This window comes from Petromyzon marinus, chromosome 80 (genome assembly GCF_048934315.1).
Source record: "Petromyzon marinus isolate PM22_M1 ecotype Great Lakes invasive population chromosome 80, UKy_Petmar_22M1.pri1.0, whole genome shotgun sequence".
NCBI classification, from domain to species: Eukaryota; Metazoa; Chordata; class Hyperoartia; order Petromyzontiformes; family Petromyzontidae; genus Petromyzon; species Petromyzon marinus.
The window spans coordinates 5,772,353-5,992,352 of NC_133746.1; the positions used below are offsets into that span (position 1 = coordinate 5,772,353).

Consider the following 220,000-nt stretch of genomic DNA (forward strand, 5'->3'; position numbering starts at 1 on the left):
CCAGGATCTCAGTGGTGCTGGCTGTGTGTGTCTCAGTGTGTATCTCCCTGTGTGTCTCTCTGTGTGTCTCTCTGTGTGTGTCTCTCTCTGTGTGTCTCTCTGTGTGTGTGTCTGTGTGTCTCTCTGTGTGTGTGTCTGTGTGTCTCTGTGTGTGTGTCTCTCTGTGTGTGTGTCTGTGTGTGTGTGTCTGTGTGTGTGTCTGTCTGTGTGTGTGTGTCTCTCTGTGTGACTCTCTCTGTGTGTCTCTGTGTGTGTCTCTCTCTGTGTGTGTGTCTCTGTGTGTGTCTCTCTCTCTGTGTGTGTCTCTCTGTGTGTGTCTCTCTGTGTGTGTGTCTCTCTGTGTGTGTCTCTCTGTGTGTGTGTCCAGTGAGCGGTGGCGTAGCGGTTAGCGCGCTGCGCTCCGAACACCGAGTTCGATTCCCGCTCACGGCCAACACCAGTGATAGCGATGATCTGAACCGGTCCTGGGACTGCCCTAGGTCCACTCGGCCTCAAATGATTGCTTGGCACGGTGTGTGGTCAACATCGCCACTGGGGAGATAATGGCACCCACCCCCTCGTGGAGCAGAGTGCCGCTCACTCACAGCACTTGCCCCCAACAGTCTAAACGCAGCAACGACAAGGAGCTGTTCTTAAGAAATTCGTTTCTCTTTGTAGTGTAGTAGTGTGTAGTGTATAGTGTAGTGTATAGTAGTGTGTAGTGTATCGTAGTGTAGTCTCTAGTAGTGTAGTGTATAGTAGTATAGTAGTGTGTAGTGTATCGTAGTGTAGTCTCTAGTAGTGTAGTGTATAGTGTAGTGTATAGTATAGTGTAGTGTATAGTAGTGTAATCTGTAGTAGTGTAGTGTATAGTGTAGTGTGTAGTAGTATAGTCTGTAGTAGTGTAGTGTATAGCAGTATAGTGTAGTGTATAGTGTATCGTAGTGTAGTCTCTAGTAGTGTAGTGTATAGTAGTGTAGTGTATAGTAGTATAGTGTAGTGTATAGTAGTGTAGTGTATAGTAGTGTGGTGAAGAGTGTAGTGTATAGTAGTGTAGTGTATAGTAGTGTATAGTGTAGTGTATAGTAGCGTGGTGTAGAGTGTAGTGTATAGTGTAGTCACTGGAGTGTGTAGTGTATAGTGTAGTCAGTGTAGAGTGTAGTGTATAGTGTAGTCACTGTAGTGTAGAGTGTAGTGTATAGTGTAGTCACTGTAGTGTAGAGTGTAGTGTAGTGTATAGTGTATCGTAAGTTGAACTTCTTTGGCACCGTACATAACCAGCCGCGTTAATCGGGGGTGCCGGGGAAGGACAACAAACTACACAACAACAACAACAACAACCCCGTGGGGTGGGGTCGGGGGTTGGGGCAGCAGCTCTAAAGTAATGAGTTTTTCAATCTAGATGATGATGACGGTGATGTCCAAAGGGCATCGTCGCTCCCAGTGGCTACGTAATATCGCTTTGGAAAGAGAGTTCCAGACGGCCGCAGAAGCGCCGCGAGATGATGCGGTGACCGTCTCTGTCCGACGTTGCGAGGATGAGCGGAATTTGCGCGACGATGGTTCATGCCCCGTGACACGATCTACGGGGGTATACTGTGGTTCATTTGTGGCACGCACCCTATGTGTGTGTGATGAGTGCAGCCTCATAATGACCTCACGTTCATAGACAACGCTAGCCCCTACTACACTCTGTGTACCATTGTCTGTGTCTACAGACGTCACGTTCATAGACAACACTAGCCCCCTACTACACTCTGTATACCATTGTCTGTGTCTGTCTGTGTCTACAGACGCTACGTTCATAGACAACGCTAGCCCCCTACTACACTCTGTATATCATTGTCTGTGTCTGTCTGTGTCTACAGACGCTACGTTCATAGACAACGCTAGCCCCCTACTACACTCTGTATACCATTGTCTGTGTCTGTCTGTGTCTACAGACGCTACGTTCATAGACAACGCTAGCCCCCTACTACACTCTGTATATCATTGTCTGTGTCTACAGACGCCACGTTCATAGATAACACTAGCCCCTAATACACTCTGTATACCATTGTCTGTGTCTGTCTGTGTCTACAGACGCTACGTTCATAGACAACGCTAGCCCCCTACTACACTCTGTGTACCATTGTCTGTGTCTACAGACGTCACGTTCATAGACAATACTAGCCCCCTACTACACTCTGTATACCATTGTCTGTGTCTGTCTGTGTCTACAGACGCTACGTTCATAGACAACGCTAGCCCCCTACTACACTCTGTGTACCATTGTCTGTGTCTACAGACGTCACGTTCATAGACAATACTAGCCCCCTACTACACTCTGTATACCATTGTCTGTGTCTGTCTGTGTCTACAGACGCTACGTTCATAGACAACGCTAGCCCCCTACTACACTCTGTGTACCATTGTCTGTGTCTACAGACGTCACGTTCATAGACAACACTAGCCCCCTACTACACTCTGTATACCATTGTCTGTGTCTGTCTGTGTCTACAGACGCCACGTTCATAGACAACACTAGCCCCCTACTACACTCTGCATACCATTGTCTGTGTCTACAGACGTCACGTTCATAGACAACACTAGCCCCCTACTACACTCTGTATACCATTGTCTGTGTCTACAGACGTCACGCTCATAGACAACACTAGCCCCCTGCTACACTCTGTATACCATTGTCTGTGTCTACAGACGTCACATTCATAGACAACACTAGCCCCCTACTACACTCTGTATACCATTGTCTGTGTCTACAGACGTCACGTTCATAGACAACACTAGCCCCCTACTACACTCTGTATACCATTGTCTGTGTCTGTCTGTGTCTACAGACGCTACGTTCATAGACAACGCTAGCCCCCTACTACACTCTGTGTACCATTGTCTGTGTCTACAGACGTCACGTTCATAGACAACACTAGCCCCCTACTACACTCTGTATACCATTGTCTGTGTCTGTCTGTGTCTACAGACGCCACGTTCATAGACAACACTAGCCCCCTACTACACTCTGCATACCATTGTCTGTGTCTACAGACGTCACGTTCATAGACAACACTAGCCCCCTACTACACTCTGTATACCATTGTCTGTGTCTACAGACGTCACGCTCATAGACAACACTAGCCCCCTGCTACACTGTATACCATTGTCTGTGTCTACAGACGTCACATTCATAGACAACACTAGCCCCCTACTACACTCTGTATACCATTGTCTGTGTCTACAGACGTCACGTTCATAGACAACACTAGCCCCCTACTACACTCTGTATACCATTGTCTGTGTCTACAGACGTCACGTTCATAGACAACGCTAGCCCGCTACTACACTCTGTATACCATTGTCTGTGTCTGCCTGTGTCTACAGACCCCACGTTCATAGACAGCGCTAGCCCCTACTACACTCTGTATACCATTGTCTGTGTCTGCCTGTGTCTACAGACCCCACGTTCATAGACAGCCTGACCGCGGGCGACTGGAGGGAGCGGATTCTTGGACTCGACGGCGACATCGTCGGTGACGTGAAAGGTAAAGCCGCAGCCGTCCCGCTGGGTCCACAATGGCCGTGTCCCCACGCCCATTTCTGGGCAGTAGGCGGAGTAGTGGGAGGGGCTACCCCGGGTAGTGGGAGGGGCTACCCGGGTAGTGGGAGGGGCTACCCGGGGTAGTGGGAGGGGCTACCCGGGGTAGTGGGAGGGGCTACCCGGGGTAGTGGGAGGGGCTACCCGGGGTTGTGGGAGGGGCTACCTGGGTTGTGGGAGGGGCTACCCAGGTTGTGGGAGGGGCTACCCCGGTAGTGGGAGGGGCTATACGGGTAGTGGGAGGGGCTACCTGGGTTGTGGGAGGGGCTACCCGGGTAGTGTGAGGGGCTACCCGGGTTGTGGGAGGGGCTACCCGGGTTGTGGGAGGGGCTACCCCGGTAGTGGGAGGGGCTACCCAGGTTGCGGGAGGGGCTACCCGGGTTGCGGGAGGGGCTACCTGGGGGTACGGGAGGGGCTACCCGGGTAGTGGGAGGGGCCAACTGGACAGTGGGAGGGGCTACGTGGGCAGTGGGAGGGGCTACCGGGGTGTTAGGGAGGGGCTACCGGGGTGTTAGGAGGGGGCTACCTGGACAGTGGGAGGGGCCACCTTGACAGTGGGAGGGATCACCTTGACAGTGGGAGGGGGTCACCTTGACAGTGGGAGGGGTCACCTTGACAGTGGGAGGGATCACCTTGACAGTGGGAGCGGTCACCTTGACAGTGGGAGGGGGTCACCTTGACAGTGGGAGGGGTCACCTTGACAGTGGGAGGGATCACCTTGACAGTGGGAGGGGTCACCTGGACAGTGGGACTGGCTACCTGGGCAGTGGGAGGGGCTATGTGGGCAGTGGGAGGGGCTACCTGCTTGCTCCTGAAACTCCTCCTCTTTGGTTCTTTAGGTAAAGTCATCAGGTAGTAGGTATACAAAATAAAATGAATCACCTGATGACGGGCGCTTGTGCTGTGCCAGAAACGTCGTGATTCATTTTATTTTGTATACCTACTACGTGATGACTTTACCTACAGAACCAAAGAGTGTGGATTCCTGCAGTCACGAAAACTTCAAATCAAGTTTACTCCTCCTGCTGCTACACTACCGCTCCCCAGACACACACTCACACTCACACACTCATACATACTCACACACACTCACACATACTCACACACACTCACACATACTCACACACACTCACACACAAAACAAACAAAGATCCCCCATATAGCCTTAACAGACTGTAGGGGCAAGTGCTGTTAGCGAGCACCTATGAAGGCCGGAACGGTACACGAGGGGGTGGGTGGCCAGCACCACGCCCCGACCGCCTTTGTCTCCCTAGTGGCAATGTTTACACACCGCACCAGGTACTCATTTGAGGCTGAGTCGACCTAGGGGAGGCCCGGGATCGGTCTCAGATAATCGTCACTGGTGTTGGCCGTGAGCGGGAATCGAACCCGGGTCGCCAGGTTTATAGCGCAGCGCGCTAACCGCTACACTACCGCTCCCCACACACACACTCACACACTCACACACACTCACACACTCACACACACTCATACACACTCACACACACTTACACACACTCACACACACTCACACACTCATACACACTCACACACCGATTGGGAGTTGTGGGGGTGGAGTGTTTGATGGTACAAAATACCCTGGCAGGTGCTTAGTTTTGGTGGGGCTGATGGTAAGGCCCCACCTCTTAGTGGCACGCTCCAGTCTCAGCAGCAGCGTCTCCAACTCCTCACACACACACAGACACAACAACAACCGCCATTCGCCACTAAGTGGCGGTGACGTCACCACGACGCTTGTGCCAGGCTATGTGCACCCTGAGGCCACGTGAAGTGTCGAACGCCCGCTGGCAGGAGGTCACGGGGGCAGACCCAGGTTCCACGGGTCGACTGACTGAGATGACTGGCTGGTGCACCACCTGTGCCCCCTACTGTGCAAACCTGCTGTGCTTTAGCCACCCGGCGCTCCGCTCGTTGTTGTGAGCGTCGCTCCTCCGCCCTCCGTTGTTGTTGGAGGGCGACTACCTCCAACTGCCCAGTAGCATCCTTCACGAGCCTCCTCCACAGAGGCCGATCTTGACACCGCTGGTACCAGTCATCGGCAAGTCCACTCAGCTCCACGTCCTCCTGTACCACATCACTCCATCTCTTCTCTAGCCCGTGCCGCGCCCGCTTTGCCCCCTCAATCCGGCTGAACAAAAGCTGTTTCGGCATGCGGTGGCTGGGCATGCGGGCTACATGACCCAGCCATCGCAGCCTTGCCCGCCGGAGGAGCTCACCGATGGGACCTTGCCCAGATCTTTCAAGGATTTGTGAGCTCCTCACACAATCCAGTCTGGTTAAACCCAGGATGGATCGTAGGCAGGCCAGCCTAAATGTTTCTAACCGGCGAAGATGTTCCATTAGGGGGGTCCACGTTTCGCAAGCGTAGAGAAGGGAGGGAATGACCGTGGCCGAGAAGACCTGAAGCTTAGTGCAGAGCGACAGACCAGGTAGCTTCCACACAGCGTTACGCAACCGATGAAAAGATATTGCCGCTCGACTGATTCGGAGTGAGACCTCTGCTGTTAAACTGGAGCCAGTCATAAGCACACTGCCCAGGTATGGGAAACTCTCCACTCTCTCCACAACTGCCCCATCACCGATCGACACACAGACACAGACACACACATACACACACACACGCAGACACACACACAGACACACACGCAGACACACACAGACACACACAGACACAGACACACAGACACACACACACAGACACACAGACACACACACACAGTGTGTGTGTGTGGGGATCTTTGTTAGCGGTTAGCGCTACGCTGCTCCACGAACCCGGCGACCCGAGTTCGATTCCCGCTCACGGCCTACGCCGGTGATCGTGATTATCTAAACCGCTCCTGGGCCTCCCCTAGGTCGACTCGGCCTCCAATGAGCACCCGGTGCAGTGAACATCGCTAGCACTGGGGAGACAAAGGCGGCCGGGCGGGCGTGGTGCTGATCCACCCAACCCCTGTAGCCTTCATAGGCTCTGCTGCTGCTGCTGCTGCTACTCGCTACTAACAGCACTTGCCCCGACAGTCTGCTAATAGAATTTTTTAAAAAATCGCAAACCCACACAAAAGCTTGTGTGTGGGTATTTTTTTTGCTTTTTATTTGTGACTTTAATTTTTTGTTATTTTTATTTTCTATCTACGTGGTGGTGACTTTACCGAAAGAACCAAGAATATGAATTCCTGCAGTCACGGAAGTTTTAAGTCAAAATTTGTGCGGCGGCGGCGGCGGTGGCGGCGGTGGCGAAGGTGGTGGCGGTGGTGGCGATGGTGGCGGTCTTGGTGGTGGTGGCGGTCTTGGTGGTGGTGGTGGTGGTGGCGGTCTTGGTGGTGGTGGCGGTCTTGGTGATGGTGGCGGTGTTGGTGGTGGTGTTGGTGGTGGCGATGGTGGCGGTGTTGGCGGTCTTGGTGGTGGTGGCGGCGGCGGTGGCGGTGGTGGCGATGGTGGTGGCGGTGGCGACGGTGGTGGCGGTGTTGGTGGTGTTGGCGGTGTTGGTGGCGGTGTTGGCGGTGGTGGCGTTGGTGTTGGCGGTGGTGTTGGTGTTGGTGGTGGTGTTGGCGGTGGTGGTGTTGGTGGCGGCGGTGTTGGCGGTCTTGGTGGTGGTGGCGGTGTTGGTGGCGGTGGTGGCGATGGCGGTGGCGGTGGCGATGGCGGTGGTGGTGTTGGCGGCGTTGGCGGTGTTCACCGTGGACTTTGGTGCGTGTCCAGGCACCCCTGAGGCGCTGCTGCAGAAGGAGCGCCGCCTGCTGGCGATGATCGCCCAGCTGACGAGCCTGCGTGAGCAGCTGCTGTCGGCGCACGACGAGCAGAAGAAGCTCGCCGCCTCGCAGATGGAGAAGCAGCGGCAGCAGATGGAGCTCGCACGTCAGCAGCAGGAGCAGGTGGGGGGGGTGGAGCGGAGTGGTGGGGGGGTGGAGCGGGGTGGTGGGGGGGGTGGAGCAGAGTAGTGGAGGGGTGGAGCGGAGTGGTGGGTGGGGGGTGTGGAGCGGAGTGGTGGGGGGGGGGGTGGAGCGGAGTGGTGGGTGGGGGGTGTGGAGCGGAGTGGTGGGGGGGGGGGGAGCAGAGTGGTGGGGGGGGGTGGAGCAGAGTGGTGGAGGGGGGGGTGGAGCGGAGTGGTGGGGGGGGGGTGGAGCGGAGTGGTGGGGGGGGGTGGAGCGGAGTGGTGGGGGGGGGTGGAGCGGAGTGGTGGGGGGGGGTGGAGCGGAGTGGTGGGGGGGGGGGTGGAGTGGTGGGGGGGGGTGGAGCGGAGTGGTGGTGGGGGGGAGTGGAGCAGAGTGGTGGTGGGGGGGGTGGAGCAGAGTGGTGGTGGGGGGGGGTGGAGCAGAGTGGTGGGGGGGTGGAGCGGAGTTGTGGGGGGGGGGAGCAGAGTGGTGGGGGGGGTGGAGCAGAGTGGTGGAGGGGGGGGTGGAGCGGAGTGGTGGTGGGGGGGAGTGGAGCAGAGTGGTGGTGGGGGGGGTGGAGCAGAGTGGTGGTGGGGGGGGGTGGAGCAGAGTGGTGGGGGGGTGGAGCGGAGTTGTGGGGGGGGGGAGCAGAGTGGTGGGGGGGGTGGAGCAGAGTGGTGGAGGGGGGGGTGGAGCGGAGTGGTGGGGGGGGGGGTGGAGCGGAGTGGTGGGGGGGGGTGGAGCGGAGTGGTGGGGGGGGGTGGAGCGGAGTGGTGGGGGGGGGTGGAGCGGAGTGGTGGGGGGGGGTGGAGCGGAGTGGTGGGGGGGGGTGGAGCAGAGTGGTGGTGGGGGGGGTGGAGCAGAGTGGTGGTGGGGGGGGGGGTGGAGCAGAGTGGTGGGGGGGGTGGAGCAGAGTGGTGGGGGGGGTGAGTGAAGGAGCGAGAGTTGGGAGAGAGAGGACACCACGTTCCCATGGTAACGCCTGAGTCGTGTCTCGGTAACCATGGTAACTTGGTGGTAATCCGTTGGCTACCATGGCAACGTGATTGTGACGTGTTGGGAGCCATGTGGAAGTGTAGGTAGCCGTGGTAGTGTGATGGAAATGTATTCGTAACCATGGTGATATCATGTGATGCATGTCTTGCCATGGTAACACGGTGGTAACCATGGTAACTGATGGTTGCCGTGGTAATGTGCCCCAGATCGCCAAGCAGCAGCAACAGCTGCTGCAGCAGCAGCACAAGATCAATATCCTGCAGCAGCAGATACAGGTACAGTACCATCAGCAGCACCGTCATCATCATCAGCACCATCATCATCAGCAGCACCATCAGCAGCACCATCAGCATCATCATCAGCACCATCGTCATCATCAGCACCATCATCAGCAACATCATCGTCATCATCAGCAACATCATCGTCATCATCAGCAACATCATCATTCGCCAATATCATTAGCAACAACATCATCATCAGCCTACATCACGTGTGTGTATGTGTGTGGCTGGGCCATGTAGCCCGCATGCCCAAACACCGCATGCCTAAACAGCTTTTGTTTGGCCGGATCAAGGGGGCTAGACGGGTGCGGCACGGGCTAGAGAAGAGATAGAGTGACGTGGTACAGGAGAATGTGGAGCTGGGTGGACTTGCCGATGACCGGTACCAGCGGTGTCAAGATCGGCCTCTGTGGAGGAGGCTCGTGAAGGACGCTACTTGGCAGTTGGAGGCAGTCGCCCTCCAACAACAACGGAGGGCGGAGGAGCGACGCTCACAACAACGAGCGGAGCGCCGGGTGGCTAAAGCACAGCGAGATTGGCACAGTAGGGGGCACAGGTGGTGCATCAGCCAGTCATCTCAGTCAGTCGACCCTTGGCACCTGGGTCTGCCCCGTGACCTCCTGCCAGCGGGCGTTTGACACTCCACGTGGCCTCAATGTGCACATGGCCTGGCACAAGCGTCGTGGTGATGTCACCGCCACTTAGTGGCGAATGGCGGTTGTTGTTGTTGGTGTGTGTCTGTGTGTGTGTGTCTGTGTGTGTGTGTGTCTGTATGTGTGTGTCTTAATAACAATGGTAGGAGGCTGCTAGATTTTTGTGCAGCCCATGGGCTTGTAATTACCAACACGCTGTTCCGGCATCGGCGCATCCACACAACATCATGGATGCATGCCGGGTCCAAGCAAGAACATCTGCTGGACTACATAGTGACGGACCAGCGGATGCGAGCCCATATCCTTGACACCAGGACCTACCGTGGAGCTGATCTGCCCTCTGACCATCGACTAGTCATCTGTAAGATGCGCCTGCCATTCTTCCACTCCGGTGGTGGGTGTACACCCAGGAACCCATTCCAACCTAAAGTGGCCTGGTCTCAGTTATCTGATGAAAGTTGCAAGCGAGAATTTCATCATCGCTTGCGGCTGGGATTGGCATCGTCCCCGACTCCTCCTGATGTCGAGGGTAAATGGGCGAGGTTTAGGACTGTGACTCATGCAGCTGCAATGGCTGCTTTGGGTACGCGGTCCAGACCTCCCCAGAGACCCTGGCTGACAGAGGAGGTGTTCAGGATGGTTGAGAAAAAGCGACAGGCCCACTGTCATCGGCTACAGAATCCCACGTCAGAGAATGAGGAGGCTTACCGCAGCCTTCGCTCGGAGGTTCGGAGAGCCGTGAGGCGCTGCAAGGATGGGTGGTGGTCGCGGGTTGCTGAGGAGATGGAGTCTGCCTCAGTGGCCCGTGATCACAAATCTCTATTTAACTCCATCAAAAAAGTAACCTGCAGCACCACACCTATTACCATCATTAGGGGAAAAAACGGTGATCCAATCTCCGACCCCCAGGAACAGGTTTGCAGATTTGCTGAGCATTTCTGTGAGGTCCTGGGGGAGGGAAAATCCCTCAGCCAGGAAAACATCATGGCACAAAGTGAGGATGACCCTGCTGAGGCTGCGGTGCCTCAAATATTGGAAGAAGTCACCCCCTGTGAGTGGCTGGCTGAGGTGCCATCTGTTGAGGAAGTACAGAAGGCGATCCTGAGCCTGAGACCAGGAAAGGCAGCGGGCAGAGATGATCTCCCAAGCGAAATGCTGAGGGAGGGTGGCATTTGTGCACAGACTGCCCTATATGACATCATAACAACAGTCTGGACCACTGGACGGGTTCCGCAGGATTGGAAGGATGCCCTGGTGGTCCCCCTTTTTAAGAAGGGGGACCGCACAGACTGTAACAACTACAGGGGCATCTCACTCCTCAGTGTGCCGGGAAAGGTCCTGGCAAGGATTATTCAACATCGCCTTGCCAGGCACGCTGAGGAGAGGCTTGCGGAGCCCCAATGTGGTTTCAGGAAAGGGCGGTCCTGCACAGATGCCATATTTTCTGTCCGTCTGCTACAGCAGAGGTGTAGGGAATTCCAACAAGACCTACATCTCTGCTTTATTGACCTGGTCAAGGTCTATGATACCATCAGTAGGCCTGGGCTCTGGGTTGTTCTTCGTGCTTTTGGAGTAACTGACCCTCTGCTCACGATCATTAAGGACCTTCATGATGGTGAGCGGGCCCGGGTAAAACTACGTGGCCGGGAGTCAGAGCCATTCCCTGTACACCTTGGGGTGCGACAGGGATGTCCTCTGGTTCCCACATTATTTAACATCTATTTTGACCACGTAGTTCGTGAAGCCTTCAATAGCTGTACCGGGGGAATCTCTATATGGTACAGATATAATGGGAGGCTGATCGATGCCCGGGTGCTGTCAAGGGATGGCTCCCTACTGCTCAACCACGTTATATGCTGATGATTTGGTAATAGCTGCTCATTCAGAGGAGGAGTTGGAGGTGCTGCTGCTGAACTTGGAGCTTGCCACTAAGAGGTGGGGCCTTACCATCAGCCCCACCAAATCTAAGCACCTGCCTGGATATTTTGTACCATCGGACAAGAGAGTTTCCCATACCTGGGCAGTGTGCTTATGACCGGCTCCAGTTTAACAGCGAGGTCTCACTCCGAATCAGTCGAGCGGCAATATCTTTTCATCGGTTGCGTAACGCTGTGTGGAAGCTACCTGGTCTGTCGCTCCGCACTAAGCTTCAGGTCTTCTCGGCCACGGTCATTCCCTCCCTTCTCTAATGGAACATCTTCGCCGGTTAGAAACATTTAGGTTGGCCTGCCTACGATCCATCCTGGGTTTAACCAGACTGGATTGTGTGAGGAGCTCACAAATCCTTGAAAGATCTGGGCAAGGTCCCATCGGTGAGCTCCTCTGGCGGGGAAGGCTGCGATGGCTGGGTCATGTAGCCCGCATGCCCAGCCACCGCATGCCGAAACAGCTTTTGTTCGGCCGGATTGAGGGGGCTAAGCGGCCGCGGCACGGGCTAGAGAAGAGATGGAGTGATGTGGTACAGGAGGACGTGGAGCTGAGTGGACTTGCCGATGACTGGTACCAGCGGTGTCAAGATCGGCCTCTGTGGAGGAGGCTCGTGAAGGACGCTACTGGGCAGTTGGAGGTAGTCGCCCTCCAACAACAACGGAGGGCGGAGGAGCGACGCTCAGAACAACGAGCGGAGCGCCGGGTGGCTAAAGCACAGCAGGTTGGCACAGTAGGGGGCACAGGTGGTGCATCAGCCAGTCATCTCAGTCAGTCGACCCGTGGCACCTGGGTCTGCCCCGTGACCTCCTGCCAGCGGGCGTTCGACACTTCACGTGGCCTCAGGGTGCACATAGCCTGGCACAAGCGTCGTGGTGACGTCACCGCCACTTAGTGGCGAATGGCGGTTGTTGTTGTTGTGTCTCTGTGCGCTATGAACCTGGCGATCCGGGTTCGATTCCCGCTCACGGCCAACACCAGTGACGATTATCTGAACCGGTCCCGGGCCTCCCCTAGGTAGACTCAGCCTCAAATGATTACCTGGTGCGGTGTGTAAACATTGCCACTAGAGAGACAAACGCGGTCGGGCGTGGTGCTGGCCATCCACCCCCTCGTGTACTGTTCCGGCCTTCATAGGTGCTCGCTAACAGCACTTGCCCCTACAGCCTGTTAAGGTTATGTGGGGGATCTTTATCTTTGTCTCTGTGTGTGTGTCTGTATGTGTGTGCGTGTCTGTGTGTGCCTATGTGTGTCTATGTATGTCTGTGTGTGTGTCTGTGTGTGTCTGTATGTGTGTATCTGTGTGTGTGTCTATGTGTGTGTCTGTGTGTGTGTCTTGTGTGTGCGTGTGTGTGCGTGTGTCTGTGTGTGTGTCTGTGTGTGTGTCTCTGTGTGTGTGTCTCTGTGTGTGTCTGTGTGTCTGTATGTATGTGTTTGTGTCTGTGTGTGTCTGTATGTATGTGTGTCTGTGTGTGTCTGTGTGTGTGTGCGTGTGAGCTGTCGTGCGTGCAGCCTGTAACCTGATAAGGCTTCTTTTGTGCCCAGCGGACAATAGCGGCTCTTGTGTTTCTCTCTCTCCCTTTCTCTCACTCAGCCATGTCTCACCCCACCCACCCACCTACTACTCATCTCTCCCCCCCTTCACTCACCCGCCCACTCACCCCTTCATTCGCTTACTCACCAAACCACTCACGCACACAGCCACCTACTCACTTGCTCGCTCATTCACCCACCCGCTCACCCACCCACTCACTCACCCACTCACCCACTCACTCACCCCTTCAATCGCTTACTCGCTCACCCACTCGACCACTCGCACACACACCCACTCACTCACTCCTTCATTTGCTTACTCGCCCAACCACTCATACCTTCAGCCACCCACCCGCTCGCTCACTCACTCACCCACCCGCTCACCCACCCGCTCACCCACCCACCCCTTCATTTGCTTGCTCTCTCACCCACTCGACCACTCGCACACTCACCCACCCACTCACCCACCCACCCGCTCACTCACCCACCCACTTTACCCACTCACTCACCCACTCACTCACTCACCCACTCACTCACCTCTTCATTCGCTTACTCACTCACCCACTCGACCACTCGCACACACACCCATTCACTCGCCCAACCACTCGCACACACAGCCACCCACTCGCTCGCTCACTCGCTCACCCACCCACCCACTCACCCATCCGCTCACCCACCGACCCGCTCACCAACCCACTCACTCACCCCTTCATTCGCTTACTCACTCAACCACTCGCACACAGCCAGCCACCCACCCGCTCGCTCACTCACCTACCCACCCACTCACCCACCCACTCGCTCGCTCGCTCACCCACTCACCCAACTCCTCGCTCACCCATCTACCCACTCAACCACTCACACACCCACACACCCAAACGCTCACTCATTCACCTGCCCACCCACTCACTCACCACCCTACTCGCCCAGACATTCACTCAACCACTTTCTTACTCACCTTCATAACCATTCACTCATCCACCCACCCTCCCACGTTCACACTCACCTCTACACTGAACCATTCACTCTCCCACCTGTTCACTCGCTCACATGCTCGCTCACTCACCAACCTAGAATACTCACCCAGCCATTCACCCACTCACCCGCACTCTCACTGCCCATCTTTTCACTTCACTCGCCCACTCACCGCTGTTTCTCTGCTGCTACTGCAGAAGCTGTCGCAGTAGTAGCTATAGACCACTTCGTGGTAACGATGGTGAAGCTGGGACTGCCTTGAGGGAGCTTCTTGGGGGCCTCTCCTAAAGGTGAAATGTTTGTGGGTGACCTGAATTGGAATTGGCTAAACCCGCCGGCCATGGCCACAAATTTTGCAGATGAATTTAACCTGTTTCAATTAATAGATGTCCCCACTAGACCCAACCTAAAATATCCGGGACGGCCATCTCTGCTTGACGTCCTGTTGACAAATGCCCCTCACAATTTCCCACTTACTGGTGTTCTGGGTAATAACCTTAGTGATCACTCCTTCATGTTTTGGGTGAGATCGTCAGCCAGACCCAAAGCCCACCCCCCCCCCCTAAATTGGTTGATAAGCACTCCATAAGACACTCAGGCATTTACTAATGATGTGTTTCACTCAGATATTGACAAGGTCTGTGATATCCCCAACCTGACTACGGCTTGGGAGACCTTCAGGTACACGTTTATCCAAATTCTTAACAAACATGCTCCATTGGTTAGATTTAAAATTAAAGGCAACCGCCCACCATGGTTCGATCCTTTGATTACTAAGCTCATGAAAACTAGGGACAAGGCTTGGGCATGTGCTCAGAAAAGTGATTTGGTCAATGACTGGCTAGAATACAGGATTTTAAGGAATAGATGCGTCAAAAAAATCCGGCATGCAAAAAATGCCTACTTTTCCTCCACTCTCCTGGAATTTCATGGCAACGCCATAATCTTCTGGAAAACAATCATATGTATCTAAGAGGCATCTAACACAGATCATTCTCCCGTTGCGCTTAGCCGAAATGGGGACTTTTTCAGAGCCCCAAAAAATAGTTGACAATTTTAACCTTCATTTTTCTGAAGCTGGTAATCTTTTTGATGATGTATTGGGAGTCACCCCTGCTCATGCAATTTCCTACACGCCTGTCCAAACTTTAAACGAATTTAGTTTCCAGCCAATCCACAAAAGTAATGTTCTGAAACAACTGTCCTACCTCAAAGGGTTCTCCTCTACCGGAGCAGATAGTATTCCCATCTTTGCTCTGCTAACTGTTGGTCACCTAAAATACAAACCTACAGCCCATATTTTCAACCTGTCCATCAAAGAAGCATCAGTACCTCTAGAATGGAAACATTCCTATGTCCATCCACTTTCTCAAAGGGGGCTCTAAAGATGATCCAAATAACTACCGACCTATCTCAATGTTGTCCCCGTTGATGAAATTTTTTAAAAGATTATTGAACTACCAAATTAGCAGTTTCCTGTCTGACAACAATCTACTACATCTAAAACAATCTGGGTTCCGAAAAAAATACAGCACCACATCTGCTGCATTAGACTCTCTGAATCACATTTACAGTAGCCTTGATAATAAGCAGTACTGTATGCCTGTCTTTTTCTTGACTTGTCCAAAGCCTTTGATAAAGTCGACAACACCCTGCTTAATAAACTACGTTACCTCCGTTTCTCCCAACACGCAGTGGAATGGTTAAAAAATTAGCTCTCTTCTCGCACTCAAACTGTATTCATAGGTGGTTGGAGGTCAAACAGTGTTAAGATAACAAAAGGGGTTCCACAGGGTTCCATCTTCGGCCCCCTCTTGTTCAGCTCCAGGGTGATTTCAATAAACTACAACATCAGCTAGTTGCTCTGAAACTAGTCCTGAATACCTCCAAAACCAAGGTGCTATGCTTCTCACCAGGACTAAAGCAGGAAGTCATTTTTCCCCAATTACATTCCTTTAATAATTATAAAATAGAGCAAGTCAAGATCTATAATTATCTTGGGGTCATCTTTGATTCAAAACTGAATTTTAAAGATCACATTGATTATATTGGTAAAAAGACAAAAATATAAATTGGTTTTCTGTATCAACACAAGCATTGCTTCCACCCTATGTCCCGCTTGGAATTGATAAAAGCTACCATACTGCCTCTACTTGATTACTGTGACATCACGTGTATAAATCAGCCGCCAGTACTGTACTGAAGAAGCTTGACTCAATTCATCACTCGGCCTTAAGATTTACATTGAACTGCCCATATAAGACTCACCACTGGGATCTCTACATTGGGTCAAACTTAACATCTCTTAATGTTCGACGGATTGTGCACCAGATCTTATTTATTCACGACGTACTTACGAAGAAATCCGCAGACTACCTGCTGCTGGATCTCCTCACTGTTTCGAAGAACCAATGTGACCTAAGGTCTTCGCTCATTTACCAGCTTCACATTCCCTATTGCCGTACAAATATCGGAGGAAGAGCCTTTGCTGTTGATGCCGCCGGGGTCTGGAACGCTTTCGCTAATAAACTGCAACTTGGATCACACTACCTGTGAGATCTTCACTCAAAAACTGCTCTAGAGGAGCTGTACACCGCTAGCTGCCACTGCCATGCAGGGTGGCCTGCAATGAAACGTATCGCTCCGGATGACCGCCGCAAACAGTATGATCTTGAGTTTTGATTATAGTGCGCTGATCTTTAAAGGTGCATTGAAAAATGTTTGATTCTCCTGCTGTTATGGAGTGACTCATGCTGCCAGCTATGGCTGTAAAGTTAGATCGCACGTGCATTGCATACCAGGGGTGCCCAACCCCAGTGCTAAGGACCGGTACCGGTCCTTAGCCTGTTAGGAACCGGGCCGCACAGCAGCAGGAGCTGAGCGGTGAGTCCGCACGTGGCCCGCCCATTGTTTTATTTATCACTTCCGTCCGCGCCTCTTTCCCGCACCGCGCAACTTGTCTCTGTCACGGTGTTGGTAAGCCCACAAGCTCTAACCCCTAGTGGCCACAATGAGTAAGCCCACAAGCTCTAACCCCCTAGTAGCCACAATGAGTAAGCCCACAAGCTCTAACCCCTAGTAGCCACGATGAGTAAGCCCACAAGCTCTAACCCCCTAGTAGCCACGATGAGTAAGCCCACAAGCTCTAACCCCTAGTAACCACAATGAGTAAGCCCACAAGCTCTAACCCCTAGTAGCCACGATGAGTAAGCCCACAAGCTCTAACCCCTAGTAGCCACAATGAGTAAGCCCACAAGCTCTAACCCCCTAGTGGCCACGATGAGTAAGCCCACAAGCTCTAACCCCCTAGTAGCCACGATGAGTAAGCCCACAAGCTCTAACCCCTAGTAGCCACAATGAGTAAGCCCACAAGCTCTAACCCCTAGTAGCCACAATTAGTAAGCCCACAAGCTCTAACCCCTAGTAGTAGCTGCTGTAGTAGCTGTCGCTACAGTAGCTGCTGTAGTAGCTGTAGTAGCTGCAGTAGCTGCTACTACAGCAGTAGTAGTAGCTGCTGTAGCTGCAGTAGCTGTAGCTGCTACTAATACAGCAGCAGTGGCTGTAGTAGCGGTAGCTGTAGTAGCGGCAGGTGCAGCTCTAATTACCACTGTTGGCTCGCTCCGTATGGTGGAAAAAAAGTGCAACGTTCACACACAGTTGTACCACACCACGTGGTGTACACACACAGTTGTACCACACCACGTGGTGTACACATACACACAATTGTACCACACCACGTGGTGTACACACACAGCTGTACCACACCACGTGGTGTACACACACACAGTTGTACCACACCACGTGGTGTACACACACAGCTGTACCACACCACGTGGTGTACACACACACAGTTGTACCACACCACGTGGTGTACACACACAGCTGTACCACACCACGTGGTGTACACACACACAGTTGTACCACACCACGTGGTGTACACACACACAGTTGTACCACACCACGTGGTGTACACACACACACAGTTGTGTCACACCACGTGGTGTACACACACACAGTTGTACCACACCACGTGGTGTACACACACACAGCTGTACCACACCACGTGGTGTACACACACAGTTGTACCACACCACGTGGTGTACACACATACAGTTGTGTCACCACGTGGTGTACACACACAGCTGTACCACACCACGTGGTGTACACACACAGTTGTGTCACACCACGTGCTGTACACACAGTTGTGTCACACCACGTGGTGTACACACACAGTTGTGTCACACCACGTGCTGTACACACAGTTGTGTCACACCACGTGGTGTACACACACACAGTTGTTCCACACCACGTGGTGTACACACACACAGTTGTCACACCACGTGGTGTACACACACACAGCTGTACCACACCACGTGGTGTACACACACACACACAGCTGTACCACACCACGTGGTGTGCACACACAGTTGTACCACACCACGTGGTGTACACACACAGCTGTACCACACCACGTGGTGTACACACACAGTTGTCACACCACGTGGTGTACACAGTTGTACCACACCACGTGGTGTACACACACACATAGCCGTACCACACCACGTGGTGTACACACACACAGTTGTACCACACTACGTGGTGTGCGCGTTGAATGCTGGGCCACTCCTCCATTCCTCTGTTCCACCACTTCCGCCCCCTCCCCACTCGCCCCGGCGTGGCTGAGACCGCTTTGTGAGCCGCTCATTGTTTAGCGTGGGGGTGGTGAGTTGGGGGGTTGTGAAGGTGTGAGAGAGAGACGTTGTGTGTGTGATTGTGTGTGTGTGTGTGAGTGTGTGTGTATGTGATTGTGTGTGTGTGAGTGATTGTGTGAGTGAGTGTGTGATTGAGTGTGTGTGTGTGTGATTAAGTGTGTGAGTGAGTGTGTGAATGAGTGAGTTACATATTTCAGTTTAACACTTCACGTGGCCTCAGGGTGCACATAGCCTGGCACAAGCGTCGTGGTGACGTCACCGCCACTTAGTGGCGAATGGCGGTTGTTGTTGTTGAATGAGTGAGTGTGAGAGAGAGGTTGCGTGTGTGATTGTGTGAGTGTGTGTGAGAGAGGTTGTGTGTGTGATTGTGTGAGTGAGTGTGTGAGTGATTGTGTGAGTGTGTGTGTGAGTGAGTGAGTCTGTGAGTATGAGAGTGTGAGATAGAGATAGTGTGTGTGAGTGAGTGAGAGAGAGGTTGTGTGTGTGTGTGCGATTGTGTGTGTGCGAGTGAGTGAGTATGTGAGTGAGTGTGTGAGTGGGTGTGTGAGTCTGAGTGAGTGAGTGTGTGAGAGGGTGTGTGAGTCTGAGTGAGTGTGTGAGTGTGTGTGAGTGAGAGTGTGTGAGTGAGAGTGTGTGAGTGAGAGTGTGTGAGTGAGAGTGTGTGAGTGAGAGTGTGTGAGTGAGTGTGTGAGTGAGAGAGAGGTTGTGTGTGTGAGATTGTGTGTGTGAGTGAGTGTGAGTGAGTGTATGAGTGTGATTGTGTGAGTGTGTGGGTGTGTGAGTGGGTGTGTGAGTGAGTGTGTGGGTGTGTGAGTGAGTGAGAGTGTGAGTGAGAGTGTGTGTGAGTGTGTGAGTGAGTGTGTGAGAGGGTGTGTGTGAGTGTGTGATTGTGTGTGAAATAGGGTGTTTGTGAGTGAGTGTGTGTGAGTGAGAGTGTGTGTGAGTGAGTGTGTGAGAGGGTGTGTGTGAGTGAGTGTGTAATTGCGTGTGAAAGAGAGAGTGTGTGTGAGTGAGTGTGTGTGAAGTTGTGTGTAAGGAACAGGTTTGCATATTTGCTGAGCATTTCTATGCGGTGTTCGGGGAAAACATTACTGGGCAAAGTGGGGATGACCCTGCTGAGGCTGCTGTGCCTCAAATATTGATTTTGAGGAATTTCCATCTGGTACAGATATAATGGGAGGCTGATCGTTGCCTGGGTGCGGTCAAGGGATGGCTCCCTATTGCTCAACCACGTTATGCATGCCGATGATCTGGTCATTGCTGCTCACTCAGAGGAGGAGTTGGAGGTGCTGCTGCTAGACCTGGTGCATGCCACTAAGAGGTGGGGCCTTACCATCAGCCCCACCAAAACTAAGCACCTGCCAGGGTATTTTGTGCCGTCAAACACTCCACCCCCACAACTCCCAATCGGTGATGGGGCAGTTGTGGAGAGAGTGGAGAGTTTCCCATACCTGGGCAGTGTGCTTATGACCACCTTCGGTTTGATAGCAGAGGTCTCACTACGAATCAGTCGAGCGGCATTGCCTTTTCATCGGCTGCGTGACGCTGTGTGGAAGCTACCTGGTCTGTCGCTCCGCACGAAGCTTTAGGTCTTCTCGGCCACGGTCATTCCCTCCCTTCTCTACGCTTGCGAAACGTGGACCCCCCCCCCCACAAATGGTGCATCTTCGCCGGTTAGAAACATTTAGGCTGGCCTGCCTACGATCCATCCTGGGTTTAACCAGACTGGATTGTGTGAGGAGCTCACATATCCTTGAAATATCTGACAAAGTCCTGTTGGTCATCTCAGGCAGGCAAGGCTGCGATGGCTGGGTCATGTAGCCCGCATGCCCAGCCAACGCATGCCGAAACAGCTTTTGTTCGGCCGGATTGAGGGGACTAAGCGGGCGCGGCACGGGCTAGAGAAGAGATGGAGTGATGTGGTACAGGAGGATGTGGAGCTGAGTGGACTTGCCCATGACCGGTACCAGCGGTGTCAAGATCGGCCTCTGTGGAGGAGGCTCGTCGAGGACGCTACTGGGCAGTTAGAGGTAGTCGCCCTCCAACAACAACGGAGGGCGGAGGAGCGACGCTCACAACAACGAGCGGAGCGCCGGGTGGCTAAAGCACAGCAAGTTGGCACAGTAGGGGGCACAGGTGGTGCATCAGCCAGTCATCTCAGTCATCTCAGTCAGTCGACCCGTGGCACCTGGGTCTGCCCCGTGACCTCCTGCTAGCGGGCGTTCGACACTTCACGTGGCCTCAGGGTGCACATGGCCTGGCACAAGCGTCGTGGTGACGTCACCGCCACTTAGTGGCGAATGGCGGTTGTTGTTGTTACACAGTGTGTGTGTGTATGTGCGTGTGTGTGTGTTAGTGTGTGTGTGTTAGTGTGTATGGGGAGCGGTGGTGCAGCGGTTAGCGCTACGAACCCGGCGACCCGAGTTCGATTCTCGCTCACGGCCAACGCCGTTGGTGACGATTATCTGAAGCGGTCCTGGGCCTCCCCTAGGTCGGCTCAGCCTCAAATGAGTACCCTGGTGTAGCGGTGGCGTAGTGAGGGAGACAAAGGCGGCCGGGCGGGCGTGGTGCTGGCCACCCGCCCCCTCGTGTGTAGCCACGGTGCCGGTCGCCTTCAGAGGCGCCGCCGCTACTCGCTACTAACAGCACTTGCCCCAACAGTCTGCTCAGGCCATGCGGGGGATCTTTGTCTTGCTTTTGTACACGTGTGTACGTGCGTGTGTGTGTGCGTGTGTACCTGCGTGTGTACATGCGTGTGCGTGCGTGTGTGTGTACTTGCGTGTGTGTGTGTGTGTGCGTGCGTGTGTACGTGCGTGTGTACGTGCGTGTGTGTGTGTGCGTGCGTGTGTACGTGCGTGTACACGTGTGTGTACACGTGTGTGTACACGTGTGTGTGTGTACGTGTGTGTGTACGTGCGTATGTGTGTGTACGTGCGTGTGTACGTGCGTGTGTGTGTACGTGCGTGTGTGTACGTGTGTGTGTATGTGTGTACGTGCGTGTGTGTGTACGTGCGGGTGTGTGTGTACGTGTGTGTGTATGTGTGTACGTGCGTGTGCATGTGTGTGTAAATGCGTGTGTGTGTACGTGCGTGTGAGTGTGTGTACGTGCGTGTGTGTGTACGTGCGTGCGCATGTGTGTGTGTGTGTACGTGCGTGTGAACGTGTGTGTGTATGTGTGTGTGTCACTGTGTGTGTGTGTGTTGGGGAGCGGTAGTGTAGCTGTTAGCGCGCTGCACTACGAACCTGGCGACCCGGGTTCGATTCCCGCTCACGGCCAACACCAGTGACGATTATCTGAACCGGTCCCGGGCCTCCCCTAGGTCGTCTCAGCCTCAAATGATTACCTGGTGCGGTGTGTAAACATCGCCACTGGGGAGACAAAGGCGGTCGGGCGTGGTGCTGGCCACCCACCCCCTCGTGTGCCGTTCCGGCCTTCATAGGTGCTCGCTAACAGCACTTGCCCCTACAGTCTGTTAAGGCTATACGGGGGATCTTTGTCTTTGTACGTGTGTGTACGTGTGTTTACGTGTGTGCGTGTGTGTGTGTGCGTGTGTACGTGTGTGTGTACGTGTGTGTACGCGTGTTTTACGTGTGTACGTGTGTGTGTACGTGTGTGTGTGTGTGTAGCAGGTACAGGGTCACGTGACCCCGGTCATGATCCCCATCTTCCCGTCTGACCAGAGAGCGCTCATCCTGCCACCGCCACCCGGCATCTCCTACAAACCCGGTGAGCGGCACGCACGGCGCATAGCACGCACACACACACAGCACATAGCACACACACACACATAGCACACACACACACATAGCACACACACACACATAGCACACACACACACATAGCACACACACACATAGCACACACACACACACAGCACACACACACACAGCACGCACACACACACAGCACACACACACACATAGCACACACACACACATAGCACACACATAGCACACACACACACATAGCACACACACACACATAGCACACACACACATAGCACACACACACACATAGCACACACATAGCACACACACACACACAGCACACACACACACAGCACGCACACACACACACACAGCACACACACACATAGCACACACACACACATAGCACACTCACACACATAGCACACACAGCACGCACAGCACACACACACACACATAGCACACTCACACACATAGCACACACAGCACACACACATGGCACGCACAGCACGCATAGCACACACAAACACACGGCACGCACAGCACGCATAGCACACACACACACATAGCACACACACACACACGGCACGCACAGCACACACACAGCACACAGCACACACACACACAGCACACACACACAGCACACACAGCACGCATAGCACACACACACACGGCACGCACAGCACACACACAGCACACACACACACACACAGCACACACAGCACGCATAGCACACACACACACACACGGCACGCACAGCACACACACACACATCACACACACACATAGCACACACACACACACACGGCACGCATAGCACACACACACGCAGCACACACAGCACGCACAGCACGCATAGCACGCATAGCACGCACACACACACGACACGCACAGCACGTCTGCTCATAAGGCATGCATAGCACACGCATAGCATACTCGCACAGCATGCGTGCGTAGAGCGTGCTGTACGTGTCATGTGTTTCTGCTATGCATCTGCTATGCGTGTGCTATGCGTGTGCTATGCGTGCTGTATGAGTGCTGTATGAGTATGATATGCGTGTGCTTTGCATGCGTATAAGTCTTCTATGCATGTGCTATGCATGTGCAATGCGTGCCGTGTGTTTATGCTAAGCGTGTGCTAAGCGTGTGCAGGAGAGCCATACCCCATGCACCTGTGTGTACGTGCTAAGCGTGTGCTAAGCGTGTGCTGTGCGTGTGCAGGAGAGCCGTACCCCATGCACCTGTGTGTATGTGCTAAGCGTGTGCTAAGCGTGTGCTGTGCGTGTGCAGGAGAGCCGTACCCCATGCACCTGTGTGTATGTGCTAAGCGTGTGCTAAGCGTGTTCTCTGCGTGTGTAGGAGAGCCGTACCCCATGCACCTGTGTGTATGTGCTAAGCGTGTGCTAAGCGTGTGCTAAGCGTGTGTGTGCTGTGTGTGTGCAGGAGAGCCGTACCCCATGCACCTGTGTGTATGTGCTAAGCGTGTGCTAAGCGTGTGCTAAGCGTGTGCAGGAGAGCCGTACCCCATGCACCTGTGTGTATGTGCTAAGCGTGTGCTAAGCGTGTGCTGTGCGTGTGCAGGGGAGCCGTACCCCATGCACCTGTGTGTATGTGCTAAGCGTGTGCTAAGCGTGTGCTAAGCGTGTTCTCTGCGTGTGTAGGAGAGCCGTACCCCATGCACCTGTGTGTATGTGCTAAGCGTGTGCTAAGCGTGTGCTAAGCGTGTGCTAAGCGTGTGCTAAGCGTGTTCTCTGCGTGTGCAGGGGAGCCGTACCCCATGCACCTGATCCCCACCACGTTGGCGGCCGCCGCCTCCCCTCTGCAGCTGCAGGTGACGCCCCCTGCGCTAGGGCCCTCGCCCGGAACGTCTGCCCTCGTCTGTTCTGTGCTCTCACGCGCGCTCACTCACAAAGACTCACAGACGCACAGACAAAGATCCCCCGTGTAGCCTCTAGCAGGGCTGTAGGGGCAAGTGCTGTTAGTAGCGAGTAGCAGCACCTACACACAGACAAAGCTCCCCCGTGTAGCCTCTAGCAGGCTGTAGGGGCAAGTGCTGTTAGTAGCGAGTAGCAGCACCTACACACAGACAAAGATCCCCCGTGTAGCTTCTAGCAGGCTGTAGGGGCAAGTGCTGTTAGTAGCGAGTAGCAGCAACGCTTATACACAGACAAAGATCCCCCGTGTAGCCTCTGACAGACTGTAGGGGCAAGTGCTGTTAGTAGCGAGTAGCAGCAGCGCTTATACACAGACAAAGATCCCCCGTGTAGCCTCTAGCAGGGCTGTTGGGGCAAGTGCTGTTAGTAGCGAGTAGCAGTAGCACCTACACACAGACAAAGCTCCCCCGTGTAGCCTCTAGAAGACTGTTGGGGCAAGTGCTGTTAGTAGCGAGTAGCAGTAGCACCTACACACAGACAAAGCTCCCCCGTGTAGCCTCTAGCAGGGCTGTAGGGGCAAGTGCTGTTAGGAGCGAGTAGCAGCAGCACCTATACACAGACAAAGATCCCCCATGTAGCCTTAGCAGGCTGTAGGGGCAAGTGCTGTTAGTAGCGTGTAGCAGCAGCACCTACACACAGACAAAGATCCCCCGTGTAGCCTCTAGCAGACTGTAGGGGCAAGTGCTGTTAGTAGCGAGTAGCAGCAGCACCTACATACAGACAAAGATTCCCCGTGTAGCCTCTAGCAAGGCTGTAGGGGCAAGTGCTGTTAGTAGTGAGTAGCAGCACCTACACACAGACAAAGCTCCCCCGTGTAGCCTCTAGCAGGCTGTAGGGGCAAGTGCTGTTAGTACCGTGTAGCAGCAGCACCTACACACAGACAAAGATCCCCCGTGTAGCCTTAGCAGACTGTTGGGGCAAGTGCTGTTAGTAGCGAGTAGCAGCAGCACCTACATACAGACAAAGATCCCCCGTGTAGCCTCTAGCAGGGCTGTAGGGGCAAGTGCTGTTAGTAGCGAGTAGCAGTAGCACCTACATACAGACAAAGATCCCCCGTGTAGCCTCTAGCAGGGCTGTAGGGGCAAGTGCTGTTAGTAGCGAGTAGCAGCAGCACCTACACACAGACAAAGATCCCCCGTGTAGCCTCTAACACAGGGGTCGGGAACCTTTTTGACTAAGAGAGCCATGAAAGCAAAAAATTTGGAAATTTATTTCAGTGAGAGCCATATAATATATTTTAAAAGTGAATTCAACTAAATGTCAGTATAATAAGCCTCTGAATTTATTCTTTTAAATAATGTTGTTATAACACTCACCATTAATGCGACTTCTGGTGCTGCATGGATTTGCTGATGTCTTTGTAGTCGGGTTGGTACTTTGTAGTCAGGTTGGTACTTGGTGAGGTTAAGCTTCATGCAAGCGTTGAGGCTTTCATCCGTTAAACGTGATCGTAGGTTGGACTTGATGTTTTTAAGATGTGAGAATGACTGCTCACATGCATACGTAGATCCAAACATGGTCAATACAGCAATACTCACACGCTGCAGTGTGTGGTATGTGACAGGAAGCGCGTTCCAAGTTTTGAGAATCAGCTGGTCTTCGGGTTGGAGTTTTTTCATTTCTGTCCACATGTGCTTGCTCGCCAACTCCGCTTTCTGTCGTGTGATTCTTTCCAAATCTTCATTCAGTGACTTGAACTTATTCACCCACATGTCTGAGGCCTTCAGGTCAGCCACTTCTGCTTCAAAATCTCTGACGGAGACACCAGGGATGTAATTCAGGTCGGCTGTGTTCAGTGAACACTCGTTTGGATGGGTGATGAACTTAAAAAGACGAGTGTGCTCACGAAATTCTCCAAAGCGTGCTTTGAAGGACTGTAGGAGACTGGATGTGCAGCCAGCTAGCTGGTGGAGATCAAGGTTTTGAATGGGCTCACTTGCTGTGCATGCATCTTTAAATTGGCTCAGTTTTTCAAAATGTAGTAAACGACCTGTTTCAAGATCCGTGATGAAAAGCTCCAGCTTGTTTTCAAAAGCAAATACAGCCTGTTGAAGGGATAACACTGTATTTCCAATGCCTTGCATTTTCACGTTGAGCTGGTTCAGATGTTCAGTCAGATCTACGAGATAGTAAAACTTGAGGAGCCACTCGGTGTCGGCTAGCTCAGGATGCCCGACGCCTTTCATTTCAAGGAAAGTCCGGATTTCGTTCAGGCAAGCCGCAAAACGGCTAAGCACCTTCCCTCTTGACAACCAACGCACATTGCTGTGCAAAAGCAGACCAGGATAGTTATTTACAACTTCATCCAGCAGTGTTTTAAACTGGCGATCATTTAAGGTTCGGGCAACAATAAAGTTGATCACACGAATGACCAGCGACATCACTTCGCCAAACTGCCTGTCACACACATCTGAGCACAAAGTGCCTCCTGGTGTATAATGCAATGGAAACTTAGGATGGGTCTATTTTCATGTTCACGGAGAAGCGCCACAAATCCTTTGTTTTTCCCCACCATACACGGAGCACCATCAGTACACACTGAGAGAAGTTTATCCATAGGTAGACTTTTTTCTTGAGCAAACTCCATGAAAGACTTGAATAAATCCTCACCTCTTGTGGACCCTTTTAATGGCAGAACAGCAAGACTTTCTTCGCGCAGTGTGTCACCAACAGCATATCTTGCAATCACGCTGAACTGCGACAAATGGCTCACGTCTGTTGACTCATCCAAAGCCAGAGAAAAGAACGGCGCTGCATTTATGTCCTTCACTTGCGTTTCCTCCACTTTGTTTGCCATCACGATGGTACGATCATGAACAGTTCTTGCCGACAGAGGCATGTCTTGTATCCGTTTGATTATCTTGTCTTTGTTCGGAAGATCATCAAAAAGTTCATTGGCTACATCCAGCATGAACGTTTTAGCATACTCGCCATCTGTGAATGGTTTTCCGTTCCTCACTATTGCTAAAGAACCAGCAAAGCTAGCCGAATTATAGTCACCTTGCCGGGTCCATACGCGGAGTTGCTGCTGGCTAGCTTGCACCCTGCTCAGAAGCTCTTGGCACGCTTTCTTTCTGCCGTCTCCCGCAGGGTATTTTGATGCAAAGGTAGCGTGGCGCGTGTCGAAGTGCCGCTTTACATTCGACCGTTTCAACGATGTAATTTTGTCATTGCAAATTAGACACACCGCAGAACCCGCTCTCTCCACAAAGGCGAATTCTTCGGTCCATTCGTCCTGAAATGTACGATACTCGTCGTCTTTTTTTCTTTTCGCCATCTTCTTCGTCGAAGGGTTAGCTTTGAGCTAATGACCGAGCAGACGCAGTCTCAGACTGATTCAAAAGGGGGCGTTTACCTGTTTTACCCAGCAACGGCAAACGTAGGCCAGTATCATCCAATTAAAATAATGGACAATTGCTCCTGCAGCCCTGAACAGGACATGCGCAGTGAAAAATCGATGGATGGATTAAAACAAGTGAGAATATTTTGTTTTATCTGCGAGCCATATGCAATCATCAAAAGAGCCACATCTGGCTCGCGAGCCATAGGTTCCCGACCCCTGCTCTAACAGGCTGTAGGGGCAAGTGCTGTTAGTAGCGAGTAGCAGCACCTACACACAGACAAAGCTCCCCCGTGTAGCCTTAGCAGACTGTAGGGGTCAAGTGCTGTTAGCGAGCACCTACAGTGAGAGAAAAAAAGTATTTGATCCCCTGCTGATTTTGTACGTTTGCCCCACTGACAAAGAAATGATCAGTCTATAATTTTAACGGTAGGTTCATTTGAACAGTGAGAGACAGAATAATAAGAACAACAACAAATCCAGAAAAACGCATGTCAAAAATGTTATAAATTGATTTGCATTTTAATGAGGGAAATAAGTATTTGACCCCCCTCTCAATCAAAAAAATTTCTGGCTCCCAGGTGTCTTTTATACAGGTAACGAGCTGAGATTAGGAATAGGTTTTACCCTTTTAACTGGCACAAAAACTGACATCTTTATTCAAGGCATCATGTCTGCAATAACCACAACACAAGCAGTCAAAATGCAAACAAAAAAGACAACTCTGATAATAATATTGGCACTGTCCTTGAATTTGATTGGTCCACACCCGAGACGGCTTTTCTTAGAGCCCTTTAGTCTCCATTGGTGTTGGACCAGAAGACGCCAAAAGGCGTACAACTCAAAAACAGCGCACCATCAGAGTATTAAGGTTTCGGGGCGAGCATTTACATTATGAGACCTCCTTTGCCAGTAACAAGATATAGGAATAGGTTCTGGTCCAACACCAGTGGAGACTAAAGGGCTTCTTAGAAAAGCCGTCTCGGGTGTGGACCAATCAAATTCAAGGACAGTGCCAATTATTATTATCAGAGTTGTCTCATTTTGTTGTTGGCATTTTGACTGCTCGTGTTGTGGTTATTGCGAACACGATTTCTTGAATAAAGGTGTCAGTTTTTGTGCCAGTTAAAAGGGTAAAAACCTATTCCTAAGGCTGCTGCTGCTGCTGCTGCACACCACTAACAGCGCTCGCCCCGACATTCTGTTCAAGGCTACTCGGGGCGGGGGATCTTTGTCTTTTAGCAGGTGGGGAGTAGGGCCCACTTTCTCAGCCGTGCGTGGCAGCACTTTGTCAGAAGCGCCGAGGGAGGCCATCGAGGATGGCCGCAGCTCAACGACGTGGCTGGAGCACGGCGGCAAAAATAATTTCTCCGAAACGCGCGGTGACGTTCATTCTAAACGTGGTGGGGGGGGGGGAAGCCGGAGGGCTCGGAGCGAGAGACACAAACTTCAAATATACAGCAGCAGCAGCAGGCGTCAGGGTCGGGGTCAGGATCGAACCCACGACCTCCTGCGTACCAGGCGAGGTAGTCAACATCTAGCCACACACACAAAAATACAGCAGCAGCAGGTGTGAGGGTCAGGATGGAACCCACGACCTCCTGCGTACCGGGCGAGGTAGTCAACATCTCGTAGCCACACACACAAATACACAGCAGGTGTGAGGGTCGGGATCGAACCCACGACCTCCTGCGTACCGGGCGAGGTAGTCAACATCTCGTAGCCACACACACAAATACACAGCAGGTGTGAGGGTCGGGATCGAACCCACGACCTCCCGCGTACTGGGCGAGGTAGTCAACATCTCGTAGCCACACACACAAATACACAGCAGGTGTGAGGGTCGGGATCGAACCCACGACCTCCCGCGTACTGGGCGAGGTAGTCAACATCTCCTAGCCACACACACAAATATACAGCAGGTGTGAGGGTCAGGATTGAACCCACGACCTCCCGCGTACCGGGCGAGGTAGTCAACATCTCCTAGCCACACACAAAAATATACAGCAGGCGTCAGGGTCGGGATGGAACCCACGACCTCCCGCGTACCGGGCGAGGTAGTCAACATCTCCTGACCACACACACAAATATACAGCAGGTGTGAGGGGCGGGATCGAACCCACGACCTTCTGCGTACCGGGCGAGGTAGTCAACATCTCGTAGCCACACACACAAATATACAGCAGGCGTCAGGGTCGGGATGGAACCCACGACCTCCCGCGTACCGGGCGAGGTAGTCAACATCTCCCCCCGCTGTCTTTGTGTTGCTCGTAGCAGCTGTACGCCACCCAGCTCACGGCCTTCCAGTCTCCCCCCACCTCCGTGGTGAGCTGCTCCTCCTCCTCCTCGTCGTCCTCCTCGTCCTCGTCTTCAGCGGCGGCGGCGGCGGCGTTGCACGGCGTCTCCGGGCAGCTCAACATCCCGGTCAGCACGGCCAGCAGCAGCAGCAGCAGCAGCACGGCGAACGGCGGCGTAGCGGCCGTGGTGGGGGCCTCATCGCACCAAACGGCAGGAGCCAGGCTCCAGATGTCGGTGACCTCGATCAACGCCTCCCCTAAACCCAAGGTGATTGCCGTAGCGTCAGCCCAGAGATATTTACCGGTCTCCCCGAGTCTCACTCTGATCCCAGAGATATTTACCGGTCTCCCTGAGTCTCACTCTGATCCCAGAGATATTTACCGGTCTCCCTGAGTCTCATTCTGATCCCAGAGATATTTACCGGTCTCCCTGAGTCTCATTCTGATCCCAGAGATATTTACCGGTCTCCCTGAGTCTCACTCTGATCCCAGAGATATTTACCGGTCTCCCTGAGTCTTACTCTGATCCCAGAGATATTTACCGGTCTCCCTGAGTCTCACTCTGATCCCAGAGATATTTACCGGTCTCCCTGAGTCTCACTCTGATCCCAGAGATATTTACCGGTCTCCCTGAGTCTCACTCTGAACCCAGAGATATTTACCGGTCTCCCTGAGTCTCACTCTGATCCCAGAGATATTTACCGGTCTCCCTGAGTCTCACTCTGATCCCAGAGATATTTACCGGTCTCCCTGAGTCTCACTCTGATCCCAGAGATATTTACCGGTCTCCCTGAGTCTCACTCTGATCCCAGAGATATTTACCGGTCTCCCTGAGTCTCACTCTGATCCCAGAGATATTTTTTCCGGTCTCCCTGAGTCTCTGATCCCAGAGATATTTACCGGTCTCCCTGAGTCTCACTCTGAGACAGAGATATTTACCGGTCTCCCTGAGCCTCACTCTGATCCCAGAGATATTTACCGGTCTCCCTGAGTCTCACTCTGATCCCAGAGATATTTACCGGTCTCCCTGAGTCTCACTCTGATCCCAGAGATATTTACCGGTCTCCCTGAGTCTCACTCTGATCCCAGAGATATTTACCGGTCTCCCTGAGTCTCATTCTGATCCCAGAGATATTTACCGGTCTCCCTGAGTCTCACTCTGATCCCAGAGATATTTACCGGTCTCCCTGAGTCTCACTCTGATCCCAGAGATATTTACCGGTCTCCCTGAGTCTCACTCTGAACCCAGAGATATTTACCGGTCTCCCTGAGTCTCACTCTGATCCCAGAGATATTTACCGGTCTGCCTGAGTCTCATCTCTGACCCCAGAGATATTTACCGATCTCCCTGAGCCTCACTCTGATCCCAGAGATATTTACCGGTCTCCCTGAGTCTCACTCTGATCCCAGAGATATTTACCGGTCTCCCTGAGTCTCACTCTGATCCCAGAGATATTTACCGGTCTCCCTGAGTCTCACTCTGATCCCAGAGATATTTACCGGTCTCCCTGAGTCTCACTCTGATCCCAGAGATATTTACCGGTCTCCCTGAGTCTCACTCTGATCCCAGAGATATTTACCGGTCTCCCTGAGTCTCACTCTGATCCCAGAGATATTTACCGGTCTCCCTGAGTCTCACTCTGATCCCAGAGATATTTACCGGTCTCCCTGAGTCTCACTCTGATCCCAGAGATATTTACCGGTCTCCCTGAGTCTCATTCTGATCCCAGAGATATTTACCGGTCTCCCTGAGTCTCACTCTGATCCCAGAGATATTTACCGGTCTCCCTGAGTCTCACTCTGATCCCAGAGATATTTACCGGTCTCCCTGAGTCTCACTCTGATCCCAGAGATATTTACCGGTCTCCCTGAGTCTCACTCTGATCCCAGAGATATTTACCGGTCTCCCTGAGTCTCACTCTGATCCCAGAGATATTTACCGGTCTCCCTGAGTCTCACTCTGATCCCAGAGATATTTTTTCCGGTCTCCCTGAGTCTCTGATCCCAGAGATATTTACCGGTCTCCCTGAGTCTCACTCTGAGACAGAGATATTTACCGGTCTCCCTGAGCCTCACTCTGATCCCAGAGATATTTACCAGTCTCCCTGAGTCTCACTCTGATCCCAGAGATATTTACCGGTCTCCCTGAGTCTCACTCTGATCCCAGAGATATTTACCGGTCTCCCTGAGTCTCACTCTGATCCCAGAGATATTTACCGGTCTCCCTGAGTCTCATTCTGATCCCAGAGATATTTACCGGTCTCCCTGAGTCTCACTCTGATCCCAGAGATATTTACCGGTCTCCCTGAGTCTCACTCTGATCCCAGAGATATTTACCGGTCTCCCTGAGTCTCACTCTGATCCCAGAGATATTTACCGGTCTCCCTGAGTCTCATCTCTGACCCCAGAGATATTTACCGATCTCCCTGAGCCTCACTCTGATCCCAGAGATATTTACCGGTCTCCCTGAGTCTCACTCTGATCCCAGAGATATTTACCGGTCTCCCTGAGTCTCACTCTGATCCCAGAGATATTTACCGGTCTCCCTGAGTCTCACTCTGATCCCAGAGATATTTACCGGTCTCCCTGAGTCTCACTCTGATCCCAGAGATATTTACCGGTCTCCCTGAGTCTCACTCTGATCCCAGAGATATTTACCGGTCTCCCTGAGTCTCACTCTGAGACAGAGATATTTACCGGTCTCCCTGAGTCTCACTCTGATCCCAGAGATATTTACCGGTCTCCCTGAGTCTCACTCTGATCCCAAAGATATTTACCGGTCTCCCTGAGTCTCATTCTGATCCCAGAGATATTTACCGGTCTCCCTGAGTCTCACTCTGAACCCAGAGATATTTACCGGTCTCCCTGAGTCTCACTCTGATCCCAGAGATATTTACCGGTCTCCCTGAGTCTCACTCTGATCCCAGAGATATTTACCGGTCTCCCTGAGTCTCACTCTGATCCCAGAGATATTTTTTCCGGTCTCCCTGAGTCTCTGATCCCAGAGATATTTACCGGTCTCCCTGAGTCTCACTCTGAGACAGAGATATTTACCGGTCTCCCTGAGCCTCACTCTGATCCCAGAGATATTTACCGGTCTCCCTGAGTCTCACTCTGATCCCAGAGATATTTACCGGTCTCCCTGAGTCTCACTCTGATCCCAGAGATATTTACCGGTCTCCCTGAGTCTCACTCTGATCCCAGAGATATTTACCGGTCTCCCTGAGTCTCATTCTGATCCCAGAGATATTTACCGGTCTCCCTGAGTCTCACTCTGATCCCAGAGATATTTACCGGTCTCCCTGAGTCTCACTCTGATCCCAGAGATATTTACCGGTCTCCCTGAGTCTCACTCTGAACCCAGAGATATTTACCGGTCTCCCTGAGTCTCACTCTGATCCCAGAGATATTTACCAGTCTCCCTGAGTCTCATCTCTGACCCCAGAGATATTTACCGATCTCCCTGAGCCTCACTCTGATCCCAGAGATATTTACCGGTCTCCCTGAGTCTCACTCTGATCCCAGAGATATTTACCGGTCTCCCTGAGTCTCACTCTGATCCCAGAGATATTTACCGGTCTCCCTGAGTCTCACTCTGATCCCAGAGATATTTACCGGTCTCCCTGAGTCTCACTCTGATCCCAGAGATATTTACCGGTCTCCCTGAGTCTCACTCTGATCCCAGAGATATTTACCGGTCTCCCTGAGTCTCACTCTGATCCCAGAGATATTTACCGGTCTCCCTGAGTCTCACTCTGATCCCAGAGATATTTACCGGTCTCCCTGAGTCTCACTCTGATCCCAGAGATATTTACCGGTCTCCCTGAGTCTCATTCTGATCCCAGAGATATTTACCGGTCTCCCTGAGTCTCACTCTGATCCCAGAGATATTTACCGGTCTCCCTGAGTCTCACTCTGATCCCAGAGATATTTACCGGTCTCCCTGAGTCTCACTCTGATCCCAGAGATATTTACCGGTCTCCCTGAGTCTCACTCTGATCCCAGAGATATTTACCGGTCTCCCTGAGTCTCACTCTGATCCCAGAGATATTTACCGGTCTCCCTGAGTCTCACTCTGATCCCAGAGATATTTTTTCCGGTCTCCCTGAGTCTCTGATCCCAGAGATATTTACCGGTCTCCCTGAGTCTCACTCTGAGACAGAGATATTTACCGGTCTCCCTGAGCCTCACTCTGATCCCAGAGATATTTACCAGTCTCCCTGAGTCTCACTCTGATCCCAGAGATATTTACCGGTCTCCCTGAGTCTCACTCTGATCCCAGAGATATTTACCGGTCTCCCTGAGTCTCACTCTGATCCCAGAGATATTTACCGGTCTCCCTGAGTCTCATTCTGATCCCAGAGATATTTACCGGTCTCCCTGAGTCTCACTCTGATCCCAGAGATATTTACCGGTCTCCCTGAGTCTCACTCTGATCCCAGAGATATTTACCGGTCTCCCTGAGTCTCACTCTGATCCCAGAGATATTTACCGGTCTCCCTGAGTCTCACTCTGATCCCAGAGATATTTACCGGTCTCCCTGAGTCTCATCTCTGACCCCAGAGATATTTACCGATCTCCCTGAGCCTCACTCTGATCCCAGAGATATTTACCGGTCTCCCTGAGTCTCACTCTGATCCCAGAGATATTTTTACCGGTCTCCCTGAGTCTCACTCTGATCCCAGAGATATTTACCGGTCTCCCTGAGTCTCACTCTGATCCCAGAGATATTTACCGGTCTCCCTGAGTCTCACTCTGATCCCAGAGATATTTACCGGTCTCCCTGAGTCTCACTCTGATCCCAGAGATATTTACCGGTCTCCCTGAGTCTCACTCTGAGACAGAGATATTTACCGGTCTCCCTGAGTCTCACTCTGATCCCAGAGATATTTACCGGTCTCCCTGAGTCTCACTCTGATCCCAAAGATATTTACCGGTCTCCCTGAGTCTCATTCTGATCCCAGAGATATTTACCGGTCTCCCTGAGTCTCACTCTGATCCCAGAGATATTTACCGGTCTCCCTGAGTCTCACTCTGATCCCAGAGATATTTACCGGTCTCCCTGAGTCTCACTCTGATCCCAGAGATATTTACCGGTCTCCCTGAGTCTCACTCTGAGACAGAGATATTTACCGGTCTCCCTGAGTCTCACTCTGATCCCAGAGATATTTACCGGTCTCCCTGAGTCTCACTCTGAGACAGAGATATTTACCGGTCTCCCCGAGTCTCACTCTGATCCCAGAGATATTTACCGGTCTCCCCGAGTCTCACTCTGATCCCAGAGATATTTACCGGTCTCCCTGTGTCTCAACTCTGAGACAGAGATATTTACCGGTCTCCCCGAGTCTCACTCTGATCCCAGAAATATTTACCGGTCTCCCTGAGTCTCACTCTGATCCCAGAGATATTTACCGGTCTCCCTGAGTCTCACTCTGATCCCAGAGATATTTACCAGTCTCCCTGAGTCTCACTCTGAGACAGAGATATTTACCGGTCTCCCTGAGTCTCTGATCCCAGAGATATTTACCGGTCTCCCTGAGTCTCATCTCTGAGACAGAGATATTTACCGGTCTCCCTGAGTCTCTGATCCCAGAGATATTTTCCGGTCTCCCTGAGTCTCTCTGATCCCAGAGATATTTTCCGGTCTCCCTGAGTCTCACTCTGATCCCAGAGATATTTACCGGTCTCCCTGAGTCTCACTCTGATCCCAGAGATATTTACCGGTCTCCCTGAGTCTCACTCTGATCCCAGAGATATTTACCGGTCTCCCTGAGTCTCACTCTGACCCCAGAGATATTTGCCGGTCTCCCTGAGTCTCACTCTGATCCCAGAGATATTTACCGGTCTCCCTGAGTCTCACTCTGAGACAGAGATATTTACCGGTCTCCCTGAGTCTCACTCTGATCCCAGAGATATTTACCGGTCTCCCTAAGTGTCACTCTGAGACAGTTATTTACCGGTCTCCCTGAGTCTCACTCTGAGGCAGAGATATTTACCGGTCTCCCCGAGTCTCACTATGAGACAGAGATATTTACCGGTCTCCCTGAGTCTCTGATCCCAGAGATATTTACCGGTCTCCCTGAGTCTCACTCTGATCCCAGAGATATTTACCGGTCTCCCTGAGTCTCATCTCTGATCCCAGAGATATTTACCGGTCTCCCTGAGTCTCACTCTGATCCCAGAGATATTTACCGGTCTCCCTGAGTCTCACTCTGAGACAGAGATATTTACCGGTCTCCCCGAGTCTCACTCTGATCCCAGAGATATTTACCGGTCTCCCTGTGTCTCAACTCTGAGACAGAGATATTTACCGGTCTCCCCGAGTCTCACTCTGATCCCAGAAATATTTACCAGTCTCCCTGAGTCTCACTCTGATCCCAGAGATATTTACCGGTCTCCCTGAGTCTCACTCTGATCCCAGAGATATTTACCGGTCTCCCTGAGTCTCACTCTGAGACAGAGATATTTACCGGTCTCCCTGAGTCTCTGATCCCAGAGATATTTACCGGTCTCCCTGAGTCTCACTCTGAGACAGAGATATTTACCGGTCTCCCTGAGTCTCTGATCCCAGAGATATTTACCGGTCTCCCTGAGTCTCATCTCTGAGACAGAGATATTTACCGGTCTCCCTGAGTCTCTGATCCCAGAGATATTTTCCGGTCTCCCTGAGTCTCTGATCCCAGAGATATTTACCGGTCTCCCTGAGTCTCATCTCTGAGACAGAGATATTTACCGGTCTCCCTGAGTCTCTGATCCCAGAGATATTTTCCGGTCTCCCTGAGTCTCACTCTGATCCCAGAGATATTTTCCGGTCTCCCTGAGTCTCACTCTGATCCCAGAGATATTTACCGGTCTCCCTGAGTCTCACTCTGATCCCAGAGATATTTACCGGTCTCCCTGAGTCTCACTCTGATCCCAGAGATATTTACCGGTCTCCCTGAGTCTCACTCTGATCCCAGAGATATTTACCGGTCTCCCTGCGTCTCACTCTGAGACAGAGATATTTACCGGTCTCCCTGAGTCTCACTCTGATCCCAGAGATATTTACCGGTCTCCCTAAGTGTCACTCTGAGACAGAGTTATTTACCGGTCTCCCTGAGTCTCACTCTGAGGCAGAGATATTTACCGGTCTCCCCGAGTCTCACTATGAGACAGAGATATTTACCGGTCTCCCCGAGTCTCTGATCCCAGAGATATTTACCGGTCTCCCTGAGTCTCACTCTGATCCCAGAGATATTTACCGGTCTCCCTGAGTCTCATCTCTGATCCCAGAGATATTTACCGGTCTCCCTGAGTCTCACTCTGATCCCAGAGATATTTACCGGTCTCCCTGAGTCTCACTCTGAGACAGAGATATTTACCGGTCTCCCCGAGTCTCACTCTGATCCCAGAGATATTTACCGGTCTCCCTGTGTCTCAACTCTGAGACAGAGATATTTACCGGTCTCCCCGAGTCTCACTCTGATCCCAGAAATATTTACCAGTCTCCCTGAGTCTCACTCTGATCCCAGAGATATTTACCGGTCTCCCTGAGTCTCACTCTGATCCCAGAGATATTTACCGGTCTCGCTGAGTCTCACTCTGAGACAGAGATATTTACCGGTCTCCCTGAGTCTCTGATCCCAGAGATATTTACCGGTCTCCCTGAGTCTCATCTCTGAGACAGAGATATTTACCGGTCTCCCTGAGTCTCTGATCCCAGAGATATTTTCCGGTCTCCCTGAGTCTCACTCTGAGACAGAGATATTTACCGGTCTCCCTGAGTCTCACTCTGAGGCAGAGATATTTACCGGTCTCCCCGAGTCTCACTATGAGACAGAGATATTTACCGGTCTCCCCGAGTCTCTGATCCCAGAGATATTTACGGGTCTCCCTGAGTCTCACTCTGATCCCAGAGATATTTACCGGTCTCCCTGAGTCTCATCTCTGATCCCAGAGATATTTACCGGTCTCCCTGAGTCTCACTCTGATCCCAGAGATATTTACCGGTCTCCCTGAGTCTCACTCTGAGACAGAGATATTTACCGGTCTCCCCGAGTCTCACTCTGATCCCAGAGATATTTACCGGTCTCCCTGTGTCTCAACTCTGAGACAGAGATATTTACCGGTCTCCCCGAGTCTCACTCTGATCCCAGAAATATTTACCAGTCTCCCTGAGTCTCACTCTGATCCCAGAGATATTTACCGGTCTCCCTGAGTCTCACTCTGATCCCAGAGATATTTACCGGTCTCCCTGAGTCTCACTCTGAGACAGAGATATTTACCGGTCTCCCTGAGTCTCTGATCCCAGAGATATTTACCGGTCTCCCTGAGTCTCATCTCTGAGACAGAGATATTTACCGGTCTCCCTGAGTCTCTGATCCCAGAGATATTTTCCGGTCTCCCTGAGTCTCACTCTGATCCCAGAGATATTTTCCGGTCTCCCTGAGTCTCACTCTGATCCCAGAGATATTTACCGGTCTCCCTGAGTCTCACTCTGATCCCAGAGATATTTACCGGTCTCCCTGAGTCTCACTCTGATCCCAGAGATATTTACCGGTCTCCCTGAGTCTCACTCTGACCCCAGAGATATTTACCGGTCTCCCTGAGTCTCACTCTGAGACAGAGATATTTACCGGTCTCCCTGAGTCTCACTCTGAGACAGAGATATTTACCGGTCTCCCTGAGTCTCACTCTGATCCCAGAGATATTTACCGGTCTCCCTAAGTGTCACTCTGAGGCAGAGATATTTACCGGTCTCCCCGAGTCTCACTATGAGACAGAGATATTTACCGGTCTCCCTGAGTCTCTGATCCCAGAGATATTTACCGGTCTCCCTGAGTCTCACTTTGATCCCAGAGATATTTACCGGTCTCCCTGAGTCTCATCTCTGATCCCAGAGATATTTACCGGTCTCCCTGAGTCTCACTCTGATCCCAGAGATATTTACCGGTCTCCCTGAGTCTCACTCTGAGACAGAGATATTTACCGGTCTCCCCGAGTCTCACTCTGATCCCAGAGATATTTACCGGTCTCCCTGTGTCTCAACTCTGAGACAGAGATATTTACCGGTCTCCCCGAGTCTCACTCTCATGCCAGAAATATTTACCAGTCTCCCTGAGTCTCACTCTGATCCCAGAGATATTTACCGGTCTCCCTGAGTCTCACTCTGATCCCAGAGATATTTACCGGTCTCGCTGAGTCTCACTCTGAGACAGAGATATTTACCGGTCTCCCTGAGTCTCTGATCCCAGAGATATTTACCGGTCTCCCTGAGTCTCATCTCTGAGACAGAGATATTTACCGGTCTCCCTGAGTCTCTGATCCCAGAGATATTTTCCGGTCTCCCTGAGTCTCACTCTGAGACAGAGATATTTACCGGTCTCCCTGAGTCTCACTCTGAGACAGAGATATTTACCGGTCTCCCTGAGTCTCACTCTGATCCCAGAGATATTTACTGGTCTCCCTAAGTGTCACTCTGAGACAGAGTTATTTACCGGTCTCCCTGAGTCTCACTCTGAGGCAGAGATATTTACCGGTCTCCCCGAGTCTCACTATGAGACAGAGATATTTACCGGTCTCCCCGAGTCTCTGATCCCAGAGATATTTACGGGTCTCCCTGAGTCTCACTCTGATCCCAGAGATATTTACCGGTCTCCCTGAGTCTCATCTCTGATCCCAGAGATATTTACCGGTCTCCCTGAGTCTCACTCTGATCCCAGAGATATTTACCGGTCTCCCTGAGTCTCACTCTGAGACAGAGATATTTACCGGTCTCCCCGAGTCTCACTCTGATCCCAGAGATATTTACCGGTCTCCCTGTGTCTCAACTCTGAGACAGAGATATTTACCGGTCTCCCCGAGTCTCACTCTGATCCCAGAAATATTTACCAGTCTCCCTGAGTCTCACTCTGATCCCAGAGATATTTACCGGTCTCCCTGAGTCTCACTCTGATCCCAGAGATATTTACCGGTCTCCCTGAGTCTCACTCTGAGACAGAGATATTTACCGGTCTCCCTGAGTCTCTGATCCCAGAGATATTTACCGGTCTCCCTGAGTCTCATCTCTGAGACAGAGATATTTACCGGTCTCCCTGAGTCTCTGATCCCAGAGATATTTTCCGGTCTCCCTGAGTCTCACTCTGATCCCAGAGATATTTTCCGGTCTCCCTGAGTCTCACTCTGATCCCAGAGATATTTACCGGTCTCCCTGAGTCTCACTCTGATCCCAGAGATATTTACCGGTCTCCCTGAGTCTCACTCTGATCCCAGAGATATTTACCGGTCTCCCCGAGTCTCACTCTGACCCCAGAGATATTTACCGGTCTCCCTGAGTCTCACTCTGAGACAGAGATATTTACCGGTCTCCCTGAGTCTCACTCTGAGACAGAGATATTTACCGGTCTCCCTGAGTCTCACTCTGATCCCAGAGATATTTACCGGTCTCCCTAAGTGTCACTCTGAGGCAGAGATATTTACCGGTCTCCCCGAGTCTCACTATGAGACAGAGATATTTACCGGTCTCCCTGAGTCTCTGATCCCAGAGATATTTACCGGTCTCCCTGAGTCTCACTCTGATCCCAGAGATATTTACCGGTCTCCCTGAGTCTCATCTCTGACCCCAGAGATATTTACCGGTCTCCCTGAGTCTCACTCTGATCCCAGAGATATTTACCGGTCTCCCTGAGTCTCACTCTGATCCCAGAGATATTTACCGGTCTCCCTGTGTCTCATCTCTGACCCCAGAGATATTTACCGGTCTCCCTGAGTCTCACTTTGATCCCAGAGATATTTACCGGTCTCCCTGAGTCTCACTCTGATCCCAGAGATATTTACCGGTCTCCCTGAGTCTCACTCTGACCCCAGAGATATTTACCGGTCTTCCTGAGTCTCGTCTCTGAGACAGAGATATTTACCGGTCTCCGTGAGTCTCACTCTGACCCCAGACATATTTACCGGTCTTCCTGAGTCTCGTCTCTGAGACAGAGATATTTACCGGTCTCCGTGAGTCTCACTCTGAGACAGAGATATTTACCGGTCTCCCCGAGTCTCATCTCTGAGACAGAGATATTTACCGGTCTCCCTGAGTCTCACTCTGATCCCAGAGATATTTACCGGTCTCCCTGAGTCTCTGATTCCAGAGATATTTACCGGTCTCCCTGAGTCTCACTCTGAGACAGAGATATTTACCGGTCTCCCTGAGTCTCTGATCCTAGAGATATTTACCGGTCTCCCTGAGTCTCACTCTGAGACAGAGATATTTCCCGGTCTCCCTGAGTCTCACTCTGAGACAGAGATATTTACCAGTCTCCCTGAGTCTCTGATCCCAGAGATATTTACCGGTCTCCCTGAGTCTCACTCTGAGACAGAGATATTTACCGGTCTCCCTGAGTCTCTGATCCCAGAGATATTTACCGGTCTCCCTGAGTCTCACTCTGATCCCAGAGATATTTACCGGTCTCCCTGAGTCTCTGATCCCAGAGATATTTACCGGTCTCCCTGAGTCTCACTCTGAGACAGAGATATTTACCGGTCTCCCTGAGTCTCTGATCCTAGAGATATTTACCGGTCTCCCTGAGTCTCTGATCCCAGAGATATTTACCGGTCTCCCTGAGTCTCACTCTGACCCCAGAGATATTTACCAGTCTCCCTGAGTCTCATCTCTGATCACAGAGATATTTACCGGTCTCCCTGTGTCTCACTCTGAGACAGAGATATTTACCGGTCTCCCTGAGTCTCTGATCCCAGAGATATTTACCGGTCTCCCTGAGTCTCACTCTGAGACAGAGATATACTGGACTTGATGTAAATTCCCCGTTTCTCCGCTGCATCTCACCGTGTCTGCCCTGTGTCTCCCCGTGTCTCCCCCCCGTGTCTCCCCGTGTCTCCCCCCCTTGTCTCCTCCCCTTGTCTCCCCGTGTCTCCCCGTGTCTCCCCGTGTCTCACCGTGTCTCCCCGTGTATCCCCGTGTCTCCCCTTGTCTCCCCTTGTCTCCCCCCCTTGTCTCCCCTTGTCTCCCCCCCTTGTCTCCCCGTGTCTCCCCGTGTCTCCCCTTGTCTCCCCTTGTCTCCCCCCCTTGTCTCCCCTTGCCTCCCCCCCGTGTCTCCCCGTGTCTCCCCGTGTCTCCCCCCCTTGTCTCCCCGTGTCTCCCCGTGTCTCCCTGTGTCTCCCCTTGTCTCCCCCCCGTGTCTCCCCGTGTCTCCCCCCCGTGTCTCCCCGTGTCTCCCCCCCGTGTCTCCCCCCCGTGTCTCCCCCCCATGTCTCCCCCCCGTGTCTCCCCCCCGTGTCTCCCCTTGTCTCCCCGTGTCTCCCCGTGTCTCCCCCCCGTGTCTCCCCCCCGTGTCTCCCCCCCGTGTCTCCCCGTGTCTCCCCTTGTCTCCCCGTGTCTCCCCGTGTCTCCCCGTGTCTCCCCCCCGTGTCTCCCCTTGTCTCCCCGTGTCTCCCCCCCGTGTCTCCCCGTGTCTCCCCGTGTCTCACCGTGTCTCACTGTGTCTCCCCGTGTCTCCCCCCCGTGTCTCCCCCAGTGTCTCCCCCCCGTGTCTCCCCCCCTTATCTCCCCGTGTCTCCCCCCCGTGTCTCCCCCCCGTGTCTCCCCCCCGTGTCTCCCCCCCGTGTCTCCCCCCCGTGTCTCCCCCCGTGTCTCCCCCCCGTGTCTCCCCCCCTTATCTCCCCGTGTCTCCCCCCCGTGTCTCCCCCCCGTGTCTCCCCCCCGTGTCTCCCCCCCGTGTCTCCCCCCCCGTGTCTCCCCCCCGTGTCTCCCCCCCGTGTCTCCCCCCGTGTCTCCCCCCCGTGTCTCCCCCCCTTATCTCCCCGTGTCTCCCCCCCGTGTCTCCCCGTGTCTCCCCCCCTTGTCTCCTCCCCTTGTCTCCCCGTGTCTCCCCGTGTCTCACCGTGTCTCCCCGTGTATCCCCGTGTCTCCCCTTGTCTCCCCTTGTCTCCCCCCCTTGTCTTCCCTTGTCTCCCCCCCTTGTCTCCCCGTGTCTCCCCGTGTCTCCCCTTGTCTCCCCTTGTCTCCCCCCCTTGTCTCCCCTTGCCTCCCCCCCGTGTCTCCCCGTGTCTCCCCGTGTCTCCCCCCCTTGTCTCCCCGTGTCTCCCCGTGTCTCCCTGTGTCTCCCCTTGTCTCCCCCCCGTGTCTCCCCGTGTCTCCCCCCCGTGTCTCCCCGTGTCTCCCCCCCGTGTCTCCCCCCCGTGTCTCCCCCCCATGTCTCCCCCCCGTGTCTCCCCCCCGTGTCTCCCCTTGTCTCCCCGTGTCTCCCCGTGTCTCCCCCCCGTGTCTCCCCCCCGTGTCTCCCCCCCGTGTCTCCTTGTCTCCCCGTGTCTCCCCGTGTCTCCCCGTGTCTCCCCCCCGTGTCTCCCCGTGTCTCACCGTGTCTCACTGTGTCTCCCCGTGTCTCCCCCCCGTGTCTCCCCCCCGTGTCTCCCCGTGTCTCACCGTGTCTCACTGTGTCTCCCCGTGTCTCCCCCCCGTGTCTCCCCCCGTGTCTCCCCCCCGTGTCTCCCCCCCGTGTCTCCCCCCCGTGTCTCCCCCCGTGTCTCCCCCCCGTGTCTCCCCCCCGTGTCTCCCCCCCGTGTCTCCCCCCCATGTCTCCCCCCCGTGTCTCCCCCCCGTGTCTCCCCTTGTCTCCCCGTGTCTCCCCGTGTCTCCCCCCCGTGTCTCCCCCCCGTGTCTCCCCCCCGTGTCTCCTTGTCTCCCCGTGTCTCCCCGTGTCTCCCCGTGTCTCCCCCCCGTGTCTCCCCGTGTCTCACCGTGTCTCACTGTGTCTCCCCGTGTCTCCCCCCCGTGTCTCCCCCCGTGTCTCCCCCCCGTGTCTCCCCCCCTTATCTCCCCGTGTCTCCCCGTGTCTCCCCCCCGTGTCTCCCCCCGTGTCTCCCCCCCGTGTCTCCCCCCCTTATCTCCCCGTGTCTCCCCCCCGTGTCTCCCCCCCGTGTCTCCCCGTGTCTCCCCCCCGTGTCTCCCCCCCGTGTCTCCCCCCCGTGTCTCCACAGCCGGAGTCGTCCCAGCCGCTGAATCTGTGTTCACGCCCCAAGCCCTACCCGGACGGCCCCTCCCCCCACGGCCCCTCCCCCCGAGCCCCCCACCCCCCCACCTCCTCCTCCCTGGGGGGCCGGGGACCCCCCAGGCAAGGGGTGGGGGCCGTGGGGGGAGGGGCCGTGGGGGGAGGGGCCGTGGGGGGAGGGGCCGGGTTCCCGCTGCACCCCCACAAGAGAGTTGGAGGGGCGGGCAACAACCTCCCTGGTGAGGGGGGGAGGGGCCGACGGTGGGGAGCGGTGGTGGTGGTGTTGTGGTGTGGTGGTGTTGTGGTGTTGTGGTGGTGGTGTTGTGGTTGTGGTGGTGGTGGTGGTGTGGTGTTGTGGTGTGGTGGTGTTGTGGTGTTGTGGTGTTGTGGTGGTGGTGTTGTGGTTGTGGTGGTGGTGGTGGTGTGGTGTTGTGGTGTGGTGGTGTGGTGGTGTTCTGGTGTTGTGGTGTTGTGGTGTGGTGGTGTTGTGGTTGTGGTGGTGGTGGTGTGGTGGTGTTGTGGTGGTGGTGTTGTTGTGGTTGTGGTTGTAGTGGTGTTGTGGTGGTTGTATTGGTGTTGTGGTGGTTGTATTGGTGTTGTGGTGGTTGTAGTGGTGTCGTGGTGGTGTTGTGGTGGTTGTTGTGGTGGTTGTAGTGGTGTTGTGGTGGTTGTAGTGGTGTTGTGGTGGTGTTGTGGTGGTTGTAGTGGTGTTGTTGTGGTTGTAGTGGTGTTGTGGTGGTTCTGGTGGTTGTAGTGTTCTGGTGGTTGTAGTGGTGTTGTGGTTGTGGTGGTTGTGGTCGTAGCCGTGTGGTGGTTGTGGTGGTTGTGTAGCCGTGTTGTAGTGGTTGTGGTGGTGGTTGTGTAGCCGTGTTGTGGTGGTTGTTGTGGTTGTGTAGCCGTGTGGTGGTGGTTGTAGTGGTTGTAGTGGGCGCTACTGGGCAGTTGGAGGCAGTCGCCCTCCAACAACAACGGAGGGCTGAGGAGCGATGCTCACAACAACGAGCGGAGCGCCGGGTGGCTAAAGCACAGCAGGTTGGCACAGTAGGGGGCACAGGTGGTGCATCAGCCAGTCATCTCAGTCAGTCGACCCGTGGCACCTGGGTCTGCCCCGTGACCTCCTGCCAGCGGGCGTTCGACACTTCACGTGACAGCCTCAAAGTGCACCTAGCCTGGCACAAGTGTCGTGGTGACGTCACCGCCACAGTGGAGAATGGCGGAGATTGGTGGTGGTGGTTGTGTTTGATGTTGTATTGGTTGTGGTAGTGGTGTAGATGTGCTGGTGTTGTGGTGGTGTTAGTGATGGTGGTGGTTGCCGTGGTTGTTGTTCTAGTGGTTGTTTTTGTGGTGGTGGTTGTTGGTGATTTTGGATGCGCTGTAGTGATGGTTGTGCTTGTTGTTGTGATTGTTGTTGTGGTGGTTGTTGGGGTTGTGAGTGTTGTGGTGGTGGTTGTTGGGGTTGTTGTGGTTGTTGGGGTTGTGGTGGTTGTTGTGGTGGTTGTTGGGGTTGTGATTGTTGTGGTGGTGGTTGTTAAGGTTATGGTTGTTGTGGTGGTGGTTTTTGGGGTTGTGATTGTTGTGGTGGTGGTTGTTGGGGTTGTGGTGTTTGTTGGGGTTGTGGTGATTGTTGTGGTGATGGTTGTTATTGTTGTGGTGGTTGTTATTGTTGTGATTGTTGTTGTGGTGGTTGTTGTGGTGGTTGTTGGGGTTGTAGTGGTTGTTGGGGTTGTGATTGTTGTGGTGGTTGTGGTTGTTGGAGTTATAGTTGTTGTGGTGGTGGTTTTTGGGGTTGTGATTGTTGTGGTGATGGTTGTTGTTGTGGTTGTTATGGTTGTGATTGTTATGGTTGTGATTGTTGTTGTAGTGGTTGTTGAGGTTGTGATTGCTGTGGTGGTGGTTGTTAAGGTTATGGTGTTTGTTGGGGTTGTGGTGATGGTTGTTATTGTTATGGTGGTTGTTATGGTTGTGATTGTTGTTGTGGTGGTGGTTGTTGTGGTGATGGTTGTTATTGTTGTGGTGGTTGTTCTGGTTGTGGTTGTTGTTTTGGTTGTTGGGGTTGTGGTGGTCGTTGTGGTGATGGTTGTTATTGTTGTGGTGGTTGTTGTTATGGTTGTGATTGTTGTTTTCGTGGTTGTTGTGATTGTTGTTGTGTTGTGGTGGTTGTTATTGTTGTGGTGGTTGTTATGGTTGTGGTTGTTGTTGTTGTGGTGGTTGTTGTGGTTGTTGTGGTTGTTGTGGTGGTTGTTGGGATTGTGGTGGTCGTTGTGGTGATGGTTGTTATTGTTGTGGTGATTGTTGTTATGGTTGTGATTGTTGTTTTCGTGGTTGTTGTGATTGATTGTTGTTGTGGTGGTTGTTGTAGACACGTTGTTGCTAGGAGACGGTGACGTTGTGGCCGCTGTGATTGCGGAGGCGAAACGCGGCAGAGAGCGGAGCCAGAGACCCATGGTGAGACAACAACAACAACCACTACAACAACAACCACAACAACCACTACAACAACAACCACAACAACCACTACAACAACAACTACCACAACAACCACTACAACAACAACTACCACAACAACTACCACTACCACTACAACAACTACCACAACAACAACCACTACCACAACAACCACAACAACCACTACAACAACCACTACAACAACAACAACCACTACAACAACAACTTCCACTACAACAACAATAACTTCCACTACAATAACTACAACAACCACTACAACAACAACTACCACAACAACCACTACAACAACAATAACTGCACTACAATAACTACAACAACAACCACCACTACCACTACAATCACAACAACAACCACAACAACAACCACAACAACAACTACCACAACAAACACAACAACCACTACAACGACTACCACTACCACAACAACCACAACAACCACTACAACCACCACTACCACTACAATCACAACAACCACAATAACAACTACCACAACAACCACCACTACCACAACAACCACAACAACCACTACAACCACTACAACCACCACTACAATCACAACAACAACCACAACTACCACAACAACAACCACTACCACAACAACCACAACAACAACAACTACCACAACAACAACAACCACAACAACTACCACACCAACCACCACTACCACAACAACCACAACATCCATAACTACCACAACTACAACAATCACGACAACAACCACAACAACCACCACAACCACCACTATCGCCACTACCACAACAACAACCCCCACTACCACAACAACCACAACAATAACATCCACAACGACAACAACCACAACCACCACCACAACCACCACCACAACTACAACAACCACGACAAAAACCACCACCACAACCACCACCACAACAACCACCACAACAACCACCACCACCACAACAACCACAACCACCACCACAACAACCACCACCACAACAACCACCACCACAACCACCACCACAACCACCACCACAACAACCACAACTACCACCACAACCACCACAACCACCACAACAACCACCACAACAACCACAACCACCACCACAACAACCACCATAACAAACACCACAACCACCACAACCACCACAACCACCACCACCACATCTCTCGCCCTCTTGCCGTTCAGGAGAGGGGGCTACCGGCCCCTCCGCCCGGCCCCCACCACTTCTCCCCGGGGCTGCCCCCTCCCTCCACTGCAATGGATGATGGGAAATCGCCGCACCAGCCAATGATGGAGGAGAGTGAGAGTAAGGCTCCCACAATGCAGTGCGGTCTCGATACACGTGTAACATGGCGTGGTGAGTCTGTGTGTCTCTGTGTGGTGAGTCTGTGTCTCTCTGTGTGGTGAGTCTGTGGGTCTCTGTGTGGTGAGTCTGTGTGTCTCTGTGTGGTGAGTCTGTGTGGTGAGTCTGTGTGTCTCTGTGTGGTGAGTCTGTGGGTCTCTATGTGGTGAGTCTGTGTGGTGAGTCTGTGTGTCTCTGTGTAGTGAGTCTATGGGTCTTTGTGTGGTGAGTCTGTGGGTCTCTGTGTGATGAGTCTGTGGGTCTCTATGTGGTGAGTCTGTGTGGTGAGTCTGTGTGTCTCTGTGTGGTGAGTCTATGGGTCTCTGTGTGGTGAGTCTGTGTGTCTCTGTGTGGTGAGTCTGTGGGTCTCTGTGTGGTGAGTCTGTGTGTCTCTGTGTGGTGAGTCTGTGGGTCTCTGTGTGGTGAGTCTGTGTGTCTCTGTGTGGTGAGTCTGTGTGGTGAGTCTGTGTGTCTCTGTGTGGTGAGTCTATGGGTCTCTGTGTGGTGAGTCTGTGTGGTGAGTCTGTGGGTCTCTGTGTGGTGAGTCTGTGCCTCTCTGTGTGGTGAGTCTGTGGGTCTCTGTGTGGTGAGTCTGTGGGTCTTTATGTGGTGAGTCTGTGTGGTGAGTCTGTGTGTCTCTGTGTGGTGAGTCTATGGGTCTCTGTGTGGTGAGTCTGTGTGTCTCTGTGTGGTGAGTCTGTGTGTCTCTGTGTGGTGAGTCTGTGGGTCTCTGTGTGGTGAGTCTGTGTGTCTCTGTGTGGTGAGTCTGTGGGTCTCTGTGTGGTGAGTCTGTGTGTCTCTGTGTGGTGAGTCTGTGTGGTGAGTCTGTGTGTCTCTGTGTGGTGAGTCTGTGGGTCTCTATGTGGTGAGTCTGTGTGGTGAGTCTGTGTGTCTCTGTGTGGTGAGTCTATGGGTCTTTGTGTGGTGAGTCTGTGGGTCTCTGTGTGATGAGTCTGTGGGTCTCTATGTGGTGAGTCTGTGTGGTGAGTCTGTGTGTCTCTGTGTGGTGAGTCTATGGGTCTCTGTGTGGTGAGTCTGTGTGTCTCTGTGTGGTGAGTCTGTGGGTCTCTATGTGGTGAGTCTGTGGGTCTCTGTGTGGTGAGTCTATGTGTCTCTGTGTGGTGAGTCTGTGTGTCTCTGTGTGGTGTGTCTGTGTGGTGAGTCTGTGTGTCTCTGTGTGGTGAGTCTGTGGGTGTCTGTGTGGTGAGTCTGTGTGTCTCTGTGTGGTGAGTCTGTGTGTCTGTGTGGTGAGTCTGTGTGTCTCTTTGTAGTGAGTCTGTGTGTCTCTGTGTGGTGAGTCTGTGGGTGTCTGTGGTGGTGAGTCTGTGTGTCTCTGTGTGGTGAGTCTGTGTGTCTCTGTGTGGTGAGTCTGTGTGTCTCTGTGTGATGAGTCTGTGTGTCTCTGTGTGGTGAGTCTGTGTGTCTCTGTGTGGTGAGTCTGTGTGTCTCTGTGTGATGAGTCTGTGTGTCTCTGTGTGGTGAGTCTGTGTGTCTCTGTGTGGTGAGTCTGTGTCTCTGTGTGGTGAGTCTGTGTGTCTCTGTGTGGTGAGTCTGTGGGTCTCTGTGTGGTGAGTCTGTGGGTCTCTGTGTGGTGAGTCTGTGGGTCTCTGTGTGGTGAGTCTTTGGGTCTCTGTGTGGTGAGTCGGTGGGTCTCTGTGTGGTGAGTCTGTGTGTCTCTGTGTGGTGAGTCTGTGGGTCTCTGTGTGGTGAGTCTGTGTGTCTCTGTGAGTCTCTGTGTGGTGAGTCTCTGTGAGTCTGTGTGTCTCTGTGTGGTGAGTCTGTGTGTCTCTGTGTGGTGAGTCTGTGGGTCTCTGTGTGGTGAGTCTGTGTGTCTCTGTGTGGTGAGTCTGTGTGTCTCTGTGTGGTGAGTCTGTGGGTCTCTGTGTGGTGAGTCTGTGTGTCTCTGTGTGGTGAGTCTGTGAGTCTCTCTGTGGTGAGTGTTTGTGTCTCTGTGAGTCTCTGTGTGGTGAGTCTGTGTGTCTCTGTGAGTCTCTGTGTGGTGTTTCTGTGGGTGTCTGTGTGGTGAGTCTGTGTGTCTGTGTGGTGAGTCTGTGTGTCTCTGTGTGGTGAGTCTGTGGGTGTCTGTGTGATGAGTCTGTGTGTCTCTGTTTGGTGAGTCTGTGTGTCTCTGTGTGATGAGTCTGTGAGTCTCTGTGTGGTGAGTCTGTGGGTCTCTGTGTGGTGAGTCTGTGTGTCTCTGTGTGGTGAGTGTGTGTCTATGTGTGTGAGTCTGTGTGGTGAGTCTGTGTGTCTCTGTGTGGTGAGTCTGTGTGTCTCTGTGTGGTGAGTCTGTGTGCCTCTGTGTGGTGAGTCTGTGTGGTGAGTCTGTGTGTCTCTGTGTGGTGAGTCTGTGTGGTGAGTCTGTGTGTCTCTGTGTGGTGAGTCTGTGTGGTGAGTCTGTGTGTCTGTGTGGTGAGTCTGTGTAGTGAGTCTGTGTGTCTCTGTGTGGTGAGTCTGTGTGGTGAGTCTGTGTGTCTCTGTGTGGTGAGTCTGTGTCTCTGTGTGGTGAGTCTGTGTGTCTCTGTGTGGTGAGTCTGTGTATCTGTGTGGTGAGTTTGTGTGTCTCTGTGTGGTGAGTCTGTGTGTCTCTGTGTGGTGAGTCTGGGTGTCTGTGTGGTGGTGAGTCTGTGTGTCTCTGTGTGGTGAGTCTGTGGGTCTCTGTGTGGTGGGTCTCTGTGGTGAGTCTGTGGTTTTCTGTGTGGTGAGTCTGTGGGTCTCTGTGTGGTGAGTGGGTGGGTCTCTGTGTGGTGAGTCTGTGTGTCTCTGTGCGGTGAGTCTGTGGGTCTCTGTGTGGTGAGTCTGTGTGTCTCTGTGAGTCTCTGTGTGGTGAGTCTCTGTGAGTCTGTGTGTCTCTGTGTGGTGAGTCTGTGTGTCTCTGTGTGGTGAGTCTGTGGGTCTCTGTGTGGTGAGTCTGTGTGTCTCTGTGTGGTGAGTCTGTGGGTCTCTGTGTTGTGAGTCTGTGTGGTGAGTCTGTGTGTCTCTGTGTGGTGAGTCTGTGAGTCTCTGTGTGGTGAGTCTGTGAGTCTCTGTGTGGTGAGTCTGTGTGTCTCTGTGAGTCTCTGTGTGGTGAGTCTGTGGGTCTCTGTGTGGTGAGTCTGTGTGGTGAGTGTGTGGTGAGTCTGTGTGTCTCTGTGTGGTGAGTCTGTGTGTCTCTGTGTGGTGAGTCTGTGGGTCTCTGTGTGTTGAGTCTCTGTGAGTCTCTGTGTGGTGAGTCTATGGGTCTCTGTGTGGTGAGTCTATGGGTCTCTGTGTGTAAGTGAATGGGTCTCTGTGTGGTGAGTCTGTGAGTCTCTGTGTGGTGAGTCTGCGAGTCTCTGTGTGGTGAGTCTGTGTGTCTCTGTGAGTCTTTGTGAGTCTCTGAGTCTCTGCGTGGTGAATCTCTGTGTGTCTCTGTGAGTGTCTGTGAGTCTCTGAGTCTCTGTATGATGAGTGTGTGAGTCTCTGTGAGTCTCTGTCAGTCTGTATGATGAGTCTGTGAGTCTCTGTGTGGTGAGTCTCTGTGAGTCTCTGTGAGTCTCTGTATGATGAGTCTCTGTGTGTCTCTGAGTCTCTGTGAGTCTCTGTATGATGAGTCTCTGAGTCTGTGTGGTGAGTCTCTGTGAGTCTCTGTATGATGAGTCTGTGAGTCTCTGTATGATGAGTCTGTGAGTCTCTGTATGATGAGTCTGTGTGTCTATGTGAGTCTCTGTTTGATGAGTCTGTGAGTCTCTGTGAGTCTCTGTGATTCTCTGTATGATGAGTCTGTGTGTCTCTGTATGATGAGTCTGTGAGTCTCTGTGTATCTCTGTGAGTCTCTGTGAGTCTCTGTATGATGAGTCTGTGTCTATGTGAGTCTCTGTATGATGAGTCTGTGAGTCTCTGTGAGTCTCTGTGAGTCTCTGTATGATGAGTCTGTGAGTCTCTGTGAGTCTCTGTGTGGTGAGTCTCTGTGAGTCTTTGTGAGTCTCTGTATGATGAGTCTGTGAGTCTCTGTGAGTCTCTGTGAGTCTCTGTATGATGAGTCTGTGAGTCTCTGTGTGGTGAGTCTCTGTGAGTCTCTGTGAGTCTCTGTATGATGAGTCTGTGAGTCTGTGTGGTGTGTCTCTGTGTGGTGAGTCTCTGTGAGTCTCTGTGAGTCTCTGTATGATGAGTCTGTGAGTCTCTGTGAGTCTGCATGATGAGTCTGTGTGTCTTGAGTCTCTGTGAGTCTCTGTGAGTCTCTGTGAGTCTGTATGATGAGTCTGTGTGTCTCTGAGTCTCTGTGAGTCTCTCTGAGTCTCTCTGAGTCTCTGTGAGTCTCTCTGGGACTCTCTGGGTCTCTGTGAGTCTCTGTATGATGAGTCTATCTGAGTCTCTGTGAGTCTATCTGAGTCTCTGTGAGTTTCTGTGAGTCTCTGTGAGTCTCTGTGAGTCCCTGTGTGATGAGTCTGTGTATGATGAGTCTCTGTATGATGAGTCTGTGTGATGAGTCTGTATGGTGAGTCTGTGAGTCTTTGTGAGTCTGTGTGATGAGTCTCTGTATGATGAGTCTCTGTATGATGAGTCTGTATGATGAGTCTCTGTATGATGAGTCTCTGTATGATGAGTCTGTATGATGAGTCTGTATGATGAGTCTCTGTATGATGAGTCTCTGAGTCTCTGTATGGTGAGTCTCTCTGTGAGTCTCTGTATGATGAGTCTGTATGATGAGTCTGTATGATGAGTCTGTGTGATGAGTCTGTGTGATGAGTGTATGATGAGTCTGTATGATGAGTCTCTGTGAGTCTCTGTGTGGTGACTCTGTGTGGTGAGTCTCTCTGAGTCTCTCTGCGTCTCTCTGAGTCTCTATGAGTCTCTGTGAGTCTCTGTATGATGAGTCTCTGTATGATGAGTCTCTGTGAGTCTCTGTATGATGAGTCTCTGTATGATGAGTCTCTCTGAGTCTGTGTGTGAGTCTCTGTATGATGAGTCTCTGTATGATGTGAGTCTCTCTGAGTCTCTGTGTGAGTCTCTGTATGATGAGTCTCTGTATGATGAGTCTCTCTGAGTCTCTGTGTGAGTCTCTGTATGATGAGTCTCTGTATGATGAGTCTCTCTGAGTCTCTGTATGATGAGTCTCTGTATGATGTGAGTCTCTCTGGGTCTCTGTGTGAGTCTCTGTATGATGAGTCTCTGTATGATGTGAGTCTCTGTGTGAGTCTCTGTATGATGAGTCTCTGTATGATGAGTCTCTCTGAGTCTCTGTCTGAGTCTCTGTATGATGAGTCTCTGTATGATGTGAGCCTCTCTGAGTCTCTGTGTGAGTCTCTGTATGATGAGTCTCTGTATGATGTGAGTCTCTCTGAGTCTCTGTATGATGAGTCTCTGTATGATGTGAGTCTCTCTGAGTCTGTGTGAGTGTCTGTATGATGAGTCTCTGTATGATGTGAGTCTTTCTGGGTCTCTGTGTGAGTCTCTGTATGATGAGTCTCTGTATGATGTGAGTCTCTCTGAGTCTCTGTGTGAGTCTCTGTATGATGAGTCTCTGTATGATGAGTCTCTCTGAGTCTCTGTGTGAGTCTCTGTATGATGAGTCTCTGTATGATGTGAGTCTCTCTGAGTCTCTGTGTGAGTCTCTGTATGATGAGTCTCTGTATGATGTGAGTCTCTCTGAGTCTCTGTATGATGAGTCTCTGTATGATCTGAGTCTCTCTGAGTCTCTGTGTGAGTGTCTGTATGATGAGTCTCTGTATGATGTGAGTCTCTCTGGGTCTCTGTGTGAGTCTCTGTATGATGAGTCTCTGTATGATGTGAGTCTCTCTGAGTCTCTGTGTGAGTCTCTGTATGATGAGTCTCTGTATGATGAGTCTCTCTGAGTCTCTGTGTGAGTCTCTGTATGATGAGTCTCTGTATGATGTGAGTCTCTCTGAGTCTCTGTGTGAGTCTCTGTATGATGAGTCTCTGTATGATGTGAGTCTCTCTGAGTCTCTGTATGATGAGTCTCTGTATGATGAGTCTCTGTATGATGAGTCTCTGTGAGTCTCTGTATGATGAGTCTCTGTATGATGAGTCTCTCTGAGTCTCTGTGTGAGTCTCTATATGATGAGTCTCTGTATGATGTGAGTCTCTCTGAGTCTCTGTGTGAGTCTCTGTATGATGAGTCTCTGTATGTTGTGAGTCTCTCTGAGTCTCTGTGTGAGTCTCTGTATGATGAGTCTCTGTATGATGAGTCTCTGTATGATGAGTCTCTGTATGATGAGTCTCTCTGAGTCTCTGTGTGAGTCTCTGTATGATGAGTCTCTGTATGATGTGAGTCTCTCTGAGTCTCTGTATGATGAGTCTCTGTATGATGAGTCTCTGTATGATGAGTCTCTCTGAGTCTCTGTGTGAGTCTCTGTATGATGAGTCTCTGTATGATGTGAGTCTCTCTGAGTCTCTGTGTGAGTCTCTGTATGATGAGTCTCTGTATGATGAGTCTCTGTATGATGAGTATCTCTGGGTCTCTGTGTGAGTCTCTGTATGATGAGTCTCTCTGAGTCTCTGTGTGAGTCTCTGTATGATGAGTCTCTGTATGATGTGAGTCTCTCTGAGTCTCTGTGTGAGTCTCTGTATGATGAGTCTCTGTATGATGTGAGTCTCTCTGAGTCTCTGTATGATGAGTCTCTGTATGATGTGAGTCTCTCTGAGTCTCTGTGTGAGTGTCTGTATGATGAGTCTCTGTATGATGTGAGTCTCTTTGGGTCTCTGTGTGAGTCTCTGTATGATGAGTCTCTGTATGATGTGAGTCTCTCTGAGTCTCTGTGTGAGTCTCTGTATGATGAGTCTCTGTATGATGAGTCTCTCTGAGTCTCTGTGTGAGTCTCTGTATGATGAGTCTCTGTATGATGTGAGTCTCTCTGAGTCTCTGTGTGAGTCTCTGTATGATGAGTCTCTGTATGATGTGAGTCTCTCTGAGTCTCTGTATGATGAGTCTCTGTATGATGAGTCTCTGTATGATGAGTCTCTGTGAGTCTCTGTATGATGAGTCTCTGTATGATGAGTCTCTCTGAGTCTCTGTGTGAGTCTCTATATGATGAGTCTCTGTATGATGTGAGTCTCTCTGAGTCTCTGTGTGAGTCTCTGTATGATGAGTCTCTGTATGTTGTGAGTCTCTCTGAGTCTCTGTGTGAGTCTCTGTATGATGAGTCTCTGTATGATGAGTCTCTGTATGATGAGTCTCTCTGAGTCTCTGTGTGAGTCTCTGTATGATGAGTCTCTGTATGATGTGAGTCTCTCTGAGTCTCTGTATGATGAGTCTCTGTATGATGAGTCTCTGTATGATGAGTCTCTCTGAGTCTCTGTGTGAGTCTCTGTATGATGAGTCTCTGTATGATGTGAGTCTCTCTGAGTCTCTGTGTGAGTCTCTGTATGATGAGTCTCTGTATGATGAGTCTCTGTATGATGAGTATCTCTGGGTCTCTGTGTGAGTCTCTGTATGATGAGTCTCTGTATGATGTGAGTCTCTCTGAGTCTCTGTGTGAGTCTCTGTATGATGAGTCTCTGTATGATGTGAGTCTCTCTGAGTCTCTGTATGATGAGTCTCTGTATGATGTGAGTCTCTCTGAGTCTCTGTGTGAGTGTCTGTATGATGAGTCTCTGTATGATGTGAGTCTCTTTGGGTCTCTGTGTGAGTCTCTGTATGATGAGTCTCTGTATGATGTGAGTCTCTCTGAGTCTCTGTGTGAGTCTCTGTATGATGAGTCTCTGTATGATGAGTCTCTGAGTCTCTGTGTGAGTCTCTGTATGATGAGTCTCTGTATGATGTGAGTCTCTCTAAGTCTCTGTGTGAGTCTCTGTATGATGAGTCTCTGTATGATGTGAGTCTCTCTGAGTCTCTGTATGATGAGTCTCTGTATGATGAGTCTCTGTATGATGAGTCTCTGTATGATGAGTCTCTGTATGATGAGTCTCTCTGAGTCTCTGTGTGAGTCTCTATATGATGAGTCTCTGTATGATGTGAGTCTCTCTGTGTCTCTGTGTGAGTCTCTGTATGATGAGTCTCTGTATGTTGTGAGTCTCTCTGAGTCTCTGTGTGAGTCTCTGTATGATGAGTCTCTGTATGATGAGCCTCTCTGAGTCTCTGTGTGAGTCTCTGTATGATGAGTCTCTGTATGATGTGAGTCTCTCTGAGTCTCTGTATGATGAGTCTCTGTATGATGAGTCTCTGTATGATGAGTCTCTCTGAGTCTCTGTGTGAGTCTCTGTTTGATGAGTCTCTGTATGATGTGAGTCTCTCTGAGTCTCTGTGTGAGTCTCTGTATGATGAGTCTCTGTATGATGTGAGTCTCTCTGAGTCTCTGTATGATGAGTCTCTGTATGATGTGAGTCTCTCTGAGTCTCTGTGTGAGTCTCTGTATGATGAGTCTCTATGATGAGTCTCTGTGAGTCTCTGTATGATGAGTCTCTGTATGATGAGTCTCTCTGGGTCTCTGTGTGAGTCTCTGTATGATGAGTCTCTGTATGATGTGAGTCTCTCTGAGTCTCTGTGTGAGTCTCTGTATGATGAGTCTCTGTATGATGAGTCTCTCTGGGTCTCTGTGTGAGTCTCTGTATGATGTGAGTCTCTCTGAGTCTCTGTGTGAGTCTCTGTATGATGAGTCTCTGTATGATGTGAGTCTCTCTGAGTCTCTGTGTGAGTCTCTGTATGATGAGTCTCTGTATGATGAGTCTCTGTATGATGAGTCTCTCTGAGTCTCTGTGTGAGTCTCTGTATGATGAGTCTCTGTATGATGTGAGTGTCTCTGAGTCTCTGTGTGAGTCTCTGTATGATGAGTCTCTGTATGATGTGAGTGTCTCTGGGTCTCTGTATGATGCGAGTCTCTCTGGGTCTCTGCGATTCACGGCGGCTTCGCGCGGTTCCCCCCGGAGTCAGCGTCCGTCCTCATTGCTGCCGGAGGAATCCGAAAGGCTGCGAAGCTCTTTTCTCATTTTGCCCCCTCCCCGCTCGACTAGACGGCACGTCTCCCATATCTCCGGGCCTCATTCACGTGCTCTCCTGGACCCCCCCGTCGAACCCAGGCCACAAACCGCGGGGCTCTGCCGGTGGCGCCGGTGCCGGTGGATTGGGGCCACCTCCGCCGCCGGTGAATTCGGGCGGCGGCTGTGGCGGCGGTGGCGGCGGAGGCCCGGCGGGGGCCCACCGGGGGGGGCCGGTGGGGGGCGGGGGAGGTGGCCCCCCCCAGGCCAGCGAGCCGCACATCAAGCGTCCGATGAACGCGTTCATGGTGTGGGCCAAGGACGAGCGGCGCAAGATCCTGCAGGCCTTCCCTGACATGCACAACTCCAACATCAGCAAGATCCTGGGTGAGTGTTGTCGGTGTGCTCACCCACAACACTCACTCACCGACACAGTCACCACCAACACACTCACCGACACAGTCACCACCCACACACTCATCACCAACACAGTCACCATCACACTCACCACCGACACACTCACCACCGACACACTCACCACCAACACACTCACCATCACACTCACCAACACAGTCACCACCCACACACTCACCGACACAGTCACCACCAACACACTCACCAACACACTCACCACCCACACACTCACCATCACACTCACCAACAACACTCACCACCCACACACTCACCGACAGTCACCACCCACACACCCACCGACACACTCACCACCCACACACTCACCACCGACAACACTCACCGACAGTCACCGACACACTCACCACCGACACACTCACCACCAACACACTCACCACCAACACACTCACCACCAACACACTCACCACCAACACACTCTCTCACCGACACACTCACCATCACGCTCACCGACACACACACTCACCGACACACTCACCGACACACTCACCATCACACACACACCACCATCACACTCACCACCGACACACTCACCACCATCACACTCTCTCACCCACACACTCACCACCACACACACACCACCATCACACTCACTCACCATCACACACACACTCACCATCACACTCACTCACCGACACACTCTCACCATGCGCACTCCAACATCTGCACTCTCCCCTGCCCCGCCCCGCCCCGCAGGCTCCCGATGGAAGACGATGTCCAACCAGGAGAAGCAGCCGTACTACGAGGAGCAGTCTCGCCTCAGCAAGCTGCACCTGGAGCGCTACCCCGACTACAAGTACAAGCCCAGGCCCAAGCGGACCTGCGTCGTTGACGGCCGTCGCCTCCGCGTTGGCGAGTACAAGGCCATGCTGAAGACCAAGAGGGGCGGCGCCGTCGCCGCCGCCACCGCCGGGGAGTGCACCGCGCCTGGCACCGCCGCGGGAGCTCTCTACGCGGTCACGTGAGGACGGGCGGGGTGGGGAGGCGGGGAGGGAGGTGGGGTGGGGTGGGGGAGAGAGGTGGGGAGGCGGGGAGGGGGGGGAGAGAGAGGTGGGAGAGAGAGAGGGGGGAGAGAGGGGTGGGACAGAGGGGGAGGGGTGGGGGAGAGAGGGGGGGAGAGAGAGGGGGGGGGAGAGAAGTGGGGGAGGGAGGGGGGGGAGGGGGGGGAGAGGGAGGGAGAGAGGGAGAGGTGGGGGAGAGAGGGGCGGGACAGAGGTGGGGGACAGAGGGGGAGGGGTGGGGGAGAGAAGTGGGGGAGGGAGGGGGAGGGAGGGGAGAGAGAGGGGAGAGAGAGTGGGGAGAGAGAGAGTGGGGAGAGAGAGAGTGGGGAGAGAGAGAGTGGGGAGAGAGAGAGTGGGGAGAGAGAGAGTGGGGAGAGAGAGAGTGGGGAGAGAGAGAGTGGGGAGAGAGAGAGTGGGGAGAGAGAGAGTGGGGAGAGAGAGAGTGGGGAGAGAGAGAGTGGGGAGAGAGAGAGTGGGGAGAGAGAGAGTGGGGAGAGAGAGAGTGGGGAGAGAGAGAGTGGGGAGAGAGAGAGTGGGGAGAGAGAGAGTGGGGAGAGAGAGAGTGGGGAGAGAGAGAGTGGGGAGAGAGAGAGTGGGGAGAGAGAGAGTGGGGAGAGAGAGAGTGGGGAGAGAGAGAGTGGGGAGAGAGAGAGTGGGGAGAGAGAGAGTGGGGAGAGAGAGAGTGGGGAGAGAGAGAGTGGGGAGAGAGAGAGTGGGGAGAGAGAGAGTGGGGAGAGAGAGAGTGGGGAGAGAGAGAGTGGGGAGAGAGAGAGTGGGGAGAGAGAGAGTGGGGAGAGAGAGAGTGGGGAGAGAGAGAGTGGGGAGAGAGAGAGTGGGGAGAGAGAGAGTGGGGAGAGAGAGAGTGGGGAGAGAGAGAGTGGGGAGAGATAGAGAGAGAGGTGTGAGTGTTGGATGAGTTGAACAGCAGCACTAAAAACCGACTCCCTCCCCGTGTCTCCCTCCCCTCCCTCTCCCCACTCCCCTCCCCTCCCCCAGTCAGGACGGGGGCAGCGTGGGGGCTTCTGTGGGCCCCCTGTCCACGGGGGACTCTCCGACCCGTAGCCTCCTGCCCGGGGGGCCGCCTCTCTCCCTCATGGCACCCTTCCCGCGAGGGGGGGTCCCGGTCGGGGTCTCCGACCCGGCCCCCCGCAGCCGCTCGGCCAGCCCCGAGGCGGCGGGCGGCGGTGCGGCCGGGGCCGGGCGCGTCCAGCACCGGGTCCGCTCGGCCTTAAAAACGGAGAGCGGAGGGGACGCCGTTGGGGGAGGAGGGGGAGGGGGGTTCGGCACCTTGAGAATGTTCGACCGGCATCAGCAGCAGCAGCAGCAGTACCATCAGCATCAGCAGCAGCAGCATCAGCAGCAGCAGCATCAGCGACAGCAGCAGTACCATCAGCCGCAGCAGCATCAGCAGCTGCAGCATCAGCAGCAGCAGCAGCAGCAGCGTCATCATCAGCTGCAGCTGCAGCAGCAGCATCACCAGCAGCAGCAGCAGCAGCATCAGCTGCAGCAGCAGCAGCATCAGCAGCAGCAGCAGCTGAGCGCCATGTGCTATGATGACGAGTACCAGATGGACGAGGAGGAGGAGGAGGAGGCGGAGGAGGAGGCGGAGGAGGAGGAGGAGGACGATGAGGGGGATGACGACGGGGAGGGGATTGCGGACGACGACGACGCCGCTGAGGAGGAGGAGGAGGAGGGGGGGGGCGCGGTGGCGGCCAGACGTCGCCACGGGGACCCCGCGGGGGAGGGGGTCGCGACCCCGAGGGGGGGGGCGCCCCGAGGGGGGGGGGACCCCGCGGGGGGAGGGGTCACGACCCCGAGGGGAGGGGCGCCCCGAGGAGGGGCTTGCGGGCACGGCGTGGCGACGTCTACCAGGGACTACGCCGGCACCTACGGTGGCCTGCAGTGAGGCGCAGCAGGTGGGGGGGGGGGGGGGGGACACGGGGACGGAGACACGGGGACACGGGGATAGAGACACGGGGACACGAGGATAGAGACACGGGGATAGAGACACGGGGACACGGGGATAGAGACACGGGGATAGAGACACGGGGATAGAGACACGGGGACACGGGGATAGAGACACGGGGACGGAGACACGGGGATAGAGACACGGGGATAGAGACACGGGGACACGGGGATAGAGACACGGGGATAGAGACACGGGGATAGAGACACGGGGATAGAGACACGGGGATAGAGACACGGGGACACAGGGATAGAGACACCGGGACGTGGACGCTGCTGCTGATGTCGCTGAAAATGACACCATGCACGCCCCACTCTCGTGTTGTGTGTGTTGTATGCTCTGTATATATGTGTGTGTGTGTATTGTGTGTGTGTGTCTTCTGTGTGTTGTGCGTGTGTTGTGTGTTCTGTATATATATGTAGTGTTGTAAGGACGAGCAGACTTCTTTAGGAGGCACACTCTGTTTATTGTATTATTTCCTTATACAACGCTTAACACACACAGAAGGATATTCGGTCCCCTAGGGAGGTACAGCCTCCGGACCTGGCGGGACTCACACGTCTACCGCTATCCTAGTCCTCCGGCTAGGACCTAGGGGAGACTATCTGACCCACCGCTGGCCTGGTGGGTCCTAACCGCTGGGTATGCCGAGCCTTAGCCCTTAGAAGGGCTGGAAGGCTGGTCCAGGGTCCTAGCTAGGCTTCAGCCCGGTCTTCTGTCTTCGTGCAGGGAGAGAACCCCCCGAGGTCCGTTGGGTCACCCGTCTTATACTCCTTCGTGGCCAGGTAGAACCAATCATACATTCCCACGTGGAACCATCTGATTGGTTCGTACCAAACCCTGGCCACGATCCGTTTCACCTCGACTGACCCCAACCGTTGTACCCAGGGGTAATGCTGCACTGCCCTGGTGGCAACGCAGGTTACGCAACAGCGCGTAGTTAACACCTCTACATCACCCCCTCCTTCGGAAGCTCCAGCCGTCCCGGCTGCAACAATGGGAAACTCCGAAATTACCAACGGTAGAAGAATTGTGAGTGTGCCTCACGAACAACAAGAACAATTAAACCCCTATAAATACCCCCCTTAACAACATAACGTATGTACAAGGCACTAGACATGCCAAAAAAACATAACAACCGGCGAGATTTCGCGCGCGTGTGTTTCGCGGGACCATCGTAGGGGATGGCCGGCTTTGTCGGCGGCACAAGGGAAGGAGGAGGATGAGCCAGAGCATCCGGTGGGCCTTTAGGCATCTCCACGGGGACACCTGCTGCTCCACGGTCCATTGAGGCCGAACGTGGCCTGCAAGGAGCCGTCACTCCCGCGTCATCTGCAGGAGGAATGACGGCGCCTGCGCTGTGGGTTAGGCACCAACGGGGCAACATCTGGCTCGTCGGACGCGTCGCACACTCGGCCCCCGTGTCCTGTGTGTTGTGGAGGGACGCGCGGCGTGGCGAAGGGTTTCAACCGAGAGGGGTGAACGCACCAGCGACGCCGTCCCCAGCGAATTTTAACACATTGGGAACGCAGGACTTCCACTACCTCAACCGGGCCTCGCCATGGTCTGAGGAGTTTGGCCGACGTGGACACCGGCACCTGGGGGCAGTAGAGCCATGCCCTGTCTCCCGGTGCCCACCGATGCGTGGACGTCCGAGGGTCACGCAGTCGCAAATTCGCCCGTTGGCGGGAAGCTGAATTTTCAATGGTGGCCTCCCGTGCCTCGGCCAACTTACGGAGGTTGAATTGCAAGTGGTCAACGAGCTTTGACTTTTGCGGTGGCTGTTCGATTTCCAGCCGAACGTCGGCGAGAGGAAAGGCATCCCTGCCGTACATTAGAAAGAACGGCGAAAATCCCGTCGCCGCGTGAGGTGCCATACGGTATGCGGCGAGGACCCCCGGAACCTGCAAGTCCCAATCGAGGTGGGATTCATCGACCTGATGGCATAACATAGCGGTGAGAGTTCTATGAAGGCGCTCCACCATGCCGTCGGTCTGGGGATGGTAGGGCGAAGTGCGCACTTTCTTAGTGCCCAACAGGCGGCACTCATCATTCAGCAAGGCTCCCGAAAAATGTCTTCCCTGATCGGTCAGCAACCGTTCTGGTGCGCCCTTGTCCAGGACGTAGCCCTGAACAAAGGCGTCCACAACGGCCACCGCCGACTGGTTGGGGAGGGCCCAGGCCATAGGCCACCGTGTAAAATACTCTACCCCAACCAGGAGGTACTTATTACCCCGTGGCGTAGTAGGAAAAGGGCCCAAAATATCGAGAGCCACCAACTCATTTATACGAGAGACCGAAATGGGTTGCAGGGGTGGACATGCCGGTTTAGCCGGCGGTTTACGTTGCGCACAATGGGTGCATCCCAGCAAAATGTCAGTGACGTCGCGCAGCATGCCCGGACAGAAAAATTGCAACCGCAACAACCCAGTGGTCTTATGAACACCCAGGTGCAATAAACGCTCATGCGCCGCCCATACGGCTTTGCATCACAAGGCGGACGGCACGACGATTTTATGTTGACACGAGTCAGCATCCCAATGCATCAACAAGCCGTGCTTCATGACGAATGAATTAAATTTGCCCTGTCTTGGAGCCGCATTATTCGCGTGGCAATACAACCTCAATAACGACATGTCCTCGCTCTGGTGCCGACCTCATTCGGCCACAGTTAGCCCCAGCAAATCGTCACTGGCCATTGGATCTGCATGATCCAACATCGGCGCAGTGGCGGCTTACAACGGCCCGAGCCCAAAAAACACGCACATTTTTGAGCCGGCGGGAGGCGAGACAACGCATCGGCATTCGTGTGTTGTGCACCCCTACGGTAAGTGACATTGAAATCGTAGTCCTGAAGGACTTCGAGCCACCGAGAAAGCTGCACGGACGGTTGGTCAACCCGCAGAGCGTACTGTAAAGCCGAATGATCAGATCGCACGGTAAAATGCTAACCATACAGGTACGGCCTGTATTGCTGAATAAAAAAAACAATGGCCAGCAGCTCACGTCTGGTCGCACAGTATCTTTGTTCAGCAAGAGACAAGACTGCTACCATAGGCAACAACCCTTTCAATGCCATCAACTTTTTGGGACAGAACATCCCCAATCCCCGTGTTGCTAGCGTCGGTGTCCATCACGAATGGCACGGAAAAATCGGGGTACGCAAGGGACGGTGCCATCATGAGCGCGTTCCGCAAGGAGTCGAACGCGGCCTGTTCTGGGTCCCCCCAATGAAACGCCACCCCTTTTGACGTAAGGGCGTGGAGCGGCTTGGGAATCGTCGCGAAGCCAGCAACAAACCGGCGGTAGTACGACGCAAAACCAATAAAACTACGAACATCGCCCGCAGATGTCGGGGTCGGTCAATGTTGAACACATTTGTTTTTTTCAGGGTCGGTAGAGATGCCCGAGCAGCTAACTATGTGGCCCAGATAGCGCACAGACTCACGCAGAAGGTGACACTTCTGCGGCTTGAATTTCAAGTTAGCGGCCCGCATTTTCAAGAAGACAGCACGCAACCGTTCGATGTGTTCGCCGAACGTGCGGCTAAAGACGATGACGTCGTCAAGATAAATGAGACATGAGTCCCACTGGAGCCCAGCGAGGACCAGCTCCATGAGCCTCTGGAACGTCGCTGGGGCCGAGTGGAGACCCATGGGCAATCTATTAAACTCGAAAAGGCCCTGTGGTGTCCGAAAAGCAGTCTTAGGTTTTGACGCTTCGTCGAGGGGGAAGTGCCAAAACCCCGACAGAAGGTCCAAGGTGGAGAAATAGTGCGCCCCTGCCAGGGCATCCAATGACTCGTCCATACGAGGGAGAGGGTAGGCGTCCGCTACCGAGATTTTATTTAGGCGCCGAAAATCAACGCAAAAACGGAGACTGCCATCGTGCTTTTTGACCAGCACTATTGGAGCACCCCAGGGACTAGTGGAGGGAGAAATTATATCGGCCTCCAGCATGTCATCCACAGCCGATTTAACATGCTGTTTCTCCGCCGGGCTAAGCCGAAACGGGTTTTTGTCGAATCGGGGCAGCGTCACCAGTATCATTGTGGTGACGCAGCAGCTTGGTGCAGCCAATATCAAATTTAGATTTACTGAAGACATCGGAAAATTCTCGCAGAAGAGCGCGCAATTTAATTTGCTGCGAATGAAACAGATCACCCGTGTCTGTGCAGAGCGCGTCCAACCATCTCTCATCCGATTCGGAAGGACGTGGGACCTGCGGCGTGCCACGCACGTGTCCCGCGACTCCGGTCCCCAACGGCACCGGGGTGGCGTGAGCGAGCACAGTTCCTTGCGGAATGACGGTTGTGGACAATCCGACATTCAAAACCTGCAAGAACGGCTCCCTGTCGGCTGCTACGAGGGTCTGTGCAGCCACCAAATCTAACCCCTTAGCAGCTGCGTTTTTGAAGGCCCCAGCAAAATGCCATGTGCCAAGGCCTCCGGGGCTAGCGGTTTTTTAAGTTGCAAGGGCACGAGCATTTGTGTCCCTGGCGGAATGCGGACTGTGCTCGCGACAAACGCCTGCACCGAGGCACTAGCCATGCGCGGATGTGAGGGTGTGGGCAAGGACGCCATCCGTCGACCCGATGGGAGTTCGATGCAGCCTTGATCTACAAGGATCTTAATAGGCATTTTCGCGAGAAAATCAGTGCCTAACAAACACGGCACGGCGAGGGAAGAAGAGACCAAAATAGGCCCTGCCAATTTAATGTCTCCAATCGAAATTTGCGCCCGAATTTGCCCGATAATGCCCAGCGAACTGTCATTAGCGGCGAAACACGGGATAAAAACCCGTTCCAAGGGGCGGCATCGTACGGGCAGTATATTGTAAATCAAATCCGAAATGATCGTAGCCAACGCACCAGTATTGACCAACACGTGAAATTCCACACCCTCGATTGATCCGACAACCACGGACGAACCTGCTGTCGCCGCGACTACCCTATGGGCCAACTCAGACCACTGCCCAGGTCCGAGTGGCCGCGAACAAACGCCAGAATACCCCCCATCACACGCCGAATCGCGAGCCCTTCTTATGGTGCGTTGCGGTGTGTATGGTGTGAATGAGGGCCGAGCGTGAGAGGCGTCGCGACTTGCCTGGTTTTGCCGTGGACGTCCTGTAGTCCTGGCCCCGGGATGCGGAGGGGCGTCGTCGAGGCGCACGGCAGTCAGAGGAGAATGTGGCCTCGTCGGCCACAGTTGAAGCACGTCACGTCGCCGCGTGGAGAAGGCCGTCCCCGCTGCTGGTCGTTGTGGCGACCGGCGTGGTCGGACGATCGCCGGCCCGTTGACCTGGTCGCCATGAAGGCCCGGTCGGGGGAGAACTCGGCGTCCCTGCTGGCAGGCTCCGACGTCGAAGCCGAGGCGGCGATGGTCGATTCCGTGTGGAGCAGCAGATGTGCGTGGATGCACCGAGCGGCTCGTAGCGAGCACATACTGTCGTCGTCCACCGCTTGGATGACGATGCGCAGCTCGCGCGCCAGCTCCAGCATCTTCTGGAGAACGATGGCGTCGATGGCCTCGTCGTCCATGCGAGGGTAACCCGCTCTCGCCATCGCCAGTAGAGCGGTCCGGAATGCCAACGGGGGGACTCTTTAGGGCGGCGTCGCCTGTCGTAAAATCGGCTGCGGACGTCGGATGGAGGGCCCGTAGACGTCGGACATCCGTCGGAGGGCCGATTGAAGAGTCGCCCTTTTGTGCCTGGGGATGGTGAGGAGCGAGGCGAGAGCGTCGTCGTCCAGAGTGGCCGGTAGCGCTCGGAGCGCCTGTGCGTCCGACCAGCCCACCATCTCTTGGTGGCTCAGGAAGCGACGCTGGAACGCCGCCCAGTCGCCCCCTTCAGATGTGAATTCTCGGAAGATGGGCAGGCGTTGTTGGAGGGCGGACGTCGTCTCCCCCTCAGCTTGCACCGTCTCGAGCCGGAGATCGGCGATTTCCCGGCCGATAGAGTCTACTGTACCGTGTCGGTACAGTGATGACGCGGCGTCCGCTGGGGAACTTGAATTCATTGCGTCGCGTGCTGATGACGTTGCGGGTTGTGATTGGCCCCCCGCGTTCCCAGGATACCCCTGGCTTCCGCTTCCGGCGGGATCACGTGGTTCCCCGGCGGGAAAATCAAAATGTCCGCCCCGGCCGATGGCGGGAACGTCTGCCGGCGGTTGACTTGGCCTGCCCGCGACCTCCAAGTTGATCTCTTCGAGAATGGAGGCCGCGGCGTGTAGGAGTTGAGCGAGACGGCTGTGTGCTGCCCTGAGTCCGTCCCCCATGGCAGGGGGAGCAACCGGCTGCTCAACCGGTGGCTGGGCGGCCGTCAACGCGGCAGCGTTTTCAGCGGAGCTGGCGGTGCTTGCAGGTGAGGCAGCGTTATCTTCGTTCTGGCTCCGCGCGTGGGCTGAACTTCTGGTTTCCATTTCCAACCACTTCTGACACCAGTTGTAGTGTTGTAAGGACGAGCAGACTTCTTTAGGTGGCACACTCTGTTTATTGTATTATTCCTTATACAACGCTTAACACACACAGAGGGATATTCGGTCCCCTCACCCGATACCCTAGGGAGGTACGGCCTCCGGACCTGGCGGGACTCTCACGTCTACCTCTAACCTCCTTGATACATAAGGAGGTACAACCTCCGGACTTGGCGGGACTCACACGTCTACCGCTATCCTAGTCCTCCAGCTAGGACCTAGGGGAGGCTATCTGACCCACCGCTGGCCCGGTGGGTCCTGACCGCTGGGTATGCCGAGCCTTAGCCCTTAGAAGGGCTGGAAGGCTGGTCCAGGGTCCTAGCTAGGCTTCAGCCCAGTCTTCTGTCTTCGTGCAGGGAGAGAACCCCCCGATGTCCGTTGGGTCACCCGTCTTATACCCCTTCGTGGCCAGGTAGAACCAATCATACATTCCCACGTGGAACCGTCTGATTGGTTCGTACCAAACCCTGGCCACGATCCGTTTCACCTCGACTGACCCCAACCGTTGTACCCAGGGGTAATGCTGCACTGCCCTGGTGGCAATGCAGGTTACGCAACAGCGCGTAGTTAACACCTCTACATATATGTGTGTGCGCGCGTGGTGTGTGTGTGTCTTGTGTCTGTTGTGTATGCTGCAAAAACAACCCGCTACCTCAGTAGTGCCGGACAGTAACGCTGTGGTGAGCACTGCCATGGAGGGAAGGCCAATTCCAAAATCGGCTTTCCCCCTCGTGGCGTTTGTAGCCGCCACCACCACAGCGGCGAAATTTGGGGCCCTGGGCGAGTACGAGGGGCTGGTACCACAACCCCTCCACCTTCAATTTCATTACCACAAAACCACGTGAAAAAAATCCAGCTAGCTCAGCTTGTGCCGGAGGCCCCAGGGGGGGGGGGGGGGGGAGGGTAACAGGCGTCCATGACGTCTCCTGGCCAAACCCCATTTGGCTGGAACCAGGAGGCTGAATCCTTACCCTCGGAGTTCCTCCAGAAACAGCAAAAAACCACTGGGGGTGGCCACGTGGAATGTTCGACCGCTCACTGCGGAGGAGAGGCTGCCACTCCTCTGCGCCCGCTCGCTACAGGCGACCCCAACACCTACTACCACTCACTACAGGCGACCCCAACACCTACGACCACTCACTACAGGCGACCCCGGCACCTACGACCACTCACTACAGGCGACTCCAACACCTACTACCACTCACTACAGGCGCGTTTAACAGCAGAGGTCTCACTCCGAATCAGTCGAGCGGCAATATCTTTTCATCGGTTGCGTAACGCTGTGTGGAAGCTACCTGGTCTGTCGCTCCGCAGTAAGCTTCAGGTCTTCTCGGCCACGGTCATTCCCTCCCTTCTCTACGCTTGCGAAACGTGGACCCCCCCTAATGGAACATCTTCGCCGGTTAGAAATATTTAGGCTAGCCTGCCTACGATCCATCCTGGGTTTAACCAAACTGGATTGTGTGAGGAGCTCACAAATCCTTGAAAGATCTGGGCAAGGTCCCATCGGTGAGCTCCTCCGGTGGGGAAGGCTGCGATGGCTGGGTCATGTAGCCCGCATGCCCAGCCACCGCATGCCGAAACAGCTTTTGTTCGGCCGGATTGAGGGGGCTAAGCGGGCGCGGCACGGGCTAGAGAAGAGATGGAGTGATGTGGTACAGGAGGACGTGGAGCTGAGTGGACTTGCCCATGACTGGTACAAGCGGTGTCAAGATCGGCCTCTGTGAAGGAGGCTCGTGAAGGACGCTACTTGGCAGTTGGAGGCAGTCGCCCTCCAACAACAACTGAGGGCGGAGGAGCGACGCTCACAACAACGAGCGGAGCGCCGGGTGGCTAAAGCACAGCAGGTTGGCACAGTAGGGGGCACAGGTGGTGCATCAGCCAGTCATCTCAGTCAGTCGACCCGTGGCACCTGGGTCTGCCCCGTGACCTCCTGCCAGCGGGGGTTCGACACTTCACGCGGCCTCAGGGTGCACATAGCCTGGCACAAGCGTCGTGGTGACGTCACCCCCACTTAGTGGCGAATGGCGGTTGTTGTTGTGTGTGCACGTGTGTGTTCCATGTGAGTGTGTGTGTTGAGTGTTGAGTGTGTGTGTGTGCACGTGTGTTGTGCATGTTGTGCATGTTGTGTTTGTGTGTGCTTGTGTTGTGCTTGTTGTGTGTGTTGTGTGTGTGGTGCATGTCTGTGTGTGTGTGCACGAGTGTTGTGCATGTTGTGCGTGTGTGTCTGTGTGTGCGCTTGTGTTGTGCATGTTGTGTGTGTGTGCACGTGTGTTGTGCATGTTGTGTGTGTGTGTACATATTTATCTAGGTGTGTGACGAGCGGTAGTGTATTGGTCAGCGCTACGCACCCAGCGGCCTGAGTTCGATTCCTGCTCACGGCCAACACCAGTCGCGAATATCTGAACCGGTCCTGGGTCTCCACGAGGTCGACTCAGCCTCAAATGAGTACCTGGTGCGGTGTGTAAACATCGCCACTGGGGAGACAAAGGCGGCCGGGCGTGGTGCTGGCAACCCACCCCTTCGTGTGCCGTGCCGGCCTTCATAGATGCTGCTCGCTAACAGCACTTGCCCCTACAGTCTGTTCAGGCTACACGGCCTACAGTCTGTTAAGGCTATACGGGGGATCTTTATCTTTGTGTGTGTGTATCTGTGTGTGTGTGTCTGTGTGTGTGTCTGTGTGTGTGTGTCTGTGTGTGTTTGTGTGTGTCTGTGTGTGTCTGTGTGTGTGTGTCTGTGTGTGTGTTTGTGTGTGTCTGTGTGTGTGTCTGTGTGTGTGTGTCTGTGTGTGTGTTGCCAGGGCATTACAGGGACAAGGTGTTTTTTTCAAAACACCCCCCCCCCCAAGTCGCGATCACCCTCCACCTCGGCCACCCGCGACGAGTTGCGAGTACGACGACGGCAACGACGACCATGAAGAGGAGGTTGAGGAGGAGGATGAGGAGGATGAGGAGGATGAGGAGGATGAGGAGGAGGATGAGGAGGATGAGGAGGATGAGGAGGATGAGGAGGATGAGGAGGAATAGGAGGAAGAGGAGGAAGAGGAGGAAGAGGAGGATGAGGATGAGGAGGAGGAAGATGAGGATGAGGATGATGAGGATGAGGAGGATGAGGATGATGAGGAGGAGGATGATGAGGAGGAGGATGATGAGGAGGAGGATGATGAGGATGAGGAGGATGAGGAGGAGGAGGATGAGGAGGAGGATGAGGAGGTTGAGGAGGAGGATGAGGAGGAGGATGAGGATGATGAGGAGCAGGAGGATGAGGATGATGAGGAGGAGGATGAAGAGGAGGATGATGAGGAGGATGATGAGGAGGTGGTCGCCTCCCCAACTAAAAATCCCGGCGCCAACGGCATTGTGGGCGTTTGCCAAGGCCGGTTCCAACCGGTGGCGGATCGCCGGGCGACTCTGTGACCCGCTCATGCATCGCCACGGCAACCACGGCGACACTGACCCTCCATGGTACTCGATTCTCTGGCCTCTGCGGTGGAGGTCCGTCGTTCCGTGCCACCTACCTCTCTTGCGTGGCTCGACGCCGCGGCCGATCTGACGACCCGGAGGGATGGAGGCGAGGGGGGGGGGGCGGCTGTGGGGTCGCGGGGGGTCGCGGGGGGTCGCGGGGGCTCGCGGGGAGTGGAGGCGGCGGCGGTCGTCCAATCGCGAGCGACGGACGACGTTTTCAGGGCATTGGTTTAACTTGCTTCACTGTACAGGTCACACTGTATCTCCTCCTCCACCACCACCTCCACCCTCTACTCCACCCTCTACTCCACCCCCTCCGTGGCCGTCACGCAGAGCCTCCCCTGGGCTCACGGCCTCCGTCGTGAGAGAGAGGCGGGGGTGGGGTGGGAGCGGGGAGGAGTGAGTTCTCACCGGGACTCGGGGAGAGCGGCACTCAGGGTCAGAGTCTCCAGTCCCAGTCTCCCTGAGTCTCTACACCCTCAGTCTACACCCTGAGTCTCTACACCCTGAGTCTACACCCTGAGTCTCTACACACCCTGAGTCTACACCCTGAGTCTCTACACCCTGAGTCTCTACACCCTGAGTCTCTACACCCTGAGTCTCTACACCCTGAGTCTACACCCTCAGTCTACACCCTGAGTCTCTACACCCTGAGTCTCTACACACCCTGAGTCTACACCCTGAGTCTCTACACCCTGAGTCTCTACACCCTGAGTCTCTACACCCTGAGTCTCTACACACCCTGAGTCTACACCCCGAGTCTCTACACCCTGAGTCTCTACACCATGAGTCTCTACACCCTGAGTCTCTACACACCCTGAGTCTACACCCTGAGTCTCTACACCCTGAATCTCTAGACCCTGAGTCTCTAGACCCTGAGTCTCTACACCCCGAGTCTCTACACCCTGAGTCTCTAGACCCTGAGTCTCTACACCCTGAGTCTCTACACCCTGAGTCTCTACACCCTGAGTCTCTACACCCTGAGTCTCTACACCCTGAGTCTCTACACCCTGAGTCTACACCCTGAGTCTCTACACCCTGAGTCTACACCCTGAGTCTACACCCTGAGTCTCTACACCCTGAGTCTACACCCTGAGTCTCTACACCCTGAGTCTACACCCTGAGTCTCTACACCCTGAGTCTACACCCTGAGTCTCTACACCCTGAGTCTCTACACCCTGAGTCTCTACACCCCGAGTCTCTACACCCCGAGTCTCTACACCCCGAGTCTCTACACCCCGAGTCTCTACACCCCGAGTCTCTACACCCCGAGTCTCTACACCCTGAGTCTCTACACCCTGAGTCTCTACACCCTGAGTCTCTACACCCTGAATCTCTACACCCTGAGTCTCTACACCCTGAGTCTCTAGACCCCGAGTCTCTACACCCTGAGTCTACCCTGAGTCTCTACACACCCTGAGTCTCTACACACCCTGAGTCTTTTCATCCTGAGTCTCTAGACCCTGAGTCTCTATACCCTGAGTCTCTACACCCTGAGTCTACCCTGAGTCTCTACACCCTGAGTCTCTAGACCCTAAGTCTCTAGACCTTGAGTCTCTACACCCCGAGTCTCTACACCCTGAGTCTCTACACCCTGAGTCTCTACACCCTGTGTGTGTGTGCGTGCGTCTGGGTTGGTGGGGCGTGCACCGACTCTGTAAGTGCATTGACACCTCAAAGGGCTCTGGATTCACCGTCACCGCAGCGCGCACGTTGCCATCACTGCAGGGGAAAGCGTGCGAGTGTCAACACACGCAGTACGAATATCTTGTGTGTGTGTCCGTGTGTATCTGTATATATCCGTGTGTGTATATATACGTGTGTGTGTCCGTGTGTGTGTATATATGTGTGTGTATATATGTGTGTGCGTGCGTCCGTGTGTGTATGCGTGTATATATTGACATCTTAAACATACCTACGTGCACAGCCTGTGTGTGTGTGTGTCCGCGCGCCACGGGGAGTGGTGGTGCAGCGGTCGGCGCGCCAGCACGCCGCCGTGGGGGGTGGGGGGGGGGGGTGGCACCATCAGCAGCGTCACGGCGATTTCATCCCAACAACCGATCCTGGACCCCCACTCGCCCCCCGCCCCCTAGGTCCACTCAGCCTCAAATGAGTACCTGGTGCGGTGGTGGCGGTGGTGTGTAGCAGCAGTAGTAAACGTCGCCACACTGGGCAAGACAAAGGCGGCATGGGCGGGCGTGGTACCGTCCACGCCACCCGCCACACCCGCTCCCGTCGTGCGGCACAGCGCTGCCGGCCTTCATAGGCGCTGCCGCTTCTACTCGCTACTGACAACACCACTTGCATTCAACAGTCTGTGACAGACCCGGTCTCTCTGAGTCTCACTCTGAGCCAGAGTCTCACTTTGACCCAGAGACACGGTCTCCCCGAGTCTCACACTGACCCAGAGACACGGTCTCCCCGAGTCTCACTCTGACCCAGAGACACGGTCTCCCTGAGTCTCACTCTGAGCCAGAGTCTCACTCTGACCCAGAGACACGGTCTCCCTGAGTCTCACTCTGACCCAGAGACACGGTCTCCCCGAGTCTCACTCTGAGCCAGAGACACGGTCTCCCCGAGTCTCACTTTGACCCAGAGACACGGTCTCCCTGAGTCTCACTCTGAGCCAGAGTCTCACTCTGACCCAGAGACACGGTCTCCCTGAGTCTCACTCTGAGCCAGAGACACGGTCTCCCTGAGTCTCACTTTGTCACAGAGACCCGGTCTCCCTGAGTATCACTCTGAGCCAGAGACACGGTCTCCCTGAGTCTCACTCTGACCCAGAGACACGGTCCCCCTGAATCTCACTCTGAGCCAGAGACACGGTCTCCCTGAGTCTCACTCTGAGCCAGAGACACGGTCTCCCTGAGTCTCACTCTGAGCCAGAGACACGGTTTCCTGAGTCTCACTCTGAGCCAGAGACACGGTCTCCCTGAGTCTCACTCTGACCCAGAGACACGGTCTACCTGAGTCTCACTTTGACCCAGAGACACGGTCTTCCTGAGTCTCACTCTGACCCAGAGATCCGGTCTCCCTGAGTCTCACTTTGACCCAGCGACACGGTCTCCTTGAGTCTCACACTGACCCAGAGACGCGGTCTCCCTGAGTCTCACTCTGACCCAGAGACACGGTCTCCCTGAGTCTCATTCTGACTTAGAGACACGGTCTCTCTGAGTCTCACTGTGACCCAGAGACACGGTTTCCCTGAGTCTCACTCTGAGCCAGAGACACGGTCTCCCTGAGTCTCACTCTGACCCAGAGACACGGTCTCCCTGAGTCTCACTCTGTCCCAGAGACACGGTCTCCCTGAGTCTCACTCTGACCCAGAGACACGGTCTCCCTGAGTCTCACTCTGACCCAGAGACACGGTCTCCCTGAGTCTCACTCTGACCCAGAGACACGGTCTACCTGAGTCTCACTCTGACCCAGAGACACGGTCTCCCTGAGTCTCACTCTGACCCAGATACACGGTCTCCCTGAGTCTCACTCTGACCCAGAGACACGGTCTCCCTGAGTCTCACTCTGACCCAGAGACACGGTCTCCCTGAGTCTCACTCTGACCCAGAGACCCGGTCTAACTGAGTATCACCACCATTAACACCATCACCACCACTGAAGGTTTAACTCAGGACTCGTCAAAAATGCCAGCAAGCCGCTACTGAATGTCTTTCACGAGAGTGAACACAGCACTACTGGTCACCGTTACAGACAAATCGACTACTGTTACAGATTACTGACCTACCCATTGCTGACTACTCTTACGGATAACGGATTACTCTAACCGAATGACTATTACAACGGATTACTGATTACTCTTACAGATGACCGTTTACTCACGCGGATTCCGATTGCCGTGTATCAGGGCCACCCCACCACCACGACCCAGAGTGCACGGGGTTGTCGTTCTCAGGGCCTGCCTGTCTCTCCTCTACCCCCCACGCTCTCTCCCTGCTGTTCTCTGTCCCAACTCGAGCTGCCCCCAGGCTACGGATGGTCCCTCGATAGTCACTGGGTAGGTAGTTGGGTAGGTGAGTGAGTGAGCGGGTGAGCAGGTGGGTAGGTGAGTGAGTGGGTAGGTGATTGAGTGGGTAGGTGGGTGAGTGGGTAGGTGGTTAGGTGGGTGGGTAGGTGGGTGAGTGAGCGGGTGGGTGAGTGGATAGGTGGTTGGGTGGGTGAGTAGGTGGATGAGTGAGCGGGTGGGTGGGTAGGTGAGTGGGTAGGTGGTTGGGTGGGTAGGTGGGTGAGTGAGTGGGTGGGTAGGTGAGTGAGTGGGTAGGTGGTTGGGTGGGTGAGTGAGTGGGTTGGTAGGTGAGCAAGCGGGTGGCTGGGTCGGTGAGTGGGGCGGGTAGGTGGATTGGTCAGTGGGTGGGTAGGTGAGTGGGTGCATTTAGAGAAAGTTCCTCAACTTACTCACTCATTTGAGAAAATTAGTGGGTAAGTGAACAGGTTGCTGCTACTCCAGTTGCAGCAGTTGACACAGTTGGTGCAGTTACTGATCTGGTTTCCCTGAGTCTCACTTTGACCCAAAGACACGGTCTTCCTGAGTCTCACTGTGACCCAGAGACACGGTCTCCCTGAGTCTCACTCTGAGCCAGAGACCCGGTCTCCCTGAGTCTCACACTGACCCAGAGACACGGCCTCCCTGAGTCTCACTCTGACCCAGAGACATGGTCTCCCTGAGTCTCACTTTGACCCAGAGACACGGTCTCCCTGAGTCTCACTCTGACCCAGAGACACGGTCTCCCTGAGTCTCACTTTGATCCAGAGACACGGCCTCCCTGAGTCTCACTCTGACCCAGAGACACGGTCTCCCTGAGTCTCACTCTGACCCAGAGACACGGTCTCCCTGAGTCTCACTCTGACTCAGAGAGACGGTCTCCCTGAGTTTCACTCTGACCCAGAGACACGGTCTCCCTGAGTCTCACTCTGACCCAGAGACACGGCCTCCCTGAGTCTCACTCTGACCCAGAGACACGGTCTCCCTGAGTCTCACTCTGACCCAGAGACACGGTCTCCCTGAGTCTCACTCTGACCCAGAGACACGGTCTCCCTGAGTCTCACTGTGACCCAGAGACACGGTCTCCCTGAGTCTCACTCTGACCCAGAGACACGGTCTCCCTGAGTCTCACTCTGACCCAGAGACACGGCCTCCCTGAGTCTCACACTGACCCAGAGACACGGCCTCCCTGAGTCTCACTCTGACTCAGAGACACGGTCTCCCTGAGTCTCACTCTGACCCAGAGACACGGTCTCCCTGAGTCTCACTCTGACCCAGAGACACGGTCTCCCTGAGTCTCACTTTGACTCAGAGACACGGTCTCCCTGAGTCTCACTCTGACCCAGAGACACGGTCTCCCTGAGTCTCACTCTGACCCAGAGACACGGTCTCCCTGAGTCTCACTCTGACTCAGAGAGACGGTCTCCCTGAGTCTCACTCTGACCCAGAGACACGGTCTCCCTGAGTCTCACTCTGACCCAGAGACACGGCCTCCCTGAGTCTCACTCTGACCCAGAGACACGGTCTGCATGAGTTGAAATCTTACCGAGTGGCCGTACGTGTGTGTGTATATATAGAGAGATTGTGTGCTCACCGCTAGAGAATCCCTACACGCTAGACACACACAGAGGTGCACACTCGCGCGTGTGAAGTTTCACTGACCGTGCCGTGCTTGTGGCTATGCGGGCGACGATGGTGGGTTACTTCAACCCGCTATTAAACTTCTGTTTTTTTTTACGCGAGAGTCGTGCTGGTCCGGCTTTCGGTGTTAACAACAGTTGCAAGAGTTGCTGCAGATTGATGCAGTTGCAACCAGTTGATCGGTGGTTGCTGTACACGCTGCAGTTGCAACAGTTGGCACAGTTGCTGCAATTGATGCAGTTGCAACGGTTGGCACAGGTGACACCGTTGCAACAGTTGACACAATGTGATGATGGTGGTGATGGTGGTGATGATGATGGTGATGATGGTGGTGATGGTGGTGGTGGTGATGATGATGGTGGTGGTGATGATGGTGATGATGATGATGATGGTGATGATGATGGTGGTGATGGTGGTAGTGATGGTGGTAGTGATGGTGGTAGTGATGGTGGTAGTGATGGTGATAGTGGTAGTGATAGTGGTAGTGATGGTGGTAGTGATAGTGGTGTTGGTAGTGATGGTGGTAGTGATAGTGATGGTGGTAGTGATAGTGGTAGTGATAGTGGTAGTGATGGTGGTAGTGATGGTGGTAGTGATAGTGATGGTGGTAGTGATGGTGGTAGTGATGGTGGTAGTGATAGTGGTAGTGATGATGATAGTGGTAGTGATGGTGGTAGTGATAGTGATGGTGGTAGTGATAGTGGTAGTGATGGTGGTAGTGATAGTGGTAGTGATAGTGGTAGTGATGGTGGTAGTGATGGTGGTAGTGATAGTGGTAGTGATGGTGGTAGTGATGGTGGTAGTGATGGTGGTAGTGATAGTGGTAGTGATGGTGGTAGTGTTAGTGATAGTGATGGTGATAGTGGTAGTGATGGTAGTGAAGGTGGTGATGATGCTGGTGATGTTGATGATGCTGGTGATGATGATGATGACGGTGATGATGCCGGTGGGGATGATGGTGGTAGTGATAGTGGTAGTGATAGTGGTAGTGATGGTGGTAGTGATAGTGGTGATGTTAGTGATAGTGGTAGTGATAGTGATGGTGGTGATGTTAGTGATAGTGATGGTGGTGATGTTGATGATGCTGGTGATGATGATGGTGGTGATGATGATGATGGTGATGATGATGATGATGGTGGTAGTGATGGTGGTGATGTTGATGATGGTGGTGGTGATGGTGATGATGCTGGTGGTGGTGATGATGATGATGGTGGTGATGTCGATGATGGTGGTAGTGATGGTGGTGATGTTCGCTAACCACCCACGAGGTGTCCCGGCTCCGAGGTCCCTGGCCTCTTTGGAGCGAGGGGGTCAGGGGTCAGGGGGTTGGAGCGAGGGGTCAGGGCGAGGGGGTCAGGGGTCAGGGGGTTGGAGCGAGGGGTCAGGGCGAGGGGGTCAGGGGTCAGGGCGAGCGTGGGGGGGTGCTGTTTATGAACCCCCATGGACAATAGGTGACCGTTCTGAATATGGTGCGTCACCTGAAACGTTTAAATCTCTCGAGGCCCCCAATTCTGCTGCTCACAGCGAGGAGGGGGGGGGGGGCGACGTTTTGTATCAAATATTTTTAGCCGTCTTTGCGATATTTCTTCTAACTTGTTGATGGTTTTTGTTTTTTACAGAAGCGGGCATTCGGTACGAGAATATACTTCTCTGTGTACACACACACACACGTGTACACACACGTGTACACACACTACACACACACACACGTGTAGTGTGTGTGTGTGTAGTGTGTGTACATGTGTGTGTGTGTACACGCGTGTGTGTGTGTACACGCGTGTGTGTGTGTACACGCGTGTGTGTGTGTACACGCGTGTATGTGTGTGTAGTGTGTGTACATGTGTGTGTGTACACGCGTGTGTGTGTGTAGTGTATCCGTGTGTGTGTGTACATGTGTGTGCACACGCGCGTGTGTGTGTACGCGCTTGTATGTGTGTGTGCACGCGTGTGTGTGTACACGCGTGTGTGTGTGTGCACGCGTGTGTGTGTACACGCGTGTGTGTGTGTGCACGCGTGTGTGTGTGCACGCGTGTGTGTGTGTGTGCACACGTGTGTGTGTGTGTGGTGTAGAGTGTGTGGGGAGCGGTGGCGCAGCGGTTAGCGCTACGCTGGGCTACGAAGCCGGCGACCCAAGTTCGATTCCCCTCACGGCCACCACCAACACCGCTCAGTGTGGTGGCAGCAGCAGCAGCGATTAACTCAACAGCCGCTACCTGGCCTCCCTCTAGGTCGACTCAGCCTTAAAAACGATTACCCGTTGCGGATGTCATGATGGTTGTAGTGGTGGTGGTGGTGATGATGATGATGGTTGTCGTGGTGGTGACAATGATGATGGTTGTAGTGGTGGTGGTGGTGGTGACGACGATGATGATGGTTGTAGTGGTGGTGGTGACGATGATGATGGTTGTAGTGGTGGTGGTGACGATGATGATGGTTGTAGTGGTGGAGCAGCACTGGGAGATGTGGGAGAGACAAAGGCGGCCGGGCAGGGATGGGTTGGGGCTACTTGACCCACACCACCGCCACCACCAGAAGGAACACCGCCGACTCATTGCCAATGGAATCTGCCGCCTCCAGCCTCTGCGTGAGACACATCGGAGACTCCATAGACGCCGATAAGTGCCTGGTTTTACGACGGTGTGTAGTGTGTGTGTCTGTGGTGTGTGTGTGGTGTGTGTGTAGTGTGTGTGTAGTGTGTGTGTGGTGTGTGTGTGGTGTGTGATTGTGTGTGGTATGTGTGTGGTATGTGTGTGTGGTTGTGTGTGTGTTGTGTGTCTGTGGTGTGGTGTGTGTGGTGTGTAGTGTGTGTCTGGGTGTGTGTGTCCGCCTGTTGTTTATGATTGTTCATTATCACTCGGGACGGTCGTTTGGAGGAGGTGAGGGGGGCGGGCATAGAGCTCTGGTTTGGGCACGGCGATGACCACGATGATGATGATGGTTGTTTATTTATGAATCTGAGAGTTATAATTATATTATTCTACCGCGAAGAAATCTCACCCCTATCTCTACTCGTTTCCTTTTGTACCGAACAGACACTAAAATAAAACAGCGATGACGATGGTTGTAATGATCATGGTGACGGTGCTGGTGGTGATGATGATGGTGACGGTGGTGGTAATGATGATGGTGACGGTGATGGTGCTGGTGGTGATGATCATGGTGACGGTGATGGTGCTGGTAGTAATGATGATGGTGACAGTGATGATCATGGTGACGGTGCTGGCGGTAATGATCATGGTGACGGTGATGGTGCTGCTGGTGATGATCATGGTGATGGTGCTGTTAATGGTGACGGTGCTGGTGGTGAGGGTGGTGGGAGTGTGGCGGTGAGGTGTGGGAAGCTGTAAGCCCCAGGCTACATTGGGCTCGCCTGCCCAACCAGAGGTGAGGAGTGGTGGTCGTGGTTACTTCTGCCCCCACCGAAGACGAACATCAGTGGAGGGATGCAGGCAAGGCCGATGAGTCAGGTGCCTTCTATGACCTCCTGTCACAGGTGCTGGCTAAAGTGGCCCCTCGGGATAGAGTCATCTTGTTGGGTGACTTCAAAGCCCTAGTTGGTCATGATGCTGGCACCTGGTCTGGAGTGATTGGAGGGCATCGGCCAGATCAGCTCAATAACAACGGTAGGAGGCTGCTAGATTTTTGTGCAGCCCATGGGCTTGTAATTACCAACACACTGTTCCGGCATCGGCGCATCCACACAACTTCATGGATGCATGCCAGGCCCAAACAAGAACATCTGCTGGACTACATAGTGACAGCTAGCGGATGCGAGCCCATGTCCTTGACACCAGGACCTACCGTGGGGCTGATCTGCTCTCTGACCATCGACTTGTCATCTGTAAGATGCGCCTGACATTCTTACACTCCAGTGGTGGGTGTACACCCAGGTCTCAATTCCAACCTAAGGTGGCCTGGTCTCAGCTAGTTGATTAAAATTGGAAGCGAGAATTTCATCATCGCGTGCGGCTGGGATTGGCATCGTCCCCCACTCCTGATGTCGATGGTAAATGGGCGAGGTTTAGGACTGTGACTCATGCAGCTGCAATGGCTGATTTGGGTACACGGTCCAGACCTCCCCAGAGACCCTGGCTGACAGAGGAGGTGTTGAGGCTGGCTGAGAAACAGCGACAGGCCCACTCATCGGCTACAGCATCCCACGTCAGAGAATGAGGAGGCTTACCGCAGCCTTCGCTCGGAGGTTCGGAGAGCCGTGAGGCGCTGCGAGGATGGGTGGTGGTCGCGGGTTGCTGAGGAGACAGAGTCTGCCTCAGTGGCCCGCGAAGCTCACAACAACGAGCGGAGCGCCGGGCGGCTAAAGCACAGCAGGTTGGCACAGTAGGGGCCACAGGTGGTGCATCGGCCGCTCAACTCAGTCGGCCCGTGGCACCTGCTGGGTCTGCCCCGTGACCTCGTGCCGGCGGGCGGTCGACACTTCACGTGGCCGCAACGTGCACCTAGCCTGGCACAGGCGTCGTGGTTGTGTGTATATAGTAGTGTCTGTTCATGCGTGTGTAGTGTGAGTGTATCGTGTGTAGTGTGTGTGTGTATCGTGTGTAGTGTGTGTGTATCGTGTGTAGTGTGTGTGTATCGTGTGTGTCCGCGTGTCATTGTGGCAAGAACTTTGCATGCACCTAGCCTGGCTCAATGGCCGTGCCCACGCAGGAACTGGACAGGTGGGGGGACCCCCCCGTGTGACGTCACGTCTGGGAGCTGTGGTGGTGGCCGTCGTGGGTAAACGGTGCCTGGTGGATGAGCACGTGGCCCTGAGAACACGTGACTCAGAGAACACGTGGTTAGAACACGTGGCTCAGAGAGCACGTGGCTCAGAAAACACGTGGCCCTGAGAACACGTGACTCAGAGAACACGTGGCTAGAACACGTGACTCAGAGAACACGTGGCCCTGAGAACACGTGACTCAGAGAACACGTGGTTAGAACACGTGGCTCAGAGAGCACGTGGCTCAGAAAACACGTGGCCCTGAGAACACGTGACTCAGAGAACACGTGGCTAGAACACGTGGCTCAGAGAACACGTGGCTCAGAAAACACGTGGCTAGAACACGTGACTCGCTCAGAGAACACGTGGCTCAGAGAACACGTGGCTAGAACACGTGGCTCAGAGAACACGTGACTCAGAGAACACGTGACTCAGAGAACACGTGACTCAGAGAACATGTGGCTCGCTCAGAGAACACGTGGCTCAGAGAACACGTGGTTCAGAGAACACGTGGCTCAGAGAACACGTGACTCAGAGGACACGTGGCTCAGAGAACACGTGACTCGGAGAACACGTGACTCAGAGAACACGTGACTAGAACACGTGGCTCAGAGAACACGTGGCTCAGAGAACACGTGACTCAGAGAACACGTGACTCAGAGAACATGTGGCTCGCTCAGAGAACACGTGGCTCAGAGAACACGTGGCTCAGAGGACACGGGACTCGCTCAGAGAACACGTGGCTACAACACGTGACTCAGAGAACACGTGGCTCAGAGAACACGTGACTCAGAGAACACGTGACTCAGAGAACATGTGGCTCAGAGAACACGTGGCTCAGAGGACACGGGACTCGCTCAGAGAACACGTGGCTACAACACGTGACTCAGAGAACACGTGGCTCAGAGAACACGTGGCTCAGAGAACACGTGACTCAGAGAACACGTGGCTAGAACACGTGACTCAGAGAACACGTGGCTAGAACACATGGCTCAGAGAACACGTGGCTCAGAGAACAATTGACTCAGAGAACACGTGACTCAGAGAACACGTGGCTCAGAGAACATGTGTCTCGCTCAGAGAACACGTGGCTCAGAGAACACGTGATTCAGAGAACACGTGGCTAGAACACGTGGCTCAGAGAACACGTGGCTATAACACGTGACTCAGAGAACACGTGGCCCTGAGAACACGTGGCTCAGAGAACACGTGGCCCTGAGAACACGTGACTCAGAGAACACGTGGCCCTGAGAACACGTGACTCAGAGAACACGTGACTCAGAGAACACGTGGCCCTGAGAACACGTGACTCAGAGAACACGTGACTCAGAGAACATGTGACTCAGAGAACACGTGGCTCAGAGAATACGTGGCCCTGAGAACACGTGACTCAGAGAACACGTGGCTCAGAGAACACGTGGCTCAGAACACGTGGCTCGCTCAGGGAACACGTGATTCAGAGAACACGTGGCTAGAACACGTGGCTAGAACACGTGACTCAGAGAACACGTGGCTCAGAGAACACGTGGCTCAGAGAACACGTGACTCAGAGAACACGTGACTCAGAGAACACGTGGCTCAGGGAACACGTGGCTAGAACACGTGGCTCAGGACACGTGGCTAGAACACGTGGCTCAGAGAACACGTGGCTCAGAGAACACGTGACTCAGAGAACACGTGACTCAGAGAACACGCGGCTCAGAGAACACGTGACTCAGAGAAGAACACGTGACTCAGAGAACACGTGGCTCAGAAAACACGTGGCTCAGAGAACACGTGGCTCAGAGAACACGTGACTCAGAGAACACGTGACTCAGAGAACACGTGGCTCGCTCAGAGAACACGTGACTCAGAGAACACGTGGCTAGAACACGTGGCTCAGAGAACACGTGACTCAGAGAACACGTGACTCAGAGAACACGTGACTCAGAGAACACGTGACTCAGGGAACACGTGGCTAGAACACGTGGCTCAGAGAACACGTGACTCAGAGAACACGTGACTCAGAGAACACGTGACTCAGGGAACACGTGGCTAGAACACGTGGCTCAGAGAACACGTGGCTCAGAGAACACGTGACTCAGAGAACACGTGACTCAGAGAACACGTGACTCAGAGAACACGTGGCTAGAACACGTGGCTCAGAGAACACATGACTCAGAGAACACGTGGCTCAGAGAACACGTGACTCAGAGAACACGTGACTCAGAGAACACGTGACTCGCTCAGAGAACACGTGGCTCAGAGAACACGTGGCTCAGAGAATACGTGGCTCAGAGAACACGTGGCTAGAACACATTACTCAGAGAACACGTGACTCAGAGAACACGTGGCTCAGAGAAAACGTGACTCAGAGAACACGTGACTCAGAGAACACGTGACTCAGGGAACACGTGGCTAGAACACGTGGCTCAGAGAACACGTGGCTCAGAGAACACGTGACTCAGAGAACACGTGACTCAGAGAACACGTGACTCAGGGAACACGTGGCTAGAACACGTGACTCAGAGAACACGTGGCTAGAACACGTGGCTCAGAGAACACGTGACTCAGAGAACACGTGACTCAGAGAACACGTGACTCAGAGAAGAACACGTGACTCAGAGAACACGTGGCTCAGAGAACACGTGACTCAGAGAACACGTGACTCAGAGAACACGTGGCTCAGAGAACACGTGACTCAGAGAACACGTGACTCAGAGAACACGTGACTCAGAGAACACGTGGCCCTGGACCCATAGTGATCCATAGAGACTTGTAGAGACCCATAGAGACCCATAGAGACTCATAGAGACCCATAGTGATCCATAGAGACTCATAGAGACCCATAGTGATCCATAGAGACTCATAGAGACCCATAGTGATCCATAGAGACTCATAGAGACCCATAGTGATCCATAGAGACTCATAGAGACCCATAGAGACCCATAGTGATCCATAGAGACTCATAGAGACCCATAGAGACCCATAGTGATACATAGAGACTTGTAGAGACCCATAGTGATCCATAGAGACTCATAGAGACCCATAGTGATCCATAGAGACTCATAGAGACCCATAGTGATCCATAGAGACTCATAGAGACCCATAGAGACTCATAGAGACTCATAGAGACCCATAGAGACTCATAGAGACCCATAGTGATCCATAGAGACCCATAGAGACTCATAGAGACCCATAGAGACCCATAGAGACTCATAGAGACTCATAGAAACCCATAGAGACTCATAGAGACCCATAGTGATCCATAGAGACTCATAGAGACCCATATTGATCCATAGAGACTCATAGAGACCCATAGAGACTCATAGAGACCCATAGTGATCCATAGAGACCCATAGAGACCCATAGTGATCTATAGAGACTCATAGAGACCCATAGTGATCCATAGAGACTTGTAGAGACCCATAGAGACTCATAGAGACTCATAGAGACCCATAGTGATCCATAGTGACTCATAGAGACCCATAGAGATCCATAGAGACTCATAGAGACCCATAGTGATCCATAGAGACTCATAGAGACCCATAGTGATCCATAGAGACTCATAGAGACCCAGAGTGATCTATAGAGACTCATAGAGATCCATAGAGACTCATAGAGACCCATAGTGATCCATAGAGACTCGTAGAGACCCATAGTGATCCATAGAGACTTGTAGAGACTCATAGTGATCCATAGAGACTCATAGAGACTCATAGAGACCCATAGTGATCCATAGAGACTCATAGAGACCCATAGTGATCCATAGAGACTCATAGAGACCCATAGTGATCCATAGAGACTCATAGAGACCCATAGTGATCCATAGAGACTTGTAGAGACCCATAGTGACCCATAGAGACTCATAGAGACCCATAGTGACTCATAGAGACTCATAGAGACCCATAGCGATCCATAGAGACTCATAGAGACCTATAGTGATCCATAGAGACTCATAGAGACTCATAGAGACCCATAGTGATCCATGGAGACTCATAGAGACCCATAGAGACCCATAGAGACTCATAGAGACCCATAGTGATCCATAGAGACTCATAGAGACCCATAGTCATCCATAGAGACTCATAGAGACCCATAGTGATCCATAGAGACTTGTAGAGACTCATAGAGACCCATAGTGATCCTTAGAGACTCATAGAGACCCATAGTGATCCATAGAGACTCATAGAGACCCATAGTGATCCATGGAGACTCATAGAGACCCATAGAGACCCATCGCGATCCATAGAGACTCATAGAGACCCATAGTGATCCATAGAGACTCGTAGAGACCCATAGAGACCCATAGAGACCCATAGAGACTCATAGAGACCCATAGAGACCCATAGAGACTCATAGAGACCCATAGTGACTCATAGAGACCCATAGTGATCCATAGAGACTCATAGAGACTCATAGAGACCCATAGTGATCCATAGAGACTCATAGAGACCCAGAGTGATCCATAGAGACTCATAGAGACCCATAGTAATCCATAGAGACTCATAGAGACCCATAGAGACCCATAGTGATCCATAGAGACTCATAGAGACTCATAGAGACCCATAGTGATACATAGAGACTCATAGAGACCCATAGTGTTCCATAGAGACTCATAGAGACCCATAGTGATCCATAGAGACTCATAGAGACCCAGAGTGATCCATAGAGACTCATAGAGACCCATAGTGATCCAGAGACTCATAGAGACCCATAGAGACCCATAGTGATCCATAGAGACTCATAGAGACCCATAGTGATCCATAGAGACTCATAGAGACCCATAGTGATCCATAGAGACTCATAGAGACCCATAGTGATCCATAGAGACTCATAGAGACCCATAGTGATCCATAGAGACTCATAGAGACCCATAGTGATCCATAGAAACTCATAGAGACCCATAGTGATCCATAGAGACTCATAGAGACCCATAGTGATCCATAGAGACTCATAGAGACCCATAGTGATCCATAGAGACTCATAGAGACCCATAGTGATCCATAGTCAATCATAGAGACCCATAGTGATCCATAGAGACTCATAGAGACCCATAGAGACCCATAGAGACTAATAGAGATCCATAGAGACTCATAGAGACCCATAGTGTTCCATAGAGACTCATAGAGACCCATAGTGATCCATAGTGACTCATAGAGACCCATAGTGATCCATAGAGACTCATAGAGACCCATAGTGATCTATAGAGACTCATAGAGACCCATAGTGATCCCTAGAGACTCATAGAGACCCATAGTGACTCATAGAGACCCATAGTGATCCCTAGAGACTCATAGAGACCCATAGTGATCCATAGAGACTCATAGAGACCCATAGAGACCCATAGTGACTCATAGAGACCCATAGTGATCCCTAGAGACCCATACTCATCGAGACCCATGCTATAGCTAAACAATTTTTAGTCCAGAAGCAACCTGGCCCTCACACATTATAGCAGGTCAAGCGAGTGTCTGATATCATCGTCCTTATCGCGTTGAAATTCATAGCAGCGGCCCAAGTACTCTCAACGTGTGTTTCAACAGACTCAGAGACCCATGGAGACTTCATGGAGACCCACAGACACGCAGACTCGCAGGAGACGCCATGGCATAGCGCCGCCTGCTGGCGACAAATGGGACGTGCGGTGTTCGTCAGTGCTGACGTCGACAGGCCCGCGATAGGCACGATAGGAGGACATCCCGGGGCGTCGCTCGTCATGAAACAGCCTCCTAACTGTATTCTTGGTTCATCTTCTTTGGTTCTTGCGGTAAAGTCACGTAGAATGAGAATAAAATAATAAAATAAAACAATAAAATTCTCACGACGTTTCGGCCACAACACAAGCGGCCTTCTTCATGTGAAGGAACAAAACATTGTCGGGACGACAGAGCTCCAATGAACGCTGCTAAGATTCGTAGCGTCTTTAAAGCTGGTTGAGAGAAGAGAGGCACCTTGACAAAGGGGTTAACATATCAAACAGGAGACATATCAAACAGGAGAATTTATTCTCATTCTACGTGACTTTACCGAAAGAACCAAAGAAGTTGAATCCTTGCAGTCACGAAAGCTTTAAATCGAAATATATTCTTGGTTATTTCGGTAAAGTCACCACGTAGAAGGGAAACAATAAAATAATAAAAATATAAAACAATAAAATTCTCACGACGTTTCGACTGCAACACAAGCAATCATCATCAGGTGTGAAAACCAACGGCAAGAACATTTTTAAAGAAGTTGGTTTTCACACCTGATGATGACTGCTTGTGTTGCAGTCGAAACGTCGTGAGAATTTTATTGTCATATATATTTTTATTATTTTATTGTTTTCCCTTCTACGTGGTGGTGACTTTACCGAAAGAACCAAGAATACGAATCACTGCAGTCAATGAAAGCTTTAAATCAAGCCTCCCAAGTGTTCCCACAAAGAGTCAAAACTTTCACGACAGCAGGAATTAATACCGCTTGGGTTCTTTCGGTAAGCGTCACGTAGACTAGACGGATAGACAAATAACAAAGCGAACAAAAGTAATCCTTTTAATTATATGTTTTTTTATGATTACTTGTTCACATTGCTGTTTATTACACTTTTATTTTATTTTTATTATTTTTATTCACTTAATTTTTTTAGCCTCTTTGGTTCTTTCGGTAGATGTCACGTAGATGGACACAAAAAAAACACGATAAAATAAACACGACGTTTCGGTCGCAACTCGAGCGTCCATCATCAGGTGAGAATTAATGATTATATAGGCACGGGAGGGGGGGGGTGTAGTGTCATGGCTGCAGGAGATCACGGGGGGGGGGGGGGGTGGTGTAGTGGCTGCAGGAGATCACGGGAGGGGGGGGTAGTGTCGTGGCTGCAGGAGATCAGGAGGGGCGGTAGGGGGTAGGGTTTGTGGCGTGCAGGGACGGGTGGGGGCTGGAGAAATCAGCGTGTCAATGAGCTTGAATCAGCTAACGAAAACAGCACGGGTGGAAGAGTAAAAAATCACAGCAGTTACAACTTGACGTGCTTTATATTCTTGTTTCTTTCGGTAAAGTCACCGCCACGTAGAATGGAAATAAAATAATCAAAATAAAACAATACAATAATTTTTTTTAACTTTATTTTATTACGTTATATTTTTATTATTTTGTTTCCCTATCTACGTGGTGGTGACTTTACCGAAAGAACCAAGAATATTAATCCCTCCAGTCACGAAAGCTTCACATCGAAATTTAACGTGGTTTCTTATTTTTTTTTTATCTACGTGACTTTACCAAAAGAACCATAGAATAAAAATGAAGTGAATGAAAGTAATACAAATCCAATTAAAGTATAATAAATAGTAAAATGATCACAAAATATATTAAATTATTACTTTTATTCACTTTTTATTTTATCTACGTGACTTTACCGGAAGAACAAGATAATATGGATTCCTGCAATCACGAAAGCTTCAAATCGAGAATTATTTGTATTATTATTGTCCTAACGAAGCAGTGCCGCCGATAACAGACGGCCTTAATAAATACATTATCCTGTAGTGTCACATTCTCCTGTAGTAACACATTCTCCTGTAGTAACACATTCTCTTACAGTAACACATTCTCCTGTAGTAACACATTCTCCTGTAGTAACACATTCTCCTGTAGTAACACATTCTCCTGTAGTGTCACATTCTCCTGTAGTAACACATTCTCCTGTAGTAACACATTCTCCTGTAGTGTCACATTCTCCTGCGGAGGGGGGAGCTGGTAGGAACGTTGGGTTGCTCGGTCAATGGGCCAGGGTCAACGGCGGCACCACGTGGTGTGTTCAGCACAATATGCCCCACCCAACCCCTCCCCACCCAGCCGCACCTCTACCACCCCCCACCCAGCCCCTCCCCACCCTCCCCTCTCCACCCAGCCCCATCCCTCCCATGTTATCCGGGTGTACGGATACACGTGGACAGACATCCACAGACATACACAATGAATCCTCTGCCTCCTGTAAAGAATTAATTCCGTTTGGGCTTCCAGTCCACTACGTTTCCTACTACCACCAGTATAACAATTATAATAGTATGCACCCCGCGATGACGCTGGGTGTAATTACCAGCCAAGTTTCCTACTACCACCAGTATAATAATTATAATACTGTGCACCTCGCGATGACGCTGGGTGTAATTACCAGACAAGTTTCCTACTACCACCAGTATAATAATTATAATACTGTGCACCTCGCGATGACACTGGGTGTAATTACCAGACAAGTTTCCTACTACCACCAGTATAATAATTATAATAGTGTGCACACCGCGATGACGCTGGGTGTAATTACCAGACAAGTTTCCTACCACCACCAGTATAATAATTATAATAGTGTGCACCTCGCGTTGACACTGGGTGTAATTACCAGACAAGTTTCCTACTACCACCAGTATAATAATTATAATAGTATGCACCCCGCGATGACGCTGGGTGTAATTACCAGCCAAGTTTCCTACTACCACCAGTATAATAATTATAATAGTGAGCACCTCGCGATGACGCTGGGTGTAATTACCAGACAAGTTTCCTACCACCACCAGTATAATAATTATAATAGTATGCACCCCGCGATGACGCTGGGTGTAATTACCAGCCAAGTTTCCTACTACCACCAGTATAATAATTATAATAGTGTGCACCCCGCGATGACGCTGGGTGTAATTACCAGCCAAGTTTCCTACTACCACCAGTATAACAATTATAATAGTGTGCACCTCGCGATGACGCTGGGTGTAATTACCAGCCAAGTTTCCTACCACCACCAGTATAATAATTATAATACTGTGCACCCCGCGTTGACGCTGGGTGTAATTACCAGCCAAGTTTCCTACCACCACCAGTATAATAATTATAATAGTGTGCACACCGCGATGACGCTGGGTGTAATTACGAGCCAAGTTTCCTACCACCACCAGTATAACAATTATAATAGTGTGCACACCGCGATGACGCTGGGTGTAATTACGAGCGAAACGTCGTACTAATCAAACGTTGTAAATGTTGCGGATTCACTCTTCAACACACCGGCGGGCTAAAGTAGTGAACTCTTTTGTCAACGTGACACTTTGTTGCCGTTTGGCCGTGTCGGGTGGTGGAGGGCTACGACACATTTATAAATAACGCGATCTAACCCAAACAAACAAAAAAAACGTTCGTTTTTCGACGAAACGTCGTGAGAATGTTATTGTTTTATTTTATTATTTTTATTCTCACTCTACGTGACTTTACCGAAAGAACCATATAAAGATGAAAACGTTCATTAATTAATAACATTTGGTCACGAAAGCCTCGGCGTTAAACTCACCCACGTACGGTGTCGTTGTGTGTGCTCTCGATGGTGCTGACCGTCTCCGATTCAGTCGCTGCAGAATCATCGAGAGCCACAATCATCGAGACCCACACTAAAACCCACGTCTATTGTCGACGGTTTCACTAAAACTTTAATCCGACGGCTTGGTCAAATCTTGCAATCAAAACGATTTTTTTCACACGTCCCGTTGGCCCATCAATTCGCATTTTTTGCGCAACCTGCTCAGTTCCCCGTGACAATGCTGCGCCTGGTATTAACAAAAAAAAATCGACATCAATTCATCGATTAATTGCCTCCTTTAAAGCAATTAACAAATTTATTTTTTTCTCTTCCATGGACGGCATTATTTATATATATTTTTTGTGCGCGTGCGTCTGTAGGTGAAAAACGCTCCCGGTAGCATAAACAATCGAGTTATTTTTTTACTTTTTAGGGGATCGTCCATAAATGACGTCACGCGATCCTGTACGACTTTTGACCCCCCCCCCTTCCCCCGTCCTCCTCGTCACACGACGTCACAAAAAGTCAGACCCCCCCCTCCCCTCAAATATGACGTCACAAAGCTCTTTCCCCCCCCCCCCTCCTCCCAAAAAAAACATATTTACATTTTGAAAATAAAACATGCTTCAAATCGCTTTAAGGGGCCATTCCATAAATGACGTCACGCACCTGGGGTGGGAGGTGGGGGGGGTCAGACGTTTCTGACGATGTGTGACGAGGAAGGGGGCGGGGTTTGAGAAATGTGACGTCACATCAAAATGCGCAACTTTAAATAAATAAATATAGACAACACGTTCTACTTAATTTAATAGACTTTTAATAAATGTTTTCTCCTACAACATCAGAGTGTAAGCGCCACGTTAAATACGCGCACTACTACAATGACAATAGTTTAAAGCGATTTGAAGCGTGTTTTATTTTTTTGGGGGGTGGGGGGGCAGAGCTTTGTGACGTCATATTTGAGGGGGGGTGTCTGACTTTTTGTGACGTCGCGTGACGAGGGGGGGGGGTCAAAAGTCGTACAAAATCGCGTGACGTGTAGTGTAAAGTAGTGTATAGTAGTGTACTATATAGTAGTATATAGTGTAGTGTATAGTGTAGTGTATAGTGTAGTGTATAGTGTAGTGTATAGTGTAGTGTATAGTGTAGTGTATAGTAGTGTAGTGTATAGTGTATAGTAGTGTAGTGTATAGTGTAGTGTATAGTAGTGTAGTGTATAGTAGTGTACTATATAGTAGTGTATAGTGTAGTGTATAGTGTAGTGTATAGTGTAGTGTATAGTAGTGTACTATATAGTAGTGTATAGTGTAGTGTATAGTGTAGTGTATAGTGTAGTGTATAGTAGTGTACTATATAGTAGTGTATAGTGTAGTGTATAGTGTAGTGTATAGTGTAGTGTATAGTAGTGTACTATATAGTAGTGCATAGTGTAGTGTATAGTGTAGTGTATAGTGTAGTGTATAGTAGTGTACTATATAGTAGTGTATAGTGTAGTGTATAGTGTAGTGTATAGTGTAGTGTATAGTAGTGTACTATATAGTAGTGTACTATATAGTAGTGTATAGTGTAGTGTATAGTGTAGTGTATAGTGTAGTGTATAGTAGTGTACTATATAGTAGTGTATAGTGTAGTGTATAGTGTAGTGTATAGTGTAGTGTATAGTAGTGTACTATATAGTAGTGTATAGTGTAGTGTATAGTGTAGTGTATAGTGTAGTGTATAGTAGTGTACTATAGAGTAGTGTACTATATAGTAGTGTATAGTGTAGTGTATAGTGTAGTGTATAGTGTAGTGTATAGTAGTGTACTATATAGTAGTGTATAGTGTAGTGTATAGTGTAGTGTATAGTGTAGTGTATAGTAGTGTACTATATAGTAGTGTATAGTGTAGTGTATAGTGCAGTGTATAGTGTAGTGTATAGTAGTGTACTATATAGTAGTGTATAGTGTAGTGTATAGTGTAGTGTATAGTGTAGTGTATAGTAGTGTACTATATAGTAGTGTATAGTGTAGTGTATAGTGTAGTGTATAGTGTAGTGTATAGTGTAGTGTATAGTAGTGTACTATATAGTAGTGTATAGTGTAGTGTATAGTGTAGTGTATAGTGTAGTGTATAGTAGTGTACTATATAGTAGTGTATAGTGTAGTGTATAGTGTAGCGTATAGTGTAGTGTATAGTAGTGCATAGTGTAGTGTATAGTAGTGTGTAGTGTATAGTAGTGTATAGTGTAGTGTATAGTGTAGTGTATAGTGTAGTGTATAGTAGTGTAGTGTATAGTGTAGTGTATAGTGTAGTGTATAGTAGTGTAGTGTATAGTAGTGTAGTGTATAGTAGTGTAGTGTATAGTAGTGTATAGTATAGTAGTGTAGTGTATAGTAGTGTAGTGTATAGTGTAGTGTATAGTAGTGTAGTGTATAGTGTAGTGTATAGTAGTGTATAGTGTAGTGTATAGTAGTGTAGTGTATAGTAGTGTGGTGTACAGTAGTGTGGTGTATAGTAGTGTAGTGTATAGTAGTGTGGTGTATAGTAGTGTGGTATATAGTGTAGTGTATAGTGTAGTGTATAGTAGTGTAGTGTATAGTGTAGTGTATAGTAGTGTATAGTGTAGTGTATAGTAGTGTAGTGTATAGTAGTGTGGTGTATAGTAGTGTGGTGTATTGTAGTGTAGTGTATAGTAGTGTAGTGTATAGTAGTGTATAGTATAGTAGTGTAGTGTATAGTAGTGTAGTGTATAGTAGTGTAGTGTATAGTAGTGTATAGTAGTGTGTAGTGTACTGTATAGTAGTGTGTAATGTAGTTTATAGGATGAACGTTGATATTTATAAGGGGCACGGGGTAACGAATAAGGTGTAAATTGGTCTGTAATAAGGTAGGGCACTGATAAGGGGTTGACGGGTGTGCATTGATCATCTAGCAGTGGATAGACCCTGGTGATGGTGATTACACTGAGACACGCAGCTCGAGACACCACCACCACCACGTTGATTTCCATCCAGCAGTGGATCGACTCTGACTGCTTGGGTTGCAATCTAAACTTCGTGTTCTATTATCTAACTCATTTACTTATTGGTTCTTTCGGTAATGTCACGTAGAAGGGAAATAATAAAATAATACATAATACAATATAATTTTATTTTATTAAATTCTATTTTAATAAAATATAAAATAAAACATGATAACATTAAATTATATTTTATTTTATTATGTTTAGTTATTTTATTGTTTCCCTTCTACGTGGTGGTGACTTTACCGAAAGAACCAAGAATAACAATTTTATTGTTCTACAAGAATTTATTGTTTTATATTTTTATTATTTTATTGTTTCCCTTCTACGTGGTGGTGACTTTACCGAAAGAACCAAGAATAACAATTTTATTGTTTTACAATAATTTTATTGTTTTATATTTTTATTATTTTATTGTTTCCCTTCTACGTGGTGGTGACTTTACCGAAAGAACCAAGAATAAGAATCCCTGCAGTCACGAAAGCTTTAAATCGAAATTTAACTCGTTTTCGTTCTGCGTGACTAAGGGGCGGTCCATAAATGACGTCACGCGATTTTGGACGATGTTTGACCCCCTCCCCCCCCCCATCGTAACATGACGTCACAAAAAGTCAGACCCCCCTCAAATATGACGTCACAAAGCTCTGCCCCCCCCCCCCCCAAAAATAAAACATGATTCAAATCGCTTTAAACTATTGTCATTGTAGTAGTACGGTATTTAACGTGGCGCTTACACTCTGATGTCGTAGGAGGAAACGTTTATTAAAAAGTCAATTTAATTAAGTGGAACGTCTTGAATTTGATTTATATCGCTGCGTTGTCTGCTGCCTATAGTTGTGTGCCTGGGTGCCTCTAAGTGTGCGCTGCTGCGCCCCCGTCTCTGTGTGCCTGACAACTTGTATCGTGATAATCTGTGTCCCATTGTCTACGAGTCCCAGCCCCTCCAGCTCTCGCTACTTAAAGCCTCGGTACAAATTTTGCTTCGCTTCTTAACTGTGCGCGTTTCTCCCCCCCCCCCCCCCCATAAGTCTCTCCACGGTAAGTATTCCATCACTATCTTAAATTTCACGCTCAACTTACAATTTAGCAATCTTTGAAACAGCGTATTCAACCAGACCACGCGTTAATTGTGTTTTTTTACCGACCGTCTGTGTTGCTTTATATAGTTTCCAAATTTTGCTAAACCCTGTTTGATTTAGCGTGACGTTCCGTCTCTCTGTATCCCCTGGTATATTATCTGTGTTAATTCCCCCTACTTAAGGTCTGTACATATATATCTGCGGTTATGTGTTTCCTCTACCTGATGATGATTGCTTGTGTTGCAATCGAAACGTCGTATATTGTGTAATTTTATTTTTTCTTATTTCTACGTGACTTTACCGAAAAAAAAACCAAGATTAAGTGGAACGTGTTAAATTTTCTTGGTTCTTTCGGTGAAGTCACCACCACGTAGATATGGGAAACAATAAAATAATACGAAAATATAAAACAATAAGAATTCTCACCTGATGATGATTGCTGCTTTGTGTTGCAGTCGAAAACGTCGTGAGAATTTTATTGTTTTATATTTTTTTCTTATTTTATTGTTTCCCTTCTACGTGGTGGTGACTTCACCGAAAGAACCATGAATATTAATCCCTGCGGTCACGAAAGTTTTAAATTAAAATTTAATATAACGCGGTGTCTATATTTATTTAAATTTGCGCATTTTGGTGTGACGTCACATTTCTCACCCCCCCCACCCCCCCAGGTGCGTGACGTCATTTATGGGCGGCCCCTAAAACCTAAAAAATCAAAGAGTTCGTCTTTTTGGTTCTTTCGGTAAAGTCACGTAGAAGGAAAATAATAAAATATTTTTCTAAAAAACCATAATAAAATAACTTTTGATTTAAAGCTTTCGTGACTGCAGGGATTCATATTCTTGAATTTTATTGTTTTATATTTTTTTATTTATTGTTTCCCTTCTACGTGACTTCACCGAAAGAACCAAGAATATAATAATAATAAAATAAATCCGCGTTAATTATTCCCGCAGTCGAGTTTCGACTCTGGCTGCTTGCAAATTCGTTTTATTCTTACATCTTCCGGAAGACGTCTTCCGGAAAAGAGGTTCTTCCGGAAGATGCAAAAAAAAACACGAACCCCTTCCGTGACGTCATCTCCATTGGTGGTGATGGCGGCCTCCGCGTATGCGTGGTTAGTGGTGGTGGTGAGTGGTGGTGGTGGCGAGTGGTGGTGAGTGGTGGTGGTGGTGAGTGGCGATCTCTTCCTCCTCGTGGGATCGAGAAGTCTGTTTACACTCAGAGAGAGAGAGACTCCGCTTAGTCTGTGTGGGTTGTGAGAAAGTTCCAATGCCCGCGTTGAGGCCTAGTGGGTCAGGCTGCAGCACGTGTTGCGCGAATATTTAATTTTATTAAATTTTTTATACCAGCTAAACCACACGCGGTGGCTAGCACAAAGATCCCCCGTGTAGCCTGTAACAGACTGTAGGGGCAAGTGCTGTTAGTAGCGAGTAGCAGCAGCACCTATACACAGACAAAGATCCCCCGTGTAGCCTGTAACAGACTGTAGGGGCAAGTGCTGTTAGTAGCACCACGCCCGGCCGCCTTTGTCTTCCCAGTGGCGATGCTTACGACACACCGCGACACGAGGCCGAGTAGCCACGGTGGCTATGAGATGTTAACTACCTCGCCTGGTATACAGGAAGTCGTGGTTTCGATGCCGACCCTGACGATGCCTGTCATATATCTGGAGTCTGCGTGTGTCTCTCCCGTGAGATGTTAACTACCTCGCCTGGTCTACAGGAGGTCGTGGGTTCGATGCCGACCCTGACCATGCCTGTCACATATCTGAAGTCTGCGTGTGTCTCTCCCCGGTGAGATGTTAACTACCTCGCCTGGTATACAGGAGGTCGTGGGTTCGATGCCGACCCTGACGATGCCTATCACATATCTGGAGTCTGCGTGTGTCTCTCCCCCGTGAGATGTTAACTACCTCGCCTGGTGTACAGGAAGTCGTGGGTTCGATCCCGGTCCTGATGATGCCTGCTGCTGCTGTATATGTGGAGTCTGCGTGTGTCTCTCTGCGTCTTTCTCCCCGTGGTGGTCGCTGCATGGATTTTGTCTCCGGGTTCTCTCGGTTTTTCCACGCCACGTTTAGAATCAACGTCGCCACGCGTTTAGAGCTATTTGGCTGCTGCTATGAATATCCACGCGATGATGATGATATCACTCAGCTTAGCTTAGATGTTATCATCTGTGACAGCCAGGTCGGTTTTGAATGAGAACTACACGGCGCAGTGGGTCCTTGCCTGGTAACAATAAAAACAGGAGAGATGAGAGATGGGAGCTGCAGAGATTGGCGAGTGAGATGGGAGAGAGAGAGGGATGAGTGAGAGAGATCTGAGAGACTGGAGTGAGATGTATCCACGAGAGAGAGATGGGTGTCAGATGAGAGGGAGAGAGATGGGAGTGAGGGATGGGAGAGATAGAGACTGGAGTGAGATGTATCCACGACAGAGAGAGATGGGTGAGAGACTGGAGTGAGATGTATCCACGAGAGAGAGAGAGATGGGTGAGAGACTGGAGTGAGATGTATCCACGAGAGAGAGATGGGTGAGAGACTGGAGTGAGATGTATCCACGAGAGAGAGATGGGTGAGAGACTGGAGTGAGATGTATCCACGAGAGAGAGATGGGTGAGAGACTGGAGTGAGATGTATCCACGAGAGAGAGAGATGGGTGAGAGACTGGAGTGAGATGTATCCACGAGAGAGAGATGGGTGAGAGACTGGAGTGAGATGTATCCACGAGAGAGAGATGGGTGAGAGACTGGAGTGAGATCTATCCACGAGAGAGAGATGGGTGAGAGACTGGAGTGAGATGTATCCACGAGAGAGAGATGGGTGAGAGACTGGAGTGAGTTGTATCCACGAGAGATGGGTGAGAGACTGGAGTGAGATGTATCCACGAGAGAGATGAGAGGGACTGGAGTGAGATGTATCCACGAGAGAGAGAGATGGGTGAGAGACTGGAGTGAGATGTATCCACGAGAGAGAGAGATGGGTGAGAGACTGGAGTGAGATGTATCCACGAGAGAGAGATGGGTGAGAGACTGGAGTGAGATGTATCCACGAGAGAGAGTGATGGGAGAGCTCGGATTCGGTCGCCCGTGCAGGTTCGGTCCGTGCGGGTTTTAAACTCCGAGCCAGAGCAGCCTCCCTCGTGCAGAAGGGACGCGGCCCCCAGTGCCACGCTCCCTTTCGAACGGGGGGCACACGTGGGGAGACCTCGCTCACAGTGGGGGGCATCTCACAGCCAGTGTGGGGCACACTGCACTCACACACACTATTCTGTGTGTCTCTCTCGCTGTCTCTATTGCAGGAGGAGGGGGCATCCCTGAGGCCTGGTGAAGGCTTCAGCCTGAAGATGAAGCCAGGAGTGCAGAGTCGGTGAGGCCGCTTACACAGCCAGGAGGGGTTCACCATGGCCGGGTTGGGTTCACGATGGCCGGGTCGTAGACAATTTGCCGGCAGTGCCGAGGTGCTGAGTTCAAGCCCTGTTTCATTGGGTCTGTGAGGGTTCAACACTGCTATTGGTCTCTCACGTTTAGTAGAGACGGAGTGGTCTTGAGAGAGATGGGAGAGAGAGCGAGGCTGAGTTCAAGCCCTGTTTCATTGGGTCTGTGAGGGTTCAACACTGCTATTGGTCTCTCAGGTTTAGTAGAGACGGAGTGGTCTCGAGAGAGATGGGAGAGAGAGCGAGGCTGAGTTCAAGCCCTGTTTCATTGGGTCTGTGAGGGTTCAACACTGCTATTGGTCTCTCACGTTTAGTAGAGACGGAGTGGTCTTGAGAGAGATGGGAGAGAGAGCGAGGCTGAGTTCAAGCCCTGTTTCATTGGGTCTGTGAGGGTTCAACACTGCTATTGGTCTCTCACGTTTAGTAGAGACGGAGTGGTATCGACAGAGATGGGAGAGAGAGCGAGGCTGGAGAGGGACGTGAGAAGAGAGGGCGGCAGGAGTGAGAGACTGGAGAGATGGATTCAGAAGAGATGGGAGAGCAAAATGGGAGAGGGACATGGGAAAGAGATGAGAGAAATGAGAAAGAGAGAGATCTGAGAGACTGGAGTGAGATGTATCCACGAGAGAGATGGGTGAGAGGCTGGAGTGAGATGTATCCACGAGAGAGAGAGATGGGAGAGAGACTGGAGTGAGATGTATCCACGAGAGAGAGATGGGTGAGAGACTGGAGTGAGATGTATCCACGAGAGAGAGAGATGGGTGAGAGACTGGAGTGAGATGTATCCACGAGAGAGATGAGAGAGACTGGAGTGAGATGTATACACGAGAGAGAGATGGGTGAGAGACTGGAGTGAGATGTATCCACGAGAGAGATGAGAGAGACTGGAGTGAGATGTATCCACGAGAGAGAGATGGGTAAGAGACTGGAGTGAGATGTATCCACGAGAGAGAGAGAGAGAGAGATGGGTGAGAGACTGGAGTGAGATGTATCCACGAGAGAGAGAGAGAGATGGGTGAGAGACTGGAGTGAGATGTATCCACGAGAGAGAGATGGGTGAGAGACTGGAGTGAGATGTATCCACGAGAGATAGAGATGGGTGAGAGACTGGAGTGAGATGTATCCACGAGAGAGAGAGATGGGTGAGAGACTGGAGTGAGATGTATCCACGAGAGAGAGAGATGGGTGAGAGACTGGAGTGAGATGTATCCACGAGAGAGAGAGATGGGTGAGAGACTGGAGTGAGATGTATCCACGAGAGAGATGGGTGAGAGACTGGAGTGAGATGTATCCACGAGAGAGAGAGATGTGTGAGAGACTTGAGTGAGATGTATCCACGAGAGAGTGATGGGAGAGCTCGGATTTGGTCGCCCGTGCAGGTTCAGTCCGTGCGGGTTTTAAACTCTGAGCCAGAGCAGCCTCCCTCGTGCAGAAGGGACGCGGCTCCAGTGCCACGCTCCCTTTCGAACGGGGGGCACACGTGGGGAGACCTCGCTCACAGTGGGGGGCATCTCACAGCCAGTGTGGGGCACACTGCACTCACACACACTATTCTGTGTGTCTCTCTCGCTGTCTCTATTGCAGGAGGAGGGGGCATCCCTGAGGCCTGGTGAAGGCTTCAGCCTGAAGATGAAGCCAGGAGTGCAGAGTCGGTGAGGCCGCTTACACAGCCAGGAGGGGTTCACGATGGCCGGGTTGGGTTCACGATGGCCGGGTCGGTGACACTTTGCCGGCAATGCTGAGGTGCTGAGTTCAAGCCCTGCTTCATTGGGTCTGTGAGGGTTCAACACTGCTATTGGTCTCTCACGTTTAGTAGAGACGGAGTGGTCTCGAGAGAGATGGGAGAGAGAGCGAGGCTGAGTTCAAGCCCTGTTTCATTGGGTCTGTGAGGGTTCAACACTGCTATTGGTCTCTCACGTTTAGTAGAGACGGAGTGGTCTCGAGAGAGATGGGAGAGAGAGCGAGGTTGGAGAGGGACGGGAGAAGAGAGAGCGGCAGGAGTGAGAGACTGGAGAGATGGATTCAGAAAAGATGGGAGAGCAAAATGGGAGAGGGATATGGGAAAGAGATGAGAGAGATGAGAAAGAGAGAGATCTGAGAGACTGGAGTGAGATGTATCCACGAGAGAGAGAGATGGGTGAGAGACTGGAGTGAGATGTATCCACGAGAGAGAGATGGGCGAGAGACTGGAGTGAGATGTATCCACGAGACAGAGAGATGGGTGAGAGACTGGAGTGAGATGTATCCACGAGACAGAGAGATGGGAGAGAGACTGGAGTGAGATGTATCCACGAGACAGAGAGATGTGTGAGAGCTTGGAGTGAGATGTATCCACGAGAGAGAGAGATGGGTGAGAGACTGGAGTGAGCTGTTTCCACGAGAGAGAGAGATGGGAGAGAGACTGGAGTGAGATGTATCCACGAGACAGAGAGATGTGTGAGAGCTTGGAGTGAGATGTATCCACGAGAGAGAGAGATGGGTGAGAGACTGGAGTGAGATGTATCCACGAGAGATGGGTGAGAGACTGGAGTGAGATGTATCCACGAGAGAGAGATGTGTGAGAGACTGGAGTGAGATGTATCCACGAGAGAGAGAGAAGGGAGAGACTGGAGTGAGATGTATCCACAAGAGATAGATGGGTGAGAGACTGGAGTGAGATGTATCCACGAGAGTGATGGGAGAGCTCGGATTTGGTCGCCCGTGCAGGTTCGGTCCGTGCGGGTTTTAAACTCCGAGCTAGAGCAGCCTCCCTCGTGCAGAAGGGACGCGGCCCCCAGTGCCACGCTCCCTTTCGAACGGGGGGCACACGTGGGGAGACCTCGCTCACAGTGGGGGGCATCTCACAGCCAGTGTGGGGCACACTGCACTCACACACACTATTCTGTGTGTCTCTCTGTCTCTATTGCAGGAGGAGGGGGCATCCCTGAGGCCTGGTGAAGGCTTCAGCCTGAAGATGAAGCCAGGAGTGCAGAGTCGGTGAGGCCGCTTACACAGCCAGGAGGGGTTCACGATGGCCGGGTCGGTGACACTTTGCCGGCAATGCCGAGGTGCTGAGTTCAAGCCCTGTTTCATTGGGTCTGTGAGGGTTCAACACTGCTATTGGTCTCTCACGTTTAGTAGAGACGGAGTGGTATCGAGAGAGATGGGAGAGAGCGAGGCTGAGTTCAAGCCCTGTTTCATTGGGTCTGTGAGGGTTCAACACTGCTATTGGTCTCTCACGTTTAGTAGAGACGGAGTGGTCTCGAGAGAGATGGGAGAGAGAGCGAGGCTGGAGAGGGACGGGAGAAGAGAGAGCAGCAGGAGTGAGAGACTGGAGAGATGGATTCAGAAGAGATGGGAGAGCAAAATGGGAGAGGGATAAGGGAAAGAGATGAGAGAGACGAGAGGGAGAGAGATCTGAGAGACTGGAGTGAGATGTATTCACGAGAGAGAGAGATGGGTGAGAGACTGGAGTGAGATGTATCCACGAGAGCGAGAGATGGGTGAGAGACTGGAGTGAGATTTATCCACGAGAGAGAGATGTGTGAGAGACTGGAGTGAGATGTATCCACGAGAGAGAGAGAGATGGGTGAGAGACTGGAGTGAGATGTATCCACGAGAGAGAGAGATGGGAGAGCTCGGATTTGGTCGCCCGTGCAGGTTCGGTCCGTGCGGGTTTTAAACTCCGAGCCAGAGCAGCCTCCCTCGTGCAGAAGGGACGCGGCCCCCAGTGCCACGCTCCCTTTCGAACGGGGGGCACACGTAGGGAGACCTCTCTCACAGTGGGGGGCATCTCACAGCCAGTGTGGGGCACACTTCACTCACACACACTATTCTGTGTGTCTGTCTCGCTGTCTCTATTGCAGGAGGAGGGGGCATCCCTGAGGCCTGGTGAAGGCTTCAGCCTGAAGATGAAGCCAGGAGTGCAGAGTCGGTGAGGCCGCTTACACAGCCAGGAGGGGTTCACGATGGCCGGGTTGGGTTCACGATGGCCGGGTCGGTGACACTTTGCCGGCAATGCCGAGGTGCTGAGTTCAAGCCCTGTTTCATTGGGTCTGTGAGGGTTCAACACTGCTATTGGTCTCTCACGTTTAGTAGAGACGGAGTGGTATCGACAGAGATGGGAGTGAGAGCGAGGCTGGAGAGGGACGGGAGAAGAGAGAGCAGCAGGAGTGAGAGACTGGAGAGATGGATTCAGAAGAGATGGGAGAGCAAAATGGGAGAGGGATAAGGGAAAGAGATGAGAGAGATGAGAGGGAGAGAGATCTGAGAGACTGGAGTGAGATGTATCCACGAGAGAGATGGGTGAGAGACTGGAGTGAGATGTATCCACGAGAGAGAGAGAGATGGGTGAGAGATGTATCCACAAGAGAGAGAGATGGGTGAGAGACTGGAGTGAGATTTATCCACGAGAGAGAGATGGGTGAGAGACTGGAGATGTATCCACGAGAGAGATGAGAGAGACTGGAGTGAGATGTATCCACGAGAGAGAGATGGATAAGAGACTGGAGTGAGATGTATCCACGAGAGAGATGGGTGGGAGACTGGAGTGAGATTTATCCACGAGAGAGAGATCTGAGAGACTGGAGTGAGATGTATCCACGAGAGATGGGTGAGAGACTGGAGTGAGATGTATCCACGAGAGAGAGAGATCTGAGAGACTGGAGTGAGATGTATCCACGAGAGAGAGAGATGGGTGAGAGACTGGAGTGAGATGTATCCACGAGAGAGAGATGGGTGAGAGACTGGAGTGAGATGTATCCACGAGAGAGAGAGATGGGTCAGAGACTGGAGTGAGATGTATCCACGAGAGAGAGAGATGGGTCAGAGACTGGAGTGAGATGTATCCACGAGAGAGAGAGATGGGTGAGAGACTGGAGTGAGATGTATCCACGAGAGTGATGGGAGAGCTCGGATTTGGTCGCCCGTGCAGGTTCGGTCCGTGCGGGTTTTAAACTCCGAGCCAGAGCAGCCTCCCTCGTGCAGAAGGGACGCGGCTCCCAGTGCCACGCTCCCTTTCGAACGGGGGGCACACGTGGGGAGACCTCGCTCACAGTGGGGGGCATCTCACAGCCAGTGTGGGGCACACTGCACTCACACACACTATTCTGTGTGTCTCTCTCGCTGTCTCTATTGCAGGAGGAGGGGGCATCCCTGAGGCCTGGTGAAGGCTTCAGCCTGAAGATGAAGCCAGGAGTGCAGAGTCGGTGAGGCCGCTTACACAGCCAGGAGGGGTTCACGATGGCCGGGTTGGGTTCACGATGGCCGGGTCGGTGACACTTTGCCGGCAATGCTGAGGTGCTGAGTTCAAGCCCTGCTTCATTGGGTCTGTGAGGGTTCAACACTGCTATTGGTCTCTCACGTTTAGTAGAGACGGAGTGGTCTCGAGAGAGATGGGAGAGAGAGCGAGGCTGAGTTCAAGCCCTGTTTCATTGGGTCTGTGAGGGTTCAACACTGCTATTGGTCTCTCACGTTTAGTAGAGACGGAGTGGTCTCGAGAGAGATGGGAGAGAGAGCGAGGTTGGAGAGGGACGGGAGAAGAGAGAGCGGCAGGAGTGAGAGACTGGAGAGATGGATTCAGAAAAGATGGGAGAGCAAAATGGGAGAGGGATATGGGAAAGAGATGAGAGAGATGAGAAAGAGAGAGATCTGAGAGACTGGAGTGAGATGTATCCACGAGAGAGAGAGATGGGTGAGAGACTGGAGTGAGATGTATCCACGAGAGAGAGATGGGCGAGAGACTGGAGTGAGATGTATCCACGAGACAGAGAGATGGGTGAGAGACTGGAGTGAGATGTATCCACGAGACAGAGAGATGGGAGAGAGACTGGAGTGAGATGTATCCACGAGACAGAGAGATGTGTGAGAGCTTGGAGTGAGATGTATCCACGAGAGAGAGAGATGGGTGAGAGACTGGAGTGAGCTGTTTCCACGAGAGAGAGAGATGGGAGAGAGACTGGAGTGAGATGTATCCACGAGACAGAGAGATGTGTGAGAGCTTGGAGTGAGATGTATCCACGAGAGAGAGAGATGGGTGAGAGACTGGAGTGAGATGTATCCACGAGAGATGGGTGAGAGACTGGAGTGAGATGTATCCACGAGAGAGAGATGTGTGAGAGACTGGAGTGAGATGTATCCACGAGAGAGAGAGAAGGGAGAGACTGGAGTGAGATGTATCCACAAGAGAGAGATGGGTGAGAGACTGGAGTGAGATGTATCCACGAGAGTGATGGGAGAGCTCGGATTTGGTCGCCCGTGCAGGTTCAGTCCGTGCGGGTTTTAAACTCCGAGCTAGAGCAGCCTCCCTCGTGCAGAAGGGACGCGGCCCCCAGTGCCACGCTCCCTTTCGAACGGGGGGCACACGTGGGGAGACCTCGCTCACAGTGGGGGGCATCTCACAGCCAGTGTGGGGCACACTGCACTCACACACACTATTCTGTGTGTCTCTCTCGCTGTCTCTATTGCAGGAGGAGGGGGCATCCCTGAGGCCTGGTGAAGGCTTCAGCCTGAAGATGAAGCCAGGAGTGCAGAGTCGGTGAGGCCGCTTACACAGCCAGGAGGGGTTCACGATGGCCGGGTCGGTGACACTTTGCCGGCAATGCCGAGGTGCTGAGTTCAAGCCCTGTTTCATTGGGTCTGTGAGGGTTCAACACTGCTATTGGTCTCTCACGTTTAGTAGAGACGGAGTGGTATCGAGAGAGATGGGAGAGAGCGAGGCTGAGTTCAAGCCCTGTTTCATTGGGTCTGTGAGGGTTCAACACTGCTATTGGTCTCTCACGTTTAGTAGAGACGGAGTGGTCTCGAGAGAGATGGGAGAGAGAGCGAGGCTGGAGAGGGACGGGAGAAGAGAGAGCAGCAGGAGTGAGAGACTGGAGAGATGGATTCAGAAGAGATGGGAGAGCAAAATGGGAGAGGGATAAGGGAAAGAGATGAGAGAGACGAGAGGGAGAGTGATCTGAGAGACTGGAGTGAGATGTATCCACGAGAGAGAGAGATGGGTCAGAGACTGGAGTGAGATGTATCCACGAGAGAGAGATGGGCGAGAGACTGGAGTGAGATGTATCCACGAGACAGAGAGATGGGTGAGAGACTGGAGTGAGATGTATCCACGAGAGAGAGAGATGGGAGAGCTCGGATTTGGTCGCCCGTGCAGGTTCGGTCCGTGCGGGTTTTAAACTCCGAGCCAGAGCAGCCTCCCTCGTGCAGAAGGGACGCGGCCCCCAGTGCCACGCTCCCTTTCGAACGGGGGGCACACGTAGGGAGACCTCTCTCACAGTGGGGGGCATCTCACAGCCAGTGTGGGGCACACTGCACTCACACACACTATTCTGTGTGTCTGTCTCGCTGTCTCTATTGCAGGAGGAGGGGGCATCCCTGAGGCCTGGTGAAGGCTTCAGCCTGAAGATGAAGCCAGGAGTGCAGAGTCGGTGAGGCCGCTTACACAGCCAGGAGGGGTTCACGATGGCCGGGTTGGGTTCACGATGGCCGGGTCGGTGACACTTTGCCGGCAATGCCGAGGTGCTGAGTTCAAGCCCTGTTTCATTGGGTCTGTGAGGGTTCAACACTGCTATTGGTCTCTCACTTTTAGTAGAGACGGAGTGGTATCGACAGAGATGGGAGTGAGAGCGAGGCTGGAGAGGGACGGGAGAAGAGAGAGCAGCAGGAGTGAGAGACTGGAGAGATGGATTCAGAAGAGATGGGAGAGCAAAATGGGAGAGGGATAAGGGAAAGAGATGAGAGAGATGAGAGGGAGAGAGATCTGAGAGACTGGAGTGAGATGTATCCACGAGAGAGATGGGTGAGAGACTGGAGTGAGATGTATCCACGAGAGAGAGAGATGGGTGAGAGATGTATCCACGAGAGAGAGAGATGGGTGAGAGACTGGAGTGAGATTTATCCACGAGAGAGAGATGGGTGAGAGACTGGAGATGTATCCACGAGAGAGACTGGAGTGAGATGTATCCACGAGAGAGAGATGGATAAGAGACTGGAGTGAGATGTATCCACGAGAGAGATGGGTGAGAGACTGGAGTGAGATGTATCCACGAGAGAGAGAGATCTGAGAGACTGGAGTGAGATGTATCCACGAGAGAGAGAGATGGGTGAGAGACTGGAGTGAGATGTATCCACGAGAGATGGGTGAGAGACTGGAGTGAGATGTATCCACGAGAGAGAGAGATCTGAGAGACTGGAGTGAGATGTATCCACGAGAGAGAGAGATGGGTGAGAGACTGGAGTGAGATGTATCCACGAGAGAGAGATGGGTGAGAGACTGGAGTGAGATGTATCCACGAGAGAGAGAGATGGGTCAGAGACTGGAGTGAGATGTATCCACGAGAGAGAGAGATGGGTGAGAGACTGGAGTGAGATGTATCCACGAGAGAGAGAGATGGGTGAGAGACTGGAGTGAGATGTATCCACGAGAGTGATGGGAGAGCTCGGATTTGGTCGCCCGTGCAGGTTCGGTCCGTGCGGGTTTTAAACTCCGAGCCAGAGCAGCCTCCCTCGTGCAGAAGGGACGCGGCCCCCAGTGCCACGCTCCCTTTCGAACGGGGGGCACACGTGGGGAGACCTCGCTCACAGTGGGGGGCATCTCACAGCCAGTGTGGGGCACACTGCACTCACACACACTATTCTGTGTGTCTCTCTCGCTGTCTCTATTGCAGGAGGAGGGGGCATCCCTGAGGCCTGGTGAAGGCTTCAGCCTGAAGATGAAGCCAGGAGTGCAGAGTCGGTGAGGCCGCTTACACAGCCAGGAGGGGTTCACGATGGCCGGGTTGGGTTCACGATGGCCGGGTCGGTGACACTTTGCCGGCAATGCTGAGGTGCTGAGTTCAAGCCCTGCTTCATTGGGTCTGTGAGGGTTCAACACTGCTATTGGTCTCTCACGTTTAGTAGAGACGGAGTGGTCTCGAGAGAGATGGGAGAGAGAGCGAGGCTGAGTTCAAGCCCTGTTTCATTGGGTCTGTGAGGGTTCAACACTGCTATTGGTCTCTCACGTTTAGTAGAGACGGAGTGGTCTCGAGAGAGATGGGAGAGAGAGCGAGGTTGGAGAGGGACGGGAGAAGAGAGAGCGGCAGGAGTGAGAGACTGGAGAGATGGATTCAGAAAAGATGGGAGAGCAAAATGGGAGAGGGATATGGGAAAGAGATGAGAGAGATGAGAAAGAGAGAGATCTGAGAGACTGGAGTGAGATGTATCCACGAGAGAGAGAGATGGGTGAGAGACTGGAGTGAGATGTATCCACGAGAGAGAGATGGGCGAGAGACTGGAGTGAGATGTATCCACGAGACAGAGAGATGGGTGAGAGACTGGAGTGAGATGTATCCACGAGACAGAGAGATGGGAGAGAGACTGGAGTGAGATGTATCCACGAGACAGAGAGATGTGTGAGAGCTTGGAGTGAGATGTATCCACGAGAGAGAGAGATGGGTGAGAGACTGGAGTGAGATGTATCCACGAGAGATGGGTGAGAGACTGGAGTGAGATGTATCCACGAGAGAGAGATGTGTGAGAGACTGGAGTGAGATGTATCCACGAGAGAGAGAGAAGGGAGAGACTGGAGTGAGATGTATCCACAAGAGAGAGATGGGTGAGAGACTGGAGTGAGATGTATCCACGAGAGTGATGGGAGAGCTCGGATTTGGTCGCCCGTGCAGGTTCAGTCCGTGCGGGTTTTAAACTCCGAGCTAGAGCAGCCTCCCTCGTGCAGAAGGGACGCGGCCCCCAGTGCCACGCTCCCTTTCGAACGGGGGGCACACGTGGGGAGACCTCGCTCACAGTGGGGGGCATCTCACAGCCAGTGTGGGGCACACTGCACTCACACACACTATTCTGTGTGTCTCTCTCGCTGTCTCTATTGCAGGAGGAGGGGGCATCCCTGAGGCCTGGTGAAGGCTTCAGCCTGAAGATGAAGCCAGGAGTGCAGAGTCGGTGAGGCCGCTTACACAGCCAGGAGGGGTTCACGATGGCCGGGTTGGGTTCACGATGGCCGGGTCGGTGACACTTTGCCGGCAATGCTGAGGTGCTGAGTTCAAGCCCTGCTTCATTGGGTCTGTGAGGGTTCAACACTGCTATTGGTCTCTCACGTTTAGTAGAGACGGAGTGGTCTCGAGAGAGATGGGAGAGAGAGCGAGGCTGAGTTCAAGCCCTGTTTCATTGGGTCTGTGAGGGTTCAACACTGCTATTGGTCTCTCACGTTTAGTAGAGACGGAGTGGTCTCGAGAGAGATGGGAGAGAGAGCGAGGTTGGAGAGGGACGGGAGAAGAGAGAGCGGCAGGAGTGAGAGACTGGAGAGATGGATTCAGAAAAGATGGGAGAGCAAAATGGGAGAGGGATATGGGAAAGAGATGAGAGAGATGAGAAAGAGAGAGATCTGAGAGACTGGAGTGAGATGTATCCACGAGAGAGAGAGATGGGTGAGAGACTGGAGTGAGATGTATCCACGAGAGAGAGATGGGCGAGAGACTGGAGTGAGATGTATCCACGAGACAGAGAGATGGGTGAGAGACTGGAGTGAGATGTATCCACGAGACAGAGAGATGGGAGAGAGACTGGAGTGAGATGTATCCACGAGACAGAGAGATGTGTGAGAGCTTGGAGTGAGATGTATCCACGAGAGAGAGAGATGGGTGAGAGACTGGAGTGAGCTGTTTCCACGAGAGAGAGAGATGGGAGAGAGACTGGAGTGAGATGTATCCACGAGACAGAGAGATGTGTGAGAGCTTGGAGTGAGATGTATCCACGAGAGAGAGAGATGGGTGAGAGACTGGAGTGAGATGTATCCACGAGAGATGGGTGAGAGACTGGAGTGAGATGTATCCACGAGAGAGAGATGTGTGAGAGACTGGAGTGAGATGTATCCACGAGAGAGAGAGAAGGGAGAGACTGGAGTGAGATGTATCCACAAGAGAGAGATGGGTGAGAGACTGGAGTGAGATGTATCCACGAGAGTGATGGGAGAGCTCGGATTTGGTGGCCCGTGCAGGTTCAGTCCGTGCGGGTTTTAAACTCCGAGCTAGAGCAGCCTCCCTCGTGCAGAAGGGACGCGGCCCCCAGTGCCACGCTCCCTTTCGAACGGGGGGCACACGTGGGGAGACCTCGCTCACAGTGGGGGGCATCTCACAGCCAGTGTGGGGCACACTGCACTCACACACACTATTCTGTGTGTCTCTCTCGCTGTCTCTATTGCAGGAGGAGGGGGCATCCCTGAGGCCTGGTGAAGGCTTCAGCCTGAAGATGAAGCCAGGAGTGCAGAGTCGGTGAGGCCGCTTACACAGCCAGGAGGGGTTCACGATGGCCGGGTCGGTGACACTTTGCCGGCAATGCCGAGGTGCTGAGTTCAAGCCCTGTTTCATTGGGTCTGTGAGGGTTCAACACTGCTATTGGTCTCTCACGTTTAGTAGAGACGGAGTGGTATCGAGAGAGATGGGAGAGAGCGAGGCTGAGTTCAAGCCCTGTTTCATTGGGTCTGTGAGGGTTCAACACTGCTATTGGTCTCTCACGTTTAGTAGAGACGGAGTGGTCTCGAGAGAGATGGGAGAGAGAGCGAGGCTGGAGAGGGACGGGAGAAGAGAGAGCAGCAGGAGTGAGAGACTGGAGAGATGGATTCAGAAGAGATGGGAGAGCAAAATGGGAGAGGGATAAGGGAAAGAGATGAGAGAGACGAGAGGGAGAGTGATCTGAGAGACTGGAGTGAGATGTATCCACGAGAGAGAGAGATGGGTGAGAGACTGGAGTGAGATGTATCCACGAGAGAGAGAGATGGGTGAGAGACTGGAGTGAGATTTATCCACGAGAGAGAGATGTGTGAGAGACTGGAGTGAGATGTATCCACGAGAGAGAGAGAGATGGGTGAGAGACTGGAGTGAGATGTATCCACGAGAGAGAGAGATGGGAGAGCTCGGATTTGGTCGCCCGTGCAGGTTCGGTCCGTGCGGGTTTTAAACTCCGAGCCAGAGCAGCCTCTCTCGTGCAGAAGGGACGCGGCCCCCAGTGCCACGCTCCCTTTCGAACGGGGGGCACACGTAGGGAGACCTCTCTCACAGTGGGGGGCATCTCACAGCCAGTGTGGGGCACACTGCACTCACACACACTATTCTGTGTGTCTGTCTCGCTGTCTCTATTGCAGGAGGAGGGGGCATCCCTGAGGCCTGGTGAAGGCTTCAGCCTGAAGATGAAGCCAGGAGTGCAGAGTCGGTGAGGCCGCTTACACAGCCAGGAGGGGTTCACGATGGCCGGGTTGGGTTCACGATGGCCGGGTCGGTGACACTTTGCCGGCAATGCTGAGGTGCTGAGTTCAAGCCCTGTTTCATTGGGTCTGTGAGGGTTCAACACTGCTATTGGTCTCTCACTTTTAGTAGAGACGGAGTGGTATCGACAGAGATGGGAGTGAGAGCGAGGCTGGAGAGGGACGGGAGAAGAGAGAGCAGCAGGAGTGAGAGACTGGAGAGATGGATTCAGAAGAGATGGGAGAGCAAAATGGGAGAGGGATAAGGGAAAGAGATGAGAGAGATGAGAGGGAGAGAGATCTGAGAGACTAGAGTGAGATGTATCCACGAGAGAGATGGGTGAGAGACTGGAGTGAGATGTATCCACGAGAGAGAGAGATGGGTGAGAGATGTATCCACGAGAGAGAGATGGGTGAGAGACTGGAGTGAGATTTATCCACGAGAGAGAGATGGGTGAGAGACTGGAGATGTATCCACGAGAGAGACTGGAGTGAGATGTATCCACGAGAGAGAGATGGATAAGAGACTGGAGTGAGATGTATCCACGAGAGAGATGGGTGAGAGACTGGAGTGAGATGTATCCACGAGAGAGAGAGATCTGAGAGACTGGAGTGAGATGTATCCACGAGAGAGAGAGATGGGTGAGAGACTGGAGTGAGATGTATCCACGAGAGATGGGTGAGAGACTGGAGTGAGATGTATCCACGAGAGAGAGAGATCTGAGAGACTGGAGTGAGATGTATCCACGAGAGAGAGAGATGGGTGAGAGACTGGAGTGAGATGTATCCACGAGAGAGAGATGGGTGAGAGACTGGAGTGAGATGTATCCACGAGAGAGAGAGATGGGTCAGAGACTGGAGTGAGATGTATCCACGAGAGAGAGAGATGGGTGAGAGACTGGAGTGAGATGTATCCACGAGAGAGAGAGATGGGTGAGAGACTGGAGTGAGATGTATCCACGAGAGTGATGGGAGAGCTCGGATTTGGTCGCCCGTGCAGGTTCGGTCCGTGCGGGTTTTAAACTCCGAGCCAGAGCAGCCTCCCTCGTGCAGAAGGGACGCGGCCCCCAGTGCCACGCTCCCTTTCGAACGGGGGGCACACGTGGGGAGACCTCGCTCACAGTGGGGGGCATCTCACAGCCAGTGTGGGGCACACTGCACTCACACACACTATTCTGTGTGTCTCTCTCGCTGTCTCTATTGCAGGAGGAGGGGGCATCCCTGAGGCCTGGTGAAGGCTTCAGCCTGAAGATGAAGCCAGGAGTGCAGAGTCGGTGAGGCCGCTTACACAGCCAGGAGGGGTTCACGATGGCCGGGTTGGGTTCACGATGGCCGGGTCGGTGACACTTTGCCGGCAATGCTGAGGTGCTGAGTTCAAGCCCTGCTTCATTGGGTCTGTGAGGGTTCAACACTGCTATTGGTCTCTCACGTTTAGTAGAGACGGAGTGGTCTCGAGAGAGATGGGAGAGAGAGCGAGGCTGAGTTCAAGCCCTGTTTCATTGGGTCTGTGAGGGTTCAACACTGCTATTGGTCTCTCACGTTTAGTAGAGACGGAGTGGTCTCGAGAGAGATGGGAGAGAGAGCGAGGTTGGAGAGGGACGGGAGAAGAGAGAGCGGCAGGAGTGAGAGACTGGAGAGATGGATTCAGAAAAGATGGGAGAGCAAAATGGGAGAGGGATATGGGAAAGAGATGAGAGAGATGAGAAAGAGAGAGATCTGAGAGACTGGAGTGAGATGTATCCACGAGAGAGAGAGATGGGTGAGAGACTGGAGTGAGATGTATCCACGAGAGAGAGATGGGCGAGAGACTGGAGTGAGATGTATCCACGAGACAGAGAGATGGGTGAGAGACTGGAGTGAGATGTATCCACGAGACAGAGAGATGGGAGAGAGACTGGAGTGAGATGTATCCACGAGACAGAGAGATGTGTGAGAGCTTGGAGTGAGATGTATCCACGAGAGAGAGAGAGATGGGTGAGAGACTGGAGTGAGATGTATCCACGAGAGATGGGTGAGAGACTGGAGTGAGATGTATCCACGAGAGAGAGATGTGTGAGAGGCTGGAGTGAGATGTATCCACGAGAGAGAGAGAAGGGAGAGACTGGAGTGAGATGTATCCACAAGAGAGAGATGGGTGAGAGACTGGAGTGAGATGTATCCACGAGAGTGATGGGAGAGCTCGGATTTGGTCGCCCGTGCAGGTTCAGTCCGTGCGGGTTTTAAACTCCGAGCTAGAGCAGCCTCCCTCGTGCAGAAGGGACGCGGCCCCCAGTGCCACGCTCCCTTTCGAACGGGGGGCACACGTGGGGAGACCTCGCTCACAGTGGGGGGCATCTCACAGCCAGTGTGGGGCACACTGCACTCACACACACTATTCTGTGTCTCTGTCTCTATTGCAGGAGGAGGGGGCATCCCTGAGGCCTGGTGAAGGCTTCAGCCTGAAGATGAAGCCAGGAGTGCAGAGTCGGTGAGGCCGCTTACACAGCCAGGAGGGGTTCACGATGGCCGGGTTGGGTTCACGATGGCCGGGTCGGTGACACTTTGCCGGCAATGCCGAGGTGCTGAGTTCAAGCCCTGTTTCATTGGGTCTGTGAGGGTTCAACACTGCTATTGGTCTCTCACGTTTAGTAGAGACGGAGTGGTATCGAGAGAGATGGGAGAGAGCGAGGCTGAGTTCAAGCCCTGTTTCATTGGGTCTGTGAGGGTTCAACACTGCTATTGGTCTCTCACGTTTAGTAGAGACGGAGTGGTCTCGAGAGAGATGGGAGAGAGAGCGAGGCTGGAGAGGGACGGGAGAAGAGAGAGCAGCAGGAGTGAGAGACTGGAGAGATGGATTCAGAAGAGATGGGAGAGCAAAATGGGAGAGGGATAAGGGAAAGAGATGAGAGAGACGAGAGGGAGAGAGATCTGAGAGACTGGAGTGAGATGTATCCACGAGAGAGAGAGATGGGTGAGAGACTGGAGTGAGATGTATCCACGAGAGAGAGAGATGGGTGAGAGACTGGAGTGAGATTTATCCACGAGAGAGAGATGTGTGAGAGACTGGAGTGAGATGTATCCACGAGAGAGAGAGAGAGAGATGGGTGAGAGACTGGAGTGAGATGTATCCACGAGAGAGAGATGGGTGAGAGACTGGAGTGAGATGTATCCACGAGAGAGAGAGATGGGAGAGCTCGGATTTGGTCGCCCGTGCAGGTTCGGTCCGTGCGGGTTTTAAACTCCGAGCCAGAGCAGCCTCCCTCGTGCAGAAGGGACGCGGCCCCCAGTGCCACGCTCCCTTTCGAACGGGGGGCACACGTGGGGAGACCTCGCTCACAGTGGGGGGCATCTCACAGCCAGTGGGGGGCACACTGCACTCACACACACTATTCTGTGTGTCTCTCTCGCTGTCTCTATTGCAGGAGGAGGGGGCATCCCTGAGGCCTGGTGAAGGCTTCAGCCTGAAGATGAAGCCAGGAGTGCAGAGTCGGTGAGGCCGCTTACACAGCCAGGAGGGGTTCACGATGGCCGGGTTGGGTTCACGATGGCCGGGTCGGTGACACTTTGCCGGCAGGGCTGAGGTGCTGAGTTCAAGCCCTGTTTCATTGGGTCTGTGAGGGTTCAACACTGCTATTGGTCTCTCACGTTTAGTAGAGATGGAGTGGTATCGAGAGAGATGGGAGAGAGAGCGAGGCTGGAGAGGGACGGGAGAAGAGAGAGCGGCAGGAGTGAGAGACTGGAGAGAGACTGGATAGATGGATTCAGAAGAGATGGGAGAGCAAAATGGGAGAGACGAGAGATGGGAGAGGGATATGGGAAAGAGATGAGAGAGATGAGAAAGAGGAAGATGGGAGAGAGATGGGTGAGAGACTGGAGTGAGATGTATCCACGAGAGAGAGATCTGAGAGACTGGAGTGAGATGGGAGAGACTGGAGTGAGATGTATCCACGAGAGAGAGAGATGGGAGAGAGACTGGAGTGAGATGTATGCACGAGAGAGAGATGGGGGAGAGACTGGAGTGAGATGTATCCACGGGAGAGAGAGATGGGTGAGAGACTGGAGTGAGATGTATCCACGAGAGATGGGTGAGAGACTGGAGTGAGATGTATCCACGAGAGATGGGTGAGAGACTGGAGTAAGATGTATCCACGAGAGAGAGAAGTGAGAGACTGGAGTGAGATGTATCCACAAGAGATGGGTGAGAGACTGGAGTGAGATGTATCCACGAGAGAGATGGGTGAGAGACTGGAGTGAGATGTATCCACGAGAGAGATGGGTGAGAGACTGGAGTGAGATGTATCCACGAGAGAGAGAGATGGGTGAGAGACTGGAGTGAGACGTATCCACGAGAGAGATGGGTGAGAGACTGGAGTGAGATGTATCCACGAGAAAGTGATGGGAGAGAGACTGGAGTGAGATGTATCCACGAGAGAGATGGGTGAGAGACTGGAGTGAGATGTATCCACGAGAGAGAGAGATGGGTGAGAGACTGGAGTGAGATGTATCCACGAGAGAGAGAGATGGGTGAGAGACTGGAGTGAGATGTATCCACGAGAGAGAGAGATGGGTGAGAGACTGGACTGAGATGTATCCACGAGAGAGAGAGAGAGATGGGTGAGAGACTGGAGTGAGATGTATCCACGAGAGAGAGTGATGGGAGAGCTCGGATTTGGTCGCCCGTGCAGGTTCGGTCCGTGCGGGTTTTAAACTCCGAGCCAGAGCAGCCTCCCTCGTGCAGAAGGGACGCGGCCCCCAGTGCCACGCTCCCTTTCGAACGGGGGGCACACGTGGGGAGACCTCGCTCAGTGGGGGGCATCTCACAGTCAGTGTGGGGCACACTTCACTCACACACACTATTCTGTGTGTCTCTCTCACTGTCTCTATTGCAGGAGGAGGGGGCATCCCTGAGGCCTGGTGAAGGCTTCAGCCTGAAGATGAAGCCAGGAGTGCAGAGTCAGTGGGGCCGCTTACACAGCCAGGAGGGGTTCACGATGGCCGGGTTGGGTTCACGATGGCCGGGTCGGTGACACTTTGCCGGCAATGCCGAGGTGCTGAGTTCAAGCCCTGTTTCATTGGGTCTGTGAGGGTTCAACACTGCTATTGGTCTCTCACGTTTAGTAGAGACGGAGTGGTATCGAGAGAGATGGGAGAGAGAGCGAGGCTGAGTTCAAGCCCTGTTTCATTGGGTCTGAGGGTTCAACACTGCTATTGGTCTCTCACGTTTAGTAGAGACGGAATGGTATCAAGAGAGATGGGAGAGAGAGCGAGACTGGAGAGGGACGGGAGAAGAGAGGGCGGCAGGAGTGAGGGACTGGAGAGACTGGAGAGATGGATTCAGAAGAGATGGGAGAGCAAAATGGGAGAGGTACATGGGAAAGAGATGAGAGAGATCAGAAAGAGGGAGATGGGAGACAGATCTGAGAGACTGGAGTGAGATGTATCCACGAGAGAGAGATGGGTGAGAGACTGGAGTGAGATGTATCCACGTGAGAGTTAGAGATGGGAGAGACTGGAGTGAGATGTATCCACGAGAGAGAGATGGGTGAGAGACTGGAGTGAGATGTATCCACGAGAGAGAGTGATGGGAGAGCTCGGATTTGGTCGCCCGTGCAGGTTCGGTCCGTGCGGGTTTTAAACTCCGAGCCAGAGCAGCCTCTCTCGTGCAGAAGGGACGCGGCCCCCAGTGCCACGCTCCCTTTCGAACGGGGGGCACACGTGGGGAGACCTCGCTCACAGTGGGGGGCATCTCACAGCCAGTGTGGGGCACACTTCACTCACACACACTATTCTGTCTCACTGGTTGGGGGGACATGCAGGGTAGATGTGTAGCTGGACACAGAGGGCCCATACAAGGGTTCATTGCTGCGTCTGTGTGTACAGATCCCAGTTCACTGGAGGAGCGATCAGCCCACTGAGTTCTGAAGAGTTGGGGGGGAGGGGGAACGTGAGGTGACCCCAAACCTCCCTCAACTACAGTGGAAGAAACCAACTGGAGGAAGGGGGGTGGGGTGGGCTGTACTAACTGGTGGCTCCAGTGGATGAAAGGGAGCTCAAGAAATTCAATATGAAATCCCTGGGAGGGGGGGAGGAGCAAAGCCACTGCACACTCCAATAAAGCAACTGGGCGTTTTTATTCAGAACCTTGTGTGAGCACTCCTGTGTTTGTGTGGTGCCGTTTGCACAAGTGTGTGTGTGTTTACACACCTACATGTGAGTGTGAGTACACTGCATAGGTGTGTAAAGCTGTATGTATGGGTGTGTACACGGTCCGTGGGACATTGCATGTATGGGTGTACACCCAAATGTGTGTACGGCTGTGTGAGTGCAACCGCTCCGTGTACACGTGCTGTGTGCGTACACGGCGAGCGTCTAGGCCACCAGCACGCAGGCTCCCCCCACTGCACGGATCTTCTGCTCTGCGCGGTGGCTGAAGAACTTTGCCTTCACGATCACCGGCTGCTTGGGCAGACGGCCCTTGCCCAGCACCTTGTAGTAGCCCTGGGGTGGTACACACAGGTCACACACACACAGGTCACACACAGGTCACACACAGGTCTCACGTTACACACAGGTTACACACATTACACACACAGGTTACACACATTACACACACAGGTTACACACAGGTCACACACACAGGTCTTACACGTTACACACACAGGTTACACACAGGTCTCACGTTACACAGACAGGTCACACACAGGCCACACACACAGCTACCCACGTTACACACACAGCTACCCACGTTACACACACAGGTTACCCACGTTACACACACAGGTTACCCACGTTACACACACAGGTTACCCACGTTACACACAGCTACCAACGTTACACACACAGCTACCCACGTTACACACACAGCTACCCACGTTACACACAGCTACCCACGTTACACACACAGCTACCCACGTTACACACACAGCTACCCACGTTACACACACAGCTACCCACGTTACACACAGCTACCCAAGGGAGTGCACTCTGGTGGGGTGGTCAGCACTTTGAGCGTTTCCGGCCAGCTGTGTCTCTGCCCCATGTCGACATCTCCCCTATCTCCCCTCTGTCTCCCTCCCCCGTCTCTCTCCCATCTCTCTCCCCCGTCTCTCCCCCGTCTCTCTCCCATCTCTCTCCCCCGTCTCTCTCCCATCTCTCTCGCCCGTCTCTCTGCTGTCTCTCCCGTCTCTCCCCCCTGTCTCTCTCCCCCGTGTCTCTCCCCCGTGTCTCTCCCCCGTGTCTCTCCCCCGTGTCTCTCCCCCGTGTCTCTCCCCCGTGTCTCTCCCCCGTGTCTCTCTCCCCCGTCTCTCTCCCATCTCTCTCGCCCGTCTCTCTCGCCCGTCTCTCTCCCCCGTCTCTCTCCCCTGTCTCTCTGGTGTTCCCCGCCCCATCCGTGTCTCCCCCCTCCCCACGTGTCTCCCCCCCCACCCCCTCATCCGTGTCTCCCCCACCCCGCGTTTCCCTCCCCAACGTCCCCCTTCACCCCCGTGTCTGCTGCCCCGTACCCCCCCCCCTCTCCCGCACGCGTGCGTGCGTCTCTCACGGCTCTGACGACGTCGATGACGGGCGCGGTGCCCTCCGGCAGCTTGGCGCTTGCAGCCCGCGTCTGCTCGCTCACCAGCGTCCACAGGCGGTCCACGTTGAGCGTGGGGCAGTGCAGCTGGTTGCGCTTGAGGTGGTAGCGGCGCATGCCCACCTTGCCGAAGTAGCCGGGGTGGCTGAGGGCACGCGCACGACACAAAACCGCTGGTTTTACGAAACGCGTGTGCATATACACACGTACACGGGGCGCTTCAAAAACGTGTCAACACTTACACGGGACTATCCTTTTTAAATGGGGGAAAAAAAAATCGGATAATACTGCACTGTTAACACGACGGCAAATGCAACGTTAATGGCTTCAAAAAGTCAAACGGCCTCCCACTTGTTCGCCATTCGTTGTCAAAGCGCGGCCCGGAATCTTCTATTGTTGCAAATTCTCAGCGTTATAAATTGTTTGAAGCGCCCTTGCGCGTATATATATAAACGACGCCCCGCCGTTCACCGCTAAGCGTTGCGGTGACCTCACCACGGCGCTTGTGCCAGGCTAGGTGCAACTTTTGAGGCCACGTCAATGCCCGCTGCTGGCAGGGAGACGAGGCCACGGGACGGACCAACGTGCCGTGGGTTAACTGCTGTGCCAGGCTAGGTGCAGGACGAGGTTACGGCACAGTCCCAGGCAAATGGCGGAGCCAGGATTTTCAGGTGGGGTGGGGTAACCCTTCCAGCAATGAGGGGACTTGTCCCTTGCTTGTTACTCGACGCGTGTGCGGCGATGACGCAGCCATCGATCGAGGGGTCGAGTTCGAACCGCGTTGTTAGTGATCATCGCCACCGCCCTCGCTGAAGGTGTCAATGCCTTCAGGGAAGTCGCGGACTCTGTAGGCGCCACTGGGCACAATTATTCTGCGAGTCGCTTGTAACAGCTTTGCCGTGCACTTATTGGCAATTATGGACTCGCACTATTGTCCTATCATCTCGTAGAGTCCCTGGCACGTAAAAACATTCTACAAAGTGGCCAGTGGAGGGGGGTCGCAAAATGCCGATTTATTACTAATAGACCCCAATGATCCGATCGAAATTAGGAATTTCGATCGGATCATTGGGGGGGCACGTGCCAACTCACCCCCCCCCACTGGCTCTGCCAGTGGTCCCAGGTGCCATGGGTTGACTGCCGTGCCAGGCTAGGTGCAGGAGGATGTCAAGGGGACAGACCCAGCAGGTGCCATGGGTTGACTGAGATGACGGTTAGATGCATCAGCTGTGCCCCCTACTGTGACAACTAAGCGCACAAAGATAAATATCCCCCCCCCCGTGTAGCCTTAAACTGTTGTGGCAAGTGCTGTTAGCCACGAATAGCAGCACCTATGAAGGGCCGGCACCGTGGCACACGAAGGGGTGGGTGGCCAGGACCACGCCCGGCCGCCTCCGTCTCCCCCGAGTGGCGATGTTCACTACACAAACCATTACACCAGGTACTCATTTAAGGCCGAGCCGCCGTGGTGATGAGATGTTGACTCCCTCGCCTGGCCTACAGGAGGTCGTGGGTTCGATCCCGACCCTGACGCCTGCTGCTGCTGTATATTTGGAGTTTGCGGTGTCTCTCTCTCCCCGTGGTCGCGTGGATTTTTCTCCAAGGTCCTCCGGTTTTCCCCTCCACATTTAGAATCAAAGTCATGCGTTTACAGCCTGCTATATAAATTTCCACGCGTTGATGATATCAGCCACTTGGTTCAGCTATCATGTGATGGGCAGGTCGCTTCTGAAAAAGAGCTACGTTGTATGGATCTGAGTTTCTACGAGTATGGGTCTCTTGTATGGATATCTGTGGGTCTCTATGAATATGGGTCTATAAGTATGGGTCTCTGTGAGTCTCTATGGGTCTCTGAGTATGGATATCTGTGGGTCTCTCTGAATATGGGTCTCTGTGAGTCTCTGTGGGTCTCTGAGTATGGATATCTGTGGGTCTCTATGAATATGGGTCTATAAGTATGGGTCACTGTGAGTCTCTGTGGGTCTCTGAGTATGGGTCTCTGTGGGTCTCTTGAGTATGGATCTCTGTGGGTCTCTATGATTATGGGTCTCTATGAGTATGGATCTATGTGGGTTTTTTTTATGAGTATGGGTCTCTGTGGGTCTCTATGATTATGGGTCTCTATGAGTATGGATCTCTGTGGGTCTCTATGATTATGGGTCTCTATGAGTATGGATCTATGTGGGTTTTTTTTATGAGTATGTGTATTTTTGGGCTTGGTCTTAAAAAGAGCCACACAGTTCAGTGGGGCCTTACCTGTTTAAAATAGAGTTTACACGCACGCTAACATAACGGTGGCGATGCCCATTTCAGGTCAAGGGGAGCTAGCGGAGGGATGGGGGGGCACTCACTATTTGTCGAAGTTGATCCTGTGGTGGTGCTGACCGCCGGCGTTACCGCGCCCACCAGGGTGCTTGCGGTGCTTGCCTGAGCACAGCGGGGGAAGGGGGACGCACCGTTATACACACAGACACACAAATACATATACCCCATTACACACAAGATACTTACACACGTACATTTTCCCCGTTACACACAGATACGCACACAGACGTATACAACAGACTGTTGGGGAAAGTGCTGTTAGCGAGCACCTATGAAGGCCGGCACGGCACACGAGGGGGTGGGTGGCCAGCACCACGCCCGACCGCCTTTGTCTCCCCAGTGACGATGTTTACACACCCCATCAGGTACTCATTTGAGGCCGAGTCGACCTAGGGGAGGCCCAGGACCGGTACAGATAATCGACGTCGGTGTTGGCCGCGAGCAGGAATCGATAGATACATACGCACACTGATACATTCCCACACACTGATACGCATAGATGCATCCACACTGGCACACACACTGATACATTCCCACACACTGATATATACAGATGCATCCACACTGGCACACACACCGATACATGCAGATACGTGCGTAGTGTTACGATGCACGACGGCCCAACTCTCACCTATCCGGCCGTGGCCATGGCTCACATGACCTCTCAGCTTCCTCGTCTTCTTGAGTCGTGCAGTCTGAGAGGACGAACGGCAAACAACGGTCATCATCACCCTGCTAGACTCAACATTGCACCACTCAACACTACCACCCAGATCTTTTCTAGATTTGAAGCTTTCGTGACTGCAAAGATCCTACGAATAGAACCAAAGAGTATACTACCACCCAGACTCAACACTGCCCATTGACTCAACACTACCACCCATAGACTCACACTGCCCATACTCAATACTGCCCAGTCTCACTGCCCATAGGACTCAACATTACCACCCAGACTCAACACTTACCATAGGTTTCGATTTAAAGCTTTCGTGACTGCAAGGATTAATCTTCTTTGGTTCTTTCGGTAAAGTCACGAAGAATGAGAATAAAACAATAAATTGATAAAATAAAATAACAATTCTCACGACGTTTCGGCCAGAACACAAGCGGCCTTCATCGTCTGTTGAATGATCTTAAGGTTGTGTGGATCATTCAACAGACGATGAAGGCCGCTTGTGTTGTGGCCGAAACGTCGTGAGAATTTTATTGTGTTATTTTATTTTATCAATTTATTATTGTATTCTCATTCTACGTGACTTTACCGAAAGAACCAAAGAAGACTTACCATATGCTCAACACTGCACCATACTCGCATAGCCAATAGACTCAACAGAGCCCCATACTCAATACTGCCTATAGACTCACACCGTCCACAGCCTCACGCTGCCCATAGGCCGACATTGACTTTGTAATCTTACTGATCCCAGGTCACTCTTGCCAATGAGGCTATCCGGGGAACGAGTTCTCTCTTCGTTACACACAATAAACTTAAAGCATCAACATTTGAATGTTACAAAAAAAATATACCATTACGACTCAAAAACACACACTGAAATTTACACAGACAAAACAAGGTTAAACTTAGAAGATAAGAAAAAACGAATCTTCATCCATCAGTTGATAGATCACGGTGATGATTATTACAGAGACCAGATATAGCCACGTGGATTAAGTGGACAAGCAGTGTAGAGACATCAACACAATGATCTTTATCCAGCAGTGGTTAGACCACGATGGTGATTATGGAGGAACACGTGAATTGGAGCACATAGGGTAAAGACATCACCAAATTGATCTTTGTCCAGCAGTGGAGAACCATGATGGTGGTTACATTGAAGACCACGTGGATAATAGAACACACACTGGGGTAGAGACACCGCCACACTGATTTTCATCCACCAGTGGATACACCAAGATGTTTATTTTACCAGGTAAGGCTCACCGAGCTATGTAGCTCATTTTCAGAAGCGACCCGACCATCACAAATGATAGCAGTGAAATACTCCAAAACGCATGCTTCTAAATGTGCAGGGGAAAAACCGGAGAGACACGCAAACTCCAAATATACAGCAGGCGCCAGGGTCGGGATCGAGCCCACGACCTCCTGTGTGCCTCGCGAGGCAGTTAACATCTCACCACCGTGGCACCCGCAATGGTCACGATTACACGGAGGGAAAACGTAGATTGGAGAACACACGCAGGGTAGAGACATCATCACGACCACATTGATCTTCATCCAGCAGTGGATACATCATTATTACACAGAGGAACACGTGGATTGGAGGACACACGCAGGGTAGATGAAGTTCAATGATGTTGATGTGTCTACCCCGCGCGTGTTCTCCAATCACCGTGTTGTGTTATCACCATCATGATCTATCCACTGCTGGATAGAGATCAATGTGGTCGTGATGGTGTCTCTACCCCGCGCGTGGTCTCCAATCCCCGTGTTGTGTAATCACCATCATGATCCATCCACTGCTGGATAGAGCTCCATGATGTTGATATCGCCAGCAGTGGATAGACCACGAGTCCCACAAGAGTTTCATCAAAGTCCCACGTGGCTATACAATGTTTGTGCGTAAAGTAGGGTCATCGCGCGAAACGTCGGCCATTATATATTTTCTCCCTCTTAAGGCAAGCCCGCACGGGTGTTCATTGGCCTAACGGAGCGCGTCGGGTTGTGCTGTTGTACGCGGACCGCCTCCGACGGAGACATTCGCCCAAGCAGAATTGGTTTCGTGATAAAAGTTTAAACTTTCTCTGGGGATCACGGCGGCGACACCACCCCAACGTTAGTGAATGGGCGCCTAGCCTACCTAGGCCTAGGCTCACACACCCCCCACCCACCTCACACACAACACACCCATCACCGCCAAGGCAACTTAAACCCGAGCTTTTCTCCGATCGGAGGCGAGGGACATCGCGCTCTGGCGCGACGCCCGCAACGAAGCCGACATTCGCGAGCGCCGCTCGACACGGATGGCCGCGGATGGCCGCGGATTCGCGGGGCCGGAGCCGTCAGCGATCTTACCATGGCGGAGGAGGTCGAGGAGAAGGAGCGATCACGTGACGAGAAACGGCGGAAGTGGGCGTGGCGAGAGGGGGCGGGGGACGGAAAAGGACAATGGCGGGAAGGAGCGGGGGGGGGGAGGATGACTTCCGGTGGGTTTCGACTCTCGGGGAAAGGAATCGGGAGGGAGGATCGATTGAGAATTAAAATGATAAGGAATCGAAATTTGATTTGAAGCTTTCGTGACTTGTTTGGGGCCGTCCATAAATGACGTCACGCGATTTTGGACGATTTTTGACCCCCCCCCCCGCATCGTCACACGACGTCACAAAAAGTCAGACCCCAGCCCTCAAATATGACGTCACAAAGCTCTGCCTCCCCCCCCCCAAAAAAACTAAAAAACATGCTTCTAATCGATTTAAACTATTGTCATTGTAGTAGTGCGGTATTTAATGTGCCGCTGCAACTCTGATGTTGTAGGAGGAAACATTTATTTTAAAAAGTATATTTAATTTCGATTTAAAGCTTTCGTGACTGCAAGGATTCATCTTCTTTGGTTCTTTCGGTAAAGTCACCACGTGGATTGAGAATAAAATAATAAATTGATAAAATAAAATAACACAATAATATTCTCACGACGTTTCGGCCACAACGCAAGTGGCCTTCATCAGGTGCAGGGACGAGACTGTCTGGAGGACAGCGCTGTTAGTGACTGTCCTCCAGACAGTCTCGTCCCTTCACCTGATGAAGGCCGCTTTGTGTTGTGGCCGAAACGTCGTGAGAATATTATTGTGTTATTTTATTTTATCAATTTATTATTTTATTCTCATTCTACGTGACTTTACCGAAAGAGCCAAAGAAAAAGTATATTTAATTAAGTAGAACGTGTTTGCCTATATTTATTTATAAAGTTGCGCATTTTGATGTGACGTCACATTTCTCAACCCCCCGCCCCCTCCTCGTCACACATCGTCACAAATGTCTGACCCCCTCCCCCCCTAGGTGCGTGACGTCATTTATGGACGGGCCCCTTTCGGTAAAGTCACGGATAAATAAAATAAATAATAGAACACGACGTTTCGATTGCAAGACAAGCAGCCGTCATCAGGTGTGAATGAATGCAAGCTCGGAGCGAGAAACATTTCAAATGCAACACACAAATGTGTCGCATTGCATTACATTTCTAAGTTTACGAGGTTTAAATTTCGATTTAAAGCTTTCGTGACTGCAAGGATTCATCTTCTTTGGTTCTTTCGGTAAAGTCACCACGTAGAATGAGAATAAAATAATAAAATAACACAATACAATTCTCGCGACGTTTCACCTGAAGACGGCCACTTGCGTTGTGGCCGAAACGTCGTGAGAATTTTATTGTGTTATTTTATTATTTTATTCTCATTCTACGTGGTGACTTTACGAGGTTTGTTTTCTCAAACTTCCAATTCATCTCCTCCTGCCGCTATCATTGACATGCTAATTTATCTGCCCCCCTCTCTCTATATATAAATGCCTCGTCACAGAGGCGTTGTTTCTCTGTGTGTCTCTCTGTGTGTGTCTCTCTATGTGTCTCTCCCCCATGTGTGTCTCTCTCGGTGTGTCTCTGTCTCTCTGCGTGTCTCTCTCTGCGTGTGTCTCTCTATGTGTTTCTCCCCCATGTGTGTGTCTCTCTGTGTGTCTCTGTGTGTGTCTCTCCGTGTCTCTCTGTGTGTATCTCTGTGTGTCTCTCCCCCATGTGTGTCTCTCTCTCTGTGTCTCTCTCTGTGTGTCTCTCTCTGCGTGTGTGTCTCTCTGTGTGTCTCTCCCCCATGTGTGTGTTTCTCTGTGTATCTCTGTGTCTCTCTCTGCGTGTGTGTCTTCATATGTGTCTCTCCCCCATGTGTCTCTCTCTCTGTGTCTCTGTGTGTGTCTCTCTCTGTGTCTCTCTGTGTGTGTCTCTTTCTGCGTGTGTGTCTTTCTATGTGTCTCTCCCCCATGTGCGTCTCTCTCTCTCTCTGTATATGTATCTGTATATGTGTCTCTCTCCGTGTCTGTGTTGTCTCTCTGTATATGTCTCTCTGTGTGTGTGTGTGTCTCTCTGTGTCTCTCTCTGCGTGTGTGTCTCTCTATGTGTCTCTCCCCCGTGTGTGTCTCTCTTTCTCTGTATATGTCCCTGTGTGTCTCTCTCTCTCTGTATATGTCCCTGTGTCTATCTCTCTGTATATGTCCCTGTGTGTCTCTCTCTCTCTGTATGTGTCTCTGTGTGTGTGTGTGTCTCTCTCTCTCTCTGTATGTGTCTCTGTGTGTGTGTGCCTCTCTCTGTGTATGTCTCTGTCTGTGTTGTCTCTCTGTATATGTGTCTCTCTCCGTGTCTGTGTTGTCTCTCTCTCTGTGTCTCTTTCTGTGTGTGTGTCTCTCTCTGTGTATGCGTCTCTCTCCATGTCTGTGTTGTCTCTCTGTATATGTCTCTCTCTGTGTGTGTCTCGCTATGTGTCTCTCCCCCATGTGTGTCTCTCTTTCTCTGTATGTGTCTCTGTGTGTGTGTCTCTCTCTGTATATGTCCCTGTGTCTCTCTCTGTATATATGTCTCTCTCCGTGTCTCTGTCTCTGTGTGTGTCTCTCTCTCTGTGTATGTCTCTCTCCGTGTCTGTGTTGTCTCTCTCTTTCAGTGTATGTGTCTCTGTCTGTGTGTGTGTGTCTCTCTCTCTGTATATGTCTCTGTGTGTGTGTCTCTCTCTCTCTCTCTGTATGTGTCTCTGTCTGTGTGTGTGTCTCTCTCTCTGTGTATGCGTCTCTCTCCGTGTCTGTGTGTGTCTCTCTCTCTGTGTATGTGTCTCTGTCTGTGTGTGTCTCTCTCTGTGTATGCGTCTCTCTACGTGTCTGTGTTGTCTCTCTCTCTCTCTCTGTATGTGTCTCTGTCTGTGTGTGTCTCTCTCTCTCTCTGTATATGTGTCTCTGTGTGTGTCTCTCTCTCTGTAGATGTGTCTCTCTCCGAGCTTGCATTCATTCACACCTGATGACGGTTGCTTGTGTTGCAATCGAAACGTCGTATTCAATTATTTATTTTATTTCTACGTGACTTTACCGAAAGAACCAAAGAGTAATAAGGAATCGATTGAGAATTTCGGCGTCCTCTGGTCTAACACCGTTTGAGACGAGGCTCGAAAGAAAGCCGTCTCTGGTGTGGACCAATCAGTTTCAAAGACAATGCCACAGATACGATCAGAGTGTTTTTTTAATATTTTTGGTTCTTTCGGTAAAGTCACGTAGAAGGGAAACAATAAAATAATACAATAACATTTTCTTGCTGTGGTTTTCACACCTGATGATGATTGCTTGTGTTGCAATCGAAACGTCGTGAGAATTTTATTGTTTTATATATTTTTTATTTTTTATTATTTCCCTTCTACGTGGTGGTGACTTTACCGAAAAAACCAAGAATATGAATCCCTGCAGTCACGAAAGCTTTAAACCACAGAGTATGAATCCTTGTAGAAGGTTTAAGTTTGGTGTTTTAACATCTTAACGCAGCTGTTTTGTTGCCAGGAAAAAGGGGAAAACCTCTTCTCATATTTTGGTCCTGGCAAAGGAGGTCACCATTAAATTAATTAATCGATTGAGATTTTGTTTTTGTCGTAGGTTTTTATTCAGGTTGAGGATCCATAATTAGAGGTTTCTTTTCTGGCGTTGCGTCGCGTCAATATAAATGTTGTGTCGTTAAAACCGACACCACCCGACACAGCCAATTTGTAAGAGGGGTTGTCACGTGAACAGAAATGCCAACTCGTGATTTAGTACAGCACTAGTGTATAGTGTAGTGTATAGTGTAGTGTATAGTGTAGTGTGGTGTGTAGTGTATAGGAGTGTATTGTAGAGTGTATAGTAGTGTAGTGTATAGTGTAGTGTATAGTATAGTGTTGTGTATAGTACTGTATAGTGTAGTGTATAGTGTAGTGTATAGTGTAGTCTGTAGTGTAGTATATAGTGCAGTGTAGAGTGTAGTGTATAGTGTAGTGTATAGTAGTGTAGTGTATAGTATAGTGTATAGTGTAGTCTGTAGTGTAATGTGTAGTGTATAGTGTAGTGTATTGTATAGTGTATAGTGTAGTGTATAGTGTAGTGTGTAGTGTAGTGTATAGTTTAGTGTATAGTAGTGTAGTGTATAGTGTTGCACTACAACGGTTGTGTGTTGGAGAGCAAATCCACAACATTTATAAATCTGAGAAAGACGTTTCGCCAGTAATCACAACCAGCATCATCAGGCGGACAGCCAGATTGTGCCCCTTACTGAATATCTGTGACACAAAGAGCTTTCTAGCTTATCGGATACCTCCTGCACCATAAAGATTCTGATTAAAAAAAAAATCTGATTGCGTCATTGCGTGGTGACGTCACCCGTATCGCATCTCCCCCCTCGGAGTCTGTTGGGAGCAAAGCGCGATGACGTCATACGTCTCCCTCACCCCCCCCCCGCAACCCCCACCCCCCACTCCTCTCGACCCCCACTTCCTAAACTCCTCCCACTCCCCCCACCCCCACCCCCCACTCCCCCATTCGAATTTTCCCGCGCCGAGCCAAGGAAGGGAGAAGCCGCGTCAATGGCGTCAGCTCCCTCAGAGGCACGGACGTTACATTACACGGGGATTACATTACACGGGGATTACATTACACGGGGATTACATTACACGGGGATTACATTACACGGGGATTACATTACACGGGGATTACATTACATGGGGATTACATTATATAGGGATTGCATTACACGGGGATTACATTTGGGTTGCGTTACACGGATATTACATTCACATGACATACGGGGATTACAAGTTACATCAACTGAGGTAATGTTACCTTATCTGAAGGATTACATTTAGATTACATTACACGATGATTATTATAAGGGTTACATTACACGGGGGTTACATTGCAGTCCGTATTTAAAATCGTGTAAGATTTACGCTACGAGACGACTTCACGTTACGATTACAGCTCGACATCTAGTACAGTGTTGACACGAGCGACTAATTAATTGTACAATATTTACTTTGCACTGAATGAGAATGTCGCGGTGAAGATTACCTTATAATGTAACGTGATTTTATTCGGATTGCATCACATTCTGATTACCTTACCCTCAGTGAGGTAATGTTACCTCACCTGAGGTAAAGTTATCTCACCTGAGGTAAAGTTACCTCTACTTAACGTTATATTACATCACTTGAGGTAAAGCTACTTCACCTGAGGTAATGTTACCTCTACCTGAAGTAAAGTTATCTCATCTGAGGTAAATTTACCTCGCCTAAGGTAAAGTTATCTCAACTGAGGTAAAGTTTCCTCTACCTGAGGTAATGTTACCTCACCTGAGGTAAAGTTACCTCATCTGAGGTAAAGTTACCTCACCTGAGGTAAAGTTACCTCCCCTGAGGTAACGTTACCTCACCTGAGGTAAAGTTACCTCACCTGAGGTAAAGTTACCTCACCTGAGGTAAATTTAACTAACGTGGGGTAATGTTACCTCTACCTGAGGTAAAGTTACTTCACCTCAAGAAAAGTTACCTCACCTGAAGTAATTTTATTTCACCAAAGGTAATGTTACCTCGCATGAGGTAAAGTTATCTCTCTTGAGATGTTACTTCACCTGAGGTAATTTTACCTCTGCTTGAGGTAAAGTTACCTGGCCTGAGGTAAAGTTATCTCACCTGAGGTAATGTTACCTCTACCTAACGTAATGTTACCTCACTTGAGGTAAAGTTATCTCACCTGAGGTAAAGTTACCTCACCTGAGGTAAAGTTATCTCACCTGAGGTAAAGTTACCTCTACCTAACGTAATGTTACCTCACTTGAGGTAAAGTAATCTCATTTGTGGTAAAGTTGCCTCACCTGAGGTAAAGTTAGCTCACATGAGGTAAAGTTAGCTCACATGAGGTAAAGTTACCGCGTCTGAGGTAAATTTACCTCTAACTAACGTAATGTCACCTCACCTGAGGTAAAGTTATCTCACCTGAGGTAAAGTTACCTCACCTGAGGTAAATTTAACTAACGTGGGGTAAAGTTACCTCTATCTGGAGCTAGTACGTCATGGTAGAGGTGGGGAGTCCCCACACTTTACCACAAAGACAAAGATCCCCCGTGTAGCCTCTAACAGGCTGTCAGTGAGTAGCACCCATTAAGGCTGCCGGCACTGTGGCACACGAGGGGGTGGGTGGCCAGCACCACGCCCGGCCGCCTTTGTCTCCCCAGTGGCGATGTTCACACACCGCTACACCGGGTGCTCATTTGAGGCCGAGGCGACCTAGGGGACGAGGTCCCAGGACCGGTTCAGATGATCGTCACCGCTGTTGGTGGTGGCCGTGAGCGGGAATGGAACTCGGGTCTCTGCCGGCTTCGTAGCGCAGCGCTCGGCCAACACCGGCGACGATCTTCTAACCCGGTCCTGGGCCTCGTCCCCTAGGTCGACTCAGCCTCAAATGAGCACCCGGTGTAGCGGGTGTGAAGTAGTGAACATCGCCACTGGGGAGACAAAGGCGGCCGGGCGTGGTGCTGGCCACCCACCCCCTCGCGCGCCGTTCCGGCCTTCATAGGCGCTGCTCGCTAACAGCGCTTGCCCAGACGGTCTGTTAAGGCCACACGGGGGATCTTTGTCTCGTATCCCTGTGACTCGCTATCCGTGTGACTCCATCTCCGTGACTCGCTATCCGTGTGACTCCATCTCCGTCACTCGCTATCCGTGTGACTCCATCTCCGTGACTCGCTATCCGTGTGACTCCATCTCCGTGACTCGCTATCCGTGTGACTCCATCTCCGTGACTCGCTATCCGTGTGACTCCATCTCCGTGACTCGCTATCCGTGTGACTCCATCTCCGTGACTCGCTATCCGTGTGACTCCATCTCCGTGACTGCGTCTCCGTGACTGCGTCTGACCGTCGTCCGCGTCTCGTCCCCTCCGTGTCTCTGCGCCTCAGCAGCAGGAGATGGGCGACTTCCGAGACATCAGAGGCTTCTTCACCAAGGCCGAGTGGAGCGACCTGGCCGAGTGCGAGAAGCGGCGCTACAGGAACATCAAGCAGAACCACGCCGTCATGCTGAACCTCGGTGGGTACGGCAGGCCCGAGCCTCTTCACAACTAAACTAATTGTCGTAGTGATTATAATGATGATGAGACCAGAACGTCGTAGCAGAGTGCCATGCACGGGGCGCCACGGTGGCTGAGATGTTAACTCCCTCGCCTGGTCTACAGGAGGTCGTGGGTTTGATGCCGACCCTGACAATGGCTGTCATATATCTGGAGTCTGCGTGTGTCTCTCCCCCGTGAGATGTTAACTACCTCGCCTGGTATACAGGAGGTCGTGGGTTCGATGCCGACCCTGACGATGCCTGTCATATATCTGGAGTCTGCGTGTGTCTCTCCCCCGTGAGATGTTAACTTCCTCGCCTGGTCTACAGGAGGTCGTGGGTTCGATCCCAGTCCTCCGGGTTGTCGCTCCACAATGTAGACTCAACATCACGCGTTTAACGTTTTTGGCTGCTGCTGTAAATTTTCCACGTGGTGAGCCACTTGGTTGAGCTGTCATTTGTGGCAGCCAGGTGGCTTCTGAAGAAGAAGCCGATAGCTCAGTGGACTTCACCTGGTGAAGTAAAAATAGATTTAGTTTAATGATTTGTTTACTTTTCCTCTACTTTGCACTGCTATCGTGTTTGTGTATTGTGTCGTTGTTGTTGTAACTTTTCTGGCCCCGTGCCCCCTATGGGACATCTGTGAAAAAGAGCTTCATAGCTGATCGGATTCTTAATGTTGGAGAGTAAACCCACAACATTTACAAAAATAGTTTATTTTGTGTGTGTGTGATTTGTTAACCTTTCCTCTACTTTACACTCCTATCGTGTTTACTGTATTGCTTGGTGTTGTTGTAGCAGCCACATTATATAGATGAACGTAGTGGCGGTGGTACACCGTTACGCTGTCTAAAACAATCAGCACATTTTTGGCAATAATTATTTATTTTCCTCGCGATTCGAGACCCCGGACAGAAGGATATTACGGGGTGGTGGTGGTGGTGGTGCGTCAAAATCAGTTGTCGTGATGCCGTAGCGGCGGGAAGACGGAACGTGACACGAGCAGAACTGAACACGAAGCTTCGCAGTCTGTTGATGTACAGCGGCGCCCAGTCTGATGACGATCTGCTGCTCCGTGCTCCAGTCGTGCCCAGTGTGATGACGATCGGCTGCTCCGTGCTCCAGCGGCAAGATTTGACTCCTCGTGCCCCTAGAGACTCGGTGGGACGGTTCCTCGATACGACTCGTGGTGTCGCCACCGCACGTTCGGAATGGGGGACGCGGCTGCTGAATCTGAGTGCAACTTCTGACGGAGAGCCCTGCAGCTCACTCAAGGGGCGACAGCGACATCGTCGGGACTGTGAAAAATAAGAATAGGTTTTACGGTTTAGGGGAATGAAACAGGAGGCGGTTAAGATGTTCAAACACCAGATAGATGGTAGCTTTTGCAAGGAATCAAAGCTACTGCATTCACCACGCGTACTTGTGGCGAACACGACAAACAAACACTCTCCGATAATAATCACATCGTCAGGACTGTGTTAAGAGGAACCGGTGAGTCGCTATGCTGCACCGGTGTACCGCCAATACGTCCAAATAACAATGACCAACTGCCTCCTTGCGCAGGGATGAACCCGGCCCAGCCCGAGTTCATGCGCGCACGCGGCAAGCGCAGGGCGAGGGGGAATGGAGCGGAGTGTGGGCGGTCGAGTGACTCCGACGAGGAGTGGACGGGGAGGAGGAAGAGGAAAGAGGTGGCGGTGCACGGAGGACGAAGAGGCGGAGGAGGCAAACGTAAAAGGGCGCTTGCACAGCGTGCAGAGACCCCCTGTAGACTCACACAGAGACACCCTGTAGACTCACGCAGAGACCCCCTGTAGACTCACACAGAGACCCCCTGTAGACTCACTTGATGAAGCTGGTTGTAATCACCAACAGAACGTCACAGTACCATACTCGAATTGTTGTGGGTTCACTGTCCACCACACAACCGGTTAGTGCTGAACTAGTAACTAATTGGCACGTTTTGTTTTTTCTGACAAACCTTACGGATTGGTCTTCTTTGGTTCTTTCGGTAAAGTCACGTAGAATGATAATAAAATTGATAAAATAAAATAACACAATAATATTCTCACGACGTTTATTATCATTCTACGTGACTTTACCGAAAGAACCAAGAAGATGAATCATTGCAGTCACGAAAGCTTTAAATCGAAACTTACGGATTGGCTTCGTCGGGTGGTGACGGGTTTAGCGACACATTTATAATTACGCGATCTAACCCCAAAAAAATCTTTATTATTAATAATATTGGTCGCGAAATCCTACATGTTAAAATGGTTGTCAATCTGCGCTATGAACTCGGCGACCCAAGTTAAATGCCCGCTCACGGCCAACACCAGTGACGACGATCTGAACCGGACCTGGGCCTCCCCTATGTCGGCTCAGCCTCAAAATGAGTACCTGGTGCGGTGGTGTGTAGTAAACATCGCCACTGGAGAGACAAAGGCGGTCGGGCATGGTGCTGGCCACTCACCCCTTCATGTACCGTTCTGGCTTTCATAGGTGCTCGCTAACAGCACTTGCCCCTACAGTCTGTTAAGGCTATACGGGGGATCTTTGTCTTTGCATATGTTCATGCGTGTCCGTGTGAACACACGTTTGTGCGTGTGTTCACGGGTATCCATGTGTTTACACACATGGACACGTGTGTGCGTGTGTTCACACGTGTGTGCGTGTGTTCACGTGCGTGTGTTCACACGTGTGTGCGTGTGTTCACACGTGTGTGCGTGTGTTCACACGTGTGTGTGTGTGTGTTCACGTGTGTGTGTGTTCACACGTGTGTGCGTGTGTTCACGTGCGTGTGTTCACGTGTGTGAGTGTTCACGTGTGTGTTCACACGTGTGTGTGTGCGTGTGTTCACGTATGTGCGTGTGTTCACGCAGGAGGAGGCAAGGGGGCCGCTTCACGCTGGGCTACCGTGGGAGAGTCGCACGCGAGGGCAGCTCCCAGCAAGCGCAAGGTCTCTGTGCACAGCGCACGGCACTCCTCTCGTTACAGCTGCTGCTGCTGTTGTTGTTGTCTTTAGTTGTCCTTCCCACGCACCTCCCATTAGCGAGGTTGGCTACGTACGGTGCCAAAGAACTTCAACATACGTACGTACTACTAAACACTACTTACTATACCAGGGACGTGCGGTCAGGGGAGGCAGGCGAGGCTAGAGCCTCACCTGTCATATACGCCAATGAAATTAGCTGTTACGAAAAGTAAAAAAAAATGTTTCCACTGATCTGTGTTATAAATGTAATTTCTGTTTAATTCCAATCATTACAGAGAGATGGTAACAGGCACGCGCTTATTGCCCGCGCTCCATCCAGTTTCTGAGGGGTTGCGCAATCAGAGGGGAGGCTGAGCTCGTCGCTGCCTCACCTCTCGTCTCCCTGTATTAGCAGCGGATCTACGCAAATTTGGCGATTTTGACGATCAAAATTATTGGAGTCATACAGAAATGACGTAACACAGATCAGCGGAAGAATCTTAATTTGTATTTTATTACTTTTTACTTTTCGTAGAAGAGGCTTGGCCTGCCATACCCACCGAGGTTCAGCATGACGACGGCATGGTTCTGCTTGATGTATGGAATCAGATATACAGAAGCAGAATATCAGAATTAGAATATGTATTGTACTGGAGGAATCCGATGAGGTGTCAGGGTCAAGATCGAACCCACGGCCTCCTGCGTACCAGGCGAGGGAGTTAACATCTCCCAGCCACCGCTGGTCACCGCACCAACTCTGCCCCCCACACCCCCTTCCGACCCCTCACCCCACCGCCCCCTCCGCTCAGACTAAAGCGGAAGCCCTGGAGTACGTGTGGAGCATCTTGCAGGGCGTGGAGGAGGAGCAGCAGCAGGAGGAGTTCAGGGGATTTGAGCTGAGGGAGGTGCACAAGGCCAGGATGGCGATGTTCAGGCTGGAGCGCAGAGCCACCGCCTGCAAGGAGGCCCTGAGGGTGGTGCTCCAGAGGATACGTGGAGGTGCGTAGCCTGCAGCGGTGATTTCTATTCTCACCGGAACTCCACACTCCCCTCTATTCTCACCGGAACTCCACACTCCCCTCTATTCTCACCGGAACTCCACACTCCCCTCTATTCTCACCGGAACTCCACACTCCACCTCTATTCCAGTCGGAACTCCACACTCCCCTCAATTCTCACTGGAACTCCACACTCCCCTCTATTCTCACCGGAACTCCACACTCCCCTCTATTCTCACCAGAACTCCACGCTCCCCTCTATTCTCACCGGAACTCCACGCTCCTCTCTATTCTCACCGGAACTCCACGCTCCCCCTCTATTCTCACCGGAACTCCACACTCCACTCTATTCTCACCGGAACTCCACACTCCTCTCTATTCTCACCGGAACTCCACACTCCACCTCTATTCTCACCGGAACTCCACGCTCCCCTCTATTCCCACCGGAACTCCGCAATCTTCCGCTGCTGCTGATGGAAGTCGCCAATGCTGTTGATGCTACTGCTACATGTGCCCCCGTCAGTGCTGCTGCTGGTACTGATGCAGCCTATGAACCAAACAATGTTTATTTTACCAGGGTGAGCCCCACTGAGCCGTGTAGCTGTTTTTTCAGAAGCGTCCTGGCTATCACAAATGATAGATCAGCAAAGTGACTTGTCACCATCGTCATCACGTGGACATTTATAGGAGGCCAAATTACCCTCAATGCGTGACGTCGATTCTGAACGTCGAGGGGAAAACCGGAGGACCCGGGGAAAAATCCAAGCAACCACGTGGAGGTACAACACGCAGACTCCAAACATATAGCGTGGGTCGTCAGGGTCGGGATGGAACCCACGACCTCCCGTACACCGGGAGAGGTGGTCAACATCTCGCCGCGTTTGCCCGCAGGCTCCTCCGTGCCGCCGGCCTCCTCCGCCCAGGCTGCGGCGGTGTCGCTCAGCGCTCGCTCTCGCTACGGCCTGCGGCAGCGCGAGAGGAAAGTCTACACAGAGGTGGAGGAGCCCCAGGACGACGACTTCTTCTGTGAGACCCCCTGCTCCCTCTACCTCTCTCTCTCACTTTCTCACTCTCACTGTCACTCTGTTACTTTCTCACTCTCTCTCTCACTGTCAATCTCTCACTGTCACTTTCACACTCTCTCTCACACTGTCACTTTCCCACACCCTCACCTATCTCTCTCGCTTTGTTACACTCTCACTGTCTCACCCTCTCACCTATCTCTCTCGCTTTGTTACACTCTCACTGTCTCACACTCTCACCTATCTCTCTCGCTTTGTTACACTGTCACTTTCTCACCTATCTCTCTCGCTTTCTTACACTCTCACTTTCTCACACTCTCACCTATGTCCCTCTATTGCTCCCGCGTTCTCACTCGATATATTCCACCTGCTTCCTCTCACTCTCTCCCCCTTGCCCTCCCTCTCACACGCTCCTTTTTCTCGCACTCTCACTCACCTCTCTCTCTTTTACTCCCTCACTCAGGGATGCAGGGAGGGAGGGGAGGGATGCAGGGAGGGTGACAGGGGATACATCTCCGATGAGCGAGCTAAATAAGTTCACCATGCAGAGAGGGAGGGAGGGAGGCATCTGTCTGGAGCGCTCCTCACCCTCTCACTCTCTCACAGTGCCACTGCTGCTGCTGCTGTTGCTACTGCGATTCGCCCCCCTCCTGCTGCTGCTGCTGCTGCTGTGGCTCTCAGTCTGCGAGCTGTGCAGGGATTTCTACCTGGGGGAGTGCTCCGTGCACGGCCCGCCAGAGTTCATCGCGGACACGGCCGTGGCCCCGGGAGTGGCCGACAGGGCCCGGCTCAGCCTGCCCCAGGGCCTCACCGTCGGCGCCTCCTCCATCGCCGGCGCCGGCCTCGGGGTGTGGAGCAACAGGAAGAAGCTGCCCAAGGGGGTGATGTTTGGGCCCTACCAGGGAGAGGTGTCTGAGGAGAACCCCGTGAGCGAGTACTGCTGGCTGGTGAGCTGCTGCTGCTGCCACTGCCACTGCTGCAGCCTCCTCCTGTTCCTACATCATCATCATCATCGTGTGTGTGGAGAGGAGGCTCGTGAGGGAGATAGAGAGAAACCCATAGCTTCACACAGTCACCCACAGACTCGCACAGAGACCTTAGAGACTTGCACAGAGACCCAAAGTCTCGCACAGAGACCCAGAGACTCGCACAGAGACCCACAGACTCGCACAGAGACCCACAGTCTCGCACAGAGACCCACAGACACACAGAGACCCAGAGACTCGCACAGAGACCCAGAGACTCGCACAGAGACCCAGAGAATCGCACAGAGACCCACAGTCTCGCACAGAGACTCAGAGATTCACACAGGGACCCACAGACTCACAGAGAGACCCACAGACTTGCACAGAGACCCACAGACTCACACAGAGACCCAGTGACTCACACAGAGACCTAGAGATTTGGACAGAGACTCAGAGACTCACACAGGGACCCACAGATTCACAGAGAGACCCAAAATTTAACGTCATGAGTTCAACTTGTAACCCACAGTAGCCGCTCGCTCGCAAGGACAGAACAACTTCGATGCGTGAGGAGGAACCACAGACTGGTGGTTCCGCCTCACGCACTCCTTACGCAAAAATAAACCACGACACCTCGCCGCTTATCTCGTCAAGAAGCATAAACCATCATCACGCAAACTCTGTTCATGCTCGCAGCAGCAGCAGCAGCAGCGGCGTTTGGCTACCCATCGTGCAAAGACGGTGGTCAGCACATGGCGCGGCGCTTACAGACGCACTTCTGTGGCCGTCTGGAAGGTTCTTCCTTACAATATTAGGAAGCTACTGGAGCTATGCACTTGTAAATCTTGTAGATTTAAAATTCATTTCTTTAGAACTGCTTTTAGTGTTTAGTTTGTTGTCCTTCCCCCGCACCTCTGATCAGCACGGTTGGCTATGTCCGGTACGAAAGAAGTTCCAGTTACGGTCCAACTCACATTAATTATCCGTGGATCTGCTCGTGTGCGTGTGTGTTTCAGATTTACAAAAACAAAAAGGATCGTGAATATGTTGATGCTCAGGATGAATCAAAATCAAATTGGATGAGGTGATTCTTGTCTTAAGGACCACTACACAGAGAGACCAGAACCACTCCACACAGAGACCAGAACCACTACAGAGACCAGAACCACCACACAGAGACCAGAACCACTACACACAGAGACCAGAACCACCACACACAGAGACCAGAACCACTACACATAGACCAGAACCACCACACACAGAGACCAGAACCACTACACACAGAGACCAGCACTACTACACACAGAGACCAGAACCACTACAGAGACCAGAACCACCACACAGAGACCAGAACCACGACACAGAGACCAGAACCACTATACAGAGACCAGAACCACCACACACAGAGACCAGAACCACCACATACAGAGACCAGAACCACTACAGAGACCAGAACTACTACACACAGACCAGAACCACCACACACAGAGACCAGAACCACCACACACAGAGACCAGAACCACTGCACCCAGAGACCCTGGGCCTCCCCTTGGTCGACTCGGCATCAAATGAGCACCCGGTACTGAGCGTGGTTCCAGCCACACCACCCCCACGTAGCGCCCAGTGCCGGCCCTTAATAGGCGCTCGCTAACGGCGCCCACCCCGCCCCCCGCGTCTGCCCCCGCAGGTTCGTCAACTGCGCGAGGAATGAGCAGGAGCAGAACCTGGTGGCCTTCCAGCACCGGGGGCAGATTTACTACCGCACGTTCCGTGCCGTGGGGCCCGGCTCTGAGCTGCTGGTCTGGTACGGCGAGGAGTTCGCCCAGGAGCTGGGCATCGCCTGCGAGGCCGGGCCCTCGCGACGCCGCAGCAGCAGCAGCGAGTTGGCTCCCAGGGCCACCGCCAGAGACCTGCAGCCCGTGCAGCCTCCACCAAGCGAGGAACACTGTGAGCACCGCTCACCAGAGACTCACCACTGCTCATCAGATTATAGCCACCACTCACCAGGGATGATAGCCACCACTCACCAGAGATGATAGCCATCACTCACCAGAGATGATAGCCACCACTCACGGGAGATGATAGGCACCACTCACCAGAGATGATAGCCACCACTCACCAGAGATGATAGCCACCGCTCACCAGGGATGATAGCCACTGCTCACCAGAGTTAATAGGCACCACACACACTACTAAGGTACAAATGAGTAACAGGTGTGGTGTGTAGTAGTAAACATTGCCACTGGGAGACAAAGGCGGCCATGTGTGGTGCTGGCCACCCTCCCACTCGTGTGACATGCCGGCCTTCATAGGTACTTGCAAACAGCACTTGCCCAACAGTCTGATATGGCTGTTGGGGACCTTTACCTTTGTATATACACACACACGTGTTCAAGAGTGATCATGTCTAGGTGTTGGTGTGTGCATCTTGTGCCTCTGGGATGACGCAGGTGGAGTGGGTGTGGAGGTCACAAGGCTGCCGTGTCCTGCCTGCAACCGTCAGTTCATCTGCCGCTCTAGTCTAGAGCATCACGTGCAGAGGAGACACCCCACTAAGCCCAGTGACAAAAGTCATCAGTGTGACCAATGTCCATACAGCACAGACCGCAAGAGTAGCTTGAAGATACACCAGAGAACACACACGGGAGAGAAGCCGTTCAAGTGCACCGTGTGTGAGAAGGCGTTTGCACATTTAAGACATCTTCACAGGCACCAGAGAACACACACGGGAGAGAAGCCGTTCAAGTGCACCGTGTGTGAGAAAGCGTTTGCAGACCCATCCAGTCTTCACAGGCACCAGAGAACACACACGGGAGAGAAGCCGTTCAAGTGCACCGTGTGTGAGAAGGCGTTTGCACTGCTATCAACTCTTCACAGGCACCAGAGAACACACACGGGAGAGAAGCCGTTCAAGTGCACCGTGTGTGAGAAGGCGTTTACACAACTATCAAATCTTCACAGACACCAGAGAACACACACGGGAGAGAAGCCGTTCAAGTGCACCGTGTGTGAGAAGGCGTTTGCACATCTATCACATCTTCACAGCCACCAGAGAACACACACGGGAGAGAAGCCGTTCAAGTGCACCGTGTGTGAGAAGGCGTTTGCACAACTACCAGTTCTTCACAGCCACCAGAGAACACACACGGGAGAGAAGCCGTTCAAGTGCACCGTGTGTGAGAAGGCGTTTGCACATCTATCACATCTTCACAGCCACCAGAGAACACACACGGGAGAGAAGCCGTTCAAGTGCACCGTGTGTAAGAAGGCGTTTGCATGGCTATCAACTCTTCACAGCCACCAGAGAACACACACGGGAGAGAAGCCGTTCAAGTGCACCGTGTGTGAGAAGGCGTTTGAACGGCCATCAACACTTCACAGCCACCAGAGAACACACACCGGCCAGAATGCATTTTCTCATCCACGTGGAAACAGAAAAGTCAGCCATCCAGAGCACAAAGCGTACAGCGCCGAGCTGTGAATTAGTTTCCAACAACAGGCCACGTGATTAGCCGAGGCTGTGCCACTCTTGAAACTGATTTTGAATGTGAACACGGAAACCTACGGAATCCTCCTACACCTGCCTCACACCCTGTGGGGGGCGGGAGATTAAACCGACCCGGCCACCCCTCGATTGCAAGTGCAGAGTTCTCGGTCCGAACCACTGCACGTCCCACCCCCACCACCTGGGGGTCCCTGTGTGTGAGTGTGCAGAGTCCCCCGTGCAGAGCTGCACTGTTGTTACCCTAGAGGGGGGCACCGCAGGGCGATCCACCTACAGATACCCCAGTCTGCACGTCTCCCGCCGGTCTCCGTGAGCACCGCGTGCCGTCTCGTAGCCCTGCCCCGTGCGACCTACGTACAGTACATAAGTACATAAGTACATGATAACATAAGTACATAAGTATGTACTGTACGTACCCATCCAGCGGTAGGCCGAACCGCGGCCGATGACGAAGGCGGCGTCCGCTCACGAATCTCCGTGCACTCAGTCCCGTAGCCCCGAGCCATCTCTTGCGCGATATTCACTTTGCTGCCGAGAGGAAAGGAGGGGGAGGGGGTTGGTAGGAGAGGACATCTGTGGAACGGCTGGAGATCTGCGGAGAAGAGCTTCATAGCTCATCGAATTCCTGCGACCTGAAAAAATATTCCGAGATGGCGTTGGGGGGGGGGGCGGGTGTAGGTATGAGTGGGGCATCTGCGCTTGGATCGCCCTGCGTGTTGTTGCTGCTGCCTCCCCCGTTGAAAATGTTCCCGGCGTGAACTTTGACCCTTTGCCGTTGCGACGACGCCGCGCGCCGTGCGTGAACGTCGTCGTCGTCGGAACAACGAAACGCAGTGAGAACTAAAGTAACTTTATCGGTAGCGAGGCTCCCACAGGGCCACGCGGGGCAGGGAGCGTGGCACAGTTTTGGCGCCGGCTAGCGCAGAGTGGCGGCGGTCGTGTCGCTACGCTTCTCTGCGGTGAGCAACGACGTCTTGATAACAACAACAGCAGCAGCCGCTCGCTCAATTCGTGGGATTCTGCGGTGAACGGCGACGCCCACCCCGTGAACGGCGACGCCCACCCCGTGAACGGTGACGCCCACCCCGTGAACGGTGACGCCCACCCCGTGAACAGCGACGCCCACCCCGTGAATGGCGACGCCCACCCCGTGAACGGTGACGCCCACCCCGTGAATGGCGACGCCCACCCCGTGTACGGCGACGCCCACCCCGTGAACGGTGACACCCACCCTACAACTCTGCAGACGTCTCGGACGTGGGAAAGTGTCGAGAGATTCTCGGCGTCGTTTCGGTTGCTCGCGTGTTGTCGCTCGGTGGTGGCGCGCGTTGACTCTTGAGCGTTAGTTTGTGATTCTGTTTAAAATTATATACACATACTTAAACTAACAAACATTATCTTGGGATTTTACCAAGTAAGGTCCAACTGGATACGTAGTGGCTCTTTAATCAGACGCGACCACCTGGCCATCACAAATGAAAGCTCAACGAAGTGGCTCATCATTGCGTGGACATTGATAGCGGCCAGATACTCTGATTGCGTGATCTGGATTCTAAATGTCGAGGGAAAAACCGGAGGACCTGGAGAAAAATCCACACGACAACGGGGAGAGAGAGAGAGAGACGCGCAAACTCAAAATATACAGCAGGCGTCAGGGTCGGAATCGAACCAACGATCTCCTGTATACCAGGAGAGGTGGTTAACATCTCAACATGCGTTCAGAGTATTTGGCTGCTGTAAATGTCACGTGACAAGCCACTTCGGTGCGCTGCCGTCATTTGTGATAGGCGGGTCGCTACCCCACAGCTCAGTGGGGGCCTTACATGGAAAAGTAAAGTGAAGTAAAAAAACAAAAACCTGCTGTTGAGAATGACCTCACCGGACCGGTGGAGGCAGCGCTGACGTCTTGGTCCCAGTTGGCAGCGCCGGCGTCTCGTTGGTTGTGAAGGCAGCCCAGCTCACACAGCCCGTGTCAGTGTCTCCAGGAGGTGGGAGCGACTTGCTCTGTGTCAGTGTCTCCAGGAGGTGGGAGCGACTTGTTCTGTCAGTGTCTCCAGGAGGTGGGAGCGACTTGCTCTGTGGTGACACTTTGCCGTGACAGAGGTTTGTTCTTTGTTGTTGTTGTTGTGTTAGAGATCTCGTAAACATAAACATTGTGTCGTTAACCCACCGTCACCCACCACCATCGCCTGGCACGGCCAATCAGTCAGGGTTTGTCACGTAAACGAAACGTGCCAATTGGTTACCAACTTCAGCACACGGCGCTTGCGTGTCGCCGAGAGTGAACCCACAACAGCATTTACAATTCGAGTACCGGTGACGTGTCGCCGGCGATTACAAACAACGGCGACCGGCTTCATCGGGCGACGTGCCAGGATTGTGATCCAACGCCATCTAACCCGGCGGCAACGACGACAAAAACCTTCGTCGCAGATACCGCCGGTCGCAAGAGACCGCGCGTGGCGCTTTGTGTTGCCGTCGCGTTACCGCGAATCGTCGAAGCGCGTTCACGGTCCGTCGTTCTCCCGCAACGCGGCGGTGGTTGTTGCGTTCCTGAAGAACAACCGCGTTGTGGAGAAATAATATAAACTATAGTGGGGGGGGTGAAGCGTGGTCCGCGATAACACGCGAGATGATGGGCAAGACAGAGGCGGGACTAAAACCGAGGCGCGTGGGTAGCGTCTAGAAGCATCCAGCAGCATCCCAACGCCTCCTCCTCGTTGCGACGCCGCTACGCCGAGGGCAGCCGCACGTAGAACCGCTTACTCCTACTCGCGTTGAGACGTAGTTCCGTTTGCTCGGTCGCGTAGCATCCAATCCGCGTCCGCGTTACGGACGGCGTGTATCCCCTACGATACATTCACGGCGTTGTGTCGTCCAGTTGGCGTCGTTAGAACTAACACGCAGCGTTGTAGCGGATCCAGACTGTACCCGTTGTCTCCTGCTGTTCAACGCGGAGGCCGCATCGACCCTTCCAATAGTCGCTGTAGCCATTGCGAGCACCAAGCTGTTGTTGGCTCCCGGCTCTTAAATTCGCGTTTTTCTGGATTTTCTTGTTGTTATTCTGTCTCTCGCTGTTCAAATAAACCTACCGTTAAAATTATAGAGTGATCATTTCTTTTGTCAGTGGGCAAACGTACAAAATCAGCAGGGGATCACATTCTTTTTTCCCCTCACTGTATCTGTAATCGTTACACACAGCAGCACCTGGTCACAACTGCTCGCCGCTGATCCTAACACCAATCCTAGTCGTCATCCCTGCACGTCAAGGATGGTAAAACTATGACCCAACAAACTTACACATCACATTGTCCTACAGACTTCAATTCACACGCCCCTACAGACTTCAATTCACACGCCCCTACAGACTTCCATTTCATATGGCCTACTGACCACAATCCACACGACCCTACAGACTTAAATTCACAAGCCCCACAGACTTCCATTTCACACGGCCCTTCAGACTACAATTCACAAGACCCTACAGACTTCAATTGACACCCCCCCCCCCCCTACAGACGTCGATTCGCACGACTCTACAGACTTAATTTCGTATGGCCTGGATAGATCGGGTGACCACCGTGCATAACAGGTGTCATCGGTTGCAGTGTCAGGTTGAGTGATAGAACATCTGCAGGGTTACCACAAAGTAAAATGTTTTTTTGTTTGTTTTACAATCCCGGAGCGTCTGCATGATTGTCGCTGGAGAGTTAAACGCACCAAGCACAACGCAAAAAAAGTTATCCTAGACGTTCACTGCTGTGATAATTGTGTGGTAGTGTAGCAGACAGATCAGGTTGAAATCACTTTGCTAAACCCCACAAGCATTGTTGTTGTTGTAGCTTTCCGAAACCAGCCCCTACTGGACATCCGTGAAATAAGACGCATTTATAAATAACGCGATCTAACCCAAAAACCTGTATTTTGAACAATATTGGTCGCGAAAGCCTACGTGTTAAACTCAATAAGAACCCGTCGGATTTTCTCCAGGATAAAACGGAAGACTTCGAATCTGATATTTACCGATTAAAATCACCAAGTGCTTTATTATTTTAATTCCGAACATATGCATGTAGCTGCCGATTGAAAATTACGAAGCACAGTTTATGATTTCAATCAGGCAAAGCAAACATCCCCCGGGAAACCTGAGTGGTGCCGCCGCAACGCACACCCAGCACACGCATGCCCCACACAGGGCCCGCGGGGTGGGTCACCTGGCCAACAGGTTTTCGTCCAGAAAGCCCCCAATGGGATCGAGCTTCATGGTTTCCTGCGGCCGGGGAATTGGGCGACCTACCTCCGAGGCTGACCAGCACCGTGGCGCCGTGGCCCGATATTATAATGACATGGCCACGGCAGGGGGGCTGTAAAGCCACCGCGGGTGAGATCACACACGCACACGAACGGCACGGGGCGTGGGAACAGCGGTACGCCTTTGCGATAGGTAGACTTAGGGACCCCCAATAACAACGGGACAGGAGCATTCCAACATTTGAATGGGCAGGGCAGCACGGGGCGTGGGAACAGCGGTACGCCTTTGCGATAGGTAGAATTAGGGACCCCAATAACAACGGGACAGGAGCATTCCGACATTTGAATGGACAAGGCAGCACGGGGCGTGGGAACAGCGGAACGCTTTTGTTATAGGGGAGATTACGAATCCGAATGTGAAGGGGACGAGAATAACTCGGCCTCCGATTGGACAGCGCAGCACGGGTACGGAAGCATCTGAATACCTTTTTTGTTATAGGTAAAATTATAGACCCGAATGTGAAAGGGACGAGAATAACTCGGCCTCCGATTGGGCAAAGAGCACCACGGATAGGGTGGATAAAAGCGCGGAGGCTTAGGGTAGCGGGACCAGAGTTCTTCTTCCAGTCATCGAGGTCCACGGAGCAGGAGAGTCAGCCGTTCGAGACGTCCGTGTGACGAGCCCCAGGGCAGCCAGGCTCAACCCTCTACGGAGACGACCAGCAGCCTCGTCCTTCTACAGCGTTCAGCGCAGCAGAGTGGAAGTAAGCGCGAGTGAGAGGGACGTGAGTTTGGGTGATTTAATCGAGAGTGGAGAGCGGAGCGACAGGCAGGATAAATTGAGCCTAGGATTCCCGAAGGATAGGCTGTGAGGGCCTGCTGGCTCGCACAATCGAGCGCAGTTTAACGGGTTTCTCGCGGTAAATGAACTAACGAGTAGGGGGATAAACTGTGTCGTGTGGTCTTTGGGAGCGTGAAGGGGAGGATAGAGCGTGCGTGGTGTTCGCGTGCCTGTGCGATTGCCTACGGCAGCACTTAGCGCTCGCGCGCCGGTGTGACGGTGTTGCGGTCGCGCGCCTGCGCGATTGTCTAATAGCGAGGTAGCGAGCTAAGCGCCTGGCGTGCGCGTATTCGCGCGGCTGCTTAAACGGGCCCTTTAAATCGGAGCGAAGTGATCTCCCCCTCCAATCAGCAGCACGCGCACGGCAGACGCCTCTGGCCTCCCACCCCCGACCCCCCCCCCCCCCCCCGCTACCTCGCGTGCGATTGGTGCACGGGGCTCGGCAGGTGGTAGCGTCGTGTTTGTTATTGCCCGAGCGCGTGGAGCGTGTGTGTGTGCGAGGGAATCACGCGTCGGCGCGCCGCACCTGTTTGTTCGCGTCTGTAGACCGTTGGGGCAAGCGCTGTCAACGAGCACCTATGAAGGCCGGCACGGCGCACGAGGGTGGTGGGTGGGACAGCACCACGCCCGACCGCCTTTGTCTCCCCCGTGGCGATGTTTACGACACACCGCACAAAGCACTCACTTGAGTCAACCAAGGGGAGACCAAGAACCGGTTCAGATAATTGTCACAGATGTTGGCCGCGAGCGGGAATTGAACTCGGGTCGGCAGGCTCGTAGCGCGGCGTAGCGCTAACCGTTCCACTACCGGTGGGGAGCGGTGCTGGGCCACCCAACCCCCTCCCGTCTGCCATTCCGGCCTTCATAGGTTGCTCGCTAACAGCACTTGCCCCAACAGTCTGTTAAGGCTACACGGGGGATCTTTGTGTCGTGACTTGTAACGTCACCACCGTGGACACGCGCACGCACACGTGTGACGTCACTATGCGCGGGAGCGTCACTACCACGCGGGTCTACACACGCACACACGCGCGCACACATGACGTCATCACGTCTGGATGCGGGAATGACGTCAGGGCCGGTTCAGGAGATCCGGTGGCCGTGGGTGAGGGCCACGGGGGTTGTGCGAGGCCGTGGCACGTGACCGGTTCAAGGTGGGGGCCGGGATCACCTTGGGGGGGGGTGGGGGGGGGTGTGGCCACGTGGGCGTGGCCGGGGGTGTGGCCCGGACACGCCGAGGCGGTATATAAGCGGCCTCCCTCACCGGATTCGGGGCTGCCGCTCGTGTCGAGAAAGACGACGGCCCGTGAAGGAGAGTCGAGCCTCAAGTCGGTGTGAACCAGCCCAGTAGCCCTCCTGCTGGCTGGGTTACCGCCAGTTGCATCCGAGATTCTACGTTAGTGAGTGATGGTGTGTGTGTGTTAGCTAGAATAGGCCGTCGGGTTGATAATAAATGGCGAAGCCTCCCAAGAAGTACGTGCGTGCGCGCCTATTTTGAACCCACTACGTTTGTATTCGTCACAAATACACACGTACAGGGAGCGGAGCCAGGATTTCAGGCCGGGGTGACATTCGACAAATGTTAACTTCAAGAATGATTTAGAGAGAGTCAGGCTGTTGAACTAGACGCCATCGGTTGGCGGACACGCTCTGACAATGCAGTTGGCACGGAGTCCGTCAGACCGAGTGTCGTACACTCACACGCGGAATGTCACCCCCTGTCACCTCCCCTGGCTCTGCCCCTGCACACGTACACAAGCGCCTCACTTCCGCCAGCCCGTTTCCCACCACACCCAAGCATCTCCGCTAACGTGCTAAAAATTATTTTTGTTTGACTTTTTTGCCTTTCTTGAAACAGGCTGTTACTATCTTTTAATATGCGTGTGGTGGTCATTGTAAATATAATATTGATTGATATACAGTTGTTTTAGATTAGGGGCCATCCCTTTAGTACGTATGCATGGAGGAGGGAGTTCACCCAAATGCGTACGCTTGCGCCTGATGAAGCTGGTTGTAATTACTGACGAAACGTCGTACTCAGATCGTAAATGTTGTGGCTTGGATCTCCAACACACCGGTGTGCTGTACTAGTACACTACACTATACACAACACTACTATACACTACCATACACTATACACTATTCACTACACTATACACAACACTACTATACACTACACTATACACAACACTACCATACACTACTATACACTACACTATACACAACACTACTATACACAACACTACTATACACTACCATACACTATACACTACTATACACTACACTATACACTACTATACACTACACTATAAACTACTATACACTACACTATTATACACTACACTACTATACACTACACTATACACTATGCTACTATACACTACACTATACACTAGTGCTGTACTAGTGACTAATTGGCACGTTCTGTTTACGTGACAACCCTTATCAGTCGGCTGTCGGGTGGTGGCGGGTTTCGACGACACATTTATATATTTACGCCATCTAACCCCCCACCCCCCCAAAAAAAAAACCCTCTATCATGAACGCACACGTTCTGCGTGCACATTATGCAAGCCCCATTGCTCTTGTACCTCCTGTGGATTGTGCGCGGGGTGCCCTCTAACCCGGTGAAATATGCAGACGCAGGACTCGGGCGTCGACGGCGTCGCTTTCCCCCATAACCACGATTCCCAAAACCCGTTGCCTTAATCTCTTACGGGGGAAAATGTTTGACCGAAGCTTAATTCACGTGCCGTTGTTTTCATCGACGTGACCCCACCCCCCCCCGCTTAGCACGCAAGGCGCAGCCTGCATAAGGGAACCTACAACGATTGCCGCTATCGTGTGGTCCAAACCTGGGGCACCCGCCGGTGGTGGCAGCTGTTCCCGTGCATTAAGTGCGCCGCAAGCGGAGGGGGGAGGGGGGCCCACTGCCGCTGCTCCTGTGCGAGCCCGAATGAGACATTTGTGGTCCAACATTTCTTTTAAATTCGAATTCGCGCAAACGTTTGTGGACACACGATGTGGGGGGGGGGGGGACCAACTCGTGCGCCAATGGCGTCGAGGTATCTCTTTCTTTCTCTCTGTCTCTGTAAACGTTCACCGGGTGAAGCGGGCGGGTGGGCGGGCTTGGGATGAGGAGGAGTGTTGGCGTCGTTACCGCTACTTTACACCGCGGGTAAGTCACCGGGGCAGCCGTTGGGGATTCCGGACCGTGGAAACCCCCCGCAAGAAACGCGCTGCCGAAAGGCTGCGTTGCCTGTGCCAGGCTAGGTGCACGGTGAGGCTGTCACGTGAGCTGTGGAAGGCTCGCAGTTGGCAGGTGATGGGGACAGGCCCAGCAGGTGCCATGGGATGACTGCTGTGCCAGGCTAGGTGCAGGAGATCACGGGACAGGCCCAGGTGCCATGGGATGATGCTGTGCCAGGCTAGGTGCAGGTCACGGGACAGACCAAGGTGCAGTGGGGTCGACTGCTGTGCCAGGCTAGGTGCAGGTCACAGGACAGTCCCTGGTGCCATGGGTTGACTCCTGTGCCAAGCTAGGTGCAGGTCACAGGACAGATGACTCGACAGATGCACGAGGTGTAATCCCCAGTGGCACCTTGCTGCGTTTTATCCGCCCGGCGCTCAGCTCGTTGTTGTGAGCAGCGTCGCTCCTCTGCCCTCCGCTGTTGTTGGGGGGGCGAGACTGCCTCCACATTCCCTGTAGCAGCATCTTTCACGAGCCTCCTCCTCCTCCAGAGGCCGATCTTGGCACTGGCAATTCCACTCAGCTCCACAACCGCCTGTAACCACATCAGCCCATCTCTACCCTAGCTCATGCTGCGTCCACATTTAGGCCACCTCTATCTGACCACAGCAGAAGCTGCTTGCGCAAGGACAAAGATCCCGCGTAGAGCCTCAACAGAATGACGGGGCAAGTTCTGTTAGCGAGCACCTTTGAAGGCCAGCTGTGGCACAAGAGAGAGGGTGGATGGCCAGCACCACGCCCGGTCGCCGCCTTTGTCGCCCCAGTTGCGGTGTTTACTCCACTCCGCACCAAGTACTTGTCTGAGGACGAGTCGACCTAGGGGAGGCTCAGGACCGGTTCAGATAATCGCTATCGCTGTCGTTGGCCGTGAGCGGGAGTCGAACTCAGGTGGCCGGGTTCGCAGCGAAGCGCGTTAACAGCTACAACCACCGCTCCCCATAACCACACCAGGTACAGATCGGTTCAAGAGGTCTGTCTGTAAGTCAATTTGTTCGCAAGTCCAACTTTGTGCCTGTCGTTTACAAACATGGTTGCATGGCATGTACACTAAACACGGGGAGTGGCTTTTAAAGTTGTATAATCGCCTGTAGATGCCACTGGTTCTTCACGTTCTGCAGATGTGGATGCCACTGGTTCTTCACGTTCTGCAGATGTAGATGCCACTGGTTCTTCACGTTCTGTAGATGTAGATGCCACTGGTTCTTCACGTTTTGTAGATGCCACTGGTTCTTCACGTTCTGTAGATGTGGATGCCACTGGTTCTTCACGTTCTGCAGATGTGGATGCCACTGGTTCTTCACGTTCTGCAGATGTGGATGCCAAGGGTTCTTCACGTTCTACAGATGTAGATGCCACTGGTTCTTTACGTTCTGCAGATGTGGATGCCACTGGTTCTTCACGTTCTGCAGAAGTAGATGCCATTGGTTCTTCACGTTCTGCAGATGTGGATGCCACTGGTTCTTCACGTTCTGCAGATGTGGATGCCACTTGTTCTTCACGTTCTGCAGATGTGGATGCCACTGGTTCTTCACGTTCTGTAGATGTGAATGCCACTGGTTCTTCACGTTCTGCAGATGTGGATGCCACTGATTCTTCACGTTCTGCAGATGTGGATGCCACTGGTTCTTCACGTTCTGAAGATGTAGAAGCCACTGGTTCTTCACGTTCTGTAGATGTAGATGCCACTGGTTCTTCACGTTCTGTAGATGCCACTGGTTCTTCACGTTCTGCAAATGTGGATGCCACTGGTTCTTCACGTTCTGCAGATGTAGATGCCACTGGTTCTTCACGTTCTGCAGATGTGGATGCCACTGATTCTTCACGTTCTGCAGATGTGGATGCCACTGGTTCTTCACGTTCTGAAGATGTAGAAGCCACTGGTTCTTCACGTTCTGTAGATGCCACTGGTTCTTCACGTTCTGTAGATGCCACTGGTTCTTCACGTTCTGCAAATGTGGATGCCACTGGTTCTTCACGTTCTGCAGATGTAGATGCCACTGGTTCTTCACGTTCTGCAGATGTAGATGCCACTGGTTCTTCACGTTCTGCAGATGCCACTGGTTCTTCACGTTCTGCAGATGTAGATGCCACTGGTTCTTCACGTTCTGCAGATGTGGATGCCACTGGTTCTTCACGTTCTGCAGATGTGGATGCCACTGGTTCTTCACGTTCTGTAGATGTGGATGCCACTGGTTCTTCACGTTCTGTAGATGCCACTGGTTCTTCACGTTCTGTAGATGTGGATGCCACTGGTTCTTCACGTTCTGCAGATGTGGATGCCACTGGTTCTTCACGTTCTGCAGATGTAGATGCCACTGGTTCTTCACGTTCTGCAGATGTGGATGCCACTGGTTTTTCACGTTCTGCAGATGTGGATGCCACTGGTTCTTCACGTTCTGCAGATGTGGATGTCACTGGTTCTTCACGTTCTGCAGATGTGGATGCCACTGGTTCTTCACGTTCTGCAGATGTATATGCCACTGGTTCTTCACGTTCTGCAGATGTGGATGCCACTGATTCTTCACGTTCTGCAGATGTAGATGCCACTGGTTCTTCACGTTCTGTAGATGTGGATGCCACTGGTTCTTCACGTTCTGTAGCTGTGGATGCCACTGTTTCATCGCGTTCTACAGATGTAGATGCCACTGGTTCTTCACGTTCTGTAGATGTAGATGCCACTGGTTCTTCACGTTCTGCAGAAGTAGATGCCACTGGTTCTTCACGTTCTGCAGAAGTAGATGCCACTGGTTCTTCACTTTCTGCAGATGTAGATGCCACTGGTTCTTCACGTTCTGCAGATGTGGATGCCACTTGTTCTTCACGTTCTGCTGATGTGGATGCCACTGGTTCTTCACGTTCTGTAGATGTGGATGCCACTGGTTCTTCACGTTCTGTAGATGTAGATGCCACTGGTTCTTCACGTTCTGCAGATGTGGATGCCACTGGTTCTTCACGTTCTGCAGATGTGGATGCCACTGGGTCTTCACGTTCTGCAGATGTAGATGCCACTGGTTCTTCACGTTCTGCAGATGTAGATGCCACTGGTTCTTCACGTTCTGCAGATGTAGATGCCACTGGTTCTTCACGTTCTGCAGAAGTAGATGCCACCACCGCCGACCATCTATTGCACGGCGGTCGAACTCACACGACTCTCGCTCCGAACTGGAAACTGGACATACGGGACAGGTTTGTTTGTATCTCTGAACGTTCGTAAGCCGAATGTTCGTAAGTATACTCACACGCACATCACCAGGGCGCTTGTGCCAGGCTATGTGCACGCGCACGCACGTTGGGGCCACACTACAACATCCCATCGGGTACGCGCACACACACACACACAGAAGCCTTCAGGGCGTGAGCATTCTCAGCATCGACGACTCAAAACGAAAGCCATATTCGGTCCCAAGGAGGTAAAGGTATCTAAACTGCACTTTATTGAACGAGACATTACCACACCGTACAATAACAACCGATAAAACCTCAACCACCCTCGTCAATTGCGTTAACCCTGTGCCAACGCAGCAGCAGCAGGAGCAGCAGCAGCACCACCATCGTACACGAATCGCGTGTTTTACTTTGACCGCAACATTCGTCAGCAGGCGAAGACCGTTGCATCGCCTCTGGCCAGACCTGACAGTCCCAAGGAGCCCAGAGGAGATATCTACACCAGTTTCCACGTGTCGTGTGCGTGCTTAACCTCTTTCACACCACCGCACGCAGCCAACCGTGCTAATCGGAGGTGCGGTGGGAAGGACTACAAATTAAACGCAACAAGCAGCAGCACATTTAAAGAAACGAGTTCACAATGCAGTAAAGTGGTGCCGTGTATATCGTAGTGTATAATCGTGTCTTCTATAGAGCATTATTAGAGTATATCGTGTGTAGCAGTGTACAGGGGGGTAGTTTAGTGCGGTGGGTGGGTAGCTGACGGATAAACTCACAAACTCAACACTGGTGGTGGTTGGGTGGCCGACGGTTAACTCACAAACTCGACACAAAATCTCGACTTAAAGCTTTCGCGACTGCTCGAATTCATATTCTTTGGGTCTTACGTTAACGTCACGTAGTGTACAGGCTAGTTTAGTGCAGTGGGTGGGGTAGCCGACGGCAAAACTCACGTTTCGTTATTTTCTCTGAACCTATCCGCGTGACGCAAACTCAACACGGTGGTGGCGGCGGCGGCGGCGGCGGTTGTGGGTGGATCGCCGGGCGACGGCTAACTCACAAACCCAACGCGGTGGCGGTGGTGGTGGGAGCTCTCCCCCCCACCGTCCCGCGTCGCCACCGACACGGCAAAGGGCCCGCCGCCGCCCTCGCCCCCCCGCTCCGCCTTGGCCCACGGCCACGCGGCCGGCCCGCCGCCGCCCTCCCGCTTCGACGCCGCCGCCGCCGCCGCCGCCGTGCTCATCCTCCTCGTCGTCATCCTCCTCGTCGCCCCCGTCGCCTCCGCGAAACCCGCCTCTTCGAGCTTCACCTTCTTGCTCTTCCTCCTCGCCGGCGCGGCCGCCCCCCTGCTCCCGCCGCGGCGCTCGCAGGGGTGCGGCGCCGCTGGCGCCGCCGCGGCGCCGAGGGCAGCCGTCCCGGCCGACGCCTCGCCGCCGCCGCACGCGGAGCACCGGCGGCGGCGGCGGCGGCGGCGGTGGTGGTGGCGGCGGCGGCAGCAGCCCCTCCCGCCCGACACTTCTGGCAAACCGAACGTCGCTCCCGGCGGCGGCTCGGCGTCGTCGCCGCCGCCGCCGCGGTGAGCCCTCTGGTGCCTGCGGAGGTCCCGCCGCTTAGCGAACACCTCGCCGCACACGCAGCAGCGGTAGGCCTCTCCCGACGCCGACTTCGTGCCGGCCGTCGCCCCCAGCGGCATCGGCAGAAGCTCCGGCGCGTCGTCGTCCCCGTCGCCCGGGGCCCCGCCGCCGCCGCCGCCGCCGCGGCCGGCCCTCAGGTGCCGGCGGAGGTCTCTCCGCTTGGCGAAGGCCTCGCCGCACACGCAGCACAGCTGGGCCTCGTCTCCCGCCGGCGGGAGCTTGGCGCCGGGGGCCGCGCCGACCGCCCACCCCTCCCGGCGAGCCCTCCGGTGCCTGCGGAGGTCCCGCCGCTTGGCAAAGCGCTCCCCGCACCCGGCGCAGGCGTACGCCGCCTCCCCGGTGGCCGGCGGCGCTGCCCAAGCGCCGGGCAGGCCGGCCGGCGTCGCCATCGACGGCCGGTGGGTCCTCCGGTGCCTGCGGCAGTCCCTCCACCTGGCGAAGCGCTCGCCGCACGCCGGGCACGCGAACGCCTCCCCTCCCGGCGGCGGCGGCGGCGGCGGCCGCGGCGAGCCGTCAGGCAGCCCCCCGGGCCGACCGGTCGTCGATCCGAACACGCGGGGGTGGGACCCTCCACCTCCCCCACCTCCTCCCCCACCTCCTCTTATTGCTGTGCTCGGCGCGCAATTCCACGGCTTTGCCGCGTTGGACTTCCCACCAGGCACGCCGGATGTCCCTCCCGGGAATCCGGGCGCCTCTCCCAACAACCAGGGCACCCGCCCCATCCCGTCGAGCCTCCCCACGGCTAAACCCTCACCGCCAGGAGTCGTCCGTCCGATCAAGTTCAGTCTCGCCGCTGCCAAGTCCTTACCCCGGGGAGTCGCCCCCACTTCCAGGTCACCGCCGCCGAGAGCCGTCCCTCCTGCCGTGCCGAGCCTCCCCGCCGGTGCACCGTTACCGCTGAGGGTGGCCCCCCGCGCCGTGCCGAGCCTCCCCGCCGGCAAGCTCTCACCGCCGGGAGTCGTCCCTGCCGCCTTGTCGAGTCTCCCCGCCGACGAACCCTCGCGGCCGGGAGCCGTCCCCCGCACCGCGTCGCTCGTCGGGGACCCGCCGGCCGGACGGGGGGCCGCCCTCGGCCGCCGGGACGCCGTGCCCCGCAAAGCGTTGGGCGCTCCACCCGTCGCCTCGCGCCTCGCTCCCGCACGCCAAGCCCTCGCGCCGCCGGGGGCCGACTCCGCCGTCCCTCCCGCCGCGCCTCCCGGCGAGGCTCCGACGCCGGGGGCGGCCGCGACCCCGCCGGGCGCGGCGGCCCCCGCCACGGCTTTGCGCGACCTTGCCGGCAAGGCCCCGACGCCGCCCGGCGGGGTCGTCTCCCCGGCCGCGCCCCCCGGTGAAGCCCTGACGCGGCGGGGCACCGCGTCCGTCTTTCTTGCCGCGGTGAGCGTCTCTCCCGGCGAACTCCTGGTGGCGCGGGACGTCTTCCGGGTCTCCGGCGCAGCGCCGGGCGTCACTGCCGGCGAGGTTCCAACAGCGGGGGGCGTCGTCCCTCCGTCGGGCGCGGTCCCTGCTACCACATCGCGCGACCTTCCCGGTGAAGAACTCGCGACACTGGCGGCGGCGGCGGCGGCGGCGGTTGCCTTCGTCTCTCCTACGCCGCCGGGCGTCGCTCCCGGCGAAGCTCTAACGCCGGTGGCCGACGACGACGACGACGCCGTCTTCTTCTTCTTCCTCTTCGTCTCTCCGACGACGTCGGGCGAAGAGGCCCCGACGCTGTCGGAGGCCGTCGGCGTCCCTTCCGGCGATACCGCCGCCGCCCCGGCCGCCGCCGCCCTGGCCGCCGCGGCCGCCGCGTGCGTCTTCTGGTGCCGGCGCAGGTTCTCGGCGCGCGAGAACTCCCCGCCGCACTCGCCGCACGCGTACGGCCTCTCGCCGGTGTGCGTCCGCCGGTGGCTGCGCAGGTCTCCGGAGCGCGCGAACGCCCGGCCGCAGGTGCCGCACGGGTACGGCCTGTCGGCGGCGTGCACCCTGGCGTGCCGCCTCAGGTTGCGGGCGTCCGCGAACGCCCGGCGGCACACGGGGCACGCGTGCGGCCTGGCGCCCGTGTGCGTCGTGCCGTGGGCCGCGAGCGCCGCCGCGTGGGCGAAGGCCTTGCCGCAGACGCCGCACGGGTACGGCTTCTCGCCCGTGTGCACCCTGGCGTGCGCCCTCAGGCCCCCCGACTGGGCGAAGGCCTTGCCGCACACGGGGCACGCGTGGGGCCTGGCGCCCGTGTGGGTGCGCCGGTGGCGGAGGAGGCCGCCCGAGTCGGCGAAGGCCTTGCCGCAGTCGGCGCAGGCGTGGGGCCTGGCGCCCGTGTGGACGGCGCGGTGGGCCGCCAGGGCCGCCGCGTGGGCGAAGGCCTTGCCGCAGGCGGCGCAGGCGTGGGGCCTGGCGCCCGTGTGGACGGTGCGGTGGGCCGCGAGGGCGCCCAGCTGCTTGAAGGCCTTGCCGCAGACGGGGCACGCGTGGGGCCGCTCGCCCGTGTGGGTGCGCCGGTGGACCGTGAGGTTGTCCCGCTTGCTCGTGCGGTAGGGGCAGAACTCGCACTGGTGAACCGACGACGCCGACGACGCCGACGCCGACGCCGCCGCCGCTGCTGTCGACGGCGCCGACGCCGCTGTTGGCGTTGTCGGCGGCGATGCCGTGCCGCCGGCGGATGGCACGCATGGGCGGAGACCTGCAGACTCCCGACGGCTCATGCTGAATCGACACCCAACCATCCACCCCCGCCCGACCGCCATGAATCAGAAATCAGGATTTTTACCGGAGGAATCCGATGAGCTGTAAAGCTCTTCGCTACAGATGTCGAGGGGGTGGGGCGGGGGGGGGTTAGAATGTAACGGCAACAAATAGACGCAAACGCGACAGGAGTGTAAAGTATTAGGAAGGGTAAACAAAGAACTTTAAACTATTTTTTATCTTACCAGGTAGAGTAAGGCCCCGACTGAGCTATTTTATAGTAATAGATTTTTACCGTTTTAACTGGCACAAAAACTGACACCTTTATTCAAGGCATCATGTTTGCAATAACCACAACACAAGCAGTCAAAATGCAAACAAAAAGAGACAACTCTGATAATGATATTGGCACTGTCCTTGAATTTGATTGGTCCACACCCGAGACGGCTTTTCTTAGAGCCTAGTCTCCATTGGTGTTGGGCCAGAAGACGCCAAAAGGCGTACAACTCAAAAACAGCGCACTATCAGAGTATTGAGAGCTCGGGGTGAGCATTTACATTATGAGACCTCCTTTGCCAGTAACAAGATATAGAAATAGGTATTACCCTTTTAACTGGCACAAAAACTGACACCTTTGTTCAAGTTAAAAGGGTAAAACCTATTATTATATCTTGTTACTGGCAAAGGAGGTCTCATAATGTAAATGCTCACCCCGAGCTCTCAATACTCTGATAGTGCGCTGTTTCTGAGTTGTACGCCTTTTGGCGTCTTCTGGTCCAACACCAGTGGAGACTAAAGGGCTCTAAGAAAAGCTGTCTCGGGTGTGGACCAATCAAATTCAAGGACAGTGCCAATATTATTATCAGAGTTGTCTCTTTTGTTTGCATTTTGACTGCTTGTGTTGTGGTTATTGCAAACATGATGCCTTGAATAAAGGTGGCAGTTTTTGTGCCAGTTAAAAGGGTAAAAACCTATTACTATATCTTGTTACTGGCAAAGGAGGTCTCATAATGAGCTATTTTATTTTAGGCCTACGTGACTTTACCGAGAGAAACAAAGAGTATGAGCCAGGCAGCTTCGTGTTCAGGAGCCCTGAGCTGGCTATCGCTGCTGATAGCAGCTCAACCAAGTGGCTGATACAGCAAAACCTTAGGATTGCGAGCACAATTCGTTCTGGAAACGTGTTTGTAATCCAAAGCACTCGTACATCAGTTGTGTGATCACGTGACGCTCGGAAGTACAAAGCGCACTACACGTACTACTGCTCGTATTCCAAGACCCTCGGTCGTTCATCAAATTAATATTTATTTTAAATGTTAGGTCGTCTTGCAAAACACTCGCAGGCCGAGTTACTCGCAATCCACAAGGTTTTACTCTGTATAATCATCATCAGTGCTCTAAACGCGTGTTTGTACAGACTCATAGAGACTTAGAGAACTCACAAAAAGCCACAGGCTCATTGAGATCCAGGGACCCAGAGACCGACAGAAACCCACAGACAACAACGTGTAACAAAAATTTTTTTTTGGTTCCTGTTTAGTGTTATTTTCTAATTGCTTACGCCTCAAAAGTACAGGAAATTGCTATTGTTCCCCACAAACTTTGTGACCAGGACACAAAAAGCAAAGTTAATACTCCACTCCATGAATAACACTGTGTAGCAAATTTATTTATGTTTTGTTCCTGGGTAGTAAGTGTTATTTCCTAATTGCTTATGCCTCAAATCAAGATTAGTACAGAAAATGTTTATTATTCCCCACAAACTTCGCTTTTGTGACCAGGACATTGATATTTAGAAATTTACCAATTTTCAATGAGAAAACGCGGTGTGCATTTGTGTCAATCCTTCACGTAGAGTCCTGGTCACAAAAGCAAAGTTTGTGGGGAATAATAAACATTTGATATACTTTTGAGGCATAAGCAATTAGAAAATAAGTAATATTTAAAAATACTTAAAAAAACACGTTTTAATGAAATGTACCGTACTAGGAATGGCAGAACTCCACGACTCCAGGAGGTGGCCCTGAGGCTTGCCACAACGTAAGGGGACCCGTGGTGATTTACAGCCAACGTGAGTTGAGTGTGGACAATTAGACCCAAGCCGAAACATAACGTTTAAAAAATAATGTTTAAAAATACTTTTTATTATAGAATATAGTTATTGTCAACGGTATGACATGAGTATACCAAGTTTGCAGTCGATACCACATTGGGAAGTGGGTAAAAATTGAGTTACAAGATTTGAGGATATGACAACAACAGAGTGAGTTAAATAAAAGCGCGTAAAAAACACTTACCACCCAGGAACAATAACCGTGAGAGACCCATAGACTCACGGGGACTTAGAGACCCACAAACAGCCACAGAGACTCATAGAGATTCAGACTGACAGAGATCCAGACTCAGACTCATAGAAACCCACTAGGACCCGTACTACTCATCGAGACCCATACTATAACTCAACTATGTTGTATTGGTACCAGATAGTAAGGTCCCACTGAGCTTTGTAGTAGCTTCTTGTTCACAAGCCCCTTCAACTGATTGATCGCAACTAATGGCAGCTCAACCAAGTGGACATTTATAGCAGCTGCTAAACAATCTAAACGCGCGTTTGTACACAGAGACTCATAGAGAACCACAGAGACCCACAGAGACCCACAGAGACCCATAGATACCCACAGAGACTCATATGAGACTCACAGAGACTCACAGAGATCCAAAGACTCACAGAGACCCACAGAGACCCAGAGAGCCTAACAGAGATCTAGAGACTCATATGACACTCACAGAGACCCATAGAGACCCACAGGGACTCATATGAGACTCAAAGAGACCCATAGAGACCCACAGAGCCTCACAGAGATCCAGAGACTCACATAAACCCAGAGACTGATAGACCCACAGAGACCCATAGAGACCTACAGAGCCTCACAGAGACCCACAGACACATATGAGACTCACAGAGACTCACAAAGACCCATAGAGACCCACAGAGCCTCACAGAGACTCATATGAGACTCACAGAGACCCATCGAGACCCACAGAGATCCATAGACTCATGAGACTCACAGAGACTCACAGAGCCTCACAGAGATCCAGAGACTCATAGAGACTCACGTAAACCCAGAGACTCATACACCCACAGAGACCCACATAGATCCAGAGACTCACAGAGACCCACAGAGCCTCACAGAGATCCAGAGACTCATATGAGACTCACAGAGACCCACAGAGACTCATGAGACTCACAGAGACCCATAGAGACCCATAGAGACCCACAGAGCCTCACAGAGACTCATATGAGACTCACAGAGACCCATAGAGACTCACATAAACCCAGAGACTCATAGACCCATAGAGACCCACAGAGACTCACATAGACCCACAGAGACTCACGTAAACCCAGAGACTCATAGACCCACAGAGACTCGCAGAGACCCCACAGAGATCCAGAGACTCACAGAAACATATAGACCCATAAACCTACAGAGACTCACATAGACCGATAGAGATCCTGAGACTCATAGAGACCCTTAGAGAATCAAGAGACTCATAGACTCACATAGACTCGTAGAGACCCACAGAGACTCAGAGACCCACAGAGACTCGTAGAGACCCACAAAGACCCATCGAGACCCATACTAGAACTCAACAATGTTGTATTGCTACGAGACATTAAGGCCCCACTAAGCCTCTTGTACACAAGCTCACACCTGGCTTGTCACAACTGATGGCAGCTCAACCCAGTGGCTGCTGCTGCTATCTTATCATGATGATCGTCGTTGTTGTTGTTCAAACCGTGCGGGGACACGAGGCGACGTTTCGGCCAACGGACCTAACGGCCACTGTCGTCATTACAGTTCAGCGAGGCGCTGAAGAACGAGCGGTATTTTAAATTTTGATTTAAAGCTTGCAGGGATTAATATTCTTGGTTCTTTCGGTAAAGTCACCACCACGTATAGAAGGGGAAACAATAAAATAATTTAAAAAAATATAAAACAATAAAAACAAATTCTACACGGCGTTTCTACTGCAACACAAAGCAGCAATCATCATCGTCAGGTGTGAAAAACCCACAGCAACATTTGAAAAAACTAAACGCCACTCTCTTCAAATGTTCTTGCTGTGGGTTTTCACACCTGATGATGACGATGATGATTGCTGCTTCGTGTTGCTGCAGTCGAAACGTCGTGAGATTTTTTTTAATTGTTTTATATATATTTTAAAAATTATTTTATTGTTTCCCCTTCTATACGTGGTGGTGACTTTACCGAAAGAACCGAGAATCCGAGCGGTATTTTGGTAACCATCTCCGATTTGAAAGCGATCACCCAGGAGGTGGGGGAGGGTGGTAGGGTGAGACCTGTGATAATATTTAATTTGAGGAGAGATATTGATCTATAGGAAATTGTGATTATTGGGATAAATCACCGAGAGAGATGATTTCCCACGCGGTAAGGGTTGGCAAACGGATCCATCGTGAACCGTCGCTCACACGACAATCATCACCACCATCGTCATCGTCGTCGTCAACATCGTAACGATACTAAAGCATCCATAATAACCCTGCGTGTTCAACAATACGGACGCTACGGGGAGCGGTTAAACGCCGAGGTAACGACTGGAAGGACAAAAAGAAAACCACACACAACCTTCGCGTTGGAATAAAACACACAAAAAAAATCTAAAATAAAAACAGAGAGAGGTAAAGCGAGAGAACGAGAGAGAAAGCGAGAGAAAGAGAGAAAAAGTTGAGACTCTTTGAGACTCTTTAAGCGAAATGAGAAATAAAAAATTCGGGGAACCTTTTGCCGCTCGCCGCCATCTTTCTTCTAGCAGAGCCCCGCCCCCCTAAGGCCCACGTGACGTCACGCCAACAACCCCCGCCCCGCCCACGTACAGACGACATGACGTCACGGTAGACAGGGAAGATGTCGTGACGTCATTAACCAAGGTTTTTTTTTCTTACCAGTGACGTCTGCAAAGGAGCCCCCCCCTCCTCCTCCTCGGAGCCCGTGTGACGTCACCACCACCCCAACCACGCGCATGCGCCGCTCGGAAGGACATGACGTCACGGTAAAAGTTGAGTTGTCTCAGGTGACGTCATTAACCACCGTTATTTAAAAAAAAATCCCATTGACATTTCCGACGGCTTTTTTTGTTCACACACCGGTGACGTCAACATAGGAGACCCTGGACTCGCGTGACGTCAGATCTGCGCCATCCGGATGACATCACGTCAGAGGAGACTTTAAGGGTCTAGATGACGTCGGTAACCAGTTTTCTCAGTGACGTCATTAAACAACCGGGTGTTCGCCAGTGACGTCGGCAGGAACCGGTAACGGACGTGGCGTCACTCATTCTTGGTTCTTTCGGTAAAGTCACCACCACGTAGAAGGGAAACAATAAAATAATAAAAATATAAAACAATACAATTCTCACGACGTTTCGACTGCAACACGAGAAGCAATCATCATCAGGTGTGAAAACCACAACGTCGTGATAATTTTATTGTTTTATATTTTTATTATTTTATTGTTTCCCTTCTACGTGGTGGCGACTTTACCGAAAGAACCAAGAATATTAATCCCTGCAGTCACGAAAGCTTTAAATCCAAAATTTTTTTCCAGTCAAATCGGTTCAGGTTCGGGGTGAGTTTGGTCATGACGTCATACGCGGGTAACAGACAATTGCGTTGTTAAATGTCGACTTAAAGCTTTCGTGACTGCAGGAATTCACACTCTGTGGGTCTTTCGCTAAAGCCACGTAGATAGATCAATTAATAAAAAAAAAATCGATCTACGTGGCTTTACCGAAAGTCTCAAACAGTATTATTGCGTTGTAAATAAAGTAAAAAAAATGTTTACGTCTGAGTGACGTCATCGGCTAGCCCTGTTTGATTGCGTCACTCAGGCCGCTGTTAACACCGGTAATGATGTCACACGTGGGCGTGTTTATGTGTGTGATGTCATCATCGTATGACGTCATCGGGCGGGGGGGAAGTGGCGTCAAGTTGATGGGACGTCGGTGACGTCACACGAGAAGGAGGTGGTCGATGACGTCAGGACGCTACTCGACACAAAAACCGTCTGAGCGACGTCATCGACCAGGGCGAATCGTGACGTCTCCCCCCCTCTTCGCTGCAAACTCTGGCTAAAGCCATTCCAGGAGATTTGTAAAAAAAAAAAATCTATAAATATTAATGATCTTAAAGTATCTCCCATTATTCAATTGCGTTCCAATAGTCGCAGGGAAATCGATTTTTTTTAATTGGGCAGCTGTGGGAAAAGTACTTCATGGCTCATCGGATTCATTCTGCAGTCCAAATACAGAGTCTGATACCAATTGCTGCAGTGGAGTCTCGGACAATCCGGGACGGTTGGCAACTCACCCGACCCCACGCACGCGCCCGTCCGACCCACACACTCACACTCTCACACACTCACTCACACTCACTTACACATCCACTTACACACTCTCACACACTCACTCACACTCACTTACACATCCACTTACACACTCTCACACACTCACTCACACTCACTTACACATCCACTTACACACTCTCACACACTCACACACACTCACTTACACATCCACTTACACACTCTCACACACTCACTCACACTCACTTACACATCCACTTACACACTCTCACACACTCACACACACTCACTTACACACCCACTTACACACTCTCACACACTCACTCACACTCACTTACACACCCACTTACACACTCTCACACACTCACACACACTCACTTACACATCCACTTACACACTCTCACACACTCACACACACTCACTTACACATCCACTTACACACTCTCACACACTCACTCACACTCACTTACACACCCACTTACACACTCTCACACACTCACACACACTCACTTACACACCCACTTACACACTCTCACACACTCACACACACTCACTTACACACCCACTTACACACTCTCACACACTCACTCACACTCACTTACACACCCACACACTCACACACTCACCCACACACTCACTTACACACACACTCACTCACCCACACACACACTCACTTACACACCCACACACTCACACACTCACCCACACACTCACTTACACACACACTCACACACTCACACACACACTTCAACAACCGCCATTCGCCACTAAGTGGCGGTGACGTCACCACGACGCTTGTGCCAGGCTATGTGCACCCTGAGGCCACGTGAAGTGTCGAACGCCCGCTGGTAGGAGGTCACGGGGCAGACCCAGGTTCCACGGGTCGACTGACTGAGATGACTGGCTGGTGCACCACCTGTGCCCCCTACTGTGCCAACCTGCTGTGCATTAGCCACCCGGCGCTCCGCTCGTTGTTGTGAGCGTCGCTCCTCCGCTCTTCGTTGTTGTTGGAGGGCGACTGCCTCCAACTGCCAAGTAGCATCCTTCACGAGCCTCCTCCACAGAGGCCGATCTGGTACCAGTCATCGGCAAGTCCACTCAGCTCCACGTCCTCCTGTACCACATCACTCCATCTCTTCTCACACTCACTCACCCACACACACACTCACCCCCACACTCACTCACCCACACACTCACCCACTCACTCACCCACACACTCACTCACCCACTCACTTACACACTCACCCACACACTCACTCACACACCCACCCACACACTCACACACTCACCCACACACACACTCACCCACACACTCATCCACCCACACTTACACACTCACCCACTTACACACTCACCCACACACTCACTTACACACTCACCCACACACACTCACCCACACACTCACATACCCACACACTTACACACTCACCCACACACTCACTTGCACACTCACCCACACACTTACCCACCCACACACTCACCCACCCACACACTCACCCACACACTCACCCACCCACACACTCACCCACTTACACACTCAACCCAGGGGTCTCAGTGTCTCTGACACGGCCATTATGAACCCACTGAGAGAGACACACAGACCCAGGGCTTGAACCCAGTGTCTCAGTGTCTCTAACACGGCCATTGTGATCCCCCTGAGAGAGACACCCAGACCCAGGGCTTGAACCCAGGGACTCAGTGTCTCTGACACGGCCATTATGAACCCACTGAGAGAGAGAGAGAGACACCCAGACCCAGGGCTTGAACCCAGGGTCTCAGTGTCTCTGACACGGCCATTATGAACCCACTGAGAGAGACACCCCGACCCAGGGCTTGAACCCAGGGTCTCAGTGTCTCTGACACGGCCATTATGAACCCACTGAGAGAGACACCTAGACCCAGGGCTTGAACCCAGGGTCTCAGTGTCTCTGACACGGCCATTGTGATCCCCCTGAGAGAGAGACCCAGACCCAGGGCTTGAACCCAGGGTCTCAGTGTCTCTGACACGGCCATTATGAACCCACTGAGTGAGACACCCAGACCCAGGGCTTGAACTCAGGGTCTCAGTGTCTCTGACACGGTCATTATGAACCTCCTGAGAGAGACACCCAGACCCAGGGGTTGAACGCAGTGTCTCTGACACGGCCATTATGAACCTCCTGAGAGAGTCACCCAGACCCAGGGCTTGAACCCAGGGTCTCAGTGTCTCTGACACGGTCATTATGATCCCCCTGAGAGAGACACCCAGACAAAGGGCTTGAACCCAGGGTCTCAGTGTCTCTGACACGGCCATTATGAACCCACTGAGTGAGACACCCAGACCCAGGGCTTGAACTCAGGGTCTCAGTGTCTCTGACACGGCCATTATGAACCCCCTGAGAGAGACACCCAGACCCAGGGCTTGAACCCAGGGTCTCAGTGTCTCTGACACGACCATTATGAACCCCCTGAGAGAGACACCCAGACCCAGGGGTTGAACCCAGGGTCTCAGTGTCTCTGACACGGTCATTATGAACCTCCTGAGAGAGACACCCAGACCCAGGGGTTGAACCCAGTGTCTCTGACACGGCCATTATGAACCTCCTGAGAGAGACACCCAGACCCAGGGCTTGAACCCAGGGTCTCAGTGTCTCTGACACGGCCATTATGAACCTCCTGAGAGAGTCACCCAGACCCAGGGCTTGAACCCAGGGTCTCAGTGTCTCTGACACGGTCATTATGATCCCCCTGAGAGAGACACCCAGACAAAGGGCTTGAACCCAGGGTCTCAGTGTCTCTGACACGGCCATTATGAACCCACTGAGTGAGACACCCAGACCCAGGGCTTGAACTCAGGGTCTCAGTGTCTCTGACACGGCCATTATGAACCCCCTGAGAGAGACACCCAGACCCAGGGCTTGAACCCAGGGTCTCAGTGTCTCTGACACGACCATTATGAACCCCCTGAGAGAGACACCCAGACCCAGGGGTTGAACCCAGGGTCTCAGTGTCTCTGACACGGTCATTATGAACCTCCTGAGAGAGACACCCAGACCCAGGGGTTGAACCCAGTGTCTCTGACACGGCCATTATGAACCTCCTGAGAGAGACACCCAGACCCAGGGCTTGAACCCAGGGTCTCAGTGTCTCTGACACGGTCATTATGAACCCCCTGAGAGAGACACCCGGACTCAGGGCTTGAACCCAGGGTCTCAGTGTCTCTGACACGGTCATTATGAACCCCCTGAGAGAGACACCCAGACCCAGGGCTTGAACCCAGGGTCTCAGTGTCTCTGACACGGTCATTATGAACCCCCTGAGAGAGACACCCAGACTCAGGGCTTGGACCCAGGGTCTCAGTGTCTCTGACACGGTCATTATGAACCCACTGAGAGAGACACCCAGACCCAGGGCTTGAACCCAGTGTCTCTGACATGGCCATTATGAACCCCCTGAGAGAGACACACAGACCCAGGGCTTGAACCTAGCTACCTCGGTCTCTCTGACACGGCCACCGAGTCTCAAGGCGTGCTCGCTGCGATGCTGCTGCTGATGTCGTGAGATTCCAGCATTGTGGCATCACTGTGGCTAGGAAATGTTGACTACCTCGCCTGGTGTACCGGAGGTCGTGGGTTCGATCCCGACACTGACGACGCCTGCTGCTGCTGTATATTTTGAGTTTGCGTCTCTCTCTCTCTCTCATCATCACGGTGGCTAGGAGATGTTGACTACCTCGCCTGGTATACAGGAGGTCGTGGGTTTGACCCTGACCCCTGCTGCTGTATATTTGGAGTCTGCATCTCTCTCCCTCTATCTCATCATCACGGTGGCTAGGAGATGTTGACTACCTCGCCTGGTGTACAGGAGGTCGTGGGTTTGACCCTGACCCCTGCTGCTGTATATTTGGAGTCTGCGTCTCTCTCTCTCGTCATCACGGTGGCTAGGAGATGTTGACAACCTCGCCTGGTGTACCGGAGGTCGTGGGTTTGACCCTGACTCCTGTTGCTGTATATTTGGAGTCTGCGTCTCTCTCCCTCTCTCTCATCATCACGGTGGCTAGGAGATGTTGACTACCTCGTCTGGTCTACAGGAGGTCGTGGGTTTGACCCTGACCCCTGCTGCTGTATATTTGGAGTCTGCGTCTCTCTCTCTCTCTCATCATCACGGTGGCTAGGAGATGTTAACTACCTTGCCCGGTATACAGGAGGTAGTGGGTTTGACCCTGACCCCTGCTGCTGTATATTTGGAGTCGGCGTCTCTCTCTCTCTCATCATCACGGTGGCTAGGAGATGTTGACAACCTCGCCTGGTGTACCGGAGGTCGTGGGTTTGACCCTGACTCCTGCTGCTGTATATTTGGAGTCTGCGTCTCTCTCCCTCTCTCTCATCATCACGGTGGCTAGGAGATGTTGACTACCTCGCCTGGTGTACAGGAGGTCGTGGGTTTGACCCTGACCCCTGCTGCTGTATATTTGGAGTCTGCGTCTCTCTCTCATCATCACGGTGGCTAGGAGATGTTGACAACCTCGCCTGGTGTACCGGAGGTCGTGGGTTTGACCCTGACTCCTGCTGCTGTATATTTGGAGTCTGCGTCTCTCTCCCTCTCTCTCATCATCACGGTGGCTAGGAGATGTTGACTACCTCGCCTGGTGTACCGGAGGTCGTGGGTTTGACCCTGACTCCTGCTGCTGTATATTTGGAGTCTGCGTCTCTCTCCCTCTCTCTCATCATCACGGTGGCTAGGAGATGTTGACTACCTCGCCTGGTGTACAGGAGGTCGTGGGTTTGACCCTGACCCCTGCTGCTGTATATTTGGAGTCTGCGTCTCTCTCCCCGTGGTGGTCGTGGATTTCGTCTCCGGCTCCTCCCGCTCTTCCCTTCACGTCGAGATGGCGGCGAGCGGTAAAAGCCTCCGAAATTTTTTTACTCCTCACTTAGCCTCCAATCTGAAGATTCTGTCTCTCTTTCTCCCTATTGTTGTTACGATAAAAATGTTTAAATCCCAACGCAAAGGTTGTGTGTTTGTGCTTTTTTAAAAAGTCGTTACCTCTGCGTTTAAAAGCTACCGTAGCTCGGTATTGTTAAACGTTTAGTGACCAATATCATACATTATATAGGGTTTTTAAAAAAAAATAACCCATTAAAAAATCCTATATCATGGATGCTTTAGTATCGTTACGATGTTGACGACGACGACGATGATTGTCGTGTGAGCGATGGTTCACGATGGATCCGTTTGCCAACTCTTACCGCGTGGGAAATCATCTCTCTCGGTGATTTATCCCAATAATCACATTTTTATAGATCAATATCTCTCCTCCAATTCAATATTATCACAATCGTCAACGTCTCTCCCTACCCCCCCACCTCCTGGTGATCGCTTTCAAATCGGAGGTTACCAAAATACCGCTCGTATTCTTGGTTCTTTCGGTAAAGTCACCAATAAAATTATAAAAAAATATAAAACAATAAAAATGATCACGTTTCGACTGCAACACAAGCAACCATCATCAGGTGTGAAAACCACAGCAAGGCTCTGGGTCTCTATGAATGTTCTTGCTGTGGGTTTTCACACCTGATGATGATTGCTGCTTTGTGTTGCAGTAGAAACGTCGTGATAAATGTATTGTTTTATATTTTTTATTATTGTATTGTTTCCCCTTCTACGTGGTGGTGACTTACCGAAAGAACCAAGAATATTACTCCCTGCAAGCTTTAAATCAAAATTTAAAATACCGCTTGTTCTTCAGCGCCTCGCTGAGCTGTTATGACGACAGTGGCCGTTAGGTCCGTTGGCCGAAACGTCGCCTCGTGTCCCCGCACGATTTGAACAACAACAACGACGATCATCATGATAAGATAGCAGCAGCAGCCACTGGGTTGAGCTGCCATCAGTTGTGACAAGCCAGGTGTGAGCTTGTGTACAAGAGGCTTAGGGGGGCCTTAATGTCTCGTAGCAATACAACATTGTTGAGTTCTAGTATGGGTCTCGATGGGTCTTTGTGGGTTTCTACGAGTCTCTGTGGGTCTCTGAGTCTCTGTGGGTCTCTACGAGTCTATGTGGGTCTCTGTGGGTCTCTATGAGTCTCTGTGGGTCTATGTGAGTCTATGAGTCTCTGTGGGTTTCTACGAGTCTCTGTGGGTCTCTGTGGGTCTCTATGAGTCTCTGGATCTCTGTGGGTCTCTATGGGTCTCTGTGGGTCTGTATGAGTCTCTGGATCTCTATGGGTCTATGTGAGTCTCTGTAGGTTCATGGGTCTCTGAGTCTCTGTGTTTCTGTGAGTCTCTATGAGTCTCTGTGGGTCTCTATGAGTCTCTGAATCTCTGTGGGTCTCTATGAGTCTCTGTGTTTCTGTGAGTCTCTATGAGTCTCTGTGAGTCTCTATGAGTCTGTGGATCTCTGTGGGTCTCTGTGAGTCTCTGTGGGTCTCTATGAGTCTCTGTGGGTCTCTGCGAGTCTCTGGTTTTCTGTGAGTCTCTGTGAGTCTCTGTGGGTCTCTGTGAGTCTCTGTGAGTCTCTGTGGGTCTCTGTGAGTCTCTGTGGGTCTCTGTGAGTCTCTGTGGGTCTCTGTGAGTCTCTGGTTTTTTGTGAGTCTCTGTGAGTCTCTGTGGGTCTCTGTGAGTCTCTGTGAGTCTCTGTGGGTCTCTGTGAGTCTCTGTGGGTCTCTGTGAGTCTCTGTGGGTCTCTGTGAGTTTCTGGTTTTCTGTGAGTCTCTGTGAGTCTCTGTGGGTCTCTGCGAGTCTCTGGTTCTCTGTGGGTCTCTGTGGGTCTCTATGAGTCTCTGGTTCTCTGTGGGTCTCTGTGTATCTCTATGGGTCTCTGTGAGGCTCGGTGGGTCTCTGCGAGTCTCTGGATCTCTGTAGGTCTCTATGAGTCTCTGGTTCTCTGTGGGTCTCTATGAGTCTCTGGTTCTCTGTGGGTCTCTGTGGGTCTCTGGTTCTCTGTGGGTCTCTGTGGGTCTCTATGAGTCTCTGGATCTCTATGCCACTCTATGGGTCTCTGTGGGTCTCTATGAGTCTCTGGTTCTCTGTGGGTCTCTGTGAGTCTCTGTGGGTCTCTGCGAGTCTCTGGATCTCTATGCCACTCTATGGGTGCCTATGGGTCTCTGTGGATCTCTACGACTACACAGATGCACGTTTTGGCTGCGGCTACGAATTTCCCACGTGATGACGATGACGACGACGACGCTGTCAGCCACCTGTTTGAGCAGCTGCCGTCCGTGATGTCCACGCCGCGTCTGGAAATCAGCTCCACAGCATCTCAGTGGTGGCGGAACAGCTTTAGAATTTGAACTCGGCAGCAGTTCCACTGTGCGTGTAGGTCGAGCTATGATGGGCTGAACGGGATTCGGGTTCATACTCTTTGGTTTCTATTCGGTAAAGTCACGTTGGTAAAAAAAAAAATATAAAACAACAAAAATCACGAAGTTTTCCGGCCGCAACACAAGTGGCCCTCATCAGGTGAAGGGAACCGCGCGGTCACGTGGACAGCGTTGGAGCGGAACCTGGATGGGTGGTGGGCTAAACGGGCGCGGGGCTAGAGAAGGGATGGAGCTGACGCGGTTCTGGTTAGGATGTGGAGGTGAGCGGACTTGCCGATGACCGGTACCGATGGGAGGCCATCTTCGCCGGTTAGAAACATTCCGACTGGCCCGGCCTACGATTTATCCCTGGGGTTTAACCGGCAGGCTGGATTGTGTGAGGAGCTCAACAAATCCATGAAAGATCTGGGCAAGGTCCCGTCGGTGAGCTCCTCCGGCTGGCTGGGTCGTGTAGCCCGCGTGCCCAGCCACCGCATGCCCAAACAGCTTTTGTTCGTCCGGATCGAGGGGGCTAAACGGGCACGGCACGGGGCTAGAGAAGAGATGGAGCTGACGCGGTACAGGAGGACGTGGAGCTGAGTGGACTTGCCGATGACCGGCGCCAGCGGTGTCAAGATCGGCCTCTGTGGAGGAGGAGGAGGAGGAGGCTCGTGAAGGACGCTGCTGCTGGGCTAGTGCCAGTTTAGGTGCACCGTGAGGCTACTGGGCAGTTTGGAGGCAGTCGCCCTCCAACAACAACAACGGAGGGCGGAGGAGCGACGCTCACAACGACGAGCGGAGCGCCGGGCGGCTAAGGGACCGTCCATAAATGACGTCACGCTCCTGGGGTGGGAGGTGGGGGCGGTCACACATTTGTGACGATGTGTGACGAGAGGGGGCGGGGTTTGAGAACTGTGACGTCACATCAAAATGCGCAACTTTATAAATAAACACAGACAACGCGTTCTACTTAATCAAATAAAAAACTTTCTAATAAATGTTTTCTCCTACAACATCAGAGTGTAAGCGCCACTTTAAATAACGCGCTACACTACAATGACGATAGTTTAAAACGATTTTTAAGCATGTTTTATTTTCAAAATGGAAATATGGTTTTGGTGGGTGGGGGGGGGGGGGGGGCAGAGCCTTGTGACGTCATATTTGAGGGGGGGGGGTTGACTCTTTGTGACGTAGTGTGACGAAGGGGGGGGGAGGGAGGCGTCAAAAGTCGTTCAAAATCGCGTGACGTCATTTATGGACGGCCCCTAACCCACAGCGGGTTGGCACAGTGAGTGGGCGGGTGTGGGCACAGGTGGTGCACCTAGCCTGGCACGGCAGGGGGGCACAGGTGGTGCATCAGACACTCGTCTCAGTCAATCGACCCGTGGCACCTGCAGGGTCTGCCCCGTGACCTCCTGGTGCACCTAGCCTGGCACAGTGAGGGGGCCACAGGCGGTGCATCAGACACTCGTCTCAGCCCAGTCGACCCGTGGCACCTGCAGGCTCTGCCCCGTGACCTCCTGGTGCACCTAGCCTGGCACAGTGAGGGGGCCACAGGCGGTGCATCAGACACTCGTCTCAGCCCAGTCGACCCGTGGCACCTGCAGGGTCTGCCCCGTGACCTCCTGGTGCACCTAGCCTGGCACAGTGAGGGGGCCACAGGCGGTGCATCAGACACTCGTCTCAGCCCAGTCGACCCGTGGCACCTGCAGGGTCTGCCCCGTGACCTCCTGGTGCACCTAGCCTGGCACGGTAGGGGGGTGTGGTGGTGGGTGTGGTGGGTGGGAGGAACGGGAGCCCAGGGTTGATGATGGAATGCGTGCGTGCAGGGGAGAGCCGTCGGCGTGTTGATGTGCACGGGGCGACGGGGTTTTGAGGTTCACAGGGCGCACAGCCGTTTGTACTGCACGGTACACTACACTACATACTGCACTACACTATACACTATACTATACACTACACTATACACTATACTACACTACTATACACTACACTATACACTACACTACATACTAAACTACACTATACACTATACTATACACTACACTACTATACACTACACACTACACTATACACTATACTACACTATACACACTATACACTACACTACACTATACACTACATACTACACTACTATACTACACTATACACTACACTACACTCTACACTATACACTACACACTATACTCTACTATACACTACACACTATACTCTACTATACACTACTAAACACTACACTACTATACACTACACTATATACTACTAGTGTATAGTGTAGTGTATAGTAGTGTAGTGTATAGTAGTTTAACACGCAGGCTTTCGCGACCAATATTATTCATAATAAAGGTTTTTGGGTTAGATCGCGTTTATTTATAAATGTGTCGTAACCCTCCACCACCCGACACGGCCAATCAGCAAAAAAAGTGTCACGTTGACAAAAGACAAATAATTCACTACTTCAGCCCACCGGTGTGTTGAAGAGTTAATCCACATTTACAGTTTGAGTACGACGTTTCGCTGGTAAATACTTCCAGCATCATCGGGCAATTCGCCAGAATGGTAAAGCCCTCGCTTGCTCCCGGTTTTATATAGAGCAGCAGGGTGACGTCATCACTTAACTCATCAGGTGCAGTGATTAGAGGCGGAGGGGGGGGTAATGTAATTATATAATCGATTAGTAATCAGTCATTGGTTATGATTAGTAATGAGTTGTAGATTAGTAATTCTTTAAATCAAAATGTAATGTGTATTATTTAATAATACGCTTCCAGGCCGCACTAAGCCGGTAGCTGTCAGAGCGATTAAAGTTATTCTTGTTCCTCTCAATTTCAATGGATTACATTACCCCCCCCCCTCCGCCTCTAATCACTGCACCTGATGAGTTAAGTGATGACGTCACCCTGCTGCTCTATATAAAACCGGGAGCAAGCGAGGGCTTTACCATTCTGGCGAATTGCCCAATGATGCTGGATGTATTTACCAGCGAAACGTCGTACTCAAACTGCAATGTTGTGGATTCACTCTTCAACACACCGGTGGGCTAAAGTAGTGAATTATTTGTCTTTTGTCAACGTGACACTTTTTTTGCTGATTGGCCGTGTCGGGTGGTGGAGGGTTACGACACATTTATAAATAAACGCGATCTAACCCAAAAACCTTTATTATGAATAGTGTATAGTAGTTTATAGTATTATACCTATAAAAATGGGTTTTACCCTTTCTGGCAATGCAACAGTTGTGTTAAGATGTTATCACACCGATCTGCAACCTTTCGTAAGGAAGCATGTTTATTTTGTTTACATGTTCACCACACGTTTATGCGTTTAAGGCGGACGTGATTACTCGCAAAAAAAGGTTTTCCGTTTGCCGCGTTACGATCTTAACACAATCGTTTCGTTGGCCAGAAAGGGCAACACCTCTTCTTATATTTTGATATACTGGCAAGGGAGGTCTCGTGAAGTATCACGTCTGTCAACTGGCACGGTTTATTTCGTTTTCTTATACTGGGGAAATTTCGTTTCCATGTCCACACGGCGTACGGACTTTCCGATACGGGCAAAAAAATCAACATCTTTGTGTCTTTTGATTTAAAGCTTTCGTGACTGCAGGGATTCATATTCTTGGTTCTTTCGGTAAAGTCACCACCACGTGGAAGGGAAACAATAAAATAATAAAAAATATAAAACAATAAAATTCTCACGACGTTTCGACCGCAACACAAGAAGCAATCATCATCATCAGGTGCGAAAACCACAGCAAGAACATTTGAAAAATAAAACCGCCGCTTTTTTCAAAATTTCTTATTGTGGTTTTCACACCTGATGATGATGATTGCTTCTTGTGTTGCAGTCGAAACGTCGTGATGATTTTATTGTTTTTTTTATTTTTGAATTATTTTATTGTTTCCCCTCCTACGTGGTGGTGACTTTACCGAAAGAACCAAGAATACAGGAATAGGTTTTTAACCTTTTAACTGGCACAAAAACTGACACCTTTAAATTTCGATTTAAAGCTTTCGTGACTGCAAGGTTTCATCTAGCTAATCACTCAGCTATTTCAATGCTAAATTCTATGCTAATTCCTTTATCAAGGGGTGCCTCTGTGGATGTGTATGCTTTAACTTTAACATAGCCATTTCTGTGACCAGTCACAAGCTAATCACTCAGCCATTTCAATGCTAAATTCTATGCTAATTCCTTTGTCAAGGGGTGCCTCTGCGGATGTGTATACTTTAACTTAGCTATTTCAATGCTAAATTCTATGCTAATTCCTTTGTCAAGGGGTGCCTCTGCGGATGTGTATGCTTTAACTTTAACATAGCCATTTCTGTGACCAGTCACAAGCTAATCACTCAGCCATTTCAATGCTAAATTCTATGCTGATTCCTTTGTCAAGGGGTGCCTCTGCGGATGTGTATACTTTAACTTAGCTATTTCAATGCTAAATTCTATGCTAATTCCTTTGTCAAGGGGTGCCTCTGCGGATGTGTATGCTTTAACTTTAACATAGCCATTTCTGTGACCAGTCACAAGCTAATCACTCAGCCATTTCAATGCTAAATTAAATGCTAATTCCTTTGTCAAGGCGCTTTGTTTCTTCTCACACAGCTTAAAGGTCGCGATCTGAGCGTGGCTTTGTTCGCTCCAGCGCTGTCCTCCAGACAGTCTCGTCCCCTTCACCTGATGAAGAACGCTTGTGTTGTGGCCGAAACGTCGTGAGAATTTTGTGTTATTTTATTTTTATCAATTTATTATTTTATTCTCATTCTACGTGACTTTACTGACACCTTTATTCAAGGCATCGTGTTTGCAATAACCACAACACAAGCAGTTAAAATGCCAACAACAAAATGAGACAACTCTGATAATAATAATTGGCACTGTCCTTGAATTTGATTGGTCCACACCCGAGACGGCTTTTTTTAGAAGCCCTTTAGTCTCCACTGGTGTTGGACCAGAACGAGGTCTCATAACGTAATGAAAACCAAGAATATCCTTGCGTCTGTTTGTGTTGTGCGTTCTTCTCCCCTGTGATGGGACTTTGTAAGGATGAACGCCGAGATTTAGAAGGGGCACGTCGTGACCAATATAGTCTGAACTGGTCTGTAATGTTGCAGGGCACTGATCCTTAGGGGTTGGCGGCTGTGTGAGAGGAGAAGAGAGGAGGAGGCTGTCCGAATCTGCTGGCGGGTGTTGAGTTACCGGCAAGGCAGCCGCCATCATCGTTGTCCACGTGGCTTGTGTAGAAACCTATAGGCAACCTCAAGCATATAGCCCTGACCCTATAGCCCCAACCCTATAAGCCTGACCCCATTCTGTAGTCCACCTATAGGCAACCTCAAGCCTATAGCCCTGACCCTATAGCCCTGACCCTATAGGCCTGACCCCAATCTGTAGTCCACCTATAGGCAACCTCAAGCCTATAGCCCTGACCCTATAGCCCTGACCCTATAGGCCTGACCCCATTCTGTAGTCCACCTATAGGCAACCTCAAGCCTATAGCCCTGACCCTATAGCCCTGACCCTATAGCCCTGACCCTATAGCCCTGACCATATTCTGTAGTCCACCTATAGGCAACCTCAAGCCTATAGCCCTGACCCTATAGCCCTGACCCTATAGCCCTGACCCTATAGGCCTGACCCCATTCTGTAGCCCACCTATAGGCAACCTCAAGCCTATAGCCCTGACCCTATAGCCCTGACCCGATAGCCCTGACCCTATAGCCCTGACCCTATTCTGTATTCCACCTCTAGCCAACCTCAAGCCTATAGCCCTGACCCTATAGGCCTGTGTGACATTACACATAGACTCATAGACGTGTCATAGAGACCCCTGTGTGTGACATTACACATAGACTCATAGACGTTTCATAGAGACACCCTGTGTGACATTACACATAGACTCATAGACGTTTCATAGAGACCCTGTGTGACATTACACATAGACTCATAGACGTGTCATAGAGACCCTGTGTGACATTACAAATAGACTCATAGACGTTTCATAGAGACCCCTGTGTGACATACATAGACTCATAGACGTGTCATAGAGACCCCTTTGTGACATTACACATAGACTCATAGACGTGTCATAGAGACCTTGTGTGACATTACACATAGACTCATAGACGTTTCATAGAGACCCTGTGTGGCATTACACATAAACTCATAGACGTTTCATAGAGACCCCTGTGTGTCATTACACATAGACTCATAGACGTGTCATAGAGACCGTGTGTGACATTACACATAGACTCATAGACGTTTCATAGAGACCCTGTGTGTCATTACACATAGACTCATAGACGTGTCATAGAGACCCCTGTGTGTGACATTACACATAGACGTTTCATAGAGACTCTGTGTGACATTACACATAGACTAATAGACGTGTCATAGAGACCCTGTGTGACATTACACATAAACTCATAGACGTTTCATAGAGACCCCTGTGTGACATTACACATAGACTCATAGACGTTTCATAGAGACCCTGTGTGACATTACTCATAGACTCATAGACGTTTCATAGAGACCCGGTGTGACATTACACATAGACTCATAGACGTTTCATAGAGACCCCTGTGTGTGTCATTACACATAGACTCATAGGCTTTTCATAGAGACCCTGTGTGTCATTACACATAGACTCATAGACGTTTCATAGAGACCCCTGTGTGTGTCATTACACATAGACTCATAGACGTTTCATAGAGACCCTGTGTGTCATTACACATAGACTCATAGACGTTTCATAGAGACCCTGTGTGACATTACACGTAGACTCATAGACGTTTCATAGAGACCCTGTGTGTCATTACACATAGACTCATAGACGTCTCATAGAGACCCTGTGTGTCATTACACATAGACTCATAGACGTTTCATAGAGACCCTGTGTGTCATTACACATAGACTCATAGACGTTTCATAGAGACCTTGTGTGTCATTACACATAGACTCATAGACGTTTCATAGAGACCCTATGTGACATTACACCTAGACTCATAGACGTTTCATAGAGACCCTGTGTGTCGTTACACATAGACTCATAGACGTTTCATAGAGACCCTGTGTGTCGTTACACATAGACTCATAGACGTTTCATAGAGACCCTGTGTGTCATTACACAAAGACTCATAGACGTTTCATAGAGACCCCCTGTGTGACCTTACACATATACTCATAGACGTGTCATAGAGACCCTGTGTGTCATTACACATAGACTCATAGACGTTTCATAGAGACCCTGTGTGACATTACACATAGACTCATAGACGTTTCATAGAGACCCTGTGTGTCATTACACATAGACTCATAGACGTTTCATAGAGACCCCCTGTGACATTACACATTGACTCATAGACGTTTCATAGAGACCCTGTATGTCATTACACATAGACTCATAGACGTTTCATAGAGACCCTGTGTGACATTACACATAGAATTATAGACGTTTCATAGAGACCCTCTGTGATATTACACATAGACTCATAGACGTTTAATAGAGACCCTGTGTGACATTACACATAGACTCATAGACGTGCCATAGAGACACCCTGTGTGACATTACACATAGACTCATAGACGTTTCATAGAGACCCTGTGTGACATTACACGTAGACTCATAGACGTTTCATAGAGACCCTGTGTGTCATTACACATAGACTCATAGACGTTTCATAGAGACCCTGTTTGACATTACACATAGACTCATAGACGTTTCATGGAGACCCTGTGTGTCATTACACATAGACTCATAGACGTTTCATAGAGACCCTGTGTGTCATTACACATAGACTCATAGACGTGTCATAGAGACCCCTGTGTGTCATTACACATAGACTCATAGACGTTTCATAGAGACCCCCTGTGACATTACACATAGACTCATAGACGTTTCATAGAGACCCTGTGTGTCATTACACATAGACTCATACACGTTTCATAGAGACCCTGTGTGACATTACACATAGAATCATAGACGTTTCATAGAGACCCTGTGTGACATTACACAAAGACTCATAGACGCTTAATAGAGACCCTATGTGACATTACACATAGACTCATAGACGTTTCATAGAGACCCTGTGTGTAATTACACATAGACTCATAGACGTTTCATAGAGACCCCCTGTGTGACATTACACATAGACTTATAGACGTTTCATAGAGACCCCTGTGTGACATTACACATAGACTCATAGACGTTTCAAATAGACCCTGTGTGTCATTACACATAGACTCATAAACGTTTCATAGAGACCCCTGTGTGACATTACACAAAGACTCATATACGTTTCATAGAGACCCTGTGTGTCATTACACATAGACTCATAGACTTTTCATAGAGACTCTGTGTGACATTACACATAGACTCATAGACGTTTCATAGAGACCCCTGTGTGACATTACACATAGACTCATAGACGTTTCATAGAGACCCTGTGTGTCATTACACATAGACTCATAGACGTTTCATAGAGACCCTGTGTGTCATTACACATAGACTCATAGATGTGTCATAGAGACACCCTGTGTGACATTACACATAGACTCATAGACGTTTCATAGAGACCCTGTGTGACATTACACGTAGACTCATAGACGTTTCATAGAGACCCTGTGTGTCATTACACATAGACTCATAGACGTTTCAAAGAGACCCTGTTTGACATTACACATAGACTCATAGACGTTTCATAGAGACCCTGTGTGTCATTACACATAGACTCATAGACGTTTCATACAGACCCTGTGTGTCATTACACATAGACTCATAGACGTGTCATAGAGACCCCTGTGTGTCATTACACATAGACTCATAGACGTTTCATAGAGACCCCTGTGTGTCATTACACATAGACTCATAGACGTTTCATACAGACCCCCTGTGTGACATTACACATAGACTCATAGATGTGTCTTAGAGACCCTGTGTGACATTACACATAGACTCATAGACGTTTCATAGAGATCCTGTGTGACATTACACATAGACTCATAGACGTTTAATAGAGACCCTGTGTGACATTACACATAGACTCATAGACGTCTCATAGAGACCCTGTGTGACATTACACATAGACTCATAGACGTTTCATAGAGACCCTGTGTGTAATTACACATAGACTCATAGACGTTTCATAGAGACCCCCTGTGTGACATTACACATAGACTCATAGACGTTTCATAGAGACCCTGTGTGACATTACACATAGACTCATAGACGTTTCATAGAGACCCTGTGTGACATTACACAAAGACTCATAGACGTTTCATAGAGACCCCCTGTGTGACATTACACATAGACTCATAGACGTTTCATAGAGATCCCTGTGTATGTCATTACACATAGACTCATAGACGTTTCATAGAGACCCTGTGTGTCATTACACATAGACTCTTAGACGTTTCATAGAGACCCTTTGTGACATTACACATAGACTCATAGACGTGTCATAGAGACCCTGTGTGACATTACACATAGACTCATAGACGTTTCATAGAGACCCTGTGTGACATTACACATAGACTCATAGACGTGTCATAGAGACCCTGTGTGACATTACAAATAGACTCATAGACGTTTCATAGACACCCTGTGTGTCATTACACATAGACTCATAGACGTTTCATAGAGACCCCCTGTGTGACATTACACATAGACTCATAGACGTGTCATAGAGACCCAGTGTGACATTAAACAAAGACTCATAGACGTTTCATAGAGACCCCTGTGTGACATTACACATGACTCATAGACGTTTCATAGAGACCCCTGTGTGTGTCATTACACATAGACTCATAGACGTGTCATAGAGACCCCTGTGTGTCATTACACATAGACTCATAGACGTTTCATAGAGACCCTGTGTGTCATTACACATAGACTCATAGACGTTTCATAGAGACCCTGTGTGACATTACACGTAGACTCATAGACGTTTCATAGAGACCCTGTGTGTCATTACACATAGACTCATAGACGTCTCATAGAGACCCTGTGTGTCATTACACATAGACTCATAGACGTTTCATAGAGACCCTGTGTGTCATTACACATAGACTCATAGACGTTTCATAGAGACCTTGTGTGTCATTACACATAGACTCATAGACGTTTCATAGAGACCCTATGTGACATTACACCTAGACTCATAGACGTTTCATAGAGACCCTGTGTGTCGTTACACATAGACTCATAGACGTTTCATAGAGACCCTGTGTGTCGTTACACATAGACTCATAGACGTTTCATAGAGACCCTGTGTGTCATTACACAAAGACTCATAGACGTTTCATAGAGACCCCCTGTGTGACCTTACACATATACTCATAGACGTGTCATAGAGACCCTGTGTGTCATTACACATAGACTCATAGACGTTTCATAGAGACCCTGTGTGACATTACACATAGACTCATAGACGTTTCATAGAGACCCTGTGTGTCATTACACATAGACTCATAGACGTTTCATAGAGACCCCCTGTGACATTACACATTGACTCATAGACGTTTCATAGAGACCCTGTATGTCATTACACATAGACTCATAGACGTTTCATAGAGACCCTGTGTGACATTACACATAGAATTATAGACGTTTCATAGAGACCCTCTGTGATATTACACATAGACTCATAGACGTTTAATAGAGACCCTGTGTGACATTACACATAGACTCATAGACGTGCCATAGAGACACCCTGTGTGACATTACACATAGACTCATAGACGTTTCATAGAGACCCTGTGTGACATTACACGTAGACTCATAGACGTTTCATAGAGACCCTGTGTGTCATTACACATAGACTCATAGACGTTTCATAGAGACCCTGTTTGACATTACACATAGACTCATAGACGTTTCATGGAGACCCTGTGTGTCATTACACATAGACTCATAGACGTTTCATAGAGACCCTGTGTGTCATTACACATAGACTCATAGACGTGTCATAGAGACCCCTGTGTGTCATTACACATAGACTCATAGACGTTTCATAGAGACCCCCTGTGACATTACACATAGACTCATAGACGTTTCATAGAGACCCTGTGTGTCATTACACATAGACTCATACACGTTTCATAGAGACCCTGTGTGACATTACACATAGAATCATAGACGTTTCATAGAGACCCTGTGTGACATTACACAAAGACTCATAGACGCTTAATAGAGACCCTATGTGACATTACACATAGACTCATAGACGTTTCATAGAGACCCTGTGTGTAATTACACATAGACTCATAGACGTTTCATAGAGACCCCCTGTGTGACATTACACATAGACTTATAGACGTTTCATAGAGACCCCTGTGTGACATTACACATAGACTCATAGACGTTTCAAATAGACCCTGTGTGTCATTACACATAGACTCATAAACGTTTCATAGAGACCCCTGTGTGACATTACACAAAGACTCATATACGTTTCATAGAGACCCTGTGTGTCATTACACATAGACTCATAGACTTTTCATAGAGACTCTGTGTGACATTACACATAGACTCATAGACGTTTCATAGAGACCCCTGTGTGACATTACACATAGACTCATAGACGTTTCATAGAGACCCTGTGTGTCATTACACATAGACTCATAGACGTTTCATAGAGACCCTGTGTGTCATTACACATAGACTCATAGATGTGTCATAGAGACACCCTGTGTGACATTACACATAGACTCATAGACGTTTCATAGAGACCCTGTGTGACATTACACGTAGACTCATAGACGTTTCATAGAGACCCTGTGTGTCATTACACATAGACTCATAGACGTTTCAAAGAGACCCTGTTTGACATTACACATAGACTCATAGACGTTTCATAGAGACCCTGTGTGTCATTACACATAGACTCATAGACGTTTAATACAGACCCTGTGTGTCATTACACATAGACTCATAGACGTGTCATAGAGACCCCTGTGTGTCATTACACATAGACTCATAGACGTTTCATAGAGACCCCTGTGTGTCATTACACATAGACTCATAGACGTTTCATACAGACCCCCTGTGTGACATTACACATAGACTCATAGATGTGTCTTAGAGACCCTGTGTGACATTACACATAGACTCATAGACGTTTCATAGAGATCCTGTGTGACATTACACATAGACTCATAGACGTTCAATAGAGACCCTGTGTGACATTACACATAGACTCATAGACGTCTCATAGAGACCCTGTGTGACATTACACATAGACTCATAGACGTTTCATAGAGACCCTGTGTGTAATTACACATAGACTCATAGACGTTTCATAGAGACCCTGTGTGTCATTACACATAGACTCTTAGACGTTTCATAGAGACCCTTTGTGACATTACACATAGACTCATAGACGTGTCATAGAGACCCTGTGTGACATTACACATAGACTCATAGACGTTTCATAGAGACCCTGTGTGACATTACACATAGACTCATAGACGTGTCATAGAGACCCTGTGTCATAGAGACCCCTGTGTGTCATTACACATAGACTCATAGACGTTTCATACAGACCCCCTGTGTGACATTACACATAGACTCATAGATGTGTCTTAGAGACCCTGTGTGACATTACACATAGACTCATAGACGTTTCATAGAGATCCTGTGTGACATTACACATAGACTCATAGACGTTTAATAGAGACCCTGTGTGACATTACACATAGACTCATAGACGTCTCATAGAGACCCTGTGTGACATTACACATAGACTCATAGACGTTTCATAGAGACCCTGTGTGTAATTACACATAGACTCATAGACGTTTCATAGAGACCCCCTGTGTGACATTACACATAGACTCATAGACGTTTCATAGAGACCCTGTGTGACATTACACATAGACTCATAGACGTTTCATAGAGACCCTGTGTGACATTACACAAAGACTCATAGACGTTTCATAGAGACCCCCTGTGTGACATTACACATAGACTCATAGACGTTTCATAGAGATCCCTGTGTATGTCATTACACATAGACTCATAGACGTTTCATAGAGACCCTGTGTGTCATTACACATAGACTCTTAGACGTTTCATAGAGACCCTTTGTGACATTACACATAGACTCATAGACGTGTCATAGAGACCCTGTGTGACATTACACATAGACTCATAGACGTTTCATAGAGACCCTGTGTGACATTACACATAGACTCATAGACGTGTCATAGAGACCCTGTGTGACATTACAAATAGACTCATAGACGTTTCATAGACACCCTGTGTGTCATTACACATAGACTCATAGACGTTTCATAGAGACCCCCTGTGTGACATTACACATAGACTCATAGACGTGTCATAGAGACCCAGTGTGACATTAAACAAAGACTCATAGACGTTTCATAGAGACCCCTGTGTGACATTACACATGACTCATAGACGTTTCATAGAGACCCCTGTGTGTGTCATTACACATAGACTCATAGACGTGTCATAGAGACCCCTGTGTGTCATTACACATAGACTCATAGACGTTTCATAGAGACCCTGTGTGTCATTACACATAGACTCATAGACGTGTCATAGAGACCCCTGTGTGACATTACACATAGACTCATAGACGTTTCATAGAGACCCTGTGTGTCATTACACATAGACTCATAGACGTGTCATAGAGAACCCTGTGTGACATTACACATAGATTCATAGACGTTTCATAGAGACCCTGTGTTGACAATACACATAGACTCATAGACGTTTCATAGAGACCCTGTGTGACATTACACATAGACTCAAATACATTTCATAGAGACCCTGTGTGTAATTACATATAGACTCATAGACGTTTCATAGAGACCCCCTGTGTGACATTACACATAGACTCATAGACGTTTCATAGAGACCCTGTGTGACATTACACATAGACTCATAGACGTTTCATAGAGACCCTGTGTGTAACTACATATAGACTCATAGACGTTTCATAGAGACCCCCTGTGTGACATTACACATAGACTCATAGACGTTTCATAGAGACCCTGTGTGACATTACACATAGACTCATAGACGTGTCATAGAGACACCCTGTGTGTCATTACACATAGACTCATAGACGTTTCATAGAGACCCCTGTGTGTGTCATTACACATAGACTCATAGACGTGTCATAGAGACCCTGTGTGTCATTACACATAGACTCATAGACGTTTCATAGAGACCCTGTGTGTCATTACACATAGACTCTTAGACGTTTCATAGAGACCCTTTGTGACATTACACATAGACTCATAGACGATTTATATAGACCCCTGTGTGTCATTACACATAGACTCATAGACGTGTCATAGAGACCCCTGTGTGTCATTACACATAGACTCATAGACGTTGCATAGAGACCCTGTGTGTCATTACACATAGACTCATAGACGTTTCATAGAGACCCTGTGTGTCATTACACATAGACTCTTAGACGTTTCATAGAGACCCTTTGTGACATTACACATAGACTCATAGACGTTTCATAGAGACACCCTGTGTGTCATTACACATAGACTCATAGACGTTTCATAGAGACCCTGTTTGACATTACACATAGACTCATAGACGTTTCATAGAGACCCTGTGTGTGACATTACACATAGACTCATAGACGTGTCATAGAGACCCTGTGTGACATTACACATAGACTCATAGACGTTTCATAGAGACCCTGTGTGACATTACACATAGACTCATAAACGTGTCATAGAGACCCTGTGTGACATTACAAATAGACTCATAGACGTTTCATAGACACCCTGTGTGTCATTACACATAGACTCATAGACGTTTCATAGAGACCCCCTGTGTGACATTACACATAGACTCATAGACGTTTCATAGAGACCCAGTGTGACATTAAACAAAGACTCATAGACGTTTCATAGAGACCCCTGTGTGACATTACACATGACTCATAGACGTTTCATAGAGACCCCTGTGTGTGTCATTACACATAGACTCATAGACGTGTCATAGAGACCCCTGTGTGTCATTACACATAGACTCATAGACGTTTCATAGAGACCCTGTGTGTCATTACACATAGACTCATAGACGTGTCATAGAGACCCCTGTTTGACATTACACATAGACTCATAGACGTTTCATAGAGACCCTGTGTGTCATTACACATACACTCATAGACGTGTCATAGAGAACCCTGTGTGACATTACACATAGATTCATAGACGTTTCATAGAGACCCTGTATGTCATTACACATAGACTCATAGATGTGTCATAGAGACCCTGTGTGACATTACACATAGACTCATAGACGTTTCATAGAGACCCCCTGTGTGACATTACACATAGACTCATAGACGTTTCATAGAGACCCAGTGTGACATTAAACAAAGACTCATAGACGTTTCATAGAGACCCCTGTGTGACATTACACATGACTCATAGACGTTTCATAGAGACCCCTGTGTGTGTCATTACACATAGACTCATAGACGTGTCATAGAGACCCCTGTGTGTCATTACACATAGACTCATAGACGTTTCATAGAGACCCTGTGTGTCATTACACATAGACTCATAGACGTGTCATAGAGACCCCTGTGTGACATTACACATAGACTCATAGACGTTTCATAGAGACCCTGTGTGTCATTACACATAGACTCATAGACGTGTCATAGAGAACCCTGTGTGACATTACATATAGATTCATAGACGTTTCATAGAGACCCTGTATGTCATTACACATAGACTCATAGATGTGTCATAGAGACCCTGTGTGACATTACACATAGACTCATAGACGTTTCATAGAGACCCTGTGTGACATTACACATTGACTCAAATACATTTCATAGAGACCCTGTGTGTAATTACATATAGACTCATAGACGTTTCATAGAGACCCCCTGTGTGACATTACACATAGACTCATAGACGTTTCATAGAGACCCTGTGTGACATTACACATAGACTCATAGACGTTTCATAGAGACCCTGTGTGTAACTACATATAGACTCATAGACGTTTCATAGAGACCCCCTGTGTGACATTACACATAGACTCATAGACGTTTCATAGAGACCCTGTGTGACATTGCACATAGACTCATAGACGTGTCATAGAGACCCTGTGTGTCATTACACATAGACTCATAGACGTTTCATAGAGACCCTGTGTGTCATTACACATAGACTCTTAGACGTTTCATAGAGACCCTTTGTGACATTACACATAGACTCATAGACGTTTTATATAGACCCCTGTGTGTCATTACACATAGACTCATAGACGTGTCATAGAGACACCCTGTGTGTCATTACACATAGACTCATAGACGTTCCATAGAGACCCTGTGTGTCATTACACATAGACTCATAGACGTTTCATAGAGAGCCTGTGTGTCATTACACATAGACTCATAGACGTGTCATAGAGACCCCTGTGTGACATTACACATAGATTCATAGACGTTTCATAGAGACCCTGTATGTCATTACACATAGACTCATAGATGTGTCATAGAGACCCTGTGTGTCATTACACATAGACTCATAGACGTTTCATAGAGAGCCTGTGTGTCATTACACATAGACTCTTAGACGTTTCATAGAGACCCTTTGTGACATTACACATAGACTCATAGACGATTCATAGAGGCACCCTGTGTGTCATTACACATAGACTCATAGACGTTTCATAGAGACCCTGTTTGACATTACACATAGACTCATAGACGTTTCATAGAGACCCTGTGTGACATTACACATAGACTCATAGACGTGTCATAGAGACCCTGTGTGTCATTACACATAGACTCATAGACGTGTCATAGAGACCCCTGTGTGACATTACACATAGACTCATAGACGTTTCATAGAGACCCTGTGTGTCATTACACATAGACTCATAGACGTGTCATAGAGAACCCTGTGTGACATTACACATAGATTCATAGACGTTTCATAGAGACCCTGTATGTCATTACACATAGACTCATAGATGTGTCATAGAGACCCTGTGTGACATTACACATAGACTCATAGACGTTTCATAGAGACCCTGTGTTGACAATACACATAGACTCATAGACGTTTCATAGAGACCCTGTGTGACATTACACATAGACTCAAATACATTTCATAGAGACCCTGTGTGTAATTACATATAGACTCATAGACGTTTCATAGAGACCCCCTGTGTGACATTACACATAGACTCATAGACGTTTCATAGAGACCCTGTGTGTCATTACACATAGACTCATAGATGTTTCATAGAGACTCTGTGTGACATTACACATAGACTCATAGACATGTCATAGAGACCCTGTGTGTCATTACACATAGACTCATAGACGTTTCATAGAGACCCTGTGTGTCATTACACATAGACTAATAGACGTGTCATAGAGACCCCTGTGTGACATTACACATAGACTCATAGACGTTTCATAGAGACCCTGTGTCATTACACATAGACTCATAGACGTGTCATAGAGACCCCTGTGTGACATTACACATAGATTCATAGACGTTTCATAGAGACCCTGTATGTCATTACACATAGACTCATAGATGTGTCATAGAGACCCTGTGTGACATTACACAGACTCATAGACGTTTCATAGAGACCCTGTGTTGACAATACACATAGACTCTTAGACGTTTCATAGAGACCCTGTGTGACATTACACATAGACTCAAATACATTTCATAGAGACCCTATGTGTAATTACATATAGACTCATAGACGTTTCATAGAGACCCCCTGTGTGACATTACACATAGACTCATAGACGTTTCATAGAGACCCTGTGTGACATTACACATAGACTCATAGACGTTTCATAGAGACCCTGTGTGTAACTACATATAGACTCATAGACGTTTCATAGAGACCCCCTGTGTGACATTACACATAGACTCATAGACGTTTCATAAAGACCCTGTGTGACATTACACATAGACTCATAGACGTGTCATAGAGACACCCTGTGTGTCATTACACATAGACTCATAGACGTTTCATAGAGACCCCTGTGTGTGTCATTACACATAGACTCATAGACGTGTCATAGAGACCCTGTGTGTCATTACACATAGACTCATAGACGTTTCATAGAGACCCCTGTGTGTCATTACACATAGACTCATAGACGTTTCATAGAGACCCTGTGTGTAATTACACATAGACTCATAGACGTTTCATAGAGACCCCTGTGTGACATTACACATAGACTCATAGACTTTTCATAGAGACCCCTGTGTGTGTCATTACACATAGACTCATAGACGTTTCATAGAGACCCCCTGTGTGACATTACACATAGACTCATAGACGTTTCATAGAGACCCTGTGTGTCATTACACATAGACTCATAGACGTTTCATAGAGACTCTGTGTGACATTACACATAGACTCATAGACATGTCATAGAGACCCTGTGTGTCATTACACATAGACTCATAGACGTTTCATAGAGACCCTGTGCGTCATTACATATAGACTCATAGACGTTTCATAGAGACCCTGTGTGGCGCTACACATAGACTAATAGACGTTTCATACAGACCCCCTGTGACATTACACATAAACTCATAGACGTTTCATAGACACCCTGTGTGTCATTACACATAGATTCATAGACGTTTCATAGAGACCCTGTGTGACATTACACATAGAATCATAGACGTTTCATAGAGACCCTGTGTGACATTACACAAAGACTCATAGACGTTTAATAGAGACCCTGTGTGACATTACACATAGACTCATAGACGTTTCATAGAGACCCTGTGTGTAATTACACATAGACTCAAAGACGTTTCATAGAGACCCCCTGTGCGACATTACACATAGACTCATAGACGTTTCATAGAGACCCTGTGTGACATTACACAAAGACTCATAGACGTTTCATAGAGACCCCCTGTGTGACATTACACATAGACTCATGGACGTTTCATAGAGACCCTGCGTGACATTACACATAGACTCATAGACGTTTCATAGAGACCCTGTGTGTCATTACACATAGACTCATAGACGTTTCTTAGAGATCCCCTGTGACATTACACATTGACTCATAGACGTTTCATAGAGACCCTGTGTGTCATTACACATAGACTCATAGACGTTTCATAGAGACCCCTGTGTGACATTACACATAGACTCATAGACGTTTCATAGATACCCTGTGTGTCATTACACATAGACTCATAGACGTTTCATAGAGACACCCTGTATGTCGTTACACATAGACTCATAGATGTGTCATAGAGACACCCTATGTGACATTACACATAGACTCATAGACGTTTCATAGAGACCCTGTGTGACATTACACGTAGACTCATAGACGTTTCATAGAGACCCTGTGTGTCATTACACATAGACTCATAGACGTTTCATAGAGACCCTGTGTGTCATTACACATAGACTCATAGACGTGTCATAGAGACCCCTGCGTGACATTACACATAGATTCATAGACGTTTCATACAGACCCTGTGTGTCATTACACATAGACTCATAGACGTGTCATAGAGACCCCTGCGTGACATTACACATAGATTCATAGACGTTTCATACAGACCCTGTGTGTCATTACACATAGACTCATAGACGTGTCATAGAGACCCCTGTGTGTCATTACACATAGACTCATAGACGTTTCATAGAGACCCCTGTGTGACATTACACATAGACTCATAGACGTTTCATAGAGACCCTGTGTGTCATTACACATAGACTCATAGACGTTTCATACAGACCCCCTGTGTGTAACTACATATAGACTCATAGACGTTTCATAGAGACCCCCTGTGTGACATTACACATAGACTCATAGACGTTTCATAGAGACCCTGTGTGACATTACACATAGACTCATAGACGTGTCATAGAGACACCCTGTGTGTCATTACACATAGACTCATAGACGTTTCATAGAGACCCCTGTGTGTGTCATTACACATAGACTCATAGACGTGTCATAGAGACCCTGTGTGTCATTACACATAGACTCATAGACGTTTCATAGAGACCCTGTGTGTCATTACACAAAGACTCTTAGACGTTTCATAGAGACCCTTTGTGACATTACACATAGACTCATAGACGTTTCATATAGACCCCTGTGTGTCATTACACATAGACTCATAGACGTGTCATAGAGACACCCTGTGTGTCATTACACATAGACTCATAGACGTTCCATAGAGACCCTGTGTGTCATTACACATAGACTCATAGACGTTTCATAGAGACCCTATGTGACATTACACATAGACTCATAGACGTTTAATAGAGACCCTGTGTGTCATTACACATAGACTCATAGACGTTTCATAGAGACCCTGTGCGTCATTACATATAGACTCTTAGACGTTTCATAGAGACCCTGTGCGTCATTACATATAGACTCATAGACGTTTCATAGAGACCCTGTGTGACATTACACAAAGACTCATAGACGTTTCATAGAGACCCTGTGTGGCGCTACACATAGACTCATAGACGTTTCATACAGACCCCCTGTGACATTACACATAAACTCATAGACGTTTCATAGACACCCTGTGTGTCATTACACATAGACTCATAGACGTTTCATAGAGACCCTGTGTGACATTACACATAGAATCATAGACGTTTCATAGAGACCCTGTGTGACATTACACAAAGACTCATAGACGTTTAATAGAGACCCTGTGTGACATTACACATAGACTCATAGACGTTTCATAGAGACCCTGTGTGTAATTACACATAGACTCATAGACGTTTCATAGAGACCCCCTGTGTGGCATTACACATAGACTCATAGACGTTTCATAGAGACCCTGTGTGTAATTACACATAGACTCATAGACGTTTCATAGAGACCCTGTGTGTCATTACACATAGACTCATAGACGTTTCATAGAGACCCCTGTGTGACATTACACATAGACTCATAGACGTTTCATAGAGACCCTGTGTGACATTACTCATAGACTCATAGACGTTTCATAGAGACCCGGTGTGACATTACACATAGACTCATAGACGTTTCATAGAGACCCCTGTGTGTGTCATTACACATAGACTCATAGGCTTTTCATAGAGACCCTGTGTGTCATTACACATAGACTCATAGACGTTTCATAGAGACCCCTGTGTGTGTCATTACACATAGACTCATAGACGTTTCATAGAGACCCTGTGTGTCATTACACATAGACTCATAGACGTTTCATAGAGACCCTGTGTGACATTACACGTAGACTCATAGACGTTTCATAGAGACCCTGTGTGTCATTACACATAGACTCATAGACGTCTCATAGAGACCCTGTGTGTCATTACACATAGACTCATAGACGTTTCATAGAGACCCTGTGTGTCATTACACATAGACTCATAGACGTTTCATAGAGACCTTGTGTGTCATTACACATAGACTCATAGACGTTTCATAGAGACCCTATGTGACATTACACCTAGACTCATAGACGTTTCATAGAGACCCTGTGTGTCGTTACACATAGACTCATAGACGTTTCATAGAGACCCTGTGTGTCGTTACACATAGACTCATAGACGTTTCATAGAGACCCTGTGTGTCATTACACAAAGACTCATAGACGTTTCATAGAGACCCCCTGTGTGACCTTACACATATACTCATAGACGTGTCATAGAGACCCTGTGTGTCATTACACATAGACTCATAGACGTTTCATAGAGACCCTGTGTGACATTACACATAGACTCATAGACGTTTCATAGAGACCCTGTGTGTCATTACACATAGACTCATAGACGTTTCATAGAGACCCCCTGTGACATTACACATTGACTCATAGACGTTTCATAGAGACCCTGTATGTCATTACACATAGACTCATAGACGTTTCATAGAGACCCTGTGTGACATTACACATAGAATTATAGACGTTTCATAGAGACCCTCTGTGATATTACACATAGACTCATAGACGTTTAATAGAGACCCTGTGTGACATTACACATAGACTCATAGACGTGCCATAGAGACACCCTGTGTGACATTACACATAGACTCATAGACGTTTCATAGAGACCCTGTGTGACATTACACGTAGACTCATAGACGTTTCATAGAGACCCTGTGTGTCATTACACATAGACTCATAGACGTTTCATAGAGACCCTGTTTGACATTACACATAGACTCATAGACGTTTCATGGAGACCCTGTGTGTCATTACACATAGACTCATAGACGTTTCATAGAGACCCTGTGTGTCATTACACATAGACTCATAGACGTGTCATAGAGACCCCTGTGTGTCATTACACATAGACTCATAGACGTTTCATAGAGACCCCCTGTGACATTACACATAGACTCATAGACGTTTCATAGAGACCCTGTGTGTCATTACACATAGACTCATACACGTTTCATAGAGACCCTGTGTGACATTACACATAGAATCATAGACGTTTCATAGAGACCCTGTGTGACATTACACAAAGACTCATAGACGCTTAATAGAGACCCTATGTGACATTACACATAGACTCATAGACGTTTCATAGAGACCCTGTGTGTAATTACACATAGACTCATAGACGTTTCATAGAGACCCCCTGTGTGACATTACACATAGACTTATAGACGTTTCATAGAGACCCCTGTGTGACATTACACATAGACTCATAGACGTTTCAAATAGACCCTGTGTGTCATTACACATAGACTCATAAACGTTTCATAGAGACCCCTGTGTGACATTACACAAAGACTCATATACGTTTCATAGAGACCCTGTGTGTCATTACACATAGACTCATAGACTTTTCATAGAGACTCTGTGTGACATTACACATAGACTCATAGACGTTTCATAGAGACCCCTGTGTGACATTACACATAGACTCATAGACGTTTCATAGAGACCCTGTGTGTCATTACACATAGACTCATAGACGTTTCATAGAGACCCTGTGTGTCATTACACATAGACTCATAGATGTGTCATAGAGACACCCTGTGTGACATTACACATAGACTCATAGACGTTTCATAGAGACCCTGTGTGACATTACACGTAGACTCATAGACGTTTCATAGAGACCCTGTGTGTCATTACACATAGACTCATAGACGTTTCAAAGAGACCCTGTTTGACATTACACATAGACTCATAGACGTTTCATAGAGACCCTGTGTGTCATTACACATAGACTCATAGACGTTTCATACAGACCCTGTGTGTCATTACACATAGACTCATAGACGTGTCATAGAGACCCCTGTGTGTCATTACACATAGACTCATAGACGTTTCATAGAGACCCCTGTGTGTCATTACACATAGACTCATAGACGTTTCATACAGACCCCCTGTGTGACATTACACATAGACTCATAGATGTGTCTTAGAGACCCTGTGTGACATTACACATAGACTCATAGACGTTTCATAGAGATCCTGTGTGACATTACACATAGACTCATAGACGTTTAATAGAGACCCTGTGTGACATTACACATAGACTCATAGACGTCTCATAGAGACCCTGTGTGACATTACACATAGACTCATAGACGTTTCATAGAGACCCTGTGTGTAATTACACATAGACTCATAGACGTTTCATAGAGACCCCCTGTGTGACATTACACATAGACTCATAGACGTTTCATAGAGACCCTGTGTGACATTACACATAGACTCATAGACGTTTCATAGAGACCCTGTGTGACATTACACAAAGACTCATAGACGTTTCATAGAGACCCCCTGTGTGACATTACACATAGACTCATAGACGTTTCATAGAGATCCCTGTGTATGTCATTACACATAGACTCATAGACGTTTCATAGAGACCCTGTGTGTCATTACACATAGACTCTTAGACGTTTCATAGAGACCCTTTGTGACATTACACATAGACTCATAGACGTGTCATAGAGACCCTGTGTGACATTACACATAGACTCATAGACGTTTCATAGAGACCCTGTGTGACATTACACATAGACTCATAGACGTGTCATAGAGACCCTGTGTGACATTACAAATAGACTCATAGACGTTTCATAGACACCCTGTGTGTCATTACACATAGACTCATAGACGTTTCATAGAGACCCCCTGTGTGACATTACACATAGACTCATAGACGTGTCATAGAGACCCAGTGTGACATTAAACAAAGACTCATAGACGTTTCATAGAGACCCCTGTGTGACATTACACATGACTCATAGACGTTTCATAGAGACCCCTGTGTGTGTCATTACACATAGACTCATAGACGTGTCATAGAGACCCCTGTGTGTCATTACACATAGACTCATAGACGTTTCATAGAGACCCTGTGTGTCATTACACATAGACTCATAGACGTGTCATAGAGACCCCTGTGTGACATTACACATAGACTCATAGACGTTTCATAGAGACCCTGTGTGTCATTACACATAGACTCATAGACGTGTCATAGAGAACCCTGTGTGACATTACACATAGATTCATAGACGTTTCATAGAGACCCTGTATGTCATTACACATAGACTCATAGATGTGTCATAGAGACCCTGTGTGACATTACACATAGACTCATAGACGTTTCATAGAGACCCTGTGTTGACAATACACATAGACTCATAGACGTTTCATAGAGACCCTGTGTGACATTACACATAGACTCAAATACATTTCATAGAGACCCTGTGTGTAATTACATATAGACTCATAGACGTTTCATAGAGACCCCCTGTGTGACATTACACATAGACTCATAGACGTTTCATAGAGACCCTGTGTGACATTACACATAGACTCATAGACGTTTCATAGAGACCCTGTGTGTAACTACATATAGACTCATAGACGTTTCATAGAGACCCCCTGTGTGACATTACACATAGACTCATAGACGTTTCATAGAGACCCTGTGTGACATTACACATAGACTCATAGACGTGTCATAGAGACACCCTGTGTGTCATTACACATAGACTCATAGACGTTTCATAGAGACCCCTGTGTGTGTCATTACACATAGACTCATAGACGTGTCATAGAGACCCTGTGTGTCATTACACATAGACTCATAGACGTTTCATAGAGACCCTGTGTGTCATTACACATAGACTCTTAGACGTTTCATAGAGACCCTTTGTGACATTACACATAGACTCATAGACGATTTATATAGACCCCTGTGTGTCATTACACATAGACTCATAGACGTGTCATAGAGACCCCTGTGTGTCATTACACATAGACTCATAGACGTTGCATAGAGACCCTGTGTGTCATTACACATAGACTCATAGACGTTTCATAGAGACCCTGTGTGTCATTACACATAGACTCTTAGACGTTTCATAGAGACCCTTTGTGACATTACACATAGACTCATAGACGTTTCATAGAGACACCCTGTGTGTCATTACACATAGACTCATAGACGTTTCATAGAGACCCTGTTTGACATTACACATAGACTCATAGACGTTTCATAGAGACCCTGTGTGTGACATTACACATAGACTCATAGACGTGTCATAGAGACCCTGTGTGACATTACACATAGACTCATAGACGTTTCATAGAGACCCTGTGTGACATTACACATAGACTCATAAACGTGTCATAGAGACCCTGTGTGACATTACAAATAGACTCATAGACGTTTCATAGACACCCTGTGTGTCATTACACATAGACTCATAGACGTTTCATAGAGACCCCCTGTGTGACATTACACATAGACTCATAGACGTTTCATAGAGACCCAGTGTGACATTAAACAAAGACTCATAGACGTTTCATAGAGACCCCTGTGTGACATTACACATGACTCATAGACGTTTCATAGAGACCCCTGTGTGTGTCATTACACATAGACTCATAGACGTGTCATAGAGACCCCTGTGTGTCATTACACATAGACTCATAGACGTTTCATAGAGACCCTGTGTGTCATTACACATAGACTCATAGACGTGTCATAGAGACCCCTGTTTGACATTACACATAGACTCATAGACGTTTCATAGAGACCCTGTGTGTCATTACACATAGACTCATAGACGTGTCATAGAGAACCCTGTGTGACATTACACATAGATTCATAGACGTTTCATAGAGACCCTGTATGTCATTACACATAGACTCATAGATGTGTCATAGAGACCCTGTGTGACATTACACATAGACTCATAGACGTTTCATAGAGACCCCCTGTGTGACATTACACATAGACTCATAGACGTTTCATAGAGACCCAGTGTGACATTAAACAAAGACTCATAGACGTTTCATAGAGACCCCTGTGTGACATTACACATGACTCATAGACGTTTCATAGAGACCCCTGTGTGTGTCATTACACATAGACTCATAGACGTGTCATAGAGACCCCTGTGTGTCATTACACATAGACTCATAGACGTTTCATAGAGACCCTGTGTGTCATTACACATAGACTCATAGACGTGTCATAGAGACCCCTGTGTGACATTACACATAGACTCATAGACGTTTCATAGAGACCCTGTGTGTCATTACACATAGACTCATAGACGTGTCATAGAGAACCCTGTGTGACATTACATATAGATTCATAGACGTTTCATAGAGACCCTGTATGTCATTACACATAGACTCATAGATGTGTCATAGAGACCCTGTGTGACATTACACATAGACTCATAGACGTTTCATAGAGACCCTGTGTGACATTACACATTGACTCAAATACATTTCATAGAGACCCTGTGTGTAATTACATATAGACTCATAGACGTTTCATAGAGACCCCCTGTGTGACATTACACATAGACTCATAGACGTTTCATAGAGACCCTGTGTGACATTACACATAGACTCATAGACGTTTCATAGAGACCCTGTGTGTAACTACATATAGACTCATAGACGTTTCATAGAGACCCCCTGTGTGACATTACACATAGACTCATAGACGTTTCATAGAGACCCTGTGTGACATTGCACATAGACTCATAGACGTGTCATAGAGACCCTGTGTGTCATTACACATAGACTCATAGACGTTTCATAGAGACCCTGTGTGTCATTACACATAGACTCTTAGACGTTTCATAGAGACCCTTTGTGACATTACACATAGACTCATAGACGTTTTATATAGACCCCTGTGTGTCATTACACATAGACTCATAGACGTGTCATAGAGACACCCTGTGTGTCATTACACATAGACTCATAGACGTTCCATAGAGACCCTGTGTGTCATTACACATAGACTCATAGACGCTTCATAGAGAGCCTGTGTGTCATTACACATAGACTCTTAGACGTTTCATAGAGACCCTTTGTGACATTACACATAGACTCATAGACGTTTCATAGAGGCACCCTGTGTGTCATTACACATAGACTCATAGACGTTTCATAGAGACCCTGTTTGACATTACACATAGACTCATAGACGTTTCATAGAGACCCTGTGTGACATTACACATAGACTCATAGACGTGTCATAGAGACCCTGTGTGTCATTACACATAGACTCATAGACGTGTCATAGAGACCCCTGTGTGACATTACACATAGACTCATAGACGTTTCATAGAGACCCTGTGTGTCATTACACATAGACTCATAGACGTGTCATAGAGAACCCTGTGTGACATTACACATAGATTCATAGACGTTTCATAGAGACCCTGTATGTCATTACACATAGACTCATAGATGTGTCATAGAGACCCTGTGTGACATTACACATAGACTCATAGACGTTTCATAGAGACCCTGTGTTGACAATACACATAGACTCATAGACGTTTCATAGAGACCCTGTGTGACATTACACATAGACTCAAATACATTTCATAGAGACCCTGTGTGTAATTACATATAGACTCATAGACGTTTCATAGAGACCCCCTGTGTAACATTACACATAGACTCATAGACGTTTCATAGAGACCCTGTGTGTCATTACACATAGACTCATAGATGTTTCATAGAGACTCTGTGTGACATTACACATAGACTCATAGACATGTCATAGAGACCCTGTGTGTCATTACACATAGACTCATAGACGTTTCATAGAGACCCTGTGTGTCATTACACATAGACTAATAGACGTGTCATAGAGACCCCTGTGTGACATTACACATAGACTCATAGACGTTTCATAGAGACCCTGTGTCATTACACATAGACTCATAGACGTGTCATAGAGACCCCTGTGTGACATTACACATAGATTCATAGACGTTTCATAGAGACCCTGTATGTCATTACACATAGACTCATAGATGTGTCATAGAGACCCTGTGTGACATTACACAGACTCATAGACGTTTCATAGAGACCCTGTGTTGACAATACACATAGACTCTTAGACGTTTCATAGAGACCCTGTGTGACATTACACATAGACTCAAATACATTTCATAGAGACCCTATGTGTAATTACATATAGACTCATAGACGTTTCATAGAGACCCCCTGTGTGACATTACACATAGACTCATAGACGTTTCATAGAGACCCTGTGTGACATTACACATAGACTCATAGACGTTTCATAGAGACCCTGTGTGTAACTACATATAGACTCATAGACGTTTCATAGAGACCCCCTGTGTGACATTACACATAGACTCATAGACGTTTCATAGAGACCCTGTGTGACATTACACATAGACTCATAGACGTGTCATAGAGACACCCTGTGTGTCATTACACATAGACTCATAGACGTTTCATAGAGACCCCTGTGTGTGTCATTACACATAGACTCATAGACGTGTCATAGAGACCCTGTGTGTCATTACACATAGACTCATAGACGTTTCATAGAGACCCCTGTGTGTCATTACACATAGACTCATAGACGTTCCATAGAGACCCTGTGTGTCATTACACATAGACTCATAGACGTTTCATAGAGACCCTGTGTGTCATTACACATAGACTCTTAGACGTTTCATAGAGACCCTTTGTGACATTACACATAGACTCATAGACGTTTTATATAGACCCCTGTGTGTCATTACACATAGACTCATAGACGTGTCATAGAGACACCCTGTGTGTCATTACACATAGACTCATAGACGTTCCATAGAGACCCTGTGTGTCATTACACATAGACTCATAGACGTTTCATAGAGACCCTATGTGACATTACACATAGACTCATAGACGTTTCATAGAGACCCTGTGTGTCATTACACATAGACTCATAGACGTTTCATAGAGACCCTGTGCGTCATTACATATAGACTCATAGACGTTTCATAGAGACCCTGTGTGACATTACACAAAGACTCATAGACGTTTCATAGAGACCCTGTGTGGCGCTACACATAGACTCATAGACGTTTCATACAGACCCCCTGTGACATTACACATAAACTCATAGACGTTTCATAGACACCCTGTGTGTCATTACACATAGACTCATAGACGTTTCATAGAGACCCTGTGTGACATTACACATAGAATCATAGACGTTTCATAGAGACCCTGTGTGACATTACACAAAGACTCATAGACGTTTAATAGAGACCCTGTGTGACATTACACATAGACTCATAGACGTTTCATAGAGACCCTGTGTGTAATTACACATAGACTCATAGACGTTTCATAGAGACCCCTGTGTGACATTACACATAGACTCATAGACTTTTCATAGAGACCCCTGTGTGTGTCATTACACATAGACTCATAGACGTTTCATAGAGACCCCCTGTGTGACATTACACATAGACTCATAGACGTTTCATAGAGACCCTGTGTGTCATTACACATAGACTCATAGACGTTTCATAGAGACTCTGTGTGACATTACACATAGACTCATAGACATGTCATAGAGACCCTGTGTGTCATTACACATAGACTCATAGACGTTTCATAGAGACCCTGTGCGTCATTACATATAGACTCATAGACGTTTCATAGAGACCCTGTGTGGCGCTACACATAGACTCATAGACGTTTCATACAGACCCCCTGTGACATTACACATAAACTCATAGACGTTTCATAGACACCCTGTGTGTCATTACACATAGATTCATAGACGTTTCATAGAGACCCTGTGTGACATTACACATAGAATCATAGACGTTTCATAGAGACCCTGTGTGACATTACACAAAGACTCATAGACGTTTAATAGAGACCCTGTGTGACATTACACATAGACTCATAGACGTTTCATAGAGACCCTGTGTGTAATTACACATAGACTCAAAGACGTTTCATAGAGACCCCCTGTGCGACATTACACATAGACTCATAGACGTTTCATAGAGACCCTGTGTGACATTACACAAAGACTCATAGACGTTTCATAGAGACCCCCTGTGTGACATTACACATAGACTCATAGACGTTTCATAGAGACCCTGCGTGACATTACACATAGACTCATAGACGTTTCATAGAGACCCTGTGTGTCATTACACATAGACTCATAGACGTTTCTTAGAGATCCCCTGTGACATTACACATTGACTCATAGACGTTTCATAGAGACCCTGTGTGTCATTACACATAGACTCATAGACGTTTCATAGAGACCCCTGTGTGACATTACACATAGACTCATAGACGTTTCATAGATACCCTGTGTGTCATTACACATAGACTCATAGACGTTTCATAGAGACACCCTGTATGTCGTTACACATAGACTCATAGATGTGTCATAGAGACACCCTATGTGACATTACACATAGACTCATAGACGTTTCATAGAGACCCTGTGTGACATTACACGTAGACTCATAGACGTTTCATAGAGACCCTGTGTGTCATTACACATAGACTCATAGACGTTTCATAGAGACCCTGTGTGTCATTACACATAGACTCATAGACGTGTCATAGAGACCCCTGCGTGACATTACACATAGATTCATAGACGTTTCATACAGACCCTGTGTGTCATTACACATAGACTCATAGACGTGTCATAGAGACCCCTGCGTGACATTACACATAGATTCATAGACGTTTCATACAGACCCTGTGTGTCATTACACATAGACTCATAGACGTGTCATAGAGACCCCTGTGTGTCATTACACATAGACTCATAGACGTTTCATAGAGACCCCTGTGTGACATTACACATAGACTCATAGACGTTTCATAGAGACCCTGTGTGTCATTACACATAGACTCATAGACGTTTCATACAGACCCCCTGTGTGTAACTACATATAGACTCATAGACGTTTCATAGAGACCCCCTGTGTGACATTACACATAGACTCATAGACGTTTCATAGAGACCCTGTGTGACATTACACATAGACTCATAGACGTGTCATAGAGACACCCTGTGTGTCATTACACATAGACTCATAGACGTTTCATAGAGACCCCTGTGTGTGTCATTACACATAGACTCATAGACGTGTCATAGAGACCCTGTGTGTCATTACACATAGACTCATAGACGTTTCATAGAGACCCTGTGTGTCATTACACATAGACTCTTAGACGTTTCATAGAGACCCTTTGTGACATTACACATAGACTCATAGACGTTTCATATAGACCCCTGTGTGTCATTACACATAGACTCATAGACGTGTCATAGAGACACCCTGTGTGTCATTACACATAGACTCATAGACGTTCCATAGAGACCCTGTGTGTCATTACACATAGACTCATAGACGTTTCATAGAGACCCTATGTGACATTACACATAGACTCATAGACGTTTAACAGAGACCCTGTGTGTCATTACACATAGACTCATAGACGTTTCATAGAGACCCTGTGCGTCATTACATATAGACTCTTAGACGTTTCATAGAGACCCTGTGCGTCATTACATATAGACTCATAGACGTTTCATAGAGACCCTGTGTGACATTACACAAAGACTCATAGACGTTTCATAGAGACCCTGTGTGGCGCTACACATAGACTCATAGACGTTTCATACAGACCCCCTGTGACATTACACATAAACTCATAGACGTTTCATAGACACCCTGTGTGTCATTACACATAGACTCATAGACGTTTCATAGAGACCCTGTGTGACATTACACATAGAATCATAGACGTTTCATAGAGACCCTGTGTGACATTACACAAAGACTCATAGACGTTTAATAGAGACCCTGTGTGACATTACACATAGACTCATAGACGTTTCATAGAGACCCTGTGTGTAATTACACATAGACTCATAGACGTTTCATAGAGACCCCCTGTGTGCATTACACATAGACTCATAGACGTTTCATAGAGACCCTGTGTGTAATTACACATAGACTCATAGACGTTTCATAGAGACCCTGTGTGTCATTACACATAGACTCATAGACGTTTCATAGAGACCCCTGTGTGACATTACACATAGGCTCATAGACGTTTCATAGAGACCCTGTGTGTCATTACACATAGACTCATAGACGTTTCATAGAGACTCTGTGTGACATTACACATAGACTCATAGACATGTCATAGAGACCCTGTGTGTCATTACACATAGACTCATAGACGTTTCATAGAGACCCTGTGTGTCATTACACATAGACTCATAGACGTGTCATAGAGACCCCTGTGTGACATTACACATAGACTCATAGACGTTTCATAGAGACCCTGTGTGTCATTACACATAGACTCATAGACGTGTCATAGAGACCCCTGTGTGACATTACACATAGAATCATAGACGTTTCATAGAGACCCTGTGTGTAATTACACATAGACTCAAAGACGTTTCATAGAGACCCCCTGTGCGACATTACACATAGACTCATAGACGTTTCATAGAGACCCTGTGTGACATTACACAAAGACTCATAGACGTTTCATAGAGACCCCCTGTGTGACATTACACATAGACTCATAGACGTTTCATAGAGACCCTGTGTGTCATTACATATAGACTCATAGACGTTTCTTAGAGACCCCCTGTGACATTACACATTGACTCATAGACGTTTCATAGAGACCCTGTGTGTCATTACACATAGACTCATAGACGTTTCATAGAGACCCCTGTGTGACATTACACATAGACTCATAGACGTTTCATAGAGACCCTGTGTGTCATTACACATAGACTCATAGACGTTTCATAGAGACACCCTGTATGTCGTTACACATAGACTCATAGATGTGTCATAGAGACACCCTATGTGACATTACACATAGACTCATAGACGTTTCATAGAGACCCTGTGTGACATTACACGTAGACTCATAGACGTTTCATAGAGACCCTCTGTGTCATTACATATAGACTCATAGACGTTTCATAGAGACCCTGTGTGACATTACACATAGACTCATAGACGTTTCATAGAGACCCTGTGTGTCATTACACATAGACTCATAGACGTGTCATAGAGACCCCTGCGTGACATTACACATAGATTCATAGACGTTTCATACAGACCCTGTGTGTCATTACACATAGACTCATAGACGTGTCATAGAGACCCCTGTGTGTCATTACACATAGACTCATAGACGTTTCATAGAGACCCCTGTGTGACATTACACATAGACTCATAGACGTTTCATAGAGACCCTGTGTGTCATTACACATAGACTCATAGACGTTTCATACAGACCCCCTGTGTGACATTACACATAGACTCATAGATGTGTCATAGAGACCCTGTGTGACATTACACATAGACTCATAGACGTTTCATAGAGATCCTGTGTGACATTACACATACACTCATAGACGTTTAATAGAGACCCTGTGTGACATTACACATAGACTCATAGACGTTTCATAGAGACCCTGTGTGACATTACACATAGACTCATAGACGTTTCATAGAGACCCTTTGTGTAATTACACATAGACTCATAGACGTTTCATAGAGACCCCCTGTGTCACATTACACATAGACTCATAGACGTTTCATAGAGACCCTGTGTGACATTACACATAGACTCATAGACGTTTCATAGAGACCCTGTGTGACATTACACAAAGACTCATAGACGTTTCATAGAGACCCCCTGTGTGACATTACACATAGACTCATAGACGTTTCATAGAGATCCCTGTGTATGTCATTACACATAGACTCATAGACGTTTCATAGAGACCCTGTGTGTCATTACACATAGACTCTTAGACGTTTCATAGAGACCCTTTGTGACATTACACATAGACTCATAGACGTTTCATAGAGACACCCTGTGTGTCATTACACATAGACTCATAGACGTTTCATAGAGACCCTGTTTGACATTACACATAGACTCATAGACGTTTCATAGAGACCCTGTGTGTGACATTACAAATAGACTCATAGACGTGTCATAGAGACCCTGTGTGACATTACACATAGACTCATAGACGTTTCATAGAGACCCTGTGTGACATTACACATAGACTCATAGACGTGTCATAGAGACCCCTGTGTGTCATTACACATAGACTCATAGACGTTTCATAGAGACCCCCTGTGTGACATTACACATAGACTCATAGACGTTTCATAGAGACCCAGTGTGACATTAAACAAAGACTCATAGACGTTTCATAGAGACCCCTGTGTGACATTACACATGACTCATAGACGTTTCATAGAGACCCCTGTGTGTGTCATTACACATAGACTCATAGACGTGTCATAGAGACCCCTGTGTGTCATTACACATAGACTCAAAGACGTTTCATAGAGACCCTGTGTGTCATTACACATAGACTCATAGACGTGTCATAGAGACCCCTGTGTGACATTACACATAGACTCATAGACGTTTCATAGAGACCCTGTGTGTCATTACACATAGACTCATAGACGTGTCATAGAGAACCCTGTGTGACATTACACATAGATTCATAGACGTTTCATAGAGACCCTGTATGTCATTATACATAGACTCATAGATGTGTCATAGAGACCCTGTGTGACATTACACATAGACTCATAGACGTTTCATAGAGACCCCTGTGTGACATTACACATAGACTCATAGACGTTTCATAGAGACCCTGTGTGTCATTACACATAGACTCATAGATGTTTCATAGAGACTCTGTGTGACATTACACATAGACTCATAGACATGTCATAGAGACCCTGTGTGTCATTACACATAGACTCATAGACGTTTCATAGAGACCCTGTGTGTCATTGCACATAGACTCATAGACGTGTCATAGAGACCCCTGTGTGACATTACACATAGACTCATAGACGTTTCATAGAGACCCTGTGTGTCATTACACATAGACTCATAGACGTGTCATAGAGACCCCTGTGTGACATTACACATAGAATCATAGACGTTTCATAGAGACCCTGTGTGTAATTACACATAGACTCAAAGACGTTTCATAGAGACCCCCTGTGCGACATTACACATAGACTCATAGACGTTTCATAGAGACCCTGTGTGACATTACACAAAGACTCATAGACGTTTCATAGAGACCCCCTGTGTGACATTACACATAGACTCATAGACGTTTCATAGAGACCCTGCGTGACATTACACATAGACTCATAGACGTTTCATAGAGACCCTGTGTGTCATTACACATAGACTCATAGACGTTTCTTAGAGACCGCCTGTGACATTACACATTGACTCATAGACGTTTCATAGAGACCCTGTGTGTCATTACACATAGACTCATAGACGTTTCATAGAGACCCCCTGTGTGACATTACACATAGACTCATAGACGTTTCATAGAGACCCCTGTGTGACATTACACATAGACTCATAGACGTTTCATAGAGACCCCTGTGTGTGTCATTACACATAGACTCATAGACGTTTCATAGAGACCCCCTTTGTGACATTACACATAGACTCATAGACGTTTCATAGAGACCCCTGTGTGACATTACACATAGACTCATAGACGTTTCATAGAGACCCCTGTGTGACATTACACATAGACTCATATACGTTTCATAGAGACCCTGTGTGTCGTTACACATAGACTCATAGACTTTTCATAGAGACTCTGTGTGTAATTACACATAGACTCATAGACGTTTCATAGAGACCCCCTGTGTGACATTACACATAGACTCATAGACGTTTCATAGAGACCCTGTGTGACATTACACAAAGACTCATAGACGTTTCATGGAGACCCCTGTGTGACATTACACATAGACTCATAGACGTTTCATAGAGACCCCTGTGTGTGTCATTACACATAGACTCATAGATGTTTCATAGAGACCCCCTGTGTGACATTACACATAGACTCATAGACGTTTCATAGAGACCCCTGTGTGACATTACACATAGACTCATAGACGTTTCATAGAGACCCCTTTGTGACATTACACGTAGACTCATAGACGTTTCAAATAGACCCTGTGTGTCATTACACATAGACTCATAGACGTTTCATAGAGACCCTGTGTGTCATTACACATAGACTCATAGACGTTTCATAGAGACCCTGTGTGTCATTACACATAGACTCATAGATGTGTCATAGAGACACCCTGTGTGACATTACACATAGACTCATAGACGTTTCATAGAGACCCTGTGTGACATTGCACATAGACTCATAGACGTTTCATAGAGACCCTGTGTGACATTACACATAGAATCATAGACGTTTCATAGAGGCCCTGTGTGACATTACACATAGACTCATAGACGTTTAATAGAGACCCTGTGTGACATTACACATAGACTCATAGACGTTTCATAGAGACCCTGTGTGTAATTACACATAGACTCATAGACGTTTCATAGAGACCCTGTGTGACATTACACAAAGACTCATAGACGTTTCGTGGAGACCCCCTGTGTGACATTACACATAGACTCATAGACGTTTCATAGAGACCCCTGTGTGACATTACACATAGACTCATAGACGTTTCATAGAGACCCCTGTGTGACATTACACGTAGACTCATAGACGTTTCAAATAGACCCTGTGTGTCATTACACATAGACTCATAAACGTTTCATAGAGACCCTGTGTGTCATTGCACATAGACTCATAGACGTTTCATAGAGACCCCTGTGTGACATTACACATAGACTCATAGACGTTTCATAGAGACCCCTGTGTGTGTCATTACACATAGACTCATAGATGTTTCATAGGGACCCCCTGTGTGATATTACACATAGACTCATAGACGTTTCATAGAGACCCCTGTGTGACATTACACATAGACTCATAGACGTTTCATAGAGACCCCTTTGTGACATTACACGTAGACTCATAGACGTTTCAAATAGACCCTGTGTGTCATTACACATAGACTCATAGACGTTTCATAGAGACCCTGTGTGTCATTACACATAGACTCATAGACGTTTCATAGAGACCCTGTGTGTCATTACACATAGACTCATAGACGTGTCATAGAGACCCCTGTGTGACATTACACATAGACTCATTGACGTTTCAAATAGACCCTGTGTGTCATTACACATAGACTCATAGACGTTTCATATAGACCCTGTGTGTCATTGCACATAGACTCATATACGTGTCATAGAGACCCTGTGTGACATTACACATAGACTCATAGACGTTTCATAGAGACCCCTGTGTGACATTACACGTAGACTCATAGACGTTTCATAGAGACCCTGTGTGTCATTACACATAGACTCATAGACGTTTCATAGAGACGCTGTGTGTCATTACACATAGACTCATAGACGTGTCATAGAGACCCCTGTGTGACATTACACATAGACTCATAGACGTTTCATAGAGACCCTGTGTGTCAATACACATAGACTCATAGACGTTTCATAGAGACCCTGTTTGACATTACACATAGACTCATAGACGTTTCATAGAGACCCTGTGTGTGACATTACACATAGACTCATAGACGTGTCATAGAGACCCTGTGTGACATTACACATAGACTCATAGACGTTTCATAGAGACCCTGTGTGACATTACACATAGACTCATAGACGTGTCATAGAGACCCTGTGTGACATTACAAATAGACTCATAGACGTTTCATAGACACCCTGTGTGTCATTACACATAGACTCATAGACGTTTCATAGAGACCCCCTGTGTGACATTACACATAGACTCATAGACGTTTCATAGAGACCCAGTGTGACATTAAACAAAGACTCATAGACGTTTCATAGAGACCCCTGTGTGACATTACACGTAGACTCATAGACGTTTCATAGAGACCCTGTGTGTCATTACACATAGACTCATAGACGTTTCATAGAGACGCTGTGTGTCATTACACATAGACTCATAGACGTGTCATAGAGACCCCTGTGTGACATTACACATAGACTCATAGACGTTTCATAGAGACCCTGTGTGTCAATACACATAGACTCATAGACGTTTCATAGAGACCCTGTTTGACATTACACATAGACTCATAGACGTTTCATAGAGACCCTGTGTGTGACATTACACATAGACTCATAGACGTGTCATAGAGACCCTGTGTGACATTACACATAGACTCATAGACGTTTCATAGAGACCCTGTGTGACATTACACATAGACTCATAGACGTGTCATAGAGACCCTGTGTGACATTACAAATAGACTCATAGACGTTTCATAGACACCCTGTGTGTCATTACACATAGACTCATAGACGTTTCATAGAGACCCCCTGTGTGACATTACACATAGACTCATAGACGTTTCATAGAGACCCAGTGTGACATTAAACAAAGACTCATAGACGTTTCATAGAGACCCCTGTGTGACATTACACATGACTCATAGACGTTTCATAGAGACCCCTGTGTGTGTCATTACACATAGACTCATAGACGTGTCATAGAGACCCCTGTGTGTCATTACACATAGACTCAAAGACGTTTCATAGAGACCCTGTGTGTCATTACACATAGACTCATAGACGTGTCATAGAGACCCCTGTGTGACATTACACATAGACTCATAGACGTTTCATAGAGACCCTGTGTGTCATTACACATAGACTCATAGACGTGTCATAGAGAACAATGTGTGACATTACACATAGATTCATAGACGTTTCATAGAGACCCTGTATGTCATTACACATAGACTCATAGATGTGTCATAGAGACCCTGTGTGACATTACACATAGACTCATAGACGTTTCATAGAGACCCCTGTGTGACATTACACATAGGCTCATAGACGTTTCATAGAGACCCTGTGTGTCATTACACATAGACTCATAGATGTTTCATAGAGACTCTGTGTGACATTACACATAGACTCATAGACATGTCATAGAGACCCTGTGTGTCATTACACATAGACTCATAGACGTTTCATAGAGACCCTGTGTGTCATTGCACATAGACTCATAGACGTGTCATAGAGACCCCTGTGTGACATTACACATAGACTCATAGACGTTTCATAGAGACCCTGTGTGTCATTACACATAGACTCATAGACGTGTCATAGAGACCCCTGTGTGACATTACACATAGAATCATAGACGTTTCATAGAGACCCTGTGTGTAATTACACATAGACTCAAAGACGTTTCATAGAGACCCCCTGTGCGACATTACACATAGACTCATAGACGTTTCATAGAGACCCTGTGTGACATTACACAAAGACTCATAGACGTTTCATAGAGACCCCCTGTGTGACATTACACATAGACTCATAGACGTTTCATAGAGACCCTGCGTGACATTACACATAGACTCATAGACGTTTCATAGAGACCCTGTGTGTCATTACACATAGACTCATAGACGTTTCTTAGAGACCCCCTGTGACATTACACATTGACTCATAGACGTTTCATAGAGACCCTGTGTGTCATTACACATAGACTCATAGACGTTTCATAGAGACCCCCTGTGTGACATTACACATAGACTCATAGACGTTTCATAGAGACCCCTGTGTGACATTACACATAGACTCATAGACGTTTCATAGAGACCCCTGTGTGTGTCATTACACATAGACTCATAGACGTTTCATAGAGACCCCCTGTGTGACATTACACATAGACTCATAGACGTTTCATAGAGACCCCTGTGTGACATTACACATAGACTCATAGACGTTTCATAGAGACCCCTGTGTGACTTTACACATAGACTCATATACGTTTCATAGAGACCCTGTGTGTCGTTACACATAGACTCATAGACTTTTCATAGAGACTCTGTGTATAATTACACATAGACTCATAGACGTTTCATAGAGACCCCCTGTGTGACATTACACATAGACTCATAGACGTTTCATAGAGACCCTGTGTGACATTACACAAAGACTCATAGACGTTTAATGGAGACCCCCTGTGTGACATTACACATAGACTCATAGACGTTTCATAGAGACCCCTGTGTGTGTCATTACACATAGACTCATAGATGTTTCATAGAGACCCCCTGTGTGACATTACACATAGACTCATAGACGTTTCATAGAGACCCCTGTGTGACATTACACATAGACTCATAGACGTTTCATAGAGACCCCTTTGTGACATTACACGTAGACTCATAGACGTTTCAAATAGACCCTGTGTGTCATTACACATAGACTCATAGACGTTTCATAGAGACCCTGTGTGTCATTACACATAGACTCATAGACGTTTCATAGAGACCCTGTGTGTCATTACACATAGACTCATAGATGTGTCATAGAGACACCCTGTGTGACATTACACATAGACTCATAGACGTTTCATAGAGACCCTGTGTGACATTGCACATAGACTCATAGACGTTTCATAGAGACCCTGTGTGACATTACACATAGAATCATAGACGTTTCATAGAGGCCCTGTGTGACATTACACATAGACTCATAGACGTTTAATAGAGACCCTGTGTGACATTACACATAGACTCATAGACGTTTCATAGAGACCCTGTGTGTAATTACACATAGACTCATAGACGTTTCATAGAGACCCTGTGTGACATTACACAAAGACTCATAGACGTTTCGTGGAGACCCCCTGTGTGACATTACACATAGACTCATAGACGTTTCATAGAGACCCCTGTGTGACATTACACATAGACTCATAGACGTTTCATAGAGACCCCTGTGTGACATTACACGTAGACTCATAGACGTTTCAAATAGACCCTGTGTGTCATTACACGTAGACTCATAAACGTTTCATAGAGACCCTGTGTGTCATTGCACATAGACTCATAGACGTTTCATAGAGACCCCTGTGTGACATTACACATAGACTCATAGACGTTTCATAGAGACCCCTGTGTGTGTCATTACACATATACTCATAGATGTTTCATAGAGACCCCCTGTGTGACATTACACATAGACTCATAGACGTTTCATAGAGACCCCTGTGTGACATTACACATAGACTCATAGACGTTTCATAGAGACCCCTTTGTGACATTACACGTAGACTCATAGACGTTTCAAATAGACCCTGTGTGTCATTACACATAGACTCATAGACGTTTCATAGAGACCCTGTGTGTCATTACACATAGACTCATAGACGTTTCATAGAGACCCTGTGTGTCATTACACATAGACTCATAGACGTGTCATAGAGACCCCTGTGTGACATTACACATAGACTCATTGACGTTTCAAATAGACCCTGTGTGTCATTACACATAGACTCATAGACGTTTCATATAGACCCTGTGTGTCATTGCACATAGACTCATATACGTGTCATAGAGACCCTGTGTGACATTACACATAGACTCATAGACGTTTCATAGAGACCCCTGTGTGACATTACACGTACACTCATAGACGTTTCATAGAGACCCTGTGTGTCATTACACATAGACTCATAGACGTTTCATAGAGACCCTGTGTGACATTACACATAGACTCATAGACGTTTCATAGAGACCCTGTGTGACATTACACATAGACTCATAGACGTGTCATAGAGACCCTGTGTGACATTACAAATAGACTCATAGACGTTTCATAGACACCCTGTGTGTCATTACACATAGACTCATAGACGTTTCATAGAGACCCCCTGTGTGACATTACACATAGACTCATAGACGTTTCATAGAGACCCAGTGTGACATTAAACAAAGACTCATAGACGTTTCATAGAGACCCCTGTGTGACATTACACATGACTCATAGACGTTTCATAGAGACCCCTGTGTGTGTCATTACACATAGACTCATAGACGTGTCATAGAGACCCCTGTGTGTCATTACACATAGACTCAAAGACGTTTCATAGAGACCCTGTGTGTCATTACACATAGACTCATAGACGTGTCATAGAGACCCCTGTGTGACATTACACATAGACTCATAGACGTTTCATAGAGACCCTGTGTGTCATTACACATAGACTCATAGACGTGTCATAGAGAACCCTGTGTGACATTACACATAGATTCATAGACGTTTCATAGAGACCCTGTATGTCATTACACATAGACTCATAGATGTGTCATAGAGACCCTGTGTGACATTACACATAGACTCATAGACGTTTCATAGAGACCCCTGTGTGACATTACACATAGACTCATAGACGTTTCATAGAGACCCTGTGTGTCATTACACATAGACTCATAGATGTTTCATAGAGACTCTGTGTGACATTACACATAGACTCATTGACATGTCATAGAGACCCTGTGTGTCATTACACATAGACTCATAGACGTTTCATAGAGACCCTGTGTGTCATTGCACATAGACTCATAGACGTGTCATAGAGACCCCTGTGTGACATTACACATAGACTCATAGACGTTTCATAGAGACCCTGTGTGTCATTACACATAGACTCATAGACGTGTCATAGAGACCCCTGTGTGACATTACACATAGAATCATAGACGTTTCATAGAGACCCTGTGTGTAATTACACATAGACTCAAAGACGTTTCATAGAGACCCCCTGTGCGACATTACACATAGACTCATAGACGTTTCATAGAGACCCTGTGTGACATTACACAAAGACTCATAGACGTTTCATAGAGACCCCCTGTGTGACATTACACATAGACTCATAGACGTTTCATAGAGACCCTGCGTGACATTACACATAGACTCATAGACGTTTCATAGAGACCCTGTGTGTCATTACACATAGACTCATAGACGTTTCTTAGAGACCCCCTGTGACATTACACATTGACTCATAGACGTTTCATAGAGACCCTGTGTGTCATTACACATAGACTCATAGACGTTTCATAGAGACCCCCTGTGTGACATTACACATAGACTCATAGACGTTTCATAGAGACCCCTGTGTGACATTACACATAGACTCATAGACGTTTCATAGAGACCCCTGTGTGTGTCATTACACATAGACTCATAGACGTTTCATAGAGACCCCCTGTGTGACATTACACATAGACTCATAGACGTTTCATAGAGACCCCTGTGTGACATTACACATAGACTCATAGACGTTTCATAGAGACCCCTGTGTGACTTTACACATAGACTCATATACGTTTCATAGAGACCCTGTGTGTCGTTACACATAGACTCATAGACTTTTCATAGAGACTCTGTGTATAATTACACATAGACTCATAGACGTTTCATAGAGACCCCCTGTGTGACATTACACATAGACTCATAGACGTTTCATAGAGACCCTGTGTGACATTACACAAAGACTCATAGACGTTTCATGGAGACCCCCTGTGTGACATTACACATAGACTCATAGACGTTTCATAGAGACCCCTGTGTGTGTCATTACACATAGACTCATAGATGTTTCATAGAGACCCCCTGTGTGACATTACACATAGACTCATAGACGTTTCATAGAGACCCCTGTGTGACATTACACATAGACTCATAGACGTTTCATAGAGACCCCTTTGTGACATTACACGTAGACTCATAGACGTTTCAAATAGACCCTGTGTGTCATTACACATAGACTCATAGACGTTTCATAGAGACCCTGTGTGTCATTACACATAGACTCATAGACGTTTCATAGAGACCCTGTGTGTCATTACACATAGACTCATAGATGTGTCATAGAGACACCCTGTGTGACATTACACATAGACTCATAGACGTTTCATAGAGACCCTGTGTGACATTGCACATAGACTCATAGACGTTTCATAGAGACCCTGTGTGACATTACACATAGAATCATAGACGTTTCATAGAGGCCCTGTGTGACATTACACATAGACTCATAGACGTTTAATAGAGACCCTGTGTGACATTACACATAGACTCATAGACGTTTCATAGAGACCCTGTGTGTAATTACACGTAGACTCATAGACGTTTCATAGAGACCCTGTGTGACATTACACAAAGACTCATAGACGTTTCGTGGAGACCCCCTGTGTGACATTACACATAGACTCATAGACGTTTCATAGAGACCCCTGTGTGACATTACACATAGACTCATAGACGTTTCATAGAGACCCCTGTGTGACATTACACGTAGACTCATAGACGTTTCAAATAGACCCTGTGTGCCATTACACGTAGACTCATAAACGTTTCATAGAGACCCTGTGTGTCATTGCACATAGACTCATAGACGTTTCATAGAGACCCCTGTGTGACATTACACATAGACTCATAGACGTTTCATAGAGACCCCTGTGTGTGTCATTACACATATACTCATAGATGTTTCATAGAGACCCCCTGTGTGACATTACACATAGACTCATAGACGTTTCATAGAGACCCCTGTGTGACATTACACATAGACTCATAGACGTTTCATAGAGACCCCTTTGTGACATTACACGTAGACTCATAGACGTTTCAAATAGACCCTGTGTGTCATTACACATAGACTCATAGACGTTTCATAGAGACCCTGTGTGTCATTACACATAGACTCATAGACGTTTCATAGAGACCCTGTGTGTCATTACACATAGACTCATAGACGTGTCATAGAGACCCCTGTGTGACATTACACATAGACTCATTGACGTTTCAAATAGACCCTGTGTGTCATTACACATAGACTCATAGACGTTTCATATAGACCCTGTGTGTCATTGCACATAGACTCATATACGTGTCATAGAGACCCTGTGTGACATTACACATAGACTCATAGACGTTTCATAGAGACCCCTGTGTGACATTACACGTACACTCATAGACGTTTCATAGAGACCCTGTGTGTCATTACACATAGACTCATAGACGTTTCATAGAGACGCTGTGTGTCATTACACATAGACTCATAGACGTGTCATAGAGACCCCTGTGTGACATTACACATAGACTCATAGACGTTTCATAGAGACCCTGTGTGTCATTACACATAGACTCATAGACGTGTCATAGAGACCCCTGTGTGACATTACACATAGACACATTGACGTTTCAAATAGACCCTGTGTGTCATTACACATAGACTCATAGACGTTTCATATAGACCCTGTGTGTCATTGCACATAGACTCATATACGTGTCATAGAGACCCTGTTTGACATTACACATAGACTCATAGACGTTTCATAGAGACCCCTGTGTGACATTACACGTAGACTCATAGACGTTTCATAGAGACCCTGTGTGTCATTACACATAGACTCATAGACGTTTCATAGAGACGCTGTGTGTCATTACACATAGACTCATAGACGTGTCATAGAGACCCCTGTGTGTCATTACACATAGACTCATAGACGTTTCATAGAGACCCTGTGTGTCATTACACATAGATTCATAAACGTTTCATAGAGACCCCTGTGTGTGTCATTACACATAGACTCATAGACGTTTCATAGAGACCCTGTGTGTCATTACACATAGACTCATAGACGTTCATAGAGACCCTGTGTGACATTACACATAGACTCATAGACGTTTCATAGAGACCATGTTTGTCATTACACATAGACTCTTAGACGTTTCACAGAGACCCTGTGTGACATTACACAAATACTCAGAAGTTTCATAGAGACCGTGTGTGACATTACACATAGACTCATATACGTTTCATAGAGACCCTGTGTGTCGTTACACATAGACTCATAGACTTTTCATAGAGACTCTGTGTGTAATTACACATAGACTCATAGACGTTTCATAGAGACCCCCTGTGTGACATTACACATAGACTCATAGACGTTTCATAGAGACCCTGTGTGACATTATACAAAGACTCATAGACGTTTCATGGAGACCCCCTGTGTGACATTACACATAGACTCATAGACGTTTCATAGAGACCCCTGTGTGTGTCATTACACATAGACTCATAGACGTTTCATAGAGACCCCCTGTGTGACATTACACATAGACTCATAGACGTTTCATAGAGACCCCTGTGTGACATTACACATAGACTCATAGACGTTTCATAGAGACCCCTGTGTGACATTACACGTAGACTCATAGACGTTTCAAATAGACCCTGTGTGTCATTACACATAGACTCATAGACGTTTCATAGAGACCCTGTGTGTCATTACACATAGACTCATAGACGTGTCATAGAGACCCCTGTGTGACATTACACATAGACTCATTGACGTTTCAAATAGACCCTGTGTGTCATTACACATAGACTCATAGACGTTTCATATAGACCCTGTGTGTCATTGCACATAGACTCATATACGTGTCATAGAGACCCTGTGTGACATTACACATAGACTCATAGACGTTTCATAGAGACCCCTGTGTGACATTACACGTAGACTCATAGACGTTTCATAGAGACCCTGTGTGTCATTACACATAGACTCATAGACGTTTCATAGAGACGCTGTGTGTCATTACACATAGACTCATAGACGTGTCATAGAGACCCCTGTGTGACATTACACATAGACTCATTGACGTTTCAAATAGACCCTGTGTGTCATTACACATAGACTCATAGACGTTTCATATAGACCCTGTGTGTCATTGCACATAGACTCATATACGTGTCATAGAGACCCTGTGTGACATTACACATAGACTCATAGACGTTTCATAGAGACCCCTGTGTGACATTACACGTAGACTCATAGACGTTTCATAGAGACCCTGTGTGTCATTCCACATAGACTCATAGACGTTTCATAGAGACGCTGTGTGTCATTACACATAGACTCATAGACGTGTCATAGAGACCCCTGTGTGTCATTACACATAGACTCATAGACGTTTCATAGAGACCCTGTGTGTCATTACACATAGATTCATAAACGTTTCATAGAGACCCCTGTGTGTGTCATTACACATAGACTCATAGACGTTTCATAGAGACCCTGTGTGTCATTACACATAGACTCATAGACGTTCATAGAGACCCTGTGTGACATTACACATAGACTCATAGACGTTTCATAGAGACCATGTTTGTCATTACACATAGACTCTTAGACGTTTCACAGAGACCCTGTGTGACATTACACAAAGACTCAGACGTTTCATAGAGACCGTGTGTGACATTACACATAGACTCATATACGTTTCATAGAGACCCTGTGTGTCGTTACACATAGACTCATAGACTTTTCATAGAGACTCTGTGTGTAATTACACATAGACTCATAGACGTTTCATAGAGACCCCCTGTGTGACATTACACATAGACTCATAGACGTTTCATAGAGACCCTGTGTGACATTATACAAAGACTCATAGACGTTTCATGGAGACCCCCTGTGTGACATTACACATAGACTCATAGACGTTTCATAGAGACCCCTGTGTGTGTCATTACACATAGACTCATAGACGTTTCATAGAGACCCCCTGTGTGACATTACACATAGACTCATAGACGTTTCATAGAGACCCCTGTGTGACATTACACATAGACTCATAGACGTTTCATAGAGACCCCTGTGTGACATTACACGTAGACTCATAGACGTTTCAAATAGACCCTGTGTGTCATTACACATAGACTCATAGACGTTTCATAGAGACCCTGTGTGTCATTGCACATAGACTCATAGACGTTTCATAGAGACCCCTGTGTGACATTACACAAAGATTCATATACGTTTCATAGAGACCCTGTGTGTCGTTACACATAGACTCATAGACGTTTCATAGAGACCCTGTGTGTCATTACTCATAGACTCATAGACGTTTCATAGAGACCCTGTGTGTCATTACACAGACTCATAGATGTGTCATAGAGACACCCTGTGTGACATTACAAATAGATTCATAGACGTTTCATAGAGACCCTGTGTGACATTACACGTAGACTCATAGACGTTTCATAGAGACCCTGTGTGACATTACACATAGATTCATAGACGTTTCATAGAGACCCTGTGTGTCATTACACATAGACTCATAGACGTTTCATAGAGACCCTGTGTGTCATTACACATAGACTCATAGACGTGTCATAGAGACCCCTGTGTGTCATTACACATAGACTCATAGACGTGTCATAGAGACCCCTGTGTGACATTACACATAGATTCATAGACGTTTCATAGAGACCCTGTGGGTCATTACACAAAGACTCATAGACGTGTCATAGAGACGCCTGTATGACATTACACATAGACTCATAGACGTTTCAAATAGACCCTGTGTGTCATTACACATAGACTCATAGACGTTTCATAGAGACCCTGTGTGTCATTGCACATAGACTCATAGACGTGTCATAGAGACCCTGTGTGTAATTACACATAGACTCATAGACGTTTCATAGAGAACCCCTGTGTGACATTACACATAGACTCATAGACGTTTCATAGAGACCCTGTGTGACATTAAATAAAGACTCATAGACGTTTCATAGAGACCCCCTGTGTGACATTACACATAGACTCATAGACGTTTCATAGAGACCCCTGTGTGTGTCATTACACATAGACTCATAGACGTTTCATAGAGACCCCTGTGTGACATTACACATAGACTCATAGACGTTTCAAATAGACCCCTTGTGTCATTACACATAGACTCATAGACGTTTCATAGAGACCCTGTGTGTCATTGCACATAGACTCATAGACGTTTCATAGAGACCCCTGTGTGACATTACACATAGACTCATAGACGTTTCATAGAGACCCTGTCTGTCATTGCACATAGACTCATAGACGTTTCATAGAGACCCTGTGTGTCATTACACATCGACTCATAGACGTGTCATAGAGACCCCTGTGTGTCATTACACATAGACTCATAGACGTGTCATAGAGACAGCCTGCGTGTGTCATTACACATAGACTCATAGACGTTTCATAGAGACCCTGTCTGTCATTACACATAGACTCATAGACGTTTCATAGAGACACCCTCTGTGACATTGCACATAGACTCATAGACGTTTCATCGAGACCCTCTGTGTGTTTCATTACACATAGACTCATAGACGTTTCATAGAGACCCTGTCTGTCATTACACATAGACTCATAGACGTTTCATAGAGACACCCTGTGTAACATTGCACATAGACTCATAGACGTTTAACCGAGACCCTCTGTGTGCGTCATTACACATAGACTCATAGACGTTTCATAGAGACCCTGTGTGACATTACACATAGACTCATAGACGTTTCATAGAGACCCTGTGTGTCATTACACATAGACTCATAGACGTTTCATAGAGACACCCTGTGTGACATTGCACATAGACTCATAGACGTTTCATCGAGACCCTCTGTGTGTGTCATTACACATAGACTCATAGACGTTTCATAGAGACCCTGTGTGACATTACACATAGACTCATAGACGTTTCATAGAGACACCCCTGTGTGTGTCATTACACATAGACTCATAGACGTGTCATAGAGACACCCTGTGTTTGTCATTACACATAGACTCATAGACGTGTCATAGAGACCCTGTGTGACATTACACATAGACTCATAGACGTGTCATAGAGACACCCTGTGTGACATTACACATAGACTCATAGACGTTTCATAGAGACACCCCTGTGTGTGTCATTACACATAGACTCATAGACGTTTCATAGAGACACCCTGTGTGTGTCATTACACATAGACTCATAGACGTGTCATAGAGACACCCTGTGTGACATTACACATAGACTCATAGACGTTTCATAGAGACATCCTGTGTGACATTGCACATAGACTCATAGACGTTTAATCGAGACCCTCTGTGTGTGTCATTACACATAGACTCATAGACGTTTCATAGAGACCCTGTCTGTCATTACACATAGACTCATAGACGTTTCATAGAGACACCCTGTGTGTCATTACACATAGACTCATAGACGTTTCATAGAGACACCCCGTGTGTGTCATTACACATAGACTCATAGACGTTTCATAGAGACACCCTGTGTGTGTCATTACACATAGACTCATAGACGTGTCATAGAGACCTGTAGAACACAAGGCGTCTGTCCATCATCTCCACTGGAACTCCACCCCACTCCTCCCCCTCCCGAGCCAAGACGATTCAAGCTCGCAGGGCTACAGCTGAGACAGTTTGGGTGACAAGCGGTGGCTGTGGCGGGCGATGATTGTGATGGGTGACGATTCCGAGCGAGATGCTGGGTGTGACCGAGCAGGTGGGAACATTCCTAATCTCCATTCATTCGTGGGTGGAAATCGGACACCCGCTAGCTCGCTCGCTCACTCAGCCAGCTCACGGTGTCACTCACTCACTCAGCCAGCTCACCCTCTCACTCACCATCTCACTCACCCACTCACCAGCTCACCGTGTCACTCACCAGCTCACTCACTCACTCACCCTCTCACTCACCCACTCACCAGCTCACCGTGTCACTCACTCACACACTCACCAGCTCACCCTGTCACTCACTCACCATCTCACCCTGTCACTCACCCTCTCACTCACTCACCAGCTCACCGTGTCACTCACTCACTCACCCTCTCACTCACTCACTCACCCTCTCACTTACTCACACTCACCAGCTCACCCTGTCACTCACTCACTCACCTTCTCACTCACTCACTCACCCACTCACTTACTCACTCACTCAGCCAGCTCACCGTGTCTCTCACTCACTCACTCACCAGCTCACCCTCTCACTCACCCTCTCACTCACCCACTCACTAGCTCACCGTGTCACTCACCCTCTGACTCACTCACTCACCAGATCACCTTGTCACTCACTCACACACTCACCAGCTCACCCTCTCACTCACCAGCTCACTCACTCACTCACCAGCTCACCCTGTCACTCACTCACTCACTCACCCTCTCACTCACTCACCCACTCACTCACTCACCAGCTCACTCTGTCACTCACTCACTCACTCACCGTGTCACTCACTCTGTCACTCACTCACTCACAGCTCACCATGTCACTCACCCTCTCACTCACTCACTCACCAGCTCACTCTATCGCTCACTCACCCTCTCACTCACCCATTGACGCACACGCTCACTGACTCCCTTTCTCACTCACTGACTCACCCACCCACTCACTCACCAGCTCACTCACTCACCAGCTCACCCTCTCACTCACTCACCAGCTCACCCTGTCTCTCACTCACTCTCTCACTCACCCACTCACTCACCAGCTCACCCTCTCACTCACTCACCAGCTCACCCTCTCACTCACTCACCAGGTCACCCTGTCTCTCACTCTCTCACTCACCCACTCACTCACCCACTCACCGACTCACTCGCTCACTCACTCAAAGAAACAAAGACAAATATCTCCCATATAGCCTTAACAGACTGTGGGGGCAAGTGCTGTTAGCGAGCACCTATGAAGGCCGGCACGGTACACGAGGGGGTGGGTGGCCAGCACCACGCCCGACCGCCTTTGTCTCCCTAGTGGCGATGTTTACACACCGCACCAGGTACTCATTTTAGGCTGAGTCGACCTAGGGGAGGCCCAGGACCGGTTCAGATAATCGTCACTCGTGTTGGCCGTGAGCGAGCTAATCTCCATCTGCTCCATTTCACTTCCTCCTACCCCGTGGGTGGACTAATCTCCATCTGTTCCATCTACTCCCTCCTACCCCGTGTGTGGACTAATCTCCATCTGTTCCATCTCACTCACTTCTACCC

The 220,000-nt window shown here is 50.2% G+C and overlaps 4 protein-coding genes and 2 long non-coding RNA genes across 17 annotated transcripts; 3 read left to right on the forward strand and 3 right to left on the reverse strand.

Annotated features, from left to right (window-relative positions):
- The first annotated feature begins 1,886 nt into the window (after positions 1–1,886).
- Positions 1,887–69,904, forward strand: LOC116958708 (transcription factor Sox-6-like). Of its 4 annotated transcripts, none has more exons than XM_076057194.1 (13): positions 1,887–3,515; positions 7,289–7,461; positions 8,664–8,732; positions 22,162–22,261; positions 24,006–24,073; positions 29,791–30,081; positions 43,779–44,028; positions 46,149–46,234; positions 47,399–47,519; positions 56,550–56,834; positions 57,573–57,837; positions 58,874–59,793; positions 69,116–69,904. In XM_076057194.1, exons 2-12 carry the CDS (start codon positions 7,333–7,335, stop codon positions 59,781–59,783), a joined length of 2,574 nt encoding a protein of 857 aa, XP_075913309.1. In that variant the 5' UTR covers positions 1,887–3,515; positions 7,289–7,332; the 3' UTR covers positions 59,784–59,793; positions 69,116–69,904. The 4 variants fall into 4 exon arrangements, with proteins under 4 accessions (XP_075913309.1, XP_075913308.1, XP_075913306.1 ...); XM_076057193.1 differs by having other exon boundaries at positions 29,794–30,081; positions 56,484–56,834; XM_076057191.1 differs by having other exon boundaries at positions 1,888–3,515; positions 56,484–56,834.
- A 401-nt stretch (positions 69,905–70,305) lies between these two features.
- LOC142907635 (uncharacterized) lies at positions 70,306–70,789 on the reverse strand. Its single transcript, XR_012931147.1, has 3 exons — positions 70,577–70,789; positions 70,427–70,512; positions 70,306–70,381 (listed from the first exon to the last, which is right to left on the reverse strand). It is a non-coding gene; the product is annotated as an uncharacterized LOC142907635 (long non-coding RNA).
- A 23,758-nt stretch (positions 70,790–94,547) lies between these two features.
- LOC116937799 (uncharacterized) lies at positions 94,548–116,009 on the forward strand. Of its 9 annotated transcripts, XR_012931149.1 has the most exons (11): positions 94,554–94,644; positions 96,830–96,897; positions 98,549–98,616; positions 99,876–99,940; positions 100,810–103,478; positions 104,303–108,204; positions 109,074–111,730; positions 112,574–112,641; positions 114,041–114,199; positions 115,032–115,953; positions 115,995–116,009. It is a non-coding gene; the product is annotated as an uncharacterized LOC116937799 (long non-coding RNA). The 9 variants fall into 9 exon arrangements; XR_012931148.1 differs by lacking the exon at positions 115,995–116,009 and having other exon boundaries at positions 94,548–94,644; positions 115,032–115,291; XR_012931152.1 differs by lacking the exon at positions 115,995–116,009 and having other exon boundaries at positions 94,548–94,644; positions 114,041–114,170; positions 115,032–115,291.
- RPL27A (ribosomal protein L27a) lies at positions 115,264–122,195 on the reverse strand. The gene is made up of 5 exons (XM_032944910.2): positions 122,081–122,195; positions 119,678–119,741; positions 119,073–119,148; positions 116,692–116,866; positions 115,264–115,649 (listed from the first exon to the last, which is right to left on the reverse strand). The coding sequence occupies exons 1-5, from the start codon at positions 122,081–122,083 to the stop codon at positions 115,521–115,523; spliced, it is 447 nt and encodes a 148-aa protein (XP_032800801.1). The 5' UTR covers positions 122,084–122,195; the 3' UTR covers positions 115,264–115,520.
- A 6,631-nt stretch (positions 122,196–128,826) lies between these two features.
- Positions 128,827–141,723, forward strand: LOC116937801 (uncharacterized). Its single transcript, XM_076057196.1, has 9 exons — positions 128,827–129,132; positions 130,720–130,887; positions 132,039–132,115; positions 132,940–133,129; positions 134,020–134,154; positions 134,832–135,097; positions 136,132–136,199; positions 136,803–137,062; positions 137,566–141,723. Exons 1-9 carry the CDS (start codon positions 129,012–129,014, stop codon positions 138,594–138,596), a joined length of 2,316 nt encoding a protein of 771 aa, XP_075913311.1. The 5' UTR covers positions 128,827–129,011; the 3' UTR covers positions 138,597–141,723.
- An 8,650-nt stretch (positions 141,724–150,373) lies between these two features.
- On the reverse strand, positions 150,374–159,324 carry LOC116937800 (uncharacterized). Its single transcript, XM_032944912.2, has 2 exons — positions 159,222–159,324; positions 150,374–154,437 (listed from the first exon to the last, which is right to left on the reverse strand). Exons 1-2 carry the CDS (start codon positions 159,239–159,241, stop codon positions 151,179–151,181), a joined length of 3,279 nt encoding a protein of 1,092 aa, XP_032800803.2. The 5' UTR covers positions 159,242–159,324; the 3' UTR covers positions 150,374–151,178.
- Between the last annotated feature and the right edge of the window lie 60,676 nt (positions 159,325–220,000).

Excerpts from the sequence above, each read along its gene's own strand:
- LOC116958708 (XM_076057191.1), top strand. The coding sequence starts at position 7,333 with ATGATCGCCCAGCTGACGAGCCTGCGTGAGCAGCTGCTGTCGGCGCAC. Across the intron at positions 7,462-8,663 it reads CACGTCAGCAGCAGGAGCAG|ATCGCCAAGCAGCAGCAACA; the intron begins GTGGGGGGGGTG and ends AATGTGCCCCAG. Across the intron at positions 30,082-43,778 it reads ACGCCTCCCCTAAACCCAAG|CCGGAGTCGTCCCAGCCGCT; the intron begins GTGATTGCCGTA and ends GTGTCTCCACAG.
- RPL27A (XM_032944910.2), bottom strand. Across the intron at positions 119,149-119,677 it reads CCATGGCCACGGCCGGATAG|GCAAGCACCGCAAGCACCCT; the intron begins GTGAGAGTTGGG and ends CGCTGTGCTCAG. Across the intron at positions 115,650-116,691 it reads TCATCGACGTCGTCAGAGCC|GGCTACTACAAGGTGCTGGG; the intron begins GTGAGAGACGCA and ends GTACCACCCCAG.
- LOC116937801 (XM_076057196.1), top strand. The coding sequence starts at position 129,012 with ATGGGCGACTTCCGAGACATCAGAGGCTTCTTCACCAAGGCCGAGTGG. Across the intron at positions 135,098-136,131 it reads TGAGCGAGTACTGCTGGCTG|ATTTACAAAAACAAAAAGGA; the intron begins GTGAGCTGCTGC and ends TGTGTGTTTCAG. Across the intron at positions 137,063-137,565 it reads TCCACCAAGCGAGGAACACT|GTGGAGTGGGTGTGGAGGTC; the intron begins GTGAGCACCGCT and ends GGGATGACGCAG.
- LOC116937800 (XM_032944912.2), bottom strand. The coding sequence starts at position 159,241 with ATGGCGGCGAGCGGCAAAAG. Across the intron at positions 154,438-159,221 it reads ATGGCGGCGAGCGGCAAAAG|CATGAGCCGTCGGGAGTCTG; the intron begins GTTCCCCGAATT and ends GTGTCGATTCAG.